General features: G+C 43.5%; 5 protein-coding genes across 5 annotated transcripts; 1 reads left to right on the plus strand and 4 right to left on the minus strand.

Annotated features, from left to right (window-relative positions):
* Positions 1-12,124: 12,124 nt before the first annotated feature.
* MALL (mal, T cell differentiation protein like) lies at positions 12,125-28,616 on the minus strand. The gene is made up of 4 exons (XM_063125542.1): positions 28,424-28,616; positions 16,852-17,019; positions 15,351-15,488; positions 12,125-12,187 (listed from the first exon to the last, which is right to left on the minus strand). The coding sequence occupies exons 1-4, from the start codon at positions 28,532-28,534 to the stop codon at positions 12,125-12,127; spliced, it is 480 nt and encodes a 159-aa protein (XP_062981612.1). The 5' UTR covers positions 28,535-28,616.
* A 4,936-nt stretch (positions 28,617-33,552) lies between these two features.
* Positions 33,553-75,761, minus strand: NPHP1 (nephrocystin 1). The gene is made up of 20 exons (XM_063123918.1): positions 75,669-75,761; positions 73,668-73,741; positions 72,194-72,254; positions 71,678-71,814; positions 70,976-71,213; positions 68,691-68,792; positions 65,116-65,219; positions 62,564-62,606; positions 61,486-61,570; positions 60,774-60,868; positions 58,869-58,997; positions 58,578-58,652; positions 56,536-56,646; positions 55,133-55,215; positions 44,008-44,084; positions 43,421-43,520; positions 42,279-42,391; positions 39,295-39,368; positions 38,129-38,173; positions 33,553-33,989 (listed from the first exon to the last, which is right to left on the minus strand). The coding sequence occupies exons 1-20, from the start codon at positions 75,738-75,740 to the stop codon at positions 33,711-33,713; spliced, it is 2,097 nt and encodes a 698-aa protein (XP_062979988.1). The 5' UTR covers positions 75,741-75,761; the 3' UTR covers positions 33,553-33,710.
* Positions 75,762-77,381: 1,620 nt separating this feature from the next.
* On the minus strand, positions 77,382-79,168 carry MTLN (mitoregulin). The gene is made up of 2 exons (XM_063125543.1): positions 78,970-79,168; positions 77,382-77,710 (listed from the first exon to the last, which is right to left on the minus strand). The coding sequence occupies exon 1, from the start codon at positions 79,154-79,156 to the stop codon at positions 78,974-78,976; it is 183 nt and encodes a 60-aa protein (XP_062981613.1). The 5' UTR covers positions 79,157-79,168; the 3' UTR covers positions 77,382-77,710; positions 78,970-78,973.
* A 13,356-nt stretch (positions 79,169-92,524) lies between these two features.
* Positions 92,525-152,172, plus strand: LOC134397341 (two pore calcium channel protein 1-like). Its single transcript, XM_063123912.1, has 19 exons — positions 92,525-92,551; positions 102,036-102,118; positions 123,378-123,492; positions 124,540-124,668; positions 125,405-125,521; positions 127,218-127,336; positions 129,076-129,177; positions 132,298-132,424; positions 134,145-134,346; positions 137,049-137,193; positions 137,381-137,566; positions 138,404-138,468; positions 140,487-140,574; positions 141,747-141,816; positions 142,832-143,051; positions 145,007-145,097; positions 146,892-147,005; positions 149,193-149,317; positions 151,582-152,172. The coding sequence occupies exons 1-19, from the start codon at positions 92,531-92,533 to the stop codon at positions 151,725-151,727; spliced, it is 2,265 nt and encodes a 754-aa protein (XP_062979982.1). The 5' UTR covers positions 92,525-92,530; the 3' UTR covers positions 151,728-152,172.
* A 4,050-nt stretch (positions 152,173-156,222) lies between these two features.
* Positions 156,223-199,391, minus strand: BUB1 (BUB1 mitotic checkpoint serine/threonine kinase). Its single transcript, XM_063125380.1, has 23 exons — positions 199,320-199,391; positions 191,341-191,400; positions 191,110-191,254; positions 188,758-188,954; positions 185,945-185,988; positions 181,456-181,538; positions 180,153-180,205; positions 179,279-179,475; positions 177,722-177,870; positions 172,163-172,563; positions 170,117-170,169; positions 169,882-170,010; positions 168,554-168,655; positions 167,131-167,209; positions 166,025-166,106; positions 164,548-164,719; positions 162,806-162,943; positions 161,249-161,364; positions 159,404-159,565; positions 158,598-158,755; positions 158,316-158,493; positions 157,121-157,227; positions 156,223-156,420 (listed from the first exon to the last, which is right to left on the minus strand). Exons 1-23 carry the CDS (start codon positions 199,385-199,387, stop codon positions 156,225-156,227), a joined length of 3,069 nt encoding a protein of 1,022 aa, XP_062981450.1. The 5' UTR covers positions 199,388-199,391; the 3' UTR covers positions 156,223-156,224.
* Positions 199,392-254,971: the final 55,580 nt, after the last annotated feature.

Genomic DNA, 254,971 nt, shown 5'->3' on the forward strand with positions numbered 1-254,971 from the left:
TATGACACCATCCCAAGCACAGTTCCTAATTCTTTTAGGGAGCAACCCTCTGGCCCCTAGAAAGAGTTTAATTGGATCATTTGGATACCTAGATCCGAGGCCAGAGATAGCACTCCGACCTCAGATCCAGGAGTCCAGGATACCCGCCCCTCACAGCTGGGGCAGAGAGAACCATGCCAGTTGCCTCTACAAGTGCGCAAACACAAGCTCAGAGAGGAGGGAAAGGAGGTGGGTCTGTGGGCGGGTTTGGAGAGGAGACCAGACCGGCCAGCTGATGAACAATCATCTGGCCACCATAGCCTCCTTCTCTGCCTCTCTGGAGAGCCCCAGATAGATGAGTGAGATCACCAGTCTAGTGAAAATGCAGGGCAAGAGGAACATGGAGGCGATGGTCACCTCTGCGCTCCTCCCACCCTGCTTGGGATATCTGTTAGCCTCTGAGTTTGGAGGCTGGTGGGAATCCCCATAGAATTGCCCACATAGTGATGGTGTTATTTTATGGCTTCCACATCCTTTGGATCCAGACAGATATCACCATTTTTGGGAATGTGACTGAAATAACTCACTTGTTCTATTCCAGTGCGTAGCTTGTGGGGGTTTAATGGCACATTGCACTCTCCGCATCATGTGAGTAGTACTATTAGATTTTCAACATGTTCTTCTCTAGGGCTTCCATGCACCAGAATGTAATTCATTGTTACTTCTATACCCTTTAGGTCCTTCCATTGCTCCATGAGACATTCTTCTAAAATATTTTCTTTTGTCCTCGATTTTAGGAAATACCTGATTTTGTTTTATTAGATTTGCTGTGAAGACTATTTTAAAAAATGATAATCCACTTGTCTCAAAACAATATAAGCTTTCTTATTATGAAATGCAAATGCCAAATGTTTAACCTTGAATAATTAAGAATTTTAAAATGTAAATAAATAAGAAGTATTGTATTAAATTCTATTAAAGAGAAGACAATGCAGAGTCATAAGCAGGTTCACAATGAATTTTGGGTAATTGGCAAAAAAAAAATGGTCAAGATGACTTGGATAGTATCCAAAGAGAAAATGCTGATTCAAAGGCCTAGCACTTGGGCCAAAAAGTTATTAGAGTAATAAACCGGTGTCGGACTGAGCATTTCTACACCAGGGAAAATCCTGCAACTTTACCATGGCTTTCCGCTTCTGTTTTCATCCCACCATCCTGACATGCTCTCTTTACACACACTTCCCTTCCTCCTCCACTTTTTCCTCTTTCACAAGGTGTTCTATGTATTTCATTTATACAGCCACAAGATCGTGCTGTTGTCTGCCTCTTCTTACAGCATGATATCCTCTTTTCATGCTGAAACATAAAGGGGGGCTGTTATTAGTTTATTTCCATTTCAAATTAAGCTGCAAAAATCCTTCTAAAATACTGGAGGTTTACAGCATCATGTAATCAACCCAGAAATTTCTGTAAGTAGCCAATCACTAGCATGCTATAAATTGCTAATTTAGAGACAGCCTGTATTACTCCAGGTGAAAGGTGTACTTAAAGTTTTCGCTTATTAATTAATGAGCAAAAAATATTGTGTAAGGCATACACATCAAAAAGCATGATATACGGATGTCTAGAAAAAATTATAGAAATTAATTGGCAAAGTTTGAGTGAGAAGTTAATTTCTCATAATAATTCAAAATTGATCTTAACTATCCTGAAAGGTGTATGCATAAGCTTTCTATGTAAGTTCTAATTTTTTAAGAATGTTTAATAACAATGAGATAATTAAGCCTGTGAGCCCTAATTTATGGGCCAGTTGATAATATTAGATATGATGTAATTTTTACACAAACAATATAAATATGTGGTGGTTGTAGAATGCGGGGGCTTCTTATTAGAAGCTCACCACACATGTATACCTGTCAGCTGAAGAGCCTATTTAGTATTAGATAGGGAAATTGTTACTTACAATGAGATCTCTTGTTTTTAAGCTAATAAGATCTTAGGAACTTTAGCAATGCTCTGTATAACAACAGAAATGCTTTTTACATTTTTGAATGCACAATATATTTTGATATGATATTATAAGTATATTTCTAATAAAAATAATACATGGATCTGTGGTGTTAACCACATTTCTATTCCCTTAGGTATGTCTGAGTGAGTATGTCTAGAGAGTGCGGAAAGTTGGACTGAGTGGGTGGGGCTGGTGATGCTGTGGAAACAGGGGGAGGAGTCTATATAGGGGTAGCTGAGTGGTCTGAGGGGTTCGGTTGGTGATTGGGTTTGGAGGGTACATGTGTTTAGCTGAGTGATTTCTTGTCAGGAGTTGTGTGAGGAGAGAGTGAAAATAAGATCATAGGGACTAAGGCTTGTTATTATTAGATTGGTTACTACCAGTGTTCTTAAGAATAGGCAGGATTTGAATAGAATTTGAAGGAACTAAGAACTGTAAACAACAATAAACATTTTCTTTATTTTGCTACCATAAAACCACGTGTCAGTTTGGCTGTGTCTCCTGCTCTATTAGTTCATAAACACATTACATTAAACCTTTAGCCTGCTATATTCTTAGAAAAGCCTTTTCCAAATCTCCTTACCTTTCCCCTCTGCTATATGGGAAAGATTATACATTTCTTTTACCCTTCCTCGGGTATTTAAGTGGTGGTGCTTAGCCTGAGGGAGGTGTGCGCGTCAAAGCCTTGTGTTATTATTATTATTATTATTATTATTATTTATTTATTTATTTATTTATATAGCACCATCGATGTACATGGTGCTGTACAGACCACACAGTAAATAGCAAGACCCTGCCGCATAGGCTTACAATCTAAAAGACATGACACAAAAGGAAAGGGGATTGGGAGGGAGGAGGAGGGGGGGGAGTGTGTGTAATGTCATCTAGAGTGGGTAAGCCCTAATGCTCCCCCATGATTGCCTTATTTAAGTTTTGAAGCTCTATATATATCCTTGGGGCGCTACACACATGTACGCTTTCTTTCTACAGCAACAACTGAGCTGACCCACTTCGATGGTCCCTACGCTTAGCTGCCACCATGCAATGGAATTCTTTCTCCACTTTAAGCTTCATTGTTAAAGGAAGACTGCGTGGTGCATGAATCACTGGCATTGCATCTTCTGATAGTTTGATTCGACGATAGCCTATGTCCTCCAGCGCATTCGGAAATCTTTTCTTAACCAGTTCTGCTGTGTGAGACGTCCGTTTGTTGATTCAGCTGTCATTAGGATTTTTATTCGTTTCAAGGATTTAAAAACCTTCAGCCTTAGTACTGGTTTTGCAGGGGAATTTACAACAAAGGAATTCAGAAATTCATATTGACATCTGTCTTTGCCTGCACTTTAAGCAGAAAATGCTGAGTGGATGTCCTGCCTGGGCACACCCAGCACACCCCTTGCACACGCCTATGATGGTAAGCCAGGCACTGTCATCCTGCACAATGCAACAGCCCCCGAGGGTAAATTAAGCCATGGTGGGCTGTTGTGTTCTGTGAACGAGGTCATTGTCTCTTATAAAGAGAGAACTACCTCTAAAGGATGAGTTAAAGGCAGCATCTTCAAATCTTGGAAGAGAATGGCTCACATTTCTCAAGGGAACCGCATCGAAGTGGAGTAGCACCAAAAAGGAAAGAGGCTATTTTCCTACTGTTTGATTGGAGCACTGTGGACACCCAGTGGCCAGCTCAGGCAAATACATGGTGGTTGAGCAGCACTGCTTGAAGAGTAAGAGCTTTATCACACCAGGGTTATACTGTGCAATCACTGTGAATTGCGTGCAAAGGACTCAGAAGTTTTCCACCTTATAATCTACTTTGACTGTGAAGTACTCCCATGCATCCTGCTTTAATTGTGCTATAAAGCCAAAAGAAGTGCAATATTTAGCTACCAGATTTCGAGCGTATCTTCTGAGCGGCCACTGGGGCACAGGAACAGGATTTTAAAGAAAAATTAAACAAATGCTCACATCTGCGTAAGCTTTAAAGATAAAGACATCAAAATCGGCACAGTAATAGATATTAAGGAGAGCTTTAAGCCTACCAAATTTGAATTGGATTGGGTCATCCGTTGATTTTTTATGATTTTTTTACATTTCCCCCCTTAAACCCACTTCCTGGTATGCAAAGGATTGCTGCCGCCCAGTAGCAGCAGCAACAACGACAACGCCGACAGCTTAGAGCTGTAGGGGATAATTCAAAGGAACAGGTACGGGTGATGAAGCTCTAAAACTAAACTACACATCTCATCCAGAAGAAAATGAGAAGGGGAGGAGGAGGCTGCAGGGACCAGGGCTTCTCAGAGATAGTTGAGGTTGCCAATTAGCCAAAATAATGTCCTGCTCTGCTCCTACTTCTGTGAAACAGATTTGATATACAGAAATCTTCATTGTGTAGGATTAAGAGTGACAGCCTGCCAATTGTTGCAGGGTGAACTGCTGGTAACAGGACAGCTATGTGGGCCAGTTCCATAGCTGGCAGTCCTAGCAACAGTCTGAGCCCACTTCTATGAACGTTCACCCTTTCTTAATTATTATTTTCGTCTCTGGCCTTTCTACTTGTGGAATTACAAGGGGAAATATGCAAGTGCTGCTATTCTAGCCAAGTGTTTAGTAAAAAGTAATCTTTTCCAAATACATAGGTGTTTAGTATTTTTAAAAACCTGATCAATATTACATTTGATTTGAGAAACTAGATGTAAACAAAATGTATTACCAGCAATGAACTTTTTGCTATTTGGCCTTGAATGATCATCCTCTGCCATCCACGACCCTTCCCTCCTCCCTCTGAGTTTACCTTCAGGTCCTACCTTCACAAATGTCCACCTGTAGGCCTGTATAATACTTAATATTTATCTATTGCAGAGGCCCTCCATATGTTTTGGCCTACAGTTCCCAGGATCCTCCACCATTGGCTATGCTGGCTAGGGCTCATGGGAGATGTAGGCCTAAACATCTAAAGGGCCACAAGTTTTGTCTTTAATGTGTTCTGAGTGCTTCTTCACCAGCAGGGCAATAAGCTGAGGCTACCATTTACTACGTTGGTGCCACAGTTCCCCCTAAACCCTGCGGTTTTGCTTCTGCAAGGTGGTGTTGGGTAATCCGGTGGTCATCTGGCTACTGGAGCCACCCCACCCTCACCCTCTTCCTGGGTTCCAGCAACCAATCACTGGGCGCCATCCTTCTGGAACGCGCCCCCCCCCCTCGACCACAGAGTGAGATCAGAAGGCAGAAGGGCTGGGGTGACCTCACTCCCACCAAAAAAAGTCAGGGTAAGTCCTTGACTTTTTTTACCGTGCAGCTTCACAGAAAAGCCCCACAACGGCTGCGAATCTGCAGCTTTGTTCATATAACTGACGCAGTGCTGATTTGCAGCAACTGCAGGGCTTTGAGTGCATATAGAAGCTCCTGGATCAACTTCTGTTAACAAAATTATTCATAGAGTCTTAGAGTTGGAAGTGGAAACCAGGGTCATCCAAATCAACCCTCTGCCAATACAAGAAATTCAATACTACACACCCCTGATGAGTAGTCCTCCAGCCTCTGATTAAAATCTCTAATGAAGGAGCATCCACCAGCTTCTCAGGCAGCCTGTTCCACTATCAAACAACTAGTACCATCAGGAAATTCTTCCTAATGTCCAGACTTAATTCTTTTCTTATGATTCAAACCCATTGGTTTGGATTCAACCGACTCAAGCAACAGAAAATAGCTTTGCTGCATCAGACATTTGAAGTTGGTTATCCTATTGACTCTTAATCATCTCTTTTCCAGGCTAAACATGACCACCTCCCTCGTCCTTACCTCATAGGACTTGGCCTCCATGACCCGCACCATCTTCCAATGGCACTACTTCTAATCTATCAATTGTCTTGGGTTGCAGGTGTGAGGTAATCATAGGGTGACCATATGAAAAGGAGGACAGGGCTCCTGCATCTTTAACAGTTACATAGAAATTTCAGCAGGTGTCATTTGTATGCATGCAGCACATGGTGAAATTCCCTCTTCATCACAACAGTTAAAGCTGTCCCTCTTTTGTATCTGGTCATTCTAGTATAGCTCCTGCAGCTTTAACCATTGTGATGAAGAGGGAATTTCACCAAGTGCTGCATACCTACAAATGACAGCTGCTGAAATTCCTTTTTCTATGCAACTGTTAAAAATGCAGGAGCCCTGTCCTCCTTCTCATATGGTCACCCTAGGTAATCACCAGAGCTTGGCCAGTGTTCCACAGAAAACAATTTCTTGAGAAATTCTTTGACTGCTGACTGTTTACTTAGATTGATCATTGTAGAGATCACAGGTCATCATCAGTAGAGATCACAGGACAATTAGAGCAATGGATGAGTGTTCAGGTCTCTTCAAACTCTTCTAAGGTAAAGCAGCAAATGAAAAAAATATGGGCAAAAAAAAAAATGCACGTCTGTTCTCCATCTCTAATTCTGTTGAGGGTTTCATTGAAAACTGGTGTTGCAATTGCAGAAGTCAGAAAAATCTCAACAAACTAGGTTTTAAATAGGCTGTGACGATTAGGGAGGAAACAGCAGAATGCAATGATCACCAACAGCATTTATCTCCATGGCTTTATTTACAGAGTGGTCAGAATGTAGGGTTGTTGGTAGGACTCCTTTCACAGCTGTCCAATATGTAAAACTTTAGCTTTTGAAGCTTTCCTGGTACAGAGGTAAAATAGTGTAGAAACTTTACCCACTAACATTTCTGCAGAATGTGCAGCTATTAAAGGAATAGGAATACTGGCAGAAAAAAGTGGTAATCCTTTTAGGAACACCAAATACAGGATCAGAAAAAATATGCTCCCTTAGTAGTTGCAGAGGCACAGACTATGAGCTTTTCTACATGAAGCATTTATCGTGGGCTCATCATTCCCTACTCATGGTTGTTTATAGGTTCTGTAGATGACATCACCCTCCAGTCTCAGTTACATTTTTAAACAGCACTTTTGGGGGAGTCTTTTTTAGAGCAGGGAAATTGGAGTATTATTTCTGGTAGTAAAAGAAAATGCTGTTTCCACTTACGTATTCATGCTATTCTGCTATACCACAGTGCCACCCAGAGGTTATGTAGTAGAAAAGCAGGATAGGAAATGCTCCTCACTTGGATCTCAATTTTGCAACGAAACTGATTAACAGCCTCGTGTAAAAAAGCCCTAAAGTGGCTTGACGGAATTTTGAACAGCCAATTAACCAGCTTGAGCTGCCCTTTTGGTGTGCACCAACATTCTAGGCTTCCATTCTAGAGTTAATATGTTAACCCTTGTTTATGACCAAAAGGTTTGCCCTTTTATTTGTTTATTTTAAATATTTCCTAACTGTCCTTCATCAAAATAAATCCCAGGGCAATTTACAGATTCCTAAAATTAAGTTTGCCAAGTTTTTGTTACGTTCCTTGCTTCATTCCCTACCTTTAACAGCAGCTTGATTCCAAGGCATCAACTGATGCTGATGCTAATCTCCATCAGTGTGAAAAGCTTCATTTTCCAATTTCCATAGATCAAGCTGTTGTTAAAGGCGCAGAAGCTGACTAGGCTGGTTTGTGTCAGGTTAATTGGCAAATCCTAAAGTTCCCAGGGATGCTGAATAATGGGATTTCTTGACATGAGACTTAATCCTTGAAGATATAAACCCCCATCATGTGGCATATGGGCACAGCAGATAAGTGTTGGAGGCACAGATTAATCTCACAACTGCCTCTCTGAAAACTGCACGTGGATCCATTTGCAGTCCTGCAAATGGATTACCGATTCAGGTGTAGAAGGAACTTTCCAATTCTTTGAGCACCCAGGTTCTAACGAGACATAGGGCTTCTCTGCTCCAGGCTTTTTATCCAGCAACTTTAGTTGGGCTTTTGTTTCCTAATTCTTTGCGGGATTAAGGACTCCCTTTACATGTGCTTCTCCCCTTTTCTTCCCCCAAGGGATTTCCTTTCTCTGCAAGTTCTATATGTTTTATTATACAGCCACTAGATGATACTGTGGTATAACTGCGGTTATAGTGGAACTCCGCAATACGGCACGATTTAGCCTGCCATTTTAAATCAGTGCATTTTCCCCATTACAAATAAAGCCACAGGGGCCCTGGCAGTTGACAACGTCATGTAAAGGACCCATGAACTTCCATGAGTAAGCAATCTCGATCACAGGATAAAAGCCTGGTATAGAGAAGCTCATGATGTTAGTCACATCTTCAGCCCCAGCATGCTTGATGTTTTTTAAAAATAAATATATATTATTTAAAAACATTTTTATAGTGCCACCTCGCCATTTCTGGCATTGTGGCGCTTTACAATAAAACGTATTGTAATAGGTGCAGGGAACGCTGATCAAATTTGCAGATGACACAAAATTGGGTGGGATAGCTAATACCCTGGAAGACAGAAACAAACTTCAAAGTGATCTTGATAGGCTGGAGTGCTGGGCTGAAAATAACAGAATGAAATTTAATAGGGATAAATGCCAAGTCCTACATTTAGGAAATAGAAACCAAAGGCACAGTTAGAAGATGGGGGATACTTGGCTCAGCAATATTACAAACGAGAAGGATCTTGGAATTGTATATCGCAAGCTGAATATGAGCCAACAGTGTGATATGGCTGCAAGAAAGGCCAATGCTATTTTGGGCTGCATTCATAGAAGTATAGTTTCCAAATCACTTGAGGTACTGGTTCCTCTCTATTCGGCCCTGGTTAGGCTTCATCTAGAGTATTGCGTCCAGTTCTGGGCTCCACAATTCAAGAAGGACACAGACAAGCTGGAGCGTGTTCAGAGGAGGGCAACCAGGATGATCAGGGGTCTGGAAACAAAGCCCTATGGAGATAGACTGAAAGAACTGGGCATGTTTAGCCTGGAGAAGAGAAGATTGAGGGGAGACATGATAGCAGTCTTCAAATACTTAAAAGGTTGTCACACAGAGGAGGGCCAGGATCTCTTCTCGATCCTCCCAGAGTGCAGGACACGGAATAATGGGCTCAAGTTAAAGGAAGCCAGATTCCAGCTGGACATCAGGAAAAACTTCCTGACTGTTAGAGCAGTACAACAATGGAATCAGTTGCCTGGTGAAGTTGTGGGCTCTCCCACACTAGAGGCCTTCAAGAGGCAGCTGGACTACCATCTGTCAGGGATGCTTTAGGATGGATTCCTGCATTGAGCAGGGGGTTGGACTCGATGGCCTTGTAGGCCCCTTCCAACTCTGCTATTCTATGATTCTATGATAAAACAATTTCCATTAAAAACCCTCAACCCACATTAAAATTTAAACCACCGCCACGATGGATTGGGATCGTGGCATGTGAGCATGGGGTCATAAAGCCTTTGTGGCCACCATGCTTGCAATCCAAATGGGGAGGGGGACACACCACCTATTTCAAGTACACCGAGGCTAAAGGCGTGAATAATATCATATCTATTTTGGCCTCCATTGTTCTTCTTTGTAGAGAAACATGGTACTGATGATAGAGATGTCTGAGTGACCTGTGGCTTGCATGAAATATGTTTGGAAATAAACTATGGTCTAGATATGCCCTCAATGCTCTGATCCCCAACAATTTCACAAGCCTACATGTACCACAGTTCCTCCATGATAGTTCAAAGCTGGTTTAATTACATTTCTGCAGTGTTATCACCAGAATACAACACCTCCCACCCAGATATAGCAGGCATCAGAATTTACTCTGGCAGATCTCTGATGAAACTCCTTTAACAGCTAAAGAGACACACAAGAGCCAGAGAAAGAGAGGAAAATTTGTTCATATTATCCAGCAAAAGATAGTTATCTAAACAGCAATATAAAATGAAGACATTGTTTTAAATATATATATGGTTTACCATAAGTTACTTTATGTTTCCCCATCTGAACAAAACATTCTATGTAATAATGAAGGACGAAACCTCTTTACATATTTCAGCATTATTGAAAGATAAGAAGCAATTAACTCATTACTCTTTGCCCTGCTAACATCATCATGAGAGGATGACTACTGCTTCAGTTTGACATGATGTGCTTCCCCACATGGACACAACGGGTATGTACCATATAACAAAGTTTATTAGTCCTTCCCCGAACTAAATTGCAGCTGTTTCCATTTACGTTCTCAAGATGCCGTTCCCTTTTTATGAGGTAAAAATCACCTTATGACAATACTATGATATCAAAAAGAAATGTGTGGGTATTTCCTAGAGGTCACATGGAGAAAAGTCATAATCACCCTTGGTTTGTGGTAGTCGAACTGAACATTTCCCCCCCAAATGGCCTGAGGGAATAGTTTTCAAACTATGTTCCAGTGAACCAGGGAATTCTCTGGAAGCTTATCAGAGGAACCTCAGTAAGAAAAATCAATCATAGACAAGTTTCCTTAGAAGATGGCTCCCCACCCCAATACACCCACACCCACACACCATCTTTCATGTACATGTAGCCAGAGGAGGGTATATTGGGTGTGTTCCGGGACAGGGGAGGGAAATGACAGGCTTGCAGGTTTATTTCATTTTTTTACTGGAAGGCCAAAATTTATCTACTCAAGCCAAATATAAAATGGTAGCTCAGGGAGCAGAGTAAATTATCTACTGTACCCCATGAGAACATAAGAGCCCTGCTGGATCAGACCAACGGGTCCATCTAATCCAGCACTCCGGTCACACAGTGGCCAACCAGCTGTCAACCCACAAGCAGAATATGCTTTAATAGCACTTTCCCACCCATGTTTGCTTGGGGGCTGCTGAAGGAGGCCCTGCTCCTCGTCTTCCTGCTCTGGCGTGTGCCCCAGGAGGGCTGGGCCTGCTCCGGACTCCACAGTGCTTGCTTAGGGGCTGCTGAGAGAGGTGGCTCTGCTCATCATCATCCTTCCACGCCCCTAGTGGCTGCTCGGAATTCAAGAAGTATCGCACTTTCCAAGGGGCAGAATACATCACCAAGGGGGGGGGGGGAGAACTGCAATCACAGCAGGACATAGTCAACGTCATCCGAGTCCCTTGCTGCGATAGCAGACATAATGGTCAGTGACTTTCTGGGGCCTCCGGAAAGCGCATCATTCTCCCCTGCCACACTAATGGCAGCCAGCATTCATGTGGTGTGGGGAATGACACGTTTTCCAGAGGCCCCAGAAAGCGTGCTTTCCCACCCCCCACTAGATGTCCTCTTTTTTGGTTTCCCAAATATGGTCACCCTATGCCTTACCTAAGGCTTTCTTACAGGCCGTATGAGCTTTAAGGCAATACTTGGGGTATTTTTGCCCTGCCTCTTTCATCTTCAGCCTCCCCGACCAGTGGTCATGTAACCCCCAAGAGCTTCTCTAAAATTGAATTCAGCCCCCAAGAGCTGAAAGAGGTTTGACGCCATTTTCAGGCCTGGCCAGTGCTCCATACCAACAGAGTGTCCATTTGTCCAAAATCCTCTGCAATATGCTACGGTTCCATAGCAGAAACACAGAGGTTCCCCAGCAGAAACGTCGGTGCGAAAATGCTTCCTGGAAGGTACAACGATAAATGAGGAGGGCCACAGAGGAGGGCCAGGATCTCTTCTCGATCCTCCCAGAGTGCAGGACACGGAATAACAGGCTCAAGTTAAAGGAAGCCAGATTCCGGCTGGACATCAGGAAAAACTTCCTAACTGTTAGAGCAGTGCGACGGGGGAATCAGTTACCTAGGGAGGTTGTGGGCTCTCCCTCACTAGAGGCATTCAAGAGGCAGCTGGACAACCATCTGTCAGGGATGCTTTAGGGTGGATTCCTGCATTGAGCAGGGGGTTGGACTCGATGGCCTTGTAGGCCCCTTCCAACTCTGCTATTCTATGATTCTATGAGTTATATTATTTACACAAGCTTTACAAAGCACAAACCTGGCAAACAGACTATGATTTTAGAGAATCGCAAGAACTAGATAATCAAGAAAGAGATGATAGTAGTTCTACCAGGTTTTCATGCGGAGCTCAGCAGCACAGTATAAAATGAGCGAAATGCAGGTTTTTAACAAACAAACAAAAAACAGGATCTCTTTCACTTCAAAAGGGAAGGTGCTGAATGACCACAGTTTCAGCTGAGCTGTGTTCTTAGACAAATGTTAACAATTTGTTTTGGAACACAAATTCCAAGTAGTCTTTAGCCTCAGGTCGTTTCCTTCCCCCGTGGTTTTCAATGGTAGTAGTTGCTGAAGGCGTGCAAAATGTACAGCAGAGTGGTGATAAAAGCAAAGAACTGAAAGAGAAAAGAAAAAGAGAGTTGATATATAGAGCGTTTTGCTGCACGCTTGTTACTGGGCACTCACGAATTGCTCACAGGATGTCGTCTGCCTCTCGCGCGTCTTCCGCTCCTTCTCTCCTTCCTTGCGCAGCAAAAAAAAACCCGAGAGAAAGTCTGGTTGCTGCTCTCTCCTGCTGGACTGAATGGGCTTCGTTACTTCCTGTTTTCAGGAAGCGATGACGGAGAAGCGACAGGAGCCGCGTGTTTCTACCCAGATGTGATGGAGCTTATAGTGCCTATTGTTGTTCCTATTGTTTCGAGCTGCCAGTTTCCCAGAGTACATTAGAGCAGCCTCCTCCAACATGGGTTCCTCCAGATGTGTTGGACTGCAACTCCAGTCATTCCTAGCTTTGTGATGGAAAGGAGGCAAGAAGGAGCGGGAGACGCATGGGAGGCGGATGACGTTGTCAAAAGGACCTGCAATCATCCGTAAGTGGGGGGGGGGGTAAAGAGTGTCCGATGAAACGCTCGTCTGATGACGTTCTTGGCTCCATAGTTGGCAAACGGCTGGTCAGACTGCTGCCCTGTTCTTCCGTCTCTGAGGGTAAATCGCAGATATCCTCCAAAGGCAAAGCAACGTTCAGGTTTTTGCTAGATGTAGTGAATTGGTTAATGAGCCAGGTTGTGGACTTCACAGAGTTCCTAAATGCTGATAGTAGACCTGTGTAGTTTGGCCTAACCAGCAGCTTTGTAGTTAAAAGTAGGCTGCCACACACAGGCAAGTTGGCACCATCATGGGTGACAAGCTATGTACTGTGGATTGTTCCTGTGTGACAGAACCCATCTTGTCTCTTGTCCGGACTCACTCCCCGATCTGATCGCTACCTCTTTTCAGTCATTGGCTTTTCCCCACCTTTAATTTGTTTGGTTGGTCTTTCACAATAGCACTATAGCAGAATAGAGCTATAGCAGTATGAAGAAATAAAGGGGGGGGCAAGCAACCCACAAGAGTGGGGATAAACTGACCAAAACATTGACAGAATGGGAAAAGTAGCTTTGTCTTGGTCAGTTCCATCCCTGCTCTCATCGGCTGCTTTCCCCAGTTAAAAAAATGTCTTCGTGACACCATAGTGCTATTCTGCTATAGCAAAAGACCACCCAAAACTTTTTAAAAGTTCATTTGCACAAATGGCCAGACACAAGGTTTTTTTTAAAGGCGGGGAACCAGTGACAGGGCCTCCAAAGTGCCATTTGGCCCCCAATAGAGGGGCTCCCAGTGCTAAGGGCGGCTTGAGACAGCTTGGCCTCTGTCACAAAGTGTTATCTGGAAGAGCAGCAAAGATTTTTCTCATTCTTGCCAAGCGACTCGCTCACTACTTTCCTCAAGCCGTTGTTCTCATCATGGGTAAAATCACCCCTAGGACAAGCCATTGGTTGTGGCTGTGGCTTGTTTCAAACAAAACTAGCCCAGGGAAGTTGTCCAGTTTGGGATGACATGCTAACCCATCATGGGTTGTTCCACACAACAATCCACAATGGGTTGACGTTTTGTGCATACCTGGCCAAGGGATCCTTAGCAGAGGTGGGGTGCCTTTAATTAATTAATTAATTAATTAATTACATTTATATCTCACCTTTTTTCCTCCAAGGAACCCAAGGTGGCATACATAATCCTCTTCCTCTCCATTTTATCCTCACAACAACTCTGTGAGGTAGGTTGGGCTGAGAGTCTGTGATTGGCCCAAAGCCACCCACTGGCCCAAAGTCACCCAGTGAGCTTCCATTGCCAAGGGGAGAATACAACCCAGATCTCCTGACTCCCAGTCCAACGCTCTAGCCACTACAGCAGGCTGCCTTGAACTTACACACCAATCTACATTTTGTTCGTGGCACAAACCAGCTTTGTCCATTAGAGGCTTTCTAGGGACTGCTGGATACGAAGCTTGATGCCTTCTGCACATAAGGTGGGCATAAGGAAAGAAAGGCGAGCTGCAAATGGAGCAGGGCCGGCCCCATCATGCAACAGGGCGAAGTGAACTGTGTCAGGTGGCACCAGGTGGGGGAATAGATGAAGGTAGGAACTGATGTCTTAGAGTGACCATATAGAAAGGAGGACAGGGCTTCTGTATCTTTAACAGTTGTATAGAAAAAGGAATTTCAGCAGGAGCCCGTCTACACTTGTCTAGATGAAACGTAACAAGTTGGCAGAGATGACGTCAGCAGTCACGTGATGCTGTTGTTGTTACGTTTCTTCTGACTTTTAAAACCGTTCCACTTTCTGTTAAAATCGTTTTAAAACTAACAATGTGCCCCAACCTTTCGTTGTATTCAATGCCGTCTTTCAAAGTCATGTCTCGTGACCATGGTCTTTGCTTCCTGATTAGGACGTGAGGGCTTTTCTAGGGGAGGGAGAGGTGGCACAATGCGACGAGGGGGAGGGGGAGGGGGAGGGAGGGCGGTGAAAGAGGGGACAGAGGCTTAATTTTTTAAAAAAACCGCTTATCTTTCGGGGCGCACGTGGCCCCTTTAAGACGCTGCAGGGCTTCCCTCGTCCCTACGCATCGCCCCGCCTCCCTGCCTTCTTATCCCGGCAGGTCTAGCTCAGAGTCACCGGAAGAAGGAGGTTTACTTCAGAGCCGGTATGAGCATAATCAAGAACGTTCTAAAGAAGAGTGTGCCCGGGTAAAACGATAGAAGAAAAGGTATTTCGATTGACTGGGCTCAAGTTGCATTTTGTAACGTAGCAAGGGAGGACGCAACAATGCACTTAAACAACGGTGTAATGAATAGTGTAGATCCTGCCCTGGTGTCATTTGTATGCATTCAGTACCTAGTAAAATTCCCTCTTCGTCACAACAGTTAAAGCTGCAGGAGCTATACTAGAGTGATCAGATTTAAAAGAGGGCAGGGCTCTTGCAGCTTTAACTGTTGTGATGAAGAGGGACTTTCACCAGGTGCTGCATGCATACAGATGACACCTACTGAATTTCCCTTTGCTATACAACTGTTAAAGATACAGGAGCCCTGTCCTCCTTTCCATATGGTCACCCTAGAGGTCTGAATGGAGCAGCAAAACACTCCACAGTGTCGGACTCTGCTTCAAATGTCTTGGGCCAGCCTTTAACTGAAAGGTTTTGAATAGAAAATGTAGACCCACCAGGCTGTACAAGTATCTTACCGTGGCTGCAGCATTGAGCTGATAGGAGCGAGGTATAAATTGTTTGTCTACTTCCGTCTCGGAACGGATCGTTGCATTAGCCTGTAAGACTGCAGCACTCATATATAAAATGCCAGTGGCTCCATGGTAAAGGCTATCCTGAAAAAGGAGAGCAACATATGTTTGTCTAGTTCACAGGTGGGGAACCATTTTTGGCCCGAGGGCCAAATTCCAATATTTAAAGGGACTTGGGGCCCCTATTTCAGTCATGGATATAGCCCTGGGTTAACCTTTAAGCAATATAAGCACGTGCTTAGAGCGCCAAGGGAAGAGGGGGCACCACCAAAATGGAAAAGTCTGCTCTTGAGAGCACATAATTTCAGTAGAGATAATATCAGATCTTATTTTGTCTTATAATCTTTTGGAAGGTGATAAAAAAATCATTTTCAATAAATTTTTGCACTTGTATTTCCCCCCTTATAAAAGTTTTATTAAAAATACATAAAACAGTGATGAAAATGTGTATGTTTTTTCTGTTGCCCTAGTTATAAGTAAGTAATTGGCTTATGTTGCTTGCTGCTATTTGTTGTTAAATAGATATAATAAAAAACAGTTTATATTTAATATAGTTGTGTGTTCTGGCGTGGGGGGTGGCCTTGCAGAAAACTGAGTTTTTAATGTCTTATTTCACCTTCAGCACTTATTGAGTCTTAATGTCTTGCCAGCTAAGCAGTGGAAGAGCCAAGAGGGCACCATTATTCGGCTGTGCTTAGGGCATCAGCTGGCCTTAATCCGGCCCTGCATGGATGGTGCCAAAATTGAAGGGGTGGAACTACAATCACAATGGATGCCATCAAAGAAGCAGGGTCAATTTAATTTTAAAATATTCTAGCCATAGACCTTTATTTTATTTATTTTTAATTTTTGATTTTACAAATCTAATTTAACGTAGCTCATACCCAATTCACATTCAGAGTAGAAGTGTACTGTGGGGGGGGGGGCCTCCACCTCCCCATCCATCAAGACTCTGAGATCAGGGGTTTAAAAGAAAAGATGAATTCTGCAGCCTATGGGCTTTTCTACATGAGGCTTTTTAACCAGCCACTTTACTGGGGCTTCTGCTTTCAGATTCTTAGGATCGGCTCCTTTATATATGATTTCCCCCCCCCAGGGATTTTCTTTCTCTTTCTATGTGTTCCAGTACACAACCACTAGGTGGCACTATAGTATAGCAGAATTGTGCAAATATACTACAGTTTCATTCCGCCATTCCCTGATATACCACACTAAAATGTTTGCAAACAATGGGGAGGCCCTGAAGGATAATGATGCTGTGTAAAGCACCTGCAAAGTACTGTGAGTGAGGAATCACAAGCACACAATAAATGCCTCATGTAGAAAGGCTCTATATACGTTATGCAGATGAAGAAAATATATTCATAGTGATGAGATGGGGCAAGGGAATTCTGAAGCTGTGGCCCTGGGAAATCTACTCAGACTGTCTGTCTTTTCCCCTACTTACCAGGATTCTCCAGGACTCAAATTTTTTGTGGAAGCCAAACAGGTAGGACAGTAGAAGCACCAGGGAGATGAGAAAGGAACTGATTGACACATACATAACCCATCCCTGCAGCATAGGGAAATGCACGGTGGTAGCTGCTACAAGGATCCAAACCCAGCAGCCAAAGATCTGTAAGGAGGACAGAAAGACACAGTCATAAGCATCAGCATCACTGAGCCCATTTATACTAGGGGTGTGCAAAATGGGTCTTCTCCGCCCCAAAATTTGAGCCAAAGCGCCGTTGAAGTGATTATCTGCTCCAATTTTGGAGTGGCTCCCCTTACTCTGCCCCATCGGATTACCCATCGGAGAACCGCCCTTTTTTGGATAACTGCTCTAGTCAATGGAAATTAATCAAATGCTCCCTCATTTTTAAAGATAAAGAGATGAAACTTGACATGGTAATAGCTCTTAAGGAGGGCTTTAGCCATGTCAAGTTTGAATCAGATCCATTCATGCTTTGATTTTTAGGAATTTTTTAAATGAAAATTTAAAAAATGCTTACATCTGTGTAATTTTTAAAGATAAAAAGATTAATATTGGCACAGTGATAGCTCTTAAGGAGGCTATAGGCATGCCACATTTGTAACAGATCCATTCATGCCTTGATTTTTTAGGAATTTTAATTTCCGCCCCCCCGAACTATTATCCCCCTTAAACACACACACACACACACACACGGGGGGGGGGGGAGGAGAGAGAGAGAAAGAGAGAGAGAGAGAGAGAGAGAGAGAGAGAAAGAGAGAGAGAGAAAGAGATTAATCCACCCTTGCACATATATGGAGAGAGCTTTTATCCTTTACTTTGCTGATGCAGAGCTCCACTGCTGCTGGTGGAAGTTTCTACTCCAGCCTTCTCTAACCTGGTGTTCTCCAGATCTATTGGACAGAGCCCCCCACCCTGCACTAGAAGGCCAGCCAGCCAACAGGAGTAATAGTTTAACTGAAATAAAGAGCCTGCCTGTGCCTGACTCAGGTGTAGAAGCTTTCTCACTCATGATGACAGCCAGCCCAGCAGCACTTTCACTCTGTAGAAATGTGGATGATTGACTTCTTTGTCTGAGCAAAAATACGCCCCCCTCTCCGCTGCCACCCCCTAGCCAAAATCAGCAGCCAGTTAGTTTTTCCCACTCCCCTGAACACTGTAATTGGAGGAGAACACGGTCAAGGACAGCACTGTGACAATTCCTAATTGGTTAGCCACAGATGTCAATATCAAAGCTACCCCTCACCCCACTCAGCATCTTCCAAATATGGAGATATTCAATTCAGACACACACACACACACAGAGAGCAGGATAATTTTGGAGACTTTAGTAGCTCCTGTTGGGCACATCTCCACTCTGATATTAATCGATGGGTTTGGAAGCAGCCAATCTCCACTCTGGAAGATTGAATGCTCCGCGAATGTTCACAGTTACCAGATAATTCCAGGGCAGAGTGCATATCCCTAATTTATACCATATGGCGCTGGCTCCAGGTTTTGTAGGGCTCCCAGGCAAAACACCCTCACCCTTCGTCAGTGAGTCAACCTACTCACCCCCATTGTTACCCTCTGATTTTGCTCCTCCTCCTCTTTCTCATCATTGCTGCCACTTGCCTGCTTGATAGGAAGAGAAGCAGGGAGCCAGAAGGCAGTAGTGGCTACTGCTTCACCTTCTTGTCACCACCATTATCCCGTCCAGAGCAAGAGGCAGGTGATCCAGCAGGCTGCAATGGTGGAGCAGCAGGAGGTGGAGCAACTCCAGGGGGAGACCAAACAAAGGAAATGTATCCCAACTCTGAACCGAAATGTCATAAACCAAAATGGGATGAGCTAACTGGTGGCGAAAGAAAATATACAAACATATCTGATAATGACGCTGTTCAGATTACATGCTAAGCCACAGCAGTGAAGCATTTTGAGCTAAATATTGTGGCTTAGCACATCATGTGAACCATGACTTTAAGGTAGATTCCTGCAAATGAGCAACGGGTTGAACTCAATGGCCTTGTAGGTCCCTTCCAACACTACTGTTCTATGAGTATATGACTTACCTTGTCATGTGAACCATTCCTAACCATGGTGGCTACATAACCACGGTTTAAACATGCTCACTAACCATTTACTGCAAAAAGGTTAGTGGGCTAACCATGGCTTAGTGCGTTGTCTGAACAGGCCCAATGTTATTTTATCTATTCAGGCTAAAAACACACATTAAAAAATGATGGAGGAAAAACCAATACCAGGAGTAACCAGTACCAAGTAAAACAAATGTGTTTCGACTTTTATCTTCTAGACTTTTATGTACTATTTTTGTGAACCACCCAGAGAGCTTCGGCTATGGGGTGGTACAGAAATGAAATGAAATGAAATGAAATGAAATAAACAAACAAGGCCACTGACGAAGACTTTTGTTCAAAATGTGTTTGGTTTTACTTGGTACTGATTAATCTTTTTAAGAAGGGCAGCAAGTTTTTAGTTGTTTCATTTCTTATGATTGTATTTTTACGACCCGAGAAGGGGAGAGGCGTTTGGGCAATTTTCTACGTCATGTGCCAAAATACCCAGCCTGGCCTTGGGTACTGTGCCAATCTGATAAAAAAAAAAGTGTTATCTTAAACCGAAAACAATCCAAAGAACAAAATAGGTTTAAGGAAACTGATTAGAAGCAATGTGCCAAATTCAAGTGGAGCTATACCTGTTGAATTAAAACGTGGGTCCATAGAAAATATATTTAATCATAAAACACATATATATCAAATTTAAACAGAACGGTCCACAAACATACAACAACAATAATCCCAAACGCGTTTTGGACCTTGGGGTGGAATGCGTTTGGGATTATTTTTGTTGTATGTTTGTGGACCATTCTGTTTAAATTTGATATACTTGGGTACTGTGCACCTTGATGTGGGCAGGGGTTACTATTTGCTACTCCATCTCAGCCAGTAAAATGTCCAGCCCATTTAGAGTGTCTGCACAAATGCAGACAGGGAAGGGAACTTTGTACATGAGGATAAGATGGGACAATCAGCCCATTTTCCCCCCAAAGGTTTGCAGGTTTACTTTGAAGTTATGCACCACTGCACCCACTAACTATCAAATGTGGACACATTCCTGGTTCAGGTGTTCCTCTAATGCCTTTGATTACATCTTAACATTATTCAGGTTTATCTTGACGTTGGAATGTGTAAACTCTCCCAATGTTCTGTGCCAATCTAAAAGGCATATATTGGATGGAGTACAGGAAGCAAAACTAATATTCAGCTAGCAGTTACAAAATCCAATCTCATTTCTTCTTTATAAGTTCAGTGACAGGTCAGCTTATGCTTGATCACTTTCTAAGCAACCCTGAAATATTAGATTTCACCCATCCATCTAACCGTTAATAGCAAGAAACAATTAAGATAACAATTATGTAATGTAAGAAAAAAGCTTTGTGTACAAAATCCCTTAAAGTCACAATGTGCTTTGATCCCAAACACTCTTTATTAAGGCATTACAAATGCTTTAAAAAAAAACACAATTTATATACTGTAAGTAATTATAAAAAATTAAAACCTATTCATTGCATCTAAGGCAGAGTTGTAGATATTCACACTAAAGGGGAAAGTCTGGACATGTTTTTGGTTTCCTAAGCAAATTAAAATCCATCACCACCACTATCTATCTTATTGCATTCCAAGCAGTATGAGAGCAGCATATTTACTGCTCAGTCCATATTTACTTCCTCCATTTGGGACTGCAGTCTAAATGACCAACATACGTGTGTGCGTGCATGTGTATGTTCATTTTTAGTTTCAGTGATGTAACTATTATAATAATGTGATGCACATTTAGTTCCTCAAGACTCAATAGCACACCAGACACTTGGCACAATGGTTAACATAAATTAGAATCCCCATTTCACCAATGGTCACTAGGGATGGGCTGTAGCTCAGTGGTAAGAGTCCACGCTTTGCGTGCAGAAGGTCCCAGGTTCAATACCCCGGCATCTCCTGGTAGGGCTAGGAAAGAATCCTGCCTAAAACTCTGGAGAGCCGCTGCCAGTCAGTGTCGACAATACTGAGCTAGATGGACAAGCGGTCCAACTCAGCGTCCTATGTTCCCGATTGCCTCTGTGCTCTTGCTCCAAAAGTGCAGTCAGTGGCGCTCTCTCTTTACAACTGCAGCTGCTTCTGGAACTTGAGCACTCCAGACGTTGCTCATTTCAGCTATACGGTGGGATGACTTAGTTCTGAGCAAATGTGCCTAGGTTCAAGCCGCACGGCTTCAAAATGAAACGCTGGTACTATGGGTGCTTCCAGACAGAAGGACCCTAGCACTAGCGTGGTGCAGCTGTTCTTTTTCTCCTTAGCAGATTTTCTGCATTAAGGAAAAAGACGGAAGAGGAGGTAATTTCATCGGATGTCCTCTTCACTTTCATTGGAACTGCTGTCATCACTGCCAAAATCACTTTCCTCGTCTTCTTTTTATATATATAGCAGCTCCAATGAACATGAAGAGGACATTCGCTGACTTTTACTTGTTAACCCTTCTCACAGAACATAGTTTTTATTTTGTAAATGGTAATTTTTTGCTGAAGATTTTAAAAACATTTGTTAAAAACAATTCAACCTAATAAATTGTCTTTTTAAATACTTCATCATACTCGTCCTGTTTGAAATTTTGTAAAGAACATTTGAACATGTTCAACTGTAAAAAAAAAAAATCACAGTTGAACATGTTCAAAATGATCTGTGCATCAGATCAAGAGATATTTAGGGTGGATATTTTTGAAATGAGAGCCCTGTATCATAAACTGTAAAATCATACAATCCTGAGAAAGTGGACGTATAACATCACTCCTAATTCCCTAAGCGTTGGGGCAAACTCCATGTTACATTTTCTTAATCTTCATTATAAAGTGCAACTTTTTTGTTCTTGAGTATTCTTTCGAAAGTCACATAATTTTTTGAGTAAATCATGGTTAAACGTCGCACATAACCAATGTGAACACTAATTTTATATGTTCAAATGAAATCATCTCAAAAACTAATGGAGTTAACAAAAATGTGTAACTGCAAAAAGTATTTGTCATTAAATTTGAAACATTTCAGAAAAAAATTAATCTCTGTAGCATAAACGGGTGAGAAGTTATGCATATTTAAATGTGGCAACTACATCACAGTGTGGCAGCCATATTGATGACATCATCATGCAGCCCACCACCACCACTGGAATTTTGTAAGACTCACTTTTCTGAGACACTTATGTTATATATAAACAAATTCACTAAGCTTTTGCACTCTTCGGGTAAATAAATCCTGGTCTGGCTCTGGGACTAACACAATTTGCTCTGTGAGGTAAAATTTATAGATACTCTCGGAATAGCTGTGACACCTAGCCATAATTCAGAGAAAAATTAATGGCATGGGTGGAGGGGAGGTGGGGGAGGCGTGTGATTTTATTTAGGGCATATTTCATACTGTTTGTGCAAACCTGTCATTATGAATAGACTATGAACCTTCCAGGTCATTAATCCTGAAGTAAGAACACAGCCATACATTTCTCTTTGGGTGTCGGTTCCTGCATACCTACTTCAGCAAGCACTGTAAACAGACACATATTTTGTGAAGGTGTTCCCCTACCTACCCAGAGCTACCAGTGGGGTGCTGGTGGGGAAACAAATCTGGCACGCCGTCTAACATTCCATACCTACTAACAGGTACATTTTAACTCCTGCTTACTCAGAAGTACAAGGGCAAACATCATACTGAAGGGAGGCAATGACCCATCCTTTTTCAGAAGCCGTCAGACAGGTTCTCGAGGGTGAGGAGGGAAAAATATGTGTGGCTATTTATTTATTTTTAAAAAATGGAATTAAGATCAGAACCTCATTACTTCAGTCTTTATAAGGGTGCATACCGTTTCAGATAAATTGTAACCAGTTCAGAGAAAGTGCAACAAAGATGATCAAGGGATTAAAAACTGAGTCCCAAGAGGAAAGTTTGAAGGAACTGGACTGGGGGGGGGGGGATGTGGTGGCCCATTTCAAGTACTTAAAAGGTTGTCACACACCAGACGGCTGCAAACTGTTCTTTATCATTCAAGACTGCAGAACACAAAATGATGGGCTTAAGCCACAAGGAGGCAGATTTCAGTTGAACTTCTGGGAAAATGTCCTAGGGTTTGTCTAAATGCATGGGAAAACCCTGGGGTTGGTGTGCAGTGGCACAGCACTGATTATACGACACTGCTGCAATCGCACCCCCACCCCCAGGGCTTTCCACTGAAGCTGTAGAGAAAAAAAGTTGAGGACTTACCACCAATGTTTTTCTCCAGAGCGAGGTGAGGACATGCAAGATGGCATCAAGATAGCCCCAAAGCCTCACTCCGGAGTCGCCATGGAGGCGTGTCTGGGCAGTGCCTGGTGGAAGGTGACCTGCAATTGGTCATCTTCCACCAAGAAGTGGGCAGGGGGAACCCTGTCCCTGGATGGCCACCCAGAAACACCGCGCTCCCTCCTCCTCATCGGAATTACACAACGCGGAAAGTGCGGGGGTTTTGAGGGACCCAGCACCAACCTGGTGCCGTGAAAACACCCCCTAATGGTCAGAGCAGTCAGACAATGGAACCAATTGCCTAAGGAAGCGCTACACTCTCCCTCGCTGGAGATGTTCAAGCAGAGACTGGGCAGCCATCTGCCAAGGATGCTTTAATATGGATTCCTGCACTGAGCTGGGAGTTGGACTCAATACCTAAAGGGCCCCTTCCAGCTCTATGATTCTACTAGTGAAAAGCCCATGTTGCCATGGACACTAGCAACTCTGCTCCATTCCCCACTTTTTTTGCCCCTCAGTCCTCTCACCACAAAGGGGCTCATGAATAATGCAAAGGTGGCTCATGCATGGTGAATCCCCCCTTCAAAATTTTCACACAGCGTGGCCCTGCCCCCTCCCTCGTGTGCCTCAATTGGCCACCTCCATTCCCTTCTCCCTCCCCACTGTCAGTAAAGCTGAACTGCGTGCACTGTGCCTATGGACTACCTTCATGCCCACTGACTGGCCGAAGAGGGCTGTCCATCATCTCGCTGGTGGAGGGGCTGCCCTGCCTGTTTGGCTGGAAGGGAATAAATTAACTGCTGTTAAAGCTCAAGCGTCAAGCTTTTTCAAACTTTCAAAATTTTCTGCACGTCTACACTGCTCGAGCTTCAGTTTAAAACAAAAATAATCAAAATTGGCCTGGTAGCTCTTCATTAATAAGCCTTACACTACCGTATTCTTAGATGAGATGTTTCAAAAACTATACTGTTTTCTAAAAATTATATTATTTATAAAATGCAAGTACTCTGAGAGGAGTAGCCAACTATGGTCTGTACAAAAGAAAACTCAATCACATGCACGCACAGGGATCAAAGGCCAGCAGTGTGGCCAGATGACTGCCCAGAGAGTGGCAGGCAATGGGAGGGGGGGCAGTGGACATGCTGGGGGTCATTGGGGCTGGCAGTGCTCACAACAGCATCCTGCTCATTTATTTTTATTGTCAGGGGTGCTGCCGGCCAGACAGGTACTTGGTTACAGGTGTTCATTTTATAGTTTTTACTTTAAAACGTTATGATGATGATGGAATTGATATCCCGCCTTTTCCCCCCCAAGGAATCCAAGGAGTTTATAACCCTCCTCCTCTCCATTTTATCCTCACAACAACAACCCTGTGAGGTAGGTTGGGCTGAAAGTCTGTGACTGGCCCAAAGTCACCCAGTGAGTTTCCATGGCGTAGTGGGGACTAGGACTCCGATCTCCCAACTTCCAGTCCAACACTTTAGCCACTACACCACACTGGCTCACCACATTTAGCGTTTTCTACTAGAAAAAAATGGTGCTTATTCCCTAATAAATGTATTTAGTATCTGGGCCACAGAAACAAACCCCAGTTTTTCCCTGTAGTCATGATGGTACTATGTTAAGTGAGTTTAAAGTGTGAAGCCCCATGTGCTCCTTGATGCATATTGGCAACCAAGCGAGGCGTGGCGTTGTTTTTTGCTCTAAGGTGTCACAAATGTAGGAATTGAAAGGCATGGGATGGGGATGGGTGGAAGAAAAATATTAGCTGCGTGCTTCACCCAGCGACACTGCTGCCAAGGCAAGGGTCCAACTAGCCATTGTATATGCTGCAGTAGCCAACTAGATGCCTCTGGGAAGCCCAGTAGCAAAGCAGGGGCAGTAAGCATATATACACCAGTTGCTGGGGAACATGGGTGGGAGGGTGCTGTCGCACCATGTCCTGCTTTGTGGGTCCCTGGTCGATGGCTGGCCAGCCACTGTGTGAACAGAGTGCTGGACTAGATGGACCCTTGGTCCGATCCACATGGCTCTTCTTATGTTCGCAAAGCATGAAGACAAATCACAGAGGATGTTGTGGCCACCACTGAATGGAGTGTGTGAGGGGAGGAAATCAAGGATTTGGAGGTAAAGAGGTGGTTACACAGAGTGCCATTTGCTTCCCCACCCCCCTGCCTAGCCATCCACTTCATTTGTCACTGTTCCTTAAATCGTCCAAGCATGTCCAGCTTGGGGCACCTTTTTGGCTCTACCCAGGATGATTTCACTTTTGCAGGAGGAAACCTCACTATTAAATAACAGCAGCAACGGCAACACATCAAGTACGAGTACATAAATATTTAAGTGTACAAATGGCACATTCTACACCCACTTATGTCTACCCAAATGCATGGGTATAGGATTGCAGCCTAAGGCGTTAATCCAAAACCCATTTGCCTGGGAGTAATCCCCACTAAACTTAATGGGACTTAATGTATAGGCATTGAACTGTAAATATGTCTTCATTCTGCATTCAGTAAGGTTTGCTCCTGCATACGTGTGCAGAGGATTGCAACTCTAGTGACAGTATCTGGGCTAGAGCTGGCCACAAGAAAAGCAAAAAAGGTGCTCTGGGCCAGAGATGCCTGAACAATTTAAGGCATAGCAACTGCACCTAAAAAAAAAAAAAGGACATTGTAAGGTTGGGAAAAGTACCGAAAGGGCTAATTGGACCCACTCCCCTATGAGGAAAGGGATTCATTAGTTTAAGGGGGAGAAGGAGGAGTAAGGGGAGACATGATAGAGGTGTAGAAAATTATGCATGGCGTAGAGAATGTGGATTGGAAGACATTTTTCTCCCTCTCTCATAATACTAAAACCCAATGGGGTCACCCCATGACACTGATTGGTGGGAGATTATGACAGATAAAAGGAAGCACTTCTTCACACAGAGCAAAGTTAAACTATGAAATTCATTTCCACAAGACGTGATGGCCACCACTTTGGATGGCTTTAAAAGGGGATTGGACAAATTCTTGGAGGAAAAGGTTATCAATGGCTACTAGTCCTGATGGCTATATGCTACCTCCAGGATCAGAAGCACTATGCCGATGTACACCAGTTGCTGGGGAACATGGACGGGAGGGTGCTGCTGCACTCATGGTGCTGCTTGTGGGCTTCCTGTGGGCAGCTGGTTGGCCACTGTGAGAACAGAATGATGGACGAGATGGACCCTTGCTCTGATCCAGCAGGGCTCGGCTTAGGTTCTTAAATAAGGTGGATTGCTGGTGGGGGGAGGGGGAGGGAATCCAATGGGACTCCCCACAGCTTTCTGTCTGTCTTCATAACTTTGTTTTCCTCCCCACACCACACACTCACTCACACCATTCGGCTGTTACCCGTGGCATCCCCCGTGAACTGCCTTTCCTTCCCCTTCCTCATCTGAATACAGCCAAAATTTGAAGAGGGGGGAAAAACCCACATCACTCATTTAATTTGACAACCAGAATTATGCAGTTTGGATCCATGCTCATTGCAGAATGTATTCCAAACCTAGAATGGGGGTCTTTTAGCACTGCACTGAATATTTGTGGACCTTTGATATCTGTTGTGAAAAATGAGTTTCGAAGGGTGTGAAAAGGGGCCGTGTGAAAAGCTCTGTTCCGCTGCATTGCCATTTCTTCCCATGCCTGCTTGCAGACTTTGTGCCATCTGTTTGCTTTAAAATGTATTTCCCTCTTCCAGAGTGATGACGTAAGTCAGGTGTGTCAGTCATATCACTGGACCCTGGCTTTCCACTCTGCAAAGCAGATATTTCTTCTTGTTCAGTCTTTGTTATCAATGCCATTTGGTAATTTCTTTCATTAATTAAATTGGTGACTGTAGCAACTTTTGTTGGATAGCATTCGTAGTGACAGGTATGCGCCCTACCCTTGCCAAAGTCCAACAGAGCTACTACAATCCACCCAATATACAACTCACTGGAAAGATGACTAGGCTGCAACAATGAACTCTCTATGCCATGTCAATCAAATTATGGGCTACAACTTCCTGAAAGGTGTCAAGGTGAAGCAAAGCTGCAAAATGTCACTGCCAAGAACTCCATGACGTTTCATTATAACATGTAAGGATGGCCCCTAGATAGATAGATAGATAGATAGATAGATAGATAGATAGATAGATAGATAGATAAGATGAGAGAGAGAGAGAGAGAGAGAGAGAGAGAGAGAGAGAGAGAGAGAGAGAGAGAGAGAGAGAGGAGTGATTTTGGAAAGTCAAGGAGTATCAATGGATATAAGACATGGGTAGGCAGCCTTTTAGGGCACTGGTGTCAGAATCAGGCCCAGTCTCCCTGGTGTGGATCTCAAATTAGAAGCTGAAGAAGACTAGCTGAGACAGGAAGCAGAGAAGAAATTCTCCAAGACTCTCCTAGAGTCAAGGAGGAATCTTCCCAGGAGCTTATCAAACAAGAAGCCCAAACTCAGAGATCATCTCCCCCCACCCACCCCAACCTCCTCCAGAAACTTAGTCTTTGGAATTGACAGATCCCAGAGGTTCATCAGGTGAGTGTTTTATCACACGCTTGCTACTGCCCACTAATGGATGTATGTGCATTCTTTAGAAGACAACATTCCCCTACTGCTCCTTCCGTTTTTCTATCGCAAAATATACCCCTTTTAATGTGACTTAAAAAAAAAACAGAATGTGCTTCCATCTTTTCTCTTGCTACGGAAAATCTCTTAAGAGAGAAAAGACAGAATAGCTGCATAATGCCTTGATTGCTCGCACTAGGACCCCTCCATCTGGAAGCACCCATCATTTGTCAAACCTACATAGATGCTCCAAAATCTTAAAGCAATCTGAATATACATCCCATTGTATCACTGGAATGCAGATAGGTGGTGTCAGCAATTCAACCTGCATCAGGTTTGCCCTTGCCATTTCTGACCCAGTAAGTGAGACACCTGTGGAAGCCTGCTTATAAAAATGCTAGTTTAACAGATAATAAAAGCCTTGATATCCAGTATTGAGGCTTTTATTATCTATAAAATTACGCTGCCCGAGATGTCTGTGACTGTCAAGCTGCATAAATTATGCAAGTGGCAAAAGTCTGGAACTATTATTCCCTGACATGTCTACATGCTGTGGAAAACACGCATTTGTCGCTGTGTAATATGGGAGGTGGCCTTTTGTTAGATGGAACGCAGGACTGAAAAAGAGCTATAATAAAAGACAGTCGGTAGACTTACCAGCTCTGGCAGGATCAAAGCATAGGGTATTGTTCTTAAAATGTTCAGTCCAGAAGGAATATTTTCAGGTGCTGGGTAGACAGGAGCTGGTCCCGTGGCTTTGGAATCCATGTCTACGCAGGCTAAATAGCTGAAGTTACAGCTCCACAACACTCAGTTATCTGTGCGACAGCACAGTTGGCACACGAAGCTTAAAATACTATCCACTGACACACCCAGGTGGACGTCAAAGGTGAAAGCAGTTCCAGCTCGGCAGGTAGCTGCAGTCATCAGAAAAGAATCATTGAGTATGTAAAGGCTGGTAAGGCCAATGAGAAAGAGAACAAGCAACCTACCCGAAGAGGGAAAGTTCAAGAAAAACACAGAGAGAGAGAGGGGGGCGGCATTTAACTTCAGTTGCAAGACTCTGTGCCGCCCTATTATTATTATTATTATTATTATTATTATTATTATTATTGCAACATCAATGTACATTTCCCAACCTGGTGCCATCCAAATGTTTGGACTACAACTCCCAGGATTCCTGACCATTGTCCATCCTATCTAGGGTTGTTGGGACTTGAGGTCCAATATATCTGGAGGGCACCAGGTTGGGGAAGACTGAGCTATGTTTTGTAGGCTGGTATCTTTGATTTCAGTGGGGCTGTGCATCTGTTCTGGGTTTCAGTGATTTGGGGGTCTGGGTACAGCACCTTGGATAGCTCCTTTAGAGTTCCAACTGGCCCCGAGTGAAAGCCAGGGCAGATTCACAGCCGTGAGCCACCAGCCTCCATGGGGCACTGGGGGTTTCTTCAACTCACCCAGTTTCTAGCCATTGCGACGTGGGAGAGAAATCTTTCAAAGCGGGCTTCCCATTTGTTCTGAAAGACTGCAAAGATCAGAAAAAGCAACAAACACATCTTGTGGTCTTAAAAGTTACCCTTGAGAGTTCTGGAATCCGAATTTTGCACCATTGAGATTGGGAAAATAAGCGAATGGTGAAGGGTGAGAGTCTTTCTCTGCTCAAGAACTACATGACAGGCCGGCACTTATTTATTTATTTATTTATTACATTTTTATACTGCCCAATAGCCGAAGCTGTCTGGGCGGTTCACAAAAATTAAAACCATAATAAAACAACCAACATCTTAAAAGCACAATTACAAAATACTGTATAAAAAGTACAACCAGGATAAAACCACGCAGCAAAATTGATGTAAGATTAAAATACAGAATTAGAACAGTAAAATTTAAATTTAAATTTAAATTAAACGTTAAAATACTGAGAGAGAGAAAAGGTCTTCAGCTGGCGACGAAAGGAGTACAGTGTAGGCGCCAGGCGGACCTCTCTGGGGAGCTCAGACTTACGCATCAGTCCATCATCGCTGGTATAAATGTCTCGGCCAATGCCTGAAAGGGACAGCAGGATAGCAGGACAAAGGGTGAGGAGAGGAAGAACGAAGTGCTGCTCCTGCCTCAAGGTCTCTAGCCTCTTTTTTGCTCCGAGATCAACACAAGGGCATTGCTTGGAGGAAAGGTCCACTCTTGCTGCACCACTTGGCTGTCATAGGGCCTATTCAGTCACTACATTCGAAGGAATGTAGGACGTCTTTGGTTCTTGCACAATCCTGCCGTACGCTGTGGTGCAAACCTTAAGATGTAAACTGACTTGCACCACATTTGAGAACAGTGGCCGAATCTACACCAAGCAGGATATTGCACTATGAAAGCGGTATATAAAAGGCAGGAGCCACACAACTGCTTGATAGCAGTATTGAAGTACACTGACAACTGTTGGGGCACATTGACACATACCTTGTACCACTTTCATCATGAGATATATATATATATATATATATATATATATATATATATATATATATCCTGCTGGGTGTGGCTCCTGCCTTTTATATACTGCTTTCATAGTGCAATATCCTGTCGGGTGTAGATTAGGCCAGTATCTCCCCAACTATCCAACCCGTCACCAGAAAGAATGGCGAGGATTCCACCAGAAGCTACAGGATAACCGTGTTCAACAAATCACAGTGCAGCATGGAAGCTAACTTGTTAGGTTCATCACAGAGGGAGGGAAGAATGTAACCATTCTGCCTCCTTCTTCCCAGTTCCCAGTTCTTTGCAGTTCTAACCATCTCTTCTCCATTCTTCCCAGAGGTTGTGGCAAATCAATCCAGTTGAGCGTTCTTAACAGAGCGCAACCATTGAACTCTAGGGGGAAAGGGATGCCGTAGTCTTTAGTTGCTTTTGAAATACCAAGCATGTGATTTCCGCGAGGTCTCCACAAGTAAAAAGTAAGAGCTAGTAAAAGTGTTGAGGTTTTTAATGTAATTCATGCAATGGGAATCAAAGCCCAGGCCAAGAAGTTAAAACAGGTATATTTGTTTTAACAGAATTGTTGTTTTTAAATGGATACTGTTGTTTTTATACCGTTGTTTTTATACTGTTTTTTATGTTTTTGATGGTTTTTAAATTTTGTATTTTTAATGTTTACCATTTTTAATTGTTGTAAACTGCCCAGAGAGCTTCGGCTGTGAGGCGGTATATAAATGTAATAAATAAATAAATATACAATAAATAAATAAATAAATTTATATGGCCTATGGTACACAAGCAAAATTGAGTTGTCAGTAGCAATTCTTACTCTTTCTTTTCTGATCCAATGGTTTTTGGCTGTCCAATTACACTGGCATGACTGGAGATCACCCATGGCCAGAAACCAATAACTATAAATATATTTCCAATATATTTTTCATTGTTCTTTAAACAATTATATTCTTGTTATGACACTTTAGATGATCGTGACATGCCATTTCAGGTGTCGTTCTTCTATGGCAGAGAATGCAGTATAAAATGTATCAAATAAGCTATCATGAGTGTGCACGTTTTTTCTTTCGATACAATTTATCAGGTGTGAACATTGCACAAGTGTCTATTTCGCTGGGTGCACCTGCATCTGGAAGCTAGTGTAGATCCAAATACAGATGCACACAGAATAAATGGTCTGTGTTAATGCATGAAAGAAACACAAACACACACAGAGTCTTGTAGCAGAAATGTCAGGTGTGAAACATCCCAGATGAAAAGTAAATCTAGTCTTGAGCATATAGCCTTGCCTGCTCAACCTTTATGCCATGTGTATGTGTTTGTACACACAAACATACACTTTGGTGGTTGAGGCAATGCTTTTATTAACACAGCAGCAATACATTTGCTAAGCATTTCAAGGATAACGCTGACATGCTTTTCTGAAGGACGCCATTGTTTTGCTGCTATAATTGATTGGGAACACGTCCAAGAAATGCTTGTTTCTGGTTAGGCTTGCTGAACTTGTTTCATCTACACTTAGGTGCCGTTCCTGTTTTGGGCCCATTAAGCAAACATCTTAAAATAATTGCACTGTGAATTACCACCCCATTTCTATACCACTTGGGAGGCTCAAGCCTCATTCATGTCAATGAGGTTCGAGCCAGGGCAATATATGGAGGATTTCCTGAGGCAGCCCATGTTGCAAAAGCACAATCAAGTCTTTAAAAGCTGCACTAGCATTTCTACTAACAATGGTGGGGGATATATAGAATGTTTAGCAGCAACGAAAAAGGGAAAGATGCTGGTGTGCTCCATCAACACCATTGATGTGCAGCAAAAGGATGAAGCCAAATCTGTTCCTATCATGCCCAAACAGCAGCAATGGGATTATTGGTTGTGGGTTAATGCAGCTTAGCAGGGTCCCCATCAAACTTTCAATCACATACACTCCCAGATAGCATTATGGTGATTGCCAGTTAGCTCCAGCCTGCAGATCCCACATGGTGGCACATGCACACATGCCAGAAACAGACCCTAAGTAATTCATGATTCTGCCCAATTTATTAGAGTGTTTTTTTACAGATGTTACAGTACATGTTGACACTTACCAGTCATTCTTAACATTTTACCTAAATGATTAAGGGGCTAGAGCATCTCCTCTGTGAGTGAAGGATACAACAAACTGGGATTGCTGAGCTTGGAAAAACGGAGGCTGAGGGGAGACATGATAGAGGTGTACAAAATTATGCATGGTATGGAGAATGTGGACAGGGAGATATTTTTCTTCCTCTCTCAAAATACTAGAATCAGGGGTCATCCCATGAAGTTGATGGGTGGGAGATTCAGGACACAAAAAAGGAAGTACTTCTTCACTCAGCGCATAGGTAAATTATGGAACTCGCTACCGCAAGATGTAGTGATGGCCACCAATTTGGATGGCTTTAAAAGGGGGGCGGATAAATTCCTGGAGGCAAAGGCTATCAGTGGCTACTAGCCCTGATGGTTGTGCGCTATCTCCAGTATTTGAGGTAATAAGTCTGTATGCGCCAGACTGCTGGGGATCATGGGTGGGAAGGTGCTGTTGCACCATGTCCTGCTTTGTTGGTTCCTGGTCGACAGCTGGTTGGCCACTGTGAGAACAGAGTGCTGGACTAGATGGACCCTTGGTCTGATCCAGCATGGCATTTCTTATGTTCTTAAAAGGTCAGTGGAAAATATTATCACACTCTCACATTTACCAGCAAATCTCAAAAATCCACTAATGTCTTTTGGCTTGTGATTGAGTATCTTCATTTCCATCGGTTATTAATAAATGCTGACATTCACCAAGGCACATTCATAAATGTTGAAAGCAACTTTTGTAATAGAACAATGCATTTACATAAAGGTGAAACATGGTCATTCTTGAGACTTGCTAGTCAAGATCAGAGTTTCTGACATTTCCCAGGTCTCCTAAAATACGAAAAAGCTGCAGTAAATGTCAACATTCACTGTGACATCTGCTATAATGCAAGCTCCAGAGGGAGTAATAGAATTCACTGATAACTTATAAAGCTTTTATATTGTATTTTATATTATGGTTTTATACTGTTGTTTTATACTTTGAATGGTTTTAATTTTTGTGAACCACCCAGAGAGCTCCGGCTATTGGGCAGTATAGAAATATAAGAAAGAAAGAAAGGAAGGAAGGAAGGAAGGAAGGAAGGAAGGAAGGAAGGAAGGAAGGAAGGAAGAAAGAAACCCAATTAAAAATGTATCAGAAAAGCTTTATTAGGGGTAACAAACGTATCTTTACATACTTTGTAAACAAAACAATAGTACAGCCCATATAATATATGAATACAAAAAAGATAGCATACCAATATAATTTATTTATAAATTGACTTACTGTAAAAATACGACTTTTTTGGCCTCTCTATCAGTTATGTTTAATTGATTCATGTTCGCATGGCAAATGGCACAGGTGCTGGACCTTAAAATCCACTCATACTAAAGGGCTGCTCTTCCTTGCCTCTCCTAGAAAATCATACGCTATTTCTGTGATATCGAAAGCTTTGTGCAGGCTTTCGGACGACAGGAGAGAGGACAGAGCACCGCCTCTTTCGCGGTTTTTCTTTAGGAAGTCAGCAATCATGTGCCAGCGAGTGCCTTCGGATTCTTCTTCTGCCCACTTGTACTCTGGGAGGAACACAGACTGGAGGAGAGGGAAGACGGAATCGTGGTACACCAGGACGAACACAGACTTCAGAAATTCTCGGTCTCTCTAACAAGGAAGAAGAGGAGGAAGTAGAATACTTGAAATACATTATCGTTTGATGACATCCTGACGTTATAGCTATTTTCTTGCACTGAAATCACCATGAGTCAGCTCATGATTACCCATGGAAATTACTCATGGATCTCACCTTGCTTTTTTCATATGATCACCACTGTAGGTACATGGCAATGATGCGGTGGATTTGAATGCTCCCCCATATATAAAGCTCTCGGCTTGTAGTAAAGCAGCATAACAGGGAGAGGGGCACACTAAATCTCTTTCACTGATGTGATAGTTTACTACATGCAAGGTATTTTTTCCATGCTCCCCCCCCGGCCGCCAAGTAGGGAACATTTAAAAAATATGGCCCCTCACCTCTAGTCTAAAGTGAAATACTCCAGAATTCTATCACCTCGGGGCAATAAGCAACTGTTGTCATTCTGTTAGCATAAATAACGTTGCCGAAGTGGAAAATCAGTTTGAGCTGTACACAAGAGGAGAATCCAATGAAACTTACATTTGCACAAGTATGGTTTCACAAGCCGTTGCGCATGATGCGTGTGCAACCTGTTGTGCAACCCTGCTCTGCAATCAGCTTGCACATTCTGTTTGTGCAACTGCTTTCGTAACAGAAAGGTTCAGTGGAGACTCACTAGCGGAATTTGAGTTTGCGGAATGACACCACTGGATGCTGCCCTTGGTTTATCATCTGCGTTAACACAGAGATGTTTATTTGTTGTTTATTTATTATCTACCCCACCCTTCAAATAAGATATGAAGGGCAGCCAAAAAGGAAGGACAATCTACCCATGGATGCTGTACCCTAAAAGCCAACCCATGCAACCCAGACCAGAGTGTATAAAAACTGGCCAGCTCTGATCAGAGACAAAGGGCTCATCTACACCAAGCAGGATATTCCACTATGAAAGCAGTATGAAAGCGGTATATAAAAGGCAGGAGCCACACTACTGCTTTATAGTAGTATTGAAGTGCACTGACAGCTGTTGGGGCCCATTGACACATACCATATACTGCTTTCATAGTGCTATATCCTGCTTGGTGTAGATGTGTCATGGGCCCCGATAGTTATCAGTGCACTTCAGTACCACTATAAAGCAGTAGTGTAGATCCTGCAGTGCACTTCAATATCACCATAAAACAATAGTGTGGTTCCTGCCTTTTATATACCATTTTCATAGTGGAATAGCCTGCTTGGTGTAGATGCACTAGGAGTGCACTAATGAGGGAAAAGACCCCCTGACCCTATAAAGACAAACAGGATATCAGGAACTGGGAGAAGAGGAGATGGAAAGAACTGAGGTTCATGATCTCTGCCACCACTAAAACCAGTTTGTGGGGTGCAGAGAATCCCCCATCCCACCACATCAACCACATCAACCACCAGCCAGAAGAAATTTTCTTTAGCTGCAAGCTGAGCCTTTCCCTGATTCTGGCAGCTTGAAGACTAAGAAGCTCAGCTCCAAACCCCAACCCATGAGGACTGAGCCCTGGTGCTCCTCTCTTGATAAACAGCCTCTGTAGGCCTGTTATTTGGGGATGAAAAATTCACTTATTCAGATGTGTCATTTTTTTTAAAAAAACCAAAAACTAATCCCAACTTTGAATAAACCACCAAGGAGCAGCAAATAACTACCTTCCTTAGTTGTCTATATATAACGTGTGTGTGTGTGTGTGTGTGTTTGCGTGTGTGTGTGTGTCTGCTGCTGGTCAAGAACACACCACTCCTGGAGATTTGCGGTTTTTGGCTGAGGATCCAAGTCAATCCTTTTTTGGAGGACTTAAAAGTCTTTTTGAAATATGAGGAATAAACTCAACAAATCCTCCTCTTTCCCCAACCATAAGCAACATTAAACTGTCGTGATATTCTGACTCTGAAGAAGCAGTTGTGAAACAAGTAGAAAAAACCGGAGGTCTGTAGCTTAACCATTCAGTTATCACTCTGTTATTGTAAACCATTTGAGTTTGGTTATTGTTAACAATTTGTTCAGTTTCGTTAATTACTTATGCTTGATTATTGTAAAATAAGTTGTGGTTTATACAATAAATTATATAAAATCTTTGTTCACTTATGATAACTGTATATAAAATATCGGTTTACTCCATGTGTTTCTTTGATATCATTTAATATTTTAGCAGTTGTGTGCTGATTAACATTATTCTATTTTGTCAATTCCAACTGCTGCCTTCTGTATTGTTGTGTGTGCTGTTGGCCATTAAGAGACGCATTTAAATGGCTTTTAGCACCACAGACTAATTAACTGCACCGCACTTACCAAAACACAAAATTGTAGTGGTTAAATACACTTCTAAACTAGCCAGGGTAGATGTTCGTATATTTAATTACAATGAGCCATCAATTAAGTGTCTGTATCACATCCACTCGGCCTCGGCCTGCTATGACAAATGCAGTTAAAGAAGAGAAAAGTGGTAAGAGCAGCCTTTGCAGTGCACCTTCCTGAGCAGGGGGGCCCCCACATGCAGCCGTCCGCTGCTCTCTGTGCTGCCTGGAGAGTCCCAAGAATACCCCCCACTTCCCCCCCCCCCCCGCCTAGCTAATGGTGGTGCAGGAAACAGAAATCTCCATTGGGGTTACTGGTTGGGTGGCAATGGCTTTAGCTTCCCCAACTATTCTGGTGCTGCTGAGATGGCTGTTAACAGAATTCTCATCTAGCAGGGAGGGAAGAGAGATTTAAACCGCCCCCCCCCATCCCTGCCTGTTGAGATGTGTGCGTGGGGGGATGTGTATGTGTGCATGGATGTGCATGTAACCCCTGACTTGCCACCCGGTACTGCATGTGGCCCTTGGGTCCAGAAAGATTGCCCACCCCTGTTGTAAAGCACTTGGTCTTCGCCTGGTTGGCCAGGTCCCCCAAGCAGGCTGCATTTCTACCCAATGCAGCTCACATCACCACCATTTGTCTTCTCGTATTCCTTTCGTTTAGCGCCACTTTTAAAGAGCAGGCGAAAGGAGGGCGGGAGGGAGGGAAGAGAGAAAAGACAGTGTAAAACTTGACCGTAGTTCCAGTGTTGCAGGTTGGGGTCGAAGGTGGGTCCCAAGGGTAAAATAGCAGGAGACCATTCCTAAATGGTTAGGAACGTTAGGCTGATGCGCTAATGCTCACAAACACAGCTGAATGAGATGATCAGATCGATCCTATCCCCTGCTGTAGCCCCTGAGAACCCAACTCAGACGTGTGGCCCAGATACAATACTATACCAGTTCTAACATCTCTACAATGGCTGCCAATTCGTTTCCGGGTGAAGTATAAAGTGTTGGTTATCACCTTTAAAGCCCTACATGGTTTGGGTCCAGGCTACCTGCAGAATCGCCTTCCCCCGTACAACCCACCCCGGACACTCTGGTCCTCTGGGAAGAATCTACTTCAGTCAGTCAAAGTTAGGCTGACAAGTATTACCCAGAGGACCTTCTCTTCTGCTGCTCCCAGATTGTGGAATGGCCTGCCGGAGGAGACTCATCAACTTGACAGTCTAGTAGCATTTAAGAAAGCTATCAAGACTGATCTCTTCCGGCAGGCCTATTCAGTGGAATTTTAAGATGTTTTTAGAATGTTTTAACAATATATATTATGTTTTAATTTAGTTTTATGTATTTCATATTTACTGTTGTTCCCTGCTTTGATCAAAATGGAGAGGCGGGTAAGAAATATTTTTATTATTATTATTTATTTTTATTATTATTATTTATTATTATTATTATTATTCCCGTGCCACTAAATCCAAGGAGGAATCTCTTTGGCACAGCTCTTAACCAGCACAAGGCAATGCTGGAGTGAACACTTGCTGGGCCTCTTCATCGGCTGCAGAAGGGCTCTAGGGCAGCCCATCCCCAAACACTCCTAGAACACACTTCTGTGCAGCTCTTCCAATGCTGCTTACAAATGCCCCTTGCCCCAAAAGTAATTGTGCCAATGGCTTTGGGGCAAGGGGCATGGGTGCCCTGGGCCAGCAGAAAGGCAAGGACCCGGTCCCCTTGAGCCATTGCTGGGAGCCCCCTGCCCAATCCTATCCACAGTACCACAGTGCAAAGGGTCAGGCTTCAACACGTAGGTATGCATAAAATATAACTCCAATAAAGAAAAAAAAAAGCTCTCTCGCCTTCTGACCTTTTCAGACCTCTTTAGTGTGCTTTCCTTCTCTGCCCAGGCACTCTAATGAAAAAAGAAAAAAAAGGGGGGGGGAAGAGCCAAGGTTTTGCATCAGGTTAAGCTTTCACACTGTTTGCAGACTGCATATGACAAAAACATTAAGAATCCTATCAGCATGGGTTTGGAGGTGACGATAGGGGATTCAAAATGCGTGCACACACACTCTCTGTCTCTTGAGAGATTCAACATTCCCCTCTAAACCTCCAAAGAAGGAGAAATTGCAACCAAAATCATGTCTCTCTGAACTGCCCCTAAAGTGGGTGGGTGTGGCAGGGATGATTCCCGGGTGATTAACTCAACTCTCCATTTTAGGTAAGTTAAATCCACTGATCTTTGCCTTTTTAGAAAAAAAAGATGATGGGTTGGATTCAGAGTTTCCGTGAGCGGAACTCCACTCACGGAACGTTTTCGGTGGAGATGGGAGAATAACTGATCCCACTGGATTAGATCCAGTGTGTCCCTTTCATAAACAAGAGGGCCTGAAATCCAGTGAAAGCTTCTGCTGGAGTGCAGGGGGGCAGCATTTTCTGCCGATTCCCCCTGGAGCCCCTGTGCCACCCCTTGTATTATTCCGGAGGGTCCCACAACCTTCCAGAGCAGCATTTCAGGGGGCTGCAGGGGAGAAAGAGGAATTGGGGGGAACCACCTGCCCACCTTCTCTCCCTAACCCATCCTTTTAGATATTTGGCTACTAGCAAAAACAGCCCCTTAATCTACTTCACACACACACACACACACACACAGAGGACAAGCAGACTGAGGTCCTTCAGCTTTCCCCCCAGAGGATTCATATTCACATTGGATCACTGGAGATGCAAAAGAAATCACTCCTTCAGTAATGACTACTGGAAAGACAAACGTTTTGGAGCTTTTCTTTCCACACCCCACACCTTGGCATTACATTCCAGCCCCTCCTAAGCCACCTCTTTCCGAAGACTTTGGGCATTTTGCTACTGTTTACTTTGCTTCCAGCATATTTACCCAAGCCTGACATCATCAGAGCAGCTATTTAAAGAGCCATGGGACAGAGGTATGCAAAGGCATTCAATCCTCCAGCAGTGGAAAGAAATGGGGTTTCATTTGCGCTGTCCTTTCAGATTAAGGATGCAATACGTTTCACCCACCCTGAGCGCATCCATAAGATCCGGCTGCTCCATGAGTTTGGGAAAAGTCGCCAAAATTGGATTGCCGATCAAATCTGTATGGTGGGGGGAGACAAAAAGGCATTTATTTGTAGATGTGTTTGTGATATGTTATATAAGGCAGAAGCAATTTGCGGAAGAATTTAAATGATAGTCTCGGCCTTTCAAGATTCTGAACAGCCACCAAGGACAGGTTTTTTTTTTTAAAAAAAAAAACACCACCAAAATGCTGACTATAATGTGGAGAAATAGGGGCATGGTCGCCTCTGCGACAGGATTGTTGGCAAAACTAATATCCTTGATGGGGGGGAAATCAAGATCAATATTTGAGAAGACAGGAGAAGAGGCTGATGCTAGGGAAAGTGGAAGGCAAAAGGAAGAGGGGCCGACCAAGGGCAAGATGGATGGATGATATTCTGGAGGTGACAGACTTGACCTTGGGGGAGCTAGGGGTGGCGACAGCCAACAGAAAGCTCTGGCGTGGGCTGATCCATGAAGTCACAAAGAGTCGCAAGCGACTGAACGAATAAACAACAAAGTATCAAAACAAACTTCGACAATATTTAGAATATTAAATTTAGATTATAAGCTTCTTCGGTCTGAGAACAATCTTCTTTTCTTTATGGTACTCTGTAAAGTGCTATGGTCACCTATGATGCAGCATTGTACGTAGGAAGAAACAAATAAATAAATGTATACAGTTATTTTGCCTCTGGAAGTCCACAAGCAGGCAACGGGTATATGCTCTTGTATGCCCCCAGCGTCTATTGGAGGAGGACTGGGATTTGGTACGCAGTTCTGAGAGTACTTTTAGAGAGCCATGCACAAACTCTACATCCATGCACCCTTCACAGGGTACGCGACAATTTTGTACTCAAGTACTTATATCTCAGGATAAAATGCAATGTGAGAATTGACCCTCATATTGTAACAACTACTAGCAGCGCTATGCTAGGTACCAGTAGAGGCTGGTGGCTCAGATGTCCATGGGGCAATGGAGCCACTCCGGTTATAAGTCAGAACCAGGAGTTCTGCATTTACAATAGCTTCCACATCTTGCATAGCTCCCTTAGAGTTCTGACTGAAACCCGGAGCGGATTCAACGCCTCACTCACATCGGAGCCACCACCCTCCATTACTGAAAAAGGAGTGACCCCCCCCCCACATGGCTTGTGGGTTTAGAGTGTAGAAATGATTGCTGCAGATTAACTGATTGCCTTGCAAAAGAATCCAGTGTGATTTAACGTGTTGGTTTTCACTTTTTAGAATTTGTGTACCTGTGTGCATTTTTAATAATATCATATCATACTATCCAGTGGAGTTGGGGGTTGAGGTTGTGCAGCACTATACTGATATACCAACATGTATTTCAAGAATCCAACACTCAAGGCTCAGAGCACAGGGCAGGCGCTGTGCATTACATAATGTTTACTGTAAATCAGTGCAAACGTCAGATTCTTTACCAAGCATAACAGGAATGTGAAGTGGTTTGGTTTCTACACAAAGGTTTCAACCACAAGATATTTACCCTTGGGAACTGCGTTCATTAGGAATGTTATTCTCTAAATACTAACTAAAGGCCATAAAATATAGGATTAAATCTGTACTCATCCTTGGCCAGATCTACACCAAGCAGGATATAGCACTATGAATCATAGAATCATAGAATAGCAGAGTTGGAAGGGGCCTACAAGGCCATCGAGTCCAACCCCCTGCTCAAAGCAGGAATCCACCCTAAAGCATCCCTGACAGATGGTTGTCCAGCTGCCTCTTGAAGGCCTCTAGTGTGGGAGAGCCCACAACCTCCCTAGGTAGCTGATTCCACTGTCGCACTGCTCTAACAGTCAGGAAGTTTTTCCTGATGTCCAGCCGGAATCTGGCTTCCTTTAACTTGAGCCCGTTATTCCGTGTCCTGCACTCTGGGAGGATCGAGAAGAGATCCTGGCCCTCCTCTGTGTGACAATCTTTTAAGTATTTGAAGAGTGCTATCATGTTTCCCCTCAATCTCAATCTTCCCTTCTCCAGGCTAAACATGAAAGCGGTATGAAAGCAGTATATAAGACCAGGAGCCACACTGCTGCTTTATAGCGGTATTGAAGTGCACTGACAACTGTTGGGGCCCATTGACACATACCGTATACTGCTTTCACACTGCTATATCCTGCTTGGTGTGGCTCCTGCCTTTTATATACTGCTTTCATAGTACTATATCCTGCTTGCTGTAGATCTGGCTCTTGAATTCAGGAGATGCACCACAGCTAGTTTTAAACAGCAGTATTTGGGGGGCAGGGCCTTCCTCCTGCACCAGACAGCGATGTGTCACATTCTCTCATTTAGGCAAAACAGCCTCTCAACCAAAACTTGCCCAGCGTTATTCTAGAGGTTGGTTTGAGCTCACTAATTCTGCCCACCCAGCATGCTGAACACAGAGCCTCAGCATTTTCTCTTCCAGAGGCCCACTGGCAAAACAAAATAATCCCTCCGTTGTTTAAAATATACCCTGAGAAGCACCACTGTGTGCTATTATCTGAACATTTTTAGGATTGGGGGGGGGGGGCATGAAACAGTCCCCAGTAAACCATGTAGCACCTGTGACTTGCTTGGATTCTTGCAAAAAAATTAAAAATTAAAATGCTGTGCTGCGTTTGGCATTTTGGAATACTTCAGTCCTGAAAGGGCCTTCCTGTGTTCTTAAGGAAGAATGCACGCTGAGGATCACTTACTAGAAGTTTGTATTCTTTAACCGTTTCAGAGCCCCTGACTATGCACTAATTTAAAATATAACGGTGGACCATAGGGGTTTGGGGAGCAGACATGACAAAACTGAAGTTACCCCTGCTTGCTTTAAGGGGTTTCTAGCTCAGATTGGTTGCTGTATTATCTCTTAATTTTGAGAGCATCTCCTTTGCCTGGCCAAGAAGAGAAAGCAGCTACTATTTTTTCTACTTGAAATTGACCGTGCTTACCCGCATTTTGCATGTTTAGTCTGTCCCTGAGGAGCACATCACCCAGAATCTGACGATAAAACAATATGAGGTGTATATAACACATGCTGCCGATTAATACTTCTGGTAGTAAACTGGATTTAAAAAACAAACAAAAGAAAACAAGGTGCCCATTAAGATGACTCCTAAAAGATTTTAGCACAATTTAACATGCAAGTTTTCTGAATGAAAATGTATTAAGCTTTGAGCGTCTTCAGATGATGATCCCATCTGTGAACTCCTGCTTTGATCTTCTGGGCTACTAACAAATTCTAGCATTAAATAGACAAAAAAAGTCAGCTAAACAAACATGTGAATTCAGATTAGTCCAAAACAGTTTTAGGAATCAGACCCTAACCTAAGGAGGTAGCATATTCCGTATTTTTCAGTCTCTGTGTGATATCTTAGGATCGCAACACTGTAGGGGACAGCAATGTTACCTTCCAGACTTCTTATTTGTTGCAAAATTAAATGTTATCAGCCTCTATGCTTCCAGGCAGACACTATTCATTAAAAAGTATATGATTCCATGTCACATTATCTCAGAAGGAGCAATTCCCTCCTACACATGAGAGAATTCCTCTTTTTAAGTTCCTGTATTTTTTAAAAAAATGTTTAAATTCTAATTATCTATTAATTGCAGACGCATTTTTACTTGATCAAAATATTTTTAATTGGCAAAATTAATGGGTTAAACAATTAAACATTGCAGCCTCAATATTTTTTGAGTTAATTTTGTCTACACATCATTGCAAAGTTTTTCCCCAACTTCACTTTTGGTTCACAATTTGAGGTCCCCTGATGGTTCCCTATTTGTGTATTCAGCATCTGACAGTTGACATGCAATAGCATTAGTAACATTAAATATTAATGCACAGTTGACATGCAATAGTATTTAGCATTTGGTAGTTGATATATAGTAGTATAAAATCCTGTCATGCTTGTTACAGAGTTTTACTCCAACTTTGGACTTAAGAGGCTTTTATTGTTATGTGGAAAAACCTCAAAAGTGACCTTGAACCAGTGATAACTTTATAGGCACAACATATGAGAGAAAGTTATACAGACGAAACAACAACAATCTAAACATCATGAAAAATCTCCTGCAAATTTTGCTCACTTACTTCAATATGCCTTTGGATCGTGTGTTTAAGGACCTCAGTTTTACTAGAAGTTGTGGCTGCTTCCTCTGAGTTATCATATGATGGAAAACGCTACTGCTGGCTTTAGTAAAAGAAATAACACATAAAATGAAGTATATAAATGAGTCAGAAATTAGGTACCTCTAAATATCCCTAAATAAATCTTTCATTTGTTTCTCTTTTCCAGCACTTTCTCAAACTATTTATCTGTAAGTATCGTAGATTTTACTCCGGTCTGTTATTCTGGCTTGTTTTCTTCACATTTCTGATTCTGTCCTACTTGTTATCTCACACGTCTCTGCACCATTTCCCTATATACACACAATGGCACATTTAAAAGTGTTTTATTTTAATAATCCTATTCCAAATGCTTATTGCTATTAGATTGCAAGACACTGGCAGGAACCTGTGAGTTTGGCTTCTGCTTTACACTTGTACATTGCTTCCTGCCGCAACATGAGGTGTTTCACAACACGATAATAAAATAACTGAGAATTTCTGGCAAAATGCATAGGCTGTGCCCACTCATTTGTTTTCATTTTTCAGAAAAGGGATGAGATAAACTATACCTCTTCTGGAAATGGATGGGTCTACCTCAACCCCTTTTTCATAGGGGGTCCCACCATTCAAAAGCAGCTCATAGGTTCTGCAAAATATATAAACAGAGACTCATAAGTTCCTTCATGACACGAGGGGGAGGAGGGAATGGGAGTGAAAATATCTGCCATTTTACCTGAAATGACAATATATTAACAGTTAAACAATCCCATCAGTTTTAATGCTACACTTCTGAATTAGCAAGGCATTTAAAAAAGAAGAAAAGAAGTTAGGGAAATTTTTCCTTGATAGTTGCTGTAGTGTGTGTGTATGTATGTGAGTTTTTGAACTGAACTACTATGGTATTCACAAATCCACCCAAATAGGCTTCATAAACTGCCAAATAATATATAAAAACCATTTACTGGATGCTGTCTCATGAAAACACACACAATAATAGTCCCATCAATCCAGGCGAATTCAGATTGATACAGTAAGTATATCAGCTCATCTTTCATAAGACAGCCTCCAATAAATAATTTTCAGATTCTATCTTGCAGTTTATGGTACCGATTTGAGTAGAAGGATTTGTACAAATCCTAGTGATTTGGGATGCTCTTCCCTCTTCCTTTTGTTAACATCTTTTCTCTCCATACTAAGGTTGCAATGATCTGGCACGCCTCCCCTCTTGCATTTCCTCAAATGGAACCCTTGACTTCTAAAAACTATAATAACCTCTACCCCAATGATGTATCATAAGCCACTTTTGAGACTCCCGCAAATTTCAATAGTAATTTCACCCTTTAGCTGCTGCTGTTTGAGAAACTAAACTCCAAAGCCCTATTGGGTGTGCAGCTATTGCACAGTTTTCTGGGATGTGGTTCAATCCATCAGGTGAATATGTGACAGGCTTTGCTGAGGTCCAAGTTACACCCTGGGCACATCCACAGAAGTAATTTAAGGCAGGACTCACTGGTGCTAAATTTACCTCTGTCTTGAATTCCATTCCAACTCGCCCACTTTTGTGCTGTTTGCACAATCGAGTTCCATGCAGAGATGACAAGTCCCTGCTCCCTCACCTTAGTTTTCATCTAAACTGCACAGAAGGCCCACCTCTCTCTCCCATAATACTGGAACCCCGTGGGGTCCTCCTATGAAACTGACTGGTGGGAGATTCAGGATAGATAAAAGGAAGGACTTCTTTGCACAGCGCTTAGGCAAACCACGGAATTCGCTACCACAAGATGTGGCGATGGACACCAATTTTGGTGGCTTTAACGGGGGGGGGGGGGTGGATAAATTTCTGGAGGAGAAAGCTATCAATGGCTAATAGTCCTGATGTGCTTCCTCCATTAACAGAGGCAGCAGCCTTATATACACCAGTTGCTGGGAGGGTACTGTTGGGTAGGAGGGTGCTGTTGCACCGTGCCCTGTTCGTGGGTCCCTGGTTGACAGCTGGTTGGCCACTCTGGGAACCGAGTGCTGTACTAGGTGGACCCTTGGTCTGATCCAGCAGGGCTCCTCTTAGGTTCTTTGTGGGTTAATTTTCCAAGGGCCACAGAAACTACTGATAAAACGGACAGTCAAACTGTGACAAAGCCATGCTCTAGTGCTGAATTTCTAAATGGGGGTAGACCAAAGAAAGGAGGGGCGGGAACCTCAAGCATGAGAACCAAATATGACCCTTGGGGGGGTCCCCAGATGGCCCACTCCCCTTCCCCTGATCACAGCCCCTTTCCTCCACCCATCAACTCTGTGCTGCTTCCCTAGCTTCTGTGAAGTCCTTTCCCCATTCTAAAAGGTTGAAATGCCTCTTTTACGGCTTAGTTACTGGCAGTGAGCGCTTTAGGCTACAATATGCCAGCATGATTTACATTTCCTCCTGTACTTTGTCTTTGACTCCACCCCCCACCCCACCCCCGGGAACTTCTCCGGAAGTAAATTCATCCCTCAGGCTGAAAGAATTTATCATATCCCCTGCATTAAGGGATCCATGTGCTGGCATCTCAGTACCTGCACAAGTACAGGCCATCCCAGCACCATTTAGAACTATTTCCTGTGTGGCACTTTTGCAGGAGAAAGAATTATTCCTGACTGTACACATCAGCAAGCACTTTGTGTGAACTATCCCACACCTGTTCCCAGGGCTTTCTTTCTCCAAGACTCTATTCCAAATTCCATAGGATTGATGGATACGTTTCATAGATGTACGTTCCTTTATTTCTCAACACTTGATGAGTTGGAGCTGCATGTGTGAACCGATTCCATCAGAAACCATTGAGTCTGAGGTGACTGAGGCAATAGGAAAGTCCTGGCCTTAAATCTGGGATGGTTCATTCACATATGCAAGTCATTTACTTTACAGTGTATATATCAAGTTGTGAACATGCACAATGAACTGGTGAATCAAATATGTGTTTTATTGGTGTGCTTCACACGTTTATCTGTGTTTGCAAACACAGAAATGAGTCCCATATCTGCAGAAACATTATTTCATTTAGCCCTCAGAACAAGGAATGGGGCAGGTTTACCAGGCTAGGTACAGGGCTATAAAATGGAGACACTGTGTCCAAACACAAGCCACTGCCCCAAACTGGCCCTGGCTAAACCTTTGGGCTCTGATCTCCTGGATGGCGCATTTGGATTTATTTTTCCTCCTGACTGCCTGTTATGTTGATTCTGTATTATCTGGTGCCTCCTCTTTGTTTTATATTTTAATTTGTTAACTGCTGCTTCAATTGGGCCTGTTCAGACAACACGCTAAGCCATGATTAGGCTGCTAACCCTTTTGCAGCAAATGGTTAGTGAGTGTATTTAAACATGGTTATGTAACCACTATGGTTAGGAATGGTTCATAAAACACGCTAAGTCATGGTTCATATGACACACTAAGACATAATGTTTAGCTCAAAAAACTTAACCACTGTGGCTTAGCGTGTCGTCTGAACAGGGTCACTGAGTTGTTGATGTAAACTGCCTTGGATGCCTGTAATTGAGGCAGAAAGATGGGCTATGTTTTCAATAAATAAATTACCCTAATATTTACTAGAATCATCTTAATCTACAACTCTAGTTGGTATAGCAGCTAGAGCAGTGGACGTAGACCAGGAAGATCTGGGTTCAAATCCAGCCTGCTGAATGACTTAAGGCAACTCACCGTTTCTCAGCCTGACCTACCTCACAGGATCGTTGTAAGGATAAGGGGGGCACTATATACACTGCCCTGAACTCCATGGAGGAAGGGTGGATAAACATGTAAACAACAACAGAAAAGCAGTAATGAATCCTCTCTGAACAAAATGATGGCAACTTTTTAAACCTTTTCATCATTATTTGAGAGCAGGAAGCATTTCATCATTTGTGCTGTTTTGTTTCAGGTATTATTTTAGCCAGACAAAACACTTAAGTGCTCATCAGCTCAACATGATTTCCTGTCTGGAACTGACGACTGAATTATATGCTTTGTGGAAATTCCTGTTCTGTTCTGTTGGTAGTCAAAACTTGGGTGATAAATGTGAAATGTTTTGACGGTACTCTCCACACCTGCGAACTCTCAACACTGGATTTAAAAGAAGCCACAATCTGAAAAGGGTGTTCACCTTATTGTGTGCGCCAGTCATCATACTGTACCTGCAATTTAATCATCAGGGGTTAGATCCAGATTTAAGTTGGATCAACTTGCACTGGCGGAAGTAGACTTCCCTGAGCCCTCCTTTCCAGGGCAGCCCCACCAACCTCCTGAAAGTGCTACACAGACCTAACAACCCAGGATATGGGTTAAGTATGGCATGAATATGGGTTGTCACTGAATCGTACAGGATCGTTAAGGCCTAATCTACACCAAGCAGGATATGGCACTATGAAAGTGGTATGAAAGCGGTATATAAAAGGCAGGAGCCACACCAAGCAGGATATAGCGGTATGCAAGTGGCATATGGTAAGTGTCAATGGGCCCCAATAGTTCTCAGTGCACTTCAATATCGCTATAAAGCAGTAGTGTGGCTCCTGCCTTTATATACCACTTTCATACAGCTTTCATAGCGCAATATCCTGCTTGATGTAGATGAGGCCTAAGTGTGAACCCTACATTATTATTAACTGATTGACTTGATTTATACCCTGCCTGCCTATCAAAAACAGCACTCAAGGTGGCTTACAATCATGTATACAACTTGATAAAAACAATAACAAATTCATTAAAAAAACAATTAAAAGCAATTAAAACATAACGATAACAGAGGAAAAACAGCATCCAGTTCCACAGACCCGCTTACACACCAAAGTCTCACTTGAATAAAGCGGTCTTTGCCTGCCAGTGGAAGGACAGAAGAGAGGGAGCAAACCTAGACTCCTTTAGCAGCGAGTTCCGCAGTCGGGGAGCAGCCACCAAGAAGGCCATCTTTTGTGTTGCCACCAAACGCGCCTCTTAAGGTGGAGGTCTCAAATGAAGGGCCTCTCCCAAAGATCTCGAGAACCAGGCAGGCTCCTCTTTCTTCCAGGAAGTCTGGTCCCAAGCCATCTACTGCTTCATAGATTATAACCAGCACTTGGAATTCTGCCCCACAACAGACTGGTAGCCAGTGAAGCTGTTGTAACAAGGGAGTTGCACACTCCTGGGTAGCCACCCCCAGACAACAGTCCAGCTGAAGTTTCTGAACAGTTTGCAAAGGCAGCCCCATGTAGAGCAGTAGTCCAAACGGGTTATAACTAAAGCTTGTGTGACCGTGGCCAGATCAGATGTCTCTAGGAATAGACCTAGTTGGCACATACTAGCCTCAGCCTTTCTAAAATACCTGATGTACATATATTTTGGGTAGTGCTTTTCAGGGAAATGTGCAATTTGCAGGAAAAAGGAATTGGCAAGGCCACATGCTTCCCTGAAGTGCAGCACTGTATCAGCACCACACACACACACACATATATATAGATACACACACACACACACACACACACACACACACACACACACACACACACATATTCTACTGTGCCCTCGGAATCTTTCCCCTTCCTGCGATCCTTTGTGCAGTGCAGCCTTTTTCTTTCTTTCTTTTTTTAATGTGATTCAACCAGTGGGCAAGACTGCTTCCTGATTAAGTACCACTTACAGACTAAGAAATTCAGAAATGCTGCTTTTTATTTTTTATTTTTTTTTACTACTAAGCTGAATATTTTCTAAATGTCAATCCGACTGCGTAGGCACAGGGATTTTACAGCTCCTGGGCAATGCAGAACCAGTAGGCAGAACATTGGACTGGGATCTAGCTCGGACTTTGGCTCCAAGCCCCACCTCTGCCCTGTGCTCAATCTGGGCATGCAACAATTTCCAGTCACCTCTAAATGAGAGTAAAGGCCTCTCCCCACCATGAAAAACAAACCCGCTATATAACACAGCAAGGCATTCTCACACACCTGCCATCATCACCAAATATTATTCATTTAAGAGTGCCTAATACATTCTAAGTGCTGAACAAATATAAAACAAACAGATTCCCGCTTGCAGGCTTAGTAGTGCAATATCCACATAATGGATAAAAAGTCTTGGTTTGTGGGACAACTTTGCTTTGTGAGGCAGATGTATTGCAGTTTACTTTCTTAAATCAAGCTTTTTAGTCTGCCACACTGGTTGCCAGTGTATTTCAGAGCCCAATTTAAAGTGCCGGCTTTAACTTTTGAAGTCTTAAATGGTTTAAGACTTAAATGGTTCAAGCTACTTGAAGGGCCATTTTCTCCTGTATCAGGCTGCCCACACTCTGATGTCATCAACAAAGGCCCTTCTCACCTGCCCATCACCAAGGATGATTAGGATGGTGAGTACAAGGGAGAGGGCCTTCTCAGTGGTGGCTCCACACCTCTGGCATCAGCTTTCATTGGGGGTTGGTCAAGCTCCTTCTTTGCAGGTCTTCAGGAAATGTCTGACGACCCACCCACTTTTGCTGGCCTTCCTAGAAGTCTGGGCTGTTGGTTTTTATTGGTAAGTTTTGTTTTTATTAATTGTAATTTGTGGCCTCTGTTTTTATGGATATACTTTTATGTATTTAGATTGTAACTTCTTTTGTCAGATTTTTTTTGCCTTGTATGGCATCTTGGGAGGGCTCCACCCCTAAAGGTGGTCTAGAGTTAATTTTAGATAGAGTAATTATTATTTAAAATTTAAATTTTCAACTTCTTCATAAATGATCTGGAATTAGGAGTGACCAGTGAAGGGGCCAAGTTTGCCATGACACCGAATTATTTTGGATGGTTAAAGCAAAAAAGGGATTGTGAGGAGCTCCAAAAGGATCTCTCCAAACTGGGAGGATAGACATCTAAATGGCAAATGGGTTTCAATGCAAGCAAGTGTAAAGTGATGCACAGTGGGACAAAATATCTTAACTTCAAGTATAAACTGATGGGATCTGAGCTACCAGCGACTGACCAAGAAAGAGATCTTGGGGTTGTGGCAGGCAGTTAGATGAAAATGTCAACCCAGTGTGCAGCTGCTGTAAAACAGGCAAACTTCGTATTAGGCATAATTAGGAAAGGAATTGAAAATAAAACTGCCAATATCACAGTGCCCTAATACAAATCTATGGTGCAACCACCAAGAATATGTGTACAGTTCTGGTCACCATAGTTTAAAAAAGATATTGTACAGCTGGAAAAAGCGCAGAAAAGGACAACTAAAATGATCAAGGCGCTGGAGAAACTACCCTAATGGAAGAGAGCTTCGGCTATTGGGAGGTATAAAAATGTAATAAATAAATAAATAAATAAATAAATAAATAAATAAAATAAGATTACGAGACCTGAAATTGTTTAGTTTTGGGGGGAAAGTGAGAAAGGGAGACATAATAGAGGTGTACAAAATTATGCACGGTGTGGAGAAAGTGGATAGGGAGACATTTTTCTCCCTCTCTCCTAATACTGGAACCCAGGGTCATCCCATGAAGCTGGTAGGAGATTAAGGACAGATAAAAGGAAGTACTTCTTTGCACAGCTCAGAGTTAAACTATGGAATTCACTACACAAGATGTAATGATAGCAACCAAATTGGATGGCTTTAAAAGAGGATTAGACAAATTCCTGGAGGAGAAGGCTATCAATGGCTACTAGCCCTGATGGCTATGTGCTACCTTCAGTATCAGAAGCAATATGCCCATGTACACCAGTTGCTGGGGAACATGGGTGGGAGGGTGCTGTTGTTCTCATGTTCTGCTTATGGGCTTCCTTTGGGCAACTGGTTGGCCACTGTGTGAACAGAATGCTGGACGAGATGGACCCTTGGTCTGATCCAGCAGGGCTCTGCTTAGGTTCTTAGTGCTTCATGAAATGCAACCAGGACCGAGCTATGCACCTAGAATTTCTAAGGCCTAAACTGTACAGTGTCACGTTTCTCAAGGTCTGTGGAGGTGTGCTGAGGAGAACTACACGTTACACTGAAAATGGAGTCATTGTGTGGAGTTCTCCCCTGTAATGTGTAGGAACTTTACCTTTTTAATGGCCCCTAGAACTGTTGTTGAAAAAAAATGGATACTGTTTTATACTGTTGTTTTTATATATATATATTGATGGTTTTAAGTTTTGTATACTTTTTTTTAATGTCCACTGTTTTTAACTTTTGTAAACCGCCCAGAGAGCTTCGGCTATGGGGCGGTATATAAATTAAATAAATAAATAAATAAATAAATAAATAAATAAATAAATAAGAGCATTCCAGGTCTGGGCTAACAAACCAGGGGAACACACAGTCACTGAGAACATCAAGACAAATTTTAAAAGTTTAGAGAACGATGGAGATGGGGGTGAGAACTGAGTCGCTCCACACAAACAGTGCCCAATGGATGCCCATGACACTTGCCAAATAGAACTCAATCATCAATAGCAATCTGCTATTCTGCCTCCTGGGAGAAGAATCACAGTTTCCCCAGGCACAAAACAAAGGGGATCCAGTGCTGGGAGAATGCAGAATCTCTACCAAGAACATGGGGGAGATAAACCACAGGATATATCAGAGATATACCACAGGAATGTAACATCAAGGAAAGATGTCTGAACTGCAGAATGTTAAAATGGCTACCTGACCATTACAAACTGACCCTGCAGAAAGTCCTGAAGGGTGACCTCCCTCATGGGACTGCCTAATAAATGAAACATTATAATGCAATTTACAAATTAGAACAGAATTAGGCAGACAATACATTCCCCCCTTTGTTATATTTTGGTCCTTTTGTCAAAGCCAAGGTAAAGCATCTGTCGGGGATGCTTTAGGGTGGATTCCTGCATTGAGCAGGGGGTTGGACTCGATGGCCTTGTAGGCCCCTTCCAACTCTGCTATTCTATGATTCTAAGTCTGTATTCAGGACTGAGGAAATAATAATATAAAACAACTCCTAAAACAGTCATACAGGAAATCCTTATTGGGTTGTTGTTTTTAAAGAAAATGAGGGCCCAAGTTTCGATTATTTTCAAACCACACTTTTTAAAATTGTTCAGGGTGTGAGCCTTGTTTCACAAGCTTAAGACTCTCAGAAACTGTGATCAGGCTGCATGCATATCATTTGACATCACATTTTAGCATTAAAACCCATGCCATGAGACATGCTTAGCTCAAGCCTCAAAAATGAATAGTTCTTGCAGCAATATGCAAATGCAGCTCAAGGATTTGCAGTACGCAGTGAAAAGTACATCTCAAGGGCAGACTCCTTGGGCTGAGTCCCTGGAATGCAGAAACTATTAGAACGCTTGGGTGGAAAAAGATCATAATTAAATAGCATTAGTCAGTTTTAGCCCTGCCTTACTTGCCATAGAAAAAAAATCCTTTTTTAAAAAACAAAACAAAAAGAAAATTACATTGGCTGTGATACTATACGAGGGAAGCTTGACTGAGTTCAACTTTACTAAACTTTGGGAGAAGGAAAGGAAGTAATCCATACTAATTTAAAAGCCACCTTCCAAGCTTATTTTGGCAGAGAGGAAAGGTATAATATATGTATGAATAATATTTATATAAAAATAATGTATAAGAAAGGGAGAACATGCATTGCTGAAGGGAATAAAAACTCTTTTTCTATTTGTTTGCTACAGGAAGCTGATTAGTCATGTCATATTTAAGGCTGCTATCTTAAGTAGTTACTTGACAGAAAATTCCAAGCCTTTATTTATTATTTATTTATCGCATTTATATCCCGCCTTTCCCCCCCCCCCCCAAGGTACCCAAGGGGGCGTACATAATCCTCCTCCTCCGCTCCATTTTATCCTCACAACAACCCTGTGAAGTAGGTTGGGCTGAGAGTCTGTGACTGGCCCAAAGTCACCCAGTGAGCTTCCATGGCCGAGTGCGGACTAGAACCCAGATTTCCTGACTCCCAGTCCAACACTTTAGCCACTACACCACACTGGCTCTCTGTGGGTGAGGCTATTGGCTCTTAAGAAGAGGGCCTTTTCAACGGTGGTACCCTGAATGCCCTCTCCAGAGAGGCACACCCGGCACCTACGTTGTGGTCTTTCCAGCAAAGTGGACATTCGTGGACATTTTCATTTCCCCTGCCATTTAGTCATTCAGTTTTAAAAATTGCATTAGTGCATTTTTAGATATTTGCACTGCTGCTAGCTTTCACTCCATTTTTACTTTGGTTTTATTCTGTTTAGACTTAAAGTTTTTATATTATGTTTTACTATGTTACTGTATTTCAGGTGATATTTGAATCTGGGATTTTTTGCTCCGATATGCATCGCTTCACACTTGATTACATTGAACAGCTTTTTGCCATTTGGATGCCCATTCTCAAAGTTTGAGGAGATCCTTTTGAAGCTCCTCAAAATCTTGTTTTGTTTTAACCACCCTATAACCACCCTAAGGACATTTGGTGTCCTTAGCAAACCTGGCCACTTCACTGGTCACTCCTAATTCAGATCTTTTATGAACAAACTGAAAAGCATTGTGTAACCCAACTATTTGCATCCCTCATTGGGAGAATTTAGCATTTATTCCTACTCTGTTTTCTGGACTATAACCAGTTACTGATCCACATAAAGACCTCTCCTCTTATTCAATGCCTGCTAGGTTCCTCAGTAGTCTTTTGTCGGGGACTTTCAGAAGTCCAAGTAAACAAAGTCTCCCAGACTACCCTGTCTACATGTTTACTGACACTCTCAAAGAACTCTAAAGGGTTAGTGAGATAGGACTTACCTTTATGGAAGCCATGTTGATCCATATTCAGCAGGGCTTGTTTTTCTATATGCTTACTAATTTTATCTTTAATCATGCTTTCAACAAATTTACCTGGAACAGACAAGCTAACCAGACTGTAATTCCATGGATCCCTTTTTAAAAAAAATGATGTTACATTGGCCATCTTCCAATCCTCTGGTACAGAGGTTGATCTTAGGGACATTTACATATTTTGGTTAGAAGATCAGCAATTTCATATTTGAGTTTTTTAAGAACTCTAGGGTGAATACCATCTGGGCCTGGTGATTTAGTTAGTTTCAATTGTCAATAGGGTTGAGAACGTCATCTTTTGTCAGCACAATTTGCCTCAGTTCCTCAGACTTGCTTCCTGAAAACATCAGTTCAGGCACAGATATGGGTCTTATATCTTCTTCAGTGAAGACTGATGAGAATTCATTCAGCTTCTCTGCAGTCTCCTTGTCCTCATTAAGTACTCCTTTAACTCCATTGTCAACCAATGGTCTCACTGCCTCCCTAGCTGACCTTCCTGCTTCTGATGTATTTAAATAATTCTTTACTATTGGCCTTGATATTGTGAGAAATATGCTCTTCAAAATGCTTTTTTTTTTGCTTGCATCACCTTTGTACATGCTTTTGTTTTCCTTATTTGAGCAAGACTTCCATTTTCTGAAGGAAGCCTTCTTTTCTCTAGTTGCTTGCTTGACACTGCTCTTTAACCATGCCAGTGACCTCTTTGACTCAGTACTACGTCTCCTAACCTGTGGTATACATTTTAGTTTCTATTATTATGGTTTTGAGTGACCTCCAAGCATTTTGAAGGGACTTAACCTGCTTGACTCCCCCTTTCAACTTCCTTTTCACCACCTTCCTTCATTTTAGAGATGTTTCCTCTTTTAAAGTCAAATGTATCTTGGCTCTTTGTATCTTGGCTCTGTTTTGCTCTTCACCCCACCCCTCACCTGCCTTCAACAAAGGAAACTTACTTGGAGGAAACTGGAAATCCACTCGAGTCAAAAAGTTTTAGAAATGCCCAGCCACAACTCAATTCTCCTCTCTCACCTGTTGACTAGAAAAAATGGTGAAGGAAACGGGTTATCCAGGCTGTTCAGTGTAAAACGACTGGGCACAATCCAGTTCAGGAGTTCACACGCTCCCCCTGTATCTATGCTAGGTGTGTGACTGGAGCCACAATGACAGGCGGAGCCCTCTCCCTTCCTCCCCAACTCAGAAATCACTACTGCTCACTCAAAGCTAGGTAGGTTTAATCATACAAATAGATGTGGCTAAATTAGGGCTAGGCAACCTGGCACCTTCCAGATGTTTTGGACTTCAACCCCCATCATCAGTTACCATTTACCATGCTGACTAGGGATGATAGGGATTGTAGTCCAAAACATCTGGGGGGAGTCTACTGGCCGCTGCTGTCACCAAGGCAATGGTGTCTGCACAGTGCTTTGCTTTGTCTTTTTCCCTTGCAAAACCGAGGGTCTGGTCATTTCCACAGATGACCGGTTCAGGGGCCTGCCCTAAGACATGGCAATGAGTTTCTCTCTTTAACTTGCCTTTAATTTATTTTTATTTATTTATTTATTGCATTTCTATACCACCCAATAGCCGGAGCTCTCTGGGTGGTTCGCAAAAATTAAAACCATTCAAAGTATAAAACAACAGTATAAAACCATTATATAAAATACAATATAAACGCTCAACCAGATAAAAACAGCAGCAATGCAAAATTACAAATTTAAATTTAAAGCACTGATAAAAGGTGCTCTTTGCCACTGAGTTCACCTGTGCCTCAAGTGACAGTTCTGGATCCAAGAGCACCCCCAGACTATGGACCCGATCCTCTAGGGGGAGTGCAACCCCGTCCAGGACAGGGCAAACATCACCTCGCCGGACAGATGAACCACCCGCTAACAGTACCTCCGTCTTGTCTGGATTGAGTCTCAGTTTGTTAGCCCTCATCCAGTTTGTTTCCAATTTGTTTCTCTCCTTGACAGTCCTTTGGTATCTCATGAGCTCTCAAAAACACAACAGTTAAAAAAAAAATCCTGATGCTCTTAATCATGGTTTTCATTTTTAACTTACAGCCATTTTGATGTATTAATTTTTGTGTATCAGTCCTCATTCATAGTATTTAAAGTGTCAGATGACAGAGAGTCTTTAGCATAAGTATATAATTTAACAATCAAGCTGTCAGATCACTCCACAAGGGAATGGCAAAGAACTTTTTTAGTGCACCAGTTCCAATGGAAGGCTGACATTCTTTTAATGCTGAAACCAGCTCATGCTTCATTTCTGTGGGTAATGATGCTAAGCTCTTTGTATAAACCCAGAGGTATCTAATACAGTTTCACGTGCTGAGTCACCTGTATGAACTTACATTACGAATATAAGTGATCCCAAGTTCAAATAATATGCCGACATCCGGAGATGAAGAATTGGATCTAATAAAACAATCGCCATCAAGCACACACGGTAAGATGCCGGTGATCTACAAAATGGGGAGAAAGCAGTAAACAGAACTGAGCATTTGATTTAAGAGTGCCTTTCCAAGAACGCCAATATCTATCTTCCTTGCTTGCTTTGAAAAGGAAGCCATCAAACTCAGTCATAAGCATCACCCTGAGTCAGCATCTTTCCGTACTGCCTAGCTGTGTGTAAAAATGTTAACTCCTTAAGTGCTTGGCAAGCCACACAACTGGGCGGGCAATGTGTTTTACACGTCACAGAGATACTAGCATGGATCCAGACTTGCCCTTCTACAAGAGAAAGGGCTCTTTCCATACATGGGAGGGACTGAAATCCAACAGAGATTCCCACTGGCGGAAGGCGATTTCACTGATTTCCTCTTTTGCCCTGAAGCCCTCGACACCACCTTCCACACTTTTCAGAGGGTCTCTTGACCTTCCAGAGGAGATTTTTAGGAGGTACAGGTGACTACAAGGAGGAGGAATAGGCAAAAATCAGCTCCCCAGCTCTTTTCCCACAGGGTGCAGAGTTCTGCAGACCCAAGCCATGAGCATCAGACATCAGCGTCTATTGTGCGGTGGTCTCCAAGACTGAATATTTCTGGAGCATTCTTTCCCTTAGTATTTTGACAGTGAAGCAAGCAAATTTCAACTAACTAATGCTAGAAGTTTCAGCACCTCTCCAGGTCCTGCACCCATTTACTCCCCACCTCTCGAACCAGGAAAGCTGAGGTGTGCCCCAAGGGATGGAGGGAAGATCTGTCGGTGAAGGCTACCCACACCACCCCGCCCAGCTAACTAATCAATAACAGAGGGGGGAAAGAGAAGGGGGATGTCTGTTTGCTCTCTTTATTTGCCCGCAGACAACTTGTTCTAAGGCTCTTCCCCCTCCCAGCTGCTGAATTCCAGTATTTCACAGGAAACATTGCCACCTGCTGAATAACACATGACATTTCCTCCTATTTATATCTAGCTCACGATTATTTAAAGCCAAACTAGAAGAACCATGCTTCCTTTTAAAAAAAAAAAAGTGAGGGAGAGCAAGTCTTGGGGGACACAAATTCAATTGGAGCCAAGGTTCTGGGAAAGAGAATTAATCCTCTAAGCCGTTTTCCTGAAGAAATCACCCTCCAAGCTGCTCTTTGCCCATATTTTTCCCTGCAGGGCAAAGGGCCGATTGGGAAGGGCATTTTGATCAGGAAAACAGCGTAAGGGTTAAAGAGAACCCGACCACCCCCAACACTCTGAACCCTGATTCAAACTGATTATTTATTTATTTTAAAAGAAAACCCTAGTAGATCCGATCATGGATATCCCACATCTTGTTGGTTCTCGGTAAATGTCTAAGATCAATACAATCTAAGATGTAACTGCTGTAAAACATACAACATTCAGTTTGGCAACTGAGATACGTTTGTATGTATTTTTATGGCATTGGGCTGATCTATACCAAGAAGATACCACTACATTTCATACCACTATCTTTCATACCACTATGAAAGTGGTATGAAAGTGGTATATAAAAGGCAGGAGCCACACTACTGCTTTATAGTGGTATTGAAGTGCACTGACAACAGTTGGGGCCCATTGACACATAGGATACACCACTTTCATACCACTTTCATTGTGCTATATCCTGCTTGTGTAGATGTATCATGGGCCCCAACAGTTGTCAGTGCACTTCAGTACCACTACAAAGTAGTAGTGTGGCTCCTGCCTTTTATATACCGCTTTCATAGTGGAATATCCTGCTTGGTGTAGATGAGCCCTCAGTTTCCCGTCTTCTGGATCAGAAGTAAGGCAGAGGGAGCATTTTGGTAAAGGTTTTTTCAGTGGGGTTGGGGGAATGTCAGCGGACAGTGTTAGAAATAATTGTGCATATTACAGCTCTAAAGTCACACAGAACGCATCGTATCAAATCTGCCCATAATCATAATCTCCTGCGTATACTTACCCGTGGAGAAAAGGTCCATGTTTTGGGATTTTTTGGTTGCCATGTAGCTCTAACTGTATGAATGTTACTCAGGATCTAAATGAGATAAGAAAGCAGGGGGAAGACTTAAACTGTAAGTACTGAATAAAGTAATGTAGATTACGACAACAAAGCCATGATGAAGAATTAAAAGCCATCTTAACCGTTCTGCTGACAGGAGCGGCTGCGTCAGCAGGAGAACTTTGTTGGAGTCTAGCCAATGGGAGGAATTCAAATTTTAACCTGTCAAGGGAACTGATTTGTAGAACTTACTCTGCTACCATCAAAAAGGCAGAGTCGAACATGTCTACTGAGGACCTGTATGCTGAGTCCGGGAAAAGGAATCGCTTTACAGTTCCACAGGGTCATCACTAGTGATATACGGGTTGGCCTCGCCTGAATCTGAAACAAGAGACAAGACGACAGAACAAAACATTAAGTCTACAGCAAATTTCTAGATTCTCAGCAATTCTCTCGGAATTTTTAACAGGTTTTATAATTCTGTTATTGTGATTTGTGGATCATGGTTAACCAGTGGCCTAACGTTAAAGAGCCACATAACAAAGCTTTCAGGTAGTCAAGACTTCTTAGGCCCCAATGACTTTTTTTGTGATTTCTGATATCTTAAGCCTGGATCCTAGTCTAGCCTTCTCCTGAAGTAGCCCAGGCTTTTCCCTATCATTAGCTATCTTCAACTAGTCAACCTGACTCCCTATCCTTGCAGGATTAGGCCCTCCATTCCTGAAACCAGTTTCACTGGCTAAAGTCTTATGCACAGAGATCATAAGTGGCCAGCAATTATTATGTTTCACTCTGATGGAGCGAAACATCCATCTGCTAGAGCAGACAGCGTCTCACAGATGTGTATGTGCAAGCACAGGTTTGGAGGGGAGTCTCCTATAGGTCCACTCCCCTTTTGCTTCCTCTGCCAACTAAATTGGTTTAATCTAAGGCTTAGTTGTAGCTGAGGTGGTAAACTTTTGCCTGGGCTATACCACTTCAGCCTACAGGTAACAGCTCACATGACCGAAACCTCCTCCCTACAAACAATTCCCTCCACAGAGAAAAACTATCATGGTAGGGAGAATGCTATGTTGTATTCCTTCCCCCTGTCATCTTGATTTCCAGGAAATGTTTTGTATGGAGAAGAATTCAGAGATGTGAAATGTGAAGTGCAGTTAGTAGTGGTACAGCCCCAAAACAGGTTTACAACCTCCATGAGAACTAGGCCTACGTACTGGAGCATAAATGGTTTGCGGCTTGAACTACATACCACTTCAGGGACTGCTGAAACACAGTCGAAAGACTCAGGACTGAGTCACATGTGCACATACATCATTTGACATCTCATCACTTGGTGAGTATCAGCTGAATGCCTCTCTCGACAAGAGAGAGTCTGATATTCATGAAGTCATAACGGAGGCTCTGGCTGTGGTGTTCGATCTATGATGGCTGTTGCACAATCAAGAGATGCAGCAATCATAGAATCATAGAATCATAGAATAGCAGAGTTGGAAGGGGCCTACAAGGCCATCGAGTCCAACCCCCTGCTCAATGCAGGAATCCACCCTAAAGCATCCCTGACAGATGGTTGTCCAGCTGCCTCCTGAATGCCTCTAGTGTGGGAGAGTGACAGTGTATGCACTGACAGTGTATGCTTGTCAGGTGACAAGCATACACTGAATGAACTCACCTTTACTTAGCTGTTTTGCCCAGAAGATTGGTTTGTGTCTCCCAACATGAGACTTTCTGTACTTGGATGTGAAGCGCTAAGTAGAGGAATGGTGCATCCCATGTGAGTGAATTATTACTGTTCCTCCTTAACACACATACACAGAGATCAGTACGTTCACATGCTATTTGACATGCCATTTGTCTATTTTGTACTCCAGTATTCAACCCAAGTACAAAAATTCTCATAGGAACCAACCATGAAAAACAACAGAGACGCTCCACATGGCTCATGATTTCATGTTTTAAAAATATAAGCAATTTGCAAAATGATAAAAACAAATACAATGATTGCCTACAGCAAAAAAGGAAGTTAGTATTTTATAGCTACTTTTCTTCCTAATGTGTTCTCCAGAGTTTTACTACATCACATCTAGCAATTTCCTCATCTTCTGTTACCCTAAAGTTATCAGACTTTATGTGGTTTTATTAAGCACGAATACGTACAGTGCCTTTTTCAGGGTTCCACACTAGATCTCGGAAGGAAAGATTGGAAGGCGTGAGCTCTGGTTGTAGGAAGTAAGAGGCTCGAAACTGAATTCCTAGAAGAAGAACAAGTACTTTTCAATGTGTCGTGGTCCTTTATCCCTTTTGGTTGTCTTCAATGGGGTTTGAAAGTTAGAAAACTCTGCAATAGTCGGTCAATTACAGACTGACATCCCAATTTGAAACCCACTGACTTCTTGTTAAGTTTTATTGATTTCAGAACTTACTTCCAAGTGAATGCCCCTAGGATCACAGCCCTGTGGCTTTTTTACAAACTATGCAACAGCAAGCCAGGTTTGGCACCAACTGTACACTCAAACACTAATCCCGGCTCCCTGGCAAATACACCTGTACAACACGTATTTCCAAATCTGCTTCTGCCACATTCACACTTCAAAGCATACACTAAAAAAAAAAGACCCTATTATAAAGGAAGGGAAGCATGTTTAAACTTTATTAAAAGGCTTCTACCACCATTGCTGTCTAGAACCTAAAAAGGAATGAATGTGACGATAAAAATGTGATTAAAAACACACAAACCTATTAAGAGTGATCATATTCTGCAGTCAGAGTTCCAGGCATCCCCTAGTAAACATTCACACCTCTTTAGGGAAACCTGCATCGCACTCTTGAGAATTCTGCATTTAATGGAATAGCTTTACGGAACTCCTACCTTCTTCCAAGAGTTGTGCAAGGGTTGAAGGTCGGAATCCTGCAGGAACTGCCCCCATAGTTGTCAGTGCATCTAAGGTATTATTCTATTCATTCAGAACAGAGATGTTTCAAGTCTTGATATCTCTACTGTATCACTTCACTTCTGTCTCCATCTTAATCTGCAATAGTGGCTCTGCCAGGTTCCAGGGGGTTTTAGGCACCGTGCCCTCCACTGCTATCGTCCTACTTTCTTCCCCATAGTGCTCCGCAGCTGCTACCCTGCCCTTCTCCCTCCACCGCATTCTTCCACCCTCTCCCTCTTCCCCAAGCCCCGTGGTCGCTCCCCTCTCCTTCCCCCCCAGTTTCCCAAATGGTGGTGGCAGGAAGCAATCCCCAATATCTTTTTAAATATTTAGCCAGGTGGCCATGCTGTACAGCTGCTTCTGAGCCTCCAACAGTGGGGCCCAGAGGTGCTATGGGGACATTAAGATGGCAGTTGGGGGCAGCAGGAACCTCAGCAGCATGTACTTGACTGTGCAACACATTTGCCTGACTAAAGATTCAAAAAGGAAATGAAAAAAGGATGTTGTTGCATGGCATGCTGGGCGCTGCGCCTGTTTCCTGCTGCCACCCACACCAATAATCATGTTTAGGGGCCCGCCAGGCTATAGGGCCCTGGACCGCCTGCCCCAAACCCATCCCCAGTAAAGCACTGATCTCCAACTATCAGGGCAAAAATGTCACTGAACACCAAGCATCCTGAAGAGCCACTGGCCAAAGAAACAGAAATACTCTGCAGCTGCAATTCTATGAGTAAATCCCACTGAACACAGTGGAACTTGCTTCTGAGTAAACACGCATAGGATTGCCCTGGGCATGTCCTTTTCAGGTATACGTAATGATCCCTAGTTTGTTAACAGGCAGACTATTTGAGAGATGGAGTGACAAGTTATATGGAACCAACAACTGTGTCTTTGGTTTGTAAACCAAACCAAGCCATTACCAAAAAGAAGGATCTCATCAAAAATTATTAATGGCATATAAATAAATTATTAATGGCATATAAATTATTAATGGCATATAAAATGCAAGCTTACCTCTGTGATGGCCTTTTTAACAGCACTCCAGTGTGAGTCTGTTCTGCACGTGAAGTAAAAATGGGAGTATAACAGAAGCTAAACCCACAGATTAATTTACTACAAATATACAGACAGGCAAATAGGCAAGATGTATGTCTGTTGATGGGTTGTTGAATAAATAGTACAACACTGAGTGAAATTCCAAATGGGAGACGTCAGTAAATCTATAATGCTGACCAACTGTGAGGGAGGAAGCAGCAGCCAGGCACCTCTCCACCGTGCCTGGGTCCAGCTCCAGCTGAGAGCCCCCTCCCTCCTGCTACCAACTGTCTCTGGAGAGGCCACCAGTGAGGGAGGAAGCAGCAGCCAGGCACCTCTCCACCATGCCTGGGTCCAGCTCCAGCTGAGAGCCCCCTCCCTCCTGCTGTCAACTGTAACTGCTGAACTTTGCAACTAAGATTGTAGTGCCTGAATTTGCTTTCCTTTCCCCCCTCCTCCTCCTCCCTCCCAATCCCCTTTCCTTTTGTGTCATGTCTTTTAGATTGTAAGCCTGTGGGCAGGGACTGTCAAGAAATACTTTTGTAAGCTGCCGTGAGAGCCTTTTTTGGCTGAATGGTGGCATAAAAATCCTTAAATAAATAAATAAATAAATGAATAAACTGAGGCTGCGATCTTAATATATTTTTGTCCTGTGGCTGCAACAGCCTTGCTTTTCCTCCTCCAAGCCCACCTTTCACTAACATATGTAACCCTTTGTATTACAAAATCTGAGGGCTTCCAGACAAAGAGGTCCCAATGTTAGCAGTCAGTAGACATTATGTAGCAGTTCGGTCTTTTTTCCTTAATAAATTTTCTGTGGCAAGAAGAAAGGCAGAACCTGCCGTGTGAAAACATGGGAGGGTTACAAGTGGAAGACAAAAGCATCTGGACCCCTCCATAAAATTCCACGAATGAGGCCGGGCAATGGTGCTATAAAAACCTCAACTGGAAGCACCTTGTAATCGCTTAGGATGCAATCCTATACACAAGTACCTAGGAGTGAGCCCTATTGAACTCAATAGGACTTATGTCTGAATAGACATGTATAGGGTTGTGCTGAAAGTTAATTTTTGGTGTACAACTACAAATACATTCAGAGGTCCAAGAGAAATGAGAGGCACAGCTACACTTAAATGTATTCTTTACTTCTCTCTAGATTTCTTCATGATTCTCACTGCCTTGATGGATGTTTAGCAAATAAGGTGGTATGTAAATGTTAATAACAAATACAAAATATAAATTATTGTTCAGAGACACAAATATACACACCCTAACTATTTCTACTGCAACAGTTTGATTTTCTCATTATATAGAGCCGTGTTTTACACGGCTTCACCCAACTTCTGCTCCATTAGCCTTTCTGGTAGCTAAAGACCTGGTTCAGATGATTCAACAGCCCATAGTGGATTAATTTACCCGCACTGTCATAGGGCGTTCACAGACGCCACTTTTGCATGGTGCCTAAAGGCACTTGGCTTGCCGTGGTTTGTTGTGTCAATGGAACCAAGGCAGCGTCGGTTGTTTAAGGGTTAGAAAGCTCTCAAATAATCCATGGCCTGTTTCAGGATTATTTGAAGGTTGTTTAACCTTGAAACAACCCCTGCCGCCTGGGTTCACACAACATAGCCTAATCTATGCTATTTTAGTGTTTTACTCTGTACAGCACCATGTACATTGATGGTGCTATATAAATAAATAATAATAATAATACCTGCCATTTATCCCAGGGTGCACTCGAGGTCGTCCCTGCGGGTCCAAATGACACACAACTGATCCTGGGGTGAACCGGGGACAACCACTCAGTTCTCCTGGCATATCTGGGACTACTTGTGTCCCAGTTTTTTCTCCAGTCTCGAGACAATCCCGAGATCCGTGGGCAGTGTGGCTCTCCCTCCCAGGGTTCTTTCTTCTTCCCTGCGAGTAGTGGGGCTCAGGAAATGGGCAAAGAGCTGTGTGGGGAGAGTCCGTGGGCTTCGTTGGTGAGGGGGAGAGCATTTTCACCATGTTTGTGATGGCTCTTGGTGCCTTTCCAGTGCCAAGTTTGTTGTTTGTGTGTTTTTAAAAAATCATACCTTTGCGCGTACCTTTGCTATTGCACAAATGTCTCCACTTGTTAAAAAAAACCCAAAAAAACAGCACCCCAGAACGGCCCTCCTTTACTTCCAGGAAAACTTGCTGGCGTGTGGCCCCTGAGGGATGATCCCAGAAGTGCAAAACCCCGTGATCACCCCTCCCCACTCCCAGAAGGCCTCCAGGTGTAGATTAGGCCCAAGACAAGGTACAGCAAGCCAGGAGCCCATGGGAACCATACAAAAATGGCATCCATGAGCACCCAGCACAATGCAACAGGCCCCATGGGTCATCGTAGTGAACTGTAATGACATGCAAACATCATCAGTAAAGGACCAGTTGGCTGAGTGCTGAAATTCAACTGGGAATGCACAGACTATGCAAGGTTATTCTTGTACTAATTAAGCCCCTTCACAAAATATAAGGTGCTAATATATTAGCACTTAAAGCAAGGCCTCTACCTTTTCAGAATGTTGGCTCCTCCTGCAGTTTCATCTGCCACCTCTATATCTTCCTCCGTTTCCTCTTCACTTGCTTCTTGGCCCTCTCCATCCTTGGCATTTATCTGCAAATTTAACACAGTATAATAATCAAGGAATTCCCCACCTTATTTTTATAAGGCGAAGAGGTGCTCTGATAGGGAAATGATGCAATGTAGGTGGGGCTAAGCACGAGCTGGAATTTTCTGTTTCAGACAACAGCTCCATTGTAAATACACATTGGATTGGATCCTGGGTTGTCCTTCCACAAAGGGAAGTTCTCCTTCCATTCACAGAAGAAACTGTAAACCAGCAGAGGCTCCTACTGAAGGAAGTGAGGATTTGTGCCAATTGCCCATTCCACAAGGTCCCACAACACTCTGGAGCGGAGTTTTAGAAGGCACAGGAAACTGCAGGCAGGCAGAAGGAATCGGCAAAAAGCAGATTCCCTCTCCCACCTCCTCCAGCAAGAACCTCTTATATAAATCACCATCTCTATAACTAGGGGATTATTTATTTATTTATTTATTTATTACATTTTTATACCGCCCAATAGCCGAAGCTCTCTGGGCGGTTCACAAAAATTAAAATCATCATAAAACAACCAACAAGTTAAAAATACAAATACAAAATACAATATAAAAAGCACAACCAGGATAAAACCACGCAGCAAAATTGATATAAGGTTAAAATACAGAGTTAAAACAGTATAATTTAAATTTAAGTTAAAATTAAGTGTTAAAATACTGAGTGAATAAAAAGGTCTTCAGCTGGCGACGAAAGCAGTACAGTGTAGGCACCAGGCGGACCTCTCTGGGGAGCTCATTCCACAACCGGGGTGCCACAGCGGAGAAAGCCCTCCTCCTAGTAGCCACCTGCCTCACTTCCTTTGGCAGGGGCTCACGGAGAAGGGCCCCTGTAGATGATCTTAAGGTCCGGGTAGGTACATATGGGAGGAGGCGTTCCTTCAAATAACCTGGCCCCAAACCGTTTAGGGCTTTAAATGTCAATACCAGCACTTTGAATCGGGCCCGGACCTGGACTGGCAGCCAATGAAGTTGTAAAAGGACTGGCGTAATGTGATCTCGCCAGCCAGTCCCTGTTAGTAAACGGGCTGCCCTGTTTTGTACCAGCTGAAGCTTCCGGACCGTTTTCAAAGGCAGCCCCACGTATTGCAGTAATCCAAACGAGAGGTTATCAGAGCATGGATAACTGTAGCTAGGCTATCACTGTCCAGATAAGGGGATCATTTCATTGGACTTCTTTGCAGAGCTTCATAAAGACTGCAGAGATAATATGTGTAAAGCACTTTGAGTACTTCAGAAAAGCACCACAATAACAAGGCCACACAATAACTTGCCACACTGTATAGTGTCAGGATGACTGACTTGGCATATTTCCAAGACCTTATCTCCAGCCCAGCTTTCTTTTTTAAAAAATCATATTTGCGTGTACTCATTTTTTTAACAGCTCATAAAAAAATCTAGTAAGTTCAAAGGTTAGGGCAGAAGAAAGCAATATAAGCCATAGAGGCCATAACTGGTCTGCCAAGACTTTCCCAAAGGATTCTCCTCTGGCCCTCATCGTGGAGCAACCAGCTGACAAAAGAACAGCAAAATCTGTGTGTGCATGATCTTTTTCAGCCAGGGTGGATTAAATAAGCTATTGTGGTTTGTAGCACATGAAGGGCTCCCACGGGCACCCATTTTGTAACCCAATCCCCCGCTCATAGGTTGCTGTGCCATCATAACCTGCTAGGGGTAGGTTGTTAGCATGGCTGACAAACCACCCAGAACACATGGGCTGTTTTAGGGTTGTGGGTGGTTTGTTATAATGCCTTTGCTGGGTTCCAACAGCATGACAACCTATAAGCAGGGATCAGTTTATGGAACAGGTGCCCATGGCCGGCTGGCATATGCTGCAAACTATGAGGGCTTATTTAAGCCACAGTGCCTGAAAATTATTGTGCAAACCAGGTCAAGGACCTGTGAGTTCTCTTAAGGTTAGAGAGAAATCTGGGTAACAGTCAGGCTTTATATTTTCAAAAATGGGGTTGCTTTCTTATCCAAGAATCCTGGGTGTAACCCAATACATGCAGCACCTTCAGAGATAAACTGATTTTGTCTGCAATCTCCATCTTCAGACTGGGTCAAAATGCAGACTTTATGGCAACAACACCTAGCCTAATCTTTGTACTTTTCAGTTTTGCCTATTACTTCCATACTCTGCCTGATGAAGAGTTCTGGAGAATTTGAAAGCTTGATCACCATTTTGTGACATTTTGGTTGGTTCTAATAAAGGTATTGTCTGGTCGGTTGCAAGGTATTGTTTTGTCAGTATGAATTGTTCTGTTCCAGTATATTTTATGATCTGCATTTTCCAAGATTGTTTCGGGTGAGTATGTATAGTATGGTGTAGGTTGTTTGATAAGGTTGAATTTGGTGGCCAGTTCTTGGTGAATTATTTCTGCAGCTGTATTGCGTCTGTCCGTAGAATTTTACATCCTCGTTACATGGAATTATATTTCTTGGAATTGTTGGCATTTCCTGCATAGGTTGTTGTTACATTGTTACCTTTAATGATGTATTTTTGTTAGTTCTTGGTTGCTATAACTTGATCCTGTATTATTATTATTATTATTATTATTATTATTATTATTATTATTATTATTATTTCTATAATGCCCCATAGCTGAAGGTCCCTGGGTGGTTTACAAAATATTAAAAGGGCAGCTGCCCTTTCCCTAAACCAGCCATCCTCAATTTGCTGCCCTCCATAAATTTTGGACTACAACAAACATTATCCAAGACCATTAGCCATGCACCCTAGGGCCAATGGCAGCAGCAGACCAAAACATCTGGAGGGACCCAGGTTGAGGAAGGCTGGTTTAGGGAATGGCAGAAAATGTCTCTCTCTTGCCATGTCATTGATATTTATAAATTCCCAATAAATCTCATCCCAACACTCCACACCACTATCTTGTACATACATCCAAGAAAAGCTGGAAGCTCTGGGAGTTGACCCTGACAAAAAGATGGAGCGGGAAGAATCCACACATATTTCCCAGCAAATTCTTGCAAATGAGCAGGTTCTAGATGGCAGGCTGTGAGGTAACAATAAGAACTTAGGTACAGGCAAGTTTCATTTTCCATAGCAAAGTCCAGGTTTTTATGGCAAGCAATTTAAAGAATACTTCACCCTCACCTAGAGGACACTGAAAGCCTATTGTCTTAAGAAAGTGGATAGATCTAAATATTATTGTATTTATATCTTGCCTTTTCCCCTCTTGCAAGGAACCCAAGGCAGCTTACATGGTCCTCCTCCTCTTCTCCATGTTATCCTCACAACAACCCTGTGAGGAAGGTTAGGCTGAGAGTCAAGTGACTGGCCCTGAGTAACCCAGTAAGCTCCATGGCCCAAGTGGGGACTAGATCTCTGAAGCACCAGTCCACACCACTCTGAAGCACTCTATCCACACCACCGCCCTGGCTCTCAAGATGCCCACAATTATATTTTAAAAGTTGAAACTGAATAGAGAGAAGTAAAAGTATACTAACCATAAGATAGGTTTTAGGCACAAGGCCTCTCTCCCCTTTGGAATTTTTAGCCAGCCACCAACCATCAGGCTTTTTCTCAAGTATGAGAAGAACTTCACCTTTCTTCAGTATTGGAAAGAGAGAAAAGAAAATAGAACCTACATTAATATTCAAGTGTTTAACGAGGTTGTATCTGCTGTATGTGCTGAATGTATCCTGAAAGAAAAGGTCTACTTTTTTTTCCTCCAAGAAAGGACTACTATTCTTAAAAAGAAAAGGAAATGGTTTGACACAGCAGACCAGAAGGCTGTCTTGGAGATTCACAAACAATGAACGCAAGCTGTGTTCTGTTCAACTTGATCGAAACATTTCCGTTTGATTTTAACAGAGTTGGATTGAAACAGCATTGTTAAACCAGAACTGTAACATCATATGTATAAAGCCTGATGTTGCATTCTGTCTCTTTGCTACAATTGAGAGACACACTTTGGAGCAAGTAAGAGGTGGAACCCAGGGCAGAGCTCCACTGCTAGTGGGCTGACTTTGATTCTCAGTGTTCATTAAATGCTATCAGGCAAAACAGATGAATTATCAAGACTGGGGTGGGGGGTGGGAAACAGGACAAAACCTCCCTCCCCGCACTTAAGGATCTGAGGTCACTAGGAACATACTGTACTAGAGGTAAAGCCCTATCCTGCTTTGTAACATTGGTCTGATTCACACGTAACGAGACACTACCACAGGTGAACTTCCCTGTGGGGTTCTCAATGCAGTGGCCGCTGGTATTCTGAATATTGGGGGCATGGCGGGGGTGCCCTGATGGTTATGTGCTACCTCCAGTTTCTGAGGCAGTAAGCCTATGTGCACCAGTTGCTGGGGAACATGGGTGGGAGGGTGCTGTTGCACCATGTCCTGCTTTGTTGGTGCCTGGCCGACAGCTGGTTGGCCACTGTGTGAACAGAGTGCTGGACTAGATGGACCCTCAGTCTGATCCAGCATGACACTTTTTATGTTCTTGTTATGTGCGAACCCGTTGAGGGTGGGTTTCTGGTCTGATTGAGAAGCCAGGTGGAGGAAGAGAAGGGAAACCCCATGAGGGAGTGAAAAAACAAGCTGAAGGCAGGGGCGGAACCAAGGATAACCTTTTCAAAATATTATTGGTATGAAACAGTTTAATGAAGGTGCCTACGCGTTTCGGACAAAAAACATCCTTTCTCAGGGCTTATTCAACAAGGTTTTACAGTCGTTTGCTCAATGGAATTGTAGGCTTGACTGGTACAGAGAGATGTAAGATATATAGAAGAGAGGCTCTTCTATATTAAACCGTTTTCATACCAATAATATTTTGCAAAGATTATCCTTGGTTCCAGCTTGTTTTTTCACTCCCTGATTGAGAAACCACCTGCAACCCTAAAATAGCCCATGGGTTCTGGATGGCTTGACAAGTACTACAACAATCCACCCTCACCGGGTTCACACATAACAAGAAGCTTGGATTGGCAGTGGCTTGGACTGTCAGCCTGCCACCCGTGGGTACCACGACCTACTGTGGCTAATAAGCCACAGTAGGGGTGCAATGATAGTGTGAACTAGGTCACTAAATAATCCAGCCTCCATTGAGAATGACCCCAGGGATGGGGGTTGGGGCACATTGTTACCCTCTTACTTTGCACAATGCCCTCCAATATAAAGGCTCTCTTTCCATCCGTGATGATAAAACAAAACAACAACAATGGCTACCTCTTCCTGTAAAGCCACCTGCTAGCCAATAAACATTTAGGATTGTCAACAACTGCTGTTCCTGCATCGTCACAACCTGTAGAACTGCACTGGTGTCATGAATCAACTCGGCACATCACACCAGTGTAGCAGCACAGACCAACTTTGCTACTCTAGCAGCAGCCACCATGACCAGAGTGGTATAGTATCTTCAAATGAAGTTGTTGCACATTGCATGGAGGCATCAGCGATGACTGGGCCCGGGTGGCTCTTTCGCCGGCAAAAGGAGGCCGGCGGGTAGGTGGGTGGCAGCTGATTCCTCAGCGAAGCCGCCGGGTACGGCAACTCTTCATCCCGTCCCCGCGAGGGGCGATGCGGGGCCGCCACCGCCGCCTCCTCCGCCTCTTCTTGGAACGATTAAGGTAGGGTCTACATCATCGATTTCGGGGCGCCCTAAAGCGCCTTTAGGGTGTCCCGAAGCCTGTGTGTGGATCTGCCCCAGCTCTACTATAACAAATGGATGCTACACAGCCACGGTGCTTGGTGAAGTCTGCCCAGAGAATCTAATAACGTTATGTTTTACTTGCTTTAAATGTCAGATCCCCTTCTTGCTGTGCAGCAAAATCACCAAGCGTAATAAAATTTGTAACAGCTGAATCATCTTCCAATTTGTCTTCATCATCGTCAAGCTCATCTTCCTCCTCCTCTTCTTCTTCCTCTTCATCTTCTGTACTTTCTTCTTCTTCTTCCTCCTCCTCCTCCTCTTCCTCTTCAGTCTCCTCATTTTTCTGTTGTGTCTTTGGGCTGTCTTTCCCCTTCACATCCCTAACAAAAAAGAAAAGAAACAGAACCAACCATGGCCTTTTGAAAATTGCTTATGTTAATCCAGTTATGATTTATCCACTATTGTAGAGATGTCTCCCTTTCTTTTTCCAGGGGTGCAAGAAGGAACCAGTGTTGCAATTGTTCCCCAATGTCATATTTTGAATGCATCTAGAATTCAGGCCTCTAAGCTGCCCCATCTGTTAAACACAAGGAAGGTAACAAATACCTACAATACTGCAAGGCACAAAGCACAAATGTAGTCTTTATAGGGAAGTTTTATATTGGTTCTGATTGGTGCTCATGTTCAGGCTTAAGCAGGTCTACAATAGCCTAGTTTGGTTAATAAATTCAATACCTGTTTTAGGCTGTAATCCTATACATGCTTACCTAGGCGTAAGTCTCACTGAACTCAAAGGGACTTACTTTTGGATAGACAGATACAGGATTGTACAGGATCTACTTACATGCTGGAGTCCTTGATGACATTTTCCCGGCCAAGGACTGCAGCAAGTTTTTCCAGTTGCTGAGAAAGTTTAAACAGCTGTTTTTCTTCTTCTTCTTTTCTCTGGTTATAATTTCCCATGGGCGCAGGCTCATCTGACTGTAAGATAACACCATGTCCACATTAAGATTTGAACTACGCTTGATCCAAGATAGCCTGATTATTAACCATATTCATGGATGGAATATTAATCACATACATTCACATGGTCCTTTATGCTGAAAAAGAAAACTGCATTTTGTCTTTGGGTTATGCTTACCAATAATATTGGACCTGTGGCTGTCCAAGACAACTGTGTACATTACAGCATGACTGAACTGAACACAGAAGGACATAAATCCAGAAGGCTATATGCTGGCTTGTACAGGAGAAGTGCTGCAATGTTAGGTCCTACATGAAAAAAAGTTTCTCTGATGCTTCTGTCCAATTTATTTAGTGGAAACAAGAAGCATTGTACTTTAAAAAAAAAAAACCTTACTTTCTTCAAGTTCTGAAGTGCAAAGGCATTTTCATCCACAGTCTTCTTCAACTCCAAACATCTACAACAACAAAAAGGCTGCATTATATATATTGCCTATACAGCCAGAATGACAGATGTTGAGCCCAACAGTTTCCAAATAGGTTTGTACTTAATTTTAATAGACCAGCCATGCAATCTGCCACTTGCCCCAGAATGAGCAGAAATGTGACCATAGCAATACAATGTATTTCATAGAATCATAGAATAGCAGAGTTGGAAGGGGCCTACAAGGCCATCGAGTCCAACCCCCTGCTCAATGCAGGAATCCACCCTAAAGCATCCCTGACAGACGTTTGTCCTGGCCAGGGAAAGGCAGCGGAGCGCTCTCGCTGTTGTATGTGTACACTTAGACGGGAAGCCACCAAAGTGCTCTGCTCTATTTCCCTGAGTAAGAAAACACAGTCGAGTGACTCAACTACTTCCTCTCCAAAAGGATCTCAACTAAGGATCAAATCCAGTGATTTTCCCCCCACTGATGGAACCCCTTCCATCAGCCCAACCATTGTGTGGGTGGAGGTGGGGGGGTGATTTTCTCTCCTCCCTACAGTCTCCTGCATGCCCTCCAAAATCTGCTCTGTATGGCTGGAAGACACTTCGGAGCAGGTTCTCAGGGGTTGCAGAGGGGAGGAGAGAGTGAGAAAGTTCTTGTGCACAAGTAGACAATGGGTAACATAGCGTCTACATTGCGTGTGTGTGTTGGACAACTTGGGGCCCTTCCGATGTTTTGGACAACAACTGCCATCAACTCCAGTCAACATGGCCAATGATGAGGGATTATGGGAGTTGTTGTCCAAAACATCTGCAGGGCACCAGGTTGCCTATACCAGCTAGCAGTACCTCCTTGCAGTTGGGATTCTGGCAAATAATGCTAGACTAGGTGGGATCTGACCCAGAAAGATCAAGTACTCATGATCATTTCAAAAAGATTAAGTATGTCTTAGCAAATGTTAAGAAAACATCAGTATTAAGGTATGTCAAACCAACAGTTAAAGCATTTCTAATCACCTTGAACATCCTATTCATCCTATTCTAGATAACCCACTGGAGAAAGGATCTCAACATTTTTTTCTCTTTAACGAAATATCAGTATTCACTGCTCCCAGAAGAAGATATTTTATCAAAACACATTGGGTTTCTTCAAAGTTCATTGAGAGAAGATCTCATCAGTCCTCTAGCACACCATAGTGGACTCAAATGTATGTCTGTGAACATCTCTGCCTAAACACAACTTCATCACACACTTCAAAAGTAAAATATATACTTGGAAGTAAATCCAACAGACTTCAGTGAAATGTTATTCCATATAACCATGCTTAAGACTATAACATGTGAAAAACAAACTAATAACCATCAATAAATATTATTTTTGCAACTTTGACATTGAATACATTTCCATTACTCCTATCAAAAGAATTTCTGAAATATACATTACCTTTGACTGAGGCTTTTCCTTTTTTCAGAATCCAGAGCCCCTGCTTCCTTGCTTTCCTGAAGCAAAACATCCACCTAAAATTTTATGATTAAGATTCACTTTCTCAAAGGAAAACAGTTGTATAGCCTCATATATGCAAAACATAGAAGATGGCAATCCTATACATGTCTACACAGAAGTAAGTGCCGTTGAGTTCAATGCAGTTTACTCCTAGCATAAGACTGAAGTCTAAGGCTACAATCCTAAACACACTAAGGACACAATCTTTTCCAGATGCCCTTCAACCTCCAAACTCAGAGACTGATAGGCATCCTATGCAGAGCTGGAGGGATGTTGCGGGAGATCTTTGCCTCTGTGCTCCCCCGCTCTGCATTTTAGCTAGTTTTTGGCTGTGAGGGGAAGGGGGTGGTGAGCTCAGACTCCTGGGTCTGAAGTCAGAGCACTGTCTTGGACCTCAGATCCAGGAATCCAAACTATCTTATGCCACCCCATACTCTGTCCAGGGGCCATAGGATTGCTCTCTTATCTAGAAGGAAAGCCCATTGAATTTTGTGTCTAGAATTTGTTTAGATATATAGTATTATATAAATGTTGTAAAGAAATAATAATAATTTCAGTGGGACCTATTTCTGAGCTGACATGTAAGGGATACAGCACTGCACTGTAAGGGATAGTCCTAACTCATACAATGAATTATACTAACCAGTTCAACCAGGGTATCTGTATGTGTGTCAGAAACATGCCACGCAGAGACGCTGATTCTGTGGCAATTGCTATATCCTATGATTTTATCAGGCTTGTATAGAAATATTCTCTGTTGCTGGATTTTTACCATATAATTATTTTTAACTGACCATTTATTTTAGTATCCTCGTGGAGGTTCCCGGCACCTAAGAAGCATTATATAAAAGTGCAATCCTATACATGTCTACTCTGAAGTAAGTCCTGCTCAAGGGATTTATTCCCAGGCAAGTGGGTATATGATTGCAGCAAAAATGCTTGAAATATATAAAATAAATAATATATAAAACCACAGGGTATGTTTTGACTTGGTCTGGAGCAGCACATTTACCCCTTCCATGATACTAATAGATCTATATACACCACATCATGCATCTTCTAGTGCAAGAATGAGCAGAAAGTAGATCTCCAGATGTTTGAGACTTCAACTCTCAGAAGCAATGCCAGCAAGTCCAATGGTCAGGAATCATGGGAGTTGAAGTCCAAAACATCTAGAGATCTATTTTCTGCCCACTCCTCCTTGCAGTGATTTCCTATATCAGAACAAAACAAAAGTCGCAATCCTATGCATTTTTCGCAGTCTTGGCGATGGAATGCTGAGCATTGTAAGACTTTTTCTGTCTAAACAGTCCTATGCTTGTCTAGTGTTATATCCAACATTGGCCCCACCGAGTAGGTCCATTAAAATGAATGGGACTTGTAAGACTAACATTGGGTACCTTCTAACTTTTAACTTCAGTGTTCGTAAGTTGCAATCATAACAGTTAAAGCGGCAGAAGCCCTGCCCTTTAGCTGCTGCAGCTTCATCACAACTGTTGTGATGAAGAGCAGATTTCACCAGTTGCTGCATGCATACCAATGACACCTGCTGAAATTCCCTTTATTCTACAATTATTAGAGATACAGGAGCCCTGTTCTCCTTTCCATATGGTATCCCTGGAACTAACGTAAGTCACATTCGTTTCAATGGGTAGGGCTATAGTTGGATTCTACCATGGATTCAAGTGATGAGCAGCTGCTGGAAACAACTGGGGATCTCCTTTATCAGGGCCGGGCTGCCGTTGCACAAACCCACAGACGTGCGAGCGGCACAAAAGGACCATTGGCCATCCACGGCCGGTGCCGTCTCTCCACGGTGCCACAATTAACCCTCTTGGAGTGAGGAGGACGCGCTGGGAATCCGCCTCCCGCACCGCCCTTCTTCTCTCTCCGGAAAAAGGACGCTCCGTAAAGTCAGAGGAGGCGAACAGGAGAAGTTACCTGCTCCCGCAGCTCTCGTCCCCGACGCAGCGCACTCTGCAGCGGGCCCGTCCGGCCCCGACGCCCGGTCATTGCTCCGGCTAACGCGAGGCCTATGGGCCTCCTCGCGCACTGCCGCCCTGGTCGCTAAGGAGACGGGATGCTGCGGCGCGGGATAGGAACGTCATTTCTGGGCGCCGGGTGAAAGGATTCGTAGGGAAGGACGATGGAGCAATCGGACAAGCATTACTGCTGTAAGAACGGGACGAATCGAACTACACGTCCCGGCATGCAGCGGGGCCGAGAGACCAGATTTTTCTCCATGCAGGGAAATGGAAATATGAAAAACTCCAAAGTGGACACTCTTTCTTCCAAGGGTATCCTGAAAACCGTGTTTCTGGGAGTGGGGCGTTGTTTTTAATGGTCCAGAGAAATCCCAGCATCTTCACCCCACTACAGTTCTCAAAAACGGTATCGATATAGCGGAATAACTTTATTAGAGTAATTCAAAGATCGCCAAAAACATGCTTTTGAGATCTCAAGTTCTCTTCTTCTGGCAAAATGTTATTTTAAAAAGAGGTGGAAGTGGGAAGGAAGGCTGGCTGGGCTATTTTACTCAGGATGTCTGCATAAGAATAAATTAAAAATTCTTTCGATGATATGAAACAACTTATGATGGCATGCCATTAAAGTTCAACTGCCTAAATTCAATATAACATTGTGGCATATAGATACACACTATTACTGTGAACTGTCCAGAGAACTTCACCTATTGGGCAGCATAAGAATGTAATGAATAAATACTAGGAGAGAATAGTCTATGTTGTGTGGCGCAACAGCATGTGCACACATCAGCTATTACTCTTTTGTACAATATTTCTTTCAGACTAACTGCACAGACATCTCAGGCTGAAATGCCCACCAGATTACCAATACAAGATTTATAAACATATATTCTCTGGGACAATGTCCACTAATGTATCTTTGGATGCCTTCACTCCCTCTCCATAACAGTCTCTTCATACAGAAAACATAATTTCCCTCCTGTTGGATCAGCCTCTTCACAAGCCCGAGAGTTCAGTGGGGCTTACTCCTAGGTAAGCATGAATAGGATCACCAGTCTTATCACAACATTCATATACTCAGCATTCATTATTAGATGTGTAAATGAACAGCATAAACACAGCATACATTTTGTGTGTTAGGTGAGATAAAACCACATTAAGCAAGGTTATATATTGTTACTTAAACGTGTTAAAGTATTATCTTTCTGGCACCCTGTAAGAACGTTTCATTCATCCAGGCTTTAAGCTTTAATCTGGTGGTTTTATCTGGCTGTTACAAGAATTTCTGTATGTTTTTTTTTAAAATGGATTGTTATTTTAATGCCATGGTAAATTGCTTCAACAGGGTGCCTGCATACGAAAAGCAGTATATACAAATGTCTGAAGTAAGTAAATACACTGGATGATAAACCAATTTATCTCAACCCACATATTTACCTCTAGTTGAAGCAGACTGCTGCATACAAGAGATCATACTACATTAAAAAAAAAGTTTAGCTCAGAGGATTGATTCAAAGATAACTTGATTCAATGTTTACATGCTGTTAAATTGATTCAATGTTTATATGCTGTTAAAATTTTCACACAAAATCCTTAGAAATAAAATGATACATGTCTTAATTCTCACAGCCAAAGTAATCAAGGCCACCAAAACAATTTAGATGGAATAATTTCTTAAAATAAAGTGTTTTATTTAATCATATTCAGATCCTTGTTAGCATCATAATTCATCAAGTGTCAACAATCACTTCTTCCAAACATGGTGAGACAAGTTAACACAATCAGCATTTTCAACAGTTGTTTTGATGTCTTCCTTCCATACATGTTGAATGTATTTGCCAATATCAGTCTCATTGAGAAAATAACGATAACTCCATTAATGTCTTTTTTCACAAAAATCTACTGCACAAGAATGTTGTTGTGTATGTGTGTCCTTTAATATTTAAAATGCAGTTGGTTTTCATTCACGTGCTTCTTGTGGCTTTCACTTGTGCCTGGCTGTTGATTGAAAGAGAAACAAAATGAAAATCAGTTGTACATAACTATCAATTTAGGGTGAGTGAGAAATGTTTTAATATTTTAATTAATAAAAAAAGACACAGCTACAGCCACTGTTTGCTAAGTTGGCAACCTATGGTTACCCCATTTTCCCCCATGGAAGATCTCCCAGGTCTTAAAACAACAAAATGGGCACAAATTCAGCAGTCAAAGGTTCCCTCCCAACGTCAGCAGAAGGGAAGCACACTCTGGCTTCTGTCACTGGGGACCTAAGGCCACTGGGAGGCTGTACCCCTTACTTCCCAAGATTAATATTCAATACAAAGAGAAGACCAGTCTGGCCCATCTATCAGCCAGAGCAGGAGCAGTTGCAGGGAACTTGCTTCCATGCTAGAAAGAACACTCAGCCCCAACTAACAGGTATCCTGAGACTGCAGAAGCAAGGGGGGGGGAGCTCTGACCCCATCCATCAGCCAAAGTAACAAGAACCACCAATTACTATTCAGTGCAAGAATATCAGCAAGGGAAGATCAGCCTGGTCTGAAGTGTATTTAAATGCCTGCCTACAGCTCACCACCTTGTTCTGGCTTTGAAAAACTCATCTCCCCACTCTTTCTTTTCCCTCCGCTCCCTTTCCCCCATGTGCCTTATTATGTTAGTTTTAAGCCTGATAGCACTGCTTGTCTCTCTGTGTGTCTTTACTGATATGAGCCACTTTGGGCAACAATAACTATCTGAAAGTTGGGATAAAAATGAAGTGAATAAAATAAAGATGCAATGATAGGAGAAGCTACACCTTTTGAATTTCTCATCTTGTGCCACTGTTATCAAAGCCACAGAATCCCTGCAAGGGAAGTGACAAACAGTAATAAAATGCTTTGCTTCCTGCATCTGTTTTTAACTGAAAGGCTGCTAGAAGGAAAGACGAAGTAAGAGTGAAATCGTGGGCATGTTTAAATAGAAAAAAAAGTCCTACAATTCCCAGCATTCCTCAGCCACTGTGAGAGTTGTAGGACTTCCATCTGTCTAAACAAGCATAGGGTTCTGCCCTAACTGCTCAAATCAGGGTTGTCAACAGGGTAAGGATTAAAATAAATTAAAAGCAGATATTCAGTAATGTCAGTTTTTTCACTGCATGGGGCCTGCTAAAACTGTTGTTAAAGGGCTCGCTGCAAGGTCACGTTCAGAAGCGAGGAACCCTCCTGCAAAGCCACCGAGGACATGACCCTTGCCGGCCACCATCCCATTCATGTTCTCACGTTTTCAAGACAGGTCGAGCTTCTTCTGCGTAGCCGCCAGCTGGTCCTGCAGCCGCCGCTTCCGCCAGTCGAGGTAACGCCTCCGCACTCGGTTCGCCTGCCAGCCCACCAGGACCCCCGAAGCGAAGGCCAACAGCACCGCCACCGTCACGGCGCGCTCAGACAAGGGCTCTGAGCTTAGCGCCATGGCTCATTCCGCTTTCTGCCGGCTACGGTGGCTCCCGTGGGTCAAACTACTTCTCCAGCGCGCTGGAAAAATTGGGAAGGCGTGTGGACTCTCTTAAGTTTTGTGGTGCAGCTCCCTCTAGCGGCCGTTAGCGGTTAAGATCTAGCGTAACGAGAGCCGCGCTGCAATCGTACGCGGGCGAGTGAAGGCTGGTGGCTCCTATATCAGTGGGGCGATGAATCTGCTCTGGGCTTCAGTTGGAACACTAAAGGAGGTATCCAAGGTGCTGAACCCTATCCCCCAAATGGGTTCAGAACCTAGATCCCACTGATTGAAATCCAACCTCCTTTGAGAGATAAGAGAGGGAAGCAGGGCCATCCCATCAGCCCTGCTGAGAGTCTATTTTATTTCCCTTTTCCCTCCCCATCACCTTTTCCTTGTTCGTTGTGTCTTTTTTAGATTTTAAGCTTGACGACAGAGACTGTCTTCTTTGCTGAGTGATTGTAAACTGCTCCGGGAGGCTTTTTTGGCTGAGGAGCCAATAATAAAAATATTATAAATTAAATAAACTTCCAAATAGAGAGCTGAGATTCCCAACACGTTTATGAAGACCAAGATCACAAAAAGCTGCCCGCATGGCCTTAAGTAGGGCTTTAGGCATGCCAAGTTTGAATCAGATCGGTTCATCCCTTGATTTTTTTAGGTTTTTTTAATTCCCTCCCAGTCATTCTTTCCTATTATCACACACACCCCTCTCCGATTCTGCACAGGGGTAGATTAAGGCAAAATCGGAGGGGTGTGTATGTGTGTGTGTGTGCTCAATGGAGTTCGTTTATTGACTGGGCTTGATTCTCTTACTCAAGAGTAAATCTCATTGATTTCAACTGCATTTACATCCAAGTCATACTAAAATCCGATGCATGCTTACCTTTGAGTAAACCCCATTGATCAGAGAGACTTACTTCTGAGTAAACAGAAGACAGACCTCAGAAGGAAACATAGGGTTGCAGAGCACTTCTTTCCAGTTTGCTGTTTTAGACTTTAAAAAAAGCTTCTGAGTAACCACACTATTAAAATCAGTTCTATACGTGTTTACTCAGAAGTAAGTCTCTCTCCATATTTGAAAGAGGCTGAGTGGAGTGAGGGGTAGCTTTGATATTGACATCTACGGCTAACCAAAATGCTTACATCTGCGTAATTTTTAAAGATAGAGATGAAACTTGGCACGGTGTTAGCTCTTAAGGAGGGCTATGGCAACATCAATATTTGACTCAGATCCATTCATGCCTTGATTTTAAGGAATTTTTAAAATGGAAATTAACAAAAATGCTTACATCTGCATAATTTTTAAAGATAAAGAGATGCAACTTGGCATCCCCATAGCTCTTGAGGGCTTTAGCCATGTTAAGTTTGAATCAGATCTGTTCATGCCTTGATATTTAGGATTATTATTTTTAAAAAAAATCCCCCTCAAGCCATTCTCTTGATACTTATCAATGTGAAATTCCACCTGTTTGCATTTGTGGAGGACCTGTTTTCCTTTAATTTGATAATGTGCAGCTGTGCATGTCCACTTCATAAAAATAGAGAACTGCTGGGGTCCTCAGGAATGTGGGCTCCTCCCACCCCGTGCTCTGGCTTTGTTGTCTAATGATTTACTGAATTAATGTTTCATCAGCTGGGCTTCATTTCTGTGGGCAATGAGGATGGGGTTGGAGCAGTAAAAAGTCCATTCAACAGCATGCTGGAGGGGGAGAACTGTCCTTCCCTTCCCTTTCGTCATTAAACTCCATTCAAAGCACACTCCCCCAATAAAGGAAAAAGTGTGGGGACAGCAATACATGGAGGCTTAAGAGTGCATTAAATCCTCTTGGGGAAAATAATCCAGACTTTCCATGCACCAGAATAATATGCAAAACAGAGGAAAAGAGGCAAGATGGGTGCTGGACAGGGACGATGTCATGTGAGTCCCACACTGCAATACCAGATACCATACGTGGTGAGAGTGCGTTAAACTGCTGGTGTGATGGAGCTCTGGGAGTTCTCTTGCAACACAGTTTTGGAATCACTATAATAACAAGTGTGGCTATAGCAGGAATGCAGAGGTTTTTTCCGGTGGGGGGCCAGATTGCCCCCCCCCAACCAGACCCTCCAAGGGCCAGATGACCAGCATGCATGGCTACACCCACTTGCATCACCAGGCTTTGCCCTTCACCCATTGTGGCACCTCTTCCCGCACCAGCAGAGTCCCCTACCAGACACATCCCTGATCTGAGATTGGAGATCACAGGGGGTATTCCTCCAGAGGCTTCTCAGGCTGAATTGGGGATCTCAGTGGGCCATATTAGACCCACAACCCTGTTCTGCAAGACTGGGCTATAGTCTCCCCAGGCCAAGTCTGAATATTCCTGCAAGGGGAGGAGGTAGATGGTGAACTGGACAGTGCCTCTGAGTCTGGACAGTTCACTTCCCTCTTTGCAAGTCATTTCTCCCACCACCAGATAAAATAGTCTAAGTGCAATAACAACCACACCACACTTCAATCTCCACTGCAGATCAAGCAGTCTGTATTTTCCCTCTTGGTGTTCATGTACACTGTTCATTTTGCTTTGCCAGTTTGTTACCAGGTGGGAGTTAGTCATCTAACGCTTTGGCTGGATCTTTCCCCTTTTTCCCTAGATGGGCTTTGTTTGCATTTGACACTGCATAGCAAAGGGACACATCTAAGACCACAACCCTACGCACATTTCATTTCGACAGGAAAAAGTCCTACAGATCCTACATAGCTAGCTGAGGAATGCTGGAATTTGTAGGACTTTTTCCTGTCTAAACGTGCATAGGATTTGCAAGTCTTAAGGAGCAATCCTAAGTATTCACACTTACCTAAGAGTAAGTCCCACTAAATTGAAAGGGACTTACTTCCACCTCAACACTTTGTAATTACAAACCCACCCACCCTCTCCGTGTGTGTGTGTGTGTGTGTGTGTGTGTGTGTGTGTGTGAGAGAGAGAGAGAGAGAGAGAGAGAGAGAGAGAGAGAGAGAATCTGTCAACCAAAGATAATAACTCATGAATTTGACTAAATGGACTCTGGCCTACCAAAACATATGCCATAATAATCTTTTAGCCTTTAGAGTGCCCCAGAACTCTGTTCAATTTACATTAGTCGATATTGACCTACTACTTTTTGAGATTCCCCTTTAAATGCAGTTAGATGAACTTTATTTGGCTCTTTCTATTTAAACCTGTCCTCTGTATGTCCCTGGGCAGATAACTGCTTCCTCAGCATTCCTGGGGTACCGCTTAGACTTAGAGAAACAATATTAAGCTGGCTGTAATGCCAAACTTCCTTTTCCTGCATGCCAAGCCCCACCAATGGCAGTGGAACAAAACAAAGCAGTGCAGCCAAGCACTAACCACAACCCACAGTGGCTGCCAACTTTTCAACAGTCCTCTGTAGCTGTGTCTCTAAGAGCAGCCTGTTATGCAACAGCACAGTCAATCCATTTCTCTACAACAAAACAATACTCAACAACACATTATGTATGTAAACACAAAGTCAACACTAAATGAAATGGTCTTGGCAACCACCATGGACAAAAAGGCCCCATCCATAATTTTCCAGGCAAAATTAGTGACGTCACAAAATATAGGAAGCTGCCCTCTTCCGAGTCAGGCCATCTACTTTGAAGGCCGTTCATAAAGTATTTAGCTAGTTCTCAAGGAAATGCGCACTCATTTTGTTTACCACACAGTATAAAAGTCTGCCATAACTGCTCCGGAGCCTCCCTTCTCCTATTCGGGTTCATCCCACGGCTGTGCTAACTTCGTTTTGCTGCCGAAAATGAAGTGGTTTGCTAGTGTCACACTTGTTTCTTATCGGTGCCTTGGAAATCCACGACAATATGTTGGAACTTCTTTCATCCCAAGGGCCCAATTCCATGTTGGAGAAGCTCTCAGGGGCCACATTCCAGTGGTGGGCGGAGCTGAAGGGAAAGGGGCAGGGCCAAAATGTGAGCTTATTTTAGCTTTAAATCATTTACTGCAAGTAACTAAGCCAGAGGTACAGAAACTCAGTCTTGGGGTGCCAAATCTGGTCCTCCGAGATTTCCCAAAATGCCACACCCCTTCCCCTGGCACCATGCCCTTTCCCCACTTATTTATTTCATATATATCCTGCCTTTTTTCCTCCAATGAATCCTCCTCTCCATTTTATGCTCACAACAACAACAACCCTATAAGGTAGACTGGGCTTTGTGACCGGCCCAAAGTCACTCAGTGAGCTTCTATGGCCGATTGGGGACTAGAACCCGGATCTCCCGACTCCCAGTCCAACACTCTAGCCACTACACCACACTGGCCTACCAATCATTTGCTGGTTTCCCAGCCTTTGTACAGTTTCCCACCACCAGCACCATTCTAAAAGGCTGAACTGCCTCTCCCCAAAAGGCCACACCTTCTTCCACTGGCTCCACCCCCTTTGTCCAAACCACCTATTGCTTGGTGGTCTCCTGGCTTTGGTGCAGTTCCCCACTCATTCTAAAAGCTTGAAATGCTTAGAATCTGGCAGTAAGAACTTTAAATCTCTACAAGCTGGTATTTTTACCCTGCCTGGCACTGGAACGCAGGTCCCCCAAATCTTCAGAATGGAATTTGGCCTTCAGGTTAAAAGAGATTTAACCGCAGCTCGGTTCTTGGGGCTGTTTGTGCTCACTTACAACTGTGCTATAAATAATCAAAGGCCAATTTCTAGGGTCCCTTCACACTCAGGAGTCCCCTCCCAACAATAGGTGTCCATATGAAAAGGAAGACAGGGCTTCTGTACTTTTAACAGTTGCAAAGAAAAGGGAATTTGAGCAGGTGTCATTTGTATGCATACAGCAGTTGGTGAAATCCCCTCTTCATCACAACAGTTAAAGTTGCTTTTGTATCTAATCAAGAGGGCAGTTCTCCTGCAGGTTTAACTGTTGTGATGAAGAGGGGATTTCACCAATTGCTGCATGCATACAAATGACACCTGCTCAAATTCCCTTTTCAATGCAACTGTTAAAGATACAGGAGCCCTGTCCTCCTTTCCATATGGTCACCCTATCCAACAAGCTGATCTCAGTGTGAGGCTACACACAAATTGGGTCTCTTACTTGCAAAGCTAACAGGCTACAATGTGCACATAATGATACCCTCCAATATAAATGCTTTCCCTATTCTATGCTTGTCACCATGCTGGGGGCCCTACTAATTGATGGTAATCATAAATGGTAACCATCTCCCAGATTCCAGGTAGACACACACCACCAGATGTCTTACGTGGGGCTGCCATCCTATGACAGTGCACTCTTACAGGGACTTACTTCTGAGTAAAATGCATACAGGACTGCATTGCACGCCAATTAATTGCACATGTTTTAGTCGATCAACGGATTCAAATTGAAAAAGTTGGCACGCAAGTAAAAAGAAAGAATTTTAAAGCAAAAATAAATTATTTATTTAGCATCTAAGTCTAGCTGTTTGCCTCCACATGCATACTAACTGTATGGAGGAGGGAGCAAGACTGTGTCAGCTGCCCGACCCCCAATATTGCATTCCCCCCTATGCTCGAGGTCCATGCATTCCGTGCAACATCTGAAAAGAGTCACCCACACTCATACAGCTGCACGCACACAGATTCAGAAATGCCTGTGTGTAACCCTGCCAGCTGGCTAACGCAGATTACAGACTAGCTCAAATATTTTACCCTGTGTGACTGTAAAAGCATAAAGCTGTTTCAAGAGAAGGGCAGAAATCAGACAGATCAAATATTCAAACAGATATTTTGTTTTACAAGTTTGCGATAAAACTTGCAACATGTATTAAACTGGTGGGTGATTCAGGACAGATTAAAGGAAGTGCTTCTTCACACAGCGCATAGTTAAGCGATGGAATTCACTACAAGATATAGCAATGAAGACCAATTTAGATGGCTTTAAAATGGGGTTGGATAAATTCCTGGAGAAAGCTATCAATGGCTACTAGTCCTGATGGCTAAGTGCTACCTCTGGTATCAGAAACAGCAAGCCTATATACACCAGTTGCTGGGGAACATGGGTGGGAGGATGCTGTTGCACCATGTCCTGCTTGTGGGTCCCTGGTTGACAGCTGGCTGGCCCCCGTGTGAACAGAGTGCTGGACTAGATGGACCCTTGGTCTGATTCAGCATGGCTCTTATGTTCTTAAACAACAGTACAATTCCCATTTCTTCAGTACTTCTCCAATAGGGTACACTGTACACAAACTAACAAAAAGGCGTGTTTTCCTTCAGATTTGCAGTTCCAGAACAACAGGATGCTTTAGGAGTCCTCAATCCAATCTAAGTTTTCTCCTCCCACAAAGGTGCAGAAGAGAGATCCCTTTGCTGGTACTGCAGTTTGGGCCTATAATCAGTAAAATTAGGGACAAGTCTTAGTAAACAAATCCCAGGCCACAGGCCTTCTTCTCCCTTGAGTGGAGTTTCTCCTGCTCCTGGCTGGGCTCATTGTGTAAGAAGAAGAAAACATCTCAAAACATACACCATACCAATTTAACAATATCTTAAATAAAAGATAAATGTAGACCTTTAGGCCTCAGCACAGTAATTTATTTACACTTTTACAACAACATGTAAAAGAATTTATCTCATTAAGGTAAAAAACCTTTCCTGCCAGACTGCGCTATTCCCTTGCAAGCTAAAATGCCAGCATTGTTAGGTTCAGTTTCCTTGACCGTCCTCTCCACGGTTTCCCCAGAGTTCATGATCTCTATGCATATCACAACCATCAGGGAGGATATATTGCTAAAGAGCTGGATGCCTCAGCTTTAGAAACGCTACAGTGAGGAAAAACAGGGGTGCTTGGCCATTTCATGGGCTCTGCTGAGCAGCTAGTTCCATCAACTGTCAACTGGCAGCAGCTATTTCATCAGGCTGCAATAGACAGAGAGAAGGGAAGCAGGGGCATTTCATTGGCTCTTCTGAACAATCAGCTTCACCAGACTCCACCCTCCATCAACTGTCACCTGGCAGCAGCTATTTCATCAGGCTGCAATAGACAGAGAGAAGGGAAGCAGGGGCATTTCATTGGCTCTTCTGAACAATCAGCTTCACCAGACTCCTCCCTCCATCAACTGTCACCTGGCAGCAGCCATTCCATCAGGCTGCAATAGACAGAGAGAAGGGAAGCAAGGGCATTTCATTGGCTCTTCTGAACAATCAGCTTCACCAGACTCCTCCCTCCATCAACTGTCACCTGGCAGCAGCCATTCCATCAGGCTGCAATAGACAGAGAGAAGGGAAGCGGGGGCATTTCATTGGCTCTTCTGAACAATCAGCTTCACCAGGCTCCTCCCTCCATCAACTGTCACCTGGCAGCAGCTATTCCATCAGGCTGCAATAGACAGAGAGAAGGGAAGCGGGGGCATTTCATTGGCTCTTCTGAACAATCAGCTTCACCAGGCTCCTCCCTCCATCAACTGTCACCTGGCAGCAGCCATTCCATCAGGCTGCAATAGACAGAGAGAAGGGAAGCGGGGGCATTTCATTGGCTCTTCTGAACAATCAGCTTCACCAGACTCCTCCCTCCATCAACTGTCACCTGGCAGCAGCCATTCCATCAGGCTGCAATAGACAGAGAGAAGGGAAGCGGGGGCATTTCATTGGCTCTTCTGAACAATCAGCTTCACCAGGCTCCTTCCTCCATCAACTGTCACCTGGCAGCAGCCATTCCATCAGGCTGCAATAGACAGAGAGAAGGGAAGCGGGGGCATTTCATTGGCTCTTCTGAACAATCAGCTTCACCAGGCTCCTCCCTCCATCAACTGTCACCTGGCAGCAGCCATTCCATCAGGCTGCAATAAACAGAGAGAAGGGAAGCGGGGGCATTTCATTGGCTCTTCTGAACAATCAACTTCACCAGACTCCTCCCTCCAACAACTGTCACCTGGCAGCAGCCATTCCATCAGGCTGCCCTAGAGGAAGAGAAGAGAAGAGAAGCAGAGGCAGCAGCTGAGAGACCAACTGTAGTGTTGGCCTCTTCCTCTGCTTTAACTGTGTCCATCCCAGCTGCTTGTTATAAGAACCTGAGTATCTTGAGTTTGTGTATTTCCTCCTCCTGCCAGGTTGGTCACCAGTTGGTACATCTAGGGATGAACATATTACCCCAACATTAAAATCACTTCACCGGCTACCAATTAGTTTCCAGGAGAAGTACAAAGTGTTGGTCATTACCTTTAAAGCCCTAAATGGTTTGGGTCCAGGTTACCTGCGGGATCGCCTTCTCCCATACAGTCCGCCCCGCACACTCAGGTCCTCTGGGGAGAATTTACTTCAGTCAGCCAAGACTAGGCTGACATCAGTTTCCCAGAGGACCTTTTCTTCTGTCGCTCCTGGATTATGGAATGGCCTGACGAAAGAGATTCATAATATTAACTCTCTCTGTAATTTTAAGGCAGCTTTGAAGGCTAGCCTTTTCTGGCAAGCCTACCCAGATCAATGTAAAATCAAGAATTTTTAAAATGTGTTGATTTCTGTACTAATGTTGTTCCCCAACTCGATCCAAAGGGAGAGGCAGGTAAGAAATAAATAAATACATCATCATCATCATCATCATCATCATCATTATTATTATTATTATTATTATTATTATTATTATTATTAAATTAACATTGTGGTGCTAAGGGAAAACTGTGCATGCCAGATTTCTGTCTATCATTCAGCAGTTGTTAAAGACATGGCAGCAATGCGTTTGGAGAGGGATCACCTGATTAGGAAAATAGGAAGCTGCCTTATACCCAGTCAAACAATGATCTAGCCCAGTATTGCCTACTACCTGCAGCCTTCCAAATGTTGTTGGATTCCTAACTCCCATCATTTCCATCGAGCTAGCTGAGGATGATGGGAGCTGAAATCCAACAAATCTGGCAGGTGGCACAGGTTCCCCCATCCCATCAGCTACTCACAGAGCATTTTTTAAAAAGGCGGTAATTAGACCACTCCTGAAGAAGCCTGACCTGGACCTGGAGGATGTTAACAACTACAGGCCGGTGGCTAATATCCCTTTCCTGGGCAAGGTGCTTGAGCGGGTGGTTGCAGGACAACTCCAGGCACTCTTGAATGAAACGGATTATCTAGATCCATTTCAATCAGGTTTCAGGCCTGGTTTTGGAACGGAAACTGCCTTGGTTGCCCTGTGGGATGACCTCTGTCGGGAGAGAGACAGGGGGAGTGCAACCCTATTGGTTCTCCTGGACCTCTCAGCAGCTTTTGATACCATTGACCATGTTATCCTTCTGGATAGGTTGTCTGAGATGGGAGTTGGAGGTACTGCGTTGCAGTGGTTCCGCTCCTACTTGGATGGCCGATTCCAGAAGGTGGTGCTGGGGGATTATTCCTCTGTGCCGTGGCTCCTAAGCCATGGGGTTCCACAGGGCTCTATCTTATCCCCTATGCTGTTTAACATATACATGAAGCCACTGGGGGAGGTTATCCGGAGATGTGGACTGAGGTGTCATCAATATGCAGATGATACCCAGCTCTACCTTTCCTTTTCATCAAACCCAGGTGAGGCAGTGGCTGTTCTGAACCAGTGCCTGGGCACGGTAATGGACTGGATGAGGGCTAATAAACTGAAACTCAATCCAGACAAGACGGAGGTACTGTTAGCGGGTGGTTCATCTGTCCGGCAAGGTGATGTTTGCCCTGTCCTGGACGGGGTTGCACTCCCCCTAAAGGATCAGGTCCATAGTTTGGGGGTGTTCTTGGATCCAGAACTGTCACTTGAGGCACAGGTGAACTCAGTGGCAAAGAGCACCTTTTATCAGCTTAGGCTGATATACCAATTGCGCCCTTATCTGGACAGAGATAACCTAGCTACAGTTATCCATGCTCTGATAACCTCTCGTTTGGATTATTGCAATGCGTTATACGTGGGGCTGCCTTTGAAAACGGTCCGGAAACTTCAACTGGTACAACACAGGGCAGCATGCTTACTAACAGGGACTGGCTAACGAGACCACATTACGCCAGTCCTTTTCCAGCTTCATTGGCTGCCAGTCCAGGTCTGGGCCCGATTCAAAGTGCTGGTATTAACATTTAAAGCCCTAAACGGCTTGGGGCCAGGTTATCTGAAGGAACGCCTCCTCCCATATGTACCTACCTGGACCCTAAGGTCATCCTCAGGGGTCCTTCTCCGCGAGCCCCTGCCAAAGGAAGTGAGGCAGGTGGCTACCAGGAGGAGGGCCTTCTCTGCTGTGGCACCCTGGCTGTGGAATGAGCTCCCTAAGGAGGTTCGCTTGGCACCTACATTATATGCTTTTAGGTGAAGACCTTTTTATTCTCCCAGCATTTTAACAGTCTATAAATAAATTTTAACTTGGTTTTTTAAATTTGTTATTTTGCATTGCTGCTGTTTTTATCTGGTTGAGCTTTTATATTGTATTTTATTTTATGGTTTTATACTGTTGTTTTATACTTTTAATGTTTTTAATTTTTGTGAACCACTCAGAGAGCTCCGGCTAGTGGGCAGTATAGAAATGTAATAAATAAATAAATAAAAATAAATTTTAAGTGGAGATGCCAATAGACTGGTCATGAGGCCTTTTGCATGTCAGGTACGGTGGCCATATGGAAAGGAGGACAGGGCTCCTGTATCTTTAACAGTTGTCTAGAAAAGGGAATTTCAGCAGGTGTCCATTGTATGCATGCAGCACCTGGTGAAATCCCCTCTTCATCACAACAGTTAAAGCTGCAGGAACCCTGCCCTCTAATATAGCTCCTGCATCTTTAACTGTTGTGATGAAGAGGGGATTTCACCAGGTGCTGCATGCATACAAATGACACCTGCTGAAATTCCCTTTTCTAAACAACTGTTAAAGATACAGGAGCCCTGTCCTCCTTTCCATATGGTCACCTTAATGTCAAGTGTGTGCTCTGCCCAGGACGCTAAGCAATATGCTGGTCTGGATGGACCCATTGGTCTGATCCAGCAAGTCTTTTGTTATTCCTTCTGTGGTTTTACGTGCTGCATGACAGGCAGAAAGTCAACAGCTGCTGCTTTCTCCCCTTCTAGGAAGAGCTTCGCCTGTATATTTTGTCTTCCAGCTATTAAAGCAGGGATGGCCCTCCAGATGTTGTTGGACTCAAACTCCCATCTTCTCTAACCATTGCCCATGCTGGTTGGGCTGATGGGACTTGGAGTCCAACAACATCTGGAGACCAGTTTCCCTTGTATTAAAGGCACACATCTGCTGCCCTACATATATGCAGGCTCCCACATTTTCAAGCAAACACAAAAACCTGCTCAGTTGTCTACTCAGATGGGAATCAGTTCGAGCCCCTGGTCATCTTCCTTCCCTTTCTCAAATGTATTGCTTTCAATAGTAACCCACAATTCAGTCTAATGGGACTTGGGCCATGTCCTCAGGATTAAATTCCATTAGAGTGCAATCCTATGCATGTTTAGGGTGAGGTGGGGGGACTACAACTTCCAGCAGTTGTACCACTCCATCACACCAGTGATTTATCGCACTCTCGCCATGCCTGGTATGTGTTTTTGCAGTGCTCACATGATGTCGTCCCTGTTCTGCGCTCATCTTGCCTCTTCCCCTTCCTTTTCCGTCTTTTTTTGGAGCGGGGATAGTCCATGTGTGTCCCCCCCCCCATGTGCAATAAAGTTGCTCCTCCATCCCATGTATTGCTGTTCTTGCACGATATCGGACCATCTTGTTTTTTTGTTGGGGGTGTGTGTGTTGAAGGGTGGTCTTACTGACAAAAGAGGAAGGCAGGGGGGTTCTCTGCTCAACCATGAAGGCGGAGAGGGCACCTGAGCACCCCGCAGAAAAGGCAAGCAAGGCCACCACCACCCATGCCCTGACGTGTTCCCAGTCAACTCTATGGCTCTTACTCCTGAGTAGGCATGTCTAGGTTTCCTGACCAGAACAATGGCTTTGCATTGCCATGCCAACATTGACCACAAACTTCTCCAAAAATGAATTGCAATACTTTCTCTTCACTTAGATTGTTTAATATGATCTTAGGGGAAAGCACAGTGTGTTGTTCTACTGTAATTGTTTCAGGTTGTCGTACTATTGTATTTGCACAGAAATTAAAAACGTATTTTAAAAATACATTAAAAAATTAACTGCACGAGGAAAGAGAACGTAGGGGACAAGTGAAAAGATAAATGAGCTGAAATAGCGCAACATCACACAGGTATGAAAGTGCCCAGTGCTAGACTCTAGAAACGGAAGGGGAAACTGAGGACTCAAAGCTGGGAGAAAAAAGTTGGTGTGATGGAGCTTGTAGACTCAGTGGGATTTACTCTCGAGTAAAAATGTAGATTGGACATGTTTGCTGCAATTCCATATATATTTGCGGATTCTGACTTAAACATGCCTTGGATTTGGGAGGGATGGCACCAAATAGAGCAGGGGTTAATTCACACTTATGGGGAAGCAGGAAATGCCACTGAATGCAGTGACAGATTACTCTTGGCTGCACACAAGTTCACTTTCCAAAAGAAACACTGAAGAGCCTTGTAGCCCGTTAAAAGACAAACACATTTATTCTGGTATAAGCTTTCGTAGACGCTGCCCACTTCATCAGACGCATATAGCGCTAACCTCAAATTGGTAGATCTACGTTCACATGCTGGGTGGGGTGGATGTAAACCGTGCGATCGGAGAGAATGGAAACGCACTAAGTACAGACATAAGGTAACAATCAGAAAATCTCGTTGGATGATAATACGCAGAGCTCATCGCAATGGCGCGCAGATCAACCTAAGCAGCGTGATTTCAGAACAAACTTTTGCCCTTGTTCAGCCCGCAAGAAAGAGGTGTTAAACTTCAGCAACGTCGCCTCGATCATCTGTTTTGGAAATCTCTCTGTTCAAGATGACCCACCGTAACACTTCGTGCATCTCCTGGAGCCGACGGGCTCCACGAGAGCTCATGCCAGGATACATTTGCTAACCCTTTCGGTAGTGCAATGCCTGCCCGTGCCTACTCAGAAGTAGGCCCCATTGAGTTCCACGGGGCTTCCTTCCCAGTTCAGGATTGCAGCCCCAGGGGCCAGCAGACCCTCGCGTTGCTGCTGCTGCTGCTGCTGCTGCTGCTGCAACCGGCGCCGCCTTCGCCACGAGCGCGCTCCGTGCGCCCACCCATTGCTCCATCCTCCGCCCGTCCCGCTCGCTCGCTCCCCGCCGCCGGGCCCGAGCGCCGTTTCCGCTGCTCGGCGTCACGTGCGGCGGCTGGGATTAAAGCTCCCCAGCTGGGCTGGTTCGGGATGGAGTCCGTCGGCCGAAGTGGAGCGGAGATCCCGCCGTCACAGCCGCCTGATCCTACCGCCGAGCTGTCGAGGAGCCCGGCCGCAGCCACGCCCGACGCAGCCATGGGCGACTCGGCGAAAGAGGTGACTGGGGCGGGAGGGGAGCGGAGAGAAGGGGGGGACTGGCGGGCGCGTGGCTCGGAGGGGCTCCCTCGTTGCTCCGCTCCCCGACTCCAGGCCGAGCCCAAACCAACTCTTGCTTCTGATTTGAGCCTTCCTTCCCCCCCCAAATTTCCTTCCCCCCACCTTTTCTTTTAAAGCGGAGGTTACGCTGCAAGTCTGCAGCGACCCTCTTGTCCATAGCACCGCTATTTCGTTGCATCTGTTCGGTTCGTTGTGTGTGTGTGTGTGTGAAGTTGGGATGGAGTTGCCAACTTATCAGCTTGTAACTGTGCGTTTAACAGCTGTGCGCGATCTGCAGCAACGGGAGGGCGGGGGGAGTATTTAGCTCCACGCCACTAAAGTCTTTTTCTGCTGCTGGCTTCTGCTTGGCAAACCTCTGAAACGAAGAGACCTCTCTGGATGTGCTTTGACCCATAGCCCTAAGTTGGGGTGGGTTGGCTCCCCTTGATACTTGACTTACCAAGAGCTTAAACAGCTGAGCAAGGTACTTCTATCGCATTCCTTGGCAAGGGGCCGTCTCCGCTATAATGGTAAACTCAGCCGCTGTCTAGGCTGATCCGTCTGCAATGTCTTATGCTGAAAGCCTGGGTTTTGGTGCGTTTTCTGGCGTGGATGGCTCTTGCCACAAGTTGAGAACACGTCCTAGACACTGCTGTGACATTGCAAGCATTCTTGCCCAGGGTTCTTTGCAGCACAGACTGGCGTCTCTGTGTGGTATGGCTTCAGCACTATGAGGCAGCCCTGTTCCTTTGTAGTCCTGAGGCACAGCTGATGGAAGGTGGCAATTTGTCAAGGAGCTCCATCAGATGAGCATTTTATTGCACGCTTGTTACTGGGCCCTCATTTTGCTGGTCCCTCTCATGATGCCATCTGCCTCCCACACGCCTCCTGCCCCTTCTAGCCTTCTTCATGTGACAAAAAAACACCTAGTAAGACTTGTTTTTAAAGACAGAAGTTGCCGCTATCTCCTGCTGTGTGCAGGAGAAGCAGCAGGATCAAAACGGCCCACTGAATGGGCCATGTGCAAGTTGTTTACTTACTCTTTCAAAAGAGGAAGTAATGAGGGACAAACGCATGGGCGGAGAAGTGACGGTAAGCAAATGTGATTTTCCCCTGTGTGATGACACTTTACATCTTCTTACTATTGTCTATCTCTGCTCTGAGTGTCCAACGCAGTACCCGCAGACACCTCTCTTTGGGGGCCCACGAAGCTTCCCACCTCTCCTAATTTTGATTTTATAAAGATTTTGTTTTAAAGTGGGAGGCTGGCATACTGTGAAGTGAAGGGTTGCCTTCTGGTGCCTTCTTTATTTGGGTTCAGAAGAATGGTTTTGTGTTTTGGAGCTCAGAACTCCACCTCTACCTTATGCTTACATTCTTCAGCAAGTGTCTCACCGGTTTGTATTCTGGGAAACGAGTCTTTTGTGGCCCACCATGCCCACCCTAGAAACCATTTTATGAATGGACATCACTCCCTGTAGCAGCCATTTTGTGAGAGTGCCTGTGACATTTCCAAAATTCCAAATGTTCCCACCACCTCAAAAAGGTTTGTTCCCCTTGCCTTTCCCAACTTTGTGTTCTCAGGTATTGGACCACAGCTCGCATAGTTTCTGAACTTTGGCCATGTTGGATGGGGAAGATGGGAGTTGGAGTCCAACAACAATTGGGTTCCCAAGGTTTGGGTAAGGCTGGTAGACCATTCCCACCCCCCTTCATGGGGTATGGAAGCAGATGGAAAGACTTCACTGCAAAAGTCCTGATCAGAAGCAGTGTAAAAGGTGACAGAAAACTGAATTGCCTTCTTGGCTGTACTTCTGCCCTTTTGCAAAGAGGTATCTGTTGTGGTTTGATTTATTCTCATGATGGAGGAAGTAACTGTTTCCAACCAAATCTTTACAAGAAGAGTCTGCATGTTGGGGAAGCTATTGTGGGGAAATATAGAGACAGAACAATTTATCCAATCTAGAGGAGAAGGCTATCAATAGCTACTAGTCCTGATGGCTATATGCTGCCTTCACTATTAAAGGCAGTAAGCCTATATACACCAGTTACTGAGGAACATGGGTGGGAGGGTGCTGCTGCACTGTGTCCTGCTTGTGGGTTCCTGGTCAACAGCTGGTTGGCCACTGTGTGAACAGAGTGCTGGACTAGATGGACCCTTGGTCTGATCCAGCAGGGCTCTTACGTTCTTAAACCACTGCTAGCTCACTACTGTCTTCTTTGACTGGGGAGAAGTCATGGCTCTATGACAGAGCACATGCTCTGCATGCAGAAGGTCCCAGGTTCAAATCGTGGCATCTCCTATTACAAAGCAGGATCAGGTGACGGAGAAGTCCTTCTGCCTGAAACCCCGAAGAGCTGCTGTCAGTCAGAAGAGACAACATTGGAATAGATGGACCAACCTGGCCCAGTCCCAGCCGGAAGTCTTCATGCAGAGGATTTTCTCCTAGCCTCTAAGATTGGACCTGCACCCCATCTATACGACAACAGGATTGCTCCTCATTGAATATAAACCCAAATTTTCGTTGATTCGAATCTAGGCAAAGAGCATCACACTGCAGCAGCAACAGCGATTTGTCTCCTGATTATTATTTTTGTAGTGTAGTTATTAATGCGCACATACAATGTTATGGAGTATATAGATGATCAAAGCTATAAACTTTATCTGCGGTGCTCTGCAGATTCATCTAAGGAAAACCGGGGGGGGAGGAGGAAGGAGAGGAGTAGAGGAGGATGCAAGAGGGGGACTGAACACGTCTCCTCCCTCTGGCTGCCCATTCACCCTCTTTGTTTTAATATTATAAGCTCTATCTGCGGAGCTCCGCATATTCATATAATTCAACGTGAAAATGGCAGGAAGGAACGAGGCAGCCAGAGGAAGATGCGATAGGTGGGAAGGCGGGAAATGGGCCAGTCACTTTGTCCTGCCCTCAAAGCTACGCCCACATTTCAAAATGCAATTTAACTCCCCCAACAACACATAACTATAATGCGGTGCAAACTTGAACATTGATCCGAAAGTCGTGGTAAATCGCAACTATGAATATGTGCATTATCGTGTTAAAAACCTGGCACTGCAGCGAATGGGCGGCTGCGTCATGTGTCCTGAAATGCGAATCTGCGCATTTAGGTCAGGGTAAAGAAGCCGTACAGACATTCCCCTGATGGGTTCTTCTTAAAAGGAAAGTCAGCTGTTATTAACCATAGTGCTGTGCTGAGACATCATCTGCCCTTTTGCAACCTATTTGTTTCCCAGCTGAGAAAGTAGTTCTTCTTCTACTACTACTTCTTGCTCGGCTTTCAGCAGGCCGCCCGTTAGAAAGCCCCAAGGGAGGAAGTCCTAGCTAAGTCCTCTAGGGGGCTTTCCAAGAACCTCCAGCAGCAGGAGAAGTTGCAAGGACCATTGAATGGTGTGGGGGGGGGGAGAATGGTAACCCCCTCCCCAACCACCTTCTTAAAGTTAGGTAAGCACTGAAGCTCTGAACCTTGAGAACTCTCTCTGAAATTCTCACCCCTTCCCACAATTTCCAGGTAAATTTTATTTTCACCTTCCCCCACCCCCACTCCACCAACAAATGTTGAAAATAGATTGAAACATTTGGCACAGTGCTAGGATGACCATATGAAAAGGAGGACAGGGCTCCTGTATCTTTAACAGTTGTATTGAAAACGGAATTTCAGCAGATGTCATTTGTATATATGGAGAACTTGATGAAATTCCCTCTTCATCACGACAGTTAAAGCTGCAGCTGCCCTGCCCTCTTTTAAATCTGGTCAGTGTAGTATAGCTCCTACAGCTTTAACTGTTGTGATGAAGAGGGAATTTCACCAGGTGCTGCATGCATACAAATGACACCCGCTCAAATTCCCTTTTCTATGCAACTGTTAAAGATACAGGAGCCCTGTCCTCCTTTTCATATGGTCACCCTATAATTAACAGTCTAGAACATAATAAGGCCAACTAAGCATGATGCTAATTGAGTGAATGCAATTAGTATTTCTATATTCTCCAGTAGTGCATGGGGAAGAGAAGGGATTCTCCCTTCCCCAATACCCCAGCCCTGATAAAAGTCCCCCCCCCCCACTAGCCTGCTATTAGATCCAATACGGAAGTTTCCATTTTCATTGTGTGTGTGTGTGTGCGCAGAAAAAGCAATGACATAAATTGGTTTGTTTTCAGTAACTAAGATTGGATACCTAGCACTTTATAGAACAACAGAGCACAGGGAAATAAGCCCCTACCCATGACAAGTTTTAACTTTATCAGGCAGTGGTCTTCAAAATAGATGATGCAGCCAGCTTGGTGATGCCAAGAGGATGAGGTCAGTGCATGGATGGGAAGCCCCCCCCCCCCGACTCCCCCCCCCCCCCGTGCAATGCCCTGAGCTCCATCATGGAAGAACGGTGGTCTGTAAACGTAATACTGTTATTGATAATGGCACTGAAAACCAGGAGGGCAAAATTAGCAAGTGATACATAAAGGTGGGGAAATATCCCTGTGTGTATTTGGGCTCCAGTTTGGATCAGGCTGAGTGCGCTCAATGGCTGTGCTGGGTATGGATGATGGGAGTTGTAGTCCAACACAACATTGGCTCTAAACTTGAAAGGACAGCCAGGCCTTGTGCTCATCAGACTGCTTTCTGAGGTACTTAGGAGCTTAGGAAGATGCCTTACACTGAGTCAGACCCTTGGTCCATCTAGCCCAGTATTGTCAACACTGACTGGCAGCGGCTCTCCTGGCTTTCAGGCAGAGGCTTTTTCACCCCATTGCCACCCCAAACTGGAGATGCTAGGGATCGAACTTGGGACTTTCTGCATGCAAAGCAAGTGCTCTTCCATTGAGCTACGATCCCTCTTTAAGCACACAGCACAGTTGCCAGGTTGGGGGAAAGACTGGAGTTTGTGATGCTCACTGGGAAAGCCTTGCACTATCATTTTTAGCCGCGGTGGCTTAAAGAAGCCGCTGTAGCTTGCAACACGTGCCAGCTGCCCATTCCATAACCCAACCCATGCTTGTAGGTTGTCGTATCATCTGAACCCATCAAGGGTGTGTTGTTGGTGTGGTTAATGAGAACCCATGCAGAACTAGCTATGAACTAGCTATGAGAACTAGCTATGAGAACCCATGCAGAACCCATGGGCTGTTCTAGGATTGTGGATGGTTTGTTAACCGTGCCAGTAACCCATCTTTACTGGGTTCAGACAACACAACAACCTACAATTGGGAGTTGGGTTACAGAACAGGTGTCCGGCACAGTGTATTTAAGCCCCCATGGTCAAAAATGACCATGCAAACCGGGTCACAGTGCTGAGTGGAATTGTGCACCCCTAGCTATGAGACTCGCCACATCAGGGATCAAAACTGGAGCACTCTCTCTTTCTATATATATATGCATCTTACAACTTCAGCTATAATTTAAGGGGGGTTGTGGAGGGGGGAAACATCTGGGCAATAATGGAGAGCTTTGTAGTTGAAGTAGGAATAAAGTGGGCCTTGTTTAATTCTGCCCCCGAGCGCTTGGGTTACATGGGGACATATGAACCAGCACTTTGTTGCCACGCTGTGCAACGCATCTCATTCTGTGGCTGCAGCAGGATTGGGATTCTTTTGAGTGCTTGACCTTAACGCTGTTGCAGGCCTGGAGCAACGCCGTGGGCTGGCTTCTCATGTAGCCAAAATGCTCCGCCATGGAGGCTGCACTGAATTCCATATGTGGCTATTAAATATAGTTGGGGGGGGGGGCTGTGAATAGATCAGGGGTGGGGAACTTCTTTTGTCCAGAGGGACCAATGATCTTTGTGGAAACCTCTGTCCCCACTTAGCTGTTTCCAGCAAACTGAACAGTGCTGGGGGCGGGGTGGACAGTAAGGAAAGTGAGGTTTAAACCTCCTGTTCCTGCATTCTCCCCTCCGCCTAGGTCCCATGTTGTTCGCTAGTGCTGGGTGGGGTGGGGAGAGTGGTTAGGATGGCCACTTATGCATTGCCCAAAAGAGGAAATTAATCACCAAGGAGAAGGACAAAAGAGGGTGCAGATCTGCATGACATTTCCAAATGCTACATTTTAAAGTACCAATACAAGCTTAATTGCTAAAAATAATAATAATCAGAAATACAATACATCACACCATAGATGAGAAAACTGGGGCCAGGTCACCTGCGTGCCTGTTGTGTAATCTCTTGTCCAGGTGCTAATTGTTGAGTGGTAATTTCCAGGCCTCTTAGCTTTAAGGTGGACTTGGATTGGACAGTCCTTCCAAGGATGCCTTCAAATAGAGGACTGCCCTTTGTAAAGTAGGACACTGGGCCACCCTAGTATGGGAAGGGGAGGTTTAAGTCTCACCTTCCCTGTGACCTTAACCACCACCCTCTCGTGCTCAACTCCCTGAAGAGGGAGTGTTCCTTCCAGAACAGCCGTATCCATATGTTTCAGGTACTTTTAGGTAGTGGCTCCTGATGGCAGCACTGAGGGGGCGTGGCTTCAAGGAGCGCTGGATGAGGAGACCCTGAGGGCTGGAAATAGCCCATGGCCTTGGACGTTCCCCACCACTGGATTAAATAAAACATAGGCAGATCTGGAAAGGCCATCCGATCTTGTGAGCAGCAAAAGAGCTAGAGGATCATGGCAGCGAATCTGTCTGAAATCCTCTCTGTAGTGTTGAGAACCACAGAGATCATATATTTGCCTGGTGAGGTTGTGGCCTCTTCCACACTAGGGGCCTTCAAGAGGCAGCTGGACAACCGTCTGTCAGGGATGCTTTAGGGTGGATTCCTGCATTGAGCAGGGGGTTGGACTCGATGGCCTTGCAGGACCCTTCCAACTCTGCTATTCTATGATTCTATGATTTATTTAAAATATTTTGATACTGTCCTTTTGTGAACCCAGGTTAGCTTATTGGAAGATAATGAATAGTTTAAATCTTAAGGTAACTTAAGGAATTTCACAGAACGGATGTTTCCTGTTGCCTTCTCCCTAGTGCAGCCACCAGAACCCCTCAAAAGCCTCTTCAGAGGGTCAGGGACCCCCTTTTGCATAGTGTGGGATGCAGAGGGGGTGGAATGGAGAGGGGGGGGGAACCACCCCAAATTGATTGGAGGTCTGAGCAATTTTAGGTAATTCCCCCTTGCTCTGCCAGCAGTTCCTCTAACCTTCTTGAAAGACTCTTTGGGGAAACTTCCTTGCTGGGAACTCCCTTAAATTGGCCCAATCTCAGAATCCAAGCCAGTCAAACAACGTCGACAATAAATATGAAACACAACCTACTGACAATGAAATGCCCGAAACAGTGGTTGATGCAAACAATAAGGTTCAGCAGATGGTGGTCTTCAGATATCTCAAAGGCTGCCAAAGATGGAGCAGATTTATGTTCCATTGCTCCAGAGTTTGGGACTAGACAATAATGGTTGGAAATTACAAGGAGGCAGGCTTAGGCTAAACATGAGAACTGTTCAACAATGGAAGAAATTGCCTTGGGAGTTGGTGGGCTCTCCTTCGCTGGAGGTATTTAGGCAGAGGCTGGATGGCCATCAGTCAGGGAAGCTGTGGTTGCAAAATCCTGCAGTGAGCAGGGGGTTGGACTAGATGACCTCTAGGGCCCCTTCCAAATCTAAAATTTCCTCTTCTATAAAACTGTCACCCCTGCAAGAATCCTGCAAGGTAGTTTGCTGCTGTTCCCCTTCTTGAACACAGCTGTACTTGGTCAACTCTGTATAATGAGTCTGTGGCATAGCTGCGACTCAAACACTGGTTTCCCAGATCAAAGTCCGGTCTCCCATTCATTCAGCCGGAATGGGCTTTCCTTTATTACAGCTTTGAACATAATCTGGGTTGACTATAGCCTTACTAGATGGAGGTTTCAGGAAGAACCCAATGTGTGGTGACTTCTTTGTCCGTAATGCAACTTCAAATAATATTATGTTTGCTGAGAGACAAGTGGCAGACATACAGTTTAAGCCAACTTTGGGGTGGTTGTTCCCCCCACCCCACCCCACCCCACAGAATTAATTTGCCCCAATCCAGAAATGGATGTGTGTCTTCCCTACATGATAAGTATGATGTTGTTTACAAGTGTGGTGGGGCACCATGCATTGTCAGGTTGCACATAACCTGTTACAACTCCGATTTGCATTGTCAGCCTCTGCCACCAGGTTGTAGGTTGCATCATTGACTATGCTAAAAACATGTTTATAGATCACATTGGTTTAAAAGCAAGGATAATTAGAGTTATACTAGATTCTTTCCCCCTTCCTTCTTTGATTCTATGAGGGATGATCTCTTGGGTTGAACAGCTGCTATTATTAAGTTATCTTTGTGCCAGACAAATGCTCTTTCTTGTAAGACACTAACTACTTAAGGGGAGATAGTTAAACATTATATTTTAATAGCTAAACCATGCAGTTAAAATAATCCCTGACACTGTGCATTACATAGTCCTTGCTGCTGTTATCAGCTTGTACTCCATCACTAAATGCTTTGCTGTGTGCCCTCTGAACCTGCTTGTTTGGTCTCTAATCTGCAATCCAAGGAACGTCATGAAAACTTAGCATATGTGGGTAGTTTTTTCTGCTGTTGAACTACAACTCCCATTATCCCTATCACTGGTCCTGCTGGCTGTGGATGATAGAAGTGGTGTCTTTTAACATCAGGAAGGTTCCAGGTTGGTGAAGACGGGTCTAACCCGTACTGCAGTCAGATCCTGTGTATGTTGACCCAAACGTAAATCCTGCAGAGTTTAATGAGGTGTGTTTCCTAGGATGTGTGCACAGCATTGCTATAATATTCAAAGTCTTAAGCTTGAAAGCCCTAAATGGCCTGGGACCCTTTTATGTAAAGGACCACCATCACCCATGCAATCCTGCCTGAATGTTAAGATCTGCCTCAAGAGTCCTTCTTGAGAATTGGCACAAAAGGTAGGGCCTTCTCAGCAGTGGCCCCAAAACTGTGGAATTCTGTTCCTATTGACTTAGTATTGGTCCTTGTCCATGTATTCAGGCAAGCCTTGCAGGCCTTCATGCTGCCATTAACTGAGGTTGTAATTAACTTTGTATTTCAAAACTTTCTCTACATACATCGTATATATGTGAATGTTGCTCTGGTTTCACTACACTGTTTTGTGAGGGCTTTGGCCTAAACAGCGGCTATAAATACTTTAAATAACTATACATGCTCAGCATTCCCATCCACCTATGTAGGGAATAAGCTCCGCCATCACTGGTGGTCAACAGGTGGCTACATCAGGGCTGAGTGATTCTAGTCTTTGGATAAGATAACCATTGTGCCAGTAAGGTGGAGTGGTAAAAAGGGCCGTAGAGAGTAGAAAAAACTGATGGGGGGTAGAGAGAAACTAGTGAAATCCCGGATCTGCCTAGAATGGGCCATTAAGTAAAAAGTACAGCAATCAAAATGTATCTATATTGAAAATATCCATCTTTTCTCATTGTCAACAGGGCCTTCTCCTAGCAGCCGCATATGTCTACGATGCCCAGTACAACAGGAACATCCCATTCAAGACCTCGCCACAGGCAGTCAGGTAAATGTGTGGTTTTGGGTCGTGTTGACAATTCTGATGCCTGGTGCAAAACTCAAGTCCTCTCAGGGCTTGAGTTTATTCCTCCTGCTGGGCGGTCATGCTATGATCTCAAATCGCATGGCCAAAGGTTTCGTTCTCCAACAGGCTGTGTTGGCACAACAGTTGTGCTGAATAGAATAATGTTGATGGTGCTATGGTGGTCTCAGATATGTGTCTCTTGGGATTTGGTCCCAAATGTGGCTGTTACTGTTTTAAAGCAGGGCTAGTAAATTATTACTCAATTATTCTTGAAGTCAGTCTTTTGGGAGTTGTGTATCTGGTTTGAGAAGAATGGTGTTGAGCTTGCTATGATGAGAGCTTGAGACATGGCACATGTACCTACCCATGTATTATGGTCATTCTTGGAGGAGACCTTTTTCTAGGTGCCCCCTACCCACTTTTTGAAGTAAGGTGGGTAATGTCTGGCAAGAGAGGGTGTCACAGAGTATGAATGTTATGTGCATTGTTAAGAAGTCATTATATGTCATAGGAGTGCTATTCATAATAACCCATGTATGATAACTATGGTTAGTAATAGATGTTTTTAGTTCTGTCATGTGTTGTGAGACAGCAGTGAGTATTGGAATTTATTCTTGGAAAAGGAATGTTGCCACAAGTGATTGGTTAAGTATTGAAAGCAGAATGCTGTTTAGCTTTGGAGGGATACCTTCATTAAGGTGCTACTGGTGTCAGTGGTAAATTTGGCTACATTGGGCCCGTTCAGACAACACGCTAAGCCATGGTTAGGCCGCTAACCCTTTTGTAGTAAATGGCTACTGAGTGTGTTTAAACTGTGTTTATGTAGCCATCAGGATTAGAATGGTTCATACCACACACTAAGCCAGAATGTTTAGCTCAAAATGCTTTACCACCATGGCTTAGCGTGTCGTCTGAATAGAGTCATCGGGTGATAGATGTATTAGGGTTATATAATAGAAATAGGAGTAATGATTACTCGTCTCAGTATGACCAGGTCTGAAACTTAGGATGAAGTCATCAACATAGGGGTTATATAAATCAAAAAGTTGATTTGATTGCCCAGACAGATTCTGGGAGAACAAGACACCTACCCAACATGATTATCTAAGCTCTGTCAACCATGCTTTCCAGACAGGTAACGGTAAGATCTTGTTGGTTGAGAAGACTAGAACTTTAATTTTACTAAGAAATATGTTAGCCACAATTTCTGTTATGCTTTTAATCATCCTGATTGCATTGTATGTAGTAACATGTTTCACTAATTTTATCATGCAAAGTTTTGTTATTCTCTAATACTGTCTGAACAATGTGGTTATTTGGCTTAAGAGTAGTTTCAAGGACCACAACCTTATCAATTAATTAATTAATTATAATAATAATAATTTATTACATTTATATACTGCCCCATAGCTGAAGCTCTCTGGGCGGTTTACAAAAGTTAAAAACAGTGAATATTAAAAACAAATTTACAAAAATTTAAACCATAAAAAGCATAAAATACAAACAAAAACAGACAAATACTTGAAGCTATAACACTCAGCTGGAACTCATACATTTGTTGCTGAGTGGGGTCTGTCCATGTAGTCACTATTTTCTCTCTTAGTCAAGAGAGTCACAGACGAGCTAGTTGGATGGAGCAGAGAGGCGAGTCTCCCATCTCAAGGGCATGGGCCCAACTTTAGAATGCTCTCCACAAGAAGACTTGCTTGGTGCCCATTTTGATACCAGTTGCCAAGTTGAAGATCTTAAGGGCGAAGACTAGTTCTTTACTAAATCTGAAATGATTGAGCTATGGGAGGGTAGATCTTGATTGAACATTAGGAGAAACCTCTTTATGGTAAGAGCAATCTGCCAGTGAAATCAATAACCAAGAGCAGGGGTTCCCAACCTTTTTGGTTTGGAGGGCGCACCTAGAATTTTTGCAAGTTTTGTGGATGCTCTCACAAAATAGCTGCCATAGGAGAGTTGTCTGCTATGCTGTGGTGGGCATAGCCAGGAACACAACACCCATTTCCTAGACAGCAAACTGGTGAGGCTAAAAGAAAAGTAAATTTCCCAAGAGCAGGTACAAGGCAGACATGGAGTTCCCACACACAAAACCACTCTCCTGAACCTAATGCTTTCTGCACAAATAGACGAAGTTCAGAGAATAGAAGTAACTTGGCCAAGAATCTTGTATACCAATGCACTCACAGAGACCCCTGCCCAGAAAAGCTTTCCCATTCATTCCAACTGAGGGAGACGATGCATGTCCCGTGTTCCTTTGGAGTGAAGCAGACAGGAAGAGGGAAGGCGAATGTTTGTGGTGTGTGGGTGTGTTGGGGCAGAGTTCCCAGAGAACTCCATTGCTAAGGGGGCGGGAAGTTGAAACTGGATTTCTCTGGTCTGCTGTATTAACTTGTGGTTCTTTGCTTTTCCATGGAGTCTGGGAGTAGGGGTGGCTGGGATAGAGAGAAGGGGGGCATTGGCTAACGGAGACTGAGAGGCAGCTTGTCTTTTGTGAAATGGTAAAATAGGGTGACCATATTTTGGAAACCAAAAAGGAGGACAACATGGTCGGCCCCCAAGGGGGCGTGTCCAGCACCAAGGGGGCGTACCCACCCGAACATCGTCTTGGTCACATGTCTGATTTTACAGCACACGTTTAAGACAAATCTGTTCTACATAACATCTTAATGTTAAAATCACTGGAATAAAGAACAAGTGAGAGATTCAATGTATCTGAAATTAACTTCACTCATTCCTACTTTTGTAGGTTTTGCTGTATTTCGAAGGTTCTGCTATACTCTGTGTGTTACATTCTGCCCTTCCCTCAAATATCTTTTCTGACTGTATTTTCACTCATTGCAAGCTGCTGTTGTTGTTAACAGGGTTTGCTACTGGCCGGCCGGATGGCTGGCTTTTTTTAATTTCAATTTTTTAAAAAAGCTTGTGTATAATTGTCACAAGTTTCTCTACTCTAACATTAGGGTGGGTGTTGTGGCAGTGAACACTACTTTGCCCATTCGCACTTCTCACTTATATACATTACATTCTCAAGGCTTGTGTTTTGGCACCACTTCGCACATCCAGACTTTGAACTCCTGTCTACTTCCTGCACAAACATGCGACTCTGAGACCCTCTTCCTAATGCCCTGCGTTTCATGCCAGCACCATGGGGCTAAGTTACAATAGACGTCTCTGGGTTGTCTGTGCAGCCTCTGTTGTCTCTCACTTTAAGTCATTGCAGACAAACCAAAGCCTCCAGCCTCAAACAATCTCTCTCTCCCCCCCCCCCCACAAAAGTCTCCCAATGGTCCAGCTAGGCTGCACACTTGTGGCCTGGGATATTGCTTATTGCAGGTTATTGCTTGTTCATGTCTGGTGACTCTTACATTATTATTATTATTATTATTATTATTATTATTATTATTATTATATTCCGCCTTTTGCCCAATACTTTAAAAACTTCTGCAACCAGCCGCCTCCACCTCCTCTCCTCCTGCACAACTTTGATGCACTCTTAAATTATTATTATTATTATTATTATTATATTTATTTATTTATTTATTTATATAGCACCATCAATGTACATGGTGCTGTACAGAGTAAAACAATAAAATAGCAAGACCCTGCCGCATAGGCTTACATTCTAATAAAATCATAATAAAACAATAAGGAGGGGAAGAGAATGCACCAAACAGGCACAGGATAGAGTGAAACTAACAGTATAAAAGTCAGAACAAAATCAAGTTTTAAAAGCTTTAGGAAAAAGAAAAGTTTTTAGCTGAGCTTTAAAAGCTGCGATTGAACTTGTAGTTCTCAAATGTTCTGGAAGAGCGTTCCAGGCGTAAGGAGCAGCAGAAGAAAATGGATGAAGCCGAGCAAGGGAAGTAGAGACCCTTGGGCAGGTGAGAAACATGGCATCAGAGGAGCGAAGAGCACGAGCGGGGCAATAGTGTGAGATGAGAGAGGAAAGATAGGAAGGAGCTAGACAGTGAAAAGCTTTGTAGGTCAACAGGAGAAGTTTATATTGGATTCTGAAGTGGATTGGAAGCCAATGAAGAGATTTCAGAAGTGGAGTTACATGGTCAGAGCGGCGAGCCAAGAAGATGATGTTAGCAGCAGAGTGGTGAACAGAAACCAATGAACTGATGTGAGAAGAAGGAAGGCCAGTGAGAAGAAGGTTGCAGTAGTCCAACCGAGAAATAACCAATGCATGAACAAGAGTCTTGGCAGAAGAGACAGACAAAAATGATCGAATCCTGGCAATATTATACAGGAAAAAACGACAGGATTTAGCTACTGTCTCAATATGAGGAATAAAGGAGAGCGAGGAATCAAATATAAAGCCAAGACTACGAGCTTCCTTGACTGGAGTTAAGTGTAACATTATTGACAGTAAGAGAGAATGAGAGATGAGAAGGTTTAGGAGGAAAAACAAGCAATTCAGTCTTTGCCATATTAAGTTTCAAACGACGATGAAGCAACCAAGCTGAGATATCTGAAAGACATGCCGAGATACGATTGTGAACATCAGGAGAAAGATCCGGAGATGAAAGATATAATTGTGTATCATCGGCATACAGGTGATATTGGAGGCCATGAGATTGAATAAGATTACCCAAGGGCAACATGTATAATGAAAACAACAACGGGCCAAGCACCGAGCCTTGCGGAACCCCTACTGAAAGGGGAAAAGAAGAAGACGAGCTGCCATTAGCCAACACGCTGAAAGAGCGACCCGCTAGATAGGAGGCAAACCAGTTATAGACAGAGCCACAAAATCCAATGTAATGAAGGGAATCTAAAAGAAGATCATGATCAACCGTGTCAAAGGCTGCAGTTAGATCAAGGAGAATAAGAACGGAATAAAGGCCTTTAGACTTGGCAATAAGAAGATCATTGGTAATCTTAGTAAGGGCTGTTTCAGTGGAATGCAAAGGACGGAATCCAGATTGAAAAGGATCCAGAGCAGAGTTACTAGAAAGAAAATCAAGACAACGAGATTAGACCACACGCTCCAGGATCTTTGAAACAAAAGGCAACAAAGAGACAGGTCGGTAGTTAGACAGAGATAGCACATCAAGAGTAGGTTTCTTGAGAATAGGACAGACTGTAGCATGTTTAAAAGCAGAAGGAAATGAACCAGAGGACAAAGAAAAATTAATAATATGAAGCAAGGAAGGGAGGATAGCAGGGATAAGATTAATAAAGACGCGAGAAGGAATCGGATCATGAGAACAAGTGGAAGGCTTCGAAGAGCGCAGTATTGTAGACAGTTCATCAGCTGAGACCGAAGGAAATGTAGAGAAATTTGCAGGAGGAACTGACAGATGAGGAACAGGAACTGGAAGAGGAGCAGAGCTGGCCAGATCAGAGCGAATAGTTTGGATTTTAGCATTGAAAAAAGAGGCAAAGTTATTAGCAGACAGAGAGGCGGGGAGAGATGGTGGATTAGGCATCAGAAGAGAATTGAAGGACGCAAAGAGCCGCTGAGGATGCCTAGCATTTGACTGGATCAACGTTGAGTAATACTGCTGTTTGGCGAATGAAATGGCAGAAGAGAAAGAGGAGAGTACAAATTTGTAATGGACAAAGTCCGCCCAGTCCCTGGTCCTACGCCAAAGGCGTTCAGCTGCCCGGGAACAAGAACGAAGGTAGCGGATGAAAGAGGTGAGCCACGGTTGGGGTTGAGAAGGACGAACTATCCGAGTTGTAGATGGAGCAAGATTATCAAGAGTTGAAGATAAGGAGGAATTAAAGAAGGAGACAGCTGAGTCCAAGGAGACAGCCGAAAAGACAGAAGGAAGAGAGGAGGCTAGAGACTGAGAAAAAGCCTCAATTGATAGATTGCAAGTCACGACAAGAGCGAGAAACAGGATGTGAAGGAGGAGGATTATGAGTAATCGTGAAAGAAACTAGATGATGATCTGACAAAGGAAAGTCAGCAGTAGAAAAGTCCAAAACAGAGCAATTTCGAGTGAGAACAAGATCCAAACAGTGTCCAAGGGAATGTGTGGGTGCATCAGACCAAAGCTTAAGATCATAAGAGGAAGATAATGAGTGAAATCGTAGAGCTGCAGCATCTTGAGGGTCATCCACATGAATATTGAAATCACCCAAGATAAGAGTAGGACAGTTATCAGAGAGGAAAAAGGACAGCTATGAATCAAAATCAGAGATAAATTTTGAGGACGAGCCTGGGGGGCGATACAGAACTGCAATCCACAGTCGCAATGGAGTGAAAAGCCTCACTACATGTACCTCAAAGGAGGAAAAACAATGTGATGGTGGAATGGAAAGAGGCTGGAACTGGCACAAACTAGATAATAAAAGAACCACACCACCACCACGACCCTCTGGGCGACTAGTGTGAGAGAAAGAGAGTCCTCCAAGAGAGAGGGCAGCAGAGATGGCGGTATCATGGGCAGGAAGCTAGGTTTCAGTAAGAGCAAGGAGGTGAAGAGACCTAGAGATAAACAAGTCCTGAATGACAGGGGCCTTAGAAGCGACAGATCGACAGTTCCATAAGGAACACAAAAAAGGCAGCTGAGAAGATTGGAGACACCGAATAGGAACTAAGTTAGGAGAGAAGAAATTGGAACGAGCCATAAGGAACAGATATGAGGAGAAAAGAATTGAGAGAAGAAAATGAGGAGAGAGAAATAACAAGAAGCCAGAGAAGTAAAACAAGCGAAGAACAGCAATAACCAGAACAAGCCCGGCCACGACCAGTAGCAAGCGGTCGCAAAACAAGAACAAGAAGGCAGGCACAGAAAAAAGCAAACAAGTAGGATATATAAAAGCAGTCACAGCGCTGAGTAATAACCAAACAATGTAGAAGATCATGTCCTGAATCAGAAAGTAGCAAAGACCGGTCCGAGGCTGGGGTTCTTCCTCCGAAGTAACAGTTCCGCTTGACCGGCTTCGTGCCCACGGCAGAGAGCCTCAGGCCGAGAGCTCCTTGGCTCTCGTCCTTTGGCAAGCCAGCCTCTGGATCAAGCTACAGGTGCATCTGGGTTGCCTTCAGCCTCTCTCTGCCTTATGCCAGCCTGCCAACATTTCTAGCCTCAAATAATCCCCCACCCCCCTCTATCTTTGCCAAAGTCTCCCAACGGTCCAGCCAGGCTGTGCACTTGTACCCTGTGGCTGGGGGTAGGGCAACAGCTTATAGATTGGTTGCATCCGGTGACTTGTTTTTTAAAAGTGAAGTGGAAGGGAAGTGGTAGCAAAGCAATGATACGCCAGGTTCCAACATTCACAGCAACAGGGCATCCACAGAGAAGAGAGCCTCTCTCTCGACTAGCACCTTACTGTTGGTTGTGAGAGTTTTTCGCTAAAGATGACCCTTCATCGCCCATGATGTGGAAATTTGAGAAAAAGGCCTCTGGCCCATTCTGTTTTGCCCTGTGGGCTGCTTTGACTGACCTCCTTTCTTACATTTTGATTTGTGGATGCCTTGCCTCTGCTGAGCTCCAGGTACCCGACTGCACACCAGGTGCCCTGCTTGCCCAGGACTTCTTACCTAAAGACTGGAGATCCCCTTAATGCCAAGGGCTGAAACTGCTCAATGTGCAACCTGAGTTTGAAGGATATGGCTCCAGCAGTTTTAAAAAACAATAATTTTAAAACTTTGAACTTTTAAAAAATCCTTTAAAAAAATGGATGAACAGATCTGATTCAAACTTGGCATGGCTTAATCTCTCCTTAAGAGCTATCATGGTGCCAGCTTTCAGCCCTTTATCTTTAAAAATGTCATTTTAAAAAAATAATTTTAAAACCTCAATTTTTTTAAAAAAATCCCTAAAACTCAATGGATGAACAGACCTGTTTCAAATTTTGTATGGCTAAAGCTCTACCCAAAAGCTATCAGGGTGCCAACTTTCAGGTCTTTATCTTTAAAAATGACAATTTTAAAAATAATAATTTTAAAACCTCAAGTATTTAAAAAATCTTAAAAAATCAATGGATGAACAGATATGTTTCAAATTTGGTATGGCTAAAGCTCTACCTAAAACCTATCATGGTGTTAGGTTTCATCTCTTTATCTTTAAAAATGATGATTTTAAAAATAATAATTTTAAAACCTCAATTTTTAAAAAAAATCCTAAAAAACAATGGATGAAAGGATCTGGTTCAAATTTGGTATGACTAAAGCCCTACCTAAGAGCTACCATTGTGCCAAGTTTCATGTCTTTATCTTTAAAAATGACATAGTTATAAGCTTTTTTGTTAATTCCCATTAGAGCTGCTCTTTGGCTGGGGAAGATTGGGAAAATCCGGATTCCCCCTCCTGGATTTGTCCCCCAAAACCTGGACAAATCCGGGCAAATCTGGTCATATGGTCACCCTAAGTTAATATAGCACCCCAAATATATTTGTCCCCTGTCACAAAGATCCATTACTTAATCATTTTATTTCTATGCCACCCAATAGCCAAAGCTCTCTGGGCAGTTCACAAAAATCCATCTTGCCAAAGTTCGGATTCGACCCATGATGCCAAGACTTTTGAGCTTATTCTGCTTGTGATGTCATTCATGACATCAGAATCTCATGTTTGTGTTCAGCCTAGGCTATCTCCATGACAACGGCACTGGCCATTAAAGCTCTGCAATGAGATAACCAGCCTGACTATCCATCAAACTTCATGTTGATTTTTGCTCTCATAACCTAAATCTGACAAAGAGCTCTGTGTAACCTGAAAGCCTGCTTCCAGTATTTTAAAAATACTTTAGTCCAGTGCACCTCTATGAATTAATCTTTTTTTAAAAAAATTTAATACTTTTATTTATTTTCCACAAAAACAAGACAAATAAGGAAAGGTAAAAATGCAAACTATACAAACTAAATCACAATGCAAACATCTACTAAAATAAACACAAATACATAAGGCTATATTCCATTTAAAGCGATCTTCATGTCAGACGGCAAATACCAATTATTTCTAGTTAACCAGATCCGAATTACATAAAAGCAAGGCAAAAATGCAAGTTATATATAAAATCCGCATACAAATATATCATCCTTTTGCAGTTCTTGTATATACTTAAAAAAAGGTTTCCAGTCCATTATTATTTATTTTTATTTTTATTTATTTATTTAGAGTATTTTTATCCCGCACCTCAGCCAAAAGGCTCTCGGAGCGGCTTACAATGTATCAATAAAGAAGACAGTCCCTACCCTCAGGCTTACATTCTAAAAAAAGACGTGACACATAAGGAAAAGTGGATGGGGAGGGAAGAGGGAGAAAATAAAAAGAAATTAAGGAGACTGTTTAGGCTGGTGGGAAGGCCCTGCTCCGTCCTCTCATCTCCCAATGGAGGGGCAAACCAACAGCTCCTTCTTCCCCACAAGGTGAAGATGTTAGCCCTGGGGGTGGAGGGGTCCAACTGAAGCAGGCTCCGATGGTGCCTGCCTGCTCCAGTCTCCCTCCCATTCATTACGTATGAAGCTATTGTTCCTTCTTTTACTTTTTTTTTTTTTTAATAATTTTTATTCATTTTCAACACTATATAAACATAGATAAACATTACCAAAATATAACTGAAACAAACACAATAAGAAAAAAAACATCAAATATCTGCTGCATACATATTGAATAATTGTTGAGTACAAATATCAAAAACTATTACATATGCCTTATCATACTACAACATCTTCGTTCTTAACATAAAAGTGCACCCCCCACCTCGGGATCATTCTTGAGTCCAAAATCTAATCGTTTCTTCTGCTGGTGGTTTCCCACTTCCCTTAGTAAACACAAACACTAGGAACTGTTTCCAGATTCCTTCGAACTCATTTATTTTAGTTACGCCTTTTCTCCACTTAATATTACATGTCAGTTTATCATTAATGGCTATGTCCCATACTTCTTTATACCATTCCTCAATAGAATATTCCCCTTGGATCTTCCAGTTCCTAGCTACCATCAATCGTGCTGCAACCAACAAACTCGATATCAGCTCTATAGTTCCTTTTCCACACTTTATATCTTCAAATAGTGACAGCAATGCTATTTTTGGTGTTTGTTCTATTTTCATTCCCACTATTTCTTCAATTTCTGAGAACACCATCTTCCATAATCTTTGTACATATTTGCATTGCCACCACATATGTAAATACGTTCCTTTTTCCCCACAACCTCTCCAACAATTTGCTGAATGTTGATCACTTATCTTATTCAATCTAACCGGGGTTAGGTACCACCTCCATAAAATTTTAAAATAATTCTCCTTTATTCTTACTGATAAACTTCTCAACACTCTTTGTTTCCATAGTCCCTCCCAGCTCTGTCGCCCTATTTGTATCTTCAAATCTGATTCCCAAACCATTTTCTCTGTATTCTCTCTAAACTCCTTCTCTAACAATATTTTATATATTTCACTCATTAATCCTTTTGAAACTATACTACCTCCTTTTCCTTTCTCCTTACTTACTACTAATTCTTCAAACCTCGTCATCTTTCTGCACATTCTATTATCTTTAATCCACTTTTTATTCCATTGTTCTAATTGACCATATTCTAGCCAAGATAGCTTCTTCTCCTTTAACAAATTTTCCATATCCTCTCTTGTTTTAATATCTCTTACCCAATCCTTTAATTTTATTTTATTTTTCTCTTTTAATATTTTACATAATCTACCCTTTAGATCCTCTGGGAAATTCTTTAACATTATTATCGGTGCTAAGGGAGAGTTGCTCGGAAGCAGCTTCCCTTTAAATTTACTCCAAATTTCCCATTGAGTCCTCAGGAGTGGATTATCTATACTTCCAACCCACTTTCTTCCTCCGTCTTTAAAAAAAACATTCTCCAAATTCATCTCTACCTTACTTATGGTTTTTTCTTCCATCCAATATAAATCTCCTACTCCCATAATTGCTTCTACAACATGTCTTAATCTATTTGCTACGTAGTATAATTTTATGTTTGGGAGACCCATTCCCCCCTTTTTTTGGCTTAGGTACCAATTATTTTTATTCACTCTTGCTCTCTTTTCTCCATTACAATATTTATTAATAATATTTTGCCAACTTTTTATCTCGGTTTCTGATATTTTTATAGGTAACATCCTAAATACAAAATTAATTTTGGCTAATATCTTCATTTTTATCAAAGCTATTCTCCCAAACCAAGATAAATTTAATCTTTTATATTTCTCCAATTTCTCTAGTACCTCCTTCTTTAACCTCGTTAAATTTTCCCTTTCTAAATTCTCTAGATTTTTTGTAATTTTAATTCCCAAATATTTAATCTCGTTCTTAACTTTCAATTCCATTCCCTTAAATTCCCAATCCTTTTCTTCCTTCTTGGTATAGTTAAACAACATCATCTCTGATTTAGACCAAAAGTTCCTTCTTTTACTAACGCCGTTAATTTCACCATCTCCGCCAATTCCAACACCTTGAGCCATTCTTCCGTTATTGGTACTTGTGTTTTTTCCCAATATTGTGCATATAGTCTTGCCGCTGTTACCATATATTGGAATAACAATCCTTTTTCTTTTAGTTGATTATCCATAAGTCCAAGCAAAAGCATTTCTGGTTTCATTTCTATATTGTTTGCATTAATGCATGTATTTTAACCCAGTAAGCTTTTGCTCTTTTACAAGACCACCACATGTGGAAAAAGGTTCCTTCTTGTTCTTCACATTTCCAACAGTTCCCCCAAACAACCACTGTACATTTTTGCTAACTTTGAAGGAGACATACTGTATGTCATCTATACATCTTATAAAAGTTCTCCTTTAGTCTGGTACTTAATGTATACTTTAAACATTTTGTCCACATATTTTTCCATAGTTCTATTGGAATCTTATGTCCCACATCGTTTTCCCACATGACCATTCAATCCTTTATTTGTTCTTTCTCCCCCTCCAACTTTAACAATAGTTTATATACTTTGGCAATAAGGTGTTCATCATTAGTACATAATACTTCCTCAAACATTGACTTTGATCCCTCAACTCCCCTCACCCCGCTTTTACATTGCTCTTGAACTTCTCCTGAATCTGTAAATACAAAAACCGTTGACATATTTGTCCCTCTTTTAACAACGCTTCTCTCATTTTTATTTTAATCTCTCCTTGGGATGTCTCCAAGACATCCCTATATTTTAACCATTTATGTCCACTCGATAGTTCTCTTCTGAAAAATGCTTCTTGGGCTGAAACCCACATTGGAATCTTCGGTTTATATTTCTTCCATACATTCAAAATTGTACATCTAACAAAATGATTATTAAAGTCCACATTGACCTTAGCATTCTCGTACCATAAGTATCCATGCCACCCAACTCTTATATCGTGCCCCTCCAACTCTAATAACCCGTCTGTTTCCAGCACTACCCATACTCTATGAATTAATCTTGACCCAATGTACTTTACCATTCAGTAATGTCTGTTGTGAATAAATTTACCTCCCCAAAAACTTTCTCTTCCACTGTTTATAACGTTTTAACATTTAGAATATTAAAATAATTTTGAAATGTTCAGCATCTGTGAATTGTTCTTTGCAATTCCTTGCCCCTCCCTTTTTATGTGGGAGTTGTTGGTCCCCAAAATCACTTTATTCAATAAGAGAGACCTCTTAATTTCCAAATTCTTCCCCTACAGTAATAGTTAATACAGCCCCCAAATAAAGTCATCACCTTCATGCTATGAAGATCCATCTTGCCAGAGTGCAGACTCAGTCTGTTAACTGTCCCTCACTGTGTCAAGGCTTTGAAGATATTCTGTTTGTGACATCATGCATGACATCAGAATGTCCATGTTTGCATTCAGCAAAATATTTCCATGCCAACAGCAGTGGCCAGTTAACTAGATAACCATCAGTTAACTGCTGATGGTTATCTAGTTATCTGCAACTAGATAACTATCAGCATCACTACCCAATATCTGTGGCTTGTTGTTCACACTTCTTTGCCCCTCCCTTTTCATATAGGAGTTGTTGATCCCCAAAAAACTTTTTTCAGTAAGGAAGTGGTTGCTCATACGGCCTCTTCAGTTTTGTTACGGTATTTTCAAAGAACATTCCAGGAAGAGTCACAAAAAGGACACAGACTTTGGAAGTGCCTGGAGGAAGTGGCTTATTGGTTGGTTAGTGTCAAGGCCCCAATCTTTCAATTATGGACTCTGGCATTCTAACACAGGACACCCCAAATCACTGAGACTCTTTTATTGTAGCAAATCCCATGGTAAAAGCTTAATGGTTACTTTCTTCAGGAATCATATAGCTGGTGACAATTGGCTATAAGTAATTCCATAAGTAATTCAAAAACAATCCAAAATTAATAACTATAATCTTGTCCAAAATCTAGGCAACTCGGTTTCCCCATTGAAATCTCTACAGCTCAGAATACAGGGAAAATTTTTTTGAATGATTCCTGGCATAATCCATCCCAGGCAATCCAAGGCAAGAGTTCTAGAAAAAGGCCTAAACAAATTCAGAGAGAGAGAGAGAGAGAGAGGATTAGACCAACTTTGAAATCTTCATTGGAAGCTCAGCACTAAATGAGTCAAGTTCCATCAAATCCAAAAATCAAGACAGGTTCAAGAGTAAGTCCAGAGTAATCCCAAAAAGAGATATTTCGACAACCATAGCTTTGTGGTAAATAACTGGCAAGGAGTCTAACTGCATGAAGATGAGGCATCCCAAACAGGTATCCCTGTTTGATGAGGTATCCCTGCCTCAGGATACCAAGGGCATTGCAACCCTCTTTCATTTACTAGGTCACTTACATGACTGAGGGATACAGTTGTACAACCTTGCTCTTTTAAAATTTTATGTAGCTCTTGTGCATGAAGCTTCTGCGGAGCTGACAATTCCCCCCCCCCCCCATACTCACGATAAGGGAGTGTTGTAATGCTGAGGTGCACCAAGGCTATTCCAGCTGATGAGCAGGGGGTTTCCTGGATCCGATCACGTCGGGGTCACCAGATGTGGTAAATAACTGGCAAGGAGTCCAACTGCATGAAGATGAGGCATCCCAAACAGGCGGCCCCGTCCTGTTTTTTATTAAGAACTAAGTGGTTACATTTCTTGTTTACAAGTTATGATTGGTTGTTGCGTACAGCATGCTAATGCATGATTACCTTGTGCACAGAAGGTGCTGTTAGTGTGTGTTCAGCATGAATATACCATATAAGGGTTAAGGAAACGCGTGATCATGGTGCCTTCAGTACTGTATTGTATTCTCTGTGGGTCTTGCATCAGCACATTCTTGGCATGGTTAGCCAGTGCCAAGATGTTCCTTAGCAAGGCCTATCTTATCATTGTCCTCAGCACATCTCAGTATGGTCTGCCAATACTGAATGTGTGCCAGAGAGGAACAACAATAACCCCTACATCTCCCCTTTTTTTATTCTTTCAATTGTAAAGCCTTGTAAGCATAATAAATTTGACATTTGCTTGGTTTTGAAGCTCTGGGACGGCAAGAGGGAACACACCATGACAGTAATCCTGGGATACATTGTATGAAACAGCAGAAGGTGATTATTTATTTATTTATTTATTTATTACATTTTTATACCGCCCAATAGCCGAAGCTCTCTGGGCGGTTCACAAAAATAATTAATAAAAATACAATCAATACAGCATATTGAAATATAGTTTTGAACCATCCTGTTGGAAACCAGGACCATAAAAACTTCCACCACTCAGGTGCAATATCTTGTTTAACTGCATGTGCATATGTTTTAAGTTAGTCCAGTTGGTGTTGAATTTGGTTACTATTGTCTGTGAGATTGAAACAGCACATATTTTCCACAGCTTCGCAGCCAAGATGTCTTTGTAACAACAAAAAGTCAATTGCAGCTCGATTGTCCAGTATAGCATGTCTTAAATCCTGTTGTTCTTGAATCAAAAGTCCAATAGCAATGGAAGTACTGTTAATTGTCTTTGCTAGTAAACACGCCAGATGCCCAAGTTGTTTGGCATTTCCCACAGCCAATCCAGGAACCCTGACAAGGCTCATAGCCAGGGAGATATACTCTGCTGGACTCTTAACAGTAACATTTCCATCACAACCTGCACTCATAGTCTCAGTCTCTCTTTTCTGTCGAGTGCTTTTAGTAGGCCGAGGTGGTAAAATCACTGTCAAGCGATGAAGACAACATTGTGTTAAGGTTATATTAGCTGGTACATAATTATAAGTACGAGACCCACATGTGAAAAACCATCCAATTGGCAATATAATGTGTCCATAGTTACTTGTTACACTTTCTATCTTTGAACAATTCCACAAAGAAGGCCCTGGGGACAAACAACCTTTTAGTGAATAGAGCAATTTACCATTTTAGCACATGTGTTATTCTTGTGGTTTACAACATATGGGGTGTATAACTGTATAGCATCTTGGGGTAACTGGTATGTAGCAATTCCCCATTGGGCCATGGTGTGATAATGAATTTCACTAAAGTTCAGAAATTTACTCAACCCAGTAACATTACCAAGAGAACCAGGAGCTTTGCATATGGGAATGAGACATGTACTAAGTAATCCATGCATATCTGGAGCATCAGTAAGACAGAAATCAGTGGTGTTTAATATTTTTGCTAACTTTATCCATACATTGTACTGCATTCTATCATGTAGTGGAGTGCTTATAACTGGACAAGTTATACAGCTAAATAACAGAATTATTGTCAGCAAAGAATTAGCATTTAAGCAAGCAAATGCAGCAACTAGAAAATTCTCTGGAGTTGGATCAACATGCTGTTGTTCCAATAATTTTTGAGCTTGGAGAGATAACGCCTTTATCTCTCCCCATGTTGGTTTATGTTTTTGGACGCGCGCCCTGCCACGTGCTTTCAGGGGGTCCTCCTGGAGTTGTAGGGAGAATTCTGGAATCGGGTTGGTCAATCCTTGATGCCACGACATGCTCTTTCTAGGGCTTCACACACCGTGCTGGAACCCACACTGGTCCTGTTGGAGTAAGTACAGCAGCATAACCCCGACCCCAAGTGATCAAGGGGACAGGGCCGTGCCAGACAGGATTAGGTAGCTGCCAGTACGTAACCAGCGGCTGCGGCAAAGGGGTATGCATTTGGAAATGTTGTTGTAATCAGATAGTATTAGTTGGTAGGAGAACATTCAAATGGTTAATAGTGAACAACACTTTCGCCAGCCATTCCTGGCGGGAGCCCAAACCAATGGGGATCCCTGCTTTTTGTTTTTGTTTGTATAAATGCTCTTTCAAGGTACAGTTGGTGCGTTCAACAATAGCTTGACCAGTAGAATTATATGGAATGCCAAAAGTATGTGTAACCTGCCAGGTTTCACAAAACTGTGCAAAAGAAGTACTGCAATAAGCAGGTCCATTATCTGTTTTTAAGGCCGAAGGAATTCCCATTACTGAGAAACTTCTAATGCAATGATTAATTACATGTTTTGTTTTTTCTCCTTTTTGACATGTGACCCAAATATATCCTGAGTAAGTGTCAACTGACACATGAAGGTATTTCCATGGAGTGAAAGGATTAAAATGAGTAACATCTATTTGCCATAGCTCATTGGCTACTGTGCCGCGAGGATTGACACCTATATCAGGGGCTGAATGTACCCTTGTGCACTGTGGGCATGATTGAATAATGGCACAAGCCTGATCTAATGGCAATTGAAATTGTTTTGCTAAAGCTTTAGCATTTTGATGATGAAACGCATGACTTTCCCATGGAGTTAGTTTTTGCACAGCTAGAGTTCGAAGGGATTGATCAGCCACTTGATTACCAGTGGAGATCTCCCCGGGGAAGGGTTGATGACTACGGATGTGAGCAATAAAATATTCATTGGTGCGATGAGCCAACAGAGTCTGCAAGGTTAGAAAGAGACCTAAAAGGTTCTTATCTGTGACTGGGGTTACATAACTTCCTGGAAGACCACGTACTACATTGTTAACATATAAACTGTCTGTTATTAGGTTTAGTGCTTGAGGAAATGTGCGGAAGGCCAAAATAACTGCAGCTAGTTCAGCTCTTTGAGGTGATTTTTGGGGCAGTGTGAACATGGTTTTCCAATGATCTTCCTGTTTCCAGGCCACTACTCCTCTCTTTGGGCTTCCATCAGTGTAAATAGTAAGGGCTTCCTTAATAGGGAAGTCATTTTGTAAAGGCCTGATTTTAACAGACAATTGACTTAAACATTGCAGTCAAGGATCAGAAGGAATATGATATGTAACTTGTCCTACAAAGCCTGCTAAGGCAGCTTGCAATTCTTCAGAAAATGACACTGATCGTTCCCACATCTGAAGAGGCATGGGAACTATCAGAGTTTCTGGATCTTGGGCTAAAAGTGCTCTTGTACGCTCTCGAGCTTTAATAATCAGATTGGCATACATAACTGATTTTGTAGAGATTGTACAGCTAGGGCTATGACTGAGATACAGCCATTCAAGTATGTGTGTGTGACGATTGCAGGTCTTAGTGTTGCAAGGTCTACTCCTGAACTGAGTGTCACAGGTTTCAATTTGTGTCTGTGTAATAATTGCATATGGTTGACTTAACCATGTAAGTATAAGAACTTGACAAGGTTGATCTAACACTTGGCGATCTACCCAAATTTCTTTTAAACGTTCATTTACTAAGGACAAAACGTGCAGTTGATTAGTGGTTAAAGAAATTTTATCAGCTGGGTGTTTGCCTTGTTTTAGGGTGGCAAACAAAGGTGAAAGTTCATCAGTTGTGAGCTTGCAGTAAGGTCTGAGCCAATTAATAGCTCCTCATTGTCAATTTGTCTCTGCAAGGCTTCCTTTAACCTGTCTATAAATTGATGGTAAGGCTCACTAGGTCCTTGGTGTGTGATAGTAAAGGATTTTGAGGGTTTTCCAGACACTGGCACCCTTTGAAATGCTTTTATGATGCAGCGGTTAATGGCTTGAAAGGTAGGCATAGGTAGTTGCGCCTGTGCCTCTATCCCTGCAAACTGTCCACTGCCATACAACTGCTCTGCTGTTATCACTTCTTTAGAGCTAAGGGCTATATGGAGCGACTCCTTTCGATATTCACTGTCCCAAACTACATATTGGGCTGGACTTAGGATCATGCGAAATAAATCTTTCCAATCTTGAGGAAGCATAGTGTATCCATTGCCAATACTCTCCACCATGCCTTGGGCATAAGTAGAGCATATGCCTGTCTCTTGAATAGCTTTATTCAATTCTCTAAGTACTGAATAAGGCAATGATGTCCAATTGACAACTACCTGTCCTTGGTCATTTTGATGTGAGGTTATAGGATAAGCTGAAGGAAAGTTATTAAGACCTTCAAACAGCTCATCCGAGGTTAATGTTACTTTCCTCTTTTCCTCCTCAAAAGCCTCACGGACTTTACTAAGTTTTGGCAACACTTCACTATTTGCTTCTTCTCCTCTCAGCTGTGAAGCTGATGCAGGAGGCAATAACTGGGGATATGGGAGTGATGTTTGAGAAATGGGAGCGATAAAAGATAATGAGCTGGAGGATGCCTCGGTTCCTACCTTCTCCAGCGCATCTTTGCATCGCTGCCACAGCAACAAGTGCTGTATGGGAGCTTGTGGTTCATTATATAGGTGTGTACCTATTTTTACCCAATCTGTGAGCTGAAGTGTCCCTGCCTCAGGATACCAAGGGCATTGCAACCCTATTTCATTTACTAGGTCACTTACATGACTGAGGGATACAGTTGTACAACCTTGCTCTTTTAAAATTTTATGTAGCTCTTGTGCATGAAGCTTCTGCGGAGCTGACAATTCCCCCCCCCCCCATACTCACGATAAGGGAGCGTTGTAACGCTGAGGTGCACCAAGGCTATTCCAGCCGATGAGCAGGGGGTTTCCTGGATCCGATCACGTCGGGGTCACCAGATGTGGTAAATAACTGGCAAGGAGTCCAACTGCATGAAGATGAGGCATCCCAAACAGGCGGCCCCGTCCTGGTTTTTATTAAGAACTAAGTGGTTACATTTCTTGTTTACAAGTTATGATTGGTTGTTGCGTACAGCATGTTAATGCATGATTACCTGGTGCACAGAAGGTGCTGTTAGTGTGTGTTCAGCATGAATATACCATATAAGGGTTAAGGAAACGCGTGATCATGGTGCCTTCAGTACTGTATTGTATTCTCTGTGGGTCTTGCATCAGCACATTCTTGGCATGGTTAGCCAGTGCCAAGATGTTCCTTAGCAAGGCCTATCTTATCATTGTCCTCAGCACATCTCAGTATGGTCTGCCAATACTGAATGTGTGCCAGAGAGGAACAACAATAACCCCTACATAGCTTCTTTCGTATCTCCACACTACATGGGTCCAAATCCATAGCAAACAGGAATTCAAGGTCTTTGAAAAGTATAGCGTGGCTGGTTGGGGTGCAGTGAAAATTTCAGTCCCTCAGTGAAGATCTATTTCTGGTGCTAACTCCAGAGGAAAATCTCCAGTCACCATCAAGATTGGGTCCCTAGACCAGCCTTTCTCAACCTGGTGCCCTCCAAATGTCTTGGACTTCCAGTTCCCAGCATCTCCCAGCATGGATGGCTGGAGGATGCTGGAAATTGCAGTCCAACACATCTGGAGAGTACCATGTTGGGGAAGGCTACCCGAGACTTCACATCTCCTTGACTTCTAAAAACTGAAGAATGGGGCCTTCTGATGGTTTAGAATACCAATTTAGGCATAGGCAACCTGGTGTTCCCAGATGTTTTCCAACTATAGCTCCCACAAATCCCTGCCCCTCAGCCATGCTGGTTAGGGCTTATATGAGCTCTCAAGTCATCTAGAGGACACCGGGTTGCCTAATCCTGGGCTAAACATTTTCCTTGCCGCTGCCACTGCAACATAGAGCTCCATCACACCAGTGTTTTAAAGCACTCTCGACATGCCTGGTGTCCGGTTTTGCAACACAGCACTCGCATGACGTCGTACCCATCCTGCTGTGATTGCGCTGTTTCCCCCTCCTCTTCCAATTTATTTTGGGATGAGGAAAGTCCGGTCCTTTTCTCCATGGCAATAATATCTGTTCCTGTGTAATTTCCTTTTCGATGCTATTTCAGTTTGTCCCGATTTTTCTGCTGGGTGTGTGTCTGGAATGGCGTGTGTGTAGGGTGGTGTCACTGACGAAAGCAGAGGGTGGGGTGGTTCTCCACCAGTGTGCCATTTCAATTTTCTTTCCTCATCATTCTCCTTGGGAACGCCTGCTGGATCGTTGTTACGGAGTTCGCTGAGTCAGTACATCATACTTTTGGTCCTCCAACTCCGTTTATAAGAATCCTAGGGAAAGCATTGTGTGTTCTTTTTCTCTCTTCCCACCCCCCACTTTCTCCTAAGTTTTACAGTGCAACAATACTTAGTTGAAGCAAGGATAGGTAAACCAGTTTGTGGACATGCAAAGGCTTGACTTGCCCTAATCCCTTACAGCATTACACCATTTCAGCCTACCAGAGTTGCATTCAATTGCATTTGTACAGAAATACAAATAAAAAACCATGATAAAATAAGAATTAGGGCGAGGGAAGAAACCCACGTCCATCTCAAAGTCCCTCCCAGCCACAACAACCAATGAACTTCAAGGGGGGAAGGAGAAGGGAGGAGACAGAGCCCGATGTACGAGCTGAAATAGCACAACAACGCACACACATGAAAGTGATCAGCGCAGACGCACTGTCGAAACGGAGGTGGATAGTGTGAGGACAACCTGGGGGGAAAACAGAAGGTGTGATGGAGCTCCAGATTTGCTTAAATCAAGTTTATTTATTATAGCATTTTATCCCACCCTCTAGCCCAGCCTTCCTCAACCTGGGGCGCGCCAGATGTATTGGACTGCATCTCCCAGAATGCCCCAGCCAACAGAGCTGGCTGGGGCATTCTGGGAGTTGTCGTCCAACACATCTGGAGCGCCCCAGGTTGAGGAAGGCTGCTCTAGCCGAAAAGGTTCTCAAGGTGGCTTACAAAACTATTTCTTAAAACAGTCCCTGCCCCACTGGCTTACAATCTAAAAGACATGACACAACAGGAAAGGGGATTGAGAGGGAGGAGGGGACGAAAAAAGGAAATGTAGGCTGTAGTGGCAAAGTTCAGCTGGTCCTCTTCCTCTCCCTCTCATAACCTCATACAGATCCAGGCACAATGGAGGGCTGCTGGCTGCTGCTTCCTTTCCCTCTGATGGCCTCAGCAGCAACAGTTGGTAGCAGGAGGGAAGGGAGTTCTCCGCTGGCTCCAGGCATGACGGAGGGATGCCTGGCTGCTGCTTGCTTTTCTAATGACATTCTCACTCATTTGATGACTCTTCCCTTCCCAGGCTTTACTACCTCTATAACCACAGGGCTATGCAAGCTGCCACCTACTTCTTCATTTTCGTGGACCTTGCCCTCGCAGTGTTTGAAGAGCCTGCCGTGTACCCATTCCCTTTCTTGGTAAGCACATGGACAAAATATAATGGGTAACAATGCCGTCCTGAAGTTGGAAGCTGGAAACAGTGTGTGTAGGTGGATCAAAGCAGGGAGTCTCAGAAGGGTACAGCAAGGCAGGGCCTTCTCGGGGGCACCCGCCCCCCAATTATGAAATGATGTCCCCGATGGGACCCGCCTAGTGCCAACATGGTTCTCGTTTTGGCACCAGGTTAAGCCCTCTCTCTCCTCAAGCATTTGGCATCATAGGATCAGTTTCAATCAGGTCTTGGATTTGTTTTATGGTTGATTGCTCAAAGGTTGTTTTTAGATATATGCTATCTATGTGCGTACTGTCTGTCTGTGTATATTTATGTAAATGTCTTTTTAAAACGTATATTATATTTTAATAGTTTTTAATCTTTGTAAACTGCCCAGTAAGCTTTGAATGTGGAGTGGTATCGAAATGTATAATAATAATAATAATAATAATAATAATAATAATAATAATAATCTGAAATGATCAACTTAAACACAATCATGATTAATGAAAATTTATTTTTATAAATTAGTTGGATGGCTTTAAAAGGGGATTAGAAACGTTCATGGCCACAAAGGTTATCAAAGGCTATTAGTTGTGATGGCTAAAGGCTGCCACCAGTGTCAGAGGCAGGCAGTATGGTGCTCAATACCATTTGGTGGGGAACATGAGTGAAAGGGTACTATTGCCCCCATGTCCTGCTTGTGGCCTTTGTATAGATATCTGGTTGGCCACTGTGGGAACAGAATGTTGGACCAGATAGACTTCGGAGGTGGCCCTGGCTCGTTGGTAGAGCATCTGCTTTGCATGCAGAAGGTCCCAGGTTCGACCCCCAGCATCTCCCAGGTAGCACTGGGGTGAAAACTAGCCTGAAACCCCGGAGAGCTGCTGCCAGTCAGTGTTGACAATGCTGGGCTTGGTGGACAAGTGCTCGGACTCAGTATTAGGCAGCTTCCTATGTTCCTATAGGCCTTTGGTCTCACCTAGCATGTCTTTCCTTGTGTTCTGATCCACTCTCTTCTTCCGTTCAACAGGTTACCTCGCTGATTGAAGTCTTATGCCTCTTGGTCTTCTTTGGAAGGCTCGTCCATTTTGCCCAAGTCACCCCTCGCCTCGTGTTCTGGAAGGATACAAAGAACATTTGCATCATGATAACAATCCTGGTCAGTTGTAGCTTATGGCCTTGTAGCGGTGTTGCCCATAGCTCAGTGAAGCCCCATCGATCTCAGTGGGTCTACTCTAAGTCTGACCAAATTGGCATCCAGCTGGAAGGTGGCCCTGCTGCAAAGCAATGTGCTGCCCTCCAGCACCATCTCCATTCGGTTCAAAAGTGTGGTTTTGTGCTTTGGAAGTCAAACCCCACCTTTGCCTTGCAATTAGCTCCTTTGGCAAGTTACTTTCCTTTTAACCTCACCACTTTGCTTTCTGGGAAATGGGTGTTTTGTGACTGGCTATGCCCACCAGGGCAGCCATGTTGTAAATGGGCAAGTGGCCCTGTGGCAACCATTTTCTGAATCAGCCCTTGGGTCTGTGATTGATATTCAAAACCAAGAAGTAATTTTTTGACAGGTGAAATTCACTTATAAGTCCCGTAGGACCTTTTAGACTGCAATCCTGTGTGACCTGGGAGCAATGCACAGAATGGTCATGGTGTGCGGTGTGCTAGGGCACCAGGTTTAAGCTGCCCTTCCCTAACCTGGTCACCAGCTGCAACAACCATGGCACCTGGCTGAACATTCCCAAAGTTCTCAGTGTTATCTCAAGCATGAAACTCAAATCCATGAGTATTTTTGGCCCGTCTTTTCTGATAAGCAGAATACAAACTGCTGTTAAGCTGTCTGTGCAGCACAGTGCCTTAAATTTCAATGGCTTTTTCTCTCCTCCGCCACCCCTCCCTAGATGACTTTGATTGACATAATTATCTACGGGGCTCTTAGAATCTCAAGCATTCGTAGCGTCCGGTGGTCCAGGCCTATGCGACCCATCTTCTTAATAAACTTTGCAGAAAGTCGACAGGTAAGAGGCTTGTGTGGGTGTCTTTGTGCCCATCAATCTTCTTTCAGAAAGACCGCCTAGTTAAACTAACATACAAGTAGAAGGGGAAAGGGACCTTGCTTCAATTTTCTTAATTGTCTGTCTTCTCCAGAGATCTCTCCATCTCTCCCTCTTGAAACCATTTCCTGCTTTTTCTCTCCTCTATGCAAACAGGCAGGCTTAAGCCTGGCCTGGCTTTGGGAAAGCTGAAGCATGAGGTAAGATATCTGGGGGTCCCTGAAAATAGGGGGAGGAGGGAGCTGGGAATCTTGCATGAGGTGAAAGGAAGCAGCTATGAATAGCCTCAGATGCAAGAGTGGGGTGCAAGCAACAGGAAGCTCCATTTCTGGGCATTTTTAAAGTACAGGAAATAAATAAATAATTTCTATTTCTCTGCATGACTTTTTGCCTCTCTTCTCCTCGGGATATGAATTAGGAACTTGTACTTCTAGGCAGGACAACTAGAAAAGGTGTATGCCAGACATGAGTGGCACAGGAAGTGCATATGCCACTTGTTCCTTCTGCACTATGAGCCTTCCTACAAGAGGTCTTTACTGTGTGCTTGCGATTCCTCACTCAGGGTAGTTTGTGGGTCCTTCACATGATGCCATCGTCCAGAGTCTCTCCCGTGCTTTGCAACTGTTATTGTATTTTCTCCCTTACCAAGGATAATCTGGCATTTTTCTGAATGGGGTTATAGAACCCTTGTGTATTTGCACTGCACAGAGGGTAGTTTTTAGTTGAAAAGTGCTGCGGAATCCCACAGATCTCCTGGTTCAGTGCGAAAGACGTGCCATCTTGCAGAAGGCATGGTAGGCTGTTCGCATGTAGACCCTCTTTGAAAATGTAAAAAAAATAAGTACCACTTCAGTTAAGCATGTTTGAACTGGGCCATACTCTCCCTCAGAGCCCTGGCCAGCAGGAACAAAAGGAACAAGATTAACAATTAAATCATTCTACAAGTTATACTCACTTATGGTGGGCCCGAGGGGTGGGGGGACTGGTATTAATTAGAGATGTGAAGGCCTGAGGGTGGGGGTAATCAAAAAAATGAGGGGAGGCAAAAACTTAGGGGAGATATCTTTTTCCACATTTTCAAAAAAATCCTTGGCAGAGAGAGAGAAAAAAAGGTGTTTTGAATATTTCCAAAAGAACACACAAACCTTTTCCAGTCCCTACCCTAACCCAAGGATTTTATGTCCCTCGCTATTCTTGAACAAAACAAGAATACAACTGGAGCAGGCCCTGATGTTTCCTCTGCCTGCTCCTGTCCCCCTTGCTCTTTCTTCTTCCCCACAGGGCCAAGATGTCAGTTAGACTGTGTGGACCTTTGCATGCCATAAAATCGAATTCGGGCCAGCTGAAAGCTGCTTGGATTTTCATTGACATTTTAATAAACGACTCTGAAGCAGTTCTGTGGACCCGAGGGCTTTTTTCTCCTTCCAACTCATTTCTCTTCTCCCAGTTTATCTGAAAAATCTCAACTTTGTGACTGCTTAGAGGGTGCCCAGACGTTGCTGCACCCAGGCAAAAATAGAGGCATATAGGCCTGCTTGCTGATGGGATCACCTCCGCTTGCAAAGGTGGAAGCCATGATGTGTGGGTGGGTTGGAGATGCTGATGGAATATAGGTACTGTTTACTTCTGCTCTTAAGGAAAGCCTGCTGCTTCTTGGCAGATCCGGCGAGCATTCCGTAGCATCCGGAACACTCTGCCCGAGATCACCTACGTCTTCCTGCTGTTCATGTTCAGCGTCCTGATGTTTTCCCTCATGGCCTTGAAGCTCTTTGGGGACAGGTAAGGGTGCCAGCAGAAGGTTGATTAGGGTCTACAGGTAATTCTTCAGGGGATTTGTAGCAGATCGTCCAGGGCTTCTGCCTCTCCATTGTCTTATAATAGAAACAACTAAAATGTGTCTCTCCCCACCAAACAAATAAAATAAAAATAGGTTGCTAAAACAGAACAATTAATCAGGGGTAGATTTTTGTGTGTGTAAAAGGACCTGTGAGCTGGTTTCTGGTACTGATCACAAATTTTTGGGCTAAGTATATGCTCAGAGGCACTCTGTTCCTTAATTCTTGGTGGATGTCCAGCCATTGTTTTGGAGTTGGTGGATCTTGTGGTTCTATTTTATTTTATTTATTTATTTTAAAAAACATACACATCCATGACGTCTTCTGACTCCAGCTCTGAGTAGTTGAGGAGAAAAGAAAAATATCAGGAAAATAAACCCAGTGCCTTCCAATGCAGAGGTGACATGATCAATCATCCCATCAACACCCACAGCAGTTACCCATGGAAATATTAACAACCAAAGCAGAAAGAATGCAGAGAAAGAAAGGAGAAGAGCTGTGCATGAAATACATGGTGACAGTGTAACAAGGATGGGGTGGAGGGAGGACCTTCCTCCACCCACCTACTCCCAGGCAGCCTGGACAGGAGTGTAAAGTGGGCATCTTGCAAGTAATATTTTTCTGCTTCCCCAAGGCTTCATGGGGATTGGAGGGCAGAAAGAGTGCCACTGAGCTGGGGAGTTTTTCCTGCAGTGGTGGGGACGAGAGGCATGAAGAGGTGTGACTCTCCGTGGTGCCAGCTGATGCTTATGGGATGGCCTCTTGTGACAGGTTTCTCTTTCACAGCAGATTCTGGCTCGACCTTACCCAAGCTGGGATTCTCCGGATGTGTTGCCTGCATTGGACTACAGATGAGTTGGACTGCCATTGGCCATGCTGGCTAGGAATTATGGGAGCTGCCATCCAACACATCTGGAGGGCACCAGATTAGGGAAGGATGTTCAAAGGCTGCCCGGGTTCAGAAAGTGGGATTTCGGCAACAGTACCCTTAAAGTCCTCCAACGTGTTGCTTTATTCCCAATCTTTTTCTTTTTAAAAAGCATACTTAAAGTGGCCATCCCTATATTGAAGAAAAAGCAGCTATGGGCCCTGGATTGAGAATGTACTTCCGATTTAGGATTTGGCCCCAATTTAGTATATGAGGAAGGCAATGGCAAACTACCCCGCTACAAAGTCTGCCAAGAAAACGTCAGCGAAAGCAGGCGTCCCTCTAGGAGTCAGCAATGACTCAAGTGCTTGCAAAAGAGGTTCCTTTCCTTTCCTTAGTATATGAACCCGCCCCAGTTTCCTTCTGAAAATTGCCGCTGTCTGTTATTTTCCCAGAGAAGGTGCCGTTTGCAGTAAACAGCAGCAGCAGGCAAAGTGGGGATTTTGGCAGGAAGTTGATGTGGGACCCCAGTCTTCAGTCCATTCTAGATCGGGGCCCTGCAGCTACTTTGTGGGTGGGTGGGTCCTCTTTAGCTAAACAGCTACTTAGGAACACAGGAAGTTGCTTTCTACACCATCAGACAATTGGTCCTTCTAGCCCAGTGTTGTCGACACTGATTGGCAGCAGCTCCCTAGGGTTTCAGTCAGGAGGTTTTTTTCCAGCCCTGCCTGAACATGCTGTAGATTGAATTTGGGACCCTCTGCTTCTGCCCTGACATGCCCGGTGTATTATTTAATTGTTTTGTTTTGTTTTAGGAACCTGAAGACTGTGGAAGGCTTGCCATATTTTTCAAATTTCCTTGAAATCGTGTTTGATATGTACGTGCTGGTGACCACGGCAAATAGCCCGGACATCATGTAGGTATTTGCTTCTCTCCAGACTTGGGGTTGTTGGACATTTGCCGGCAACATGAAAGACCCAATCTCGCCACTTAGGACAATCTAATTTATATTTTTCTGAATTTTATACTCTCCCATTCAATGGCCAATTACCCTTCCCAGTGCAAGTTTACAAAAGGGTAAAAAATAAATAAATTAGGGAATGACTAAATACATTAAAATAGCAGTACAGCATAGGGTTAGAGCTCAGTTACTCTCTGGTTGCCCCTGAACAATTCTCCATTCCTGCCCAGGACAGATAAAAGGAAGTGCTTCTTCACGCAGTGCATAGTTAAACTATGGAACTCACTACCACAAGATGTTGTGATGGCTAACATTTTGGATGGCTTGAAAAGGGGGACAAATTCATGGAAGATGAGGTTGACAATGGCTACTAGTCCTGATGGCTATATGCAGCCTCCAGCATCAGAGGCAGTATGCTTATGTACACCAGTTGCTCAGAAACTGCAGCAAGAGATGGCTGCTGTGTTCACGTCCTGCTTGTGGGCATCCCACAGGCATCTAGTTGGCCACAGTAAGAACAGAATTCTGGCCAGTGGTATTCACTCTTTTTCAAGCAGGAGCCTCTTGGCTCCCAGCATGGATGCTAGGACCACTCAGTGACCTTTCCCAGACCATGAGGAACGTCTCTTCCCCCCTTCCCCCTCCTCTCAGCAGTGATGTGCACCGGATTTGGCTGAACACCTTTTCAGGCCTCTCCTCTCCATGCTCATCCATAACATCCAAGCAAGGCCTCAATCAGTCACCAAGTCAAATTCCAACAGCCTGAGTTAGTCCTTGGATTGAGATGGATCTTTTCCTCATTGTGGAGAAAGAATGCTGCTCTACTCAGAACTGCAAAATGTCCATGTTGCTTTCTCTCTCTCTCTCTCGCCCACGTATTCAACTTCCCCTTCGCCTCCAACTGCTAAAGCAAACAATGAGGCAAAGCCTAATTTAAAGTGCTTTTAAGTACTAAAAAGACTTTAAATACATAAATAAAGCTAGGGGAGCCCTGGTGATATTGAGACACTACTGCGAAAAAAGAGGGAGTGAACGAAAGCAAAGGCAGAGAGGCGCACATGAGGTGACTGGAGCCGGTAGTGTCCCTCAGGCCTTGCAGTGAAGAACACTGCCATAAGCCTTTGGTCTCATTCGGCAGGGCTCTTACGTTCCCTTGATTCTTTTCTGTGGCAAGTTCTCATATGAATAAAGCTGAAGCATCATGGGTCACTTCTTCCTACGAAACTGTATTTACGCTTTTGCTTGGCCCCGTAGAGAGAGCCATTTAAATGTAATCCTTTCAACTCTGGAGCCGGACAGAAAGGGTTCCACAGACTTTGCTTTGGCTTATTTCTGGCTCCCCAGTCTCACCAACAACTCCTCTGTCCCTCAACTCTTCTGGCTTATGCTCAGAACTCAGGGGTGGGATGGAGTTTGTCTGTTTTGGGCTTCACTAAGAGGAAGAAGCAATGAGGTAGACTTAAAACCTCACTGTATAGTAAGATAAATTCTGTCTGTCCCTTGGCCAGAATTCACAATACATGATAGAGCATTTGGGGCATGGGGAGTGGGCACAATTACATCTACCATCATCCTTAGCCAGCATAGGCCATCCATGATAGGACTTGAGATCCAGCACATCTGAATTGAACTGAATTGAGGAAGGCTGGTCTAGCATAAACCTATCCACCTCTTCCATTGAGAACTGAAGGGGGAAGGGGATCTTCTTGCTGGGCAGGGAGATTCTGTTATACTCAGCGGTACATAAATGTTATAAACAAATAAAATTCAGCAGATTGGTGAGAGGCAGTTACTCAGGCAACAGACCCTGTCAGTCACACATGTTTAACCCCTCTGGGGAGCCCATGTATGACATTGGCTTGGCTAGACCAGGCCTATATCCTGGGATTGTCCTGGGTCATCCCTGTGCATCCTAAATGACACACAGGGGATCCCAGGAACAGGCAGGGATGACCCCTCCATTTGCCTGGGATAAACCTTAGGTCTACTAAGGCCTAAGAATCGCAGTAGCTTTCAGCGGTGGTGCTGTGTAAATGTGTTCAGAGGATTACTGGGGTAGAGGTTACTTTCGTCTTCACTTCTATTAATTTGTCTGAATCCTTGCATTAGAACTCAGCACAGAACTTTGGTTGCTAATTTATTTACCATACTTCTTTGATTGTAAGACACCATCGATTGTAAGACGCACACTAATTTCAGTACCACCAACAGGAAAAAAAAACACCCAAGACACACCTGCAATTCTAAGATGCACCCCATTTTTAGAGATGTTTATATGGGGAAAAAAGTGTGTCTTAGAATCGAAGAAATAGGGTACTTCAGCTGCAATCCTTCCAGCAAAATCCCCTGCTCAGGAACGGCTGCCTCCAATAGAAATTTGGCACAGGGAGAGCTGGCAAATGATGTTGATGAATAAGTTAAAAGTATTGTGATTGGGTGAGATCCAGCGTTGTGTGAGTAACTTCCCCTTCCTCCCTCGTCTCTTCAAATCCAGAATGTCTCCCAGTCTTCCAGAGCAAATTTGAGGGGGCGAGGAGGAACTGCAGAGGAAAGAAGGAATCTATTCCACCAATGATATCCAAACACAGTTGGATACGACGTTGTCGTTCTTATACTTTGGGATGAGAAAATCCTCCTTTTATAATATTACCAAAAAACTGAGAACCATTTCTATTATATTGGAATAAGATTAAATCAGCACAAGTATTAGCTCTGGTAGAAGTTTATTACCACCCTTTAGACTTTGTAATGTCTAGGTTCTTTTTACTAGAATGAATGTGACATCATTTTTTTTTAAAAAAAAAATAGTGCTGTATGGAAAAGCATTTCCATTGACTTGCTTAACATTTAGTGGAAAGAGATTAGCACCAGTTGCTACTGGGTTCATGTTACCTCTGACGCTCTTTTTTTCAGGAATATTTAAATTGTGGTGTGAGCGCTCTCAAGTCCTTCATCCAACACCCACCAAAGTCTCTGGAAATAGTTTGCATTCATTTTTTAACATTTTTGTAAGTACCAAAGCTTCAAGCATTCTCCATACTATATGTAGTGACCAATCCTGTTTCTCTCCTATAGGATGCCGGCTTATGAATTCAGTGGGTGGTATTGCCTGTTCTTCATCGTCTATATTATAATAAACACCTACATCTTCATGTCTGTCTTCTTGGCTGTTGTGTACAACAATTACAGAAAACACTTAAAAGTAAGTTCTGTATAGGGAAGGCATGGTTCTTGAAGGCATTGAAGTGATCATGAGAATTACTTTCTGTAGCTTTGTTCCATGTCACTCTGGGACTACTTGGTCACCGCAGCCATGTGGGTAGGATAGCCCAGTTGTAGGTATTCTATTTTATTTATTTGCAGTACCGGCCCTGCCGTTAGGCAAAATGAGGTAGCGGATGCTGGTGGGCGGGGCGAGGTGGGGCAGTCACTTTAGCCATTCCTCAAAGGGGTTCTTAGACTAAAGGTGCAGAGGAATCCCAGGAGAATCACTTTTGCCCAGAAAGCGTGGTCCCACCACTAAATGTGAATGCTGCCTGGAAAAGGGGGAGGGTCGCAATGGTATTCCCCATAGTAACCTATGGCTGCGAGAGCTGGACCATAAGGAAAGCTGAGCGAAGGAAGATAGATGCTTTTGAACTGTGGTGTTGGAGGAAAATTCTGAGAGTGCCTTGGACTGCAAGAAGATCAAACCAGTCCATACTCCAGGAAATAAAGCCAGACTTGAGGGAATGGTATTAAAGGCAAAACTGAAGTCCTTTGGCCACATAATGAGAAGACAGGATACCTTGGAGAAGAGGCTGATGCTAGGGAAAGTGGAAGGCAAAAGGAAGAGGGGCCGACCAAGGGCAAGATGGATGGATGATATTCTGGAGGTGACAGACTTGACCTTGGGGGAGCTAGGGGTGACGACAGCTGACAGAAAGCTCTGGCGTGGGCTGGTCAGTGAAGTCACCAAGAGTCGGAAACGACTGAACGAATAAACAACAACAGGATCCTGGAGGGAATATTAACTGGTGTGTCCTACATTTAAAAGAATGTGTCTTCCTGTTGTTTAGGGGCTTATTAAAGAAGTACATACATTTTGAATGTAGAATTAAAACAAGTGAGACCATCAAAACGTTGCAATGTGGAGTGCTTAGAGATGTGTAGGCCTGGAAAGACACCGGAAAATACGTTTTTGTTTCATTTTTAAATCTAGGTTCTTTTCCAGGAATTTCTGGAGAATTTGGAGGAAAAGAATTTCTCCTCAATTTTTCTGTCCCCCACCCACCTACCCTGCCAAACATTCATATCTCTAGGAGTGTTGCTGTTCAAGATTCCAACCCCTCCATTGCATTGTCCCCACTTTCTCTCTCCACCCCCAATAGCCTGTCAGCATTCCGTGGCCATGGAACAATCTGGGCCCTTATTGGGCTGTTCCTGAGGCTCCTCCCCCACTGAAGTTATCTAAGATTTTTAGGACTTCTCCCAAGCCTGCTGATCAGTCCCTCTTGTGTGCGGGTGAAGCTGTTTTGGTGATGAGCATTGGCACTCACAACCTGGAAGCTGGAAATAGAAGACATGAAGTCCCTTCAGTTTCGGGGTGAGCAACAGGGAACTGCCCCCATTACTGGGAGACACTGGCTTAGGCAGCCACCTTGAGTTCCATTATCCCTAAGCTCCAGAACATGTTGCTGAGCCTTCCCGCAAGTCTTGTTTATTGTCATTGGCCCTGTTCTGAAGGCACCTTAAACCACAGCTTTAACCATGGTAAATAAAGCAAAAAGCCTACACCATGGTTAAAGCCATGGTTTAAGGTGTCTGCTGAACACAGCCTGGCTTTCTGGCTTAACCACCATGGTTAAGGCCATGGTTTAAAGTGTCTTCTGAACGGGCCCATTGTGTTCCTCTTTCAAAGTAAAACCTGTTATATTTCCCAGAATGAGATCCGCAAACTTGCTTACATGAAGCGCCGCAAGATGATTGAAGCCTTCAACCTCTTGAAGGTCAAAGAGGGAGCAGACTTTGTCGTGAAGGAAGACCAGTGGAAGCTTCTTGTGAAACTGGTGGCGCCTGATATTAGCACATCCCATAGAGAGCTCTTGTTAAGAATATCTGATGAAGAGCAGAAGGGCAATGTGGGTGAGTAGCAGCTGGCGACAGCAGAGTGGGCGGAGCTTGAGGCGCTTGATCTTTGTGAATTCTCATGCAAATAGTCCTGATCCACACCTGATCGGGGCACAGTTATCCTAAGCATTTCACACTCCTCCGAAGATTGCAGTGCAGTTCTCATTTCAAAATGCATGTTTTAGAAATGCATAGGTTTAGAAAACATGCATATTTTGTGAGAAGACATATTTTAAATACTTATTTGTATTATTTAATGATACTTGCCTACTGCTTAATATAATATCTCTCTGCAGTATGCATATTTTTGAGGGATTTTTTTTTTTACTGCATACTAACGCATAAGTGGGATGGAACAGGCGTGTGCATGAATGCATAGACCAGGGGGCTGTCTTCATGACGACGCATTGGCACTGCAAGCCCCCAAAACCCCATGCTTGCGCTCCTGCAGGTTGTCCTCATGCTAAGGAGCCAGCGTGGGATTTGTATCGGAGGAGCCGCTGCCGTGCCCATGGACCACCGCACAACTGCACGTCACCACACGGGCACTGCTGCATGTCCACATGTCCCTCCATGTTGTTGTTTTTCCCTTCTTTTTTAAAAACGTTTTAAATCTTTTTTCTTCTCTCCATGCCGGAGAAGCGCAGAGGCGTTCCAGCGGCTATTCGGTTTGCTGGCCCGCCCCCTTTTTCCTATCTGGGCAGATGGTGACCAATCAGGGGTCGCCATCTGCTTGGCCACGTCCCCTGCCATGACTCCGGCATGCTGACAGATGCAGATGCGCTGTCGTCGCCTTGTTGCAATGGGAAAAGTTGGAGTAAGTCCCTGACTTCTTTATTTTGGATCTTCAGGGGAGTGCCCTGAGATGGCTCTGCAGTGGCTTCTGCATCATGTAAGCAACACAGCGCCACTGCAGAGCCACCCTGGGGCTTTCCGCTCATATAGACTCCCCCAAAATAAACTAATTAGTCCCTTTCTAGAAGGAGAAAACTGAAATACTACCCAAGTCAAACAAAGTGAAGTTTTCAGAACCGAGGAGGAGGAGGGATGGATACAGGTTTGTGTGTGGAATGAGAGAGATAGAGAATGGAATATTAAGCCCCTTCTCTACATGCACCATCCTGTAGGGGACTGCACCACCTCTGAAGCTGTGGGTACCATTTTTGAATGCTTCCCACAAAAGAGAACTTGCCTAATGGGGTGGGGAGAATTTCTAGCCCGGTTCTCTGCTCAGCTAGCTGTTTGTTTTGTTCATCATTTATTTATTTATTTATTTGATTTATATACCGCCCCATAGCCGAAGCTCTCTGGGCGGTTTACAAAAGTTAAAAAACAGTGAACGTTAAAAAAAAAAAGCCAATACTCTCTGGGCAGTTTACAAAGATTAAAAACCTTAAAAATACGTTTATTGTACATAATATAAAAACCATTACATACAAACATGTAAACAGACAATACATATAGTGTGTGTGTGTATGATATGCACACAACTGCACAGAAACAAATAACAATAAGAAATCCCAGGACTGATTAAGGCTGGAAATGCCTGAGAATAAAGAAAGGTCTTAACTCGATACCAAAAAGATGATAACGTTGTTCCCTGATGGACCTCACTGGGGAAATTGCTCCATAATCGGGGGGGGGGGGGATCACCGAGAAAGCCTTCTCCATTGTTGTCACCTTCCGAGCTTCCCTCGGAGAAGGCCCTCAGGTGGGTAGGTTCACGCCAGGAGAGGAGCTCCATCAATTATTGCAGTTCCAAGCTGCGTTGTTAAGGCTTTATAGGTCAAAACCAGCTCCTTGAATCAGGCACAGAAATGTATAGGTAGCTAGTGCAAGTGGGCCAGAATCCCTGTTATATGTTTGGATTTTCTGGTTCCTGTTATCAAGCTGTTATATGTGTCGGGAGTTTTTAATATAGTGGACCCCTCAAAAAATGTTCTCCTTCCCCTATCAACATTTTGCCTACAGTCTGAAATAGTACAGTCTTTTGGGCATCTCTTTCTGTTGTAAATTGAGATTTATTACTTAACTCAGGACTACCGCTATTGGATCTTTGGCAGCTCATTGGATGAGCATTTAGCCAAAAGACTCCACTAAGCAGTAGCACACTATTATTCTCCCTCGTGTGTGCACACTAGGGATGTCCGTCACCAGGAAATCTGGCCCTTTTTGGGCCCAGCAGTTTTCCACAGCGCCCCAACTCGGCTTGCATTTGTGCACTGAGCCAGGGGATTGTTCCCAAAATCCGGGAACTTTTTCAGGTGTGGGGGAGTGCTTCATAAAATTTGCGCAGTGGTAATTTGCGCAAAGGTAATTTACGCAAATTGCACACATTTTGGCTGAAATTTATGCAATTTGTGCAAAGTACGACTGTAATTTGTGCAAAGTGCTTTATGCCAATAATTGTTTAAAATCCCATCATCCGCAAGCTGCCCCAACTCAATGTGGATTGAATCTGACCTGCTCACGGGAAAGTGAGCTGAAAATTGGGGAGCCGAGGTGACTTCACACATGTGCACACTCACCCACACCAGCCAGATTCCTCTGTCATCCCTATTGTGTACATACACACCACACATGAACTCCAACCCCTCATCAAATATAGATTGCATTTCTTCTTGTTTTTGGTTTTATGTGATGACAGTCTTAATAGCTCAATGTTGGCCTAAGCAGCTTCTAAAATGAAATTTCTTCTACTGCTTTGTGTATTGCAGATAAAAAATCTTTTGTACGTCTGGCCGATCTTTTGAATATACAGGTGATCACTATGAAGCTCCGCAGCCATCCCTTGGCCCTCTGGTTCCCCCATGTGTACAACTCTGCTCCCAGCCAGTTCATACGCAATATGGTCCAGCACAAGTAAGTCTGCATCACTTGCCCTTTGGCCTCTGATGGCCACCGGCAGAATACTTCCACCTACCTGCCCACATGCCTGTCTTGGGTGGCGCACAGCTGAGCGACTGTGTAAATTTCAAAATTAAAGTTATTTAAACTAACCCGTTCAGTGGATGATTAGCAAATCAATTTCTCCTTCCTTCTCTTGCAGGGGATTTGTTTGGGTATATGATGTAATCATACTAATTAATGCTGTCTTCATTGCCCTGGATGAGAAGAATCCATATATTTCCTATGCTGAGTGGGTATTCCTTTGTCTGTATATAATTGAGATCCTCCTGAAAGTGTACACCTATGAACCCAGGACCTTTTTTGCAAGAAACCAGTTCTGGAACTGGTAAGTGCATCCTTTGCCTTGGCAGTCCTCATTACAAATAAACCCGGTTCCCTTTCCTCCGTCCCTCCCTCTCTTCTTTGCATCCCGTGATGGGAGATCGTTCAACATGGAAGCTCCTTGGAACAGTTCTTTTTTTAAAAAAAAGCAAGGTGTACCTTCCAAACTAGGAGAAACATTTCCTTCCTTAACTTGATATGGGATCTGCTGGCCTCCAGAGAGTTGAATTTGGAGATATACTTTTAGGAGTGGCCATTGGACTGCTCTGCAGGACTGAAGGTCAGCACATTCTAGCCCAGCCTTCCCCCAGCTTGGTGCTCTGCAGATGTGTTGGACTACAACTCCCATCATTCCCAGCCATAGACCTGGAAGACCCCATACTCATTGCTCGGCCTTGCACTCCACTGCACAAACTCAACTTTGTCTGGACTGTAATAGGCAGGTGTCTTAGAGGAGTTCACTATGACTCAGTTGGCATGTAGTAGCAGCAGCAAATCATCTGTTAATTAACCTACAATTTGCCAGATTGCATGGCACTTTGCCTGATCAACCTCTGGCCCGATCATAGGTTGCTGCATAACTTATGAACCAGAACAGTTTGGGTTGTTCATGGGTTGAACAATCCAAAGTTAACCTACGATTATTTCTTAGGTTAACTTTGGTTAGTTTATCCCACAAATAGCCCAAACTGTCTTGGTTCATACGTCATGCAGCAACCTATGATAAGAGGTTGATTATACAAAACAAAATTAGCTCATGCACAGCATGCAGCCCAGCAGATCATGGGTTAAGTAATTAATGGGTCCTCTATTTTAACCTGCTGCTTTCCATCTTTCCTAGGTTTGATACTTCTATCATTATTGCTGCGCTGATGGCAACAGTACTCAACACTACGCTTAAATCAGGTAAGGGGTGTGTGTGTCTGTGTATTAAATCTCTTATGTGGAAAAGTATACAGCAAGTGAAGCCAACGCACCTCTCCGTTTCCAGTGCAGTGTTCTTGGGACTCATGTGAAACAGAGAACAGATGGCAAAGCAATGCAAGTCCAAAGCATTAGAACTTTGGGGAAAGTCATAGGAGCTTCATTTGATCATCATCCTAACCCATGATTTAGCAGAAGCTAGTGCTACAGAACGGCCCCAGACTCTTCCCGGGGTGACACCCTCACCTCTTCTCCTCTGGTGCAGCTGTGAGATGATCAGAAGTTTTTGTGTCTGTTTTCAGTTAACCACAATTTAGCATTTTACATGTGAACTTTAAACCGAGGTTGATCTTCACTACGGTTTGTTGAAACAAGCCAGATTTATAAACCATTAAAAACGACAACCGTAATTCACAAGAACCACAATTTGTCAAGGTAGGATTACAGTAAGCTGTGATTGACCAAGGAAAGAAGTGAAGGCTTCCAAACTCCTCCTCGTGGCCACGCCGGAGCACATGAGCCCAAAGCTTCCTGCAGCGCATTCGTGTAACTGAACTGAGCCCAGGCCAAGTCTCCATTCCAGGATCTAACCTGACCCTGACTCAGCACTTTGACCTTTGTCGGTTGGTTCTCCACCTCTGGAGTTCAACTGAGCAGTTGAAATAAAACCAGCACAGACTAATCCAGGAGTCCTCTTTAGCTGTGCCGTCAGGTTCTTTTGCATTTTCTTTATCAGCTCCCAGATCAGTTGGATGGGCAGGACTAGCGTCAAGGATAGGCATGGTTGGGCGCTTGCTGAGGTTGGTGGGTCCCTGCTGAGGTACAGGACAAGAGTCCCCTGGACCTGCTCTTTGGCTTCATCATTGCAAGCTGCTTGTTCAACTGCCTCTCACCTTGGCCCAGATAATGGTGGTGGAGAGAAGGAGAAGTAGTAGATGCCTCCTTGCTCCCTGGTGCTCTGGCTGTCGAGTCCTAGCAATGATGAGAGAGAGAGAGAAAGAGAGAGAGAGAGATGATGAGGAGCAATAGCAGTTAGTGACAATGGCAGTGAGGAGGTAAACTCACTGATGGAGGAGCCTCATTGGGAGGGCCTTACCCAAAGGCCTTGAAAAACCTGGAACCAGCACCATGGGCAGGGATTGTCCTTGCAACCCCAGAATAGTCCAAGGCTCCCTGCTCTTGCCTCTGTGAATCATTTAGAGGAGCCTTCCTTAACCTGGGGCGCTCCAGATGTGTTGGACTACAACTCCCAGAATGCCCCAGCCTGGGGCATTCTGGGAGATGCAGTCCAACACATCTGGAGCGCCCCAGGTTGAGGAAGGCTGATTTAGAGCATGGAGATGGAGCTATATTTTCTGGGTGGCTCTGATGCTTTTGGGGTTCCCCTGCACTTGTCAGTAGCAGCAAGAGCTGCCTCAGGGAATCCCACTGAAAACTGACTTGCTTTTTTGGGATGACCATGTTGCCCATGGACCAGCATGGAGAGGGGTGGGATTTGGCTTAAATGCAGAACTGGACCTCTCTGCTTCAATGGATGCGAGAGCAGAGGATGCAACCAACATGGCACCCAACATTTTCAAGGCACGCCTGGCCGAGGCAGGAAAACTGTGCTGGCCTACTGCAGACCATGTTGTCCTTGGGTCCAGAGCAGCCGGCAAGTCTGTCCTGCCTTATAGGCTTCCTGTGATTTAAAAATATATATATTGTTTGTTTGTTTGTTTGTTTGTAGTTCTTTCCTTCCCATCCTGCCTGCATTTCAGTCTTGACGCCTGTGTTTGAGAAACATGGGCTGGTGATTTGCAAGGCACTTCTGCAACTTACATCCCATCCAAATAAGGACTAATCTCAACCAAAAATATGATTACTACTTAGTGCACATGTCCAAATGGAGTGAAGGAGGGCTGCTTCAGCGCAGCTGAAATACTGATCCAGTGAGAGGATTTTAGGACAGAGACTGTTCTGGATGACTAATACTTCTTGATCTGCATTTCCCTCCTTAGTGAGTGTGTACAACAGCCAACAAGTACTGGACATTGTGTTCATCCTACGAGTTCTTCGGCTCATAAGAATTATCGACAGCATACAAAGGTAATATAACTGGGTTTTACCAGCATTACACTGAGGGGTGTGTGTGTGTGTGTGTGTGTGTATACAGACACATTACAACAGGTAAACTCAAGTTTAGTGGGAATCAGGGGTGTTACTAGATACCTAAAAGATTTGAGCCCCACATCCAAAGGATACAAATCTGCATAAAATTTGCATATTTTGATTTATAGCTATATGCAAATGGAGAAATAATTATTACAATTTATTTACCTTTTGAAGCCAGCCAAATAATTTCTCATGCAAATTACCTCAACTGAAATAAATATTTCAGTTAATCTGTACCCTGCCTCAAATCATCCCAAACCAATAGAACTCCACCCCCACCCACCCCAAATGCCCCTGGTGGGAATAACCCAGTCGAGCTGCTTCTAAGATGCACTTGAGCGAATGAGGGGGGAGATGGCTGACCTTTAATGGCAAAAGAACAGGAGCAGTCACCAGGCTAAAGGTGGGCTTCACTTGTAAGCAGGGCTGGATTTAAACTTGTTGGGGCCCTGAGCTATAACGTGAGTGAGGCCCTTCCCTCTTCAACAAATAATAAAAATGTTAAATGCAAAATACGGGCTGTACAATTAAACGGAATATGATAGTCATCTAATATAGGTATTAAAAATGAATGTTAGATGTGTGCACATTCTTTAGGAGTTTTTCAAACACATAACACAATTAAACAATATAGTATAAGGTTATAATATATGAATTACCGTATTTCTTCGTTTGTAAGACGCCATCGATTGTAAGATGCACACTAATTTCAGTACCACCAACAGAAAAAAAAAACCTAAGACACATCCGCGATTCTAAGACGCACCCCGTTTTTAGAGATGTTTATATGGGAAAAAAAGTGCGTCTTAGAATTGAAGAAATACGGTAGACGTAAATCACAACAAATAATTATTCTTTGCACATTTTCTTTGGTTTTTGTAAATGTTGTAAACGTTTCTTTCTTTATTTCTTTCAACACAAGGCCCCTCGTAATGTGAGGCCCTAAGCTGTAGCTTGTTTAGCTTGTACGTAAATCCGGCCCTGTCTGTAAGAAACGGGGGCTCTCTAGTGAGTCGAAGTGCCTGCATTTGGTATTGAATTGTCCGGTGTGGCCAAAAGCATCCTCCCCACTTCCCTGCGGTGTTCTCATGCACTTTTCCTTCTAGGTTCCGTGTCATCATGAATACACTAATAAACATCGTACCTACGATGCTGACTTTTGGCGCGTTGGCGCTGGTGAGCAACGTTTTAATTTTATTCTTCCTCCTGCCTTCTCCATCCTTGCCCTCCCTGAAACAACAGCGGCTTTGTGAACTGGGGAAGGGCCTTGGCTCAGGGGCAGAGCGTTCCGGGCTCAGTCCATGGCATTTCCAGTTAAGACTCTTTTGCCTGAGACTCTGGAGGAGACAACCCCTAGCGATATGGAGAAAGCGTGTGACCTGGCAAAGGCAACTTTGATCAGTGGAGGCTGGTGAACCTGCTCCAGGGTTCAGGCAGAACCAGTCGCAACTCTCAAGGAGCTCCTTTAGAGTGCTGACTCAGAATGGGTTCACCGCCCCACTGACACCAGAGCCACCAGCCACCAGTGCTTCTGATCCAGTGGGGGAATTCTGCCGGTGGAATGGAGGAGGAGATGATTTTGACCAATTTTTCCTCCCCTCCCCTATTTCCCCCCCAACCCCAGTCTACTGCCGAGGTTGGAAGGGAGGAAGCAACCAATGAAGATTCCGTCTCTTTCTCCCGCCTACTACTTTTCTGGAAGTATGAATGCCCCTCCCAATGTGCAAGACGTTGGATCCAACCTAATATATTCTAACAAGTTACTTTACTTCTTTAGTCAGTGACTGGCACCCTGAATTAAAAACTGTGCACAGCTGGAATAGCATGAACGGTGGCATTTTTGTGTTTATTTTATTTATTTATTTATTTATTTATTTATTTATTTATTTATTTATTTATTTATTTATTTTATTACATTTATATACCACCCCACAGCCGAAGCTCTCTGGGCGGTTTACAACAATTAAAAATGGTAAACATTAAAAGTATGCAAAATTTAAAAACTATCAAAAACATAAAAACAGTATAAAAACAACAGTTAGTGGAAGCTGAGGGTGAGAAATGTCTGGCTTCTCAGAGCTAATTATTGAGAGAGGCGGCGACATACTGAAGCATGCTGGCTTTGTTCGTGGATGTAAAATATTCCCAGCATTTCTCACTGACACACCTGTGTCCTCCTCTTTCCCATTAGGTGGTGTATTACATGTTCTCCATCGTTGGGATGGAAATCTTCCGCGGGAAGGTGCAGTTCTATGCTGGGAACAGCACCGCGCAACATGCACCATACTGCGGAAACCCTGCTCTGAAAGACAGCCCATTCGCCCGAGCCAAATATTGCAAGAATAACTTCAATGACATTGCGGCGTCTTTCATCGTCCTTATGGAATTAACTGTCGTCAACCAATGGCATGATATCCTTTGCAGGTGGACATTGTAAAACACACACACACACACACTAAAATGAAGTCATAGCACTGGAAGGGAGCAAAATGCCGCCGTGACTGCCCATCGTTTGGCCAAGCTACAGGCTCCAGTTCTCAGTGGCCCCGTTCAGAAGACACTTTAAACCATGGCTTTAAGTATGGTGGTTAAGCTAGAAAGTTGGGCTGTTTTCAGAAGACACCTTAAACCACGGGTTTAACCATGGTGAATAAAGCAAAAAGCCTTCAGCGGGGTTAAAGCCATGGTGTAGGTGTCTTCTGAACACGGCCTGGCTTTCTGGCTTTAAACCATGGTTAAAGTTATGGTTTAAGGTTTCTCCTGAACATGGCCTGGCTTTCTGGCTTAACCACCATGGTTAAAGCCATGGTTTAAGGTGTCTCCTGAACATGGCCTGGCTTTCTGGCTTAACTACCATGGTTTAAGGTGTCTTCTGAACACGGCCTGGCTTTCTGGCTTAACCACCATGGTTAAAGCCATGGTTTAAGGTGTCTTCTGAACACGGCCTGGCTTTCTGGCTTAACCACCATGGTTAAAGCCATGGTTTAAGGTGTCTTCTGAACACGGCCTGGCTTTCTGGCTTAACCACCATGATTAAAGCCATGGTTTAAGGTATCTCTTGAACACGGTCTGCTTTCTGGCTTAACCACCATGGTTAAAGCCATGGTTTAAGGTGTCTTCTGGACTGGCCCAGTGTCCCACAAGTAGAAGTATAGGTGAATTGCTGAAAAATACTTCCAGGGTGTATAGCTTGACAACTTGCACAAATGTGTTTATGTAATAGTCTTTCCCCCCCAAATCTTGAAAAGAATAGTAAACCTCATGGTGACCTTTGGAAGTAATCATCACATTTTTAAAATTAAACTTCAGGGAAGAAAAAGTGTCCACGGAGGAAATTCACTGATGGGTGGCAGTAGCGGAGGCTGGTGGCTCCAATGTCAGTGGGGCAGTGAATCCGCTTCAGGTTTTTGTCAGAACCAGTCAGAACTCTAAAGGAGCTACCCAAGGTGCTCTGCACCTTGAATAGCTCCTGTAGAGTTCTGACTGAAACCCAGAGCAGATTTACTGCCCCACTGACATCGGAGCCACCAGCCCCCACTGGGTGGCAGGCATCTAAACATTACTCTTTGGAGTTCTCCACCCCATGAACACAATGCTACTGCATGCCCTGTAGGACTAGGCATTTCAGTCTAACCATTCTCAGTACCCTCTCTAATCTACAGGATTCTTTGAATTAAGCTATAATAGTTAAAGAGGTATAGCACCCAATGTAGGTCTGATCTAGATAGCACAGTCTCTAGCATAGGGGTGGGCAACTTGTGGTCCTCCAGATGCTTTTGGACTGCAACTGCCATTATCCAAGGTGAGGAATCACAGGAGTTGCAGTCGAACACCATCTGGGGGAACACAATTTGCCCATCCCTGCTCTAACCAGAGATCCCCTGAGCTATTTCTTGTGTCCACTTAAATGTGCTGCCCAAACTAGAATATTTATCAGTCGAAAAGGATAGAAATTGGAAAGAAGTATGTGTGTGTTTTAAAGTTAGTCTTCTGTTGTGTCTCTCCCCCCCCTCCCTGGTTTTTTTGAAAGCAGCCTTCTGTTCTAAATGAGGCGGCTTTTGAAGCTGAAGAGGTTTCCGCGGAAGCTTGTGCTATAAAGTACAAAGGGCTTCTTTCACAGAAGAAAGAGCACAGGAACTGGTATTGGGGGGAGAATGGAGTATAAAAGGTAGTGATGTCCACACCTGCGGGGTTCTTTGGATCCAAAGCCTTCACTGAATATCCCCTGTACAGAGTGAATGTAACTTCCTAGCTTTCTTAAATGGCTGAAAGCTTCATGTGCTCCAAACCCCTGGCTTAACAGGTGGGCATAGGTTACTAGGAGTGCATTTGAGGCTTCCTCTCTTTGTCATCCTTAACGTAGTACTCCTTGCCAGTGGATTTGCACTCGTGACTCACCAGGTCGCAAAGCTGTACTTCATCATCTTCCACATTGTCGTAGTTATTATGATAATTAAGTAAGTCCTGTGCTGCTGCTCCTCCTCCTCCTTGATATAGGCATAAAGGTGGGACTCTTGACTTTGTGTGCATACATTGGTTTTTATTGTCCCAAACCACATCATTATTATTATTATTATTTATATACCGCCCTATAGCAGAAGCTCTCTGGGTGGTTTACAAAAGTTAAAAACAGTGAACAGTGCATGTGTGTGTGTGCATGCCCATGCACGTGCATTTGCAGAGAGCAACAATGTGATTCTAAAACTAGCTGTATTTTTTCTGGATAGGTTCTTGGTCACTTCTGTTGTATCCCTTCAAATGCTCATGCATGCACATAGCCACCTAGAAGTAAATGTGTTGGCTTGTACAGCAACCAATGTGAAGGATAGTGATGGATATAGAACTAGACTCTGGCACATTTGCGGGGAAAGCACCCAAGGTCTTTGGGAGATCACAGAGTCCTGAAGACCTTGGTTCTTCTGCCCAAATGCGCCAGCTGTGGTTCTGCCAGCCAATGTACCTATGACCATACTTTACACTGTGGCAGGCAACATATTTACGCACCTATTAGATCTCAGATCTTGAAGCAATAGACTACTTTTTATTATAGGAACCAATGGAAGCAATATCCTTTTTGTTAATGTTGCACCCGTGTTTTTTACTCTGTTCTCAGGAGGGTTATCCATGCCTTTGTGCTCTGATAACTTTTAATTTTTATGCGCCAAGAAAAGCTCAACTTGGTAATCTGTGTAAACCATGCAAATCGAACCACTCCTGTAAAGATTGTGAAATAAGAATTCACGAAACAATCTTATATCCACTTACCTGGGAGTAAGCCCCATTGAACACCACAGGATTGACTTCTGAGTAGACTTCGATAGTGCTGCACAGCTCCATTCTCAGCTGCTAGATAATTTGCTCATACACTTTTCGGGCTTCTCAGATTTCATCTGACTTTGCTCATAAGATCACAAGACGCTTCCTTAATATATACCAGGACAAACTATTTGTCTATCTGGCTCGGTATTGTCTTCTCCAGTTTTCCCTGATCTTGTACCCTCCAGATGCTCTGTACTACAACTCCCAGCATTCCTAACCATTGGCCAAGTTGGCTGGGGCTGGTTTGGAGACCAAAACATCTGGAGGATAACAGGCTGGGGAAAGCTGATCCACTCTAAGGGGCCACAACTTTCCAAAGTTTGGGACAGAGATGAGTCTCTTTCATCACCTGCTAGTGGTCCTTTTTAAACTGCAGATGCTCTGGATGGAAGCATGAAAAGCATCTGCCCTTACTAATGTTATTTAAAAAATGTTGACCCTGTATTTCCCCACCCCCACCCCCCAAAAATTGCTCAAAGTGGCTTACAGAATATAAAAACCAATTTAAAACACACTTTCAACATGCTAAAAGAAACAGCAAAAGCAAAAACTGTCCCTGGGAATTGTCGTTATTTGATGGTTCTGTTGTTGATACCAAACAGATAATACTGGACTAGATAGACCAATAGTTTGACATGGTGTAAAATCGCTTCCTATAAACCTACCTCTGACTGTTCTTATTTAAGCTCAAATCTCAGCTCTTCTTACTTGGGGAGAAGTTCCATCAATTTCTGTACTGTAAAATAGGTGGCCCTTTCTAGTCAAGATAAAGGATACTTTCGTAATGATGGATCAATATGAGTTAAGGCAGCTGTGAGTGCAAGGAAGGTGGATTGATCACATTCCTCCATGCCAATTTATGTGTAAACAGAGGAGATAAAGGGGGAGAGACATTGAAGGACAGTGCCTCATCTCTTGATCTATTTTTTAAGCATCTTCGTAGCATTTATTCTGGAAGCTTTCTTTGTGGAGTACTCCCTTGAAAAGAGTGAAGTAGAAACTGCCATTGAGAAGAAGATCCAAGAACTTGGTGTAGGGATCCAAGAGTAAGTAATCCATGAGCCAAATAGGTCTGCCTTTTGGTCTCACGCCAAAGATTACTGAGGGAGAGTTGCTGGTTGTTGGTCTGGTGCAAACCTGAGGAGTTGGGGCAGGAGGTGTGAAGAACAGAAGCTTCCGTGTAAATAACTTCTGTGGCCATTTGGCGGTCTGTGTGTGTAGGGCTGGCCTCAGGCAGCTGATTTTTGGGTGTCATGAAGGGACAGCAAATTATTACTTATGTACTTCTATTATTGTATCTTAGTATTTTTGTAGGAAGCATTGTATTTAGTATTGTATTTTTAGGGAGGGGGACAGATACTTGTGGGATGTTCAGCCTTGTGTGGCAAAAATCTAGAACAGCCTTGAGTATTGTGTACTTTGACCCAAGGCCTTCCTCCGGCAGCGAAAATATCTTGGTTTGGCCCTTATCCTATCCTTGTATCACATCTCATTATCTCCATGTTCGCTCAGGAGTTGCAGTACTTAATAACTAATGCTTCTGGATGCTGTGCTTACTGAATTGTGTAACTGCTTCATTAAGAACTACAAAATTGGCATATTGAAATTACTATCAAACACGCCCTTTTTGAAAAAAATAGGCCTTCATGATGCACCTCTCTGACCATGCTGAAAAATAGCTAGTGTCAGCAGGGGCCAACTTAAGTCATAACCTGGAAATGGAAGACTTTTGTCAAAAAGCCTTTCAGTTCTCCAGAAAGTTAAACACAACTCTTGTTGAATTGTGTTTTAAGTTTCTGGGGAACAGAAAGGCTTTTTCATAATGCTGCTTGTTTCCATGGCTTACTAGTGAGATGAAAGCAGTAACTGAATGGATCCTCTGGATCCCAAACCTAAATATCACTTTCTGGGGGTGGGGGGTGGGGAGAACAGCGTTCAGAGTAGGCATTGCAATCACTTGCATCGCTTCTGCCACATACATTTGCAAAATGGATGACTTGCCTTAAAATCTAGCCTTTTCTGTTCTCTACTGGGAAGTTTGGGATTAAACCAGGGATGCAAAACTATATTGGGGGGGGCAAATTGCCCCCCATCAGGCCCCCTGTGGGTCAGATGATATCATTGGGTTTGGCCACACCCCTCTGATGTCATTGCCCCTCCCCCTAGGTATTTCACCTTTTCTATGTTGGGAAAGGGACTCGTTTGTCACTGGGGGTGGGGGAACGGACACTCCTCCTCCTGACATTGGCCATGCACCCGGCTCTCCACAGTGTGTGCCATCCCTGCTAGGAAGAGCAGCAACTCTTTCTAGTGCCAGTTGAGTCTCTGGTTTCTGGGCCATACCAATTCAAGCAGCAGTTATGGAGAGCTCTTTTTGAGGTGTGTGTGTGTATGTGTGTACACACCAACCCACCACTGTGTCCAAATTTTAACTAGCTTACTAGTTTAATAGTAAAATCACCCAATCAACATTCATACCTGCAGACATTTATATGAATTTTATCGGCATAAAGCTGTAACCTTCCAGATACGCACCGTCTTGAGTATTATGCAAGGCCAGGGAAACAAATGCCGTATGTCTTAAAAATTTCATCTTTGCAATACAGCAATAGAAGCCAGGCCTTTATATGACCCATGTTAATAACACCGGAAGCTGGGAGCCAATCTTACCCATCTGCAGCACAACACCATGGTTTTGCTTGCTTTTGGGGGGGAAATGTAAAATAACCTGTAAGAGGTATACTGTACAAGGTAGGCCTCTTACAGATTACCAGCTACAGGTGCTGTCCTATAAGATCTCAGGTGGCCTCGAAATGCTGAGATTTCCCAAAAGGGAAATAATCATAGAACAGCAGAGTTGGAAGGGGCCTATGAGGCCATCGAGTCCAACCCCCTGCTCAATGCAGGAATCCACCTTAAAGCATCCCTGACAGATGGCTGTCCAGCTGCTTCTGGAAGGCCTCTAGTGTGGGAGAGCCCACCACCTCCCTATAGGGCTCTGTACCAAATAGCAAAAGAAACTACTGTCAGCCCTTTTGGCCCCAAGGCTGCATCACGTGCCTGCTGAGGTGGGAGGAGTTGCACATACATGCACACGTACTAACCCCAGCAGCAACAGCATCAAGGTGTTCCCCAGCCACCCCTGCATAAGGGGGATTTATGGAGAAGTCTGGTGTTGTCTTATGTGTGCTAATTGCTTTGGGTTTCCCCCCACCCCTTCTCCTGTCACCAAGGGATGAACTACTAGATGGCAAACTGCTAGACAACATGGAAACTTGTGAAAACGACCTTGGAGGAGAAGAGGGAATAGCAGCAAAGAAGAAGCCTAAAGGGCTGATGTTTAAAATTGCTTCCAAAAGTGAGTGTGCTATCAAAAAGCTTGTTTTATTGCTGGAGGCTTGGCATGGAAAACACCTTCGAATGTGTGCTACTTTTAGGTTGGGGATAAACCACTACTTTAACAACTTGGTAAAATAGTGGTTTTCTACTGGCCCAAGGATAGGGTGGGTTTGCATGCACACATGTGAGAAGGGGAAGAACATAAGTGGAATCTCTTTTATTGGTGTTAGCTTCTGTGTTGCATTTTTTTTTAAGTTAAAGACCTGGTTCATACTTAATGCTAACCCAGGGTTTATTTAACCTGTGGGTTCTTGTATTCTGGGTTGTGATATGCAAACCCAGCTATGCTAACAAACCATGGTTTCTTAAGCAAGCACAACCTGAAAGAAAGCCCATGTTTGTTGTTGGATTGTGAACTTCTGGGTTGCTTAAACCATGGTTTGTCATTGTTTCACCAAACTACAGAGGCAGCAGGAAAGAGTGGTCAAAACCCCAGTTGCTCTCCATGCTAGAACTGCAATGCCGTCGAGATATTTGGGATACAGGGAGGGAGGGAGAGGAGGCAAAGGATAGGGCTTATAATAAGCCTGGGTTAAATAAACCATGGTTTAGCGTTATGTGTGAACCAGGTCACAGTGTTTCAGGTGCTGTCTTGCACATAACTTGTCAGGAAGAATACATTTCTTAGGGGCCTAAAGCAGCAAATTAAAATGCTGCTGTGAGTAGTTGTCAGTCTAGCCACCCTATCTGCATAAGGGCAGCTTATACATGTAGCTGACATGGTCGCAGTGGCTGTCCATTTGTACCATTCTTCACACCCTGTTATTGTTGCTAAAGGTTATTTATTGCATTTATATACCGTCCCATAGCTGAAGCTCTCTGGGTGGTTCAATTCCTTCTCTTACTTTCCCCATAAATGGGGCTGAAAAGGAATTGGGAAATGTCAACCGAAAGATAAGATAAATATACTTTTTTCATTTCTTCCTAAAACAATTATAACGTGTGTGGGCAAGTTGTGGTCATCCAGATGTTTTGGCCTACAGCTCCCATGATCTCTTCACATTGGCCATACTAGCTAGGGCTGATGAGAAGTGTAGGCCAAAGCATCCGGAGAGCCACAAGGTGTCCAACCATGGACTAGAAGAAGCTGCTTGGATCAGTGATGAGAGCATCTCAGTTTTTCTGAGCAGCAAGATTTTGAAAAACTAGGCAATGGAGCAGGCCTACTGAAAGTGGGAGGAAGAGCTGAACAGATCTTCAGAGCTTGTGTTTCTCTCTCTCCCCCCGCCCCAGATATCTGCAATACAAAAATGCTGGGACTTTATGTGCACTGATATTGGTGTGGGTGCAAACATCTAAATTTAGATGCTTTTTAGTAGTGAAATTGCAACCTTCCGTTTCTGCAACCACTTTCGTTTCCTGTTCGGATGGGAAACTTCCTGTTAGAGCAGTACGACAATGGAACCAATGACCTAGGGAGGCAGTGGGCTCTCCCACACCAGAGGCTTTCAAGAGGCAGCTGGACAGCCACCTGTCAGGAATGCTTTAAGGTGGATTCCTGCATTGAGCAGGGGGTTGCACTCAATGGCCTCATAGGCCCCTTCCAACTCTATTCTATGACATCCAGCTCATGTGATCCTGTTTTTTAGATTAGCATGTCTGCTGGACCACCAGACAAGGGAAAGCCATACACTAGTTTCCCTATATTACACTTTTATCTTTTCACCAATGGCTTCCCTGGTGGGAGTGAGAGCCCTAAGCTAGGTCAACCTCTGAAGCCCCTCACACACCTGCGTAAAAGCGACCAGGTTGGCAGGCACAAAGGAGAAGTGGTCCAATGGCTGTGAAATACGCATTTTCTTGAGGTGCATCCAGCCATTTCATTGCAGGCCTTTAGGGGAGCCTTAAAACTGTTTTGTTCTTGGCGGACTTCTCCTAAATTGGTTTATTGGAGTGCTTAACTGGAAACTATTAGCTATAGCTGTTAAGAGATTTTTATATTCTTCACATTTTTATCTATTAACTTTTTTGCTTGTGCTTTTATATATATTTTTAATACACTGATGTTTTATGGACTTTTGGGAACCACCTCGAAGTTGTTAAAATAAAAAGCTGCTCCAGCCAACAACCTGTAACGTAACACACTCCCTTTTTGTAGTCAAGAAAACAAATGCAGTCTCCTGTCCTGTGTTGTCTCCTAAGCCAGGGCTCCCTTTTAGGATGACTTAAGTATTTGTACACATATAAGAAAGACTGTTTTGTTTTGGCTGGCCCTGGTTCCAGGATACAGGACTGTGGATGCTTTACTTCAGCGCATGTTTGAAGCCGAGATCCCGCCGGAGGAAGAAGGCCCCTCGCTGGATGAGATCTTGAACCTTTCCCCAGATGATGCTTACCCGAAAAACCCTACCTTTGACAGTGCTGCATAATACGGAGAATGAATGGAAATAACTGGCAACTTTTCTGGGGGTGGGAGCGATAAAGTCTTCTGTTGAGTCCTCTGACTGCTGTTTTCACAGCTGCCCCCTGGGGCCATCTGCCACTTGGAACTGTAAGGTTCATGGTGGTCTCCTCTCCCAATTCCTCCCTCCAATGAATTAAGCAATCTGCAATGTTCAGTGGTGGTATTTTTTAAAAAATGTATGTATATAAATCATGAAAAGTGCAGTATTTTTTATAAAGGGAAAAGCACATTGGATGTGCCTAAAGTACTTGACTTCCTCCAGGGGCACTTAGCATGCTACCTAAATACATAGCATTAAAACCTCTATAAAATGTCTTAATATTTAACTCTGCAATGCAGTTGTCTACTACGGTAAAGTTTTTCTCGGATGCATTATCACTCAAGATGCAGAGGAAACAATAATAAAGGTATTAAAGACCAAGCTGTTGCTTTTCCTTCGTTCCCACTTCTTTTTTTTTTAGTCATGTAAGAAGGGAACAAATGGATCTATTTTCTGACTTGGCAGAAAAATGTGGCATTTGGGGGCAAGCTGGTGCAAGTGCTTAAAAGGCGGTTATATTTTTGTGTGTGAATTAACCTTTCTCAAGATGGCAGCTAGAAATAATAATAAAAAAGTGAGAGTAGTTGAGGAGCAAGAACAGTCCAAGCCGCAACTGGCAACATCTGATGAAAAATTATGTCTCTGACATTCTTTTTTATTATTTATTTAAGCATTTTTATAGCGCCACCTCACCATTTCTGGTATTGTGGCGCTTTACAATCAAATATAAAACAATTCCATTAAAAGCCCTCAACCCAGTTTAAACCACCCTTCCCCAAACTCTTGCAAAAATAAAAACTCCTTACAAAGGCATTTGAAAGAATTAAGTGGGAGCCTTTCTGATCTCGTGGCACATTGTTCCATAACCGGGACCAGGCACTGAAAAAGCCCTGGCCCCTGCACATTCCAATTTGTAGCAGGGGACCATCAGGGCGCCCTGCTCCTGAGAGTGAGTCTGCCAATGGTGAGACACAGGAGAAAGGCGAGTGCTCAGGTATCCAGGACCCAAGCAATGCAGGACTTTATACATGGTCAACAGGACCTTGTGGAGCGCCCGAAGCACCAAAGTGATAGAAGACCACCTCGGGAGCCCCTTGACCAACCTGGCTGCTGCATTTTGTACAGCCTGTAGGTGTTGGATTTGCTTCAAGGGAAGCCCTGTATACAACAGGTTGCAATAGTCCAGCCTGGAGGTAACCAGGGCATGGACTGCAGAGGCCACCATGAGGGAGGAAGCAGCAGCCAGGCACCTCTCCACCGTGCCTGGGTCCAGCTCCAGCTGAGAGCCCCCTCCCTCCTGCTACCAACTGTCACTGCAGAGGCCACCAGTGAGGGAGGAAGCAGCAGCCAGGCACCTCTCCACCGTGCCTGGGTCCAGCTCCAGCTGAGAGCCCCCTCCCTCCTGCTACCAACTGTCACTGCAGAGGCCACCAGTGAGGGAGGAAGCAGCAGCCAGGCACCTCTCCACCGTGCCTGGGTCCAGCTCCAGCTGAGAGCCCCCTCCCTCCTGCTGTCCCCTGTAACTGCTGAACTTTCCAACTAAGATTGTAGTGCCTGAATTTGCTTTCCTTTCCCCCCTCCTCCTCCCTCCCAATCCCCTTTCCTTTTGTGTCATGTCTTTTAGATTGTAAGCCTGTGGGCAGGACTGTCAAGAAATACTTTTGTAAGCCGCCATGAGAGCCTTTTTTGGCTGAATGGCGGCATAAAAATACTTAAATAAATAAATAAATAAATAAAATAAAATAAAATAAGGTCAGCCTCTGACAGAAAGGGGCGAACTTGGCAGAGCATATGTAGTTGATAAAAGCAGCTCCGGACCACAGCCCCCAGCTGTGATGACATACTTAGGGACTGGTCAAGAATAACACCCAGGTCCTGCACCTCACGCCTCAGTCACTATCCTTGGTCGGATTCCTGAAAATAACAGATCTACGAGCTCCTGCATCAAATCTGCCAACCACTGACCTCGGCCAATCACCATCAACTCAGTCTTCTCCGGATTGAGCTTTAGCTTACTTCTAGACATCCAGTTACAGATCTCAGCCAGGCACAAAGCCAGAGTAACAACTGCCTCACCGAGGTCTGACCCCACCGAGATGTATAGTTGGGTATCATCAGCATACATATGGTACCTCAGCCCATGGGCTCTAATTAACTCTGCCAGTGGCCTCACATACACATTGAACAAGAAAGGTGAGAGGATGGAACCCTGTGGAACTCCACAGGGGAAGGCTGTGGGGGTAGATGTACAGGTGCCCATGGTAACCACTTGAGCCCTTCCGTCCCGGTAGGACTGGAACCAGGCCCTCCAGACCCATTCTCTCCTGCTTCAATCAGCCAGGGAATTGTGTTGCTGTCGGGGGTATCTATTGCAAGCCACCTTGAAGATCGGCATCTTCTAAATAAAGTGCCATTGAAATCTAAAGGGACAAGATTGCCCACGTAGCAACGTGAGCCCCAGGCCGCTGCTTGTGGGTGCCTTGCTTCCATTCCGCGTGTCTCTAGCAAGTCCTTTTATTTATTTTATTACATTTATATACCGCCCCAGAGCCAAAGCTCTCTGGGCGGTTTACAGAAGTTAAAAACAGTGGGCGTTAAAAACAAGTATACAAAATTTAAAAACATCAAGAACATAAAAACAATATCCTAAAACAACTATTCTGGGGACAATTAAAAAACAAACAACTCAGCATATGTTAACTGCCTGGGAAAAGAGAGAGAGATATGGTCCACCTGCTTTTTGTGGCACTTATTCGCAGTAACTGCTCCAAATGGGAGCTGTAAAAAGGGAGTGAACCCTTGAGCTCTGCCAAAAGGACTTGCTGGGAATTTGGGGAAGTGTGGCTGCCAACGTCCTTTCCACAAGAGTCAGCAATACCGAAAACCCTGCGGATCAGCCTTGCTAAGTGAGGAATCTTGTCCCCTTTGCCTGATTGGTCACTGTCAATGGCTGTCAAATTGGCCTATATGCAGTCTCATCCATTTCCTTGTATGTTTCATCCTGCACTTCATTTTCTTTGACAGCTGAAACACACAAGGGCATTGAGGGGGCAAAGCTATCTATATTTGACAGCTGCAAGTCAGCACCTGGTGCAACAGCGAAAGACTGACTAAATAAAGTAACAAGCATATTTGTGCAAGTTCCTGGGGACCAAAAAAAAAATTATATTACAATTTGCACACATTTCAGGGGCCTATAGTGCACAAGTGACAGCCCCTCCAAAGTGCTGTTTGGGTAACAGTGGAGGGTCTATTACTGGCGAGAGAGGCATGAGCGAGACGTGCCGCAGGTGTGTTTTTTCCACGCTTTAAGAACAACTCTGAACCTGATGTCCACAACCCACAATGAATTCACTCTGCTGGATTCGGACATCATCCATAGTGGGTAGAACAAGCGGGTTACTCAATTGGTAAAAAAACCAAAACTCTGTGGGAAGCACTTCAGGTTTGAATGACGTGACAACCCATCGTGGCTTGTTTCATATGATGGATCACAGTGGGTGGTCATGTCATGTGAACCCAGTCACTGACTTAGACCATGGGTCTACCTAGACCAGTGGTTCCCAAACTTTTTCAGGTAACCGCCCCTTTGGTTCCACAAACTCATGCCCAGTGCCCCCTGCACATGGCCCCTTTAAATGGGAAGCACCCGCAACAGACTTGCCGAGGGAGGGAGGGAGAAAAGAGTGAACGCCTCTGTTTTGCAGCCGGCGTGGCGGGGCACACCTAGCAGGCTATGTCTCTTCATTAGCGTTTTGGTGCTTTTGAAACATTTCAATTCACCGTTAAAAGGACTCTTCTTAAATGGTACTAATACATGTGTGGATTCTTCCTCTATATGGCTTGGGACCAAACTACCTTCTCCCATAAAAATGTCCCTGGGTCTTAAGACCTTCTGGAGAGGCGATTCTCAGAAAAGACCACCTCAAGCGCCCCCCTGCCGCCCCTTTGCCTCTTAGCGCCCCCCTGCCACCCCATTGCCTCTTAACGCCCCTCTATGCAATCCCACCGTCCCCAAGGGGGCAGTACCGCCCACTTTGGGAACCACTGACCTAGACCACTATTGTCCTGCTACGTCATACGCATAGAGATGCCAAGGAAAGGACTGCGTCTGAGAAACTCTCCCTGCTTAGCATACATTGTTCTTATAGTTGAACCCATAGGGAAAAGAAGAATACTGGAATTGTTGCTATATTAAATTTATTTATCTATTAATTACATGTATATACCACCCCACAGCCAAAGCTCTCTGGGCAGCTCACAAAAGTTAAAACAGTAAACATTAAAAAAAGTATACAAAATTTAAAAACTATCAGAAACATAAAAAACAACAGTATCCATTTAAAAATTGATTAATGGAACAGATTTATTCCCAAACAAAATGGAGATTTAAATCTCCTCTAGCGAGTCCTACAACAGAATCTACTTTCGTGAACGTTTGTTTTCCACGAGCAACACTGCCAGCCTATTACGAAGAGCTGTTATTTTACTGGAGTAAGTTGTCAGGAATACTTCTCTCAGTCTTGCCCGCAAGGTTCCCAAAGAGGGCAGCTGGCTACAGTTTTGAATATTCAGCAAGGTGACAAAGAAGTCAGTCCAAACGTCGGCATTAGGGATCCTGGAAGGATAAGCACAAGGGTAAAAGTTCTGCCTCGTAAAGTCTTATTTAAACCTTTAACGAGACTTGGGGAGAAAGGTGGACAATAGAGCTACAAGTAAAACAGTAATAAAGAACAGAACAGCAGCAAAACACAACCACATCAGTAAACAATTCCAGAGTTACAATGTTCAAGTCATCTCCAAAGCCTGACAAAAGGCCTGAACTGTGGCGACTAGATAAATCTCCGGGAGAAGAGAATGCCATAACCTGGGTGCCATTACAAAAAAGACCCTGTCCAAGGCCAAGCAAAGCCAGATTCAAGAGCGCACACACACACACCCCGATTACCTTTCCAATACTTCAGAGGGAGTGCAAAACAGGCTTTACATTTAAACCTGAATCAGATTTCCTACTGATCAAGAGCACCTCTGTCTTGCCTGAATTACGTCTTAACCAGATGGACCTGCAACAAAATGTTGCTATGTATCCTGTCCAGGATACTCCATTCCATCCTATCCCCCCCTTTTTTTAGTTTTCTTTTCCAACTAAAACTTGAAATTCTGTGGCTACTGAGTATGCTCAGTACTAATTGCACTATTTTTTGCTCCCTAGGGTTATTTAAAAAAGGAAAGTGGCTTATTTGATCGTGCAAACCAGCCCATCAACAGAGAAAGCCTGACCCAACATAGAAAGTTTGAAAAGGGACTGTTAGACCAACCTCCTGAAGATGCTGTCAGGTTTCCAGATCCCTTTGTCATTTTTCACTTTCATGTATGTGCCAAACAGCATACAGTACACCGTTGCAGCTATGCCAAAATAATCTGTCTGAAAAATAAGAACCGGATAATGTATTTATAGAAAGCTTTATAGTTGCAGGGGTGTGTGATTAGATATTTGTCCTTCAAGTGACATGTGATCCTACAGTGATTCTTACATCAAATTGCTGCATGGCATCACCGGGATCCAATCCCAGAAGTGATTATTTTTTAACCTCACCTTTTCATCAAGAAGCCCTGTGTGCATACAAGTTTGCTACCCCTCCCATTTTACCCTCACAACAGTCCTGTGAGGTAGGTTAAGCTGAGAGCTGGTGATTGGTCAAGGTCAACCAGACTGAGCAGGGATTTGAACCCAGGTCTCCCTGGTCCCTTCTTGATGCTTTGGACTACAGTTTCAAGCATTATTGTCCACTGGCCATGATGGTTGGGCTGATGGGAGTTGAAGTCCAAAACATCTGGAGGGAACCAGGTTGGGGGAAATTGCTCTAATCACTACCACCACACTAGTTAGCACTGGAATGTTCCAATCATGAGAAGCAACTCATAACATCAATCTAAGAACTAAATAGATGTTTCATTACAGCCTCCAAGTCTTCCACCAGTAACTTGGACAATACAGTTCTATATGTTTAAAGCCCTAAACAGATTGGGATCTTGATACTTGAGGGAGCGCCTCTCCTTACATATGCCTGCCCAAGATTTGAGGTTGGTTGGAGAAGCCCTCCTCCGCAAGACATACGCTATGGTGGGACGTGGGAGAGGGCTTTCTCTTTGGTGGCACCCCGGCTGTGGAATGCCCTCCCCTTGGAGGCCTGACTGGCGTCAGCACTGGTTTCATTTCGGCGCCAAGTTAAGACATGGCTTTTTAACAAAGCCTTTGGTGTCTAAATTCACCAAGCCTGCACATGGTTAAGTTGTTTTAATTGGTTTTACTGTTTTTAAATTCTATGCTGGTTTTAGCTTATTAATGGTTTAATTTATTTTTAGCTGTGTATATTTATTGTTTTATATTGTTTGTATGATTTTATTTCTACGTCTCCCTGATATCTTTGTGATATAGGGCAGGATACAAATGTATTATTATTATTATTATCATTATCAACAACAACAACGTCAACACCCCACCCTGCATACCTGGTAATTCCATGGCTTGTGCGTCATCATTTCAATACACTGAAATCCAGATGTCTCACACTTTCCTGTGAATACAGTTCCTTCAGGAAACAGGCTCATGTCTATGCTTTGGCCAAAATCAATGATTGTCAAGCCATGAGACATGCTGTCTACGTCGCACGTGTCGTTGTCCAAAAACCTTTGCGTTTCAAAGAAGAGGGACCATGATTGCCATGCAGTAGTTGGAACAGCACAGATTACAAAAGTAAACCACGGCGACAACTCACAAGTGAGAAAACTTACCTTTCACCAAAAATAAAGTTGTCAGGTTTAATGTCGCCATGAATTATGCCACACTTGTGAAGCTCTTCGACCATGTGCAGAATTTTTACGGTGAAGTAGATGACGAGCGCTTGGGGCAACACCTTCTCCGTCAACTTTTTGTATATGTTTATGGTATTCTAGGTTGAGAGAGTTGGGGAGAAGAGGCAGCGGATACATAACGTAGCCACAAGTGGAAAGAATGAACGAATAACACGGCAACCCTATGTCAGCTTGCGAGGGAATGAGCCCCATTGGATACAGCAGGGCCCTGAATAAACATATAAACAAATGGGCTGCAAGAGTACAATCCACTGGGAAGCTCTCCTGCACAAGCACCATTGAAATAAATGGCAGCAGCATCTGAAAATTGTAGCGCTAATATAACAAGACACACACACACACATCCTGCTAGCGCCCAGTGGAGCCAGTGACTTCGATGTCAGTGGGGAGGAGAATCCGCTCTGGGTTTCAGCCAGAACCAGTCAGAACTCTAAGGGAGCTTTCCAAGGTGCTTCCTTTAGAGTTTTGACTAAAACCCGGAGCAGATTCACTGCCCCACTGACATCAACGCCACCAGGCTATTTTGATTGAAACTACACATGCATGTGAATAAAAGATTGAGAATATATATTTAGACTAGATGTTGCTGGACTACAATTCCGTAATTCCCATGACCATTGGCCATGTCCAACAATGTCTGGAGGGCCCCAAGTTCCCCGGCCCCGATTCAGATGAAGACCACCCGAAGGAGCTCTAGCATTTATTGAGGCCGAGGCCACGCTTACCAGCAGAGTTCCATAGCTGTAGAGCTCCCCGACTAAAATACTTCCATTGCGGAAGAAGTGAGCAGAATAGAAATGGATGAAAAGATGGCGCATGCTTGGCTTGAGCCTTTCCGTCAGCTGAGCTGCAATGTAGAACTCCCAGGGGCTGGCGGGCTTCTGTGCCTGCAAACAAACGAGGTCCAACTTAATGCACGAGGGGAGCCACAGAAGGGAAGAGGCGTGGAGGCATTGGCCGAAAAATCAGCCAGCTGGGGGCTGAGGGGACTTGTTCTCCCAGACGTCGGGTAAGGCTGGTTTAAACAGATTCCACACCCGGCTTATGGTATTTGCCTCTAAGCCAGCCTTCCTCAACCTGGGGCGCTCCAGATTGTTGGACTACAACTCCCAGAATGCCCCAGCCAGCTCTGCTGGCTGGGGCATTCTGGGAGATGCAGTCCAACACATCTGGAGCGCCCCAGGTTGAGGGAGGCTGCTCTAAGCCAAATCACCACCATGCTTCATTATAACCACCATAAATAAGGACAGAAACAGGGGTCACGAAACAGGCAGAATACCGTCAATGCCGTTCCCTCTGACCTGGCCGGACATTTACGCCGCAAGAGCACATGCCCCAGAATCTTGTGCCGTGGCACAGTGACTCTAAGGCAGCAGTGGGGGGTGCGCAGCCCACTTAAGTTCTCCTGCCGGGCCACAACCCCTCTACTCAGCCATACTCAACCTTTGCCTTTACGGTGGTGGCCAAAATTGTGGCCACTTTTTGAAATTTTCATGCTCTGCAACTTTGCATGCTTATAGAAAATGTTCTGTTTCATGGAATTCAAATGTTTATATATGGATTGAAAGACCTGATTCACGTAATACAACAATCCTGCTTCTTTTCCTGGGTGTCCGATCAACTCTTTTCTTTGGTGCCATTGTACTTAACGTACACTTTTAATTTGAGAAATACTTCAAATATTCACACAATCTCCAGTTGCGCTTCAGTTACAGAAAAAATAGCAAAACTGACTTTCTCCAACTTGAAACATGGTGTATCGCAACTACTGCCACATGATTGGTCCCCAGAACAAGGACTGTAATTGGCCAGTAGGGTTTGCAATTCCAATCCTCCTTCACTCAATCACAGCTGTGTTTGTTTTTAGACTAAAGTAAGCATAACTTTTTTTGTACTGCAGATCTTTGCATTCTGTTTTTTGTATTGAATTCAGCATGAAATTCTCTTTCAATTGATATATAAACATTTGAATTTCATGAAACAGAACATTTTTTATAAGTATGCAAAGTTGCAAAACATGAAAATTTCAAAAAGTGTCCACAATTTTGGCCACCACTGTAATTGTGCGAAACTGGGGCTAACCATCTCCCACCCCCGTCAAAGTGCAGCTGCTCTTGTAACATGGACCAACCCTTGACCTTACAGATGTATCATTGTGGGTCATGGGGCATATAAAGGAGGTGGCAATTTCAGCACCGTACAATTCCTCTTATTCCAGGACTGATCCTAGTCTTAAACCTGGAATTCGTGATAGTCTTCTGTCTCCGTGTACTGAAGCGATCTGCTGAGAGGCCTTCAAGAGGGATCTTTAAGGGCCCTGTGAAACGACCCTGTTTTTAGACAAGCGATTGAAGGGTTTTGAAGAATCTGCCTTGTCTCTCCGGCCAGCAGAATGTATTTCCTCCTCACCCCTGTAGCTCCCCACGTTTGCTCTGGAGGGTCTGCGGACCTCTGGAGCAAATCTGAGACATGCACAGGAGGAACAAAGCGAGGGAAAATCTCATTCCATGAGCAGAGGTCCTCCCACCTAACCAGACGTAGTCCAAAAAACCAAAACCAAGCCCACTTACCTTCAGTATTACTTTACGATTATTTTTTGCGTTGTCCATATCCAGGACGGATGCTTGATAGACATGTGCGAAAGCTCCTTCTCCAAGCAAGCAGTCAACATGGAAGGAGGTGGATTCTGAGTAAGTGGCGAGGACAAGAAAGAGGAGAAACATGTAGAACAGGTGGAAGGAGGCAGCAAAAGCTATGTATTTATGTATATATTGCATTTTTTTACCGCCCAATAGCCGAAGCTCTTTGGGCGCATTGGCCCATTGAAACTACCCATTTCTATGGGCCAACTTGCACTCATCTCCCCAGGAGCTCTGTGGAACACAGGCCCCCCAAAGCCTCACATAAAGACCCATGACAGGGCAACCTGGCTGAAGCTAAGCAGGCTGGAGACTACTGGTCAGTGCCCAGATGGGATTCTAATGTACACATTGTCTTACGTCCTACAATGGGGCTGGGGGGGAAGGCAGGAGGAATTATAAAACTGTTTCATACTACTATCCCTTGAGTTGTGGTAATTAAAAAAAGTTTGTGTCTGTTCTATTAACAGGGGGAAAGAGACAGAGGTCAAAGTAGTTATAGGCCCCTTCTACACCATAAGGGAGGGAGGGGGAGGGATCTCACGATACTCTGATCACAAGATCCTCCCCTTAGTCCGCATGCAGGCACCACATCCCAGGAGGATTTTTTTTAAAGGAAATGAGCGCACATGTGCTCCAACTAAAACCTAAGTTAAAAAAAAAAAAAACCTGACCCCACTCCCCCGATTCCTCCCCTCTACTGATCCCCACTACTTGAAGGGAAGAAGCCAGGTTGGGCAGCCACACGTCACACAGTCTTGGGACGATCCCGAGACCACGGGAAGAATCGGATTTTCCCAGGGATTATTTATCCCTGGGAAAACCCATTCTTATCCCTCCTTTCTCCTGGGAGTCCCTGTGCGTCATTTGGACAAACAGGGACTCGGCCGTGACCAGCCTGGATTTTCGGGCTGGTGTAGAAATGGCCATAGTCTCATCTGTCTACTTCCTGCGATCAGAATACAATGGAATTTCATTAGTGGTTGTTTTTTTAAAAAATAATCCCATTAATTTCTTTTCCCACTTCCCAATATAAGCACATGCTGAGTTTGCATGTAATGAAAACCCACAATTTGAATATACACTGACTAACAAGGACTTCAGCACATTAGTTTCAGAGTAACTAAACCTAGAACACCTCACAGCTCTTGCCAGATGCTGGAGGTCTAGGGTGCAATCCAATGCATCTTTACAGATAAAAGTCCTACAACTCCAGCATTTCCCAGCCGGTTGTATGACTTTTCTCTGTCTAAACATGCATAGAATTGCACCCTCAGTTTCCCAGCCAAAGTCAGGATCTTGACAGGGCATCTGGAGTCACAAAAAAAAAAAAAGTCTTCTAAGGCGCTGGGATGCTACAGTCAGGCCAAGCTTCTCACTTTAGGAACAGAAAGTCCGAGACACCCAAACCACCTTTTCAGAACGCTCCATGTCTGCATTATGCATTACAGAAAAGGATAAAATGAAAGTACAGTAAGTGGGCCTTACCCAATTTGAGCTCAGTCTTCGGTCTGAGAACTGGAAGATTCGATCCCCATTCAAAAGTGTTGAAGTAGGCACTGATCGGTTTAGGCAGCCTGGACAGAAGCTGCCGGATCAAGGTGACATCCCAAGGGTTCTCAATGACTTCACAAAAAAGAGGGACAGCCGGTTAGGTCATTGGCAAGAAATCAAGGAAATAAATACTAGATTCTCACCGACAGGCATTATCGACATCTGAAGAGCTGAGCCTAAACATCGGACAGAGAAAAGTCCCACAACTCCCAGCATTCCCCAGCTAGTTTTGTGACCTTTATCTAAACATGCATAGAACTGCACCCTCAGTCTCCCAACCCAAGCCATGATCTTTAAAATCTTGACCTTAGGAGTCACAAAAAAAAAACCCAGTCTTCTCAGATGCTGGGATGCTACAGTGAGCGTTTGAAACATGTTAATCCCTAGAACGACAGAAACAACCACTCAGCGCGCAATCCTGTGCATGTTTAGACGGGGGGAAACGCCTACATTTCCCAGCAAGCCCCAGCCAGTTGTAGGACTTCTTTCTGTCTAAACATGCAAGGGATTGAGACCTTATTTATTCTAAACACTAACAGTGCTATGCAATGGACGACTACTAAGAAGTACACCCAATGGAATTTACTCCCAGATGTGTAAAGCAGGAGTGTTGAACATCTTGGGGTCCGCATTCCGGGGGGGGGGGGTGGATACCAAAACATACTGGCATATTTTTTTTAGCTTAAATCTAATACTGCCAGTAACAACCCCTTCGGGGGAGGGGGCATTTCAACCTTTTATTTTACATAGGTGTGGCAGGAGGGATGCCCAAAACCTGGGAAAGCACCAAATGATCTGTGGTAAGAGAAAAGGTGCTGGGGACAGGGGAAAGGTCTGCGGGCCTGAGGCTCCAATACCCTTCGTGAGTAGGACTGCAGCCTAAATCTTTTATGATGATGATGATGATGATAATTTTATTTATTTCTTAGCCACCTCTCCCTTTGGATCAAGGTGGGGAACATTAATACAACAACACAATATAAATCAAATGCCTAAAACCAATTAAAAGAGCATATAACACCAATACAATATTAAAATAACCATCAGGGCATCTTAAAATTCTTAGGTTTAAAATTCATCTGGGTGGGCGTGCCAGAAGCGACTAGTCTTTATAGCGGTCTTAAACTCAGAGTGTTAAGCTGATGAATCTCCTCCGGCAGGCCATTCCACAGTCTGGGGGTGGCAGAAGAAAAGGCCCTCTGGGTAACAGTTGTCAGCCTAGCTGACAACGCTAGAGGCGGCTAGCAAAGCCGCTATTAGACATTGTAATGCAACTATTAGACAATTCAAAACTAAAACAAGACAATTAAACAAAACAAAATACAGAACACTAGCAGTACAGATACAGCCAAGGGAGTTTGTCTAGGGCAGCCTTCCTCAACCTGGGGCGCTCCAGATGTGTTGGACTGCATCTCTGGCTGGGGCATTCTGGGAGTTGTAGTCCAACACATCTGGAGCGCCCCAGGTTGAGGAAGGCTGGTCTAGGGAAACCATTCAAAGTGCAATCCTATGCATGTTTGGACAGAAAAAAGTCCTACAACTCCCAGCATGGCTGGCTAAGGAATGCTGGGAGTTGTGGGCCTTTTTTCTGTCTAAACATGCATAGGACTGCACCCTAAGACTATTGACAGTCCCACGTGCTGCTGAGGGACATCCTTTCTGGTGCAACACGTTACCTTTTGCTGCTTGGCTGGCATGCGCCGGAATGGCGCTGAACGGCGTAGAGGCGAGGCGAGCAGCATGAGCAAAATCTCCTGTGTCATTCGGACTAGAAGCCAGGGTTTTGTTGCAATTTTGCACCCACACTGTGCAGTCGTCCGTCAGGCCCTCGGGAGGCTGGCTTTCCTCCTAAAGAAAACAAAACGTACGTCTTCCGCATCCACCTTGTCATTCGAAGCAGAGAGTTGAACTTCATCCAGAAAGTTAGACGTATAAAAAGGAACACTGGATTTTCGGAGAGTCCCCTTTGTTCAGTGAGAGTACAGCAGTCTTTCAAGCATTACTTCTTTCCAATGCAGGCCACGCATATTGCACGGGTGCCCAATGATACGTGCGCATTATGCACACGGTTTGGCAACTGCCCTCCTTGGCACAATGAGAATATTTATTTATTCATTAAATGGATACCTTGCACCCTCCGCCTTCCAAGCACCCAGGGTGATATACAATATCATTAAAACAGCTCCTAAAACCAGTCATAAAAGAAAGAGGGGGTGCCTTTTCCAACCCCGGCAGGAAAGAGAGGGGAGGATGCTGAAACACATGTAGATCTCATCTAATATTTTAAAAAGTGATGTGTTCTTTAAAACCATTATTGTTCCTCATAATGTCAATTTATGCATTTAATCAACCCTCATACGATTAACCAATGATTATTCATTTCACTAGTCAACAGCTCGAAGGGTATGTTTATAGATCCCCCTAAGCAAATGCAAAGTTTAATGCGTGAACATCAGGCGGTAAGGGAGCTAGAGACTGGGTTCAGACAACACAATAACCAACGGTGGGCGAAACAGTCAATGGCAGGTTGAATAGTCAATGGTTGGTTATTGCGTCATCTGTCGGGACATTTTCACACCACAGTTGGTTATTCGGCCGAAATAAACAACACAAATAACCAGCGCTGTGCAAAGTTGATTATTTGAACGACCACTGGTTACTGAGTTGTGTGTCAGGCACCGTTGACTATTTTGGTGCAGACAGTTGGTTGTGTTCAGCGACCACAGAGTCCCCTGGGAAGAGTGACCAAAGTGGAGGCTGCTACTCCAGTCCAGGTGGTAGAACTTGCAACAGCTGTTGGGATACCAGCAAGAGAACTGAGGGGGGAAAGAGGGCAGGGGATGTGTCAATCAAACACACCATTGACTACTCAACTCGATGCTGGCCTTAATCCACACCACGGATGTTTATAATCATGCCGTGTGGGGAGTAGATAATAACCATGGAGTTATTAACCCATCACTGATTATTGTGTTGTCCAAACACAGCCAGTTTGTTCCAGGGATAAGGCAGCATAATTCTGATTGAACCCTATGCATGGTGTGGGAACCTCTGCCTTGGGCTACTGACCATGTTGCAAATCTCTCTTCAAATCTGTACTTCAAGAACAGCATCCTTGACACACGTTGCCCGACACAAAAGCAATTCACTTACTGCTGGTTTGGCGGCACAGTCGACTGTGGAACGTTCGCCAAAGACTCTAACTTCTGTTGACTTTGGCCGTGGCTGGGGGACCCTAAAAAGGGAAAGAACTTCAATTCAGAGTAAAACTTCAGATGGAGCGGCTTACACAGATTGTCTGAAAATGTGCTTCAGGAGCGGGGAATCTCAGGCAACAGCTGAAATCAGATCCTTTGGTTCTCCCTTCTCCTTCGTCCCCTCTACAATGTTTGTGGCATACCTAGTCATTCCGCCCCACCCTTCTCCTTGCTTGCTCCAATTCACCTGTGTGGGCCATGCCAGCCCGATGCGATTCAAAGAGATTACAGGAGAGAAACGCAACATGACTGGTAGAGCAGTACAACAATAGGACTGATGACCTAGGGAGGGCATGGGTTCCTTCTCCCACCCTAGAGGCCTTCAAGAGGCAGCTGGAGAGCCATCGGTCAGGGATGCTTTAAGGTGGATTCCTGCACTGAGCAGGGGTTGGACTCAATGGCCTCATAGGGCCCTTCCAACTCTACTATTCTATGGGAAAGAGGAGTCTCCACCCTCCTTTCCTGGCAAATGCTTTATTTTATATAACCTGCTCTTCCTTCAGGAAGCTCGAAGCCACTTTCATGGAGCTCTCAGATAGTCTCCCATCTAGACTAAGACCTATGTAGCTTGAATAATGTAGCAGCCTCAGATGCTTTCCGTCAGTTCCGAATTCCGACAGAGGGATCTGTATGTTGGTGTGCCTAACACTGTAAGAAACAGCGTGATGAGCCAGGCATGCATTTGCAGGCCTCTCATTATGAAAGGGCACCTGCTTGGGTGGCTTTGGCTAAAGGAATGTCCTCACAGGTAGCCTGCCTGCTTGGCAACTGTCAAAAGAAAGCCCAAGAAGAAGGAAGAAGGGTGGAGGAGGAAGAGGAGGAAGAGGAGAAGAAGGAGAAGAAGACCACCACCACCACTCTGGCCATTTTATCTGCTCCGTTCCTTGCTCAGCCTTGATTCCAATACTCTTCCTGAACTAAGAGAAACCCAAGCCTGATGAAAGCAAGGTGGCTATTTGGGAAGAACCCTACAAGCACACCTTACAGACTATTTCAACTTACGCTGCATTCTCGTCTTCAAAGATGGCAAAAGCAGGTTGCGCAGCAGCAGCAGCCTTAATGGTGAAAGGCTCATATGCTCCTAAACAGGACAATAATAACAAAAGGGGTGGGGGGAAGAGAGACAAATAGATTTGGTTTTTCATAGTAGGAAGAGAGGGAAGACTTAGTACAACCTTTGCTTGTTCACCTCTAAACCCCCGTGGAGAACATCATCAGCGGAATGGTAGGTCGGTTCTATTGTTATCCTTCCTCTTGTCCAAGGAGGAGTGTATGTGGATCAGCCCCCATTTCATCCTTATGTCCACCCCACAAGGCAGGTTACACCTTGCAGGGTAGGTGTGAGGATGAAATGGGAGGGTAGGGTGATGAACTGGGTCAAGGACACCTACGGCTGAGGGGGGGATTGGAGCACAAGCACCCCTAGTCCGAGCTGAACCCATCCTTCCCCGACCAGGTGCAATCCAGATGGTTTGGACTACAATTCCCAGCATCTCTCGTCGTGCTGGATGGGGCTGATGGGAGTTGAAGTCCAAAACATCTGGAGGGCCACAGGGTTGGGGGAGGCTACTCAAACCATTGGGCTAGGCTAGCTCCAGCCCGTTCCTTGCACCGGTAGATTGATCAAAGCACACGATATCGGCCACTTTATAAGGCAACTTGAGCCAGGCTCTTATTCATTTGGTATCTACCGCCAATGCTTTCCCACAATACTTTCCCTTGATCATCAGTGCAGTGTGGAGAGCAACTAGAATATTTCTCGCAAGTTGATGGCTGCAGGGGAAACTTCGGAAAGATAGAGCAAAACATATGCTCTGAGCACCACGATCTCCTGAGAACCTGCCAACTGAGCATGCAATTGCATACCATCTAATCTGGGAGGGGGAGGGAGGGAGGAAGGAGTGAGAGGGAGAATTGGGAGGGACTGTAGCTCAGTGGTAGAGCACTTGCTTTGCTTGCATCGGACCCAAGTTGAATTCCTGGTATCTCCAAGTAGAGCTGGAAAAATCCTTTGCCTGAAACCTTGGGAAGCCACTGCCAGCCAGTGTTGACAATACTGGGCTAGATGGACCAAGGCTCTGACTCGGTATAAGGCAGCTTCCTATGTTCCTGTGCTCCCGTGTGTCTTGGTTCCACTTAACATCCAGCCAGAAAAAACGGTCTGGAGAAATTAAGAACTTTGTGAAATTTTAGCTGGCCCTAATGTAGGTATTACTCCACTGTGATTTCTGGATTATTATTTTTAATGGACCAATACAGCTATCTAACAGATGTTCTCTAAAGATTGATCAAGATGCTACCAATGACTTCCCTGGTCAATAAGGATTCAGCTTTCCAACTCCTGGCATTAGAAGTCTGCCAATAAAACCACATGTGCAGTATACGAGGGTTCACCTTCTTGCCACGTGTAGCTAGCCATCCCTACCTTTATTTCTACAGGAGACCTCAAACGCATCATCTTCTTCTTCCACTGAAAGCATAGTAGTATCTTTTGAGGAAGGTGCTTGGAATACATCCATAATGAAACCTAGTGAGACAAGAAAAAAGAAATAAAATTTAAGAACAGGTCCGTTTAGAGAGGGATAGAGCTCGTTACAAGTGCACTTGGCTGTAGCCCTGCAGTCCATTGCTTTACATTCAGAAAGTCCTGGGCTCTATCTTGCTCTTCCGCACAAACAAAATGGTTCCCAGGAAGCAGACACACATAAATGAGTACACGTTTTTGAGCTTTGTGATCTACCACCACTGAGGAAGCTGTAAAACATGCTGAATGTTGGCTGCCTTTCACCTTTGAAGACAAAATGTGGAACTATATATCCCAAACTGAAATGCTCATTCACATGGTGGCTTATTAAGCCAGGATTTCTGGCTTAATGTGATGTCCAAACACAACGTGACTGTTCGCACACAACGACAACCCATCAGTTTAAGAACAGATGGTTTTCCGTGCCCGAGCATGGACACCTCTTGCACTTAACAGCACAAACCACGATCGGCTCTTGCGTAAGTTGTGCAATGCTAAACAACCAGGCGCTTAACCCAGCAACAAACCATGGATTAACTGCTGGGTTATTTTTGCCCCTAAATAACCCAGCAGCCCAAGATCGCACGTCACGCTACACAATCTATGAAGGAGCTGACCATGGGTTGTGTGCTAAAGTGGAAGAGGCCGGCACACTGCAAGCAGTGAGCCCACTTGTGCACAAAAACCCATTAGTTTTTAAACCGATGGGTTGTCGTTACATACGAACCAAGTCAAACCCTCTCTCCCCTTTGGAAGCTGACTCTGGTTAGCAAAAATCTAACTAGATCAAGCCTTCCCCAACTTGATGCCCCCCATCCCAGATGTGTTCAACTAGAACTCCCACCACACATATCCAGCTAGCTTAGCCTGCTGGGGGTTGCTGGGAGTTCTAGTCCAACACATCTAGAGGACACCAGACTGAACTATATGTTGAACAAGAGAACAGAAGCCTCAGTCATCTTTCCTGGCAAGCCCTAACAGGAAGGAACACTGACAACCAGACCTGTTGGCTTTTCTGATGGAGAAATTCACATGTTCTAATCTTATCCGCCATCCCTTCCAAAATTACCAGCCTTTCTTCCATATCCCTGTTCCTGTGTTATTAGGCAGCTACTCACTCATCTACCTAAGTGTAAGGTTGGCTTATATCCCATAAAGGTGCCGCATGATTAAGATTCTATAAAAAGAGGAACAAAACCGGTCCCAAAGGCACCCATGGATGTACTCACCCAAGGCCTCTTTTGTGTGAACAGTGGGAGATGGCTGGACTTTGGATGGAGTTGCTAGCACCACGCCTGACGTGTTTGGCGTAGCCTGGCGATTATCAAAGGAAACAGAGGCATTTCTACCACCCGATGCTAAAATCATAAGAAAAGCAACGTAAGAATATGGATATGTAGAATACATGCTTTACGTTTGTGGGATTTTTTAATACATAAAGATAACAGGAATGTAGATTATTACCATCTCTCATTTCTGTGGAACACTGCAGGTTATGATGAGACATATCCAAGTGCCTGTGCAGAGAAGAGGACATGTGTAAGTTCTTCAGCATTCACAAAAGTTTTGCCTTTACTTTCTAAAGGCAATCTGATTCGTATAAGGGCAAAATATATATACTGAAATGCGATCAACACAAAGCATTCATTTTTGTGAGTGGTCAAAGTGGGATGCTGAGTTTTCAAGGTTGTTCTAGCTTCAGTTACGCCCGTTCAATCCCGTTGGGATGGTTTCAGGTCTACATGAAAAGAAGCAAAACAGCACCCTCTCCCACTTCAAGCACTGGTTTTAGCAATAACACCGATGAGAACAAGAATCCTACATGAGCTTGTATAACGTTATCACGGACATTCATCCCACTGAAAAGAATTGTGTACAATGCAACATGTAGCACTCAATTTAAAAGTAATACCTGAAATTTGGAATTTTTGATATTACACTGAATACACCTATGCATGTTTACTTCCAAGTATGTTCCACCGGGTTCAGTGGGACTGGCTCCCTAGCAAGTGTGCTTAGGATGGTAGCCTAAGACTAGCACAGTGGTATTCACTAGCCAATGCTTGGAAAAACTCCACGCTGATTACAAGCATGGGAGGAAAAACTGAGCAGATGGAAGGATGGAAGAGACTGGAGTTCTTCATCTGAAATGCAGCAGATTACCCTGTCTGTAGCCCCGTATCTCACCTTGATATTGCTTAGCTGGATCAATTTTAAAAAATCTATATGAGGGCTGCTTTAGTGTAGACTTCCTCACCTTGGTATCTTCCAGTAGTTTTGGACTACAACTCCCAGAATTCCAGACTACTGGCCATGATGGCTGAGGTTCATGGGAATTGAGGTCCAAAACATCTGGAGGGCACCAAGGTGGGGGAAGGTTGCTTTAGTGAAGGATATAGAATTGGAAAAACAAGTACAGATAGAAAAATATGAGGAAAAGCACTACTACCTACTACTATTTTATATTAGCTATATATCAATACTAACAAATGATGTGGGATCACATCCACCCATGAGGCAGGCCTCATTTATGACTAAAACCATTGAGGGATGAAGAATGCAGGGATAGCGTCTTTTCATGTAGTCCCAATATAGCCATTGGGAGAGTTCAGAGAAGTGTTTTGACTATACATGCAGGTCCTTTGCTTTTCCCTTTCTGGCGGGAGCAAAGAAACTAGGAAGTCTTCAATTCGTGATAAATTTCTTGTGTCGTCTGAACCAAGAAATGATGATTACCAGCTTTGGAACAACCTAGGATATTAAACCGTGGTTTGAAGTTGGCTTAATATCCTGGTTTGTTCTAAAACCATACATTTCCACTTTGGATGAAACAAGAAATTATAGTCAATTGAAGACTTGTTTGTTTGTTTACTAAACGAGTGGTTTGTTTGTGCACAAGAGAAGTAAAGGAGCTGGATGCACAGGTCCATTCTTATCTCAGCCCAGAGATGCCGCTCGCACCCATCCATAGATCGTTCATCCTGGACAACCTTGAATGAACAAGACCCGAAGCAAAAAAAAGGGATCTGGAATATTGTTACACAGGCTGCATTTGCACGTAACACTAAACTATGGTTTATGCTAATCATGGATTGTTGCTTTAGCCATGAACTGATTTCCAGACAAGCAAAGAACCTACGGATTGTTTGCCCTATTTCTGGTTTGTTTCTCTCCCGCCTGGTTTGCCAACCTTCAGAGAGGTTTCATTTCAGGCTGTTTCTGCTGTTTCAGGGTGGACAGCAGAACAAACAAGCCAAGGTTCTGGATTCAGACATCACAACAAGCCATGGTTTAAACAAGCCAGACTTCATAAGCCAACAGCAAATCATGGCTTTTATTTGCGGGTTACAGCTGGTTAACAAACCACGGTTTGTTTGTAGAGATGGTTAAGACACAACAAGCCCGTTTTCAAACGATACCATGACTCAAATCTTACGTGCGAACCAGGCCACAATGTGGTTAAAGGAAAAACAACTGGAATAGGAGACAAAGTGCCTAGATTTTACTCACTGCTCTCCATGAAAACTGTGGGAAATGGTAGCGCGTTTCTGTGGCGGCTGAACAGAATCCTCACAGCTGACCTGAAGTCTATGCAGGCTCTTTTCACATTCTTCAAGTTCCAATTTAGATCTGGATGCAGCCGTTTCAGTTAACATAGCCATAGTAGAAACCAATATTGATTGTTGCCGGAGACTTTCATTTGGTTGTGGAACTGTAGCACCGCCCACCGAAACCTCACCAAAACCTGGATGCTGATGCCGATTTCCAACTGGCTGCACAAAAGAAGCACCTCCAGCTGAACTCTGATGTTCGGTCCCCAAATTCAAAGAGTTTTGTAGATATTCAGCCTGGGGAGGCGCTGTGCATCCTGGCCAACGCTGAGCTACGCTGATTTGTTCACAAGGACCACCCTGTTCAAGTGAATAGAAGGGGAGGGGGACATTTTGGCAAACAGAACCTTGCATGATGGTTTTGGGTTTGGAAACACTTCTGAGCTATGCCATGACGCAGGGGCTTTGATACTTCACACACACATTTAAAATCAATAAAGAACAAATCTCACCATGTGCACAAAATACTTTATTTAAAAGCTCAGGTAGACAGGGGTTTTAAGCTTTTAGCTTAAACTTGCATTTAGCCATATTTAGGGTTTGAGTTGGAGGGAAGGAGATTGCTTAGGAGTTTTTCATTTATTTATTAATTAAATCTATACATCACCCAACTAGCAAATGCTACCAAGGCAGAACGATAAAACAAGAGCAGCACAAACAAGCCAGGAATAAGCCATAGTTCTGGCTTCGGGCATCACAACAAGCCATGGCTTAAACAAGCCAGCCTTCATAACCCAATAACCATAAGCCAGAATAATAGATAAAACTAACAAAAAAAAAAAAATCTGGCCCTCCAGACAGGGTGGATAAAAATCAATTTTTTAAAAAAAAAATCAAAAAAATCAGTTTTTTATTTTAATCGGATTTTTAAAATTTAAATTGGATTTTTTTAATAAAATGTTTTGAGGAAAAATCTATCTAAAATAGTTTTCTATTTAAGATACATTATAGTCCAAAGGTTATTCATCATGAAATAAGGATTAGTTTTTAATTATGTAGCATTGAGGCTGTATATTCATGCAATGTTTAAATTTTTTGGTAAACGAATTCCATTAATCCATTCACAATGTCATGGTCTTCCAGAGGTTTCTGTAAGATTATTGGGCAGTTTTTCTATCTAGAAGATATTATCACAGATGCTTGGTTTTCCAGTTCTCAAAACTGTGAATTTGTGTCTGCAGAGATCACAATCCCATTGTTCCTTTGCAAATCTATGTACACAGAATCAACCCCTTACCTCTTAAGTGCTAAGTTTCAAAAAATTCAATGAATAGATTGTTGGGAGTGGAATAGATTTGAACAAGAAGCTAAGTGTGAGGAGGGAGGGGAAAGTAGTAAAAGTTAAAGTGAAACCTTTTGAGCAGAATACTCCACAAATCTTTGTATCTTTGTGTGTATATAGCCTGAGGTTTATCATAATATTCTTTCCCTGGAGAAGAAAATCTATAATGGCAGCAGGCTGTAAAAGAGACCCAGTTTGGGAATATTTTAATGGAGTTCCTCTACCTATGGGTAAGGCAGGCATGCGTGCAAAATGCAAACACTGCAACAAAGAAATGCAAGGCCTGATGGCCCGAATGAAACAACGTCATGAGAAGTGCTGTGATGAAGACAAAAGGAACATGTTTGAACAGGCAAACGTTTTGATTTCATCATATTTTTTAAAGACTGCCTTGAGAAACTGTCATGTTTGAGCAAAATTATATTTGTTATTATTAGTACTGCATGTTACTGTCATTTTGATACAGTTGTTATGAAGAAAATAAAGAGCTGAAACAAGAAAACATTCCTTTTTTGGGCAGTATTGAGTGGCAGTGAATACAATGTGTAATACTAAATAAGCAGAAATGGTATAAATAATAAAATAACAGCAATGACTTTTTTATTTAGGGGAATCCATCATCAACATAAAGGATTCTGGAAACTATCCACCATCGAGATCACCATCCTCCTGTTCTACAGTTTCAGAGTTATCTGTCCAGGATAGTGTTTCAGTCACATCATATACATCACACATCCACAGTATATCACCTAAAAGAAAGAAAAAAGCCGACCACCCAGGAACCACCATAGATATGTTTGTGATAAAAAACAGCAGATTAGAAAAAGTTAATGGATGAAAAAATTGCTGTTTGTTTACATGACAAACTCTTCTTTCTGTCTGATTGAAAACCCATACTTCATTAACTGAGTCACTGAGACCAGGATACAGTCCACCCAGCAGAGCAGATGTATTATTATTATTTATTTATTTATATAGTGCCATCAATGTACATGGTGCTGTACAGAGTAAAACAATAAAATAGCAAGACCCTGCCGCATAGGCTTACATTCTAATAAAATCATAATAAAACAATAAGGAGGTGAAGAGAATGCACCAAACAGGCACAGGGTAGAGTAAAACTAACAGTATAAAAGTCAGAACAAAATCAAGTTTTAAAAGCTTTAGGAAAAAGAAAAGTTTTAACTGAGCTTTAAAAGCTGCGATTGAACTTGTAGCTCTCAAATGTTCTGGAAGAGCGTTCCAGGCGTAAGGGGCAGCAGAAGAAAATGGACAAAGCCGAGCAAGGGAAGTAGAGACCCTTGGGCAGGTGAGAAACATTATTATTATTATTATTATTATTATTTATTTATATAGCACGATCAACGTACATGGTACATGGCATCAGAGGAGCGAAGAGCACGAGCGGGGCAACAGTGTGAGATGAGAGAGGAAAGATAGGAAGGAGCTAGACAGTGAAAAGCTTTGTAGGTCAACAGGAGAAGTTTATATTGGATTCTGAAGTGAATTGGAAGCCAATGAAGAGATTTCAGAAGTGGAGTAACATGGTCAGAGCGGCGAGCCAAGAAGATGATCTTAGCAGCAGAGTGGTGAACAGAAACCAACGAACTGATGTGAGAAGAAGGAAGGCCAGTGAGAAGAAGGTTGCAGTAGTCCAACCGAGAAATAACCAATGCAGCAGGGAAACTGCTGGATAAAGTGTATGACAGAGACATGGAGCAATGTGCAACAGCTCTAGAGGGTAAAATTGTTAACCTAAGTCTTGATAGGTGGAGTAATGTCCACAATGATCCCGTTGTATGTGCCTGTAGAACAACAGAAGAAGGGAATGTCTTCCTTGCAGAAACAGTTGACACAGAATACTTACAAGAAGTGGCAGCAAAAGCTATAACAACATGTGAGCAAAAATTCAAATGTCTAGTACGGAGTTTGGTCACAGACGATGCTGCAAATGTATCCAAGATGAGAAGAAATTTAGGAGAGCAGGAAGGGAATACAAAGCTAATAACGTATGGCTGCAGTGCTCATTTGCTGCACCTCCTAGCCAAAGACTTCAGTGTTCCAGAAATAAAGACTAATGTCGTTGAAATTGCTAAATACTTCCGTAACAATCACTTTGCAGCAGCAGGTCTGAAAAGAATGGGTGGAACCAAGCTAACGCTCCCACAAGATGTTAGATGGAACTCTGTAGTGGACTGTTTTGAGCAGTATATCAAGAACTGGCCTATTCTGATGACAGTTTGTGAACAAAATCGAGAGAAAATGGATGGCACTGTCACGGCCAAAATCCTCAGCATTGGGCTTAAGAGAAACGTTGAACAAATGCTGAGCATCCTGAAACCCATTTCTGAAGCTTTAAACAAAATACAGAAAAATAGCTGTTTTATTGCTGATGCTGTTGAAATTTGGAAGGGACTGAGTGAGCACTTAAAAACAGAACTACACACTAACAGAGTTAAATTATAAGCATTAAAAAAAACTAATGGGACAAGCACTGTCTCCAGCACATTTTCTGACAAATATTGTCAATATCCGGTACCAGGGTCAAACCTTAAGTGTTGAGGAAGAGGAGTTAGCTATGACATGGGTATCTAGCAATCATCCATCTGTAATGCCAACTATAATAAACTTCAGAGCTAAGGGGGAACCGTTCAAGAAATACATGTTTGCTGATGATTTTTTTAAAGAACATCACACCAGTGAACTGGTGGAAGTCACTTAATTACTTGGATTTAGAGACTGTTGAAGTAATGGTTTCACTTATAACAGCAGTAGCTTCTTCTGCTGGCGTAGAAAGAATATTCTCTTCCTTTGGACTCATTCATTCTAAATTGAGAAATCGTTTGGGACCCGATAAACCAGGAAAACTTGTTTTTCTTTTCCAGATGATGAACAGACAAGAAGATGAAGATGAGTGAGCTACAGAGGACAGTATTTTAAGTTTTTCGTGTTTTTCAAAACTGATAGTCTAAGTTTTTTTTTAAAAAAAAGATCTTTTGTTTAACCACATCAGTTAAAAAACAGGGATGTTTAAGCAAATACAAGAATACATATGCTATAATGTTATTGTTTTAGTTAAATAAAACTATTTAAATTATTATTAAGGTAATGATTATTTTTCTCTTTCCAATAAAGTACAGCAGAAAAGTTGTCCAAATATGAATGATTAAGCTAAAACTGGAGATAGTTCACCTCGCAATAATTTCATAATTATCTATCTATGATGTCTTTCTAACAGTATAACCAAATCAATATTTTTTTATATCTGTAAAACTAATCTGAAAAGTTATTCTAAAAATGAAACCTTCATCTGGTTGTAAATATTAAGATTATACCAGCAAGAGTGAGTCTTTGGTAACTGTGTAAAATATGTATTAAGCTTATAGCGAGGAAGAGTGCACTTTTTTGGGGGTGGGGAACACATGATTAAATCAAGTCTTTCTGAGTAGTGATTTAAATCATGATTTAAATCAAATTGATTTGAATCAAATCCACCCTGCCTCCAGATGTTTTGGAGCTGGTGCTAGCTGGTGCTGTTGGAAGTTCACAACATCTGCAGGGGAGCAGTCTGTAGAAGGCTGGTTTAGGAGACTGCTAGCTCTAATTGCATTCATCCCAAACTTCAGTACACTGAAAATTTGTTTTCATTGTTTCTCAAACATACATTGAGTCTGTTGTTTACCCTGGCTAATTGTCAGTGAAACCCACACTTAATGGGTCGGAACAGCTATCCAAATACATTCACCAGCTCAGTGCTGCTAGCACTGAAACACGGTGACGAGACAAGCCAAAGAGTATCCCTGAAATACAACCAAGGGAAGAGTATTCTGTCAAGAAATACTTTTGTAAGCCGCCATGAGAGCCTTTTTTGGCTGAATGGCGGCATAAAAATCCTTAAATAAACAAATAAATAAATAAGAGCCATAACTTTGTCACACAGCGCACACCCTGCATGGAGAAGGTTCCAGATTCCATGGGTGGGCATTATTAAGGGGACACCCTTAATGGGCACCATGAGCTATAGGGGAGAGGGTCTTCTTAAAGATACACAAGGTCAAAGCTTCTTTTCCAGTCACGTACCACGATGACGGGGTTTGTCAACAATTGAGACAATGAACATTTATATGAAGGAATGCCAATATCACCACTCCCCAATTCAAAATGCCACAAACATACCAGTGTGGTGCTTAAAAGGGACTGGTGTGTAGACGTCCCTTTATGGGATGAAGATGATGTCTGGGAGAGCTGATCCAACTTCTGCTGTAGCTCTTGGAGTTCAAGGAGGTCATTTTCTTTCTGTTTCATGAACTCTTTGTCTTCATTTTCTGAATGCATCAAAAATCATTTTGCAGAAAACAGCATGTATATGAGTATATTATTATTATTATTATTACTATTACTATTATTATTGTTATTTTGGTAGACTCGCTCCATCCTTTGTTAGTGTTAAACGCTGGAAGAGAAGACATTTAGCAACCCTAAAAAACCCAGGAAAGATCAGACCCAGTTGGCCAGGATGACAAAACAGCATGGCACAAAAAATAATGGCTAGTTCTGAATACATCAAGATCTCCAGAAACTAATAATATTTACACAAACATACTGAATGAGTTCTTTAGATAACTTCACACTAGAGAATTTGTGGGAAGAACAGCAAGGGATAAGCCTTGGAAATTACGTAACATCCACCTAGACTTCTAGATGAAGGACAAAGGTTACAAAAAAACCTATACTGTATTGTATTTGCGATGAAGCCTCTAATTCTGTTTGGCTGATCTCCTGCGATGGCAGAGAATGTCCCATCTACTCACGAACAAAGTTGCCAATAAGAAAAGATACACACACTGGCTTCTTTGAGAACAGATAATTGTCAGTTTGGCTGGGATTAAAATCTCACAATAGCTATACAGAAGGAGTAGCTGTGTGGAAGGCTAGAGACTGGGAAGCTGATTGGGAGGAAGACCCTGAAAGTGCCCTACTGGGAGGAACTCCACTTGGGAGTAACCCCCTTGGGTTCCCTACTGAGCCAGAGAAGCCAGAGAGAAATTTCTTCATAAAGAGACAGGAAGAACTTGAGAGTTAAAAGAAATCGAACGTGGGGAAAAGCCAAACTGACAGGGAAGTCCACCTCTAGCAGCAAGATTGGACACAAAGACCCGGTTCAGAAGCCATGCTAAGCCACACTGGTTAAATACTTTTGAGTTAGACATTGTGGCTTAGTGTGTCCCGTGAACCATGACATAACCACAGTTTAAAAACACTCACTAACCATTTGCTTCAAAAGGGTTCGCAGCCTAACCATGACTTAGCGTGTTGTCTAAACAGGCCAAAGAAAGCTATTTCATGTGGTAGCCCACAACTCCCTTCCCCTGCATACTTACTGAGGTCCACAGCCTTTTGAAAACATTTTATGGCCATTTTATTTAGGTCGCTTTTCAGGGATCAGAATTAAGGTTATGTGCAGGATGAGGTTTTAGGATAGTGTTAAGCACAGTCCAAAAAGAAAATGGGCTGGAACCAGACGAAGTTAGTTGCACCTAGGTCCCACTGAAATCAATGGGAAAACTTAGGCATGACTTAAGTCCCACTGATTTCAAAGGGTCCAAAATGCAACTAACATAGCCTGGATCCAACCCAGTGTATGTTTATTGGACATAGAGCCTTTTTTAATGTACTGTATCTGCATTTTCAGCCTCTAGAACAGGGCTAACAAGGAATCTAAGCTGTAATTACCCCATTCCTTGTGTCTTTTCAGACGTTCAGCCTTTTTCAGGTATGCTTTTGCTCTTACTTCTTCAAAGGAGAGTTCAGAGCCTTCGCAATAAAGAAGGCTCTTCGCATACATAGCCTTCTGCTCAAGAACAGCATCGGTTGGAGGCGTCGGTAAGACTTCCGATTTGGAAATTGTAGTTACATATATAGGCTGTTTCCTGCGAAGGAAAAAGTGGTGATTTATTCATGGCACTTATCAGCAAGGGGTACCCAAAATGAGGAAGGTGGCATTTAAACCAAAACAAATAAACATTCTATCCAATCAAATATTAAATACCAGCAACCAATCAGTTAATAAAACAGCAATACGTTGCCTCCTACCACCCACTGCAATGGAAGAGAAGTGCTTTGAGAACAGAATTGTTTTCAGTTGCTACTGAAACCTACGGTATAATTGCTCAACTAGAGGTAACCCAAGGTTCAAATCTTCACCCAGCTACAAGGCTTACTGGGTGAGCCTGGGACAGTCTCTCCATCAACGAGACTAGCCCACTTCACAGGATTGTGGTGAGATAAAAGGGGTGGGTGTATCTTGAAGGCTGGATAAAAATGTAATAAATAGAAATAAGAAACTAGGGCAGGGAGTAGGCAGATCTCTTTTGAAAGTGTTTTCCATAGAGTGGGCGCTACCACGGAGAAAGCTCTGCTTTTCTGCTTTTACCTGAGTCAAAGTCAGCACTAAGTGCAAAGGACAGGTAGGTACATATGGACAAAGATGTCCCTTCAGGTATGCAGGAGCCAGGACACTTAGACATGTACTACCAAGTTAGCCATGATGAAGCACTGAATCTACTTAACATAATTAAGCAGGGTGTTTTTGAAAATAGTTACTTACGTATTTTCTTGTCCCATACAAGCAATGGGCTGTGTCTCAGAACTGATTAGCTTCTAGAGAAGACAGAAAGTTCAAATTGAGGATTGTTCTAACACAGAACCAAACACGTCCAGCAATGTGGGAAACGGAGAAGGGAGGCACTAAAGCAGGGGTCCCCACCCTTTATGGACTCATGGGCACATTTGGGATTTTGAGAAACTGCTATGAGCACCACCACAAAATGGCTCCCACAGAGGATGCGTCATCTACTGCTGTGCAAGGCTGGCTAGTCAAAAGATGAGCCATTCATCCAAGAAACTGAGTGCAAGCAGAGGAAGGATCGAGACTCCAAAGCCAATCGATAAATTTGACACACCAAAAAAAAACCCCAAAACATTTAAGCACATTATCTTATGTAAGTTTAAATGGAACTCAGCAGGAATTACTTCTGAGCAGGCCTACATAAGGTTGCTCTGCTCATCCTATTCACACACATCTTTCCAGAAGCCCAAAGGAAAAGAAAATGCCCTCTGCCTCCAAAAGGAAAATGTTTCCCTTATTTATTTACAGTATTTATATACTGCTCCCCATTCAAGATTTTGGCGTGGTGTACAAGATAAAATAAAATAAAACCAGACACCCCAGGGCACCCCTACCTCCTCCTCTGCCATCAGAGCCCCCTGCCTGGAAAGTCAGTCAGTCAGTCAGTCTCCCTCTCCGTGTGTGTGTGTGTGTGTGTGTGTGTGTGTGTGTGTGTGTGTGTAGAACAAGGGAAAGGGATAGGAAGGGAAAGAAAAAGAACCATGCTAGGGAATGGAAAGGAAGGGAAAACAGTAAGAGAAAGAGGAAGGATAGAGGCTAGGAGAAATAGTGACGTAAATTATTATTATTATTATTATTATTATTATTATTATTATTATTATTATTATTTCTTACCCTCCTCTCCCTCTGGATCAAGGGGTGGAACAACATTGAATACAAAAATATACAATACATAAAACTGATTAAAAACATAAAACCAATACATTACTAAAATACTAAAATCTTTCAAAACATTTTAGAATTTGGCTGGATAGGAGGAGAGAAAAAAAAGGAAGGCTAGAAGCTGGGAGGGTAAGAAACAGTCAGCAAAGAGGGTGGGGGGAGAGAAAGAGCCAGGCCAGAGGCTGGAAGGGAACTAGCAAGGCAAAGGTGTAGAGGGGAGAGAAAGAGCCAGGTTAGAAGTGGGAAGGAACAGTGAGGTGAAGCAGTGGGAGGAGGCTGGGAGTGGAAACAGCACCGTCCCATTGTCTTAGGTCTCAAGCTGGCTAGTCTTTTTAGATACCTGATTTGGAAAAACGCAGGCCGGGTCATCTTTGGAAGCCATTTGATTGGAAAGCTGGGTATTAAGCGGCTGCAAGACACCAACTACGGAAAAAGACACCATTAGCTAGGCAAAAAGTGGATCCTGACGATTAGGGATAAACTGTGATCGATGCAACTTTAATATTTAAACCAGCCTTCCCCAAATTGGTGCTCTTCCAAGATTTTGGACCACAATCCCCAGCTTTCCATGGTCCCTGCAGGCTGGAGCTGATGGGCGCTGAAGTCCAAAATATCTGGAGAGCATCAGGTTGGGACAGGCTGATCTGAACCCACAATTATAGGGAAATACACCGGTTTCTAGACCACGGCTTCCATTCCTTGATACTCAAAATTTTCGGCGTAGAATGAACCAAAAGAGAAATACCACTTCAAAGAAGTAGAAATTTAGATTACAATCTTAGCTTACTCATTTACTACTTGCTAAAGGCAGAAAAGAGTCTAGAAGCGACAGGCAAAAGAAACCTAGTTGCTGTCTAGCAAAAAACCAAGCAAAAGCGAACACATTCCCTATGTACAAGAGAAGCGCAATAATGCCAGCACAACACCTCATTGGTTTTCAAAAAGAACACTGATACTGCAAATAGCAGAATGAGCCCACTATGACCAGGTTTGCATGATCGCAAGCTACAGCACATGCCGAGCGCCTAATCATCTGTGTGGGCAGGGCTTGTTTTGCCATCTCAATCCAGGTGGCAAGCTCCTTAGAGAGGGAGATGAAATGCCAGTAGCCCAACAACCAACGGGTTATTGGAGAATTGTTTCCCCATCCAATAAGCCAGACCGCCTGGGTTCGGACCACACGACAAGTGCAGGACAGGGGATTAGGCAAATGGCACCCGGCGTGCACCACTCCATAAACAAACCACCCACCATGACTTGTTGAAGTGATGGTGATCGTGCGAACTGGCCCAGTGGCTTGGATCCTAAAGATATATATGATATATATATCATATATATCTTGTTATACATATACATATATGTTGTATATATATGTTAAGGAAGTTGATAGTCCTTTGCTCTCCCCAGCACCCCCCTGCAGCCATCTGAGCCCCTAACAAAAAGCTCTCCCCAAAATTGTTGGATGTGGTACAGGGGGCATCACCCCAAAAATGTGGGATGTGGTACAGGGGGCATCACCCAAAAATTGGTGATGGGGGTAAGTCCCCTCTGCTTCAGTCAGCCTCCCACATTTTTTCGGGAGCCTCCACCTTCCAGAAAGGCTTCTCAGGAGTACAGATGGGTACAGAATGAAGAAATGTGCTTTGCCGAGCACTCGGCTGGCCCAGCTCCCCGGAACAGGCCCAGCCAAGCAGGGCTTGGAGAACCTGCGGGGTGAGTGCCCTACCAGTTCTGCAATCCCTAGTTGCACTTGCCAGGTGCTTGTCGTGCATTTTGGTGTGGACTGATGACGGCTGTACCCTGAAACGAAGGGTGAGGTTCAAGGCCTTTCTGATTTCTTCTGACTTGATATAATGACATGGTCCCCCAGCTAGGCTCATTCCTGTGTCAGTGGTGGGTAGAGCTTGGTGATCCGTAACGTTTGGGACCAAAACCAAATAAAGTAGATAGAAGGCTGTGGTTGAAATTAACAAAGCACAATAAGGGTGATAACACTCAACCACAAAAATTCATTTAGAGATGTAAAATAGATGCAATATGTTTGTAATCAATCTACAGAACAATTTCTCCTAGCTGGTACATGTTCTTAAATCCCTTTAAACAAATCCAACAGTGCAAAACCTCCACAATAAAAATTAATAAAGAAAAACAGAAACAGAAATAATGTCCAATGTCACCAGCACTGAAATTCACAGTAGCATTTTACATTTACAAAAAACTGCCTAAGAGCAAAACTTTTAAATAATAATAGTTCAGAAGTATATCACTCCACACATGCACAATGTCAGGCGTCTAGATGACATTCATAAGGCGTCTATTGAACATTCATAATAAAGCGTCTAATAAATAAAGCATCTATTAAACATTCATAATAAGGCATCTAATAAAATCATAATAAGGCGTCTAATCAAGCAGGTGTCCGGTACATATCCTGTTTCGAAGTATCTTCGTCTGGAAAAATAAACTTGTTCATAAAGGGAGCCGTGGCTGTACATTTAGGGTGGAACCCTCCAACATTGTCATTGCGTCCAACTGACGAAGATACTTCGAAACAGGATATGTACCGGACAACTGTTTTATTAGACGCCTTATTATGAATTTATTAGATGCCTTATTATGAATGTTTAATAGATGCTTTATTTATTAGATGCTTTATTATGAATGTTCAGTAGACACCTTATGAATGTCATCTAGATGCCTGACATTGTGCGTGTGTGGAGTGATATACTTCTGAACTATTCTTATCTAAAAGTTTTGCTCTTAGGCAGTTTTTTGTAAACGTAAAATGCTACTGTGAACTTCAGTGCTGGTGACATTGGACATTATTTCTGTTTTTCTTTATTAATTTTTATTGTGGAGGTTTTGCACTGTTGGATTTGTTTAAAGGGATTTAAGAACATGTACAGCTAGGAGAAATTCTTCTGTAGATTGATTACAAACTGTATATATATATGTTGTATATATCACTTATATCTCTAATATATTGCGTCTATTTTACATCTCTAAGTGAATTTTTGTGGTTGAGTGTTATCACTCTTATTGTGCTTTGGGACAAAAACCAGGCAGGGCCAGGACTAGAATGGGACCAAATGTTTTGGACGGGAGGAAAAGCACTGGCTAATTTAGAGTGTGCCAAGAGGATGGGGAATGGGGACAGCTGGGGCAGGAAGGAAAAATAAGCTTTACCCAAATAAAATGGCCTGATAGGAGTTTACATTAGGAAAGGTGCACATCGCTTTCTGGGGCCTCCAAAAAGTGCCCAATTCCCCCAACACACCACTAGCATGGCAGGGGGAATGGCGCACTTCCTGGAGGCTCCAGAAAGCGGGCTTTGCCTCTCCCTGCCCCAGCACAATTGTAGCCTTAAAGGCCCTCTTAATCCAGCGTTTTAAGGGGGCTTTTAAGTCCACAGTTGGCTTTGAGGGGAGGGCGACTCGATTTCCCCAAAACTGGGGAAATTGCTTATTTCCTCCCTCAACTCTAATGGCAGCTGATGGGAGTGGAGCGAGAAAATACATAATTCCCTCAACCGCCATTAATGCAGTGGGGGGGGGGGAGAGAACAAAGGTCACAGGTCAGGGCAGAACTGAGTTCCACCCAGAGCTGAGCTCCCGTTCTCCTTTCAGTAGCATTGGGGCAAAAATCCGCTGGGCAGGCCCACCCTCACAGGCCCAGGTGGATTTTTGCCCCAATGCTAGGTGCAACAAAGAATGTTCTATCTTCCACATGGTGGAATACATACAGGGCTAAATAGTTATATAACTCCTTGGGCCAGGGATAGATGTTTGAGCAGCAAAATAGCTTTAGACAAGGTTTGGATGACACACCATGGGTCATCGTAGGTTATTTAACCCACGATGAGCCATGGCATCTGCAGGCACCAGGTTGTATATCAACTCCCCACTTGGGGGCTGTCGTGTTGTGTGAAGCTGGCAAACGTGAGTTACACAACTCTCGCTTAACTCTAGGACAGACCATGGGTTATGCAAGGGTTGTTTAAGCACCATATAAACCATGCTCACCAGGTTCATATGACACAACAAAGCCCGAACCGGGGTTGCATATTTAAAATGGTGGCCAAACGTACCACTGCTTCACCATGGGTTAAATAACCCACGGTAGGGTATCGTGTCATGCAAACAGTCCCTTAAGTGTTTCAGAATTACTCATAAACATCAGGTTTTCAGTACCATTTCACAAGCATGCCACATCCCAAGAAATCTCCTAAGTCAACTAAATCCTTTTGGCCAAATCTAAGGAAATCCAGTGCAGCTTTAGACAGGATCATCCCACTTTCCCCTTGATTTCAGCTTTCCACTAGTATGTCTCAACATACATCAAGGGTAGCAACCTGGTGCCCTCCACATGTTTTGGACTACAACTCCCACAATCCTGTAACACTGACTACACTGGCTAGGGCTGATAGGAATTGTAGACCAAAATCTCTGGAGAGCACCAGGTGGTCTATCCCAAAGCGAAACATTAAAGAATCTTAGGACCAGCAGTCAAAAACCAGGCCTCAAATCATAAATAGCTTAGTCTCCAAGATCCTAAATATCAACATCCAGGCCAAAAATTTATGTATACAATTCAGTGGTCTGAGATATAGATAGATAGATAGATGAGAGATCTGTGGTTCCAAGGAAGGATGAAAAAGAAATATCATCAAAACAGAGCAACAACTATTTTTGAGTCAGTTCAGCTTTGGTACTTTTATGGAAGAAAATATTGCTTTCATGAATTCAGGAGAAATACCTAGTTATGTGGTTTTTAATCAAGTTCTTAGATTATTAAATTGTAATACATGTATGAAATAAGATTTGACCTACCTTGATTTGAAATTTGATTCTGGGGCAAACAACTCTGCAACAACCTAAAGTTGAAGAAAAGAGACAATAACTAATACTTCCTAAGAAAAGAAAGTCATACGTTTCTGCATTAAAAAAGATTTAATTTAAGAACCTGGCAACAGAAATAAATTGTTTGTTACGATACTGTTAAAGGCAGTTTACAAGTGTGTCACATATAAAAAGAAACCAACAGCAAGCTTTTCTACAGTCAGTCACACTCAAACTGTTGTCTAACTGTCAACATGCCAATTGCTATACGAAAGCCTTTAACCCTTAAGTCCCGTTTTCAATTTCACCCTTGTCATAATGAACAGAGAAGCAGAATCTTTTACACTTAGAAAAGCATGGAAGGTCTTTGTTATTTGAGATTTTTTGTTTACTGGTTCACACTTACCAGACAACACTCTACGCTGAAAAATCTCAGTAAACACCTTCTCCACTCCACCACCCAGCCCTGCCAGTGACCAAAATAACTATTTCTATTCTACTGCATCCGCAGGTCAACCATACACACACCAGCAAAATCTGCTCCGGAGAATTTGTGGACCTGCCGGAGCAGATTCTCAGGAGCAGAAAGCTGCCGGGTGGAGGAAATAGTCCCATCAAGCTAGCAGATGTCTGCTCAATTGACACTGGAATTCGCCCTTACGATTATACATTTCTGGACAGGACCTTGCCTCTTGTATATATTGTACAACATCTAGTTATTTCAAATAATTATAAAATTTATAATCATTACACATGTATGTTCACTTACAACCATCCCTAAGTACTTGCAATTACTTCTAATTAAACAAGAACACCAAATGTGCACAGCCCTTTACAGAGGCCTAGTTCAGCCATAACATCTAGGTACATCTAGGGATGAACATATTACCCCAGGCGAAGTACTAAGTGTTGGTCATTACCTTTAAAGCCCTACATGGTTTGGGTCCAGGTTACCTGCAGGATCGCCTTCTTCAATACAATCTGCCCCGCACACTCAGGTCCTCTGGGGAGAACTTACTTCAGTCAGCCCAAACTAGCCTGACAATTGTTACCCAGAGGACCTTTTCTTCTGTCACCCCTAGACTGTGGAATGGCCTGCCGGAGGAGATCCGTCAATTTAACTCTCTCTCCGAGTTTAAGATAGCTATAATGACTAGCCTCTTCCGGCAGGCCTACCCAGATGAATTTTAAATCAATAATTTTAAGATGTCTTCATTGTTATTTTGAAATTGTACTGGTTTATATGCTCTTTTAATTAATTTTATATATTTATTTATTTATTACATTTATATACCGCCCCATAGCCGAAGCTCTCTGATTTATATTGTATTGTTGTACTAATGTCGTTCCCCACCTCGATCCAAAGGGAGAGGCGGGTAAGAATTAATATTATTATTACAAATCACAGTTTGCTGTTATGAGCAGAAGCTTCAGGCTCGCATGCTCCTTCCTCCTCTTTCCTTCATGCACAAGACAAATAGATTTTCAAATAAACCACAGTTCATTCTTTGCAAACTCCCAACATACACTAAACAGATCCGCACCTTCTGGACTAATGGGTAGATTGGAACCGATTAATCCACCAGCTTTTCAATTATCAGAATAGTCCAATGCAGTTCTCAGCACAAAGAACTTATCAAACTACATTTTAAAATGCATATTTGTGGCATATGTGTTTAAATAAATTTCCTTGAATTAAAAAAATAAATTGCAGGTTAATGTTTAAACGGCAAGGAATGAAGAGCTGAACACAAATGAAAGCAACATGGACTAGACACAGGCTGATTCATCTAAACCTACTCTCGTTACATACATCCTGGTTAATTTTAACGAGCCACAGTTAGAACAAACCACTGCTTCCCAAGTTTGGACAGAGCAGGAAACGGTGGCTTATTCAAAACCAACTCTTTCAGTTTCCTCCTCTCACATGCGAAAAAGGGGGAACTGGTGGAGTCTTGAGGGTCATGTTCATAACAAGCCATGGTTTATTATGTCTGAACGAGGCCAGAGTAACAACAAAACGACAGGCCTCTGGTCTGAGGTACTTCGTCTTGCTTAGATTCAGCAGGGGCCACAACAAAAAGCCATTTCCGATTTAAGGATACAAACTAGGTGCCGCAACTGGTGAGCCCCAGCCAAATAAAGTCTCCTGAGGGATACCGCTTGGAGTTATTGGGGAGAAAAAAAAATCACAATTCATGACGGCTCCTTCTCTCTCAGCTGCCACCACCACCAGCCATTCCAGAAGACTGAGTTGAGGGAGACGAGAGGGGGAAGCAGGGCCATTACACCAGCCCTGCTGAAAGACTTAATCCCCACTTCCCCTCCTTTTACCTTGTGTGTCACACCCTTTTAGATAGTAAACCTACAAGGGGGAGGGGGCTGTTTTGTTTAATTAATTATATGTAAGCCACTCTGGGAGCCTTTTGAGTTGAGGAGCGGCATAAAAATACTTATTATATTAGACGGTATAGAAATATTACTAATAAATAAATAAATCCATTTATATGGGAATAAGCCCCATTGAACCCACAGTGACTTACTTCTGAGTAGACTTATACAGAATTGTACCGTTAAAGACCTGCTAGTTGGCCAGCTAACACACACCTGTACACCTTTACTGGGCCACCTGTATTTTGCATACAGTTTTAGCGGAAAGGAAATCAATAGCTTGGGAAGAGGCCAAATCACATAAAGGGAGTTTAATATTCTTTTCCTGTGCAGTATCTTTTGATCAGCTCCTGTATGTATGTTGGTTTACTCTATAAGATTAGCTGTCAATCACAGCCCGTAGAGAGACATACCGGTTTTGCTGGTGTAGATTTTCAACAGGCTGTGCTCCATTCTGAATGCCTTTCTGAATAACAGCGCTGGCATGAGACACGTTTCCTTGTATGCCGAGTTGCTGAGCCCAAGCAACATACAAAATGGACGACTTGTTACCAATTCCTTCGCTGTACAAATAGTCAAAAAACTGACTCGGATTATCAATGAAAGTGGCCTAGGGAAGACGCAGACACAAGCACATCACTAATTTAAAAAAAGGAAAGCCAGCTCAGCAGGGATAACGCTCTATCAGGAAACGGGGAAAAGAAAGCAAACAGAAACACAATCAAAAAGGACATCTCAGAGTTGCAAAGGGTGGAGACAATGACGATCAAAATGGTAAAATGGGCTGGAACAACTTCCCTACGAGGAAAGGTTACAATTTGGGAGATTTTTAGCTTGGGAATAAAAGTGGAAGTAAGGAGGGGGCATATGATGGGTTACAAACATTTGCATAGTGTGTGTGTGTGGTGGGGGGGAAGATAGCGAGACCTTTTTCTCCCTCTTGTAATACTAGAATCCAGGGTCATTTCCTTGGTGGCCGATTCAGGACAGACAAAAGGAAGCACTTCTTCAAATAGTACACAGTCAAAACTACAGGATTTGTTAGCACAAGATGTGGTGATGGTCACCAACTCAGACAGATTAAAAGGATCTCCTCCTCCCATGTCAGCCTGCCAATTCATTGAGATCTACAGATCAGTGTTCCTGGTTGTTCTGTCAAATGCACGTCTACACCTGATGGCAACAAGAGGGAGTTTTCAGTTTCGGCACCCCCACCTTCAGAATTCTTTCCCCCACTATGACAGGCGCCAACGTTGATGGTGTTTCAACACTTGTTAAAAGCCTATTTATTTAACTAAGCCTATGATGATTTTAATGCCTAGTCTAGCTAGACTTTTTGTTTAAGTGTAGGTTTTAATTTCAATTTTAATTGAGGTTTTCATGTATTTTGTACACTGCGCTGAAATCCATTGATAATAGGCAATATATAAATATTTTAAAGAAATAAATTAGACAAATTCGTGAAGGATAACACCATGAGTAGTGACTAGTCATGATGACTGTATATTATTTACAGTATCAGAGGTGATGTATTTCTCAACACCAGCTGCTGGGGAACACAAGTGGGATGGTGCTATTGCACCTGTGTCTTACTTATGGGCTTCCCAGAGGGATTTGGTTGGCCTCTGTGGGAACAGAATGCTGGACTAGATAGGCCTTTGGCCTTATCCTGCAGGGATATTTTTGTGCTTGCAAAGTATTCTTCCATGAATGTCAGGAACAAAGCCATCCAGACAAGGTATTACCCTGGACAGCAACTTCATTAATTTATTCAAAAGAGACCAATTTTTTTAATTGAGAGAAGGCTGAAAGGGTAGCAATGTTGCCTATCATACTAACTCATATCCACATGAAGCAAGAGATTGTTCACCTCTTCCTCCAATTCAGCTGTTCACTCCCAGAAATAGGCAACCAGGCACAACCAGCTGAGGCCCATATGGAGAGAAATCCAAGCACATATGGACAAGTTCATCTGTCTATATCATCCTACCAAATGGTAGAGGGCCCAATTGAAAGGCAGAAAACCTGCTTTGTATTCAGAAGGTCTCGTTCATTTCCTGATATCTCTGGTTAGTAGGATCTCTATTAACAGATGTTGAAGAGCAGCACACCTCAAGACCCTGGACAGCCACTGCCACTCTGAATATTAGGCAATACTGCTGAAAAACAATTTTTAAAAAACGGAGTAGACAATGCTGGGCCAGAGGCTTGATTTAATAGCAGGCAACTTCGTATGTCAAGAAGAATTTTACCACACAAGTGGTGCAGATGTACAATAGGATTGTGATAAAACAGCTGTCTCCTTGTGCTTCTGTTGTGGTTGACATCAAGGTAGTAAGGGGTCAAATACTTTTTTTTTGCCTGCGACTTCATTCATACAGGAGGAAGCAGCGGAGATACCTAAGGGGATGGGATGGGCAACATTGGGGGAGGGGGGATGAGATGGGAAGTCTGCAGGATATGATGCAGTCTCCAGGTCACAAATACTAGATGCTCCTTTCATAAAATTAGTCTTGTCTTCATTTTAAGTACAGAATAGCTAATGGCTAACCAGATAAATTGGATTCTCATTAAACATGAACAAACAATCTTACAAGAACAAAAAATTACATCATCAAAAGGAAAACTCAAGGTTTCCTTTTAATGCAACATATTTCTTTCCCCTCATTAAAAGCACGAAACATACATACATAAAACAATTTACTAATTTAGTCTGTAGCGTTTGCTAAAGTGTTGTAAATTTCACCTCTGCCCCGAGTACGTACAAATTTCACACAGCAGCTGATGAATCGCGTGTCGTGCTGATACCTCTTGTCATTTATAAATGTTTTCACAAGCCGCTCTAGCAAATGCAGTAGATAGTTTTGTCTTTCCTCTGCTTCTGGCATCTCTTCTACCCCCTGAAAGTACCTAAATACAAGATGAGTTCATCAGTTGTGTGTCTTAAAGCAAATTTAGAATAGGAATTAAAGAGGTGAGCCAAAGAAAAGACCAACCTATACCAAGGATGCAGTGGATCATCGCCGCTGTAGTTCTGTATGTAGGCTTCAAACATTCTATGAAGCAAACCAGATAATGTCATATCAGTATTTGCACTGACCAGAAGACAGTATTATTTATTTTATTTATTACATTTCTATACCGCCCAATAGCTTAAGCTCTCTGGGCGGTTCACAAACATTAAAATCATAGTAAGACAACCAACAGGTTAAAAGCACAAATACACAATACAACATAAAAAGCACACCCAGAATAAAAACCGCACAGCAAAATTGATATATAATTAAAATACAGAGTTAAAACAGTAAAATTTAAATTTAAGTTAAAATTAAGTGTTAAAATACTGGGAGAATAAAAAGGTCTTCAGCTGGCGACGAAAGGAGTAGCGTAGGCGCCAGGCGGACCTCTCTGGGGAGCTCATTCCACAACCGGGGTGCCACAGCGGAGAAAGCCCTCCTCCTAGTAGCTACCTGCCTCACTTCCTTTGGCAGGGGCTCACGGAGAAGGGCCCCTGTAGATGATCTTAAGGTCCGGGCAGGTACATATGGGAGGAGGCGTTCCTTCAAATAACCTGGCCCCAAACCGTTTAGGGCTTTAAATGTCAATACCAGCACTTTGAATCAGGCCCGGACCTGGACTGGCAGCCAATGAAGTTGTAAAAGGACTGGCATAATATGATCTCACCGGCCAGTCCCTGTTACCATTGACCATGGTATCCTCCTGGATCGACTCTGTGGGATGGGCATCGGAGGCACTGTTTTACAGTAGTTCCGGTCCTACCTACGGGGTCATTTTCAGAGAGTAGCATTGGGTGACCAGTCCTCGGCCTCCTGGCAATTGAGTTATGGAGTGCTGCAGGGCACCATCTTGTCCCCAATGTTATTTAACATCTATATGAAGCCATTGGGAGCGGTCATTAGGGGATTTGGAGCTAAATGCCATCAATACGCTGATGACACGCAGCTCTATCTCCCTGTGACAACTGAATCAGGTGAGGCTGTGCAAGTCCGGGACCAGTGCCTAGACTCAGTAATGGGCTGGATGAGGGCCAATAAACTGAGACTGAATCCTGGCAAGACGGAAGCCCTGTGGGTAAGTGGTTCCCGAGTCCGGGAGACAGGCTCATTGCCTGTTCTGGATGGGGTTGCTCTGCCTCTGAAAAAACAGGTTCGTAGTTTGGGGGTACTCTTAGACCCATTTCTGTCGTTGGAGGCTCAAGTAGCCGCCACGGCTCAGAATGCCTTTTACCATCTTCAGTTGGTTCGCCAACTACGGCGTCTCCTGGACAGGGATAGCTTGACCACGGTGGTACAGGCATTGGTAACCTCAAGACTGGATTACTGCAACGTGCTCTATGTGGGGCTACCCTTGAAGCTGCTCCGGAAGCTGCAGCTAGTGCAGAATGCTGCAGCTCGGCTGTTGCCTGGAGCTGCCCCTTTCCAGCATGTAACTCCTCTGCTGAGGGAACTGCACTGGCTGCCTATTCGCTACCAGGCCAGGTTTAAAGTTCTTGTACTTGTGTACAAAGCCCTAAACAACTTGGGACCAGGATACCTGAGAGAGCACCTTCTCCCTTACCAACCTGCCCGGTCACTGAGGTCATCCGAGGACCTGCTCCTGGTGTTTCCACCTAGATCCATCCTCCGATTGAATCCACCAGGGGAAGAGCCTTCAGCGTGGTGGCGCCCCTCCTGTGGAATTCCCTGCCTCTGGAGGTCAGGCAGGCTCCAACCTCGTACTCCTTTCGGCGCCTCCTGAAAACATCTTTATTCTAAGAAGCCTTTCTTTAACATGCAGCCATGGATTTCTGTGTTGTTGTTGTTTTGCTTCTTTTAAAATTTTGTTTTAAATGTTTTATTCTGTTTTTATTTTCATTTTACCTTGTACACCGCTCCGAAATTTTTCAATGGGGAGCGGTATATAAATATTCTAAATAAATAAATAAATAAATAAAAGGGTGACTTCATAGAACCATCCATTGATATCTGTGGAAGTCCCTTTATAGATGGGGTGAGTGGGTGAATTTAGACTGGGGAACGGATGTGGGAGGTGATTTTTAAAATCCACTCAGCACTGCAGCCCCGATTCAATTTGGGATCCCACATCTCATCTGTCTTGGCCCTCAGATTCATCCTCATAGGAAATCTTTGCCCTGCATAGATGATGCCACAGTGGCTACATTTGCATGTAAAACTAAGCCAGGGTTTAATGTTGTATCTACAAGTGTCTGTGAGGTCGGGTGAAGCTTCAGGCTCATGCGCTCCCCTCGGCTCCTCCCATGCAACCAGAATACACTATGGTAACAACCAACCCTCAATTAACAAACTGTGGGTTGTTGAAAAGATAAGCAGGAGCAAACAAGCATGCATGCTGGTTTCTGCTGGCCCACTCCCACTGAGATAAACAGCCTAGAAATGCTTCATCCCTGGGTTGTCTATCATGATATCTGAACTCAGAATTGTTGGGGGACAGACAACAGAGTTGGAACCCATGGTTAAACAGTAGGCTGCTCTTTAAACACATGAAAGCAAAATCCAGTAAAAATCCAGTAAAAAGAGTAAGTAGCAATCCTCAAGCCTTTCTTGGCTATTTAGTCATTAATAGCTAAATAAATATATGTCAGAATTGTTGAAACTACTATACCCAGAAGATAGCCAAATCCCATAACATGATTCAGTTTGCTAACGCCACAAAATCCTGAACTACTTTGGTTTCCTCTATTTCCATCTGCAGACAGTTGAACACATTCCTACAGAATACACATAGTGTATTCTGATTGTTGTTGGCATTTCAGTGACCTCATTCTGGTTCCTGACTTGGAGCTAAGCAGAAGCAGGGAAGAGCAGCTGGCCCAGCTCAAGTAGGAGCTATAAAAGTAAGCCAGATTCCCAGGGAGCGAGCGAACAGGAGTTTGACAGGGGGAGTTCGGCAGGGGAGGCCAAGGGGGAGGCCTCTTAAAAAATAAATAATAATAATAATAAAAAAAAATAAAAATAAAAAAGAGGTGGGGGGAAAAAAAAGAAAATCATAAAGAGAAAAAAACCCCACAAAACCACCACCAAACAAAAGCAAAAAAAAAACCCCAAAAGATTACTTTCCCTTAAGACATCCTCATATAGTTGTGTACCTTCAGACAGGACACAACAAAGCAAAGGCAATTCTACTATAATCAAAAAGGAAAAAAACCAAAGCAGAAATCGACAATATGGATGGAAAGGAGTCCCTAGAGGTGGTGACCTGCAAAGGGTGTGCAATGTTCGTGTTTCTGCCTGAGCTCAACATGGCGTATACCTGCAACAAGTGCAAGCTGGTGGCACTTTTGGAAGAAAAAGTGAGGGGACTTGAGCAGCGAGTGTCCACCCTCCAAGGAATAAGAGAAGTCGAGGAGTTCTTAGACTGAACGGTGGAACTGCAACAGCAACAAGAAGCACATGAGATTGAAGAACAACAGCCAGCTGAAGCCAAAGTGGAGTATGCTGAGGGGAGGAAAGCCAATGAAGAGGAAACTCCTTGGAAAAGAGTGACAGTTAGGAGAGGAGGAATTAGAGGGCGTTCTGCACCGGTGGGGCCATTCTGGAGAATGAGACTGAAGGACAGTTTGCAGAGGAGGAAGTACAGGAGACACCATGCAACAGTGACCAAGGGACAGAAGGTAGGTCAACCAAGAAGAAGAGAAGAGTAGTCGTTGTGGGAGACTCCCTGCTGCGTGGGATTGAAACCCAAGTATGTCGTGAAGACCCATGGACTCGCCAGGTGTGCTGTCTCCCTGGAGCACAGATTAGAGATGTGACTGAAAGGTTACCGAAGCTCATAAAGACAACGGACACACACCCCTTTCTTCTCATCCATGTGGGAACAAATGATGTTGCCAAGCAGAGCTACGAAGAAATCATTTCAGACTTTGAAGTTCTGGGAAGGAAACTGAAGAACTTTGGGGCCCAGGTAGTTTTCTCATCCATCCTCCCGGTTCTTGGAAGAGGATTAGAAAGGGAAAGAAAAATACTCCGGATGAACGACTGGCTTCGAAGGTGGTGCCGTCGTGAGAGTTTTGGATTCTGGGACCACGGGCTACACTACTTGGAACATGGACTGCTGGCAAGGGATGGGTTGCACCTCACAAGGGCTGGAAAGAATGAGTTCGGCCACAGCATGAAGAACTTCATCAGGAGGGCTTTAAACTGAATCTTACGGGGGTGGGAGACGTAAATTTTGAGGCAACAATGGATGAAGGCCAATGCACCACAGTACAGAGAACAGCTCCAACAGTGTCCCAAAATAGTGTCTGCAACAAGGTAGGAACAAAGCCAGACTATAAAACACATGGTCTTCGATGTCTATATACTAATGCCCAGAGCATGGGAAACAAACAGAATGAACTTGAACTCTTATTACATGAAGGCAAATACGACTTGATAGGTATAACTGAAACTTGGTGGGATGACTCCCATGACTGGAATATAGCAATTGAAGGATATAACTTGTTCAAAAAGAACAGAAGAAATAGAAAGGGAGGTGGAGTTGCACTATATGTTAAAAATACCTATCCCTGCACAGAAATACAGGCGGATGAGATTGGGAGCCCCGTCGAGAGCGTCTGGATTAAAATAAATGGGGCTAGGAATAAAAAGAATATGATAATCGGAGTCTACCACCGACCACCCAATCAAGGAGAAGACGAGGATGAAATTTTTGAGAAACAAATTACCAGTGTTTCAAGGAAGTGTGATGTAGTAGTGATGGGGGACTTCAATTACCCTGATATCTGTTGGGAGACCATTACTGCCAAAAGCGGCCCTTCCAAGAAATTCCTGACATGTATGGGTGATAACTTTCTCCTACAGAAAGTGGTGGAAGGAACTAGAGGATCGGCAATCCTTGACTTGTTATTGACCAATAGGGATGACTTATTGGATAAAGTGGCAGTTACGGGAACTCTGGGGGAAAGTGACCACGTCATACTTGAATTCTTGATTATGAAGGAGACAAAAGTCGAGCGTAGCCATACACGTACTCTGGATTTTAGGAAAGCTGATTTTAATAAACTCAGAACTATAATAAGTGAGGTCCCGTGGAAAATGAGCCTAATGAGAAAAGGAGTGCAGGATGGGTGGGAGTATCTAAAAAATGAAATTTTAAAGGCACAGTTACAAACAATTCCAACAAGGAGAAAAGATAGAAGACAACAGAGGAAACCAATGTGGCTCCACAAAAAGCTTATTGATGAACTGAAAACAAAAAGGGATACATATAGGAAGTGGAAGGAAGGCCAGGCTACAAAAGAAGAGTACAGACAAGTGGCGCAGAAGTGCCGAAATGGCGTCAGGAAGGCTAAAGCTGTGAATGAGCTGAGATTAGCGAGGGATGCTAAAAGCAATAAAAAGGCTTTCTTCAGATACGTGAGTAGTAAAAGACAGAGGAAAGAAATGGTGGTTCAACTGCTTAATGAGGATGGCAAATTGATAACAGATGACAAAGAAAAGGCTGAAGTGCTCAATTCCTACTTTGCCTCGGTCTTCTCCCAAAAGCGGGTCTATGACCCCCCTGGAAAAAGTGAAGCAGAAGTTGAGGGGGCAGGATTGCAGTTTGAGATTGATAAACAAATGGTCAAAGAACACCTAATTTCCTTGAATGAGTTCAAATCTCCAGGGCCCGATGAACTGCATCCAAGAGTAATGAAGGAGCTAGCGGAAGAACTCTCAGAACCTTTGTCTATTATCTTTGCAAAATCATGGAAGACGGGTGAGGTGCTGGATGACTGGAGGAGGGCTAACGTTGTCCCTATCTTCAAAAAGGGCAAAAAGGAGGAACCTGGGAACTACAGACCAGTCAATCTGACATCCATCCCTGGGAAAATTCTGGAGCAGATTATAAAGAAGTCAATCTGTAAACACCTTGAAATCAATGCAGTGATTACTAGAAGCCAACATGGATTTGTCAGGAACAAATCCTGTCAGACTAATTTGATCTCATTTTGTGATAGGATAACCTCCCTTGTGGACTGTGGGAATGCTGTGGACGTCATATATCTTGACTTCAGCAAAGCTTTTGACAAAGTACCACATGACATTCTGATTAACAAACTAGCTAAAAGTGGGCTAGATGGAACAACTATTAGGTGGATCCACAGTTGGCTACAGAATCGGACTCAAAAAGTACTTATCAATGGAACCTTCTCAAACTGGGGAGAGGCAACGAGTGGGGTGCCGCAGGGCTCAGTCCTGGGCCCAGTGCTCTTCAACATTTTTATTAATGATTTGGACGAGGAGGTGCAGGGAACGCTGATCAAATTTGCAGATGACACAAAATGGGATAGCTAATACCCTGGAAGACAGAAACAAACTTCAAAGTGATCTTGATAGGCTGGAGTGCTGGGCTGAAAACAACAGAATGAAATTTAATAGGGATAAATGCCAAGTTCTACATTTAGGGAATAGAAACCAAATGCACAGTTACAAGATGGGGGACACTTGGCTCAGCAATACTACAAACGAGAAAGATCTTGGAATTGTTGTAGATCACAAGCTGAATATGAGCCAACAGTGCGATATGGCTGCAAGAAAGGCAAATGCTATTTTGGGCTGCATTAATAGAAGTATAGCTTCCAAATCACGTGAGGTACTGGTTCCTCTCTATTCGGCCCTGGTTAGGCCTCATCTAGAGTATTGCGTCCAGTTCTGGGCTCCACAATTCAAGAAGGACGCACACAAGCTGGAGCGTGTTCAGAAGAGGGCAACCAGGATGATCAGAGGTCTAGAAACAAAGCCCTATGAAGAGAGACTGAAAGAACTGGGCATGTTTAGCCTGGAGAAGAGAAGATTGAGGGGAGACATGAGAGCACTCTTCAAATACTTAAAAGGTTGTCACACAGAGGAGGGCCAGGATCTCTTCTCGATCCTCCCAGAGTGCAGGACACGGAATAACGGACTCAAGTTAAAGGAAGCCAGATTCCGGCTGGACATCAGGAAAAACTTCCTGACTGTTAGAGCAGTGCGACAATGGAATCAGCTACCTAGGGAGGTTGTGGGCTCTCCCACACTAGAGGCATTCAAGAGGCAGCTGGACAACCATCTGTCAGGGATGCTTTAGGGTGGATTCCTGCATTGAGCAGGGGGTTGGACTCGATGGCCTTGTAGCCCCCTTCCAACTCTGCTATTCTATGATTCTATGAAGAAATCTATTTTCTGGTTGCCATCTGGCAATTACAGCACTACTGCTGAGGCCCTTTAAGAAGGACCAGTCAGAGGGCACTTTGCCCAGGACCCCCTAAAACCAGGAGCTGGCCTTGAATGCAAGCAAAAACAGTATCAGCAACATCATCAAACTAAAATTCAGCAGGCAGGCAGATGGAACAGGGTCTACCTAGTGAAGAACCCAGCTCATTTGGAAGGCCTTCAGGGAAGCTGAAGCAACAATCTGGTGATTTTATTATAAGATTGGATTATGCTATTTGCTCTTGTCTCCTAGCATGTTTACTTAGAAGTAAGTCCCACTATCTTCAACTGTGCTCACTTCTTAGTACCTGTGTTAAGGATTACAACTGCAAGTGTTGAGCTCCCCTGGTGGAAGTGAAGTAGGATGCATTTTTTTGATTAAAAAAAGTTTAACGCATTAATATTTTAAAGACTACAAATAATCCATCCTATAAATAATTGCAAATAATGCATACTGGGACTAATTGGGGGGAAGGGGCGGTCTTTGTTCCACTGAGTACTGGCAGGCAAGGACCGCACTTCTGTGCGTGCCCAGAGAGCAGTTCTCATAGGCATAGCCCCTGGGCATGTGCAGAGAGCAGTCGTTTCCTCCTCCTCCTCCTCCTCCTCCACCCCAGACGCCACAGCATGTACTTCCACATTCACTTAGGTTTCTAGAACAAGAGGTAGGAAAGAGCTTCTAGTCTGGCTGGCGCGCCTAGGATCGTCCCCGCCCTAAATCCGCGGAAGACGAAACCGTCTCTGCTGGCTACGGTTGGACTCACTGTGCGCGCGCGGAGAAGTCCATGGCGGCCTCCGCGACGGGCGCTGCCGAAGCGGCCGCGTCCACCATAACTACGTGATGACGGGAAAAATTCAAATCGCCCCGCGCAGACGCAAGAGCTTCGGCTATTGGGCGGTATAAAAACGTAATAAATAAGCAAGCGCCCTGGCCTCATCGGGATTGGACAGTGTCACCGGAAGAAGAGCCAATCAGAACGAAGGACAACGTAGGCTTTCGGTCTAATTGAGCGCGGAAAACGGCTTGGAGAATATGCCATAGAGATAAGAAGGAGAGGGGAGAGAAAAGGTAAAGCGGTACGCGCGCAGCTTTCACTTCCGGTTTCTATGTGGACACCACCATATGAGGGGCAGGAGTTGGGGGAGATGCTTTATTCTTCTTCCCCTTATCCCATTTTTCTGTTGTTATTTTGCATCGGTTGCCCCAACACGCCCAATTGGAGACCGGAAGTATAGTTTCATTGAGCCCATTTTTAAATAAAGTGTGGGGTTTAATTAAGGGAAATGATCCTCTTTTTCCTATACATCAGCCTCCACCCACGCTGACTGGCGGAGGATGGGAGTTGTAGTCCAACATATATGGGAGCTTTATCGCACCAGCGCTATACTGTGCAATCACTGCGAATTGCATGCAAAGGACTCAGAAGTTTTCCACTTTATAATCTGCTTTGATTGTGAAGTACTCCCATGCATCCTGCCTTAATTGTGCAATAAAGTGAAAAGATTCGCCGTATTTAGCCCCTACTTTTTGAGCATATCTTCTGAGCTGCTGCTGGCTCAGAAATTAAAGAAATTAAATTTCTTTAAGTTTAAATCAAGAAATTAAATTTCTTGATTTTGGAAGCCCAGTGCAAAATTAAAACATTCCCTGCTGTCTCTGTACTGTTATACCTATAATCCAGGGGTGGGGAAGTTGTGGCCCTCCAGATGGTTTGGCCTAAAATCCCATGATCCCTCATCATTGGCTATGCTGTCCAGGGCTTGATGGAATTTCTAAACCAAAACATCTAGAGGGCCATAACTTGTCTGCCCCTGATATAAACTGATGGATTTACGAAACCACCTATTTGACCAAATAGGCGCTAAACCTGCCAAGCGTATGCCACAAGACACTTATCGGTCCTTAAGGTGCTCAGTTGTTGACAAATTTTTACTATTATTTATCACTTGTCTATATTTTCTGACTTAAGTTTTAATTTTCAACTTTTCCACAAGAGGGTGGCAAACAATAAGTTTTTCACCAATAATTCATAGTATTCCACTTCTTCCTTAGAAGAAGTTCACCTTCTGGGTGAAATTCAACTTCTATAATTGCCTGTTGCTACTAATTATATGCCTCTTCTTTTTGTAGGCTATGTTTTTAAAGCTATCAGTAACTGTGTCAACTTCCAGAGGTAGGTAGTCTTGTTAGCCAGAAGCAAGGAGGAGCTTTTAGGCACCTTCCAGTACATGTCTACACATGTCTACTCAGAAGAAAGCCTAAGGAGTCTGGTGGGACTTTCTTCCCAGGTAAGTGTATATCTGATTGTAGCCTTTAAGATGGGTGGGCAAATTCAGCGGGGTGGGTGGGGGGAGATTGCCTCTTCTGGAATCCTTTGGGGCTGCACAAGTAGTGGCAGTGTTGGCATCTCAGTGATTCTGCTGGAAAACAATGCACGCGCTTCCCTAAACTTTGCTTCCCAGCAGAATCACTGCAACACAACAGTAGTGATTTTCGGCAGCATAGCAATGGCAACTGGGGAGATCGCACAAATGGCCTTGGCAAGCTGTGGGGCACACGTGGGTTTATCAAAACTGTTCTTTTAAAAACAGTGGTTTGAATATTGTGTTTATATTCTTTTATTCTATCTGTTGTCTGTTTTATTCTTTTATTTTATCTGCTCCCAAATCTTCTGGATGTAGAGTGGTATATAAATATAGTAAATAAATAAAATAATTGTGGCTCATGCCTGCTTTAAGATTAACATTTATTATGGCAAAATCTTGTGTGGGCTAGAGTCTACGTCATCAGACCCAATCAGTTAAAGGGCATATGGTTAAGTAAACAGGCAACCCAATCCTTTGCATGCTTATTCAAGCAAGTGCATAGGACTGCTGTCTGAAATACTTTAGTCTTCGTAGAACTACAATGCCCTTGGAGCTGGCATAGTTTATTTCCATAAAATTGGAATCCATGGCAGATAAGGAAAAAAAATGGCCTGCCTTCTGCCCTGCCAGCATGAGCTAACAGCCCATTGGAAAAGGTAGTCCCTTCCCCTCCTTATAGGATTGCTCTGCCTAGTATCTGCTGCTTTCCTCAACATTTTCTGGCAAATTAATTTCAGATTACTCTTTTGTGCAATCAGGTGTGCCGATTTAATTTTTATGGACCGCCCAGAGAGCTTCAGCAATTGGGTGGTATAGAAATGCAATAAATAAAACAAACAAATCAATATAGGATAAAGATATAGGGTAGAATCCAATTAAAGTCCTACTTATTAGAGTAGACATGTTGAATTGAATGGGATTTAAGTTACTTATGACTAACTGAAGTCCCATTCATTTCAATGGGTCTACTCTTAAGTAGGCCTTAGTTGGATTCGACTTATAGAGCCTACATTTTCACTTTTGTTTCAAGGATGTTTGAATGCATATTTTTGTTATTCAACATGACTTGTAAGCCCTCCTTGAAGGCCAGTTTTGGTAGAATAAATAAATAAATAATATTATTGCCTTATCTTAAATATTATCCTTTTATTTGGAGTCAAGTTTATTTTAAATGAACCCTGTGTGATTAGTAGAAGCCATTAACTGCATCTGGTGCCTTTCTCAGCATTTTCTGGCAAATTAATCTTGGATTACTCTTTAGTGCAATCAGGTGTGCCTATTTTGTAGTCTAGGCCTCTTTTCATATGGAAGCTCTTCAGACTTGATATGAAACATCTGGATGCCCAGTAGGCCGTGCCAAGTTTGACAGTGAAGCTGATAGGCTAGAGGAAAACTTTCTCATAGCTGACAAAAACACACACAAGTTGAGACAGCAATCCTATAGTTCTTGAAAGGGTGTCCCAGGGGCCATAGGGAAAAGTGGAGATCTGACCCCAGATTCCCCCCATGCCCAACTACTGTAGAAAGCTCGATAGTGGCTTTCTTCCTGAGGTCAGGAGGAAGAGGCATGTTGAGGGGGTGCCCATGGGTTAGGAGAGAGTAGCTGTAGCCCTCAGCTCTGTCCCCACCCTGGCATAAGCTTGTTTCTCTCCCATTACTTGCAACGGGAGGATTTTTTTCTGCCAACCCCTGCCCCCCTTCCCACAACAGAGGGAGGAAAAAAGAAAGTGAGGAGGTTTCCTCCTCACTTCTTCCCTCCTGACCAGAGCCTGGTCAAGCTTAGGATAGATTAGGGGCTCTAAAATTGGAGCACTCCGTTAGAATCTGACTGAGGTGAGGTGTTTTGTTTATTAGGGAGAGTGCTTTTTTGGTGCTGGCACCCAGTTATGAACTGCCCTCCCCAGGGCTTCTCTAAATGAACAATTTATAGCACGCTTATGACTGGCCACTCTTGGAAGTTTGTGAATTGATTACATGATGTCGTGAACAGCCAGGACGTCTCCTATGCTATCCCCCACTTATCCTGCTATTAGAAAACAGTTAATCAGCCTTAAAAAAAAATCCACAAAATCTCCCCATGCAAAGATGGCATTGCATTATAATTCCACCACTAGATGGTACTGTTGAATGGAAGACACAGAGATAGGAAGTATTCAATCTAAACTATGTTGTTACCCATGTAATTGAGCCAATTGCAATCCCAGAATGAAAATGGGGGTAGAAAGCAGTGAGATGTTTTGTTCTGTTTTAATGTAGAGAAGCTCTCAGAGAGGCCTGCCTGGTGCCTATGCTCTGTTCTTTTCGGCACCAGGTGACAGCCTTTCTATTCACCGTTTTAGTGGATTTTGTTACTTTTTATTTTCCCCCATACTGGTTTTAGGTTGGTGGCATTTTCTTTACTATTTTTTTTTTTGCTGGTTTTATGTTGGCTCTATTAATATTGTTTTAGCATATGTCTTGATGTTATTATGATTCTATGTTTGTAATTTATCGATTCATAATTTTTGTAAACCACCCAAAGGACTTTGTTGATAGGCAATATTGAAATAAATAAAGTATGATACAATTGCCTTCTCAACTAGGGAGGGCTCAGGGGAAACCTGTTTTTCTGGAAACTGGATTGACACAGTACTGATGGGTTGGCCATTGTGTCAGTCACAAAGCGAACTTTCTCCCCTCTCTAAACCATTGTGAAGAATCTAAAAATCCTGAGGTAAAATGTGTTTAAAATATTGTATAAAACTTATGTGTTCTGTAACGTAATATGTTTGTTTATAAGGGTTATATGGGAGAGATGAAAAGGTTACCTCTAACTGAGGTTAGTTACTTTGTGACTACGGCCTGCTGTCCGCCTGTACTGTTACCAAAAAAAAAAAAAAGGAAGGTGTTATGACCTTCGTGGTTCATAGATCTGCCTGTTTATTTATTAGAAAGGAGGATTCAAAGATCAAATTTTGATAGGTCATTTACAAACATTCTATTAGCTCTCATTGGCTTGTAGTTATAGGCCAATGAGTTTGTAGATATTAAGGAATTGTGAGTTATTGGTCAGAATGTCCTAATTGAAACTGTATAAAAGGGGCAATCAGAACAGTTTGGTGTGATCAATGGAGACAGCAGGTGAAGCATGAGAGCCTAGGAGGTGATAGAAGATAAGTTAAGATCAAAGAAGGGAGAAGCTGTAAGAGCAAGTCAGAAGAGTAAGACTCAGGGGGTGGTTCTGCAGGATAGCGTCTGACTACAGGGACAACAAAAAGTTGTTGTTCTCAAGATGCAGAGGAGGCAACTGTGACATCTGACCAGTCAGACTTCAGGACAAGTTGAAATAAGCCATGATGGGTCCATTGTGAGAGACAGCTGAAGGGTTATGTTCGACTTTGTATTTTTCAACAGGCAGAGGGAAAGCTTACAATCTTGACCTGGGTGCTATTTTAGGAGACCTAACTGGGGTGGAGTTAAGAAAAAGATACTTGGCATATGAGCTTTATTCAGGGAAATGACTTTAGAGAAGGAGATAACTGCTTTCTCAAAGTGACAGTACATGTCATATTGATAACATCTAAGCTTATATAATTGTTGATGGTGTAATAAGGGGACATCATGGTGTCAGAAGGGGAAGCAATGGTGTAATAAGTAATAAGGACTAGCACCACCTTAACACCGGGTGGATTGGCTTTGCACCTTTGCAGTGTGGGGTTGGCTGGTTCTATTTGGTTGGTGACCCAGTTACATCCATACATGGACAGGGATAACCTGGCTTCAGTTGTCTACGTTCTGATAACCTCCAAGTTATATTATTGCAATGCACTCTACATGAGGCTGCCTTTGAAGAGAGTTCAGAAGCTGCAGCCTGTGCGAAATTCTGCAGCCAGATTGATAAGAGGGACAAGAAGGTCTGAACATACGTAGAACACTGATTCTGGCCCACTTGCACTGCCTGCCTGTATGTTTCCAAACCAAATGGAAGTTGCTGGTTTTGACCTGTAAAGCCTTAGACTGCTCAAGACCACAATACCTGATGGCATGCCTCTCCCGGCATAAACTGACCCATACCCTACATTCAACCCTCCTCTGGGAGCCTCCTCTCAGGGAGGTTAGGAGGGTGGCAACAAGAGAGGGGGCCTTCCTGGTGGTGCCCCCCCTCCCCCATTATGGAGTGATCTTCCTGATGAGGCTCGCCTGGCACCAACATTGTTATACTTTTAGCACCAGCTTAAAACTGCCATCTTCTCTCAGGCAGCATTTAATGTGTTTTAATTAGCCCTCCCGAACAAAATAGCAAAAAGATGACTGAGCATGGTCAGTGTACAGAGAATGCTGATGGGGGAGGGATAAGACGGAAAGCTGAGGGAAGGAGAAATGGATTGGATTATTCCGGAAGAGGGCATGACTGGCTGGGACCCTATACAGGAACACTCCATGCTGCAAAATTTTGTTGCAGGGCCGACTTCTGCAGTTCTGTATCTGAAGCTAAGCAGGTCTGGTCCTGTACACTGACTATATAAAAGATTGCCTGGGAACCATATGGAAGCTTCTAAGAGTGGGGGGTCTGAGCTTAATAAATAAATTCCTGGTGGCCGTAGTTCTTTGTCTGGGAGTGATCATGCAGAAAAGCTCTAAAATAAAAGGGTAGATGACCTCTGAAGTTTGCTTTATGTCTTACATTTTCCTGTGTGAACATTAATCTTTGTGCAGGAAAAGACATGTATTTTGTAATATATGATGGGTGGCCCAAGTGTATTTTTCACCGCAGGTACACAGATCAGGTAGACCGAAACGGCTGGTGGGAAAAGGCCTTAAAAATGTGGCTTTGTTATGTCCCAAAGTGGCTTTGAGCTGTTCTGAGCGGCCCAGGTTGTAAATAAAAGATGGTAAATGTTTGAAGAAGTGCTCAGAGTACTTAAAAGATACATTTTTATTTTTAAAAGCCTTGTAAATATAGGAATAAGGTCTTTTGCTCAGTTGGTGAATGATAGTTTGGCTGCTGACTAGAGAGAAATTTCAGATTATATTTTTTGTATACAACTAGTATTGTTCTTTCCAAACCAATACATTTGGCTGTTGGATCTTCTCTTGTTTAAACATCTTGCTGTTTGAGAATGGACGTGACTGAGACAACACTTTCCTTTTTCGTACAGTTGTCTTTCTGTTAAATGGCATTAAGCTGTTGTCACTGTCAAATTTCCATCCCTTGCTTCTGTTTGAAAGATGATGAGCTGTTATCTTCATGACAGAAGATGATGAAGGCATCCCCAGAACTGCCCTTTAAAGATAACACATCTCAGAACTGCCACCTACACAGCAAAGAGAGATTTCCTGGAGTGTAGGTGTTGCCTTTCTCTCATAAGGTTCCAATTCAACTCCCACACACCATGTCTACTCTTTTATACTGTATCTTACCCAAAACACCCCCCTCTCTCAAAGGCTTTAGTGTCAAGAGAGACTTCTCATTCTGGCTCTGTCCAGAGAAGCCTGCCTTGCCAATCTGGTGCTCTCCAGCGGTGTTGGGCTACCATCCCATAATCCCTAGCCAGGTTGTGTAAGACTGGTCTGGATTATTCAGTTTCGTCATGAAGGAAAGGAACCTCTAGTGCAAGCATTGAGTCATTACTGGCTCTTGGAGGGATGCCAGCTTTCGCTGGTGTTTTCTTGGCAGGCCTTATAGCGGGGTGGTTTGCCATTGCCTTCCCTGACCATTATTACCTTTCCCCAGCTAACTGGGTACTCATTTTACCGACCTCAGGAGGATGGAAGGCTGAGTTAACCTGAGCCAGCTGCCTGAAACCAGCTTCCGCTGGGATCGAACTCAGGCCGTGGGGAGAGTTTCAACTGCAGAAACTGCTGCTTTACCGCTCTGTGCCACACGAGGCGTGATGAAACAAGCTTATAGGGCTGTGGGTGGTTTGGGTTGTAAGTGTATGTGGAAGGAGGGGAGACCTAAATAGCAAAAATCTGAATAGAAGTAATCTGATATATTTGAAGTTATTTGATTTACATGAGTTTTTAATGAGATACAATTATATTTTAACACTCTGCCAAAAGAACATGTTTTCAGTATATCCATGGATTCATAAGCCATTTATTAATTACAGCAAGTATAATGATAAATTGCTCAACTTAAGATATGCCATCTAACAATATAGTACAAAAGGCATCCCATATTAACTAAACATCGTCTTTTTCTATTTGTTTACCTTACTTTGGCCTCTTATATATAAAATTATATTTCAATAACATTAAACAAGTTAGTGCCAAGTGTTTGTTGGCACCTTTACATTCACTGGCTGGAAAGCTGGAGGCCAAGACTAATAATACCAGTTTAATATTTATACGGCGCTTCAACATGTTGAAAGCCATGTATGCGCGTGCGCTCACACACACACAAAAGCTTGTAGTACTTAAAATAGCCCTGTAAAGGTGGGTTAGACCTGGCACCAAGACGCTGTTTAAAAGTTTCTAATGTGAGATTATTTGTTCCAGTCTAATCCAATCTAATCCCTATTCTCTTTAGCTAGAATATCGGTTGTCTTCAAATGTTTTGGCTAACAACTCTGATAAGCCCTAGCCAACATAGTAAGGGATCATGGGAGTTGTAGCCCAAAACATCTGGAGGGCCACAAGTTGCCCACCCCTGTGCTAGAAGTAATTGTGGTTATCTGCTTTTGATTTCAAGGATGCTACTTCCTTAATAAGGCCAGAGCCTGACAGTGGAGGTATATAATAGGCTGTGGGTGGAACCAAAACAGAATTTGGAAGGTCAGCCAGGAGAAACATAGGGCTCGCCTACACCAAGCAGGATGTTGCACTATGAAAGCAGTATGAAAGCGGTATATAAAAGGCAGGAGCTACACCAAGCAGGATGTAGCGGTATGAAAGCGATATATGGTATGTGTCAATGGGCCCAAACGGTTGTCAGTGCACTTCAATACTGCTATAAAGCAGTGGTGTGGCTCCTGCCTTTTTTGTACCGCTTTCATAGTGGAATATCCTGCTTGGTGTAGGTGAGCCCACAGTGAACTATAGGTAGCCTGAAAGAATGGGTGGTAGAGGGGTCATGGGTGAAATCTGACAGAACCAGGAATTTACTCACTTTTGAGATAGCACTTGAACCGGTTTTGAGTCTGATTGCGTATGCCAGGGATACAGGACTTTCACCATAGATGTGAGGGGATAGAGGAAGGCCTCTGTCTCCATCCAGAGACAGTAAAGGCCAATTGCAGCTTTCTATTTACTTTTTATTTTTTCACATTCAATAACCTGCCCTTCAATTTAATGAATTTCCAGGGTAGCTTCCAACAACCATTTAAAACCAGTCTTTAAATAGCTAGCCAGCCAGCTAACAGTAATATGGTCAAGTCTCATCCAGCAGTAAGTCTCATCCAGCAGTGAGAAGTCATGAGATTTAGCACCAGGTTATTTATTTATTTATTCATTTATTATTTATTTAGAATATTTATATAACGCTCCCCATTGAAAAATTTCATTCAAGATAAAATGAAAATAAAAACAGAATAGAACAGTTAAAACAAATTTTAAAAGAAGCAAATACAGAGATTCAAGGCTGCATATTAAGGAAAGGCTTCCTGGAATAAAGATGTTAATAAAGGTTATCCTCTTTGGGAGGAGCAATCCCTTTCCTAGTCACCACCCACCTCATCTTTGATGGCAGCTTTGGCAAAGGCACCGGAGGAGGATTTATTTATTATTTATTTTTAAGATGTACCATGGGGGTGCAGCTTTCAGTCTGAGAGCTGAATTCCATTTCAAGAGACGCTCTCGGGGGGCCGGTGGTGGGTGGGGCTGAAGGGAGAAGGGGTGTTGGTGGGAAAACCGCAGAAAAGTTGAGAAGCTACTAATCAGCCTTCCTCAACCTGGGGCGCTCCAGATGTGTTGGACTGCATCTCCCAGAATGCCCCAGCCAGCTGGCTGGGGCATTCTGGGAGATGCAGTCCAACACATCTGGAGCGCCCCAGGTCGAGGAAGGCTGTACTAAATGGTTAGTAGTTGTGAGAAAGGCTTTATTTTCACCTTGTTTCTTTTAAAAAACGTGTTTTAATATGCTTTTATTCTATTTTTTTTATTCTATTGTTTACCTCTCCGAAATTCTTGAATGGGGAGAGGAATATAAATATTGTTAAATAAATAAATAAAGGGACTTTGGAGCTGTCTACATGTGGGGAAAGCACTGCAGTGGCTGTGGATCTGCGCCCCATCGCTTAGACGACGTAGGTGCAGCTTCAAAGCCACCGTGCGGCTTCCCTGCTATGCTCCAATTTGAAAAAGTCAGGGATTTACCCCAACTTGTTTATTTATTTATTACATTTTTATACCACCCAATAGCCGAAGCGCTCTCTCTTTTCAAAGGGAACGCTATCAACATGGCGCTTCCGCCATGTAATGTCGCTCCGTGACCAATCCAGGGCCAACCCAGGGGCGGAGCCTGGTGGAAAGTGACCAGCGAGGGTTGCCTTCCACTAGGAAAAGTATGGGACGGTTCCAGGACCTGGATGGCCACCCAGAAACAACACGCTCCCTCAGTGTCGAGATTACCTGTCGCCGCCCTGGGTGAGGGAAAGTGCGGGGTTGAGGAGGGAGGCAGCACCAACTCGGTGCTGTGAAAACAGCCCCCATCTTCTGATCACCCCTGGGGGGCGAGATTTGGCTCCCAGGCCTATGATTCTGCACCCCTAATATCATAGAATCATCGAATAGCAGAGTTGGAAGGGGCCTACAAGGCCATCGAGTCCAACCCCCTGCTCAATGCAGGAATCCACCCTAAAGCATCCCAGACAGATGGTTGTCCAGCTGCCTCTTGAAGGCCTCTAGTGTGGGAGAGCCCACAACCTCCCTAGGTAACTGATTCCACCGTCGCACTGCTCTAACAGTTAGGAAGTTTTTCCTGATGTCCAGCCGGAATCTGGCTTCCTTTAACTTCAGCCCGTTATTCCGTGTCCTGCACTCTGGGAAGATCGAGAAGAGATCCTAGCCCTCCTCTGTGTGACAACCTTTTAAAGGTTGTCAACCTTATATATACTCTACCTTTCAATCAATTGATTTTCAATGTGGCTTAGAAACAACAGGTTTTAAGGAATACTAAAAGAAACCCTGAAGTTTCAGACGTACACATACAAACTGATAGACGATGCTTCTGCAATCCCAGAGCAACTGGTCATTGGAGGCGCGTGTTCTTTTGGGGATGGGGAGAAACCTCCTCCCTGCAGGTGTTCTTTCTTTGGCCAATGGAAGGGGCCAGGCTACTGTTCTCCTTGCCTTGATGCAGGGTGCTGCCTCCTAGTGGCCTTCCATCCCCTGTTCCATGGCAAGGGCCAGAGTCTCATGGCAATGGTGACCTTAACAGTCAGACAGGTTCAAGTGGTGCAAGCAGTTCTTCAGTACAAAATTTCTTGCTCTGTGTCATTCTAGCCTTTGTGGTGTGCACACAGGACTCTCTGCAGCCACAGAAGATCATTAGGTCAGAATGAAAATGTGCAAAGCACAACCTCTGTGAGATCCCACAAGGGCTAATAGGCTACAGCCTGGAGTGATCTGAAAATGACCTTCCCAACCCATAAATCTTCCTTCATTCCCGCATAATGGAACTTCGTATTTATTGACTTTGATTAAACAATTGGACTTTCCAGTGATGAAAGCTCCAGGCACTGTGCCAGCCTGACTTATGATAAACGCAGCAGCGAACAGCCAACAGTATTAAATACTTTCCTATACTGATAAGATGTTGTCGATTCATCCAGCAGTAGTATTAAATGATCGCAGACGTAAACGTTGGCAGGCAGAAGCATGAAACAATCATGCAAATGAACTCAGCCAGCCAGAGAATCAAAGCAACAGGAAAAACCCATCCACCCACTCCAAGCACGCTTGCCATCCTTCCTCAAAACAGAACTTTTGCAGTGCAACGAAGTCCACCAGCGGAAACCTTGCTGTTGTTCCTATTATGATGGATGGACTGCAATTCGAGGTTTGGTAGGGTAAACTTCTAGAGAGCAAGTGTCAAAGGAGTCCTACCTTGGACACAATGTGCAAATAATACATTTTCAAAGAACTGGAGGCAGTATTGGAGCAGAGATTCCCTTTGGTGCATGCACACACACTCAGTGTTTCCTGCCACGGTCTGTGGTTGAGTTAGTTTTGCAGCTTCGTGGCATCTTCCACCTGTACTCTGGAAAAGCCACAATAAGTTCAATCAGTATTGCTAGTTTGGTGAGACTTACTGGGGAAGCTTATAGGATAGAGCACACGGTAAAGAATATGCGCCTATCTGTTTTTAAAGCAGTTTTAAAACTGCTTTTTCAGGATGTGAAAGAATGCCTTGCCCTTCTTGCTTTGCTTTGGGATTACCCAGAGCCATCTTGCTGTTTACTGTTGAATCATGATGTTGGATTACATGGACTCTTGGTTTGAACCAGGGGGATTCTGATGTTCTTACATTGTCATGGGTAGGCATGCTCTTTAAATAGCAAGAAAAACAGTGAAGGGCTACCTCCAGATGTTTTTGGACCTCAACTCTCATCAGCACCAGCCAGCCTGGCCAATGGTCAGGAATCCTGGAAGTTGTAGTTCAAAACATCTGGAGAACACCAGGTCAGGGAAGGCTAACCCATGCAATGCTTTTGTTTTTCTTCCCACCTCAGGAGTGAAATTGACTATACCAGCCTTCCCTAATCTGATGCCCTTGGAAAGTGTTGGATTACAGCTCCCATCAACCTCCAGCTAGAATGGCCACATTGCTTGGAGGTTGATGGGAATTGTGGCCCAACAAAACTAGAGGTCGCCAGGTTGGGGAAGGCTGGACTGTACCATAAAAACTGCTTTAGGGAAGTCACTACTTCGTTGACTTCCCTAAAACTAGGGAAACTGGCTGCAATTTGAAAACAGTTAAATGGAGTTGGGATAAGGCCATTTTTGACCAGCCATCGCTAAGTTTATACAATTGCCGACCTGCAAATACTGGACTGAGGCCAGTGCCGCTGTAGTAGGCAATGGTATTTTTATTCAGGTCTGCTGCTGGAAGGGATTTTATTGCATTGGATCCTGTTTATTTCTTTTATTCTGTTTTTAATTGTGTTTATTTTATTTTTTAATGTTATGCTCTATTTAACTTTTGTTTTAATATCTGTTTTATTATTTTTAGCCAACTTGAGCGCCATTTTTGGTGGAAAGGTAGGATATAAATGTAATAAATAATGAGAACGTCACCCTCATGATTCACAAAAACAGTAGTCTATACACAGTCCTGTCCCATTACAATCCTGTAAAGCAGCCTTCCTCAACCTGGGGCGCTCCAGATGTGTTGGACTACAACTCCCAGAATGCCCCAGCCAGCTCTGCTGGCTGGGGCATTCTGGGAGATGCAGTTCAACACATCTGGAGCGCCCCAGGTTGAGGAAGGCTGCTGTAAAGCAATCCCCAATCACAATTTCTCCCTATTAGTTCCTCCTAGCGCTATATCCATTCAACACGAAATAGGATATAGATCAGGGAAACAGTTTGTCAAGAGCTAGCCAAGGCAGGGAAGTGAAATTGATCTCTTTTCCTCTGTATTTTCTTTTATTATTATTATTTAAACTTACAGAGAAGGCTGCAAAGTGAATTTCTAAGTGAGATGGGCTATTCAGTTGTGGGGATATCACTGTGGGGAAAGTGAGCCAGTCACTGTCTCTCAGCCTAACTTACCTCACAGGCTTGTCGTGAGGATAAAATGTAGATGAAGATCATATACACTGCTTTGGGTTCCTTGGAGAAAAGATAAGATATATAACAAAATATTCATCTAGTTTGCTCCTCATTATAGCAACTAATGTGCAGAGAAAGACCTGCACTTTCCCAGCAACAACATTTTATGGCTGAATTGCTGCAAAAGTGCAGCATCTCAGAAAGAAAAGTGAAGTCTTAAAGAAAGTCATCTGATTAATAGCCTCACTACTTTGTTCCCATGCCTCTTTAAGAAGGTTCACCTGATATTCTAAGAATCGTGCACTAAGATTTTTTGATCACATAATAGTAGCTGTAGGGAATATTTACACAATAGATCTTTCTAATCTTTATGCAGTAATGGAAAGTCTGTGAAACAGCTCATGGTGCAACAGCAATATGGGCAAAGTAAATGCTTTGAACTCTCTGGGATATGCAGAGTACTGGGACGAGACCTTCCTTGGATATGGAAAGAAAGCCTTGAAAACAACGATTTTAAAAGAAATATTTTAAAGCGTAAAACATTCCTATTTATTCCTCCCATCATTGTTTCTTTCTGTTAAAGCAGGACTCCACCCAGTCTACTCCCCTACCATCAACCCACCCAGTAAAATTCCCATAGGCTATTTTCACACCTGGTTTGGCACATGATAAAAGGCACCCCATTGGACACCAAGGGATAAGAGAGATCTTCTAGGTCACACAAGAGCCATGAGTCTATTGTGGCTGTTTTTGACATTGTTTTTGTTTAGCTTTATGGTCAACGTGGATCTTATGACCGATGTCTTAAGATCCATGGATGGGTGGATCTTTGTCCAGATGCGCACCCGGATCATGCATAATTCATTCCTATGAAACAGATAAGAAATAAACACATTTTCAGAAGTAACTTGTTGAAACCTCTCGCTTGGATTACTGCAATGCGTTATACGTGGGGCTGCCTTTGAAAACGGTCCAGAAGCTTCAGCTGGTACAAAATAGGGCAGCCCGTTTTCTAACAGGGACTGGCCGACGAGATCACATTACGCCAGTCCTTTTCCAGCTTCATTGGCTGCCAGTCCAGGTCCGGGCCCAATTCAAAGTGCTGGTATTGACATTTAAAGCCCTAAACGGTTTGGGGCCAGGTTATCTGAAGGAACGCCTCCTCCCATATGTACCTACCCGGACCTTAAGATCATCTACAGGGGCCCTTCTCCGTGAGCCCCTGCCAAAGGAAGTGAGGCAGGTGGCTACTAGGAGGAGGGCTTTCTCCGCTGTGGCACCCCGGTTGTGGAACGAGCTCCCCAGAGAGGTCTGCCTGGCGCCTACACTGTACTGCTTTCGTCGCCAGCTGAAAACCTTTTTATTCACTCAGTATTTCAACACTTAATCTTAACTTAAATTTAAATTTTACTGTTTTAACTCTGTATTTTAATCTTATATCAACTTTGCTGTGTGGTTTTATCCTGGTTGCGCTTTTTAGACTGTATTTCGTAATTGTGTTTTAACCTGTTGGGTGTTTTACTGTGGTTTTAATTTTTGTGAACCGCCCAGAGAGCTTCGGCTATTGGGCGGTATAAAAATGTAATAAATAAATTAAATAAATAAATAAATAAATAAACCAAAGCTCTGTCACCGCCTGCGAAACAGGCATTGCTCCCAACCCATCTTAAAATGGGACTACTGCAACCTTCTTCTCTCTGGCCTTCCTTCTTCTCACATCAGCCCGTTGGTTTCTGTTCACCACTCTGCCGCAAAGATCATCTTCTTAGCACGCCGCTCCGACCATGTTACTCCGCTTCTGAAATCTCTTCATTGGCTTCCAATTCACTTCAGAATCCAATATAAACTTCTCCTGTTAACCTTCAAAGCTTTTCACGGTCTAGCTCCTTCCTATCTCTCCTCTCTCATCTCACACTATTGCCCCGCTCGTGCTCTTCGCTCCTCTGATGCCATGTTTCTCGCCTGCCCAAGGGCCTCTACTTCCCTTGCTCGGCTTCGTCCATTTTCGTCTGCTGCCCCTTACGCCTGGAACGCTCTTCCAGAACATTTGAGAACTACAAGTTCAACCACAGCTTTTAAAGCTCAACTAAAAACTTTTCTTTTTCCTAAAGCTTTTAAAACTTGATGTTGTGCAGACTTCTACTGTTACTTTCTACTGTTAGTTTTTCCCTACCCTGTGCCTGCTTACCCTTCCCTGTACCTGTTGGCATTCTCTTCCCCTCCTTATTGTTTTACTATGATTTTATTAGATTGTAAGCCTATGCGGCAGAGTTTGCTATTTACTGTTTTACTCTGTACAGCACCATGTACATTGATGGTGCTATATAAATAAATAATAATAATAATAAAACTATTGCCAACGTCGAATATAACTTATTCCAGCGCACCCTCAAGGATCCTTCACAAACAGGGCTAAAAATACCATTGTATATCATGCTACCAAATGTCACATTTCCATAGCTGACCTCATGCACTTAAAGCGTTTGGTTTTCTTAAGGAAATCTTTAAAAATATATATCCATTGTCACTTAGGGCCAAACTAGTCACATTGTTTGCCCTTGTGTTGTTGATTTTTTTTTTTTAAAAAAAAGTAACCAGCATAGGATTGGAGGGAACACCCAGATCAGGACCATGACATGGGAGGAAAGGGGATTTTAATCCTCCCCTCACAGTCCTGATTGGAATCAAAGATCAATTTGATTGGAACCATGGCAGGGGCAAAGGGTTAAAGCCCACCCCGCCCCCCAGGCCATGGTCCCAGTCTGGCTCAAGTTATTTTAAATAAATCTGGCTATTTTAAATCAGCAAGAGTAAGCTATATGATAAAAGTCATATCTAGTTTGGCCTCAAGCTTACTTTTTGAAAGCATTGCACCTGCTGCTTTTACTTTGTGTTGAAAACGTCTGCAATTTTTAAGAAGATGGCATTTCTCATACACAGTTTTGGTCTAGTGCTGCTGCTGCAGTACCTTAAAGGTCAAACTGCAAAAACAGGATCAACCTAGGCTTGCATTTGGCACATGTGGCTTAAACTGATTCTTATCTGAAGAGATAAGTTTGAAAGATCTTTTGGTGACAGCAGAATGGTTTGGAGTAGAGTAAGCCACTTGCTTTTCTGCCTGTTGTTCAAGCTCAGAATGAAATCTCTGTAAGGATGTTCTCAGAGTAAATCTTTCTCCCCAGTAGCTGTAGTTTTTGAAACAGGTGCTTATGGGCTCCTTTGGTGGCGGCACACAAATGGTGCCTGGTAGACAACCTGAGAGAAGCCATCAATGTGATTTGAAGGCTCAGGATAGAATCACCTTCAGCTTCTCTATGAAGAGAAGAAAAAAGCTCTTCTGTGAAAGATAAAATCTAACAAAAGGCAGGCGAGTTGAGTCAAGGGGGGAAAGCCAAAATGATTCTGTGACTTCAAAAGGGTTAGAGATACTTGAACAGTTGTTGCTGAATTCCTGCAAAATATGACTTAAGCAAAAGAATATACAGTGCTTATAGTTTCTAGTTTATACAAACAGCAGATGAGATAACAAAACCGTTCCTCAGCTGTCCTGTTTTAAACTGCAATTGTGTGTGTGTGCGCGCATGTGTATATATGTGTAGATAGATAAATAGATATCTGTTTATCAGCCTTCCCAACCAGGTGCCCTCCATATCTGTTGGACTATAGTTCTCATCATTCCCAACCAGGGTACCAGGATGGGGAAGACTGATTCATTCTCCCTCCCTCTCTCACACACGCTGGCATTTAATTGCTCTCTACACATCGTACAAACAGAAAAGTTGCCTGAATGTCAGCAACATAAAATGAGCCCACAAGCTCTTCGTCAAGAACTGAGGCTGGGATTTAAAAACAAACAAAAACAAATTATAAAGTAGGAGAGTGAAAAGAAAAGGGGGGAAAAAAACCCCAACCAAAAAAAAAAACCTGTCTCTATGCCAATTGCCATGAAAGTATTTTTCTGCTATTTAATTATCATGAATAACAGCTAGATAGGGACATGGTTTCCTCTTAGATCACTTTCTCTTCTAGTCATGATCACGTAACATCCCCATGGCAACTCTGGAGAAATATGGAAAGTAATATTAAGGAAAGCATTAAGTGTTAGTTTCTTTTAATGTTATGTGGCAGCTGGAAACAGAAAGTAGAAGTCATGTGATCAGCCTAATCTCTAAAGACTGGTGACACACTCTGAGGATCATTGCTTTTGATATTCAGAAATACCAAACAAATCCTGGGATAGCACAAGGTGTGGTTTCAGAGGAAAATATTTTCATGGCCAAACAAAAAAAAAAAAAATGTTTTTACACTTTGTAATGGAAATGTGGGTGTGATCCAAACACTACATAGGCATTCAAATTCACTTCATATGTACACAGAGTTTCCCCCTGCTCATTGAATACAGTTGGGAACTTCCTAAAAGCCTGGGACAGCATCATCTTCAATGGGCGATTCCCAGGGATCCCTAGGGCTGCAGTTAGAACTCCATATTCTCCCTGGGCTCATCTACACCAAGCAGGATATTCCACTATGAAGGAAATGGAAAGGAACCTCTCGTGCAAGCACTGAGTCATTACTGACTCTTGGAGGGACGCCAGCTTTCGCTGACGTTTTCTTGGCAGGCCTTATAGCGGGGTGGTTTGCCGTTGCCTTCCCTGGCCATTATTACCTTTCCCCCAGCTAACTGGGTACTCATTTTACCGACCTCGGGAGGATGGAAGGCTGAGTCGACCCGAGCCGGCTGCCTGAAACCAGCTTCCGTTGGGATCGAACTCAGGCCGTGGGGAGAGTTTCAGCTGCAGAAACTGCTGCTTTACCGCTCTGTGCCACACGAGGCTCATATTCCACTATGAAAGCAGTATATAAAAGGCAGGAGCCACACTACTACTTTATAGAGGTATTGAAGTGCACTGACAACTGTTGGGGCCCATTGACACATACCATATATCGCTTTCATACCACTTTCATAGTGTTATATCCTGCTTGGTGTACCTGTGTCATGGGCCCCAACAGTTGTCAGTGCACTTCCGTACCACTGTAAAGCAGTAGTGTAGATCCTGCAGTGCACTTCAATACTAGGGATGTGCTCCACTTCTAATCGGACCGGAGAAGCAGGAGCGGAGTGGGGGGCTTCGCCTGCCTTAAGGCGGAGGCGAAGAGGATTGGGGGGCCGGCGGAGCGTGGCGAAGAGGATCGAGGTGAAGGCGGATCCTTCGCCTCGATCTGGAGCTCCGCTGGAAAGGTAAGTGGGGTTTACTGGGCCCTGCCACTGTCACTGTCGCCCATGCGGCGACGGCGGCAGGGCCCGGTAACCCCCTCCCCACCCTCCTCTCCCTTACCTGCCTCCGTCCGCGGTCCGTCGGCGTCTTCAATTGAGCCCGCGGTTCCACCAGGAAGCCTGGGCCGCTTGCAGCCCAGACTTCCTGGTGGAACCGCGGGCTCAATTGAAGACGGCGACGGACCACGGACGGAGGCAGGTAAGGCCCCCCTCTCCCTTGGTCCCTTACCGGGCTCTGCCGCTGGGACTGCCTTGAGTCTTGGCGTGCGTATGTCTCCCTGGGCAAGCTATCATGGTGGCGAGTTTAAGGTTTCTAAAGTGCAAATTGACGGAGCTATGGAAAGGGGTGTGAATGGGGTGCCCGGTTTTCATAAATTCCCCAAAAATCAGGGGATGATGGGACTGCCTTGAGTCTCGGCGTGCATGTGCACCCCTGGATAAGCTTTCATGGTGGCGAGTTTGACATTTTTAACGTGCAAATTGACAGAGCTATGGAAAGGGGTGTGAATGGGGTGCCCGGTTTTCATAAATTCCCCAAAAATCAGGGGATGATGGGACTGCCTTGAGTCTCGGCGTGCGTATGTATCCCTGGACAAGCTATCATGGTGGCGAGTTTGAGATTTTTAACGTGCAAATTGACGGAGCTATGGAAAGGGGTGTGAATGGGGTGCCCGATTTTCATAAATTCTCCAAAAATCAGGGGATGATGGGACTGCCTTGAGTCTCAGCGTGCGTATGTATCCCTGGATAAGCTTTCATGGTGGCGAGTTTGAGATTTTTAACATGCAAATTGATGGAGCTATGGAAAGGGGTGTGAATGGGGTGCCCGGTTTTCATAAATTCCCCAAAAATCAGGGGATGATGGGATTGCCTTGAGTGTTGGCGTGCGTGTGTATACCTCCATGAGGTGTCATGGTGCCAAACTTGAGGTTTCTAACTTTCACAGAAAAAAAGTTGTATACTTTTTTAGCTTAATGCAAGCTTATGGGGGGGGGGGAAACGGAGCTCCAATCCGGATCTGGAGCTCCGAGCAGAGCGGAGTGGACATAGGGGGAGCGGGGGCGGGGCAGAGCGGCCCGATCCGCAAATCGCGGATCTGGAATTGAAGCGCAGCGGGGGTTCCATGCACACCCCTATTCAATACCGCTATAAAGCCATAGTGTGGCTCCTGCCTTTTATATACTGCTTTCATAGTGGAATATCCTGCTTGGTATGGATGAGCCCTCTCTCACACTCACCCAGGACATCCCTGTTGAATCAGAGCAATAGTCCATCCACTCCATTATTCTGTTTCTCACAGTGGCCAACCAGATGCCTTTGGGAAGCCACGAGGAGGACAAGAAGGCAACAGTCCTTTCTCACTGTTGAGCCCTAACAAATAGGATGCAGAGGTATTTTTGAACCGGATGTTCGGAGGCAGTAGGATAGCCATCTTCAAAAATTTTTGACGGCTGTCACACAGACAATGGAGCAAATTGTTTTGTTTTGTTTTTTGCTTGCTCCAGAGAGCAGGACTGAAACCAATGGGTTCAAAGGACAGGAAAGGGGATTCTGATGAAACAGTAGGAACAACTTCCTGATGGCACAAGCTGTTTGACAGTGGAGCAGACTCCCTTGGCATGGGGTGGACTCTCTCCTCTGTTAGAGGTTTTTAAGCAGAGGCTGGATGGCCCCCCACTCGGTACTATAGTTAGGGATTTCCTTCATTGGCAGGGGGATGGACTAAATGATCTTTGAGGTCACTTCCAGCTCCATGATTCTATCACTGCTTGCAAGTCCAAGGTATGCTTCAAGCAACCTAGTCTGATATATAACCCATTCTCAGAAATCTGGATCATTGAGTGGGAAGGGAGGTTATCCAGCACAACCCCCAATCCCACAACAATATTATTACAAGAGCGCTTGGCAGATGCAGTTCTTCTTTGTGTGCTCCGTTCATGTTTACTCCGAAGATCTAAGAAGAGACATGCTGGATCATCAGACCAAGTGTCCATCTAGTCCAGCACTATGTTCACACAGTGGCCACACTGCGATGTTCAGTGAGGTTACTCCCTAGTAAGTGTATTTAGGATTGCAGCTTAAGAGTATATCTGAAGAAGTGGATAAGCCCTTGTGTTAAACAGGAAATGGGCACTTAATATTTAGTTCTCTTATCTGTGTCCTTCACCCACTTGTATCTCTACACAAAGAAAGGAAGTGACAATAAACCCTGAATTTAGGAACCAACATGAAAATGTAATGCTACCCCCTTTTCTTGTGTTTGAAAATAATACCCAGACTGGGTCTGAGTTTGAGAAGATTGTTGTCTTAACTAGATTGGTTGCTGGTTGCTGGTCCTGTGACACCTTCCTTTACAAATGGAACAAGAACATGTTTTAGAGTGTCAATGCTTCAACTCTGAGAAGACAGGAAGAGGCTCTTGGAGAATCAACAACTTCTAAAGTTTCATTTGACATGATCACTTGGGCAAGCCTCTGTCCAAAGGGAACACTTCTAATTGGCTATTAGTGTTGTGCTTTGCTTTGAAATCTGATCATACATGTCAAACCATACCCATTTATAGCTCCATAGCAGCTTTGGTGGCCAGCCCTGTGTCAGTTTCATCAGGTGGGATTTAGAAAAATACAACACAGACTTCTTTGACACTGTGTCTACCAGAAGCTTGAAGAAAACAGCTGTAGTTGAGGGCAATTCCCAGAGCACTCATCTCATCCACCTTCCCTCTCTGTAATTGACATGGTGAATCCTACAGCATCAGTTAGCTATGACATGTTGTCCTCTGCCCCTCCAAAATCTCTTGGAGGGTCGTGCTAATGTGACAACTAGCCAGAAAAAGACAGATAAGGTGCCATCGGAGAGCCATATGGTAATAGAAGTTATATCTGTCATCTCAGGCGATGACTGGTTCTTCACTTATATGGATTTTAATAGGGAGAAACACAACCTTAGGGAGGGAGGGAGAGATTCCATTTGTATGTTTGGATAGTTAAAAACCTAAGAAACCTGCATTTAAAGCTTCTAGTAATACTTAGCCTCTATCTAGAATCATCTGCATTATCTGAATACCTTTGTACACAGGAAGTTGCCTTCTCCTGAGACAGAACATTGGTCCATCAAGTCCAGGGGTGCAGAACTTGAGGCTCAGAGGCCAAATCTGGTCTTCCAGGGGTCCCCAAAAGGCCATTCCCCCTTTCCCTCAGCTGCCAATCCATTGGTGGTTTCCCAGCTTTTGAATGTCCCCCACCCCCCATTCTAACAAGCTCCAACGCTTCTCCTAAGGCTTAGTTACTGGCAGTAATTGTTTATAACTAAAACATGCTGGTATTTTGGGTGTTGTGGCCCTGCCCCTGAGAACCTATCCAAAATTCGGCCCTCCAGCTATGATCCTCCAGATGTTTTGACCTGCAACTCCCACCATCCCTTGCCATTGGCTGTGTTGGCTGGGTCTGATGGGAGTTGTAGGCCAAAACATCTGGAAAGCCACAAGTTGCCCACTCTTCCTATACAGAGAAAGAACATGTTAAAAGAGTATGTTGATGTTTGTGTTGGTTTATGCATTGATACATGTATATGCTAGGGGGAAGGAAATCTGGCCCTCCTGAGGTCTCAGTCCCACCCTCTGCAGCTAGCTCTCCAGATGGCATTTCTCTTGGCCACACCCCTTTCCCCCTGACTGCCAATCATTTGGTTGTTTTCCAGCTTTTGCATGGTTCTCCCCCATGCTAAAAGGTTGAAATGCCTGTCCTAAGTCTTAGTTACTGACAGTAAGAGCTGCAGGCTAAAATGCGCTGGTATGTTTGATATTTGGGGCCTGTCCATCACTGGAATACGGCTCCGTAGCGCTTCTCCAAAATTGAATTTCAGGCTGAAAGAGGTCCCCTGGCATACGCTTTTCAATTCTTTTGATAAATATCCATCTTCAGAGGTTTCTTGCATGGTTTCAACTTGTGGAATGAAATGAAGAAAAGATCATGAGATCACTGCCAGATAAATAGGTCCTAGTCATCTTTCCGATGCTGCAAAATAATTTGTTTTGCTACCAAGAAAGCATGGGTTATTCATCTCTTGATAACCATCAGCCATTAAATATGGTGCTGAGGTCTGGCACGTCTGTCAGCCTCTGGTAGGAGGCACTGCCAAAGAGATGTCTGCTCAGTATCTGACAAGCTTCTCTGTGTGACAATGATCCATACTCACTGTTCCTTTCAGGTAGCTCGAGATATTAAGAATGAAGTCAGTTTTAATGGCGGAAGGTGCCTTGAGCATGAATTTGTAGCTTGAAAGGCTGGGTATGTTTTTTTCAATAACATAAATACTGAACAAACGTTTACTATCAAATGAAGGCCAACACTATTTGTTTGTTTGTTTGTAAGACCAGAGCAGGCAAGAACAATCACTGACCTGGTTTGCACATAGCAGTGGTAATTCCCATGGTGCAAAAGCATGAGGGGCACATTCCATGGCCATTTTGAATCTAACAGTTAGTAGTTAGGTTAACTATAGGTTGTTCAACCCATGGGTAACTTAAAATGTCAGGGTTCAGACCTCATGTAACAACCCCGGATCAGCCTGATTGGAATATCCAAAAAGGCTGCAGAACACATCCAGCACACGCTGCAGCAAATTGTGGGTTAATTAATACACAATTTGCCACTGTTACGTGCAAAGAGCCCCATTGTTTCTTTCTCACAGGAGGCTTTGAAACAACTTTTTTTTTTAAATTGCACCTAGCATTAATTAACCTTATTAAGTCTGCAACACCTCCTCCACAGTCTTATCAGTTGCAGACAGGGGCTTTCCCACTATATCCACAAAAATACTTTTCACTCTCCTCATTTTATTTATTTTATTATAAATTTTGCTTAATATCCAGCCTAAGGAGAGTTCTAGTGACTAGAACACTGGGGCCCTTTCTACACCTAAGGATTATCCCAGGGAAGTGGAGGGATCATCCCTGCCTGCTCCCGGGATCCCTGTGTGTCATTTGGATGCACAGGGATGATCCCGGGACGATCCCAGGATAAATGGCTGGTCTAGACATGCCCTGGCTCTCTTATTTGTGACATTTTATAATAAAAATAATATGCTGCTGTTTGTTTATACAATAATATTTTTTTTACAAAAGCTTTATTAATATGTACCTGTAGATTACAATAGGAGTTGAGAGAGCAAGATCTATTTATTATAAGTTAGGGGTTAACAATTGGTGGAACGTCCAGTGGTGCAGGGCCAGCTCAAGACATTTTGCTGCCTAGGGTAAAGAATATGATGCACACTCTCGAATTCTATGTATAAAAGCCGATTGGGATGTTTCTTCAATACTAGTCATAGAAACAGCATCCTCCACTGAGCAGACTAGCCTTAGGGGCACAGGCAAGGTCGCTTGGCACACGGCTCCCTCTTCCAAGACCTTGCTGCTGCCTCCCAGCATCTGGCATCTGAAGCAACTGCTTCACTCTGCCTAATAATATGCGAACCGCGACGTCGATCACAGTTTTAAAATCTTATTTGAAAACATTTCTTTTCTCAAAAGCTTAGAATCTGTAGTGTGACGGTACTAGTTCTTGTTATTTGTTTTATTGTCCCCCATGCTGGTTGGCCTTTCCCCTCCCTGTTTGTTTGTTACTGTGATTTTTAGAATGTAAGCCCTATGGCAGGGCGTTTTGTATTTTGTTTTATTTTGTTCTGTACTGCACCATGAAAATTGATGGTGCTATATAAATTATTATTATTATTATTATTATTATTATTAATAATAATAATAATAATAATAATAATAATAATAGTGCCGGTCCTGCAGTGGTCTTATTAGAGCAGGACTCTGGGGCAGACATTCAGGGCCCCACTTAGTAGAATGAGCAGGATGGCTCCCAAACACAGGGGGCTAACATATCATATTTTGACAGAATTACTACACATTATTATCATCTAAAAAGGGAGAGGGGCATAACACCATTATAAAATTACATGACAGCACCACTGGGTGTGTCCCCTGGGTCAGATTTGGACCCAGAGTATTACTTCCCCACACCACAGGGGCAAAAGGTGTGTGTAGATTAGGGAGGAAGCTGAGAGTTAAGAGTCCAATATATTGGGAAGGCACCAAGTTAGGAAAGGTTCATGTATAGGACTGCAGGCCTAGTCACTTGGCAGAAAACCATTTGGAGAGACGGGCATTGGACCCTCACGACCAGCAGCCATCTCCTCTCAAAGTGGCCCTGCAGCAACAAAGGATCAACTTCATGACATTGGCATTCATAGACCTCCTTGCTCTCTTTCAGCTACTGTCTGCAGTACTTCCAGCTGCCAAGAAGTGAGCCTCTCCATAAGATGCCTCTATAGCAGTCTGGTGCCCTCCAGATGTTTTGGACTGCAACTGAATTGGGATCCGAGCCTGGGAATCCTGAGAGTTGTCATCAGCTGAGGCTGATGGAAAGCTGAAGCCCAAAACATCTGGAGGGCACCAAATTGGGGGAAGCTGCTCTATAGCATAAATGAAACTTGATAATAACACTTGCATAGCCCTTTCAAGTGTTCAAAGCACTTCATCCACACTATCTATCTGTAATCCTTAAAAATCCTCAGTGTTATTACTCCTCTCTCCAATAATGCAGATTGGGGTGGGGGAAGGCGGAGGGAGTGTGGTTTGCCTGGGGCCACCCAAGGCATTCACAGCAGAGGTGAGATTTCTGAACTTTGTGATCTATTGTTTAGTCTCTTTAGCCATTGCATTGTACCAGCTCTCAAGAACCAAACCTGTAGCTTTTCCAGCTTGACTCACCCAAGGGGTCATCGTTTATACCCAAAGGTTTATTTTAGGCCATGAAAGTCTGTGAACTAATAAACCCTGTCAGGGTTGGGTCAAGATACATCTAATGTCAACTATGATGCTCCTATTCATTCAGCCGGAAATCCTCCGGGAACATCGTTTCAAGGTCCACCTTGTCATTAAACAAAAACAGTGTTGCTGTTTTGTGCGTTTGTGGTGGTTGTTTTTTTGTCCTCACGTTGCTTAAAGCTTGGTTTCAGTCACGTGATTCCGGAGGTGCCATTTCAAAATAAACATTTGACTTCATATTTCAGTTAGGTTCCAACACAGATGAGGACACAACATCAGAATGGATTAGTTCCAAGAGAATAGCTAATGTTGAGTCACCCTGGGAGAATGTGGTCGAAGGATCAGTCATTCTAGGCAGAGGAGCAGTGGTCCGGTTCATTGCAAATAGACTGCAGATGTGAAGAGGAGGAGGAGGAGGAGAAGCTGGTGACCTGTTTCTGGTCCTATAATTATACAGGACTGAAAATCCACAATCACCAACATCACTGCAGATAAAAGTTGTAGTTTTCACCAAGGTGGAAAGCATGTGACTAGACTGTGTCACTTAGGGTGACCATATGAAAAGGAGGACAGGGCTCCTGTACCTTTAACAGTTGTATTGAAAAGGAAATTTCAGCAGGTGTCATTTGTATATCTGGGGAACCTGGTGAAATTTCCTCTTTATCACAACAGTTCAAGCCGCAGGTGCCCTGTCCTCTTTTAAATCTGGTCACAGTATAGCTGCAGGATAGCTCCTGCGGCTCTAACTGTTGTGATGAAGAGGAAATTTCACCAGGTGCGACATGCATACAAATGACACCTGCTGAAATTCCCTTTTCTATGCAACTGTTAAAGCTACAGGAGACCTGTCCTCCTTTTCATATGGTCACCCTAGTGTCACTTCAAACTGCTGCATCGATCCATGCACAAAGTTCCCTACATATCAAAAACTACTCTTTGAGAAGCAGTATAGCTTGCCTTCACCCTGACATGCTAGTTTTCTACATTCAGCCAGGGAACTTTTTTTTTTTTTTGGTCATGGAGGCTGTCACGAGCATGCGGGTGATTACTTGTACAGACCTACAAAACTTGGAGGAATTAAGATACAGTACGTTTGCCTTTTGCACCTACTTGATGGCTAAAATGTCAAGATCCTGAGAGACCCAAAGGCAGAGATAGGCAACCTTTTTTGGGCCATGGACACATTTGGCAATTTGAGAAACTCTCCTTGGGCACCACCAAATAACTGCCATAGGAGATGCAGCAAAGGACAACTAACATGCCCAAGAGACATGATGATGATGATTTACAATGTTTATATACCACTCAACTATCTAACACAGATTCCAGAGTGATGAACATAGGTATAAACAGTAAAAGAAAGAAGATTTTAAAAGCAAATTAAAATAGTTCTATTTAAAATAAAGGACTGGGGTGGGGTGGGGAGTGGCTAGTCATTTAGGGATGGCTTCTCGAAATAGAAGCAGCCTAGTGTTGGTGCCTGCCTGACCTCCAGGGGTAGGGAGTTCCACAGAGAAGGGGCCACTACACTAAAGGCTAGAGATGTCGGACCTGGCCACGGTGACACATGCCTTAGTTACATCCTGATTGGATTACTGTAACACGCTCTACGTGGGGCTGCCTTTAAAGAGTGTTCTGAAATTTCAGCTGGTTCAAAGAACATAAGAAGTGTCAAGGGGCCATCTAGTCCAGCACTCTGTTCACACAGTGGCCAACCAGCCATTGGTCAGGGGATGAACAAGCAGGACATGGTGCAACAGCACCCTCCCACCCATGTTCCGCAGCAACTGGTGCACGCAGGCTTATTGCCTCGAATACTGGAGATAGCACACGACCATCAGGGCTAGTAGCCATTGATAGTCTTTGCCTCCAGGATTTTATCCAAGAGCTGCAACCAGAGTGTTAACTGGGGCTGGTTACAAAGAGCATACAACTCTCCTGTTAAAACAGCTCCACTGGCTTCCGGTCTGTTTCCGGGCACAATTCAAAGTGCTGGTTATGACCTTTAAAGCCCTATATGGCTCGGGTCCAGGTTATCTGAAAGACTGTATTCTCCCTTATGAATCTACACTATATGGGTTGTTGAATCCATACTTGATGCAAAACCTTCCTTTGCCTCCTTATAATAAATAAAATGGCCCACAAAAAAGAAAAAAACCCTCACACATTGACCTGGTTCACACACAAGATTAACCTATGGTTTAGTTAACCCATGGTTTGCTATCCTACCAAGGATTTATCTGGTACATGATAGAACAAACCAGTTTAGATTCTCAATACCTGACTAGTTTGTTTCCCTCTTCTTCACCTGGTCTCTCACTGTATCTCAATGCCTTTGTAGTACTGGCATGTAGAGTGACTGGTGGGGTTTTTTCATCGCTCTTTCCTACCCTCTCTATAGCCTGGTGAAAGAACCCATGAAGAAACCCAGTTCTGGATTCACATGTAACAACCCATGATTTAAATAACCCAACAACAAACATTGGGTTCTCTTTATGTGTTGTTCATGGTTAACAAACCATGGTTTGTTAGTGCAGCTGGGTTCATACCATTCAATTGAATATAGCTGATGTCCCACCACCACTGTATTTCTATAAACTGTTGTTTCCCTTTTGAGTACAAATCATGATTTCTTGGAGACTATTTCATGGAGAACACCTACCTTATGATGTTATATAAGCAGGTTAAAAAGTCATGGTTGTTTTACCCTTGACAATATAGTTAAATGCAAATTTTAAAATTTCAGCTGGTAAAGGACAACTTGTTCTCCACTCACAAAACATTTACCCCATAACATTTTGGTTCACATGAGCCACCCACACAGAAACCAAAACAAGCTGTAAGGAGAAAATAGAAAGAGCATTTGACTGTTGTCCCATTTAAATTAAAAAAGAAAAAAAAAGGTTCTTCACACTGTACCATAACTTGTCTCTATAAGTGTGAAATCGTGCAAGATTTGAAAAAGTAAAATAGGTTTACAAAATGTTAGAAAGCGTTATTGTTGTAATTGCCATTCAGCCATTCTAAAGCTAAGTCAATCTTTTCTCACACCTCAAGGTGTGAGGTGTGTGGATAATTTCAGAAACATAGCTGAAAATCAGGAGATATGGACCTGATCAGTCCCTGGGATGGAAGCCATTGGGAGCCCCATGAAAAAAGCAAGAATTGATCATTTACTTAAATATAAAGATCAGTATATTCCATGAAATAACATTTTCATGATTCACCTCACTACAGGCACTCTGATTTTACATATGAAGCTGGCTTATATTGAATCAGACTATTGGTATATCTAGATCAAAATTATCTACACTGACTAGCAGTGACTCTCCAGGGTGTCAGAGTTGGGTCTTTCCCAGCTCTACCTGGACATGCCGGAGAATGAGCCTGAGGCCTTTGGCATGAAAAGCATGTGCTCTACTACTTTGCTACTGCACTTCCCCTCTGCACAGGCGGCCACAGCAAGGACTCCTTCCTTATAACATGATACGATCATTTACACAGAGACATTTTTGACTATATGCAATACTTGACAAAAATGGACCATGGTCGGTCAGTAGCTAACTGACTGATCAAGTAACAGTGTTTGACCAAACAGTTGACTAGCACCCCAACTGTAACTGAGTACAGAATAAACCACTCCAAGGCCTATGGGCATGTTGCACCATACATTGGGTTGGATCCAGTTTTAGTCATGCTTAGAGTACATTAATTGAAATCAAGTTTGTCATGACTAAGTTAAGTCCCCATTGATTCCAATGGGTCTACTCTAAGAATGGCTAAATCTGGATCCAACCCATCATCTTCTACATCTCCTCTTGAACTCACTGATATCATTCCTCTAATTCATATTCATTGCTCACTGGCTAATATGGGGCCATTCCCCACAACTGCAAGGGCACATCCACACGTCGTACTCAGGGCGCTTCCATCCGCCCCCAGTGCACCCCGAAAACGGTCGTGTAGCTTGCCTGTAAAAGAGACGAGGAAGAGGCGTCCTTGCCGCCGCTGCCGCCTTCTTCCGCCGACCTCTCCTCGCCAACCAGCGAGGAGGTAGGTGGGTGGCAGCGGTGGCGGCAAGGACGCCTCTTCCTTGTCTCTTTTACAGGCAAGCTACACGATAGTTTTCGGGGTGCACTGGGGGCGGATGGAAGCGCCCTGAGTATGACGTGTGGATGTGCTCCAAGTTGTCTATTTAATACAGACAGCAAATTATCAGGGCTGGGATCACATCCATTCTATCCTTTGGACAACATCCGATGCACAAGGTTTCTATATTGAACTCTAGAGAATAAAGAATTCTTCAACTAGTATCCAAAGATAGCTGCTGACGAGTGGTTCCATTTTCCATTGAAAGAAGTGGCTGTAAAATATTGCTGCAACCAAACTCTTTTGTTACACAAAGTGAAGACATGCCCCCCCCCTTCCTAAGCTTGCTGACCTGATCTGATTTTTGATAGGATAATGGGAACCTTATGGGTAGTTGATTGATGCCAGGACCTGGAATATGAGTCAAAGCTGCTTGCTAGGGTGGGATTAAAACTAGGCTTTGCCCAGTCTTGCACAGTGATACTTCCCCAGATAGGACATCCATTGCTGGCAATTGTGACTGCCATGTGGAATGTGGTTTGTGTAAGCATAATGCATTAGTCATAAAACACACACATCAGGAGCATTGCCCTAAAAGTATAGAATGTGGTTAGGAACATAGAAAGCTGCCTTATATTGAGTCAGTCCACGGGTCCATCTAGCCCAGTATTGTTGACACTGACTGGTAGCAGGTCTTCAGGGTTTCAGGCTGGAATCTTTCCTAGCCCTACCTGGAGAAGTCAGGGATTGAAACTGGGGCATTGTGGTTGCGAAATATGTGCTCTCCCACTGAGCTACAGTCCCCTCCTAAAAGGGGGCACAGATTTTATTATTATTGTGTGCCTGTACATCTTCTGAATTTTCATGAAAAATTGGGGGGGGGATTTGCAAACAAGCTTAGTGATGCTGCAATCCCCCCACCCTCATTTCTTCTAACAACATCCCAGAGCAGTAGGAAGTTGCCTTAATGTCAAACCACAAAGGCAGCTGAGTTAACCAAATGACAAATATCCATAGTTGGGGTTTTGTTTTTCTTCATCACATCAGACACACATGCAATACTCTTAGGACATAGATGCAAATTTGCACAAGGTCCAAAGTGACACTTTGGAGTCTGTCGTTCACACATCATCATAAAAAAACAAAGCGAGGTGGCTGTTTCATCAGATTTTCACCAAAATTACAAAAGGATTCTTGCAGAAAAAAAGAAAAGCAACAACCCTCTTCTGTATGTGTAGCTGAGGAACAACACTGAACTTACTATCAAGAGCATTTACTTTCTTTTGGATCTGCAGAGGAGAGTGTGTGTGTATACATGCACATGTGTTTGCGTTTGTATGTGTGTGTAAACTTTACACACCTCAGGAGAGTGACAGATGCGGTGACCCAAAGGTCCAAATCAAAGAAAGAAAAAGAAGTGAAGATGACGTGAATGATATAAGAAGTCAACCAAATAACACAAGAAGAGTCATGCTGGATCAGAATCTGGTGTCCCTTTTTTTGGACATTACATAGAGACATAGGAAGCTGCCTTATACTGAGTCACACCATGGGTCCATCCAGTCCAGTACTGTCATCACTGTTGTGCTTTTTATACTGTATTTTGTAATTGTGCTTTTAACATGTTGGTTGTTTTATTATGGTTTTAATTTTTGTGAACCGCCCAGAGAGCTTCGGCTATTGGGCGGTATAGAAATGTAATAAATAAATCAATAAATCACTGACTGGCAGCAGCAGTCAGGATTCTTTCCTTGCTCTACCGGGGGAAGCCGGGAATTGAACCTTGGACCTTCTGCATGCAAAACTGAGGCTCTCCCACTGAGCTATGGCCCCTCCCCAGCAGCCAGCCAAATGCTTACAGGGAGTCCAGGAGCAGGGCAGGGAGGCAAAAGTCCTCCACTGCTGTTTGCGTTTCTCCTACACCAGGTGTTCAGAGTACAGCCTGTTAGCTATCATGGCTAACAGCCATTTATAGACTGCCGGCTTCAATGTGAAACAACTGAGCTGTAATTTATCAAGAGCAGGGGTGGGGATTTCTCCTAAGGCTATTACTGGCAGTGAGAGTTTTAAAATATGAGATGACGGTATTATTATTTTTTTGCAGTTTGGCCCCACCCCGGTTCGCCTTTGGCCCCTCCCACCACTGGAGTTTAGCCCCCTGAGAGCTTCTCTGAAATTGAATTCAGCCCTCAGGCTGAAAGAAGTTCCCCTCTCCTGATTGAAAGGTTTAATTTTTTCTCCCGTGGCTTGAGCAGGGACAAAGGTGTTTTTTTTTTAAATCACACTACAGGTGTATCTCAGTTCACCAATGGAAGGATGTCTGTGTTATTACCCAACAACTGTTTTGTGGACGGCCACTGTTAAAGTAGCGATCACTATCTGTACTTTTGCATTTCAGTTCCCTCTGATTAGTATTAACAATCCCCTGCCTGCCCACATGCCCACCCCAACCATGCATGTGCATATATTCACCTGCAACTCAGAATAACACTTCATGCTTATGCCATGATACATGTATTAGTCTTTAAGGTGCCACAAGACTCTTCATTATCTATCCTCCATATATTTTTCTCATCTCCTTTAAAGCCATGTAAGCTAGTGGGCTTCATCCATCTTGTGGTCACAAATTCCATAAGTTAAGTATGCTTCGTATGAAGAAGTACATTCTTTTGACTGTCTGGAATCTATTTCCCATCAATTTAATGAGGTGATGAGCCCAAGTTCTAGTGTTAAGGGACAGGAAGAAAACGTTCGCTCCATTCACTTCCCCACACGATACATAGTTTTATAAGCATCAGTACTGTCTCCCATTAGTCATCTGTTTTCTAAAGACTCAAATGTTTAGCCTTTCACTGTAGCACATGTCCTCCAACTTGCTGAGCATTTCGCTTAGCTTCTTCTGCACCTTTTACAGTTCAATGATATCCCTTTTTGAGATAGGGTGACCAGAAGCGTAAACTGCAACATCAATTCTTCTAAAGCAAGGATGCAGAACCTCACGCCCAGGGCCAAATACACTGGGGTGCCAATCTAGCCCTCTGAAGCACCCCCAGTTGATTACATCCCCCTATCCTGAATCCCCCCCTCTTCCCCCCCCCTCCCTGGCAACTGATCATTTGGTGGTTTCCTAACTTTTGTGCATTTCCCACCATGCGAAAAGGTTGATATGCCTATCCTAAGCTCCTGGCAGAAAGAGCTTTAAGCTAAATTATGCTGGTATTTTTGGACTCCCCCACCCCCCCAATCTCCATACCAAAATCAGGAATTCAGCCCCTGAACTTCTCCAACATGGAATTCAGCCTTTGGGCTGAAAGTCTTTTGGGGTTTTCACTAATGTTGTAGCAAAGTCTCTCCCCAACACACATACATGCAATTCCGTGGTACTTCAGAGTTCTGTCTACTCGCAGACACCATTTTAGACCCATGTCTCATTACACGGGGTATTTTACGGAAGAATGTGGGCAACGACCAGCTACCATTTCCCCAACAAATGACCCTCAGAAATGGCTGTTCTAAGAAATCTGGAAAAAGCTCTGACCAGTGTTCTTCCACCACCACACAACATATACATACATAAAATCATGCCCCAACTTATGAAAATACAAAAAAGGAGAGCCAACTGAGCTCCTTCTGTCACTGCCATAAAAAACACACACCCTACACTGGCTTTTCAAAAGTTTGGCTCAGCATTAGTAGTTTTCACTATCTTGAATAATTTGATATCATTTACAAACTTGGCTACCATCTTCCTCCTCCTTCCTAACTCAAGATCACAAACCATCTCTCTTCCCTCTCTTCCTAATGATCACATCTTCCATGATCAAGACCACTCACCCTGGCATAAGAGAATATTGGTTTATCACTTGAAAACTGGGGACCTTCTAAAGGATCATTTTTAATTTTCTCCACTGACAGTTTCATGGGCCCTCTTAGTCTGTGACAATACAGGAGCTGTCATCATGGGAGGAGGACTCCTCTACCACATCCCTGGACATCATGCTCATGTACCTCTGAGGTTCTCTAAAACCATGATCTTTTAGAAAAGGGATGGGCAACTCTCACTTTGTATATGACCTATCATGGATGCCCCCCCTGCCCCGTGAATCACCTCCTTTCTGCTGCCATACAGGACCCATGAAGAGAGTCCTTCCTACTGCCCTATTTCCCAGAAGAACCGATTCTGTTGAATAGCAAGGTGCACGAGGATGAGAATGAAGTTATTCGCAAAGAGCCAAGAGGTACTTGAACTCAGTGCACACCCATGACTTCTGGCCTGCAAAGTAACTCTGTGTTTTGTTCCCTGGCTACATGATCAAATAAAATCAGCCCCTCTGTTGCATTTGTGTGTCTTAACATGATAGTCCCACAAATTAAAAGCTTAAAAGAGCATCATTTGAAAGAAGTTAAACATTCGTAGAATAGGGAAGTTACATCTTCAGTGGGCAGTTTAAAGCTGCAAAAATAGCAGAAAGCATGAAGCTTGCATCTGTTACCATATTTACATCCCCCAGTATTAAACAGTGTCAACCCAGGCCACCAGTTCCCCACATACAAAAGAGGTCTGCACACACTGTTATGCGCCTATCATCATTACATTTATACCCCATCTTTTTTTCTCTTGCAAGGGACCCAAAGTGGTTTTCATGGTCCTCCTCATCTCTGTTTTATCTTCATAATAACACTGTAATGTAGGTTAGGGTGAAAGTCAGTAACTGGCCCAAAGTCACCCAGTGAGCTTCATAGGTTATACACAGCAAGAACACTTTCTAGGATGCAGTGCTGGCTTGAGTGGTGTAACAAAGACACCAGGGGCTGTAAAGCCCTTCTCTCTAGGCTGGTTCTGTATTCTCAGCAACTTGTATAGCATCTTCCTATGCAGAATTTCCCCTCTCCAGTCTGATGCTTGATCTTCATCTCCCGTTTCTGGCCCTTGGTTCCTGCTTGTCAGGTCTGACACCTGACCTCCAAACAGTTCACTATCATGCCTCCTACCTCTGGCCCATGTGTCCAGATATGGACTCTGTGACAGCCAGTTGAAAGCTAGGTGCAATGAGATGGAATTGGGAGGTTGGACTGATTGTATAGGTGTAAGATCAGGGTTCGGATGGGAGGTGGTTAATACAACCAGTAGGATTGCTGGAGATTATCTTAATGGCTCTGGCAAATATCTTCTTTGTTATGGAAATTACAGGTAAATACTCCACAAGGACTAGGAAATGGCCAGAGACTATTCTGGAAGGTTGAGAGCCATTTTGAAGAAGGAGGTTTCTCCTTGTTTCCCTCCCTTGGCTAGGAATGATGTCATCAGCCCCATAAGCAACATTTATTAAATTAAACTGTGCACGTCTTGCTTCTTTGCCATGTACTTCAAAAGAAAACTTTGCACCAATCTTAGAACCTTTCACTGGCCTGGCCTGGCCACAGAGACAGGCAAGAAAGATAACATTTCTTGCTCATACGATATGATAGCACACATATTTCAGCTTAGTGTTTTACTCATTCTAGCTGCTCCTGTTTCCTCATGGAAAAAGATGTCCTGCTCCAAAGCAGCACACTATTAATTAAGTCATGTTCCTTAAAATGGAATGATCCTTCTAGGATAGTAAAACTTTTAATTGCTCTTAGGGGGAGCTAGACTTGCAGCAAGAGAGCACATTTATCATTGCTGAAGTTCTCCCCTTCTGCAGGGATAATCTTGCCATCGGTGAGTAGGAGGGCTGCTGGTTAATGAGCACAACTACTGTCTCTCGAGTTTGGGTATGACAGGAAAGTGGGTGTCAACCAGTACTAGCCAGGAATGCAGATAATTCTCAAGAGATTTCAGTTGGTTCTCTATTTAAACTTCTCTTGACAGTGGCTTAATTACTGAGTGGAGCTAATGCCTGACCAGGTTTCCTGCCGCCCACTCAGGGCCAGCCCAAGATATTTTGCTGCCTGAGGTGGAGCAACGAATTATACCCCCTCCCAAGTCAAGGTGCATTGGTTCCAAGGCCAGCTAATTCATTTTGGTGCCTGAGGTAGAAAATCCCACATCTCCATCTCTCTCTCTCTCTCTCTCTCTCTCTCTCTCTCTCTGGTAGTAAAAATACTAAAACAACAACAAGAAGTTAAGTAATAGCTTGCTGCCCTTTCATGAGCTTCCTGAGGTGCCCGCCTCACTCTGCCAAATGGTAGGCCGGATTAGCTCCCAGACTGGGTATTCCAAGGGCCAAGCTACACATTATGCTGCAGCGGCATCATGTAATGTTCACCCAGCTGCTGCTCTGCTTAAAAATATTGCTGAGAGAAAGGGCTAATTTGCAACGGATAATCTGATGAGTTAGGGTGGACTGGTACACATTGCTAAAAAAGAGAAAATGCAGCACCAAAATTTTTTTTTTATTTAGAAATAATTACTATAATTTAAACAGAAATAAATTATCTCTCTCTATAGTAAGGAAGACTGTGGCTATTTCTACACCTGCCTTTTCCCCCGGGATCATCCCTGTGTGTCCAAATGACACACAGGGGATCCCAGGAGCAGGCAGGGACGATCCCTCCATTTTCCTGGGATAATCCTTAGGTGTAGAAAGGGCCTGTGACCAGGTGACCTTCTGGAGGGCTCCAGAGTACCTGAGGCTGTGCACGCCTGCCCTTGTCCCATGGTCAGGTCCATTAATCACACCGCTATTTGCCTCATCTGTAGCTTGACAGAGGGACCATGGTTCAGTGATATTACCAATGCTTTCCAATCAGAAGGTTTTCACACATTTTCCAATAACAGGACTAGAAAAGAACCCCCCTCCCTGTCTGAGACACTGGAATTCTGTTGCTAGTCACTGGACTAGTAGCTTGAGTCAGTAGAGGACAGCTTCATATGGATCACACTGAGGTTGTTGACAGCTTAAAAACAAGGCTACCGGCAGTCATGGTCACCACCAAACCTCACAGGCTGTGTCATGATATGTCTCCGAATGTGTCATGCTCTACAGCAGGGATGAGGAACCTGTGGCCCTCCAGAAGTTGTTAGAACACAGCTCCCATCAGCCCCAGCCAACATGACCAATAGTCAGGGATGATGGGACTTGTAGTCCAACATCAGATGGGCACTAGTTTCCCCAGCCCTGCTCTGCAGTACCCCCACTGACTTGACTACAAGTGTACTGAGGTGGGTGAGAATTGTTGGTAATACCGCTTTTTGCCCATGTCCCAGTCCTAACTGTTGTGATGAAGATGGAATTTCATCAGGTGCTGCATGTATACAAAGGACACCTGCTGAAATTCCCTTTTCTATACAACTGTTAAAGATACAGCAGCCCTGCCCTCCTTTCCATATGGTCATCCTACACACAGCCTTTCCCCAAGGACTTCATAACAGTGATATGGTTCCCTCCCTGTCCCACCACATTCTCCTCACTACAACCCTGTGAGGTAGGTTAGGTTGAGATATTATAATGGCTTACCCAGTAAGCTTTTTGGCTGAGTGCAGTTTTGAACCTGGGTTTCCTGCAGTTTTAGGCACAGGCAGACTTCAGGCTGATGGGATTGCTTTTCTTCTTCTTTTTGCTTTTCTTTTTCTTTTCTTTTTTACTATAATGCTGAGATCCACCAACATGTGCCAAATAACGGCTGAGAGTGGAACCAGATTCAAAATAGTAGCACATGAGCCAATTAGCAACTGCATCTCCTGAGCCATACACTGGGATAACTTGCAAATCTGTATTGGGATTACTACAAATCATTGTCGCTGGATGCCCAAGTGGTCATGGGAGCTCGGAGTGCCTTTAACCACCTTCAGCTGTTTCGCCTGCTACAGCTTGGCCACAGTGGTGCAGGCATTAATAACCTCAAGAATGGAATTACTGCAATGTGCTCTATGTGGGGTTGCCCTTACAGCTGCTCTGTAAGCTGGAGCTAGTGTAGGGGCCCTTCCACATGCCGTACTGAAGGCGCATGCATGCGCCCCAAGTACGACCCCAAAACGATAGTGTGCACTACAGCCAGAAGAGACGGAGGAGGAGGCGGCTGGGGAATCCGGGCGCGTCCTTGCCGCCGCCGCCTCCCCGCCGGCCTCCTGCTGCCTGGGTAAGAGCGACCCGGGTCGGAGAGCTCGGCGGAGGCTCTTAACAACTTTGGGACCAGGATACTTGAGAGAGCACCTTCTCCCTTACCAACCTGCCCTGTCATTGAGGTTGTCAGAGGGCATGTTCCTGGTGGTTCCACATGGATCTATGGCCCGATCGAAGTCCACCAAGAGAAGAGGCTTCAGTATGGTGCCCCGGTTTCTGTGCAACTCCCTGCCCTTGGAGGTCAGGCAGGTGCCGCTTCCTGAAAACAGTCTTATTCCAGGAAGCATTCCTGGACTTACAACCATGTTTTTTATTGGCATCCAATGTTTTTTAGTATAATAATGGTGTATCTTTTACTGTTTTAATTCTTACGTTCACCACTCCAGAATCTGTTTGAGATATGGAGTGGTATTCAAAATTTGTAAATAAAAAATAAGGGATTTTAGGAGCTTACCAGGCTGGGGTTTGGGTGGGGGGTGCTGAGACTTTTTATTGTTGCTTTTAAACTATTGGGAAACTTCATCAATTTACTACAAATCATCCTGGACTCTACCAGTAGATCCTGATCTTCATTCTGCCTAATCCTAGAGGAACCCAACCCTATGGAATATATGTTTTAAGTCACAATCCTCAAGAACATGGGAAGGCAATCTGGTGATTTCCAGATGTTTGGACTACCATCAGCCCCAGCCAGTGCCCAGGGATTCTGGGAGTTGTAGTCCAACAACATCTGGAGGACATCACGTTGCCTACCCCTGCTCAAGATTATTTGATGCACCAACAATGCAAGTTATGAGTAATAGGCCCAGTGCTGACCAACAAAGTTTAATTTCACATCTACAGCAATACGGTTTGTGCAGGAAGGAGCGTGTGTAATTTTCTGATTTCTTTTTCCTTTTAATGTGGCACTTCCATCTGTCAATTTTTCACGAATGTGAGATGTCAAAGACAGACAGAAAATTCATACAGAAAGTAGTGACACATGCTTGGCCTTAAAATAGCACTATCAGATGTTTGGTGCTAATAATAATGCTTAGCACTTCTAGCATACTATAGAAAGTTCAAAAGGTTTCACATGATTCTCTTATCATCTGTACAAAAACCCTGTTAGGTTGGCATTACTATCCAGATATTTGCAGGTTGGATCAGAGAGTGGCTCACATAAGGTCATCTAGTACATCTGTAGCAGAGAACCAAGGACTCTCAATATATTTGAATCATGTTGTCTTCTTCTATCTAGTACTGCCTCCTTGTTATTGTGTTTTTTGAGTCCAGTGTATTATGAGAGAGACATTCTGGCCTTGTAGGTGATCTCTAGAAGTCCAGCCTTCCCAAATCTGGTGCCTGCCAGATGCTGTGAACTTCAAATCCCATCAGCCCCAGCCAGCATAGCTAATGGTCAGGAATCCTAGGAGCTGTAATCCAAAATACTTGGAGGACACCAGGTTTGGGAAGGCTGGTCTACAGCAAATATCTCCAATGTGGCATCCTCCATATGTGTTGGATTACAACTCTTATCATCCACAGCTGATGGGACTTGTAGTTCAGTACATCTGTAGGGTGCCCAATTGCGGAAGGCTGGTTTACAGTGATCCCACTGCCACCTCCAGAACACAGCTTTTGCGGGTTTTGTTGTAGCATATCCAAACCCAGGTGGTTGCTGGACCCACAAAGTGTCTCTTCTTTGTAGCCACCACAACCAAAATTAAACACAGACTGAGCTGGGCTGGAGGAGGGCAAGCATGTTTGAGGATGGTCTTGTACAGTCTTATAATCTTGATGACATTATCAAGGGACATGGCAGGGTCCGATGTGGCTCATAACTGTGCTTGGAATAAATAAACTGAACTATTTTCCAGATTCGGGGAAGAAAAGTTTGGTCTTTTGACAGTGTAAGCCTCAGCTTAGCTGTTGCCCCATCACTACTGCAAACAAAGTTCCTAAGTTATGTTGCCCGGCCTTGAAACCCACTTCTATATAGCACACCTTGTTGCAATCTTCTCTTCCCCAATGTGGCACCCTCCAGATGTGTTGGACTGCAACTCCTATCATCTCCAGCCAACTGTCTGCCTTGTGATAGAGAACAAAGACTTGTTGACAATTACATCTTCGTTTGAATCATGATGATCCCTGATAACTGATTCAGGTGGGTGTTACAAAGCTATTTGAAAAGGCCTTGAATCTCAGGGCCAGACTAGACAGGACAGGTTAAATGCCTCTTTGCAGTTAACTTAAACTGCAGGTTTTGTTTTTGTTTTTAAAATGCAAATTGCATCAGCTGTGGGGCGCTGATAAATAAGTAGATCAGAGTAGGCATGGAGGGAAACTTTCCTCCCCTGCTGTGATCCCCAGGAAAATCCCTCTTCTGTAACCAGTGTTTGCACTAGTAAGAAGTCCCCCACTGGCGCCAAAAGGTTAGATAAGCATGCTCAGGAAAGTGCCCACCTCCCCCCCACTGCCCCATGAGCTGAGAAGGCTTTGACTGTTTCCTCCCAAGAGGGGTCATGCTCAGAGCAAGGTTTCCTCCCAAGAGGGGTTACGCTCTGAGTAATAAAAGCCACTTGGGGTAGATGAGTCATGGCTTCAGCCCTTCAGACCCAGCTGCATCCAAATATGTTTCCAAGATGGAGTCTGGAGTCCAAAATGGAACATAAGAGATTGTGGCCAATGTGGCCAGCAGGATATAGATTAACAAGTCTTCCACACAAGCCAAGAAGCTATTCTAGCCGTTGTTCCCCACAAACTCTTACAGCTTTACTTTCCTTGGCACTGGACAGAGTTCGGTCCTCAATCTAAGATCAAAGAATCTCATGTCACTTTCACTCATGCCGCATTTGACTTTCCTGGTCATGGTTTGGTTATGTGTATGTGTGTTTTAATGGCTGAGTTGAGGTAAATGATTGTTGCTGTGTGAGAGAGACTCCAGGCTAAACATCATGTTACAAGGAGGCAGAGATCTTGCCAAATGTTGCCTTGCTTTGAATCAAGTATGACTCCCTCCTGCGCCAGAAGTAATCTTACATGGCATTAATCAGATTTGCTGAGCAATTGAAGCAATAATTCCTCTCTCAGCACAGATTTAACTGGATTTTAAAACTCCTGCCATGCAGGAAGCGTTGCCTGGTTAAGCCAATGCATCCTGCGTAGGGGAAAAATGCAGATACTGACAGTTCTAAATTAGCATCAAACAAACAAACCCCACCCTAGTTAACCTTTCTTTTTAATTGACTTTTCTGAATCTTTTCTACACAGCCTGTTGTAGAAAGGACAGAGACCGTGCTTAGAAGATTTTTGTCCTTCCTCATCTGATGCTGTGCTGCAGGGATAATTTCTGGGAAATAGGTAAAATTAGAAGAAAGGACTATTAGGCCTCAATCCTATACACAAAGGCCATGGAGTAAGTCCTATTGAACTTAACAAGGCTTACTTCTGAGTAGACACGCATAGTATTGTCCTGTTAGAGGCCAAACTAGATGTGACCATAAATGTGTGATTTCATTTTTCTTCTGCTAAGTAACAGCCAGGTGGGTGGATGGTGAGGGGCAGATCAGTATTGTGCACAGAGAGGTGATTTCTCTAGTGCAAGGATGTGGACCTTCAGGCCCATGAACCTATCCTGCCCCCCAGGGTTCCCAGTGGCTCGCATAAGGTCATCTAGTACATCTGTAGCAGAGAACCAAGGACTCTCAATATATTTGAATCATGTTGTCTTCCTCTATCCAGTACTGCCTCCTTGTTATTGTGTTTTTTGAGTCCAGTGTATTATGAGAGAGACATTCTGGCCTTGTAGGTGATCTCCAGAAGACCAGTCTTCCCAAATCTGGTGCCTGCCAGATGCTGTGAACTTCAAATCCCATCAGCCCCAGCCAGCATAGCTAATGGTCAGGAATCCTAGGAGCTGTAATCCAATCCCCTGCTCAATGTAGGAAACCACCAATACTTTGCTTGTTTCTCAGCTTTGGCAGCTCCCCCCCCCCATTTCTAAAAAGTTGAAATGCCTTTCCTAAGGCTTAGTTACAGGTAGTAAGACCTTTAAGCTAGACTATGCTGTTATTGTTTTTGGTATTTCTGGTCATTTTGGCCCAGTCCCTCTTCAGCCCCACCCTCCACTGGCATGTGGCCCTTGAGATCTTCTCCAAAACTGAACCTCTTTCACCCTTGGGCTGAAAGAGGCTCAATACCCCTGCTCTATGTGACCCTGATGAAAATCCCCATCCTATCCCCAAAGCAGCTATTAGCCCCAGGAAAGAAACATCCATAGCTGCCCATGGAAGCTTCTCTCCCAGGCAGCTTTGGGATTAAATTTTCATTGAGACCAGGATAGAGAAGACATACTTATATGCCTGTCATAAGTACATACAGAACATAAGAGCCCTGCTCGATCAGACCAAGGATCCATCTAGTCCAGCACTCTGTTCACACTGGCCAACCAGCTGTCGATCAGGGCCCCACAAGCAGGACACAGTGTAACAGCATCCTCCCTCCCATGTTCCCCAGCAACTGGTGTATATAGGCATACTGCCTCTAATGCTGGAGGTAGCATACAGACACCAGGACTAGTAGCCATTGACAGCCTACAAATATGTCTTTTAAGGCCATCCAATTTGCTGTAGTCCCAATTCTGATTGGGGCCTCCCATGCTTGTTATTTAGAAGAATATTTTTTAAATTTATTTTTTAATTTATTTATTACATTTTTATACTGCCCAATAGCCGAAGCTCTCTGAGCAGTTCACAAAAAACAAGACTAGTTAAATGCAGTCATAAATTTAATGTCACGTCTAGTTTGGGCAACCATCTCTTCTGAAGGAGAAGGCCAATCAAATCCTCCCAGCTTCAGAATGAAAGAACATTTGACATAATATCTTGGCTGGTGTAATTGTTGTATCATTTAGGTAAGCCAGGGCACCATGCTACACTTCCTCAAATCAGCCTCTACTCAATTGCAATACTTACTTCACAACTGGTTACCATCTGGTCTTCAAACGTCCCTTTGGGGGGCAGATTGTTGGGCCCACTTCATCATGGATCTAATAAAGTGGGCGTCTTGCCTCAAAAAGCTCATCTATATAAATAAAAATGAAAAAGACCGTTTGTTACTGTCGTTATATCTCCGAAAGTTCTTCACCGATTGCTTTGAAATTTTGACACAGCGTTGCGTTCGAATACGCGAGCGTTGTTATGTAACTATGTTCTCTATGGGGTCAAAGGTTTGTCTTAAAATCGAAGAAATAGACCTCCTCAAAACCAGTCCTGCTGATCATTGTGACATCACCAACCAGTAGGCCAATCCGCTGCCTCTGCCTCCTCTCCTATTTGCATGTACTCTCGCAATTGGCTGAGTGAATAGAGATGTCACACCTGTGACAGTTACACGTTCTGAAGAAAGGTAACTGCCAGGAGTTTCCAGTAACCTCCTCACCGTAAAAACATGCTTTTATATCTCCGAAAGTTCTTCACCAATTGCTTTGAAATTTTGACACAGCGTTGCGTTCGAATACGCGAGCGTTGTTATGTAACTATGCTCTCTATGGGGTCAAAGGTTTGTCTTAAAATCGAAGAAATAGGCCTCCTCAAAACGAGTCCTGCTGATCATTGTGACATCACCAACCAGTAGGCCAGTCCACTGCCTCTGCCTCCTCTCCTATTTGCATGTTCTCTCCTATTTGCTCTTATAGGTCATTGTGACATCGCCAACCAGTAGGCCAATCCACTGCCTCTGCCTTCTCTCCTATTTGCATGTTCTCTCCTATTTGCTCTTATAGGTCATTGTGACATCGCCAACCAGTAGGCCAATCCACTGCCTCTGCCTCCTCTCCTATTTGCATGTTCTCTCACAATTGGCTGAGTGAATATAGATGTCACACCTGTGACAGTTACACGTTCTGAAGAAAGGTAACTGCCAGGAGTTTCCACTAACCTCATCACCGTAAAAACATCCTTTTTAAAAAACCAAACAGTAGGCCAATCCACTGCCTCTGCCTCCTCTCCTATTTGCATGTTCTCTCACAATTGGCTGAGTGAATATAGATGTCACACCTGTGACAGTTACACGTTCTGAAGAAAGGTAACTGCCAGGAGTTTCCACTAACCTCACCGTAAAAATATCCTTTTTAAAAAACCAAACAGTAGGCCAATCCACTGCCTCTGCCTCCTCTCCTATTTGCATGTTCTCTCACAAAACTTTGCAATGGCACGCAGCTTGCAGTAAAAAAATTACTGAGCAACGTCATAGAAGGAACAATCTTGACAGGACCTTTCAAAGGTGAAGATGTCCTCATTCCTTGAATTCCTATGATTCCAACAGATATGCCATTTCAATTTAAGAGATTGCAATTCCCAATTCGATTGGCATTTGCAATCACCATCAACAAAGCTCAGGGCCAATCTTTAGAATTGTGCGGTTTAGATCTAGACACAGATTGCTTCTCACATGGACAATTATATGTTGCGTGTTCTAGAGTCGGCAAACCAGACAATCTCTATATCTACACAGACAATGGAACAACTAAAAATATTGTATATCCACAAGCATTGTGAAATTAAACATATTAGAAACATCCACTTTGTCTTTTCTTTCTTTTCAATTTAACCAGACTGAGCCACAGCAACGCGTGGCAGGGTACAGCTAGTGACAAAATAAATGTGTTCATTTTAGAATTGGCACAGACCAGGGGTCCCCAACCCTTTTGGGTCGGTGGCCAGATTTGGAATTTTAAGAGTGTTGTGGGTATTCTCACAAAATGACTGAAGTGGAGGGGACTTGCCCATTTACAAAATGACTGAAACACCGATTCCCCATTAGGCAAACCTGTGAGACTAAAAGAAAAGTAACTTGCCCAGGAACAATTCAGAGGTGGGGTCTGAGTTGCAAAACACAAAAGCATCCTTCTGAACCCACAGTTTTCTGCACCAGCTCCCATTTCACAGAAGGCAACCTCATGAGGCTCAGGGACAAGTAACCTACCCAGAAAACTGAATACAAGTTGGATGTGGGGAGCACCAAATGCCAAATCACACAAAGTACAACAAAATACCCATTTCACAGAAGGAAAACTGGTGATGCTCACAGAAGCACAAATATCCCATAACCCACACACCCCTGGAGAAACACACATCATGTCAAAACAAACAAAACAGCTAACACACACACCATGTGCAGAAAGTGGGTGGAGGTAAGTTTTTCTCCCTCTGTTATGAAGCTTTTCTACATGAGGCTGTTAATCTGCTATATCTCCTTTCAGTTTCATTGCAGAATTGAGAATTGAGCACTACATGAGGAGCTTTTCTTTTCCTACTTTTCCATTACATAACATCTAGGTGGCACTGTGGGGTAATCAAATAAGGAAGGAAAGGAAAGGAACCTCTCGTGCAAGCACTGAGTCATTACTGACTCTTGGAGGGACGCCAGCTTTCGCTGACGTTTTCTTGGCAGGCCTTATAGCGGGGTGGTTTGCCGTTGCCTTCCCCAGCCATGATTACCTTTCCCCCAGCTAACTGGGTACTCATTTTACCGACCTCAGTAGGATTGAAGGCTGAGTCGATCCGAGCCAGCTGCCTGAAACCAGCTTCTTTTGGGATCGAACTCAGGCCATGGGGAGAGTTTCAGCTGCAGAAACTGCTGCTTTACCACTCTGTGCCACACGAGGCTCGTATAAATACACAAGAGGAAATTGCACTTTCTTTTGCTTTCACAATTAAATGCTGCATTTTACCTGCTCAAAAACACCAAAAAAACCTGACTAAAAGTGCTGATTACCCACATAAGTGAAACTGAAGAGTCATGACATTGTCTAAAGAAGCTGTAAACAAAAATGAGTAGGGAATGAGCATACGATAAACGTCTCATGTTGAAAAACCCATACAATCAGAACTTGGGATCTCTAATGAAATTGATTGTCAGTAGATTCAGGACAAGCAAAAGAAAGTAATTCCTGCAATGCATATTTTAATATATGGAATCCTTTGCCACCAGATTGTTGATGATCAATAGCTGAGCACTTATGGAAATAGGATGCTGGAGCTCTTTGATCAGATCAGTAACAAAAACTTATTTTGCTGAGCAAGTGATGGCTTTACAACAGGGATAGGTGACCTGGGGCCCTCCAGACATTTTGAACTACAAAAGCCCTGGCTGGGCTTCTGGGAGTTAGTTCAAAACATCTGGTGTCTACTTTACAGATTCAAGCATACATAGATATCATCAGCTTTCTCTGCCTGTTTGGCTTTCATTCTGGACTTGGCATTCTTGTGGCCTTGACTAGTAATCTGGGGATAAGGTGCTTCAAGACTCTTCCTTGTTTTTAATCCTTGGAAAGAGATCTACCCGGAAAATGTTAACCTGTTGATCCTTTAGTTCTACTTGCAGCCATTAAAGGACCTTCGAGGACCTACCCTTATGGGATCTAATCACCAGGGGTTCATTTCCATGCTCATATTCCAGTGAGTTATATGTGATCACCTGCTAAGAATACACTTCGGCTGTCCACATAGGATAAACAAGTCATTTTGTATACAAAAGAATAAAGATACACAAATCTGGGATAAAAATGGCAACATTCAGAAATAATTGGGGGGACCTTTCAAGTCTCCCAGGATATAATGCTGCTGACCTGGAAGTCATAGTTTTGCAAGGACAAGTAGAACTTCAAAAGGAGACTCCAGGGTAAAATTGCTGAACTAGGATTTATTTGCTAGTTTGATATTTGTTTAATACTCAGTCAAAACCTGAGGTTTCTCTGACATTCCAGCTGTGAAAGTAACATAACCAAGCTAGGAAGATTGTGATCACTACTACTGTTGTGAATAGTCACTGTACTTATCTTTCATACATTCGGGCTTTGCACAGAAATGCCACAGACAGTATCTCTTTCCATTTCATGGCCTTTTGGCCCCATTGTTTACATTCTTTTCTTCTACGCCCGTGTGCATGTATATACCAACCGAGCTTAACAGCTCCTGCATCTGATGAAGTGGGATCTAGCCCACAAAAGTTTATATCACAATCCATGTATTTGTCTTCAAAGTGGTGTGTATACCTTGCAGCACTGATGTCACTGACTATGAGGTACAGGTGGACAGATGGGCCTGGTATGGTTCTGCTTTCATGACCGGATGGCCCCAAACAGTTTCGTGAAATGGCTTTTCAGCAGTTCTTCAGGACTTCCCCTATGTCTTTCTTGTGAAGTCAAGAGCAGGTTGTTCTTAGAAGAGTGTCAGCTATGAGCTGAGAAGCCTCCACTTCAGTTCTTACAGTTACCTCAGCAATAAAACCACTAGGTTCCCTTACACGAACTATTATCACATTAAGTTTCACCCACACATCCATACACCGGCCCCCAACCTGCAACAGGAGGACAATAACATTGATCTATCTTAAGGAGTTGTGGCCAATATTACTACCAGAATGTATATAGTTTGGAACCCTTGAAATGTTGCATCCGTGGCAATTTATTTGTTTATAATGAACAATAAATAAATTAATGTTTCAAACTCTTGAAATAAGTTGCATCCATGGTTTTGAAAACCTGTCAGCTCAGGGTCAGCCCCAGGTTTGAGGGGGCTCTAGTGCAGGAGCTATACTAGAGTGACCAGATTTTTAAAAGAGGGCAGGGCACCTGCAGCTTTCACTGTTGTGATGAAGAGGAAATTTCACCAGGTTCTTCATATATACAAATGACACCTGCTGAAATTCCCTTTTCCATACAATTGTTAAAGATACAGGAACTCCGTCTTCCTTTTCATATGGTCACCCTATTTCAAAGGGCTCTGGTAGCTTCCCAAGGATGCCAGGTTTCGTCTGAGGTAAGATAAAAGCCACTGGACAAGCCAATAGAAAAGTAATTCAGAATTGAAAGACAAACCAGGAGATAAGGTCAAGAAGTAAGCCAGAACCAAAGACAAATTTATTATTTATTTATTTATTACATTTTTATACCGCCCAATAGCTGAAGCTCTCTGGGCGGTTCACAAAGCAGGTCATAACCATGAATACAGGCCCACACCAGAGCTCAGGAATAAGTTATTGCTCCAGGCAGGTTCAACTGGAACAGGAAGTCCTCTTAAACTCCTTCCAGCTCAGGAGAAGCTAGTGGCCAACCTGGGCCAGCAGAGCCAGTCCATTGCCTGAAAGTATTTCACTTGGAAGGCTGTCACCCATGTGGGGAGCTGCATTCAGATGCAATCAGCCCTGACCTAGATGGTGATGCTGACACTGTTCCATCTTCAGAGAAAACTTTCCATGTTGACTTCTCCCCCATAGGAGTTCTGTGCACTGCAGAAGATTCACACAAAGCTTATTCAAAACACATATTCAGAAATCCCTTGTGAACACTGCAGAGGGTGATCAGTAAGGGTGGTCAAAATATTTTCAGGGAACCTTGTCCTCTGTTACTGATCTTTAATTAATGAATATTTATATACCACCCTTCAATTACAAATTACCAATGCAGTGTACAACTGCATCAAGAAAAAATTGTTGTTGTTAAATTTCTCAGTCAACTTTTTCTCAAAAAAGTGATTTACAACAAACATACAAAATATAAAAACCGATTTCCATTAAAAAAAAAAACCATAATAAAACATCAGTACAGACCAAAACAAGTGATGCATAAAAAGCCCATCATATGCCTTCAAATGCCTAGGAGTAGAAGAAAGTCTTGACCTGGTGCTGAAAAGCTGACAATGTTGGCACCAGGTGAACCTCACTGGGGAGAGTATTACACAAATGGGCCACCTAAAAGGCCTCTAGAGATGTAAAATTTCCAGAAATTTTGAAACCATGGGGGGGGGGAGTTTTTTTCTGGAAAAACAGAATTTTTGGGGGAAATGCAAACAAAATTGCAATATTAGCACTTGCTTGTCCTTGGTGCACAGAAATTGTAATAATCTGATATTATACTTAGTTTTTAGAAATCATTTGGTGAAGTATATATCAACTTTGTATATATCAATCTTATATCAACTTTGCTGTGTGGTTTTATCCTGGTTGCGCTTTTTATACTGTATTTCGTAATTGTGTTTTAAACTGTTGGGTGTTTTACTGTGGTTTTAATTTTTGTGAACCGCCCAGAGAGCTTCGGCTATTGGGCGGTATAAAAATGTAATAAATAAATAAATATGAACACCTTGTCTTAAATGTTTTATTCATCATGCTAAAATAAAACATTCCATTTTTTCTTTTTCTTTTTTCCAATTTTTTGGGGCTTAGAAAAAAAAAAACCAGGGAAAAAACATTTCCCCCCCCCCCCCTGAATTTTTTTGGTTTTTCCCCAGGCCTTCACATCTGTATCCTCACCCTTGTTGCCATTCTTCAAACTTCCCTTGGTGGGGGCACTCTTAGGAGGGCCTCAGATTAAGATCACAGTGTATGTTCACACTGGGAGAGGCACTCCATCATGTATTGTAGTCCTGCGCTAAATAAGCCTTCTTAGGTCAAAATCAGCACCCTGAATTGGTCTTCACCTGGCATGTAAAGGTGTTTGCCCCTGCATCTAAAAGACATAATTCCTAATGCTGGGCATGCTTCCCTGGGGAGAGAATTCCACAAGTGGGGTGCCACGACCTCAGATGGTGATGAAGATCTTGATGTACAAGTAGGTTGACATGGGAGAAGGTGTTTCCTTAGGTACCCAAGTCCCAAGCTATGTAGGGCTTTCAAGGGTGGGAGGGTGCGGTTGCACCATGTCCTGCTTGTTCATCCCTCGCTGATGTCTGGTTGGCCACTGTGTGAACAGAGTGCTAGACTAGATGGACCTTTGGTTTCATCCAGCATGGCACTTCTTATGTTCTTAAGGTAAACACTTGCACCTGAATTGTGCTCAGAAAAGTACCAGAACCCAGAGAAACTTCAAGGACTGCCAAAATGTGTTTCCAGATTGGTTCCAGTTAATAGATTAGTGGCTGTATTTTGAACTCACTGCAGTCTGCAGCAGCAGCCCCATTTCCAATGCATTGCAGTAGCCCAATCTTCTCATTGCTGAGGTCCTGAAAATCTTTCCTGGGTTCCCCCAAACACAGTTTGAAAACCAAGGCACTGTATAAATACGAAGTATGATGACTAAATCTAAAAGCCTTCTGTCTTGATCCTCCTGTTCATTGTCTCCAGGAGGCTGAGTAAGATCATTCAGAAGTAACATTTTTAAGAATTGTGATTAAGCTGATGGAACACAACTGTGCTCCTTTACTTTTCTTGTGACCCAGGACCTTGCCATGACAGAGGTTTTGATGTGATGTGTTGACTGAATCTGAATACAGACAAAATGATGGTCATGTTTTGTGGCCGATAGAGGTTATAACTCCATCAGTAGGATCTAGCCTCCTTGATCACATGGGTTCACAGCCTTAAGATCCCTTGGATCAATCATTGCATCCAGAATATCAGAATGGGTGGATGGCCAAGTATACCTTTCACCAGTTCCATCTGGTATTGGAAATGATGGCCATTCCTATTAGATTCAGACTTGCCAGCTGTCATCCATACGCTTTCACAACCTCAAGGTGGCTTTTGTTATCCACTCTACATGGAGCAACCATTAATTGAGAGTTTTTTTATTCAGTTCCAAGCAAATTAGATCTAGTCAGTGCAATTTTGTTTCAACTCTCATATTTGTCTGTATTCACTACAATATGCAACAGGATTTTGCATTCTGAATTAGCACTGTTCCTCAATTCTGTTTTTCATTCTGCAAAAGATTTTTGCAAGCTTTTTTTTTTACACATTGTGAAGAACTCTGTTGGTTTCAGAAGAGCTTACTCAGAGCAAGAGACATTACCCGAATACATAAATCATTGCAAAGGAGTGCCCTTTCTAGACCATTTTCATTAATATACTTTTTTTTCCCTGAATAGCAAATGCACGGTATTGAAACCTGGAATTAGCAGCTAGTAAAACTTCCTTTCAAAAACCAAACTGCTTTAGTTAGGTATTACATGGCACTACCTTGTATTTTTGAGTTACACTGTTAACATTCCTAGCACTGATGTGGATCTATAATTTAGTGCTTTTAATTGGGCAAACATTACCAACCCAGACCACATTTCAGAAATATAGCATTAACGAAAATGTTCAACATCTGTGTTTTTATAGGAATATTTACCTATGTTAGAGTCGGTGGTGGGAGACCAGAAAGGGGATAATAAGTCAGGACTTTCGTCAAGTTTCGTGCTCCAGTCAACATTTACACAGTAGTCCGCAGTGAGGTGTTGAAAAGCAAGTTGTTAACCGGTGATAAGAATTCCACATTTGTTGTTTTCTTAAACAATGGTCACCTTTCTTTACAGCTAGTTTTATCACCATAGACATTTATTTGAATTTCAGCAAAAATGGATAAAAATCTGTGTATGCCTTACAACCAATTTATAATGAGACTAACAGCTTGGCCTTTTAAATATTCTAGCAGCAGTGGTGCAAAATACTGACTTGTGTCAGTCCAGTTAAAGCCATATCCCTGTTGTGATGGGATCAGCTACTAATTTGTGCCTGACAAAGAAGTAACCCGCTTTTCTAGGTTCAGGTATAGGCTGGTATTTGGTAGCAAACAAATAGGTGTGGGTTACTAAAGTAAGTAAATTAAAAACAACAACAACAACAACAACAACAACAACAACAATAATCAGATGGAATTATCTGTGATAACTGCAGATGTTGTGTGCTTTTAAATGAGGGATTAACAGATGCACAGCAAAAGTCGGCCCTGAGACATTCATACTTCAAACGGAAAGATAAACACCCACCATTTATCATTCAGTGGTCTGAAGATGTTACTGCTCCTGCTCAATTTAAAAGTATATCCTACATTTGTCAATTTTGCCTGGATGCTTTTTTTTTTAAAGATATATGAACTGCTTATATTAATGCATATATTTTAAATAGAAGTGTTGGATTATTTCTTCTTCCTTTTTTATTAATGGTGTTGTGAATGGGTATTGTGAATGAATTTGCTTTTGGGGAGGGAATAATAATAATAATAATAATAATAATAATAATAATAATATATTTCTTACCCGCCTCTCTACTTGGATCGAGGCGGGGAACAACAGTGAATATAAAACATAGTATACATGATTAAAACATCCTTAAAACATCCTAAAATTTCACTGGATAGGCCTGCCGGAATAGATCAATTTTTATTGCTTTTTTAAATGCTAAAAGACTGTAAAGTTGACGAGTCTCCTCCGGCAGGCCATTCCACAGTCTGGGAGCAGCAGAAGAGAAGGTCCTCTGGGTAATACCTGTCAGCCTAGTTTTGACTGACTGAAGTAGATTCTTCCCAGAGGACCTGAGTGTGTGTGTGTGGGGGGGTGGATTGTATGGGAAAAGGCGATCCCACAGGTAGCCTGGACCCAAACCATGTAGGGCTTTAAAGGTAATAACCAACACTTTATACTTCGCCCAGAAACAAATTGGTAGCCAGTTCTTTTTGCTGTTTGTTTTTTCCTCCTTTCTCTTTTTTGTTTGTTTAGAACTGCAATTAAAACAAAAAATATTTTTTTTAATGTAGCTATGCTGGTCCATGAGGGAAACCCCCCACCCCAAATCCACAGTTAGGCAATACCTTTATTAGGACCAACCAAAATTTCACAAAAAATGTGCAAGCTTTCAAGTTCTCCTCTACAAAAGGAGAACTTTGTTTGGGGAAAGAAAGAAAAAAATTAAATATTTGGCCAAATATTTATATTTTCTGTTTCTTCCCTTGTCTGTGGACAGAAGAAAAAGATACTGTAAGCTCCACCTCCCACCACAGCTCTGCCCTGTCAGCACTTTATAGGGTGGAGCAGAGCCTCTGATATTGGAGGCTTTGCTCAGAGACCATAGGTGTTCTCTAAATTGGTTTCAATTCCCTCTTAAACTGACTGCAAGTTGGGGTACTCATAAACTTTTTTTTCAGTTGTGACACCCTCCCTTTGTGAAATTGTTTTTCTAAGGGCTGAATCAGATGTATTTACATTGTTATGGTGTGAGACCCCTGCAGATCTGCAGTCATCCATTTTAGAACAGATATACAAACTTTCAAAGCGAATGGAGCTCAGGAGCAACCAGTTCTTCCTGTTTCCAGGGGGTGTCTATATGCGGGGAAAGCCCCATGGTGGCTGCGGATCGGCGCTGCATCAGTTAGATGATGCAGGCGCAGCTTCGCAGCCACCACAGGGCTTTCCCACGAAGCTGCGGATTGAAAAAGTCGTCGGAGCCACGTCAGTACAGCTCTTCCACCATCTGGTGTCACCCTGGGACCCATCTGGGGACAGTGGCTGCTGGAAGACAACTAGCGATTCATCGCCTTCCACCAGGAAGAGGGTAGGGGTGGCTCTGGTACCCGGATGGCTGCCCAGAAACCCTGCGCTCCCTCCTAGAGGTCAGGATTATCTGACGCCATCCCGGGACAAGGAAACCGCAGGGTTTCAGAGGGAGGTGGCGCCAACCCGGCCCTGTGAAGACAGCCCCAAGGAGAAACTGGCTGTGCTGACTGGTGGGCTCTTGTGGCACTCATGAAATCACTTCCCCCAGCTCCATTTTTTTTTAAGCATTCAGAAAGAAAACTTTTTTTAAAAAAATGTTGGCAACTAAAGGTTTACAAATGGGTAACCCAGGGTAGAAGAGATTTAGAAAGGCAGAATCTTATTAAAGCATGAGGGCAGAGCTAACATTTTGACTGAAGTTGCCCCTGCAGTAGTCTCCTCTGCACCCACCCCATTACATATTTTTGGAGAGAGGTACGCCTGTCTTATCTTCAATATAGTTTCCCTTATCACTTTTACTAGCAATTTTAACATCATTTAATTAATTTATTTATTATATACGTAGCACCATCAGTGTGCATGATGCTGTATAAAGAGGATTTAGTTAAATTATGGAATTCAATACCACAAGATGTAGTGATGGCTACCAATTTGGATGGCTTTAAAAAGGGTTTGGATAAACTCCTGGAGGAGAAGGCTATCAATGACAACTAGCCCTGATGGTTATGTGCTACCTCCAGTATCCGAGGCAGTAAGCCTGTGTGCAGCAGTTTCTGGGGAATATGGGGGGGGGGGGTCCTGTTGCACCATGTCCTGCTTTGTTGGTCCCTGGTTGGCCACTGTGTGAACAGAGAGCTGGACTAGATTGACCCTTGGTCTAATCCAGCAGGGCTCTTCTTATGTTCTTATGTCCCTCCTCCGAGGATCTCACAATCCAGGGTAGAGTGAGGTGGCTGATTTTTAGTCTCATAAAAGGGTGTCAAATGGTTAGCTGTAGTTGTCAAAATAACATTTTTTGCTGCCAGTAAAGCAGAGAGGTACTTGTGGTATTTTCAGATGCAAGTGCCAAAATAACCTGAATAGCCTTAAATACTTGATTTTGAGAGTGGGGCATCATTTGCTGCTGTTCCTCAGGCGGCAAAATGTTTTGAGCCAGCTCTGTGAAAATCTATAATTTGCCACTGAGGAATGGTATGAAAGTAAGCATTTATTCTTTAAAGCTTTTACCAGCCACTCTTGATTTATGATTTAATCACCTCTGCAATAGCAATTGTTATTATAATCTGGTATTTTTTATGATGTTGTGAGTTTTGTGTCATTTCCCTCGTACCCACCAGATGGTTTTTGGATTTAAATTTGTAAGGGCGCAATCCTATGCATGTTTAGACAGAAAAAGAAGTCCTACAACTCCCTCAACACTCCAGCATCTCAACCCTGGCTGGGGCAAGCCGGAGGTTGTAGGACTTTTTTTCCTGTCTAAACACATTTGCGCCCTAAATTGGTTTGCGCACACTGAGAAAAACAACTCCTAAATGATAGAAATCAAATGTTTCTTCTGTCAATGTCCTAGAGACCAGTGCAAGTTTATCTTTACAATCAATCCTTTTCTTTCTTTAGTCTTATGTTAATTGGCTTCAATCTCTCCTATTGTTGGAACACCAGTGACAATGCTGAACTTTTATCTTGTAGGATCAGTCTCCAGAAAAAAAAAAGTGCTGATAGGTCTGTTTACTTGAACACGGCAGCGATGCTGTCCCAGGAGGCACCAAAATAAAGCTGCAAATGGAGCAGAGGCTGTATAGCTGATACCTTGGAGGCTCGTTGTAATAAATGCCCAGCTCTCTGGGGAATCAGGGAAGACAAAGCAGCATGCAGTATAGGCATCTGTGTGTGAATTTTCTCAGTGTACCTAGAGCCCATTGCAGTCATGTGAGCTTTGTTCACTGGCCCTTTTCTCTTTTCAGTTGTCAATATTAGCACCAGAAGTGACTTCTGACTTCATGGGAACCAGGAGGGGAAGGGGTGAGTCATTGCTCTTTTAAGCCACATAAGCGGTCTCTCATGGCATGGCTTTTAAAGACAACACAAAGAACTAGATCTACATGGGTTCATCCTGGCCAGATGCTGAATCCCTGACGGGAGTAGCTGACCACGCTCCGTTCCCACAGAAATCAATCATCGGAATCCCAACCCTAAGAAAAATGCCCAGTATATGAAAGGAACAACTGTGTAAAAATATTGTTATAATTATACTTTGGTTCCTTCTGAACTTTGCAAATTATCAAACTGCCTTTGCAAAAATTCAGTGTGGAAAAACATAACATGCAGAGCAGAATTCTTACCGTGCATATTTTACCTCTTTCCATGCACATGCCATCTTTTTAAAAATGTAAACATATTTTTATAGCCAATCTGCAGAAAGATAGAAGCAATGGTATATGCATATTGATAAAGAGACAAAAGCATATCACCACTGTAGGACAAAAGGAAATGAAGTAACAGAAAGACAGTAAGTGATGTGCAGCACAATTTTATGCTTGATTACTCAGATGTAAGCCCCACTGGATTCAATGAGGCTTACTCTCTAGTAAGTGAATTTAGGATTTCAACCCTTTTGTAAGTATCAGCTACACAGGCAAAAGGCTACTTCAGCCTTCCCCCATCTGGTACTTTCCAGATGTTTTGGACTACAACTCCCAACATTACTGGCCATTACTGACTGGGGCTGATGGGAATTGAAGTCCAAAACATCTGGAGGGCACCAGGTGGGGGAAGGCTGGGATACGTCATAAGATGTAGTTAATGCAGCCATTCTTCTTTTCCAGCAAGAATAAAATACAGTCATTAAATCAGCCCAATAGAACAAGGT

This window comes from Elgaria multicarinata, chromosome 4 (assembly GCF_023053635.1).
Source record: "Elgaria multicarinata webbii isolate HBS135686 ecotype San Diego chromosome 4, rElgMul1.1.pri, whole genome shotgun sequence".
NCBI classification, from domain to species: domain Eukaryota; kingdom Metazoa; phylum Chordata; class Lepidosauria; order Squamata; family Anguidae; genus Elgaria; species Elgaria multicarinata.

Coding starts and splice junctions, on each gene's coding strand:
- MALL (XM_063125542.1), bottom strand. CDS start 28,534: ATGGATTCCAAAGCCACGGGACCAGCTCCTGTCTACCCAGCACCTGAA. Junction 17,020..28,423: donor CTTTGATCCTGCCAGAGCTG/GTAAGTCTACCG, acceptor TCCTCCTTACAG/ATCTTTGGCTGCTGGGTTTG. Junction 12,188..15,350: donor AGCTCAATGCTGCAGCCACG/GTAAGATACTTG, acceptor TTTCTCTTTCAG/TTCTTTGCTTTTATCACCAC.
- NPHP1 (XM_063123918.1), bottom strand. CDS start 75,740: ATGACCGGGCGTCGGGGCCGGACGGGCCCGCTGCAGAGTGCGCTGCGT. Junction 58,998..60,773: donor GGAACCCTGAAAAAGGCACT/GTACGTATTCGT, acceptor CTCTTGTTTCAG/ATTCAGGCGAGGCCAACCCG. Junction 55,216..56,535: donor GGATCACTTATATTCGTAAT/GTAAGTTCATAC, acceptor CATTTTTTCTAG/TCAACAGGTGAGAGAGGAGA.
- MTLN (XM_063125543.1), bottom strand. CDS start 79,156: ATGGCGCTAAGCTCAGAGCCCTTGTCTGAGCGCGCCGTGACGGTGGCG.
- LOC134397341 (XM_063123912.1), top strand. CDS start 92,531: ATGGGCGACTCGGCGAAAGAG. Junction 132,425..134,144: donor ATTACAGAAAACACTTAAAA/GTAAGTTCTGTA, acceptor TATATTTCCCAG/AATGAGATCCGCAAACTTGC. Junction 147,006..149,192: donor CTTGGTGTAGGGATCCAAGA/GTAAGTAATCCA, acceptor CCTGTCACCAAG/GGATGAACTACTAGATGGCA.
- BUB1 (XM_063125380.1), bottom strand. CDS start 199,387: ATGGTGGACGCGGCCGCTTCGGCAGCGCCCGTCGCGGAGGCCGCCATG. Junction 170,170..172,162: donor CACAGTTTTCATGGAGAGCA/GTGAGTAAAATC, acceptor TTCTCTGCACAG/GCACTTGGATATGTCTCATC. Junction 167,210..168,553: donor GGTCTCCTGTAGAAATAAAG/GTAGGGATGGCT, acceptor TGTCCTGTTTAG/GAGCATATGAGCCTTTCACC.